This window comes from Vanacampus margaritifer, chromosome 3 (assembly GCF_051991255.1).
Source record: "Vanacampus margaritifer isolate UIUO_Vmar chromosome 3, RoL_Vmar_1.0, whole genome shotgun sequence".
In the NCBI taxonomy this organism is placed as follows: Eukaryota; Metazoa; Chordata; class Actinopteri; order Syngnathiformes; family Syngnathidae; genus Vanacampus; species Vanacampus margaritifer.
The window spans coordinates 14,371,153-14,631,844 of NC_135434.1; the positions used below are offsets into that span (position 1 = coordinate 14,371,153).

Sequence of the window (260,692 nt, forward strand, 5' to 3'; positions counted from 1 at the left end):
TTAACATTTTACTTACTGGTATCTTAGTTTTAATTTCAAACAAAAACACAACATGCAGAGAGATCCCAGGGTCAGAAGCATCTATAAATAAAAAAAATTAAAAAATTAAAAAATTGTTCCCTGATTTTTTTTCTCCCCCTGAACACTTTTTTAAATGGATCTACTATCGGCCGTATAATTCTTCAAAATGGCCGATGCCGATATTTGTCAAAATGCTGAATATCGACGCCGATAATCGGTCTATCCCTACTGCACACACCAATAATACCCTCAAAGTACCATAACTGACAATGCTAGGTTAATTTAAGACTAAATTGTCTTTAGATGTGAACGTGAATGATTGTTTGTCAATATGTGCCCATGCCATGGACTGGCAACCCTCCTAAGGTTACCTTAACTCAAAGTCCGCTTGAATAGGCTCCATCATGCCTGCGGCGCTAATGAGGATTACAAGATCAATATAAAATGGCTGGATATTCATATTTGTAAAGTCAAAGAAGGAATGGAATGAGAGCCTGACTGAGGCAAGCAAAGCGGTTCAGCCTTGCAGCGTTGACATCACTCGAGCAGTGACACTTGCTTCACTGCAGAAATGACTCGCTTTTTGATGGATCGCGCCACCTATTCATTTCCTTGCAGTAACTCAAAATCAATAGTTAAGAAACATGTGGTAGGGAATAAGTCAAAGTAGGTATAGATTTGGATACTCTACTCGGCTCTGGCTTGCATATTATTAGACATGCCGGAGAGGATTACAAACATCACATGGAATAAACAAAAAGATGCACACAGTAAAACACAAAAAGGATCCTTTTTTTTCTGTCCTCTGAATATGATGATTCACAGATGCAGTGACCTGGGATAGGGACCCCCTCCGCATCCCCCCAAGCCATAAAACTCCATTTAGTACTGCTGGAGAGTGGAGGAGCACTTAGCTTAATGTACAGGACAGTAGAATGACCCTCACACACACATGCACACACGTGTACACACACACACCATCCAATCTAAAACGCATGCAAGCAATTTCCCTCCTTTTACTATACGTCTCCTATTTTTTTTTGTCAAGTAAGTATACACTTAAAGAGATGATGAAGTGTCTTTTCATTTATGAAATTACAATATTTAGTGTAGATTTCATGTTAAGACAAGATAGAACTGTTGAAGTTAATGTCGCATATCATATCAAGTAGTGCCATCTAGTGGTGAACTAATAATTCATTCATTAAAAAAACACTATTAATTTAAAAAATATGCCCAAAAAGATATTTTATTACATCAACGTAAGTTTAAAAAAATATATATAATCATAGGTCCTCGCTCTCTTGCTAGCTTCTCCCGCTAGCCGCCCCAGCTAGTTCTTGTTAGCCGCTCTTGTCAGCCGCTCCAGCGAGTTCCTGCTCCCGCTACGTTAGTGGTGGGCAAACTCCTGCAGGTATTGGATGTTTCCCTGCTCCAACACAGCTGATTCCAATCAACAGGATCGTTATCAGTCTTATGCAGAGTTTGCTGATGAGCTGATCATAGGCTATATCAGCTGTGTTGAAGAAAGGAAACATCTAAAACCTGCAGGACCCTGGCCCTCGAGCAGTGTGCCCACCCCTGCACTAGCTCCCGCTCGCCGGGATGGTCGCTCATGCCAAAAAACAATTGGTGGTAACCTTGCGATGTGTGTGTGGTGTTTCTGAGGCACTCACTGTAGTGCATGTATTTCAAAATCATTACATCCTATTAGTTCACCACTAGATGGCACTAAATCCTACACACTACCTTTAAAATTAAAATTAAAAAAGTAGACTTAAAACTAATGAATATGAAAAAGGGGGTCAACTGTGTCGTTCAGCCATCGGTTATATTTAAAAAATATTACTTCACAAATTGCTATGTAAGAGCACAACTGTACATAAAGTATCAGCAGGTTCTTTAGTTCTGCGTTAATTGATAATAATAAATGCAAAATGTTTTTGAATTAATGAATTCAATTTGACTGAGGTATTGATTATTAACTTAGCATATGTAGATACAATGACCAGGCTATATGAATAAATCGACATTATATCATCATCTAGACCTTTTCTTCAGGAAATGTTCTGGACATTTTTAGCCCCTGAATACCCGGTCTCATGCCGCAGGGGTCCACGCTAGTCACCTGAACCGGAAGGAAGTCCTTCGACCTGTTAGTGAATGTGGAGTTGGTTGCACATAACTGCTACTGTCCACAAAATGGTGGCAAGTAAAAATGCAGAGTGGTTAGTAACTCTTGGGAAAGAGCTGGCCATGGACACTGGTGAGCAAAAAAAGGTTCAGGTTCAACCCAAACAGAGGGTCATGAATCGGCCTATCTCTTCCAATACTTTTGAAGGGGAGCGCATGTAAATATAGGTGGAGCAGAGCGTATCTGAAATAGAGGTGGCACCTGCTGGGCTAGCTTTCCTGAATGAGGTGGAAGTTGACTGGAAAGACTTCATCCACTTTAGAGCAAATGGTTGTGGACACTGATGCTAATTGATTTTGTCTCATGGAGAAGCTGAGACTCACCGACCGCTTCAGTCCCTTCATCCTTTTTTGCAGTTTCCGCTTCACAGCTTTTGTGGAAAAACATACTCTGTAATGAAAAGGATGAAAACGGCTGATCAATACAAGCAGTAAATTGAAATGTGTTCTGAAAACATCATTTCTGAAGACAGGAGTGGCATCCGAAATGTACACCTCATCAAAAAAATGTATAGTAGCCTATCTAGCAGCAGTAGAAAAATCTGCTTTTTTTTTTTTTTTTTAATGGAGAGCTCAGTATTGTTCATTCGATTTGACATGTCATCATTGCTCTCCTTTTTTTATTTTTTATTAAAAAAAATATTTTTTTATATACATATATATATATATATATATATATATTTTTTTTTATTTTATTTTATTTTATTTATTTTTTTTTTTTTGTATGTGGGTGAGTATGTGTATGTGCGTGTGTGTGTGCGTGCGTGCGAGTGTGTGTGTATTCATCAGTTCACCTAAAACCTATTAAAAAAAATCCCATACTAATAATATAATATAATAATAAATTGCCAAATGCAGAAACATCAATGTAAGTTATCACGATGTGGTGGCTCTCGCTAACAGGCAGAATTAAGTAACCAGAATTTGGTTAAAAAATTCTATATACGTAGACCATGTTTCTATAAATTTTGATATTTGTTTTTTATTTGAGGCAGATATTTTTTCCATTAAAATGTGATTTATGAGGAGGTTAGGCCATTGGTCGATATTCAGAGTTTGTTTATTTTTCCAGTTAACAAGAATTGTTTTTTTTGCGATAGTAAGGGCTACAAGTGTAGATTGAAATTGTTTATGTGGTAAGTCGGTTGTTGTTAGGTCACCTAGCAAACACAAGTTTGGAGATAAAGGTATCCTACAGTCCAAAATAGCGGAAAGTTTTTCTAAGACTTTAGTCCAGAAATACATAACCGGAGTACATAACCATAAAGCATGAACATAAGTGTCTGTAGTGTTTTGTAAACATTGGAGACAAATGTCGGAGTCTGAGAGTCCCATTTTCTTCATCATATATTGAGTAATGTATGTTCTGTGAATAATTTTATATTGGATAAGTTGTAAATTTGTGTGTTTTGTCATTTTAAATGCGTTTTCACAAACTTGAATCCAAAAGTAGAAAAATCAGCTAGTATGAGCAATATCTTTAATCTCGTTTTCTTTTGTGTCTGCCGTTACATGATTCTGAATAGTGGAACGTACCTGAATTAAAATACCGGAGGGAAGAAAGCAAAATGGGCTGTGATTACTGTCCCGGAACAGATTGAACAGGCTAAGAGAGAAGAATGTGAACTGAATTGCATTTCAGCAGACAAGCCTTGGTGTATTTCTTTTTCTGAGAAAAAGTGAAAGGCTTTAAAAGGGTCCTATAGGAAGGAAGGAGACGGCAACATATCAACAATGCTATAAAGCTACATTTTATGGAAAGAGGGCATAATAATATAGGCATCTGAAATAACATTTCTTTAAGCTAGTTTCCATTCAAGCATGAGTTTCCTTTTTTGCATGTCGACACAAGCAATAATTTAAAACAACATAGTGTGACGCGATAAACACGTTTAACACCTGCAGAGAATATAAGAAAGACTTTTGATGTCAACGTCAATAGCCTGGGTTGAAAAAAAATGAATAAAAAAAGGAGGAACTGTGACAAATATGGAGAATTAAAATGTGAGAGTGGAGGTTTCCTGTGCTATCACTCAACAGGAAACCTGCACTCGCGCAAGGGATTATCTTCAGGCCCTCACAATTCAGTCACAAATTCATAGCCAGGCAAGAAATGCAGAAATACAATGTGTAGGAGTGGAACAACTATCCCACCTAAATAAAAAGAACAAAGAGACTCTCTCTCTCTCTATATGTATATATATATATATATATATATATATATATTAGTGCTGTCAAATTTAAAGCGTTAACTGATTAATTAATCCCCCAAAAATATTGCATTAATCATGAATCAACGCTGATTAATCGCACTATTAATTTTGACCATATACTGTATTACCCTTTAGCGTGACAGCGGATGGCTACGTAAAAGGTAGCACAGGTTGTGTTTGAGCAATAAACATAATTACATGCATTAAAGTAAAGCATTTAATAAATGTTTGCGTATCGCATTTAGAATATTTGTTCATGTCAAAATATTGGGGTCATTTTTTTTCCCATCTTAAATTATGCAAGTAATTAATTTATTAGAAAAAGAGGAGGATGAGCAAAAAAAATTATGAAGACGTCTTCATAACAATAAACGTCGAAATAATTAACACATAACACATGCTCTTCAAATTTGGTGGGAAAAAAATGTTGATTAAAAAAAGGCTTTTTTATTAGGCGATTAATCAAAATTCTAAGATGTGATTAAAAAATTTAATTGTTTGACAGCTCTAATATATATATATATATATATATATATATATATATATATATATATATATATATATATGTACACTTCATCCATTTATTAGTCATTTGTTCAATTCAAGAAAAAACTGAAAACAAATACAGCACCTTGAAAATCACTACTTACATACAATATATACATTAATGAAGCGCTAATGTCTTCCACCATTCCGTCATAAAAAAAGGTAGTTACCAGGATTTTTCTACAGGACCGGGTGAGAACAATTCATGTGAACAAGATTGTCTCACACCGCATTGTGGAGGGTCTCCATTATATATATATATATATATATATATATATATATATATATATTGTGTGAGACAATCTTGTTCCCTTGCAGAGGCTGGGCACTTCATATCGCTGTCTGCAGGTCGCAACTCACATAGAGATGGTAAAGCTAATTTACAGCCGCCAGCAGGTATTGTAGGGTTTCTCTAATACGCTGCCCATTTCACCAAGCCTTCCTGTCAGAAACATGACATGTGCCCTTCCGAACTCTGACCTCCTCACTGGATCCGCTGTCAAAAGGGATTTAGCTTTAGCAACATGAAAAAGCCGTCTCTTCCTAATGCATATGACATCATTTTGTCAGTTTGTACCCCCCTACTGTTTTCCCACTGATACCCGTATAGTAAACCAGAACCCCCAGGCCCCCCCGCTCCATCTGCAGCTCTCATTTGAGCTTTAGTGCTTTAACTGTCATGGAGCAGTGCACGGGGGATGTAAAAACCACACGGGCTGATTGGTAATGATCTCCCTGGCTCGTTTCCCGTATTGCTTTTTAGAGTACAGCCTTTCTCTCGCCACCGTCTACCCCCCGCAGGATTTAATTAAGATATTGACATAAACTTATTCTCGGATGAAGAACCTCACTAGTCTGATTCAGCATTCTGAGTATGTTATTTTTCTTCTTGAACAATAATGGAACATCCTAGTAGGATTTGGGATCACATCATAGTTTGCATATTTTCTGTCGTTTGTTTGCTTTTCTTGCCAGAGAGGGCCAGACATATTGTCCACAAAAAGAAATACACCCCAACAGCTCAGTTAGAAAAACTTGAGTTTCCACAATCAATATTTTCTATACTATTTGATCAAAAGTAAAAAAGCATACTTTTCAAAGGGAGTGTACTCATTTATCGTGAAAAAGGTACTTTCAAAAAGACTTTTATGAGTTCACTGAAGTATAACTTTTTATCGCACATGGGATAATTAAGGCAAGATGGAAAATATTCTGGACACATGCAAAAAATTAAAAGGCAGCCTTAGTCATACTCAATGTTTTCTTCCTTCCTAATGTAATGAAATTGGCCCAAGGTTGTAGTTTTACAATACAGACTGATACAACATGCATTTATGAAGGACACGGCCAATTTACATTAGCTAGATAAAACTACTGCTAAATATAGCAACACATGAGAATTTTTTTTACATTTTTTAAACAAGTTGAAAAAAATTGTGGGTTCTTTTATTTGTTTGTTTGTACAACCTGACTGTGACAAGCAATAGTTTTAAGAAAACTAACTCAATAGCAACACTTAACTTGTAGCACACAAAGGAAGATACTAGCCAATCAGGCCATATTGTACTTTTTTCTTTCTTTCATGGTGACAGAAAAAGAAAGAATATTATTTCCCCAATCAAATGTGAAGTAAATAAAGGTGCCTAATCATTTACAATGTACATTCGCATTACATTTGAAATGTTCTTTTTAATTCAAATTAAACATAAACATAAATATGTAGCCTTGAAAATAAATGTTTTAATTTAAATTACAAATATGAAACTAAAATAAATAATAAACATACCTCTTATAACATGCACCACACAAAAAAAACGAAGCTCATTTGAATAACTCTACTTTAAACAGGCATTTAAACATTAATTATCAGGAACGAAACACTTTCTCCCCGGGGAAACAGGTTGTAGCGCACAAATACCGTTGAATTGACCGGCTTCTAAAATGAATGACTGTGTTTACTTATCATCTTGGAAATAAAATTAAACGTTTCCACGTACCCACTGCAATGCTCTTATGTACCTCACGGTTGGGAAACACTGAAGGACAGCACAAACCTACAGTATGAATTGAAGTGGAAGCAATTCCTAGTGCTTTGTATTTGGGTTTGTTTATCCATCTGTTTGTTAGCTAGCAGGCTACTTCCTGGTTAATGGAGGATGAAGAAGCACAGGAGGTGCCAATGTGATTCTGGGGGTTGGATGGTTATATTGGTACCATATTGACTCATGTGGTAGTGGGGGGAAAAATGCACCCTTGTCCTGATCATCAGGAAAAAAAGTTTTAAATAGAACTGTTGGACTGCAAGGTAAAAATGTCAACACTACAAAGATACTGATAAAATAACTATGTGACAAATTATTACGCTTCTTAGTAGTCATGTGGAAAAACACTGGTGTATCAACAAGAAAAGAAAATAGTATTTATATTTCCTGTTGGTGATGATCAGATGAGATGGACGTGAGTGTTCATTTAAATTCATTTATTCTAAAGTTACCATGCAGCAGAGGTTAAACTCAGGAGCGTGTGAACTCTTTTCATAGCTAAATGAGAGAACCAAAATAGTACAAATGCATAAAACAACTACATTTTAAACAATAAATAGAACAATTTCTCACTTTCTGTTCTATAAACCATTGCATTAACCTAGTAGTTATGTATGTGAGCTAAAGTACCGGTTGGGGGTGGGAGCAAAATGTGCCTGTGATTATTGTCCTGGAACAGATTGAACAAACTGAGAGAGAAGAATGTGAACATTTCATTTTCTGACAGAAGAGAGAGAGAGAGAGCGTTTCTAAAGGTAAACATTGTAGGACGGCCTTATCTCCATAGGGAGTTCAAACCAAACATTTATTTCCAATATTATTTCTATGCAGGCCCACTAGCCTAAACACGGTATTCTGATTAATATTGTGTTTGTGGAGGATGAGTAAAATCAGCTTGCTAAATCTACCTGTTTTTATCTATCACAGGGGGCGGCCATTTTGCCACTTTTTGTCGACTGAAAATGACATTACAGTATAATACAGTTGCTCAGGGCTGAGGCAACAACCAATCACGACTGAGCTTCAGAAAACAGGTGTTTCAGTTTGTTTGATTGATTGATTGATTGATTGATTGATTGATTGATTGATTGATTGGTTAGTTGATTGATTGATTGAGTGATTGATTGATTGAGTGAGTGATTGATTGATTGCTTTTAGGCCAGTGTTGGACAATTTTAATGCTGGAGAGCACAATAATTTTTCATCAGTGCTGCTGGATGTTTGTCAGCGTTTTCTGAATAATTTTTGGGGTTTGTAAAACAACAACGTTTATTTTATTTACTAATGTATTATTACATTCCACAATGTGTCAGGGTAATATCAATGGCAACAGAACAAGGAGAGAGCAGAATTAATTCACAAAATATTTTTATGTTTTATTAATATTAATATTCAACTGAAGTTATTGGAACTAGCTTTCCCATCCTTTTCTGCATCACTTTGGTTTCTTTCCTTGTTTGATGTTGTCCTTGTTTTCTTTCCAGCCCACAATGCATTGGGTGCCTGCAAATCGTGTCTCATATGGAAAATAATCTTTGGAAAATATTTAAATGTTATTTACGTTTTCGCCTCTCTTCCCAATTTCAGGTCCTATTAAAATTTCCCGACGCCGGGAACGATATTTGTTAAAACAGTAGAAAGTTTAGCAATCAATGCCTTGATGTGATGTAATGGAACACAATATTCGAGTTAAAGTCCTTTGTAGGTACAAGTCAAGTGCATTTAAGGTACAAGTCAAGTGCATTTAATGGTTGCGGGGACAACCTGCTAGTACTAACTGTGCTACTTTCTAGCGCCAGGAACACATAGGAGGCTTTACCAGGATTCAGATTTGAGCTACGCCAGCGTTGTTCCGGTTTTCGTTACCAGGAAACACCATAACCAATCAGAGTCGCTGGTATTTAGCCTACTCGAAGAGTACCCAATCACATAATCTGTTGTTGAGGGGTTGTTCGATTCAAACGACTTATCAAGCTTGTACCAACCGACGGGTTAACAGGGAGGTAAATGTAATCTTTTACATTATAAATAGCAATTCGCCACATTTAAAGCACAATTACTTTTGTCCGTTCAGGTACGTTACGTTTTTAAAACTTCACAGCGAGTCTGAGAAACAACAATCACAGATTTGTGACATTTGCAACAAAAACTAATGAGCGTTTATTTCAATGTATCTGTACCTTCAGTCATCTTATTTTGTCGGTACTTTATCACATTAGTTTAATTCATTTTCATCATAACTCGTTGATGGTTTCCTCTTGCTGCTATGTTAATAATTTACATTAACACCGTGATGCACAGTATGGTCCCGACTCCCGATTGTTTTATTAGACTTCAAATCTAAGATTACATTTTAAGTATACTATATAAAGCTGAAATGTTATTTGTGACATAGGCTCAACAGTATAACTCAGTTAACTTTCTTCTTCCAGCTGCTCATATTCCCGTTTAGATGTCTTCAGATGAAGAGGCCAGTGTTCCAGTGTTGCCTACAGACTCAACATATCACAGCAACTCTGTCTCCACTGAGCTACAGGTAAATAAACTGCTCTATAAAATGTTTATTTAAGGTCAGTTTATATTGTACATTAAGCATGGAAGAAAATAATAATCTAATATTTAAATAGAAATCAACCTAGTCTCCTTTGTTCTGTGGTCTAACAGGATGAATATGAGGAGCTCCTCCAAAGTACAGTGGCTTCGCCGAGACTTGAGACCGCCTCTGTTGCTCGCTCAGTGGGGAGAGGTGCCACAAATTTGTCTACAGAGGGTCAAAGTTCACAGAGAAATTCACAAGTAGCAGGTATTGCATTTCACTCATTGGGTCATTAAGTCTAGTACGTCCATAAATTGCATTATCAATTTATTGTATTTCACTCATTGGGTCATTAAGTCTAGTCCGTCCATAAATTGCATTATCAATTTACTATTGTGAAGGAGCATCTCAATTTGACTCTGCTCTCTTTGTGTTTGCTTCGGTTGCTAGAGAAGACTCGGCACACTTCTAACAGAGGTTTGGGAAGCGCAGATGGATTGCAGGATGCATCTGAAAGTGCACAGCCAAACACCCAAGAATTCACAGAGTACACTGAAGTGGAGCTTTTCATCTCAGAGGATAAAATTAATAAGATGGAGAACATTCTAGACACATGGACCCAAAATTTAAAGGTCAGGTTTGTGACATGGTGTACTCCCTTTTACTTGTTTTTCTTAATTACAAAATCGGCCCAGGAATGGCATTACAATAATGAGTAGTGCAGTATGTGAGGTAATTTCACAAGTGATCGGTATAAGCAATTATTATTCTACGGTGGCGCCTTCAAAGTCAAACAAAAGTTGTCATTTTTCAAAGCTATTTTTTCCCCGTGCTAAGTTATGTAAATTTGTTCCAGGTTTAAACAATTGCCATCATAAAGCTCATAATTAAAAAAAAAAAAAAAAAGTTTACAGGCACTGTTGTCACATATTAAATGTCATGGCAAGATGGGTGAAGCGCTGTATAGTTGAAAAAAATAAAATAAAAACGACTCTCACATTCACATCCATGGGTAGTTTCAAGAGTTCAATTAATTAAACATGCATTTTTTGGGAATATGGGAGGAACCCAGAACACCTGGAGAAACCCGCTTCCATTATGGGGAGAACGAGCAAAATTCACAATGAGCCAAGTTTCAAACCCAGAACAATTTGATTATGCAATGCAGACAATCTTACTCTAAATCATACAACATTGGTAACTTTTAACTTTGGAGGTTCCGCTGCACTGTATATTCCCTGGGTTCGACCTGTGAATACTGTTATACATTATTAACATTTTTAATTCTTTATTTCATATATTAACCATGTTGAAATGTTTTATAGATGTGTAAAGTAGGTGAAATAGTGTTGAACTCAGTATAATTTGACCTTAACCTTGTTTTTGTCTAAGAATTCCTTCTCAGTGTTTTGCGCACACACATTCTGTTCGTGAGAACAGATTTTGCCACACACATACCCTGAGAGCACCATCACTCACGGCCACTCTAAACCCAGTTCAATTTGTTTGTGAGAGAGTGTTTTGGGGAAAAGTACAAAAAGTACCCTGAGAGTATATTTTGTCTAAAAAGATGAACACAGCTGCGGACTGTGTACGAAAATAATATTATGTAACATATATTGTGTGAGAACCAATCTGTTTTACTTATTCATGATGGGAGGAGGAATAGGTGTCCTCTTACTGATTTGGATTATTTAAAAGCTGTATTCCGCAAAAGAGGGGGCACACACGCACTCTTGGATTGACACACTCTTTACGTGATATTCAATTGGTGTGACCGGAGATCTCCGTAATAAATCATCCTTCGAAGGAGCTTTTGTTACAAAGAAGTCTCATCTCCAATTTTTTGGAACACGCAAATGATGACAAATTATATCATCATTTAACAATACTCAGATCCGTGCCCCTCTTGACATGCTCACGTGCACCTCTCTCTCTGTCAATCAGATCAATGTGCTGAGGGAGCTGAGGAAGTGGAGAGTTGCCTTCGTAGAGCAACACAGGCAAGAGTTGCAGAAGGTGAGGGAGATTGCTGCAGGCGAGAAAGAGGCCTTGAAGGCGGAGATGGCCAGCCTGAAGGAACTGCTACACACCTTTGAGATTTCCAACAAGAGAAAGGATGAGGTGACCACATTGAGCGTTGTGTATAATTTAAGATCTACCGTAATGCTCTGTTTATGCAGAGCTGCACCCGTGGACTGATTTGTTCAATACTGTCCCTCTCCTTCAGATGATTAGAAATCTGAGTGTGGTGTTGAACAGACAAAAACAGAAGCTTGAAAAGATGAAAGCCTTCACCCAATGGAGACTTCAGTACTTTGAGGCCAAAGAGGAGGTATAGTGATTTATTCTGTGCCACCATGATTTTTTATTTATATATATTTTTTTGTCCCAGCATTCACCAACATACCAGACATATTTTTTGTGTGTACAAATTAGGTTTTATTTGGAAAATTCCAAACCAAAACATAGGCTAAAAATGGGTTTCTTCTTTTTCAATCCATTATATTAATGTTTTTTTTTAATTAGTTGATGAAAGTAATTAATATAGGACAACTACACTTTCATGATGTTATCATGTACAGTCATGGCCAAAATGGTGAAATGTGTATCTTATGACCGGTAATAACACAAGAAAGTTGTCTTGAAATATTCATGGAAAATATTCAACATTTTCTTACATTTTGAAAATTATTTGTCCTTTTCTTGGACAATTTGGAGCAATTGACACATTTAAACACAATACCCTACTGTCTTTTATCTTTAGAAAAAGACCATGTCAATATTAATGCTTAAGGGTTTAACAAAAACTGGTTTGAACTAGAACAAAATTTAATTTAAAAAAAAAGTGACTCAGTGGAATCAAACTGAATCGGACGGTTCCGTATTGAATAGTTTTTTATTTGAGAGATGTATCTTCGAAGGAAATTTACAGTACTGACAAGTTCATTCAAATATATGAAAAATGACAACACAAAGTCATTGCGTCGTATCCTCTCGAACTGAACTGTAACATGTCGGATCAAATCAGGAATCCCACTGAGTCTAACCTAATTTAATCGTTTCTCACACCACTTACCAAAAAACGTATTAAATCGTATTTGGGATCATTGAATGCCCATTATTATTTTACTGTATACATGTCTGCTACAGTGTATACTTTATGTTGTTATGGTATCTCTTGACTTATCTTTAACAATATCTCTCTCTCGGTCAAAAGGTACAATGCTATATATGCTTGATTCATTTCGGACTCCTCACAGAAGCCCAGTGAGCCGGCTCAAACGTGGGTATTAAAAGTCGGATTCAGTTTGCAATACATCCCTGTTGAAACCTTGGTAAAACTTTGAGGTCACTGAAATTGAAACGGTCCATATTAAAGCACTTCATGATGATGGATGGTCTATTCTCGGTTTTAGGACACGGTCTAATAAATTTGTAAAGCACTGTACGTTCCTGAATAGTATAATTATGAGGTCCATTTGAATAGAGAGTAAATAAAAATCAATCCAAATAATGTTTGTAGTATTTATTACAGTGACTTAATGCACTTTGTTAGAAAAGGCACTGCTGTTTTGAGTAATTTGTTTGCGTTGTTGCGATTTCCTTTTCAGGCTTATGGTAGCCAGGTAGCACGGCAGCACTACAATTTGCAACTGAAGAAGAAGGTGTGGTTGGCATGGCACTCGCTCAGCCAGAAAGAATGGAAGGTCAGTATGGAGCAGGCGTGCCGTGGAAGAGCGGAGGAGGTGTGCACCCACCTGTCGAAAAATTACGAGGCAAAGATTCAGACGGTAGGTATGGTCCCGCTATAGCAGTACTTTGGCCAAGTTTATTTTTGAAAAGTTCTGTTGAGTACTTTTTTTTTTTTTTTTACTCGGTACATTGTGTTGTTTTAGATACATACAGAACACAATGAGGATCTCGCGAAAGCCAAAGCCGAGATTGAGCGATTGCAACTTGAGCGAGAGCGCCGGGAAGTGTGTATGAAGAAAGCCCTGATGAGGGGTGTGTGTGCGCTCAACATGGAGACTCTCCACTTGTTTACAACTGCAGACGAAGGACCCCAAGGCCCTGATGAGTTTGGTATGCTACGAATGACACACACCTTTTGAGTTTTGGCTGCACATTGCAATGAACGAGTGTATTGTCTAATTCCCGCATAGCAATATTGTACTTAATATAAAAGCAGTACTTTATATTAAATAACTACTTTGCTTACTAGACCCCAATTCATCCCCTGATGATGATTCTGACGCTGCTGGCCGCGGCCCCGCCCCGTTTGACCGCCCAAGGTCTCCCCGTTTAGACAGCGACAGGGTAAGGCACCAGAGATTTTAAAAGAAACACTGGCATTGTTTAACCCATTTGTTCCCAAAAACGCATAAATATGTTCTATTGTATATATAACCATGCTCCCAAAAGACGCATTTATACGTTTTTTATTATGTTTTTTTGATGCTAGAGCATACAGAAAGCTTTCATGCAGCCTCTGAACTGGAGAATGCTTGAGGCAATGGTATTTATTACAAAAACAGCCAGCAGGTGGCAGCAGAGTATAATAGATCAATGTTGCAAAAAGCTCTTTCCCCCACTGTTTTAAGCACATTGTGAATAATGATTAAACTTAGCTTCATAATGTTAGCTAAACATAACTTCTTATGCTAATTGCTACAAAACGGACACAGATAGAAATACACTTTTTTTATTATGAAAGAAGAGACTAATTTTTGGAAAAGGGGTTGCTTCAGTGAAAATGGCTGGGAGTGAATGAGTTAAAGGGGAAGTCACCCCCCCAAAAAATATATATATTGACAATAATATGTTCTATGCAGCCCCATTAGCCTAAATATGATATTCTTGGTTAATATTGCGTTATTGGAATACGAGTTAAGCAGCTAAATCCAGTAGTTTTTATCTATATCAAAAGGCGGCCATTTTGATATTGATTGATTGAAAACGACGTCACAGTTGCTCAGGTCTCAGATAACAACCAATCACAGCTCAGCTTCAGAGAACAGGTGAGCTGTGATTGGTCGTAGCCTGAGCCCCGAGCAACTGTGATGACGTCATTTTCAGTTGACAGCAAGTGGCAAAATGGATGAGATGGATAAAAATGGCTGGATTTTGCTGCATTACTCATATTGAATAAATCTAATATTAATCAGATTGTCATGTTTAGGCTAGTGAGGTCACATAAAACATATTATTGTCTCCGTCCCAAGATACAGCAACCTATATGTAAATACAACCATGTTTTTGGTTCCATTTTATATTCATTAAATGCTCTTGAATTGGGTTCCTAAAATTGAAATTAAACTCTTTTACTTGTATTATGATGTTAAATGTTTCTCTTACGCTTACCTATGACCAACTATGTTTAGCATTGATAAATGTGCCACAAAATCCCACCCCTACCTTATTCTACCTGCATTCCTTTTCCTCAGATGGGTTTTGGTTCGCCAAGGCCTCACCCTGAATTCCCCACCACTTCAACTGCACACACAAGCGGGCACCCTCAAGCCAGGCACCCTGCGGTTCGGCACGCGGCAGCCGGGCACTCTTCAACCGCAGTCAGCTTATTCCCACACGGCCCAGGCACTGTCTTCCATAAACAGGTGAGTGACATAATGTCATAATGTTTCCAAGTCACTTTTCTGGAAAAAAAAAAGATTTTCGACCTGGTAACATCAAATAAAGGCCTACCGCGCCATCGAAATGGTAATTGTTTCAACAGGCTAGTGGGGGTGTGCTGATAGCCGGCCAACAAAAACCTACAAAAAGTTCAGCCGCTCGCATCTCCACCCAGCATGCTGGCAAGAATACACGCGGCAATCAAGAGATGAGTGTGGCTCCACCTATGATCTCCACTGGTGTCGACTTCCATCATCCTTTGATGCAGGTAAGTTCAGAATGTGAAATACAGTGTGCCATATGCTTGTTGGTACACTTTTGTTAAATAAAAACAAACCCACAATAATACTGAAATAACCGCAGTGCTCCAACAATGCCTGATTTTCATTAGTTCATTTTCTTTCTTTCCTTTAAAGTCAGTTCTCAGTGTGTAAAATCAAATTTTACTCTCTTTCTTTCCTCCAAGCAAACTCTTGGTCAGGCTACCGCCTCCAAATATCTTCGCTCCTCTCAACAGGCTCCAGGTGCCACTGGAGGCCGGGCTTCATCCAGAATGCGCACCAGCACCTGTAATGTCCACTCTATTGAAATTGTTGCTAATCGCAATTGACTAAATTTGAACTTATTTGCGTTTAAAACCTCTATGTATAATACATTTGAACGTACTTAGAGGCTAAGCTAATTTTTAGCATTTAGCCTACAATTATGTTTAAACGTATTTGCACTGCAAGTATATTTGAACGTACTTAAATACCTTTAGATATACTTGCAAATACGTTTGAATGTATTAAAGGGATACTACTTGACTCATTTAGCCATTTTCAGCAGTAAGAAGAAAATATTTTATCTAGAATTAATGTGATTACTTCATAATTTTTCATGTACAATTAATACCTTCCAAAACACGTTGCCACTTGCTGTCGACTGAAGATGACATCACGCATGCTCATGATGAAACCGGTAATGACCAATCATGGCTCACTTGGTGAACGTCACATGACCAAACACACAAAACAGGTGAGCCGTGATTGGGCGTTACCTTGTCATTTTCAGTCGACAGCAAGCGGCAAAATGTGTTTTTAAAGGTAAGAATTGTACATGAAAAATAATGACGCTATCACATTAATTCTAGACAAAGTATTAACTTTTGACTGCTGGAAATGGCTAAATGAGGCAAGTATCTCTTTAAAATATGTTTAAATGTATTTTCAAATTTGAAACTTTGAATGTGTTAATTAAAATATGTAAATTCTATTTCCTGAGATACAATAGGGGCTTGGGGCATTAATAATTTCCTCAACCTCAGAAAGTAGGAGGTGCTTATTCTAAGTAATTTATTGGGGTGAATGCAGGTTGACAAATGTGTTTTTGGAATATTTTAAATACCTATTTTATAGTATTTATTAGGGGTGTCGGGCGATTACATTTTTTTTAATCATAATTAATCACGATTAATCACAAAGTTTATATCTGTTCTAAATGTACAATATTTTTTCCATACTCCTGTTAACATAAAAGTGGAAACAAATTTAAACTAATAGAAATATGGCTGCATCTTTTAGTCATTGATACAGTAATTTCATAATAATTCATAACATTGAGTTAAAATTAAAAAGATGTACTGTTCTGTGAAAAACGAGTGTGATATTGATTTGTGTTGAGGTAATTATCTGCCACTAGATGGCATAATTGCATTTGTAAGACATTGGTGATAGCTCAGTGCATTTTTCTTTTCATTACTCTAATTGCGTAAAAAAAAAATTGTGGCATTAAAGGAACTTTAAATTAAAGCACTAATTTTGACACCCCTAGTATTTATATTTTCTCACAATTTTCCCATATAAAATAATAGTTTGCAATAATGCATGAATACTGTACGCTTGACATAATTGAATGTCATAAAAATAATTACACTCATTGGGAGAAATGTATTTAATCAAGCTGACCGTATGTGAATTTTGGTTTTCAGTAAATATTTTCCGCTCTGCAGACTCCCCACCACCTTGGGACGAGCCTGGTTCTCCACCATTGGCTCAATGTGCTGTTGGTAGCCCGGTTCACTTTGACCGCCCGGAATCTCCTAGCCACCATGAAGGTGACAGCAGGGTATGGCAGAAATACAATATTTGTTGTAATATACAAATATTAATATAATAAATAAATAAATGTACAAATAAATGGAAAAATACTACTATAATAGTGATCGTATGTGACCATAACTCATTCACTGCCATTGACGGCTATAGACGTCAAAAATTCATTTGAACTATTTCTATTAGTTTAAAAAAAAAAATCCATTTTGTTCTCAAGAGTATAGAACCTAGAAAAAAATATTGTTCATTTAGAACAGATACAAAATTTGTGATTAATCGTGAACTAGTGAAGTCATGCGATTAATTAAGAAAAAATTTAATCGCTTGACTCCTCTAATTTTTAATATATATATATATATATATATATATATATATATATATATATATATATATATTTTTTTTTTTGTGTGTGTGTAATTTTAACTATTTTTATTTTATTTTTAATAAAAAAAATTAAAAGATTATTAAAATTTAGGGGCGTCAGGGGATAATTTTTTTTTAATCATAATTAATCGCATGACTTCACTAGTTAACAAATTTTATATCTGTTGTAAATGTACACAATTTTTTTCTTCTTCTAGGTTTTCATACTCTAGTTAACAAAGGTGGGAAAATATGTTAAATTAATAGAAATAGTTCAAATGAATTTTTGACGTCTATACCCGTCAATGGCAGTGAATGAGTTAATATAAAATAAAAAATATTGTATTCCTTTTCCTCAGATGGGCGTGTGGTACACCAGCGAAGTCATGCCCTCCCCTTCAGCAGCTTACAGTACATTCCCACAAGCGGGCAGCTCTACTTTCCACAAACAGGTGTGCTGTGCTACATTCTTTTCTTGCAACTGTCACCTGTGGACCTTTTCAACCAGGTGACAGAAGACAAGAGTTTCACAGTAGCAAACAAATCTTTACATATCCTTGATCAAATGATGATTTTAGTCTTTCTACTGCCCTGGTTTGAAAGCGTGTCGGCTAAAAAAGAATGCTTTTGCATGCTTCAAAGAACCCTGGCAATGAAATGTTTCATCAAAGAAAACGATTTTGTCAGTAATGCTTGTTTTAGTGCACAGACTTGAAATGTCCACTATTGCAATAATGCCCTCACTAATTGTCTCCATAGACCTCCGGGCGTATAGTCACAGCTGGCCAACAGAAACCGGCAAAAACTATAACAGCTCGCACCACATCGCAACAAATTACTGGTAAAAGTTTACGCAGCAACCTCCAGGTGATGGGTATGGCTCCGCCCATGTCCTCCATTGTCGTAGAACGCCATCAACCTATTAAACAGGTATGGAAGGATAATTGTAGGAAGTATATTTTAGAATCTAATGTTTTTTCTCTCCCGTCTTTTTTTCCAAGCACATTATTCGCCCCTCCCAACAAGGTCTCCGCACAGCCACTGTTGTGAAGAATCCCTCCAAGACACACGCAGACACTTCTAATGCACACTCTATCAAAGTAGTGGATTAATTTAAACACACACACACACACCTCACACAAACCAGCATTGTCTAGATCAGGGGTGCTCAAGTTCGGTCCTCGAGAGCCCCGATCCAGCCTGTTTTCCATGTTTCTCTCCACTAACACACCTGATGATCAGGATCGTCATCAGGCTTCTGCAAAGCTTGCTGATTAGCTGATCATTAGATTCAGCTGTGTTGCAGGAGGGAAACATGGAAAACAGGCTGGATAGGGGCTTTCGAGGACCGAACTTGAGCACTCCTGGTCTAGATGAAGGTTTTTTTTACCAACTATGCAACAACTCTTGAGTATTACTGTGGATGTAGCTTTAGAATTTTTTTTTTAGGGACAAAGGGAAATTGCGCAATTACTTTTTAGAACCTCACTGATGTTTGGTAACGTGTAAATATTTTAACAGTACAATTTTCAAAATGGAGTTATTTAATGTTAGTATTCAGGAAAATGTGTTTAAAGACACATTTAATATGAAACCAAAGCCCTCGTGTTTGTATAGTTTGCTTTTTTTTTTAATGTATACAAAATAAATGATTTTAGAACAACCTTTCTACATAAATGTGTCTTGAAAAGCGATGTTGTTGGATGTCACAACCTCTATCAAGAAACTCTGCATCTCCGACTGCTGACATTCTCCGATTCCATACGAATCTTTTCTGTAAAATGGGGGGAAAAGGAAAAGAAATCATATTGTACATATTTGGATTCAAATGATTTCAAAATAAAATACCTGCAACTCTGTCGTGTCCTGTGTGGACAAGGGCTTGATGGAGTTCTATTGAAGGATTTCTGCCTGCCAACTCCTCTCCGTGGAGCCAGATCAGCAGCATCCTGTTGCCGTGTTCTTTATAGCTGTGCTGACCTGTGAACAAATACAAATTGCAACTTCCAAAACTGTTCATAAAACCTTGATTTGTAAACGTTTTAAGTAACGTCTTAACATTCCTAACCTTCGCACAATTATAGAAATAAACCAATTACTAATGAGCTAAATTATGTATGTATAGTGGTGCTGGTCAAAAGGAATGGGACACATTGTTGCTACTGAATGTGAGAATTTACACATCTGGTGTACAGTGGTGCCTTGAGGTATGAGTTTAATTCATTCCATGACAATGCTTGTATCCCAAATCATCTTTCTACATTGAAATGAATGTAAAGAGAGTAGCCTACTGTATATTTACTTTATGAAACCTATAGTAATAGCTGTAGTTACTAGGGGTGGGATTCTATGGGTACCTCACGATTCGATTCAGAGGCCCATGATTCGATTCCGATTCAAAGGCCTACGATTAGATTTGGACGGCTCACTACATTGGCTTACATTTTATTGTCTATGTAAAACACTGGTACCTTTATAAAACAATTTTATTAAAATGGCAAGGTAACCTGGTTTACAATAGTGTGTCAACACAAATTTCAATCAATCGGATTTAGCGTAACCTGCATTTTAATACTCGAAAGTGCAATACGCAGCAAACAGCCGTGGCTTTTAGTTTTTTTATTTAAACTTTAAAATTCCATTTTTAATGCCTCTGAATCAATTCAGAATCTTTTTAATACAACAATCGATCCATCTGGAAAATTAATTAAATTATCGTGTCCACCCCTAATACTGTGAATAGAATGTAATGTTTGTGCATCGTGATTTCTTTGTGACTTCTACTGCTGTGCGGGACTTGGCCACCTGGGGGCAGTATCACACGGTTCTCAAGACGATTTTCACAACAGTAAGCTGCAGTAATATAAGTCCTTTTTCACAGAGGATAAAGAAAATATGTCTGAGTATTGTTATATTGTCCGTCGATGCTCTGTGTTCAAATAAGTTGCTTAAAGAGTTCTGACGCTGCAACTATTGATGGTATTCATTATCCCGTCTATGGCGTTTTGAATTGTGTGTTAGCATTGAGCAAGTGGAAGGTTTGTTTCTCTATGTTTAGTTAAAAAAAAAAAATAGAATTGGCCAGAACAAAGTCATGGATACCTGTCCACTGCATTTCGATGGCCAACACTTGCTCCTGAGTGAATCCCCAGTGTTCAGCCAGACGCTTCCAGCTTCTTGGCTTGAGGAGCTCGTAGGCCAGGCGCCAGGTAATCGAGCGGAGCTGCTTGGTCTCGTTGCGGTGGTCCAGTTTGAATGTTAGCGGATATTCGCTGTGAACACTCTCATTACATTCTGGGTTGGCCTGGAGGGGGTATTAAATCTTGTCAGTGGGCTGATAAATACCACGGGCTTTGGAAGACAAGTGGAAAAAGCTTATTGGCCACTCGACATTTGCAATATAAATGTCCCATTTGAGCATATTGAAAATCAATCCTGAAATCTCCATTAAATCAATCAAACTGTCTCTTTAGAAGTGAAATTCACCTGCAATGTAATTATCAGGGGGGAAAATAGCTTTTTAGGATTATGGTAATAAAATATGGCATGCATTGAAATAATATCTTACATTTTTCCATGTGTTGTATCTTTCTGCCTTGATGATCATGTCCACAATGATCACTTCGTCTGCTCTGGCCGCCACACCGAGTGCCGTCTTTTCCTGCTACTCCAACATGTGCACCAAATTACATGCATTCATTCATGAATAAAAAGACAACCTTTGAGAATTTTGTAAAATGCATTACAATTAGGGGTGTCAGGCGATTAAAATGTTCAATTGTAATTAATCGCATGACTTCAATAGTTAACTCACGATTAATCGCAAATTTTATATCTGATCCAAATGTACAATAAAATATTTTTTCCTAATTTTTCATGCTCTTTGTTATATATATATATATATATATAAAAAAAGTTAAACTAATAGAAATATGGCTGCATCTTTTAGTAATTGACACATTAATTTCCTAATAATTCATAAAATTTAGTTAGTATTAAAAAGATGTACTGTAAAAAAACTAGTGTGATATTGATGTGTGTTTAGGTCATTTTTCTGCCACTAGATGGCATAATTGTATTTGTAAGACGGTGACAGCTCAGTTCATTTTTCTTTTCATATTAAGAGCTATCTAATCTTGAACATGAAGTAACTTTGTAATTTTGCTAATTTTTAAAATTGTAAAATACAACTTGACCCCAGTCTCCACAAATATATACATTATTATTAAATTTATTACGGCTGAATTTTGAAGTTTGCGACTGGAAAGTCATTCAAGGGCAATGGCATTAACTGCCATTGACGGCTATAGACGTCAAAAATTCATTTGAACTATTTCTAGTAGTTTCACCTTTTTTCCGCTTTTGTTAACGAGGGTATGAAAACCTAGAAAAAAAAATATTGTACATTTAGAACAGATATAAAATGTGTGATTAATCGTAAGTTAACTATTGAAGTCATGCGATTAATTACAATTTTAAAAAAAATAATCGCCTGACGCCCCAAATTTTTAAAATATATTTTTTATTTTATGTTTTTATTAGGGGCATCAGGCGATTACATTTTTTTATTGTAATTAATCGCATGATTTCAATAGTTAACTCACAAATATTATATCTGTTCTAAATGTACCATATTTTTTTTCTAGGTTTTTAGACTAATAGAAATAGTTCAAATGAATTTTTGACGTATATAGCCGTCAATGGCAGTGAATGAGTTAAAAATGAGTGGCGTTAAATAAACTTTAAATTACCTCAAAATGAACACACTCATTTTGACACCCCTAATTACAATACGTGTTGACAACTTTAAGACTAATTATTTTAAGACTAATCTTGAAATTTGACAACTACTATCCGTCTTCACATAGCGTGAGATCATCATTAAAGAACAGAAAACAACCGGTAAGACAATTGGATTCATATGACAGACTACCGTTACCACACATCTTTTCCTGGGGGAGGTATCTCTTTGGGGAAAGGTGCTTAAAGTGGAGGCGACTCAGGTGTATGTTCTAAGCTCCCATATTGTCAACTTACCCGGTCCTCGAGTGTCAGATCAACTTCAGCTTTCAGTAGCATTTCCACCACATCTATTCTTGCCAGCTCAGCAGCAAGATGCATGACAGTCTGAGACCTCTAACACAAAGTATGTTCTTGTAAGTGCGGGTTTGATTTTTTTTGCTGTTTGTCAACATTGCATTTTACCTTATCGGTGACATTAAAGTTGCATCCTGCCTCCAATAGGAAATGGATGACAGGGAGGTGGCTGTTCTTCACTGCCAGGTGGAGAGGAACCTCCAATTCCTTCAGCATGAATGAAATCAGTTAAAAATCACTTGCTAGGAAATGTTAAATTTCCTGTTGACTTACCTCATTCTCAAAATCTGTATGGGCTTTATATTCGAGGAGAAGTCGGACAAGAGACGTGTCTCCTCGCTCTGAAACTGGGTGAAGGGCGCTGCATTTGGTCTACAACAGAGGATTTAAAAAACAAAACATTTGAGTTGCCACAGATGTAGCACAAAGGGTTATTAACCTCTCTATGCTTCATGGTGACATTAAAAACATGCCACCGGGGTAGTGATTTAAGTGTTTTGAGTGTGTGGTCGTACCGCTGTCTGGATGTTGGGGTCGCAGCCGTCTTTCAGCAAAGCCAGGACGCACTGTTCCTGAGCGTTTTCGGCAGCCTGGTACAGAGCGGTCTCACCGTCCTGACACACAAAAAGCTCATCTGTGGCAAAATGGAGTGGCACCGTATGACAATGACATAGAAAAACTACTGCATGTCAGACCTTGCACTAAATTATTATTTATTTCTGAAAATTATATGGATAGTTTTGTTCAAAATTTAAAAAAAAAATTTAAAAAAAGCTTAATACATAGCCACGGTGACATCACTTAATATTATATGTAAATAAGAAAATAGAAAATTACTGTGATTGCATAAGCAGACACCTCCTTAAGCTAATATTTTGTTAAAACTTTTATTTAATGAGTTCTATCAACATGATTATCGTAAATTTGTTAATGGTTACTTTGCTTACTTCAGAATTGTCCGATTGTGAGAGCATTTCTTGTCCACTGTGCAATTCTGCAGATTTATTTTTATTTTTTTAAACTCATTCACTCCCAGCAATTTTCACTGAAGCAACCCCCTTCGCTCCCGGCTGTTTGACTGGATTTTGACTAGAATATTGTGTTCTATTGCTATAAAAACATGGAAAATACCCAAAGATTAGAGTCGCTTCTTTCAGCGGAAAAAAAGTACATTTCTATCTGTTTCCGTTTTGCAGCAATTAGCATTAGAATATAGCTTTTATTTTGCTGCTTAACTCATATTCCGCAATATTAACCAAGAATACCGTATTTAGGCTAGTAGGGCTGCATAGAACATATTATTGTCAAGCATTTTTGGGGGGAAGTTGACTTCCCCTTTAACTCCTTCACTCCCAGCCATTTTCACTGTATTTTCCTAGTTTATTCTATTTAATGATGCCAGAAAGATCGACACCTTATCAGCCACATGGGTGCAGAAGAAGGTGTAATGTGTCCAAAATGATTCCCTATTCATATACTGTCCAAGCCCCGCCCACAAGTGTCAAGTTGCATGAATTAACTTTATTTGAGGGCTTTAAATATAAGAGCGGTCACATTTATGCAACGGCATTTTTCAAAATGATGGCATAGTGTTTGTTCTACAATATTTTGGAATTTCTTTGAACATTATTTGCATGTTTTGTCAATGAATATCAATTGATTGCGCGGACAGTTTGAATTCAAACCACAGAATAATCATTCAGTGGACATGTCTTAAATAGTCCACCCACCTTTAGTGGATCATCCACTGAGCCCACACTTTTACAAAGCACACTGGGGATCGAGAAGGTGTTTGGTGTGATTGTGTACCATATTAACTTCATCCCGAGTATCAAAGCTGTGCAGCAGCAGTTGGACGGCGTCCAAGTGGCCGTTCCTGGCAGCTAAGTGCAGGGGCGTGTCTCCTCTCTGGCAGGTTGGAGGGAGGAGAGCCGATTGCATCAAAGTGGCTTTGACTTTGAGCTTTGATGCAGCGATGACTCACGCAGACACGAGAACATCAATGACACACGCACACACATGTACATACGCACACCCCACGAACCTTGTTGGGCTTCATGGTGGCCATGTTGTAACAAGGCTCCATCAGCATCTCTAACATTTGCACGCAGCCATGTTCTGCCGCCATGGCAAACACACGGTGGCCTGACTGAAAGGCAACAATTGGGACACATTTAGCTGGATGCACTTCATTTGACATAAAATTATTAGACTTGTATTTGAATCTGCATTTATGGATAGTAGAGTAGAGTGCACTGATACAGCACTTTATCTACACCATATGGTGCCCAAAGCACTTTACAAAGCATTACGTTCACCCATATAAGTCCACTGGGAGCAAATTAGGGTTCCGCATCTTGCTCAACTTGGATACTTTAACATAGGAACAAGGGTTGAGGATCGAACCCACGACCTTTAGGGTTGAGAAACAACCACTCTACCACTAAGCCATGCTGCCCCATTTTGAATAAAAAAGCAAGAGCTGGGTACTGTTTTAATATGTTCATCAAAGACACTAAAGAGAAACACCATCGTAGAAAAAGCTTTAGGTTTAAAAGACTAAATAAATATGAAGCTCGTCTGTATACAAATGACATCACTTCCTTCAAATTTGCCTGATGGGATCTCCGATATGAAGCATGTGGAGCGCAAAAAAAAGAAAAGAATGGGCCCTATGGTTGACCCTTGAGGAACACCGCAGGAAATAGGGATATAACATACTAAGGAATGTTTATATTAACACACAAACCTGATATTAAATATTAAATTGCGCCAAAATAATTTAAAATGTTTAATTGTTTTTTTAAAGCAAAAAAAGCTCAAAAAGGGATTTAAAAAAAATGTTTTTTTAACTCTGCAATGTATTAATCTATGCTTTTCAATGTCTTGTGTCGAATATTGAGTGCTGCAGTACATAGCTACTACTTTGTGTTATATATATATATATATATATATATATAATTTGATTTTTTTTAATTTATTTTAAAATTAAAATTATTTTTCATGTATTTATTTATTTTATTTTACTTATTGTATTAATTTTTACTTTGAGTTTTAAAAAATATATATATATATAATTGTATATTGTAAATATTATAGTGCCATTTCGCAGTTTATGTTTCATGTTTTGCCCTTTTGGATTGGATACTAAATTATACTAAAAATAAAAAATTTAAACTGTTAAAAAAATGAATTTGTCTTTTGAATTAATACTACCAAAAAGCTCTAACTTATTACATTGAATACCTGATCCTCTTTGTCCAGTTCTTTCATGTGCAGGTCATTAACTATGTATTCCACTATGTCAGTGTGATTGTTGATAGCAGCACAGTGCATGATGTTCAGTCCTTCCTGCAGTGGGAAAATCAAAAGGTACAGTATATTTAGAAAAAAAAGAGCTCTTTGTAGAGGACGTCTTTGGAAACAATATGACAAGAAATGGCCCAAATGGATTGTTGGATATGGGTGTAAAATGCCTGCTCGTGTACAGTGCATGCTCTCATCACCTCATTCTCAATCTTCTGTTCTGCTCCAGCCCGTACTAATAATTTCAGGATCTCCAAGCTGCCAAACCAGGCAGCCAAATGAATGGGTGCCACACCAAACTGCCGTGCACAAACATTGACATTTGGAGAAAAGAAATGATTGCATTTGCGGGTTCTGTGATCTTTTTTTTGTTTCGTCTCCCCTCACCTTGTCTCTCTGATCCACTTGCACCCTGCGCCATAGAAGCAGCTCAACCGCTTCCTTGTTTTTGCCAGCGACCGCATAGTGAAGGGCGGTCCTATTGTGCTACATTAAATAGCACATTAGCAAAATTACATGTGGTGCTATATAACTCTGATTGTGTAAAGACTTGGGAGACTCACCGCATTCTTTGCGTTAGCATTTAATCCCTTTCCAAGTGTCCTCATTGCAGCTACATCATTGTTTTTAGCTGCTTCGATAAACAGTTTCTCTGTTTGCAGTACTGCACGACACACAACAGATAGGTTACACAAATATTGCGCTACTTTAGCATTTCTTGTGTACTCACGCATCTCTTTGTTGTCAAAACTGTTGTCCATCTTGTCTTCTGGGTGCTTCTTCAGAGCTAAATCAACAAATGCCTTCACTGGTTCCTGTTTCATCCACTTTCGAGGGTCCAGATTTTCCCTCTTGGGAGCATGTTTCTTCATCATTTCCTTCAAAACCAAAGCTTTCTTCTCCATTGTATTGTGTTCTTCAGTTGCAACCACTTAATACAATTGAAGGACTCCACTTTTGTGTTCCTGCATCGGTAAGCGAACCAAAATCCTGAAGAACCGGGTCACACCTGATATGAAGATCAACCTGAGACTCAATGCTGGAGGGCTGATCCATGTTTGCTTAGCAAGCTCACACCCTTCAGACATCAACGAAGACTAACAAGTTTATTTTACATGGATGTATTACATGGAGCGTTCACTTTTTCTTGATGCGCACTGAAGTGAATCTTCTGTTTCAATTTAATTCTAACTGTTTTGATTTTAGTTATAACTGTTTTTAACTGACTCAGCAAAGATCCATGAGTGTGATGAGTGACCAAATGTTTGAACATTTCAGCCAGGAAGTCTGGCTCTGTTTAAACATCAATGATTATCTGATCTTCTCTTTTCTATCTTGTGACCACTTGGGGGCAGCAGAGGGAGGGAGAGCAGAGGAAGAAGAAGAAGAGGGAGGAAGCGGAAGGGGAAGGACTTTTTAGAAGGACTCGAGTATATTGGTGTTCGCACGTGGAAGGAGCGGGACAGATGGGGAAGAACAATGGCGGCGTTTGGCCGCTCTCTGTCTGTCTCAAAAGCTTTTGAAAATAAATCCTTCGAAGGAAACCTGATTCACGATCTCATTGTCTGATTCTGATAATCAACATTATGAACACGCGGAAAACAAGGACCGTTTTCCAACAGCACTTATTTAAAACAAACCCTATTTGTAAAAGATGAACAATAATCTCTTTATGGTTTTGCTTGTATAGGGATATTTGATTTGAGCTGGTCCAACTCCAGTGAGTCATCCGCAGCGTTTGGCTCCACACCACTAGGGGTCCCTGATCAAATGCAGATGCCATTTCTTAGGAGCAAAATTTACTGGTACCATTTGTCATGGCCTGCCATTTGTCGGCATTTTACTACAGTAGGCTCCTTTTCTACACTGGGTGACAAGATGGGAGAAGAGAAGTAGATCGTGCGTTGGTTGTAGCGGAAACGCTAAAATAGTAACATTTATGTCCTTAATGCCACGATGAATAAAGATAATTCAGTTACAGTAGAAAAGGTTTAATCATGATTGTTTGCTTTACGCTATTTACTTTTCTGTAATACAGGTTGCTCTTGTTTTGGTTCTGGATGTGCACGTCATTCATCTGCATCTCACTACAGGGGCGGATCTATTTTAATAGGTTGCAGGGTCAAGGCTACCCCAAATTCTTGAAAAATCTTTGACTTTGTGCTTTCTCACCTAGCTTTTTTCTTTCTTAAATAAAAATATAATATAACCAACATATTCTGTAACTCTTTAGCATACAATGATATTTTTTTTTTAGAGTGTTAAATTAAAGCTACTGAACGTAGAATATTCCATTTCGAATCGCTACTGCCACCTGCTGACAGAAAATTAAAGTGCACATACCGTTCTTCCCATACACACCATGCACATTACGTCACATCCGCAAACAGGGCGTGGGAAATCCTAACCGAATCCAGTCTGAAAACTATTGGCGAGAGGCTTGCAGGAATACCCATTGTGAACAGCTAAGGTGTTAATCTACTCATTAGAAGGCATTTCAGTCATAAATTGTCAAATAAAAAGCTTATTGTAAAGTTATTTTTGGCAAAAAAGTTCCATATTGCAACTTTAAAGAGAAAGAATGTCCTTTGATTTTTCTGTATGTGGCCCTTGGAAGAAAAACTCTCTCACTGTCTATCCACTATGAAGAAAGGCACCCAAAACATCCTACTTATGGGGCCCCAAGATAGGCTACACTATCTAGGACTGGCCTTGGTCTGGTTACACATTTTCACATCTAACACTAACTGGCATTTTTATTTTAATGAAATCAAATTTTACAAATCATGGATATTGTTGTTTGACTTTTGGTTTACTCCCTGTCAGTCAAGTGTTGCCACAGTGAGGCCCAACAGTGGGGCCCAACTGGACGCTACCATTCGCTCGGGTCGAGATATAAACCCCAGTCCAGAGTCTGATGTCAGCAGTGCTACCGTCTGAGATATCGAGCAGCATAAACTTATGAATCATAAGCATGAGTTATTCATACAATGGAGCCATTCATTTATTGTTAAATATTGCATAAAACATTTTTTTAAACAACCAAATGTAATAAATATTTCTATGATCAATTTAGCATATTAAAATTTCTAATTAATTTAAAATAAAAAATTCTGTGATTTACAGAAAATATATTAGCAAGCACTGGCATACAACATGGTTTTTTAAATATTTTCCTTGTCTTGATTTGTTTTGATTATCAACAACAATTTCTTACATCAAGTTTAATCTCAATTTAGTGCAATCTTCCTTGTGCGTGATGTGCCGTCACCTGAAGAACTTGTCGATGGTGTTGTGAGTGCTCAGACCTTTGGCCTTTTTAGAGGGCAGATATGAAGGTGAGCTTCGCCTGTAAGTGATATGAGCAAGCAAAAAAACTGATATTGTAAATATATTTGATAAACAAAAATACACATAGCACGGAAAGTACGAAAATGTATGCTTGGTAAATTATTTCCTTGGCAGAGACGATATGGCAAATGTATCATGGGGTTCAAACACTTAAAAGGGTCATAAATAGGCTTGCCAATGGTAGAACATTATTGCCATGAAGCATTGTTAAAAAAAATATATATATATATACCAAACACAATTTCCTTACTTTTTAAGCCACTTTGTTTTATTTGGTTTAATGCATAACATTTTACACAACATGCTGTCTTACCTTTTGCTTTTACCTCTTTCTGCTTGCCTCGGAGGGGGGATACCTCTGTCTGTGAACACAGCCACACAAAACCTTATTTTCTCTTCTTGGGAGAGAAAAAAAAAATGATACGAGGACCGCCACAACTAGCAGGACCTCGTTAGGAACATAAAGAGTCCAATTTGTGAGATAAGATTGTTTAAGAGCAAACTGGTGCCCAGACATGGGTCATTATTTTAAAAAAAAAAAAAAAAACAGAAAGGTGAGAAAGCGATTTGGACAATTCCAAGGCAGGGGCAAAGGAATCCCCACGGGGTGAAATAAGATGTCTTTTCTCTGTGGCAATCAATACAAGAGCCTCACATAAATGTGGCTAGCTGTAAATAAGAAGGTCATAGGCCATAGCATCCTTACAAAGAGACTAAAATACAGTGGAATGTCACGTGAGATGTCAAATCAGACTACATCTCAGTGAGCATCTAACAAATTAATTTTGCTTTTTATATAGGGTACTAGTGATTGTTAAGTGTGATGATAACCATAGAATCAAATTGAACTTACTGTGATATAGGAACGTGTCAACACAACATGTACATGACGGGACCTTTTTTGCGACGGATTAATTTAACCTAGCAAATGCTGCCAAAAATACACTGAATGCACAACTTTAAGGACCTTATGTGACCTCACTGGTCTAAACATGACATTCTGATTAATATTACATTTGTGGAATTTGAGTGATGAAGCAAAATCCAGCCGTTTTTATCCATATCAGGGGGCGGCCATTTTGCCACTTACTGTCGACTGAAGATGACGTCACAGTTGCTCAGGCAACGACCAATCACAGTTCACCTGTTTCCTTAAGGTGAGCTGTGATTGGTTGTTACCTGAGACCTGAGCAACTGTGATGTCATTTTCACTCGACAGCAAGTGACAAAATGGCCGCCTTCTGATATGGATAAAAACGTCTGGAATTTGCTGCTTAACTCATATTCCACTAACACAATATTAACCAAATTGCCATATTTAGACTAGTGGGGCTGCATAGAACATGTTAAAGTCAATATTGTTTTTTAGGGGATGGGGGTTGACTTCCCCTTAAAAAATGATCTGTCATTGTTTTTTGAGGAAATTTTGTATGTCAAAAGTACCAATGGTATTCATGTTGACTACTCAAGAGTTGAGTACTCATACTGTTAATCCTAACAATACTTGTAAAATACACTTAGCTGGCTTTAAAACTCACCTATTCCATTGCTCTTTGCAATTTCAACTGTGGGCGATGTCCCCATCTCTTGCAGCACTTCCTGGTTCAGGCAGAGGTCAACGTGGCGATTGAAGATAGTGAGGTCATCTGTGTGCTGGGTCAGCTGACACACCGGGCAGATGAGGACGGGACCTTTATGGCATGACCGAGGTTGATGTGAGGTCAGTGTTCCGCTGTCACCATTGATCAATGTGGTCGTGTGATCGTTACTGTTTGTCAAGTGGTGTTGGTCCTGTCGGTTTGGCTCGACTTGTTCATTATTCGTTACTTGGCCCTCATGTGTCTCGGTCCCTGGCACCTCGCTTTCTTTGTGGTTCTTGTTTAAATCTAAATTTGAGTCTGGTATATGGAACTCTCCTTTGCTGAGGCACTGGTCTATATGGCTGTTGAAGACATTCAAATCGTCTGTGCTAACATGTCTGAAACACACAGGACAGGTGAGGCAGTTCATCGCTGAGCTTGATGAAGACGCTCGAGCCTCAGAGGGGCCAACGCCATCAATTTCTGGAAGATGTGAGGCTGCACTATTTGGCCCCGTGCCCTTTCTTGGTGACTCTGCCCTTTTGTGTGCGTCATCATCTCTCAGTGTAACCGCAGATGCACTCTCCTCATTTCCTCGCTCTTGTGAACAAACTTGGAGCTGCAGTCTCTTGGCGTGGGCTCTTTGAAAGAAAGACAACTGAGGTCTATCAGCAGGCTGGTCCTCCAGTAAGCCCTTTTTCTTCATCTGCCAAGTAACCGCCTCTTTCGTCGGAGATGTCTGTGCTGTGAGAGGACAAGAGGAGAGATGATGCCCTTCAAGCTGTTGGCGTACTTCCTGGGCGGAGACTTGGGCGTCCGTCTTTCCCGATTGGAGGAAACCAACGATGCTCTTCTGCAGAGGCTTTTTATCATCCGGGCTGACAAAGGCAGAGATACGAACACCTACACACAAGAAGAAGTTCTATGTGTTATTACCTACACCGAGGTGATAGAGTTGAATCAATATTTTCTGATCTGATGTAGATTTGGCACTTGGTAAAAAAATAATTATACAAAAAAAAGTAACATAAAAAGTTTAATTCAACACATACAGATGCATAAATCATTATCATAGTTCATCAATTGAATATGAATGGCTATAAGACAGATTTTCAAAACCAGATTTGATCACACATTGAGCAATTAAAATATGACATGAAAAAAAAATTTTTTTTAACATGTATGTGTGCATCCTATGAGCTCCGACATAATTTGCTATGTATGTATGCATTAACAGAAGCTGTGTTGTCAATTCAGATTCAATCTAGATCTGATTCAGATACCATTCAGAATATAGACAAATTAAATCATACCAGTTTGCTTTGGATGCATGACTAAAAGCTGTATTTTCAAACCAGATGTAATCTAGATCGCAAGTGTGACAGTAATTGAACATGAAAATTCTAACTTTTTTATTTTATTTTATCAGCATTGAACAAAATCAAGCATCAATCTAATTCCACACCCATTTAATATGTTTAGGATCTTATAGTTGACGATTAAGTTGTAATTGATTGTGCTTACGTAGGATCTTATCACATTTTGTTCCCTTGAATAAATTCTACCTATAATCTTCCCTCTCTTAAACTATAATAATCCTAGATAACCAATCATTTAAATGTTTAAACCGTAGCGGAGAGCTTTACTGTCAGAGTACTATTGTATTGCAAAGTGTAATTACCCATGAGCCTCAGTCTTAAAGGCTGCGGACTTTCATTCTCTGTTTCCGTCTTAAGAAGGTCTTTGGCCGCAGCGAATATCTCATCGGCAGTGGCGATGGCACACGGGAGCGTCAATGCCCTGGTTTTCACCTCAAAGTTCACATTCTTCAGTTTGAGTGTGATGTTTTTACCCTTTGGGACAGTTCGGAGAACACAGTTGATGGGAATACAGTTCTACACACACTTGTACAGCAACGTAATGCTCCCCGGGAGACGTTTTCAAGCACTGACAGAGTCTCCCGCTGTCTGCTTAATGGCCATCCATTTCCCGTGGCTATCAAGACCACATCAGGGCCCTGGCGGGGGGGTGATGACCGTGCCAAACATCCAACTCTTACTTTATCAATTTAAAAGGCAGGAGGAACTAAAGAGTTAACGTATGCACAAGTATACCCATAAGAATCACTTGGATTCTCTCAAATCCAAAGTTTATATTAAACGTCTCTTTTGGTACATCTAGTAATGTCGGAGCCACGGTGTTCTTCAAATAAGATGGATTTGCAAATAGTAGATTTGCAGTACCTTCAGCTCTTCTTTCTTCAGGTCTTGCGCTAAGTCTTCACAAAGCTCTCTGCATAAAGTCAGCTGTTCATCAGGCTTGTTCAATTCTTTAAACGTTCTGTACATATTAAAAAAAAAAAAAAAAAAAAAAAAGGGATGGTGACTGAGTGACAACAAGTAGATAAATGGATTAAATTACTCATTCATCATGAAAACATACCTCTCCGTGCTCATGCTTTTTCTTTCTTCGTTCCTGCATGAAAGCAAAGCAGGTCAATTCCTCACCAAGCCACTTATGTTGACTTTGAAAGGGTGGGAAATGTGGTGATAGTTTACCTCACTATGTATGTGGAGCCCAGACCCAAGGAAACCTGCATGAAGTGATGCCAGGCTGTCTCAGAAAACAACAATGACAACAGCGCCATCTGCTGTCCAAGATGAGCACAGCTACTGATGCCCAGAGCGTTCAGCATCTTTTCGCTCACCTTTCCTATGCCTGAAACCTGTCCACACAAACAACACAATTCAACTTCTTAACATTAGAAACAATACAGGGCTCTGTTTATGATTCATGTGAACTAAAATGCGGTGTACTTTGCGAACTGGGAGGTTCTGGATGAAGTCCATGACAACCTCTCTGGTGGACGCCAGTCTGTACTGTCCGTTAGGCTTGTTCTTGTCACTGCATACTTTGGCCAGCATCATGTTGGGAGCAATGCCTGGAAAAAAAGACATAAATGAATATCAGATTAGTAAATGAACAGCTAGTAAAATCCAACATGTCAAGATAATAACTCAAATTTGAGCAAATGAACCATCACTGAGTATTTTTTTAGGGTACCACCATGCGACAGTACCATTAATGACAAATTTTAAGAAGTGCACTAATAAGTACAGAACCAGAAATAGAACAATGTGGTAGAGGAATGGGTCACTACAATATGAGCAATAGTTTGACAACTTTACAAAAGTAAACACCAAGCAGTTTTTGGAGGCTCCACTGCATGTTTCAGTGTTCGTTTCTTCTCACCTGCACTGGCAGTCAGCGTGGTCTTCTGCTCAATACGGAAGCGCATCTCCCTCACGGCCTCCTCTACAGACATACCAAAAACCTCGGCGGCTTTACCCGTTGCATCGGCAGCTTCGGAACTTGACAAGCCCTGAGAGGAACTTGGGCTGTCCTCAAACAGTACAGGGGAGAAGCCTTTCACCTCCGATTCCTGTTGGTGCTCAGATTGCTCTATACCGTTAAATAAAATATATTTCAGATGTCACATTTTGTCATAATATACGCAGTATAATTCAGTCATGCCTATATCAGTGCTGCTAGCTCTGTAGCGATGTGTTCGTGAGGCCTCTGGCCAGCTACTCCTTAGTTCCAGGTGCTCTGTAAAATCCAGATAGGCTTCGTCCAGACTCATTGGCTGGAATTGAGGATCATAGTCTGCAAATATCTCCCTGATCTAACAAAGAGACACAAAAACTCATGAAACAGTGGTTTATGCAGGCCTGTGTTTATGATGCTCTGTGTGTGTGTGTGTGTGTGTGTGTCACTCTAACCTCATTGCTCACTGATTTGTATTTATCAAAGTTGCATGGAACAATGATTAAGTGCGGGCAAAGTTTTTTGGCTATGAATCCTGGCATAGCGGCCCGGACACCATATTTCCTGGCATGGTAGTTGGATGTGGACTGAAAAAGCACAGGTGAAAAATAAATTTTGTAAAAACAAAATCATGACTTCTGCATCTGAAAAACTGCTTTAAATGAAGAAAATGACAACAACGCCTTCATCCAAATATGGTGTTGGATCTCATTTTTGGTCATAATGTGACTGCTTAGCTTGAGGTGAGATAAGAAATGGGGCTTTGTTTTGATAGAGACAATCATTAAAAAATATTATTATTAAGAGCTATAATATTTTTCCCCCTATTTACTACATGAGATTTTTTTTAAAAAACAATCACGGCAATAATAAACATGCTTTTGAATTATTGCCTGCGGTAGTGTCAGTCAATTATCTTTGTAATTGAAGATTTTGTTATGGATTTCATTGTGCAGGAGAAGCACATGCAGTGACAATGACTGGAAATGAAGACATAAATAATATTCTTTTGACTGACCAGCATGCTCATGGATCCAACGGCCATGGGCTTGTCCTTGAGGTCAGGACAGTCTCTCATCTCCACTGCAGCGTAGAAAGCATCCATGTCCACATGCACAATCACGCGGCTTAGATCACGACTCTTCTCCAGATCAGAGGCCATCCTCTCCACCTATCGAGAGGCCATTGATGAAAACTAATTCTGAGGTGTTGAAATCTGTTTACATTATATTACCTGTGCTTGGGCTTTCTTTAACTGCTGTTCTGTGATATGTGCTTTTTGCAGCATCATTTTCTCAATGCGCTGGTTCACCTGATGCTCTTTCTTCAGCTCATTCTCATAAAACTTGGATCCCTTCAAATGAAGGGCAAGGACTGCTTTAGTGAGATCTATCATGACAACTTACAATACTACATCTTTTCAGGGCTATATATCACTGTATTGAGGATAGGAGATTTTTACACAAGGCTGGACACAGTCTTTAAAATCGGAACTGTCATTTTAAATAAAAAAAAAGGCCACAGCACCATTATAAAACATTTACACATCATTACACATTACTTTTCTACGGTGGATTTTGCCTGTGGATAATGCTGGATGGGCTCTTAAGAGTTTCACAACAAACATCAAGAGTTTGTATTAGTAACTACCTTCGATGACTCCATGATGATCTTGTTGATTTTGTCTCTGTCAAGACCCTCCATACCAGCTTTGTTGTCATTAAGGGCCATTCTGGAGAGGAACCCCTCTCCTTTAGTGGCCGCGGTGCCATTTTCCATCCTAGTTATCTGATCCGTGATGTGGAAAATTGGAAATAGTATTTCGCTTGCTACGGCAATAACAACTTTCAGTATTATTGTTAGCTATGTGCACCATTATATATTCAGTATTAGATGAATATGTGAGTTATACGCAAATAAAGTGTCATTTAAAACCTCAGGGCTGCAATTAATCCAAATCGCGAACCTACAGTACAGCTGTTAACGCAAGACGTCCAACTATTTGAAAACAACAGACGCAATTCGACTTCGGCCGCACTTCCGCTTTTCGTTATACATGAACGGAAATACGAAACTTCCTTTCCGGTGAAATTGTGGCATGTGTTTGATTCGTTAATGGCAACTTCAACAATTTCGGATGTTTGTCAAATGATGTATGAAAAAAACACGTAATTTTGAACGGTTGTCTTGATGGCAATTAACGTCATATTCAGATGGACTTTTAAGAGGTCAGTTGACGTGAATTTAGTAAAATGTGTCTGAAATAGTACGTTTGGTATTTTTATTAAATAATGGGCATGGAGCAAGATTTTATTTAAATGACTGCAGTCGATTCATCAGCAACGTGTATGAATTGAATGCATATAATTTTAGCACTTTAAAGCACACTTCTCAACATCACTTAAATGTAGTCTTATCAAAACACGACCGATATTTTATTTTCAAAATATACATCGTAAAAGGATGTGATGTGTAACTTCTTAATCAACGTTAAGTACGAAAATTTTAGTGCGTTGTTTTGAAAAACACTGTATACAGACAGACTTCCGCTACTTATCCACGCTAGCTCGACGCTTGTCTTTTTCAGGTACACAGTAAAGCGTGGCTGCGGCTCCTCCCCCACGACCCGAATGACAAGCTAGTGGAGTAGTCCGCTGTGGCTAACAAAACCACGGAAATAAAGCATCAATGCGGCCCCTTTCATCGTCATTTCATTTGTAGCTTCATAGTTGAGGTAACGTAACGGCGGTAACGCGAAGGCCTTCATCGACCATTCTATCGGGAGCAAGTCGTTTGCGGCGGGGCGCATTGGAGTAGTCACAAGTTACGAGTCAAGTTAACATTCGCTAGTTTGATTTGACAGCTAACCGTTTACGCTAACTAGCTTGTCTCGGTGCTAGTCGACGTCACTTTAAAAACAAATCTCGCATAAGCAAGTGGTCGAGGTTGGACTGTCACCCTTCTCCACAAGTACTATTTTTTTTCCACAACGTTAACAGGCAGATAACGTTATACTGCTGACGGGGAGGCTAAGTCGGTGTTTATTTATCAGAGCAAGCAGGTTCTGTTTCGGATCTGCTGCGTTCGGTAGATTGATCAAGTTAGTGTTGAGCTGGAGTGCTCTGCTGATTTTTAAAAAGCCACTTAAGTTCTCCTGAATCTTGGATTTAAATGTCCGAAAAGAGCTCAGCGTCCGGTTCAGACGAAGATGTGGAACCAGAATCCGCACAACCTGTGGAGTTCGGAGGCGTGTTGAGCAAGGTAATCTTGCTTTATTAATTTTTGTTTAAAAAAAATGTACACGTACGTAGTAACGGTGCTTGTTTGTTTATAGTGGACCAATTACATACACGGATGGCAGGACCGATGGGTCGTGTTGAAGAACAACACTTTAAGCTACTACAAATCAGAGGATGAACGCGAATATGGCTGCAGGGGCTCTTTGTGCCTCAGTAAGGCTGTCATCACAGTAAGTATGCTAGAAAATAGGAACTTACTCAAGTGTGTGTGGTCAAGATAGACAGCAGGATAAGCAAAAGTGCTGTTTTTTTTTTTTTTTAAGCAACGATGGAATAAACAAACACATTTAATAATGTAGTGCTGCAGGCGCTTCCTGTGTTTTGGTCCAGTCACCAGCATGCAGTTATTCCTTAAGCCATTTCTGAAGATAGAGGAGTAATGGTTAACTTGTTGTTCAGAATTGATTGAGATCTGTCAGGTTCGTAACCTGCATTTTGGTCCACAAGTAGCAGTCAATCACATGCTCCCTCTGTCCCAATTAGTTCCAATTCCAATTATCGTAATATTAGATTTGACGGTACAGTATAGTCTTTAGTGTTTGCACTCTGCTCGTATTATTTTCCCTATGCGGACCTCACAATTTTTTGATGTCAGATAAGATACGATTCCACACCCTGGTTAAATATTTACTGTTTTTTTTCTCTGAACATACCAATACCCTGCGCAGAAGCCAGACAATTGGTTTTACTGTGATTTTTGTGCAATAGGATTAAATGGCCCACAATGTGAAAATGTTTGTCGGTTTTGTAGATCTGACTTCTGTCTCGTAATTAGGTTGCTGCAGGATAAAGTAAGATTTGCGCTGTCTCAGTCAGTCACTACATACTGACTACCAGTCTCTAATGTCATTGCTGTCTAGGAGACTATCATAATGTATGTCCTCAGGAATGCAGAAACAAGCATTTTCTTACTGCTTGAATCAGATTATAGGTACTAAGTGTCATCAGAGTGTCTCTTATGGAATTACATGACACAACAAACATACAGTACATGTCGTCCTACTATTCCCACCACACACTATAAACACTCCTTTAAATCCTCTCACATGAGGGTCATGTTTTCTTTTCTGCTTGTTTTCGTTGAGCAGCATAACACCAAAGCTACTAAGCCAATTGAAATCCAACTTTGTGTTGAGATATTCTCTGACTTTGTTCTGAGTTGTTCGGTAGAGGTCCGGACTCATAGTTCATTCGGCTTTTTGAAAGGAATAAAAAGTAGTATGAAAACTCGACATTCAAATGTTGCCAAGGTTGTACAATTTTAAAGGCCAACCAAAATATTACCTCCAATATGCTTTAAAAGTCAGACAATCATCATGTGTGATGTTAGGCTAGATTTGATCTTAGTGAGTATCTGTCATGTATGTGTTTTATTTCTGCAAAAATGAAAGATGGGATGATGACAGATGACCATAGAACTGCACATGAAATTTATTGCAGCATAGTAGTTGCTATGGCGGCAAAAAAAATTGACTCATTAAGTAGAGATCAACTTATTGTTTTAAACTTTTTTATACATCAGTCAATTTGTTTTCATACTAGTATGCAGTGTTCCTGAAAACGTTAAAGGTTTTATAATGGGTACAATTTGTCTTTGGAACATCCTCATGTCCATTTTCTCAACCGTTTAGACGAGTGGTGGCCAATTATTTTTGGACCAAATGAGAAACTGGAATGCTTGACGAGGGCCATGCCAACATGTTAACTTCAACCATGATAATTATTACTTTTAATTTATTCAAAAAAGCATCGTCTTGTTTTTATAAAATGTTGCGAGTATATATGGGATATATTGTTAAAATTAAGAAATACACCTTTTAAACCAAATGGTCATTAAAATTACATCCTTACGCATTCTAAATTCTAAAGGTGGTTTTGTGCGTCACCCGCCAATTTATTATTAATCATTCCTATTCAGGACTCCCAAATTTACAATAGATAAGTGGGAAATATAATAACAGTGGCAGTGATGTTTAATGGTAAAGCGATGTTTCATAATGCACTCTGTACGTACGGTCTATGAAACCATAGCTTTGCTAACTTAGTATTATCAGGCCAAATCCTTTTGGCCGTCTTTCCTCCACCCTGGTGCAAATAAGAATGTTTCTAACATTATGACCACTGTTATCATTTTTACTCTTTTGTTTTCGAAAACGTCTGGTTTATTCTGTTCAAGTTTGCGTGTAACGATGGGCAAAAAGCCGACTACAATTTTGACTGGTCGCCTGTAAATCCGTCATTTCCTGTGGGAATAACTTTTAAAACTACAACTTTGAGGTTTCTACTACTGCTTGAAATACAAATAATCATGTATATTTATTTCTGTTGTTAAACGTTTTCTAAGCTTTTCTTGACCCTGAAAGTTTGAAACTGTCAGGATGCCGCAGTCTAGTGTACAGAAGACGCGACTAGATCGGAGGTGTACAGTAGAGCTTTCACAAGGGGAATGAGAATGCCCAAGCAGATTAAAAGATGTATAAAGTGGACTCTAAAAGCAAGGTTTTATGGCCTGTGTCGGATAAAACTCAGTTAGATCCTTCGAACCTGAAATGGCCTCACGGCTGGATACACTAGACTAGAGGTTACTACTGTGCCCCCTCCAGCAGACAGATCATATATTTCGACCTGCTGCTAATGGATATTTATGGGCTCATGTGACACAGCAGGATTAGATTAAGAAATATTCCGTTTCAGGGTTTCTGTATTGTGTGCAGCTGTATATTGCTGTTGTCAGCCAGCAAAAAAAAAGCACGAGCGCCATATGAGCAAATCTAGTTAAACGAGAACAACGTGAGGTCGTGTCAGCTGACAGCCGCATCAGCCGAGGAGAATCCAGTCAACTGCGTCTGATTTCACATTAGGAGCCTTCGTGGAGCACATCTCTTGCCTGCCGAGTACAACGGTCAAATTCCACTCTGAGGAAACGGTGGAATTCAGTTCACATGTTTGGTTGGGTGCCTTGTGCGCTTTGGTGTCTGGAGGTGGGTGGGGCATTTTGCAAGAAGGGGGAGTGAAATAGTTGAAGGATTTGGGCTGAATGTAGGAGGTGAGGTTGTGACGACCCCGCGGTCAAGCAAAGGCAAGCGGCAAGATTCTCTTGAGCTGTTATTTAAAGTTATACTCACCGACTATGACATCAGGTTCTCATTAACATTCTTGTTTGTTGTGTGGTAAAAGTAAAAAAAACAATTGAATCCACATGTCACTGCTAGGCAGCCATTGTCATAACAAGACAACTTTGAATGCATCGTAGCAGGCCTTTATGTGATGATTACATTAGCTGAAATTTTACAATGATGTTTTTTGGCACCATAAAATAGTTGGTCCTGTAGAAAAGAGGTCTTGACATTTCCTCATTCTTTTTTGCATCTTTCCCTCCAGCCCCATGAGTTTGACGAGTGTCGCTTTGACATCAGTGTCAACGACAGCGTGTGGTACCTCCGAGCCGAAGATCCCGAGCACAGACTCCAGTGGATCGAGTCCATTGAGTTGCACAAGGTGAGTGGAAGGAGGCAAACAGTCGCAGTAGGTAGAAAAAGTGTGTCGTGATTGTGAGAATAAATAATTCGTTCATGGGATGAATTGGTGAAAAATCCACACTCGAGCAGTGAGTCAGCATCACTTTCTTACTTTCATTTCTGTGAATAAATATATTCTCCTCTTAAATTGTATAGTTTGTGGTGAACACAAAAGCAAATAACTGTGTGTCAAGCTTACTGTTCTGCTTGGTATGCTTCTTTTTACAAAAAAAGCTTATTTTCTCAGCTTTTTGGCCAGAAAGTCATGTTTTTGGTGAAACTAACTCATGTTCTCCCGCTAATTATTAAAGAATAGAAAAAGCTAGGAACATTTGTTTATTTTTGGTACACTCGTTCCGGTGCCTATATTGTCACACAACACAGTATTCCGAGGGCCTTTAAAGATCCAAAATTCTCTCAAACAGTCAAACAATATTGTGAGCTGTGCTTTGAAAATGGCTGGCAGTGAATGAGTAATCTTTGAAGGCTTTGATTTCCTACTGTTTTTTTCTTTCTCGATTTACCGGTCGTCTGAATCTTTTTAATTCTTGTTTACTGTAACATTTTCTCCACTGACTGGCTGGGTTCCAAGCATCATGAAAGCGACGCCCTGCTAAATCAATTAATGCCGCAGATGCAGCTTGTTCATCAGCATGTCAGACGAGTTGTTTCCCAAGCAATTAGCCTCACAAATGGTGGTTCTCCACTCCTGCATTAGTCATGCTCTGCTATAACTCATAATCAATTTGGGCCCTGGCTGTCGGCTTAATCTCAGATGGGTGTGGCAGGACTTGGGACAGGACACTTGCTTGCACCGACACTCCCTCTTTCTATCTATCCCTTTCCTTGGGAATGCGAGCAATCTGAATGCGTGCAAGATGGGGGGGTATCGCCAGTCATTGGAGTCTCGCAGCTGCTCACTAACAGTTAGTTTGCCAACATCTACAGTATGTTGTAAAGTATGTTGCCATAGCTTACTGGGGCCATGTTTAACTGTCCTTGGGTCCCTTAATTTGATTTCTTCCGATAATGAAATCCTTGACTTTTTTTCCCCCTCATCCTTTCTGTCATTCAAATGACTATCTTCATCTTGAGCTGCTTTTATTGCTACAACTTGATTTGTTGACATTTATGGTACAATTTCATTCCATTCATGAGTGGCTGCAACGTGCTTTTCTACAACGTTGCATTTGTAGTTAAATTTGAGGACAAATAACTTAGCATGACATTGACTCTAAATTAAACATAATTACAACTTTCATTGTAAAAAATAAAAAAAAATAAAAAGGAAAAAAAGCAATATTCACTTGGAAAAAAACTTTGAATTTCTTTTCGCTCAGATATTTTAAGTACATTTTACAAGGAGAGTTTTGAGTACATTTTACCAGCTTATTAAAAAAAAAAAGCTACTCAACGGTTGAGGAACGAACCCACAACCTTCAGGTTGGGAGACAGCCACTCTACCACCTGAGCTCTGCCGCTCCTGCTTTGTGTTAGTATATTGATGATGTCAGGCGGAATCCTTGTACCTCTGACCCCGTTTTGGTCTCATTTTGGACACAACAGCAATGCATGAATCTAAATTAAACATAATTACAACTTTCATTGTATAAAAAAAAAAAGGAAAAAAAGCAATATCCACTTGGAAAAAAACGTGGAATTTCTTTTCGCCCTGAAATTCTAAGTACATTTTACAAGGAGAGTTTTGAGTACATTTTACCAGCTTATTAAAAAAAAAAGCTACTCAATGGTTGAGGAACGAACCCACAACCTTCAGGTTGGGAGACAACCACTCTACCACCTGAGCTCTGCCACTCCTGCTTTGTGTTAGTATATTGATGATGTCAGGCGGAATCCTTGTACCTCTGACCCTGTTTTGGTCTCATTTTGGACACAACAGCAATGCATGAATCTAAATGAAACATAATTACAACTTTCATCGTATAAAAAAAAAAGGAAAAAAAGCAATATTCACTTGGAAAAAAACGTGGAATTTCTTTTCGCTCAGATATTTTAAGTACATTTTACAAGGAGAGTTTTGAGTACATTTTACCAGCTTATTAAAAAAAAAAGCTACTCAATGGTTGAGGAACGAACCCACAACCTTCAGGTTGGGAGACAACCACTCTACCACCTGAGCTCTGCCACTCCTGCTGTGTGTTAGTCTATTGATGATGTCAGGTGGAATCCTTGTACCTCTGACCCCTTTTTGGTCTCATTTTGGACACAACAGCAATGCATTTAAAGTGGCATGGCTGGGGTGGTAGAGTGGCTGTCTCCCAAGCTGAAGGTCATGAGTTCGTTCCTCAACACTTGAGTAACTTTTTTTTTTTTAATAAACTGGTAAAGTGTACTCAAAACTCTCCTTGTAAAATTTACTTAGAATTTCGGAGTGAAATTACTTTACTAGGCTTACTTTTCAAGTATACATTACTTTTTTCCCCTCTTTATCTCAAAGTGTTAATATTCATACATATGCACAAATGATTCGCATGTGAACACGTGTGGTTCTTTTTTGCGCACCTAAGGGCAACACCTTTAAGACAAAAAGGCACCACGTAAAAGTGGTCACTAATTTGTGAATTCTCATAAGCCAGCTTCACTGGTTAGTAAAAAAAAAACAATAATAAAATGGTGGTGCCGGTGCATGTGGCTGACATTGCTGCTGACTTTGGGCAATGTCGGCTGAGTGTGAGTGACCGCAGGTCTCTGGTCCATTAGTGGCAGTGTGTGACTATTCCAGGGTTATGTTTGAACTGTGCCCTGCAATAACCCCAGTTCACCATTACCTGCAGGATGTGATTGGTGAGCCTGTCTGCACTGCCCCTCGCTGGACAAAAAAAGACTTGCATCACGCTTCACTTTGGTCCCAATTTTCAGTCTTTGTTACATCTTAGTAATATAATTGCAGCAAATATTGGTGTCTCGCTTTGTTTTCATTTCACATCAGCATAATTTAACATGATTTTTAAATTATTATTATTTTAAGCATATGCTCACTTGTCAAAATCAGTCAAGCATTTTGTCTTGGTAGTGTGAAAAGTTGAGCTAAATATACTGATGTCAAGTGCACCTCTCGTTGAATAATACATTTTTAAGATCTTGTTCTCACGGCAACCCAAATCAAGAGGGACACATAAAACTCTCCATCCGACTGTTCCATTTTGTCGTGCTTCCAGGGGGTGGACTGTAGCAGATTTTTCTTTTCTTTTTCCTTTTTGCTGTACCACCACTCTTGCCTGCTGGCATTGTTGCATTATTTTTTTTTAAATGGATTTGAGCTAATCCGAACAAGCACAGACAAAAAGAGTGAAACAAGTAAAGCAGAAGAAGCTCCTAAATGTTGTGCCTCCTGGCCTCCCTCCCTCGAGCTCTCTTTTTCTACTTGACGAGGGTAGGCTGCATCCATCGCACACCCATGATGCGTTATACTACCCAAACAGCGCCAGACGGCTCTCATCTTCCTCTCTAATGTATACATGCTTGCAAATGGAGTTCGTGCCTGGCTCGCGCTCGTGCACTCGCACGCGCACTGGGTCAGCGGTGGATGCTGCGCAAAGAGCTGGGCAGGATGAAAAGGTTTCCCACATCAGGGTGTGTGGTCTTGTGTGATGATTTTATGCAGCCGGAGTGGACTGCGTGCGTGCGTGGCTGCATTCGAACTGTCTAAAAGCTGGGCTGCTTCTGTCTTCTGAGGAATTCTTCATTTCAGCCTCATCCATGCGTCTGCTACTGCTACAAAGCAATTCCTCCGCCTCTCTGCTGTGTTGATGATGTCTCTGTTTAACAAGCTCATCTGATTCTATTGCTTTTCTTCGTGGTCGCCGCTTCCTCTTGCTTCTTGAGGTGTGTCCGGGGAAACTGGAGTACTGGACTGGACCATCTGAATTGTCACAAACAAACTAGGGTTTGTGTCTGGAGGAGAAGTCTGGGCCATGTTGGCGCCAGCAAGCCGTCGGGACTGCAGCAGTGTCCTGCTCTGCTTTGGCTGCTGGAATGGTCGAATGGTGGGCACATTTCATGCTGGCATGCTGCCCCTTAAGTCTGACAGAACTCTTGAATTGTGTGCTGCTATTCCGCATGTACTCTTCCTTTAAGCTATGAAACAATTATCTGTAGAATTGCATGAACATTATTGTCATTGTCAGTGAGTGTTATTTGTTAAAGAAGTAGCTTTAACTTTTTTCCTCTTAGTTTAATTTCAAGTAGGGCTGGGCGATATGGCCAAAAAATGAAATCTCGATTTTTCAGTAATTCAGGACAATTACGATTTTAATTGATTTTAACCTAATAAACCCAACAAACGTTTATTTAAAGGTTTCAAAAGTAGTTCAAAACTAAACAGCTATTCTGTGAACTGGTTAGTTTCAACTCTTCCCTGAAAAAAATTGTCAAATTATGTTGAGTGATTATGATTTTATAGCACTTTTTATGAATATTTCTGCATTAAGTACAGTATTGGCCATTTCGGACAGTCACGTGATCATCGTGACGTGTCGGCCACATAAAACACACATATATGATGACATGGCCGCTAATGACAACAAAGCCACTCACAAGGAATTATTGCGTCCCACGGCGGACATCAAAGATTTGTATCCAGCCGAAAGCCGGATGAAAGTGGCCGTCTCATTCAGCCGGCCTGCTCATAGTGAGTCGAAGTTGGGGACCGTCTACAAGTTGCATAGAGGCTCAAATTACCAGTCAAATCACCATTGACATTGTTTACTCTAGAAATGTAATTTATGGACGGTCCAGTAAACATCTGGGTGACTTTTATTCTGCTAGGCCAAGCTACATGTTGTGTTCTAAGCACGCTTTTGCCCACATTAGGAGAGGCCACCGCCCCACCCCCAAACGGAATGAATTGAGAAACTTGACGTGCTGGGGATTTTACTCTGATCAGAATTGGCGCAGTAATTGGGATAGAAGACAGCCTTTTTCTTGCCCATTACGTCAGCAAACTCCCATTGAAATGAAGATGGCGGCTTTCGTTTACGCACGGGATACGTCATCACAATCACGTGACCAGGATAATAGCGGTCACGGTATGTTCTTATTTTGATAATTAATCGGTTTAAAAGAAAATTAAGGGGATAAGATGCCAGAGATATTTGCACTTTTACTCTTTGTACACAATGCCTAATCCAATACTGGAAAATGAGTTATAAGTCTTGTATCACTTTAATCGAATTAATTTGATTTATTGCCCAGCCCTAATTTCAAGTCTTTTATGTGTAAGATTACATTCATTTGGCATGTTACCCTCAAAGGTAATGCTACTGTGCAGGGATTATCCTGGACATATCCCTTTTTGATTTGTCCAAATTAGGGTTAGTAAATATTCTGATCAGTATTATTAGTACAACAGCAAGCCTTCAGCCTTTAACCGTGTTATTAGTGCATTTGCAGCGCTTTAAAATTTGTCATTGAAAAATCTCAATTTATGGTTACAAGGATTTAGATCACAAGTCCAATTCATCAGTAGTAATTTTCTGTGTGAGAAATCATCAGGGTAAATAAGTGAGAGGATCACTATGGCAACTCTAGGTGTGTTTTCTACTCTGTTTCATTGCTCCTCACTCAATGCATGTTTGTGCAAGTTGCATCACAACTATCCTATCTGCATATTGGAGCCAGTGACAACACGTGGGATGGAGCAGGCATCGTTGGCATCCCGTTGGGGTTGGCTCATTCCAGCTTTAAAGGAGACATTATGTATTTTATGATCATCATTTTAAATAGTTCTCACATGTCTGTGACTTGCTTTAGCCAACAATACTCAAGCATCAAGAATTACTTTTATTTACTGTAATAGAACCAATTTTTTTGTCTTGCTGAAATCAGCCTTTTTGTTGGGGCAGTTCTGTCTTATGCAAAAAAAAAAAAAGTCTTATGCAAGTAAGCAACTATTCCTTGCCCCATGTACTACTGGGCCAATTGTGAGTGTGGATCATTTGACCATGACTACTAGGGGTGGAGCTGAGCAGAGCCACAAGTTTAAATTGAATACAAACTGCAAAGCGTACGTGAACATACCCACAAGACTGCATGGATTGCATTTTCCCTCATGAAGTTAGCACTTCATCACCAAGCTACTGAATTAAGTTAGTGTGCAGATCTGCATATGTGGCACGTGTCGGAAAACACAAATAAAACCACAAGCTAACTCTCAGCTTATGCTAATTTGTGTATCCGCCATGTGTCGGAAAACACAAATACAACCACAAGCTAACTCTTAACTAATGCTAATTTGTGTATCCACCATGTGTCGGTAAACACAAATACAACCACAAGCTAACTCTTGGCTAATGCTAATTTGTGCATCCACCATGTGTCGGTAAACACAAATACAACCACAAGCTAACTCTTGGCTAATGCTAATTTGTGTATCCACCATGTGTTGGAAAACACAAATACAGCCACAAGCTAACTCTTGGCTAATGCTAATTTGTGTATCCACCATGTGTTGGAAAACACAAATACAGCCACAAGCTAACTCTTAACTAATGCTAATGTGTGTATCCACCATGTGTCGGAAAACACAAATACAGCCACAAGCTAACTCTTAACTAATGCTAAGGTGTGCATTCACAATGTGTCGGAAAACTCAAATACAACCACAAGCTAACTTTCAACTCATGCTAATTTGCGCATTCACCAAATGTCGGTGCAGCTCTGCTTCTCTTTCCACTGTAGCGTAGCATTTCAGACAATGTAGTCTGGCTGTGGCTTGAAAATGGTGCCAAGCTGACCATGTCATTGATGGAGAAATTTGGTGTGGGGGTGGTTATTATGTAACAGTAGGGATAATTTACATAGTAGATGGAAATGCAGAACAGCAACTTTACAGACACTTTTTCAGAGAAAGAGTACAGGATTGACTTGGTTGAAAGGTAAGACTTCTATTTGGACAGAGTAGGCTTTATTTTCACCATGGTAAGACTGCTGCTGGTAGGTTTGTGCATATTTGTCATTCTCATTGTTTCTCTAGTGTTTGGCTGTGTAGGTGGAGGTCCTGCTCTTGTCCAGCTCAGCATTGCTCATTGCTGCTGACTGCTGGAACTGTTCTCTCCTCTCTCTGTCTTCTTTGTGCGAGCTTACAGACATTGGAAGCACATCGCTTAATGTGCCCAGTCTCTCTGTCTCTTCTTTCCCCATTTGTCTTACTTTTTCATTCTCTAGTTGTAATTATACTCTCCCCTGTCTCCTTGTTGCTGTCGTTCCCTTTCCAAAGGCGGAGTCCGGGTATGGGTCCGAATCTAGTCTGAGGCGTCATGGTTCCATGTTGTCCCTCACCTCAGCAGCCAGTGCCTTGTCTGCCACGTCAACATCCTCTTTCAAGGTAAGTACATGATCCATCAAGCAATTAGAAATAATTATCCAATGCTGTGAGTGCTAAAATGGCGTCTTCCTGTTCAGAAGGGGCACAGGCTGTGTGAGAAATTAGCAGAAATGGAGACCTTCCGGGACATTCTTTGCAGACAAGTGGACACATTGCAGAAATATTTTGACTCCTGCGCCGATGCGGTCTCCAAAGACGAGTTTCACAGGGACAGAGGTAACCGATCACGTTAAGGGATCATTTCTCTTTAAATTGGTTCTCTTTTTACTGTTTACAAAATTCCATTGCGAGTAGAACAGAGAACAAAAGTATTGCTGGCGAGAACAAAAATCAAATAAAAATCAATAGCAACATGCAGAGCACTTTGTTGCGTCAGTTTCCGAATCTTGTGTAGCATTGTGCGCATTTTACTAAGTCAATACTGTTTATTTTGTACTAATTAACTTGTTGGTCTCGACAGTGGAGGAGGATGAAGATGACTTCCCAGCCGCCTCGAGGCCAGACGGTGAATGTTGTTACAACAATAACGGCAGTAAAGAGAAACGTTAGTGTCCTGCAGATTACTGACTGGTCTAATCATAAAATACTATCTATGATGTGGTGAAGTTGCTGTCACATTGGCTTATTATTTCTTTGGGGTTTTGCTTGCCTGTGACAGTGTTCGCCCCCGCCAGTCCCAAAGGCATGAATGGCATAGACTTCAAAGGAGAGGCCATCACCTTCAAGGCCACCACGGCGGGCATCCTGTCCACTTTGTCACACTGCATTGAGCTGATGGTCAAACGTGAAGACAGCTGGCAGAAAAGGCTGGAGAAGGTACTGATGCACAGAACATAAAGTCAAGACTATTTAGCAATCAATTCAATGTTAACTCATTGAATCCTAAAAATATTTTAAAAACGTTTTTAAATACTTTGCCCTTCTCTCCCAAAAACGGGTTTACATGTTTTTTTTTAAATGTTTTTTTATGCAAGAGCATACAGAAGGCTTTGATGCAGCTTCTGACATAAAGAGGTGGCTTAAAAAAAAGGCCAGCAGGTGGCAGCAGAGAATAAGAGATCAGCCAGGGCCATGTTCCAACAAGCTCTTTTTGTCAGTGTTTTCACCAGGAATATGAATATTGACAAAACTTATTAGCTATATTCTAATGCTAATTTCTGCAAAACGGAAACGGATACAAATATACTTTTTTTCCTGATGAAAGAAGATACTCTAATGTTTCATTTGGTAGGTTCCATATTTTTATAGCAACAGAACACAATATTCTGTGGGCCTTGCAAAATCAGTCAAAATCCAGTAAAACCGTCCGGGAGCGAAGGGGGTTGCTTCAGTGAAAATGGCTGGGAGTGAATGAGTTACGGCTCTAGTTCATTAAAGCATGATGGACTATTCTTATTTTTGGTAAAGCTTTGGAGAAGTCGCTTTTCTGCAAGGTTCATGAAGGCATGCCAGAACGAAAACAGAACTTGTGAGCTGGGCCCTCTAGTGTCCAACAGAAATTACTGCTGACTTGGCAAAGTCTTCCTGAACAAGCGGAAGCTGTTACAGCTGTCTTTATTTTATTTTATTTCCCACTTCCTGCAGGTGTAATAGACAGCTGTCCCGATATTTTTGTCCACACGTGGTAGAGTCTGCATTGACGCACATTTTCCTGAATGGGCGTTTCAGCAGGCGTTGCTGATCAAAGGTTTGACACACTTTTCACCTGTCCTTGGCCGTTGTGTTCAGGTGATAAAACTCTGATGTAACATTTTTGGGTCTTGACAAGATTCTAGCTGGAAAATGTCAGCGTTTTGCAAGTTGAACGCCATTTTAAGAGACTCATATTTACACACAAATGCACACGTTGCCCTCAATAAGCGACAAGCCAGCAGCCTGACTGGTGTGCCGATAAGCCACATATTCATTGGGTTTAGCTTGAACTTTAGCGACCTGTGTGTGTGCGCATGTGTGTCGGTAAAGGAATGCTCTTTGCTCTTGATTGACTCTGCTCATGTTGTCAAACCAGTTCCTGTGCAATGGCTTGCTGCCCAACCCTAAAGAGTACAAAAGCCGGGAAGAGATCGAAGCGTCTTCGACTGCACCAACTGAAACCAATTTTTACCTCAATGTTGTTTTGATTGTGAAGTTTAGCTGCCATTACGGGGTAAGGAAGGGGAGAGTACGTTAGTAGGAGAAAGTGAATCGGAAAATGACTGCTCGGACGTCTTGGTTAAGTTTTTGGAAACAGCAGCGGCGGTCAGAGGTGCTCAAGTACCAGACGCAACACTGGATACCTTTACAGACCTGCAGCCTCTTCTTCAAAGTAGGTCTCCGAATGGCTGAAGCTAACAACTGACAGCAGACTTCATGTTTATTTTGTGGCGGCTGACGACACCTTACAGCAAACACACTGTCTGCTCCGTCTGGTTTGCGCAGTGCGTTAATTTTGAAAAAAAAAAGTGAGCTGCATTTTAAGTACATTTCTTTGGCCCTGTTGGCGCAACAGTAAATGTACAAGCGTTTAGTTACTCTCATGATCGCTGTAAAAGGCAAAATAAATCATTTGACTGGTTTGGCAGGTTTTTGTGTTTTGAAAGCGCCCTCTCAGGCAGTATTGTGACGTCTTAAGATGGCCATTGTAGTGCGGTGGTGTTTTCCCATATTTGTCTACTCTAGAGTCTTTTTGCTTCTTCCAGCGGCTAATATATTAGCTTTATGACTTCACTGTGTACAGTAGCTGCCGCCATGATGATATTAATATCAAATAGTTTGTTCATCTGCAGTTGCTTGGGTTGTTTAAAAGAGACGTTCACTGTTGTTTATCAGTTTTCAAGATTTTATGTATACAGTAATTCAAATGTACTTATTACTCCTTAACCACCATTTAGTTTGCTTTTATTTTATTTTATGTTTCGCTACTATAGTAACCTTATTCAGTTAGGTCAGATTAATTAAAAGGGACATATGGGAAATTGAAGTAAGTATATATATATATATATATATATATATATATATATATATATAGTGTGTGTGTGTGTGTGTAGGTTTAGCATGAAGAAATTGTGCATCACTGACTGATACAGAGACAAAACAACATCGCTTTAGTCTTACCCAGGGGAACCCATACAGGTCAGTCATGCTGAGAGGAAGAGAAATCTCAGGAAGTGGGTAGTAACAGCACATCTGTCTGGGGAAAGCTATAAAGGCATCTATAAAAAAAAAAAATAAAAAAATAGAGCTTCATCATTCCACTGTGAAGCAGATCATCTGCAACTAGAAAATTACTACAATCCAGCCTAGAAGTGGATGACCTTCTAAAATATCAGCAAGAGCCACAAGACAAACAAATGATAATTCAGGTGAAAGCCAACATGTGCATCACATTGAGGGATTTGCAGACCTCTTTTGCTGCATCTGGGACACGTGCATGCTTCAACAATCAGAAGAAAAATCAATTGACAAGACTTTCATGGACGGCTTGCTAGGTAGAAGCCTCTGCTCACAAAAAAAGATCAAAGCTGCCCATCTCAACCTTGCCAGCGAGTACCTGGACAAACCTGAAGCTTTTTGGAAGTCCCTTCTGTGGACAGATGAGTCCAAAATTGAACTGTTAGGTCACAACTGAAACAGTCATGTTTGGTGAAAAGTCAACACTGTAAAAGAACCCTACAGTTAAGTCCTGGGCTGGCTTTTCATCATCAGGACCTAGACAAGTCCACATAGTCCAGGGAGTCATGAATTCAGAGGATTATTGTGAAATCCTGGATCATGACCTGAAGCCGTCCTTTGTGAAGTTACAGCCTGGTGGACGATGGATCATGCAACATGAAAATAATCCAAAGCATTCCAGCAATACAACCAAGGAATGGCTGAAGAACAACAAGATTCATGTTCTGGATGTGCCCAGTTAAAATCCTGACTTGAATTTTTTCAAAATAGTGTGGCGGGACCTGAAGCGGGCAGTTTATGCTTGACGTCCATCCAACCGCTCTCAATTGGCTGCATTTTGCAAGGAAGAGTGGCAAAAATCGCCCAAAGTAGATGTGAAAGACTGATAAGTCACTAAAGAAAGTGTTTGGATGAAGTTCTCCTTAAAAAAGGAGATGCAATGTCTGATTAAATGAGAGGTTCACATACTTTTGCACCCATGAAGTCTTAATTAAGTTGTTTTTTTTAAATCAACAACTTTTGCTCAATAATGAATGACAATATTATCATTCTTTTTGTCCATTATTTTCAATATCAGCATTGTAGATGTGTAGTTGGGTGTTTGGAGTTCCTCCGTACCTATCAAGTTTCAAATCTAACAGGTTTCAAATCTAACAACCAAGTAAATCTATTATTAAGAGATTTTTGCCGAATTGTGTCATCACAATTCAGCTATGATGCATAATAACTGCCCATGACTCTGTGGCTAAAATTAATTTGCACAGCCGTCTGATAACCGCATTTGCTGCTGATAAGCGGAAATATGAATGCGCTATGGCACTGTTGATATGGTGAGGATCGGAATGTATTTGTTTTGCTGCATCACATACACAGGACCGCACGCTAGCTAAAGCTAATTATAATCCAGCAGTTGATCATGAAGTGCTGCCTCCATCTTTAAGAGCTGTTCCAAATATTAGACACCTCTTAACAGGAATCCTTGCCATTCTGCATCACAGAAAAAACATTACAATACTATAATTATGCTACTATATGATTATACTATTATTTATATAGCACACTTTGTTCCAGCTGTGATTTTATTTTATTTTTTTAATTGAGAAAAAGCTCTTGGCTCTCATTATATTATCCACTGCATATACCAAATAAAAAAGAAACCCAACTTGTGTTGTTGTTGTTTTCAGGAACTGGAGAAGAGGAGGAGGGTAGAAGACGCCTATAAATCTGCTGTGCATGAACTGAAGAAAAAGTCACACTACGGAGGGCCGGATTACGAGGCGAGACGGAATTACATGGATGATAAACTTTTTGTTGGACCTGATGTTTATTTATTTATTTCTGACTGCCCGCATTTCCAGGAGGGGCCCAACAGTTTGATCAACGAGGACGAGTTCTTTGATGCGGTGGAAGCTGCGCTCGACAGACAAGACAAGATCGAAGAGCAGGTGTGTTGTCGATCTGCGTCACTCGCAGCACTCGCCCTTAAAAGAGACATTTTCACATTGTTGAGATTATTATTAGTACCTAGGGCAGGGGGTTTTTAGTCTGGTCCTCAAGAGCGATCCAGCCTGTTTTCCATGTTTCCCTCCTCCAACACATCTGAATCAAATGATCAACAGCCCCTCGTTTGATTCAGGTGTGTTGAAGGAGGAAGACATGAAAAACAGGTGACTTGTATATAAATAGAATCACTTATTTATAGCGCATTTCATACACAACGTAACTCAATATGCCTCACATACCTTAAAGTGCAAAATTTTAAATCTATTTGAAATGATTCAAAAGCAAAGTAAAGAAATCAAAAGTAGTAGAGATTGACCGTTTTTTCAGGGCTGATACAGATGCCGATTATTAGAAGTCAAGGAGGCCGATTACCGATATTTGGAGCCAATATTCATTTTCAGTAAAAAAAAGGTGGGGGGAGATATTGGCGTCAACATTTTTAAAAATATAAATGCCAATCTTGACTTTGTTGTAATGTCTTAAAGCTTGTTTATTGAACATTTTTTTTGACTTGTCAGAAATCTTAAACAGTAGACATCCTTTTACATTTTTAACATGTTCAGGGAGCTCCCAAGGTTATCAATACGTCTTAAAAATTTTAATGGAAACTTAAACAACTAAATACCATAGCTCTCTATAGTTTCCTGCATTAAATATTTTTTCTTCAAACATTTCAAAATACCTGAATTCTTAAACTTTCACACTTTGCTTTAATGTCAAACAAAAACAAATAGTTCCCATGGTCGGCAGCATTTCTTACAAAGTGAAAAACAAATAAAATAAATAGTTCCCTGAGATTAAAATGGTTTTAAATGTACTTTTTATCGGCTAGTCTAACTAAACATGACATTCTGATTAATATTACATTTGTAGATTATGAGTTATGCAGCAAAATCCAGCTGTTTTTATCCATCTCGGGAGGCGGCCATTTTGCCACTTGTTGTCATTGAGCCTTTTTCAGCAGCAAAAAGTAAATATTTTGTCCAGAATGAATTTGGTAACTTCATTATTTTTCATGTACAATCAATACCTTTAAAATACAATTTTTTTCCACTTGCTGTCGACTGAAGATGACATCACCTGTGCTGAGGAAGTAGGTAACGATCAATCATGGCTCAGTTTGCTGACCAAACCCAGAAAACAGGTGAGACATGATTGGTCGTTACCTACTTCCTCAGCACAGGTGATGTCATCTTCAGTCGACAGCAAGTGGAAAAATGTGTTTTTAAAGAAAAAATAATGAAGTTATCAAATTAATTCTGGACAAGACATTAACTTTTTACTGCTGAAAATGAGTCAAGCATCCCTTTAAAATGACATCACAGTTGCTCAGAGCTCAGGTAATGGCCAATCACAGCCCACCTGTTTTCTGAAGATTCGCTTTGAGTGGTTGTTACCTGAGACCTGAGCATCATTGATGTCATCATCAGTCGACGGCAAGTGGCAAAATGGCCGCCCCCTGAGATGGATAAAAACGGCTGGATCTTGCCGCTTAACTCATATTCCACTAATGCAATATTAACCAGAATACCATATTTAGACTCGTGGGCCTGCAAAGAACATATTGTCAAAAAAAATATTCAAAAAAATATCAGTCTATCCCTAAAAAAAATAGCTTGCTAGAATGACCAAAAGAGCATACAGTGTGAGAACAAGATTTCCAAAAAACATGATCTTAATCTTAGTTATGGGGAAAATAAATTCCCATCTTGTCTCTCATGAAACTCGTGTGTTCCTCAGTGCCAGTCGGAAAAGGTCAGGATCCCTCGACTGACTCCCGTTCCTCCCGGCGACGTCTACTCCAGCATCGGCACACACAGATTCGCTACCAAGGTGCAACAGCCATTCATAAAGCTCCGCCCTCACTTACTACGCTGTAGTCTTGATATGGCCACCATTTCACCGAAAATAATCTGTAACTTGTTACTATCGGAGCATCTGGTTTTTCTGCTTTTGGTGCTTTGTTTTTCTCTCCAGTTTGTCATTCCTTTCTCTTTCTAACATCTCTTTGCTGCACAGGCGCGTAGTCATTGCTCTTCCCTGTCCTCTGCCGAGCTAGTCAGTGCTTCAGATGACATTCACAGATTCAGCACTCAGGTAATTTGGAGGGCCCTTGTATGTGCAAGGGCACGTACACTTTACAGTCCGAGAGAGAAAGAGAACAAAAAAAAAACATGTTCTATTTAACCTTCCTTTCTGGGAATGATCGCAACATGATGACATCATTCCAATCAGTGGAAAAATCTCCACTGACCGTCTGACCTAGTCAAATGTCGTTCTTTTCCACCTCCTGCTTTAACCGCGTTGGCAAACACCCCTCATTGTGGACTTGATGCATTGTTGACCCTTCAGCGGGTTCGAGTCATTATTTCCATAACTCATTCTGCATAATATTGTGTATGTTTGGTTACTGCCCACTGACTCTGTTTGCTCGACAAATTCCCAACACCTCTGCGATAACATTCCGGCTACTGGGTGATAGTTGCACTGTTTATTGAATGCTGCTGCAAACCTAAAACTCTTCACTGTCACCATGTCAAGAACTAAAATGTGTATTTTAAACCAACAAGACAAATTGTCAACAATATTATCCCCCTGAACAACAACAACAAGTGCTTATCACTTGTTTTCAGACCAAGAAATGTGAAGCCCAATGTCTGGAATTCAGAAGCTTCTTGTCTCCTAGGTGGAGGAGATGGTGCAGAATCATATGACGTACTCTCTTCAGGACATGGGCGGAGATGCCAACTGGCAGCTGGTCATCGAGGAAGGAGAGATGAAGGTGAGAGGCTGCGTTGGAGTCGTCTCTCTTGTTTGTTTACCTGACAAAACAGACAACTCTTCTATAAATACACACAACAATGTCTAAAACTGCACATGCATGTGATACAAGAGCTTTAACAAATCTTTTTAAAGGCTTTTTTTTTTTAAATACAGTTTTTGTTTTTATTAATGTACTTTATGTTGTGCTGGTTGAGTATAAAATATTCAGGGTGGGCCAAAGAGGAAGGGTCTCGCCACCATTTTAGGTTTAAAGAGGAAGTCAACCTTATAAACATTTCCTGACAATAATATGTTATATGTGACCTCACTAGTCTGAACATGACATTCTGATTAATATTACATTTGTGGAATATGAGTTATGTAACAAAATCCAACCGTTTTTAGCCATGTCATGGGGCAGCCATTTTCTCACTTGCTGTCGACTGAAGATGACATCACAGTTGCTCAGGGCTCAGGCAACGACCAATCACAGCTCATCTGTTTTTTGAAGCTGAGCTGTGATTGGTTGTTACCTGAGACCTGAGCAACTGTGATGTCCTTTTCACTCGACAGCAAGTGGCAAAATGGCCGCCTTCTGACATCAAAACAAACTGTTGGATTTTGCTGCTTAACTCATTTTCCACTTACGCAATATAAACCAGAATACCGTATTTAGACAAGTGAGGCTGCATAGAACGTATTGTCAAGATTTTTTGGGGGTGGGGTTGATTTCCCCTTTAACTCCTTATCGTGCAGACATCCCACCGGTGGCAAAAAATCTAAGTAATATCTTCAACAACAACAAAAAACTATACTGATACTCCGAATGGTTCAAGAACGGCTTCAAATTTACTTTGGGTGCACCTTTTTTCTGCGTTTTTTTTTGGCAAAATTGCCCTAATGATAAGAATTAAAAAAAATAATAATAATTTGATAATAAAAATAAAATTAAAAAAAGATCCAGCTGCGACTGTCACGCTTGCCTGCTCTCATAGTAAATGTCACTTTACACTTGCACGCGATCACTTAGCTGTGTAGATGCGCCTTGAGGAAAGCTATGCTAAGCTAAGTTAGCTAGAGAAGCTTTAACACACGAGACAAGTTTAGCCATGCACAACAAGATCCTTATTTGTTCACCGTAATGTAATGATGGGACGTACCGTGACGAGGAAGGTGTTAAAAAAAAAAAAAAGTCACATAATAGTGCAGTGGTGGCTGACCTGGCTGCCAGCACTGTTGATGCTTTTTGTTTTTAATAAAAAAAATTAAGTCAAATGATTTAAGATTAGTTTGAAATAAATAATATTCAACTATTTTGGGATCATAGTTTGTGTATTGTTTAAAGACATTATAGGTGACACATACAATATCGGATTGAAAAAAATGCACGGATCTTGTGGATCTATATATATGTGTATGTGTGTGTGTATATATATATATATATATATATATATATATATATATAATGTTCACTGCCATTGACGGCTATAGACGTAAAAAAAAAATATATATATATTTCTATTAGTTTAACATTTTTTCCACTTTTTTTAATTTCTTTTACAAAAGATTATTAAAAAAATAGCCAGCCAATTACAATTTTTTATTGTAATTAATCGCATGACTTCACTAGTTATTTTTATTATTAAAAAAAAAAGGAAATGATTAAAAAAAGATTATTAAAAATTTGGGGCGTCAGGCGATTAAAAATTTTAATCGTAATTAATCGCATGACTTCACTAGTTAACTCACGATTAATCACAACTTTTATATCTGTTCTAAATGTAAAATGAAAAAAATTCTAAGTTTTCGTACTCTTGTTAACAAAAGTGGGGGGAAAAACAAATAAATAGTTCAAATGAATTTTTGACGTCTATAGCCGTCAATGGCAGTGAATGAGTTAATTAATGTTTTTGTTGTTGTTGTTGTCTTTTCTCGATGCTCTCTGTACTTTTGCCCCCGTTTACGTTTGACATGTGTGGCACAATATTTCCCAGGTGTACAGAAGAGAAGTGGAAGAGAACGGGATCGTGTTGGATCCCCTCAAAGCCACGCACGCCGTCAAAGGGGTGACGGGACACGAGGTGTGCCACTACTTCTGGGACACTGCGGTGCGCATGGACTGGGAGAGTAAGTTCAAGTCGACACTTTTTGCTCCATTCAAGTCATCCCATGTGTGAAACTCAAGCACTTGTCTCTTCCTTAGCCACCATTGAAAACTTCAACGTGGTGGAAACGCTCTCCGACAACGCCATTATCGTTTATCAGACACACAAGGTAAACCGGATTTCGTTTTGGAGAGACCAATTCTTTTGACTTCCTGTTTGTAATTCACACTCATTGTGGCGCCGTAGAGGGTGTGGCCGGCCTCCCAGAGAGACGTGCTCTATCTGTCGGCCATCAGAAAGATTCTGGCAACCAACGAAAATGATCCCGATACCTGGTTGGTGTGCAACTTCTCGGTGGATCACGAAAATGCGGCTGTAAGTTGACAGTACACGAGTGCAGTTCTTCCCAGCATCAATTAGTGTCAAAGCCAACAGCCATATTTGGATTTTGAAACGGACAGATTTGAAAATTCGATTCATAAATGAAGTTATATGAAATGTATTAAATTATTTACGTTACAACACTTTTTTTTTTTTCAAACCTGTTACGTTTGTTTCTTATACAGCAAAAATGGTCGATATGACCCACCACATTGTTAAAACTGCTTATTTTTTTAATTAATAATTTTTTTATTTTGATTTTACAAAATCAAAGTGTATCAAATTTGCCTTTAAAAAATGTATAAATTAGATATTTTTTCCCCTAAATTCTGCTAGGTTTAGTTTTTAGTTATTTTTTCTAAAATGTTTTGTTAGCTTTAGTATTAGTTTTTTTTTGAATAGTTTTTTTAAATAGTTTTTTTTTGTTCACATTGAGTATTTGTTGTATTAAAAAAAAAGTCTTGTAAGTATTGTGTAATAATGTAAAATTAAGTACAATTCCTGAACAACTTTATCGCTACTTCTTCTGTATGGCCAAAAAGTAGTAGTAAAGTAAAAACATTAAAAAATAAACCCCCAAAACTCATGCATGATATTGACAAAGAAAACGGGCATTTTTGCTATTAGTTTTTGTTAATTTTGTAAACATAAAAGATGTTACAATTAGTTTTTGTTAAAAAAAAAAAAGTGTGTTTTTAATGATAGTTTTCACTTGATGTGACTTCCTCCATCTGCAAATACTCCATAGCCTCCATCTGGGGATCAGTTTTATGTAGGAAATATTTAGTAAGTGACAATTTGACACCATTAAGTTGCATCATTTTATTTTTCTTGTTTTTTTTCAGCCCTCCAATCGGTGCGTCCGAGCCAAAATCAACGTTGCCATGATCTGCCAAACTCTGGTCAGTCCACCAGAGGGCGATAAAGAGATCAGCAGGGACAACATCTTGTGTAAAATCACCTACGTGGCCAACGGTGAGTGCACGCACGTTCATCGGTTTGTATGCTGTGCGTGTTTCCTGATGTTGTCTGTGCGGGGGCAGTAAATCCCGGTGGTTGGGCGCCGGCCTCGGTGCTCAGAGCCGTCGCCAAGAGAGAGTATCCCAAGTTCCTCAAACGTTTCACCTCCTACGTCCAGGAGAAGACTTCGGGGAAGCCCATCCTGTTTTGAGAGGTACGTACCAAAAAAAAAAAATGCATTTCAAAACATTACCCTCCAATCATGGACTTGATTTTCCTTCAGGAAGGTGAAGGCTGACACCCGAAAAAGACGACAGCGTGCAACACGTGTCCCGCCCAGGACAACCAAGGACCCCCTTGAACACAAGAGACAGCTTGTGTGGCTTTAGTCCATCAGTATTTGTCCTTCCAGTTTAACACCTGTGGGTCCTTTTCTACTTAAATTTTCCTCCTCAGTGGTTTTCAAATGATTGTTATTTGCTTTTGTGTTTATTTTGTAGATTGTTTTGTACATTTCTTATGATTACATACTTCTTGTCTTTTGGGGCTAACCGATAGCATCGATGCTACTTGTTTGCTGCTGCTAAAGAGAGTGTGAGGGAATGAGTGTTTTTCGCCTCTCCCACCCTCTAGTGACGACCCGGCCCACGGTCCGAGGAGGGCGAGCGTCTGAAGCTTTTTTTTTTCCTTCTTCTTTTTTCTCTTCTTTTTTTTTTTTTTAGGCGCATTTCTCTCCAAAATCTTTATATTTGTACGGCAACCGTGAGGACACGACGTATTGTACAGACAAAACCACACTTAGTTTACCAAAGTGACAAAATGTGAATTGACTGTTAAAACGCTTGAATTAGATGCCGGTCGATGTCTCATTGACGAATAGAACAGATGCTATGTTGCAGCTTATCTGCTCGCACCTGGCGGCCATTTTGGTTGCCATAGTGGCTTGTGGTGTAAAGATTCCTCTCTTTAATTGAGAGTCAAGTAGATTTTTAATGCACACCCCACCCCCACCCATCCCCAAACTTTCGGCAGCCTTAGAAATGTCTTGAATATTTTTGTCTACATGCACATTTAGTATATCACCTTCGCCCTAAATTTAGCATTCCACCGCTACTATTACATTTCGTGTGGCACGCTACTGTGCACAGTGACTGATAATGATTAACTACGCCCGGGGATGCCTTAGACACCAGCGTGAGTCTGGTCATTGTTACTATACAACCACCACATGTGCATTTATCAGGAGTGACGGGAAGTGTGATTTTGTGTGGTTGAGGGCGGGGGTGGGAGGTTCAGCATTTCACATCATGATCATACCTCAATGTTCAAAACAACTCTGGGTTGTTTTGCATTTGTCAGCGTTGTCATCAAATTATTATTATTTTTTTTTAAAATGTTGGGGCAATCGTCCTCTAGCTGGCAGAGCTTAAGAAAAATTGTGGATGATTAATTTATAAGATCTACTCACCATGTTCGCTGAAAAATATAGCTATTGTTTTTAATTTTGATATCATGTCACTAATCCGCACACTTTGTACATGTGTAAGTCGTACATCAGAAGTGTTATTATTTGCACTAAATGTAACGCAAGTTGACAATGTCATGTAAATTAAAATTGCTACACAACGGAAATGTGCTGAAGAATGTTCCTTTTTTTTCTATTATGGTGGAAGGAAGTTGACACCTTAACTGTTAAGATAGGAATACCATGTTTACCCCCCAAACACACACACAATGTCACTGACTAAACTCTTATCTTAATTTCAATATTGTATACTGTTCATTGTTCAACAAAATTAATTTGTAGAAAAAAAGTAAAACCCCGCAAAATCGTCGTCTAGGAATGACGTCTATCTGAAGGCGGTTTTATTGGCTTTTGGTAGATGACGTCACCGAAGTGCGACACTTTCGAACGTCCTTGTAGCACGCTGATGTGGTCTGTATTTTACACTGGATATCTGATAGCCCATACACGCCCGTGAAAGCTGTTGAAGCCACAGAGCGGCCATTTTAGCACTCTCATCCCGCTTATGAATGTCGCTTTCTTAATATTCACTTAAGACATATACAATTTTTTTTAACAAGTGAACTGTATTTACTGCTTTGAAGACCCCCTTTTTCTTTTATCGCTCAGTTCTTTAGACCCCAATATTAGATTTGGCAGAGGAATCTTATGTTGAATTACATGTAGAATTGTTTTATTAAAAAATATATATACAAGTTTCCTCCTGTAAACGTCATTAAGCAATTGATTTATACATGTATTTAAGGCACGCTGTAAAATGTCTAAAATCTTGTTTATGTTTGACAAATTTATAACATCATAAATCATGCTGTTTCTACTAAGTATTGTCTCAAATGTTCTCCAGTTTCGATACTGTAACTGTCTAGAAACGTTTTTTGGGCGTGGTAATATGGCGGCCTCGCGGCTTCAGAAGTCTTGGCATATCAACTTTACAGTTATAAACATATTACAGATAAGTGTTCTAGCAGGGGGGGAAATAACATTTTTCAATTTTGCTCAAATGTTATTTATTAATGATAATCATCTATATGATGACTAACAATGCAGGAAACCATGAATATGTTAACCCAGCTGTGTCAGAGAAAATGAAGAAAAGGATAGATGCTGTTGATGTCACTTTATTCAGAGGAGTCTCCTTTATAAATATGCATTGTCTTCATGTGATTTATTATCAGCAAATGGAAAATGTTGATTTACATAAATGATGGCATTGACTCACAAGATCCCGGTCTTCAACATTTATAGCTGGAAATAACTGATGAGTTATCAGACAGCATCATGATGTAAGATTTGTAAAAGGCTGCATTATTCAGTATGAAATGACCTTCTGCGATACAAACAAAACTATCAAAATAATCTACGACGTCCAGGTTTGTGCTCATGTGAGCCACTCCACCCTGCAATGCATCTTTTACCACAGGAGTCCAAACATTTTTTCCAAATGTTCTTTTTTTTTTTTTTCTCATCGAGAGGGTGCAGCCTTCCTGTCTTCCCTTCACCTGACTTTCAGGTGGTCGGGCTGCTGTCGGCCCAGACCGTGTGACCATCTCGCCTGCCACTGTAAACATTTCTCATCAGATCAGCAACTAACGGAGCTGGAAAAAAATGTCTTTCTATTCAGCAGAATAAAATATATAGTAGATAAATATACTGTAGAGCAGATTGCTGTGGAGGCCATGATAAGATACATGAAACGTAAAATGACCTAAAGTGTCTTCTTCATCACACGGCGTGTGACGTCTCTTCACTGTCAACCTCGCGTTGGCAATAAAAGTGGCAACATGACTGCAGCAGCAGCATAATAAATGGGGAGGGGAGGGGGGGAGGCTGAGATTGTAGCATGTGAGGCGGTGTGAAGTTCCTCAGTTCACTGCAAGAAATGAGAAGAACATACTAATATCAGAACCAATGTATACCAACTGTATGATGTCATTCAATTCCCAACTGACCAAGTAGACGTCAAGAACCGATCCGTCATCGCGGTCCAGGTCCACGTCCATGGTGCTGTGCTCGGACGTGAGGCAGATGGCGCTGTCCTCCAGGGTGAATGTCGAGCTGGACCCGGCGTCCTCTCTGAAACCCAAGAAATGTTCCCGTTTCATATCTGGAAGTGCATAGCGGGCATACCTGCTGCAAGGCGGGCGGCTGTGTCGACACTTTGTTATTAGCGTGTGATCAACGAGACTGACAGCGGCAAGATCAACATGTCTGCGTTGGAAAGAAAAGTTCACCTCAAGAGTTCACACATTTGGAGCCCCAGACATGACATTGGGATTTTTTTCCCTCCCTTAAATTCTGTTGAAAATATAAATAGAACGCACACACAAATTGCTAATTTTAGATTTGTGGCCACACAAGGATACAAAATACTATTTTGTGGCCATGAATTAGGTTTAATGTGCAAAATATAAAGGGCCACGCCAATATGGATTTTTTTTTTTTTTTTTAAGGCCAATGCGGATTCCAATATCTGGCAGGGAAGAATTCCAAAAACCTATTAATCTGCCAATTAATACAAATATCACATGTAAAATCCAAATCACATTAGTCACCTCCATCATGTCTGGGGTTATGTAAATTTGAACACAATTTAATGAAGTACTTTTTAAACGATATACGACATAGAATGTTAAACCAGAGTAATAAAAAAAATAAAAAATAGAAACTTTTCCAGCATGTGTAATAAAGCAACATTCATTTATATAAATAACTCAAATCTACCTTAATATTCCAGATTTCTGTTTGAAATGTGGCGCATCCTGAATACATGTAGTGTATATAGATTTCTACTTTTGTCATATTTCATCCCCCTATTTTCTATTAAAGATCATTTGAGACACATGCCGGTGTCGGTACCAGATGTGATCCGGTTGCCAGATCGTATCGGGGTCGCCTAACGAACACGTCAAGCTACAGGATTAGCTAGAAATGATCCAATTGACGACAAACATTGGAAATAAAATATTAAAGATGTAATTTAATTAACAAAATGTACGGCCTCAAATTGTAAAAACGTAAATAAACCAAGGAACATAAAAGCTAGGTAAAGATATATTAAATAATAAAATAGATTGAATAAATGATAAATACACAAATTAATTGCCTAGATTGATAATGTGGTCCTATTACCATTAAGACATTTTTTGTGATGTATTGTGATTTGTGAACTGCTAAAAAAAGAAACCAAACCGAAGTGAACACGTCATCGCGCATTTCGTTAGCGCTGCTGTACTGACGTCATCGGCAAACTCGACGGTGCTTCAGTCTTTTTTTTCTTTTTTTGTTAAATCTTCAAGTATCCTGCTTTTATATTCTTAAGTTCATTTACGTTTTGACAATTTCAGCCCATACATTTTGTTATTTAAATGACATCTTTAATATTTTTTTCCCAATGTTTTGACGTCAACTGGATTTTTTCCCGTAATAACTTTATTGAACAATTGTAAACGGATAATCTACAGCCAATCCTCTAGCGTGACGCCATCGGTAGGCGACCCTGATACAATCTGGCAGCCCGATCACATCTGGTACAGACACTGGAAGTGTTCATCGCGTAAAATGTACAATTTGGTGCCGAGTTTGCTTTAATCCACTAGGGGGCAGCAGAAGACTTGCTTTTCCTTTCACGAGCTCCGGGCTTCCCTCAAATGAACACTCCAGTGTTGTATTTTGCTCTTTTGACATATGATTCACACCGAAAATCAAAATAGCATAAAAAGTAACAATACTGCATTCACATATACAAGTCTCACATATTAATTAACCGCCTCCTCTTTCCTTGCCATCTCATTAAGTTTCTATTCCTTTTCAAAAGGAGACAGCAGGTGATAAGCAGCACATTGTAGCCTTAGAAACAGAAAAGGTGAACCCACCACTAGGAAGTGAGTAGACTCTGATGTAACACAAGCATGAATATTTCATGATGTACACTAAAACCCAGTGAGGTAACCCGAACCCTCTAAAAGAGCGGTGACACCTTCACGGGAGCTTGGATAGCCGCAACATACTGTATAGAGTGCTTAAAGTGCTCACGGATCCTGGAGGCTCCGAGTCACTTCTTCTGTGACGTATTTATTGCCAATAAGACGTGTGTGTTGCGTGGGAGCTTGTGTGTGTGTGTGTGTGTGTGTGGCCACGCCTATGAAAACACCCACACCCACGCACACACACGTACATGACCTCCTTCTGGTCCCCAAGGCCAGGGCCTGCTGGTGTTGTGTTTTGAAGCACTAAACTGCACTCTGGCAGGGCAGCCAGCCATGACACAATTAAAGCAACAGAGAGGAAGAACCGCCTTGTTTTAGCTCGTAAAGCCACTTTGCAAATGTGGTAAACACGAATTGGTGGACAGACAAAAGACGTACAAGTCAAAAGAAGCCAAGCCAACATCCTTGTCTAAAAATAAACATGAGAGGTGTCCTGGCTGCTCCACTAATCTTGCTCACCATGACAATCAAGCACCAATCGACTAATTAGTAGTAGATTATAATAATAATAATAATTATTATTATTATTATTAAGACACTACAGTACAATAAATTGCATTTTTCAAAATAAAATAATCTAAATCTAAATATATATATGTGTGTGTTAAACATCCTTTAAACTGTTCAAGACACCCCCAAGTTGACTAAAATTAAACACACGACAAAAATAATTACATTCATTGCATATTTAAATACAATAAATGTTTTGTTTTAAAAACATCCATCCATCATCCATTATCTGAACCGCTTATCAAGAAAATAAATATAATATGCAAATGCATATATATATATATATATATATATAAAAAAGGGATAGGCAAGTACCGATACCAGGTCCCTATATTGGGCCGATACTCGACTTTATTTCAAGGTACTCGTGACAGCGGTCGATACCAGTATTGGTCGCCCTCTTGTGGCTGTTTCAATATCGGAAAGTAGAAATTAGAAGAATAGAAAATTGACATACATTTTATGCAATTTTAAGGGTAAAAAATGCTATAATGGGATGTATAGATATTTCTTTAAAATTGTTTTTTAAGGAAATTTCATGTATCACAAGTACTAGTGGTATTAGTAGACTACTTCATATCGGTATTGTGACTACTCAAGTGTTGAGTACTCGTAGTGGTATTGGTCTGAGAAAAATGTGGTATCGAACATCCCTAATAAAAAAATAAAACCTACTACCCAGTGCTGGGAAAATTAAGCTTCATGAAGCACTTGTGATGTTTTTTGACTCCTCTAGATGGTGCTCTCGATTTAAAGATAAAGGCTAGTGCAATGGAAATTGATGAAATTTCCACTGAGTGCCATCTAGAGGAATAAAAAAAAAAAAAGCTTCATTTGGCCATCACTACTAGTACTAACCAACCAAAATGAAATTGCATTCTACTACATTGTGATGTCGATTTGAATGCAATTAATTATTCAGCCCTAATGTTAGCTTAACTAAAGACACTAAACCGCAATTAGGAGTGAATGACATTGTGGATTGTTTGTCCCATGTGCCCTACCAATGGTTGTCTTGTATACAAAATGGACATCTAGCGTGCCAAACTGACCAAAAGCAAGAGGGACGTGATGAAGACGCCGTACCTTTCGTCTGTTTGGTTGTCCACGCCGACTAAGATGGAGGAGGAGGACAGCGTGCCCATGGAGGAGCCCTTGAAGTAGGACGAGTTGGCGGGGACCAGCTCAGGATGCTGGTAAGAACCAAACACGGCTGAGGACGCAAACATCACAAGATGGAGGTTGTCATTGCAAATGGAAGTGACTGCATACAGTGAATCATCATTTTCACATCATAGCTTTCTGGTCCGCACCCCTGTCAGCCACTAAAAAAAGATCCATCCCTGAATGATGTTAAAATGTCTTCAAATGACTTTATCTCAATCAATGGCAGTGAATCTCATTCACTGCCATTGACGCCTATAAACGTAAAAAAAATCATTTGAACTGTTTCTAATAGTTTAACATTTTTTTCCACTTTTGTTAACAAGAGTATAAAAACCTAGATTAAAAAAAAAAAATCTTAAAAAAAGATTATCAAAAATTAGGGGCGATTTTTAAATTGTAATTAATTGCATGACTTCAATCGTTAACTCACGATTAATCACAAATTGTATATCTGTTCTAAATATACAATATTTTTTTCTAGGTTGTTATACTCTTGTTAACAAAAGTGGAAAAAAAATGTTAAACTAATAGAAATAGTTCAAATGATTTTTGGACGTCTATAGCCGTCAATGGCAGTGAATGAGTTAAGCGACCGCAGCAAGTGCCATAAAAGTCGACCTGATGACGAAACAACAAACTCCTCTGAGTATCGTTCAAGATAACCTTTAGCCAAGAACAGAAATCTCGCCCCCCATTTATGCACCTTGTCCATCCAGACTTGCCAGACTGCGAGCCCCCCAGCGCCGGTCCCCCCTGCTCTTGTCCTCGTCCCTCTCATCCACCTGCGATGAAAGGATCTCCTGAGAGGACGACTTCAGAGCATGGATTGAAGTGCGGGTCCTCTTTGAAGGGGAAAATCGAATCTCTGCACATGAACACAAAAAAAAAAGGAGGGAGGGGAAATCAGACTGAAGTGCAGACTAATAGTTTAGTCCTCACATCAGCGCTCGGGCCGTGTTCATTCCCACAAGGGGTCCCGCATGGTTGCATAATGTGGTTATATTTAATATCGACAGGAAGTTCCCAAACACGGCTGTGAAAGCAAAACTCTACATGAGAGTGGCTCATTCTATTGATCAGTTTCAAAAGCTCTCATCGGGGTCCAAATTAGAAACGCCATTTTTACTTCCTGGGTTCAATCACTCACTCTATTGATGGTTGTATTTTGGAGTAAAATGGGAAAACATTTTTTTGTAAAGTGGTGCCACAATGTTTTTTACCTGCCAACATATTCTTGACATTTTTTGTACTTAATTAATTTTCAAATGAATTAGTATAATGTAGGCTAAAAAAAAATAATATATATATATATATTTATTTATTTTTTTACTTGCACTAAACATATTTCCCAGTCAAAAATATTTACTCCACATTGGCAGTTCTTCGCTTTCGTAAATCTGCCACTCTCATTTTGATAAATGAGGTAACCAAAATACTAAAAACTTCAGCCACAACAACAAATATTGCTAATTAATCAATAGAAAACAATGCAAAACGTATTTAAATAAGTTTTAATGTATTTGCAAATACATTTGAACAAATTTGCCAGTCTAAAATATTTCCATGCTTTCGTACAGAAATAATAAGTTAGTAAATATTTGTACATTTTATTTTATTTTTTTGTCCAAAAAACTAAACATAATTTTCTTTGTTTTTTAGATTAATAAAAATGACATGTTTTTAACATTTAACCTACAAGTACATTTGAACATATTTGCAAGTACGTTTATATATATTTTAGAGCTGTCAAACGATAAAAAAATTTTACAATCAGATTAATCACATCTTAGAATTTTGATTAATCATGATTAATCGCTTAACAAAAAAGACTTTTTTAACAACATTTTTTGCTCGCCAAATTTGAAGAGCACCGGGTTATGTGTTAATTCTTTTGACATTTAATGTTATGAGGAAGTCTTCTACATTTTTGGATCCACTGCACACGCTCATCCTCCTCTTTTTCTAATCAGTTTATTACTTGCATAATTTAAAATGGAAAAAAATGACCCCAATATTTTGACATGAACAAATATTCTAAATGTGATACGCAAACATTTATTAAAATACTTTACTTTAATGCATGTAATTATGTTTATTGCTCAAACACAACCTGTGCTACCTTTAACGTAGCCATCCGCTGTCACGCTAAAGGCTAATCTATGGTCAAAATTAATAGTGCGATTAATCTGCGTTAATTCATGATTAATGCGATAATTTTTTGTGATTAATTAATCAGTTAACGCTTTAACTTTGACAACACTAATATATTTATTATTATTATAATTCATGTTATTATTATTTATATATTCTTATATATATTTTGTTCAATTATTATCTTTATAAGTTCGCAAGAGGCCAAAATCGACTAATTTCCCATATCGTCACCCTCTCAAAATAATTGCCTGAGTCATTTTTTTTGCAACAAATATTATTTTTGCCTAAATCATCTCCTCATGATGCAAATGGATAAATTTTTTGTGTTTCCTGAAAAATTTGAAAAAAAATATTTGCATATAAATAAGTACCGTTGATATGCAGTATTTATAAGATTTTTCCTTAATAGTTAATATTTGCTGATTGTGAATTGCAAATGATAGCTATTAATTTGACAAAGCGATGCAATTATTATCATGGAATGCCAAAACAAAGGTTTCAGCTCGTAGTTGGCCACATGCCCCACATTTTATGAGCACATAGGAGCAGACGAGCAGGAAGACAATTCAAGGAACTATCCCTCCGCTTAATTTCACAACAGTGTTCCGTCCGGCACACTGCGACAATAATATGACGAAATTTAGAAAGAAAATGCATTGTCGCTGTTTTGTGACATGAAAGGCAAACTTACGCTGAGTCTTCCTGAAGACCCGGGTGCTCATGAACTTAAGAAAGCGGCTGGCATAGAAGCCGGGCCGGTGCACCGACACGGAATCCTGAGGACAGAAAATGTCTGGAGTTGATTTTATGATCATGTAAAAGGCTCTTTTCCTTTTTAAAAAAAAAAAAATGCTGATGTGGACTTACGCCATCATACACCAGAGCTTTCCATGAATGTTCCAACTTCTTTATGAATCTGCAGAGAGCAAGAACAAAACAGCTTGTTATAAAGGTTTCTGTAAAAACTTTTTCTTTTACGCTTCATCAAATTGTCGATGGTACCCCCTGTTGGCACCACTAATTATAGTTTATTATTTTTGCTAAAGTACACCCTTGTTTGGGATTATGTAACATTTTACATTTTAGGGTCTGTCTTAAAAAAATAATTGGCTCTTCACTATTTATCCCGCTGGACTTGACCTCACCTCAACCAGCCACCAACACTACAAGTGACACTTTTATATTCACAGAAATCCTATGAGCTAAAAGGCCTCTCCCTCCATTACCGCATCATCTTCCTCCCTCCAAAAAATACAACAAACTAGTGCTTGGGGAACAAAGTAAAATACTTAAATAGGGTTTGGTGGCTTGGGGCAGTAAGTTAAAATCAAAATGTTAAATATAAATATATACACAGTATATATAAGGGGTGTCAAAATTAGTGCATTAATTTAAAGTTCATTTAACGGGACCATTTTTTTTAACGTACGATTAATGACCGGCCCTTACTTGGAAAGCATGTACTGGGGGAATTCCTGTGGCAACGTAGCAGACACGTCCACGTCAAAATCTAGCAATAATAAATGTAATAATAATGCATATATTTGTGGAGACTGGCGTCAAGTTGTATTTTACAATTTTAAAAATGTGGAAAATTTCACAAGTTACTTCATGTTCAATATTAGATCGCTCTTAATAGGAAAAGAAAAATGCACTAAGCTGTCACCAACGTCTTACAAATGCAATTATGCCATCTAGTGGCAGAAATATTACCTCAACACAAATCAACATAACACTCATTTTTTACAGTACAGTACATCTGTTAAATTTTAACTCAATTTTATGAATCATTATTAAATACTGTATCTATGACTAAAAAAATGCAGCCATATTTGTATTAGTTTAAAAAAAATCACTTTTATGTTAACAAGAGTATGAAAATGTAGAATTGTTTTTTTTTTTTTACATTTTATTGTACATTTAGAACAGATATAAAATGTGCAATTAATCATGAGTTAACTACTTAAGTCAAGCAATTAAATAAAGATGAAAAAGTTTAATTGCCTGACGCCCCTAATATATATATCTAAGCACTGTACCTATAAGACTGCAGAATGTCTATGATGCCAAGGAAGATGAGCAGCTTCTCTTCTTTGTGTGTTTTGGCGGGGATGCCACCCATGCTGTAGACAGACAACAAATTTGTTATGCAATAACTCTTCTTTTGCACTCATCAGACAACATGCACCTCGAGTAAATATAAAGTGACGGCAAATGAGTCCTAAAGTCTGAAAGCTTGGACTACGTTTGCATAACAAGACGTGTGTGTTCACAACATGCGTGTGCGCCATCTTAGCCCACTCACGTGTCATCATCTGTGGTAAGGGCCTCAGCCGCCTTGCCGTCGCCTTGGATGGACTCCAAGGCGGTGGAGTAAAGAACCCTCTGGCCCACGGGCCTGGATCGGTCACCCCCTGCCTGGCCTTGCTCGAGCCCCTCTCTCTGGTTCTGGTCCAGGACGTGGACACCCAGCAGCAGGCTATAGTCCATGATCTTAAAACTCTCCAGCACCTACGGAAATGAAAACAAAATTATTTTTACTATTATTCTCAAAACACATCCATATCAACTACATGCGTCATCACCTCAAAGGCCGGCGGACCGACAGGAGGAAATTTCTGTACAAAGCGGATTTGAGCCAAATAAACAGAGTGTTTCTCCACAAAGTGTTACACATTGACCCGTGTGAGGAGCCTTTCACCCAGTTCCCAAAGTCTCCCGACATCTCGTCTCCTCCCGGCTGGGCTTTGAGGAGCTAAAATAGAGCGCGCATTGAGACAAGCATGAAGTGAGGTGAGAGGTGGGAGTTTGACCGGCAAACTGCGATAAGAGTGGCTAAGTAAGTCCTCAGCATCAGTCAGGCGGCTGACCCACTTTAAGGTATTGTTGGGGTTAATAATTCCTTTAGGTGCGTGCTTTTTTCTTACATATGTATATGAGGAAGTTGTGGGAGGAAATAAGACTTGGGTTTTCTCACTTCTCTGTAGAACTACATTCCTTTACTTACTACTATTTCCCTCTCCCCTTCCTCATATTTTTTTTTCCATCAAAGAAACTCAGAGCACTAATAGCGAACCACCAGGCTTCCCATTATGTCGCCCTCAACTTTCATTTTTCTTAGATGGGTTGTGATTGTGAAAAAAATTATTTGTGTGCTTTTACATACTTGACCTTCTCATGAGCACTTATTTGATTGCACGACAACAAACTTGCTGCGGATTTGTGAGTCGCACACGTGCATAATATACCCGCATGCAAACACACAATAGAGCAAGTGAGTTCAAAACAAACACTGGGGCTTTTGTCTAAGCTTTGAACTTTTCCATATCAAGGATTTGCATCCCTTCGCCCCCGGCCTATTCAAAGCACAGTCATGCTGGAAACACACACACGCACACACACCAATAGGCGCATACTGTACACACCAGTCTGCCTACGAAAGGGCATCGTTTTGCCCCGGTCTTGGCTTTCCCAGGCCCACAATCAAGCTGGAATGGCAGAAAGAAAACGGCTGTGTTTGTCTAGTTGTTTTTGCCAAGCTTTTTTATAAATTATGTTTATATGCGAGGGGTGCAATGCAATTTTAGATTCTGTGGAAAAAAACTGTATCTTAACTATGAGAGATCATCAGGGGTGCCATGGGAAATTGGTCTAAAATGATTATTTATTACCGTAATTACAAATATGTCTTTGTTCGTCCTATCTATGCCAGTGACATCTAGTGACAGGCAAAACAGTTAAATAATCCTCCATTAAACGGCGGAAGGTACAAAAAAAACTGTGTAGCCACCTGTTGCCGTTTACAAAACAAACTAAGTCATGACTTAAGTCACCTTGTGAGTAAATTGCAATAAGATCATTTTGGTATTATTTGACACATTTTGTAACATTTGTCTAATGTCAAATGGAGCTCTTGGCTCAATAAAGGTCACAAATTACAAGCAACTATAATGAAGGCCTGCTTCGCATGGGCATGAATACATTGCTCACATTCGTAAAATCTCCTCGTGTCTGGAGAAAATGTGCCTGTCTGAAGCCACAAAAATGAGAAAGCGCTAACGCGGTGTGCAGATGCAGACGCAGTCCCAGGAAAGTGTGTGAAAAATTCATTATTCATCAGATTTGGATGTGCCTCTTGTTCAGGGAAGCACAGCATTTAATATCCTTGACTGGATGTTTTCAAATCTTAATGAAACTGCTATTTTCTATCTTGGATCACGTAACAATTTTTCTCCCTGTGCCAAGAAACTGAAAATCCTGTAAAATGGTATATAAGGGATAAAATTACTACATTAGATATTGTAAAGAAACCAATAGCTGTGTAAAATAGAGAGAATACACAGTAGTAATAAATTATGTTAATAAATGCAGTAGACCGTTTTCTCCCAAATAAATCTTAAATCGTATGTGTTAAGATTTGTTAGATTTTTCATTAAAGAACTGGTAAGAACGAAAATGTAATTATCCATTCACTTCCTCAATATGTATATGATTATTTATAAATCACTACAATTAGAGCAAAATTTGCCTTTAAAAAAATATCTTGTTATGATTGTGTTTTGGGTTAGGGTCATGGGGTCATTGTGTTATGGTCTTGTCTGCATGTTCCTCATGACAAGGATGTGTTTGTCACTCTTATTATGTAGTTACAATGTCCCTTATGGTGATGAGGATGTCAGTTGCTATGCAATTGCTATGAACCTGTAATAGTCACTCTTATTTTGTAGTTGCGATGCCGTTTCCATGTCACTTATGATGATGAAGTCGTCAGTTGCTATGCAATTGCTACAGTCCTGTAATAGTCACTTTTATTTTGTCTAGTCACACTTGTATTTGCTATGCAGTTGCTATGTTCCTTATGATGATGAAGTTGTCAGTTGCTATGCGATTGCTATGATCCTATAATAATCACTTTAATGTTGTCTAGTCACTCTTATTTTGTAGTTGCTATGAAGTTCTATGTCCCTTATGATGAAGTTGTCAGTTGCTTTGCAGTTGCTATGTCCATTGTGATGATGAAGTTGTCAGTTGCTATGCCGCTGTTACGGTCCTGCAAAAGTCACTCTTATTTTGTCTAGTCAGTCTTGTTATGTAGTTGCTATGTCCCTTATGATGAAGAAGTTGTCAGTTGCTATGTAGTCTCTATTTACCCTGTGATGATGAAGTTGTCAGTTACTATACAGTTGCTACGGTCCTGTAATAGTCCCTATTATTTTGTCTAGTCTCTCTTATTTTGTCATATAGGACTTTATTCTGTCACAGTCAATTGTGTATTGTCCTAGCGAGAGTTATTGAATGACACTTCGAGGTTACTTCCATGCATCCAGTCCTGCTCTCGCAATCAAGGTGTTTTCGCTTTCGTCAAGGTCATCTGAATACAGCCCTGCTCTCTGTTGGTACTTTGTATTTTGTGTACAAAAACTCTTCAGTTTCCCAATTCCTGGGTTTTGTCTGCATTTGGGTCCTAATTCCACACCTTTAACATGGCATTGCAGGAGTATCAAGCGGCTGCACAGTAATTCAGAGAGGGGACCTCAATGGAAGACGGAAGCATATTGCGATTGTTTATCAGCACACATGGGGGAAATATCAGCTCATCGTCTTTCAGTTTATCCGATTTCTGCACAAATAGCCCAAATGTATCTGTAATATTCACTTACACGGACAATAGTCTCCCCTCCCTCCTCGTTCCTTGCACTCCCCTCATCCCCTGTTGCTAGGCGGCCGCTGACCTCCCCTCTGTGTTTTGGTCGGCCAGCCCCTCCTGGGCTGACGGGCTGAGCTGCTTACTCATGGAAATAGACGCACGCATTCTGCTTAGAGGGCATTTTGCTTCCCGCTCAGGAGGCGAGAACAGGAAGAGGTGAGAATAACAAACTGTGCTTAGCCTGTAAGAGCTGCTTGCCTCATATACTATAGACACATTATCAACAGCAGTGGTCCCCAACCACCAGTCCGCACGTACTGTATATATTTAATATATACATACAGTGCTGCTCAAAAGTTTGTTAACCCTGCAGGCATGGTCAGATTTTTTGTATAAAATATTAAAATATAACCGCATTAAATGTTTAGTCATACCCCAATCTACAATGTTGACATTGAAAATAATGGACTGTGTGGATATACTGTGTGTGTGTGTGTATATTTTTATATGGCATAAACCTTACACTTATGTGCGTGAGTATGGCTACTGACATATCAGGTTGAACTTTAAGAAAACACTGACTTTGCAAGATGGGAGGATGTCATCCTGGCTCGCAAACATTAAAAAGAAAATAAAGAAAGTGGACAATGTCAGCATGGTGGTTAATGATCCATGGGAAGCTCCATAAGCTCACAATAGACTCCTGTTTTTTTGTTTACTCCCAAAGGCAGAAGATTTGACTTTAAAGGTGGGAACGTTATTTGCACACTATTCCAAACATGAATGAGCTAATCTGTTACCTAAGAGCACAATTAACCTCCACTAAACATATGCACAGCATTAAAGGCATTGAATATTCACCCTCTAGATGAGGTGCTACATTATTTCATAGAACAGAAAGAAGACTTGTTTTGAAAACACCGAAGATCCAAAACCTGGTCAGCAAATCTAAAAACTATTACGACTACTGTTAAATTGCCTTTCTTGCTACTGGCTTTAAACCGAGCCCCAAGTATCTCACGCTACCAGGATCATGTCTTAATCTCATTCCATGTTTGCCCAGATGTCATTTAGTGAAACAGCCACAGAGAGACAAGAGCAAAGAGCCGAGGGGAAACTGGGAGCTTAGACAGAACACGCAGTTCTTCCCAGGCACACGGGGTTCTATTAATATAATATTTGAATAAGCTAAAAGAGACACAATGAAAAAAAACAACCTCCACCAATTCTATAACTAAATACTTAGCCACCTAAATAAAGAAAGATCATCTAAAAAGTCTACACACACTTGAATACTTGCTAGGCTTTTGTGGTTAAAAAAAAAAGTCTTGTAACCTTCATCCATCCATCCATTTTCTTGATCGCTTTTCCTCACAAGGGTCGCGGGGGTGCTGGAGCCTATCCCAGATGGCTTCGGGCAGTAGGCGGGGTACACCCTGAACTGGTTGCCAGCCAATCGCAGGGCACACAGAGACGAACAACGTTCCACACTCACAATCACACCTATGGACAATTTGGAGCGTTCAATTAACCTGCCATGCATGTCTTTGGAATGTGGGAGGAAACCGGAGTACCCGGTGAAAACCCACGCAAGCACGGGGAGAACATGCAAACTCCACCCAGGAAGGCCAAAGCCCGGACTCGATCTCACGTCCTCTGCACTGGGAGGCGAACGTGCTAACCAGTCAGACACCGTGCTGCCATGTCTTGTAACCTGTTTGACTAAATTGAATTCATCTGTTATTCTTTTCAAGGGAGGAAGTAAAAATAAACAATGGAAATATTGTAGTTGCACAAGTGTACACCCCCGCTTTAACTGATAATGTTAAATGGGAGTCAGCACACATCTGCCACAATTTAAAATGGGCTTTTTTTGCACCCCCCTCCCCCCCAAAAAATGTATTATTAACTTTATTATCATAATTCTATATTTTTTTTTAAAATAAACATACAGCTGCGATTGGCTGGCAACCAGTTCAGGGTGTACCCCGCCTACTGCCTGAAGCCAGCTGGGATAGGCTCTAGATAAAAAAATAAAATAAATAAATGATAAAAAAATAAAAAAAATAATAATAATCTAATGTCCATGTCAGCATTCTTTCCACTGAGGAAAAGCTTTGGCATGTAAAAGGATTTCCACGTACCCGGCAGTCTCTCTGCAGTGTCTTCATCAGATTGGTGTAGGTCTCAGCGTCAAAGTAAAGCCCTTCTTCGTGCATGTCCTGGAAGTCCAAATCTTTGAAGGTCGGACAGGCCTTTTCTCTCTCCTTCCTGGACGCTCGTCGTTTGTACGTCGACCCTTTCAGATCGTATTTATAGTGCATTTTAACCGAGCGAGGCAGCACATTGTTCATAACCACCAGGCGGATGTTGATGCCTCCCGACTGGATACAGTACAGTCCGTAAAATTTGGGGAGTAAGGTGCGTGGGTTCTGGTTCAAGTTCTGTGAGGTGACAAGACAACCAGAAACTAGTTCAGGACAACTTGTATCGACGTACATTTGATGTTTTAAAATAAACTGCTACATTTTCACTTGCACGTGCAGTGAAGTACATGTAGTATAGTACAAGCACTTAAGCTAACTTTGAAAAGTAATACCCAAACTTTTTTGCCCTAAGTGGGAGGGTGGACAGTCTGATCCAAGGATTGAACCCGTACCCACCAGTTTGGGAGCGCAGAGCGCTACCAGTGAACTAAAATTCCGGGCAGCCGACAGCTCAGCACCTTATTTGAATGATTTAAAAAAATATATATATATTATTGTCATGCGATCTACCTTGTACTACCTTTGTGATCGACTGATTGATCGCAATCGACGTATTGAGCATCCGTGCTTTAGATAGCCTTGTTCATACCATCCAAAACACAGTATATTGAAGTAAGTTAAAACCAGTATGGTACACTTTGCTTTGTTATAGCACAGGGATGTTCGATACCGCTTTTTTTCCAGACCAATACCACTTGCCATTCGATGATTTTACATTAATTCCAAGATTTTACTCAATTAAAGGCACAGTGTGTAATAGGTGACCACTACATGTCGCTACAACGTAGAATGCAGCTGAAGTGCTTAAGAGACCACCCTCCTCCACAAGCCTACCGACAATTTTTATTTTGCGTTAGCAAACGATCATCTCGCCGAGCGATGGTGACTTGGCAGTCGATGTGAAGCCCGTTGAGCGACGCTGACAGACCGAGCGAGCTGGATTAAGCCGTAACAGCTAACGAGAGCGGCTAGCGGGAGTTAGCCGGAGTCATAAGCTGGAGTGGCTAACAATAGCGGCTAGCGGGAGAAACTAGTAAAAGGTTGTGAGAGCGAAGCATAAAGTGACAAGCGGCAGGAGCCCAAATCACGGGAATCAGCGATGACCACCTGCAGGCCCGAGCAGTGTAAGGTAAGCAGCGATTGACTCATTGGGTCCGACACTCGATGCAAGCACCACCTTGGCTAACTACATTCGCTAAGTTGTCCTTTGGGCATCAGTAGCAGGAAGATGTCGGCGAAACATGTCAGCCTCTTGTGAGGTGAGACTCCAGCCATGTAATCTAATTAGTGATTACTAGACCTACGATTATAGAAAACAATGTACATTGAAGATATTTTTTTTGCATATTATTGAAATCAACAGTGGGTTTTTAAATTGAATGAATTATTAGTTCACCACTAGATAGCCCTAAAGATTACACACTGTGGCTTTAAGTATCTGTTTCAAGCTTCGCAGAAAAAAAGAAAGAATTTGTATACGACTTACCATATAGTATCCAGGAAGTAACCTCTGGAGGAATTTCGCTTCTTTGTGCTGGACTGTTTTGATGATAAACTCATCGTCGCTAGTCAAGTAGAAGAGAGAACCACTGGCTCCGGGGTTGGTCAGCTCAATCAGAGGCTCATTGACGAGTGAGTACTGAAAAAGGAAAAATATCAACAAAATCAAATCATTTGTGGAACTGAGAGAGTAAGAGTTGCCAGTATGGCCTCACCAGGTAGTCATCAGGTTTGATGCCAAATAGGTCCCTGAAATAGCGGAAGGCCAGCGGTGCGTAGGTCTTGAAGCGGAAGTCGGGATAATGATGTGCAGGGGTCAAGTTGCTTCCTTCACTGGGATGCAGAAAAACAGCCGAGACGGCAAGAAAAAAAAACAAAACAGAATACACCTTGTTAATTTGTGTGAGGCATAAATACATGAAGAGAATCTCAAGATCATTCAAAGCATTCATAACGTTGACATAGTTTGCCTTTTGATTATAGTAAATAAGCAAGCACACTGAGGTCAATTATAAAGAAGCATGATTCATTTGTATTGAGTATGTTCTCCAATTACACCATCAACCGTAACAGCGTCTGTAAATACGAGCCCTGTGTCCCCGCAGGGATGAGAAAACGACACAAACATGATAACCGACTCTTGTATTGTCTTGAGCGTAATACTAGAGCTGACCTTTCCCAGAAATGTCGCCTAATCCTGTTTTGTAACTAATCTAACCTGAATGTCAAGGAAACGCAGCCGATAAGCGTGTAAAATCTTTCCATTTCTGTGCTATTCTAGGAAAATGTATGTCTTCCATGGTGGTTTTAAAGCTTGTAAACATTGTGCTCAATTAGATCAACTTCTTGCTAAGTGGCTGTTTTGAACTGGGGTTATAAATTCTGTAAGAGGACCCATAAGGCATTGCTGTGTAACACTACACTTGACTCTAAAGTGTTAGCTGACTACTCTGTTTAGTGTGTAACCACAAGAACAATTGGCATTGACAAAAAGGCAGCTAACGCCTCGCATGGAAACAATTTAGCAACGCACGCCTTGAAATACTTCCAATAGTCTAATTATGAGTCGTGTGTGTGTGTGAGTATTCGGGTTGTGATCACCAATGTCAAGTGTCATCTAGAGTGATTCAGAGTGAGACTGACGGGGTCAAAAGGTCAAAACAACAAGCACCTCAAGAGTATTGGGTGGAAATAAAAAAGAAATAAAAGCATCTCCATCAGTCAGCAGTCTCTTGAGACACTCTCATATTGTGAAGTAGAAGTGTTTGCTTTTTTTTTTTTGTTCCTGTGTGGCTGTCATATTCGTCCTTTCCACTGCAAAGCTTATCGGTTGGCCTCAAACTATACTGTATTTTGCAACAAATGTCTCAGTGACTTTCAAGCATGAGTCATTGCAAGGTGGAAAATCAAGGTCAATATTTAAAAGGACAACAGTTGACAGGACATTTGCATGCTGTTTGCATATGCAGGTGCACCAGAAAAAAGTTCAACAAAACACTTCCAGGCAAAACTGGTTCTACAAACCAAGACAAATGACTAACTTTTTTACTAACTAAATGCATCAAATAGAAATAGGTATGAATAATAAATGATTATATTCAAATTTGAATGATCAGTTTGTATAATGACTGTAACTTAGAAACAATTAAGATTACTGTAGTCTATTGAAATAAATATACCGTATCCAACATCTTTGTTAAGAGCAATGATCATTTCAGTTATCGATTCATTTAACCATTATTTTTTCAGTTAATTGATGCATCAGATTTTCTAAAAATGTTGAAATTTTCCAAACATTATTTTAAATTGACAGTGCACAAACAAATTAATTACGATACAGTTACTGATTTGGTCTGTAAGGTGAAGAAAATGGGCAAAAAAAATTGTTTTCCAAAGTAAAAACAATTATTTTATTTCGGTTTAAAATAAAGATAATCAGTCTGCTTTCATGGAGCACTAAAGAAATTGGAGAATATTTGGATAATTGAAAATTTAATTAAATGACTCATTGAAAAAATAACAAATAACGAAGTAATAGTACCATTTAATAAAATAATAAAAATAATTATCAAATTTAAAAAATTGTCATTAATAAAAAGATCCTGCAATTTTCAAGGACATGACAAAAATGACAGTTTAAACAAAAATATTTGGTTCCACAATGGTTTTTATAAAATATAATGCCTTCATAAATTGGCAGGATAATATACCAGAACGTTTGTGGCAGCAGCATTAATTACATTTTCAACAGGTTTCCTACATTTCCCTCATTTGCTTCGCATCAGCCAAACAGCAGCCCGTTTCCACCTACGCAAAATCAACTTTAATGGCGCTGTATGAGTCACTGGCTCTTTTAAAGACATAACCTTGGGTTCATGCCATCGTCTGGCTGTTACGTATCAACCTTTTCATGAAAAATAGTAAAAGCGTTTCAGAAAATTGCACCAATTACGAGCACTTTGGTGGCTGCATGTTACTGTGCTAAAACTCGGTTCGCACTGACCTGGGCAGAAAGACGCTCTCCACCACATAGAAATCTTGCATAAGCACATCTCTGTCAGGTTTTGAGGTGAGGTTTCCAACTGTATAGCCAATGCCCAGCTGAATGGCTCCCTTTAAGGCCGATGACGTCGTCTTGCGAGAGAAAACAAAAGCGTTATTGCCTGTCACTAGCGTCCCCATTGCACGCATATGTAGCTACATTTCCCTAAAAAATGGTGACAAATGTGAACGATAAGCCATGCTATGGCAAAGCTGAAACAACAAATGAAGAAAGTGAGGCATTGTAAATTGTAACTGTGGGTTGCACAGATCATGCATGTTATAGCAATCGCTATACAAAGTGGAGCCTGTGATGTTGTACAAAGAGGAATTCAACCCCAATTTTTTTTTTGGGGGGGGGGGGGGGGGTTAAGCCTCTGCAGGAGCAAAGTTTATTTATTACCTTCTTGTATGTTTTCTCTCTATTGGAACTCCAAGCACCCCCAATCCCATTTTCCGTTGTGGTTGACATCTGAAAGAAAAGGTCACTTGTCATAAATCCAATTAGCCACAAACGACTGCATATGATAATCATAGGTTGTATAAAATGAGTGGATCATCATCTTGTTAACATGTGCGACTTTATTTGGAAGATCTGCTGAAACCGGAAGAAAGTAAAGGTTGGCTCTGAGTGACGACAAGACAAGGTTGCCGTGGCAACATGTCAATAACAAGGTAGACAATGCCCCGAAGCACACCTTGCTTTATTGCCCCTCGAAATGACACCAATACAAGACTTGAAACAAGCGATTTGAGACCAAATCAGTTTACACATGAATTTGCAACACCGATCACTTCCACTAAGGAGGTTTTGATTAACAGCCAATTGTTGTGATTTTGCAGAAGGTTAAAACATGAGGCTAGGACGACCCCGGTATCTGTCTTCCTATTTTAGCTTTTTGTTAACTCGATTTGGTGTTGATCTAATAGGATTGGCCTTGGCGGAGGTCTGCGCTCTGCACTCTCCACCATTAACCATGCAAGAGAGTTTTTCCACATTTTACACAATCTATGATTAAAAAAAAAAAAAAAAAGTCTTGAATAATATTTCGATCATGAATAATGTAACATGAACACACAGTGTGACACGGACATTTATTGAATAAGGATTAAATGGTTTGCTGCTTACCGAGAGAAAATGATAACATTTTAAATGGCTAGTGTTAAGGCTTCAAGTTATTGCTACAACCATGACGGACGGAGAAGACTACATCTGGATCCTCAAGGAAGAACGGTTAACACCTATATGAATATTTTAGCTCTTGTTTGAACTTCTTTATTCTATTTTTATTTTCACAAATCTTGGGATTTATTGGGCAAAATTGGCCCCTTTAAAGTCATTTAAGTGTGAATACAGCCAAGTCTGAAAATATCGGCAAATATTCAGCATTTTGCAAATATTGGTATCCGCCTTTGTTCTACTTTTTATCTTTTTTTTCTTTTCTTTTTTATCTGAGAGATCCATTTAAAAATGTTAACCGCAGGTAACTATTTATTGACATTTTCAGTTAACTTTATAAGAGATGCTGCTCACCCTGCAAACACTTTGCATCTTTTGTTTTTCTTTGAATGAAAACAAAGATAAAGTTGAAAATGTAAATTATTGAGAAATTTTGTAAAAATATATTTACTGTAGAAAACTATTGGGAACTACCAAATTTCGCGTTTAAGTTTTCATTTAACTTTTTAAGACATTGGGAGCTCCTTGAAATTTTTGTTAGAATTTTAAAACAAATATGTCTCTTTTTTTATTAAATAAAAAAGAAAACATTTTCACAACTTCAACATTTTGCAAATTTGAAATTGTTGGAATTTGTATTTTTAAGAATTTTTACGCCAGTATTTTTCCCCTTTTTTCTGAAAATGAATATTGGCTTCAAATAACAGCTTCATTGACTACTATTTATCGTATTGGTCGATCTCTAATCATCAGCTCAAAATGCTGCTGGAATTCATATTTCTGCAACTGCATTTTGATCTGTTTGTTTGTAGCTACGTGATGGAAAATAAAAAAAAATTGTTGAACGTTGTCATTTATGGTTATGTATTTGAATTTATCGACTAGAATAGTGCAATAAAAAAACATAATTTAATATTATTGTGTCAAATATTTGTGTTTGATTAAAATTAGAATAAATCATAACTCTTTTACCTAATTTGATTGCATAACGTCCTTGGTTTGCAACAATCATGACCCCACCATTTATTATTAAAAAGCACTTGTCATAAGAAGTTAGAACGTTTATGTTGAACAGCCCACAATGACTTCACTAGTGCTTGAGCATAGATTAGTGACGTCGACTAGCGTCTGTTCTGATGTATGTACAAACTCAGGTTATGACGACAATGTGTTCAATTCTACTTAAGTACAATAAAGTATTTGTACTCTGCTGCACTTTTTTGGTGTATGATCTGTGTGTGAAATGTTTATTGTTACATCTGTAATATTTACCTTGCTTAAAGAAAAGCTGCATCCATTAAACAGATATTAAGGCAACATCTCTTGATTGCCAGGTTGCGTGATTATCCACGGTGAGATGTACAGTATGTCAGGAGCCTGAATAGGAACAGAGTTGTAGAATGAGTCAGTTACGCAGAGTGGAAAGCATGGCTCAATCATGCTCACAGCCGCTTTTAAATGGTAACGTCAGGGTGGAAAGAAATGTTTCCACTAATTAAGAGTTCACAGTTCATAAAGGAAGCAGAGCAACAGAGAACGTTTGAAAGGGGTGCACAGTACAACAAAAAGCATATTGAGCAACACACCAGAAGCACGGGTCTTTTTCCTTCATGTTTTCCATACATTTGGCATTGTATAAGTACATTTTGGCCTCGTGTCCACACGCCAAGTATGATTGGCCAGGATGCTCACATGACGTACAGAACTGATTTATTGTTTTCATTTGTGGTTGGGCAACTTTACATCAGTGTGCGATATTCCGGAGTGACGCCATTTCACAATCAGTCCCCTTCGATTCAGAAAGAGCACACAATTAACAATAACCTTTTTAAAGTTTCTGATTAAAACGTTGGGGCCGGTAGCACATAACGACGACTTGCTTTCCACATATGATTTTGGAACAACCATTGTCTGACTGGTGTCAACCATGTTTGAGGTTTTAGTACACTTGTGAGGACAAAGCGCGAGATTTATGTGCCTCGGTGTTATCCGACTGCAGTTGAAGCAGCATGAGATGAGGTGTAAAAAAATAAAAAAATAAATAAAAAATCAACAGCAACGTTTAGCCGTCGTCTGATAAGCCAAGTCTGCAGTGGCCTCACCACCTGCATATGAATGCTACACAAAGCTGCAAGTTCCAGAGCACTTTTCCACTTAATACACACTTATCCATGATTGTAGGTCTTCATGATTCATTTAATCTTAATCATTGAGGAAACTCCCACGAAACACTGCAACTACTATAGGAATACTATAGAAATATACTGAAGGCAGTGTTGTCAAAACTATACGAAGGTAGCGATCCATTGATCCGAGCGTATGACTGTGAGGAATGTTAATAAGCCAGCAGGCGAGGCGTGTTTGGCTGTCTGCTCTCTGGCCCGGGTGAAGAGGCAGTTCTATAGTGCTTTTTTTTCACCCTCACTCGCTCACCAGCTCACTCTCACCTGACCTCGCCACCCGGCTGGTGGGCGCTCCAACAGACGTTTCCAGAACAATCCATGAAGAGGCCCGTAGCTGGAGCAAAACAACAGATTGCTGTTGTTTGCCGCAACAAAAGAAAGGACAGACCGATGGCTACATCAGCCCGTCGTTTCTTACTGTCATTATGGAACCCAATGCACACTTGAAGGCATCTGGCCTTGGACAGATATGCTACCACCCTTTAAATAAATACATATACTGAAATGCAGCGCTTCGACGGACAATGTTAGGATTTCTTGTTAGTCGAAATTGAAGTCAAACAAGCACTCTTTCCCCAAACAGTCCTGCCAAGGAAAATATGCGCCGGGAGCAGAAATGCACTCTGGTATGATAAAAATGCAATGTTTCCGAATTGGCTGAATGTCAATGTAATAGACTCTTGCCGGTCAGCTGGTCATTGGTATTGACAGTAAAAAGAGGAATGAGTTTGCTCAAACGTCACAGGATGCTCCACCCTAGTTTCATTACATCTGTTGTAATCTTCACCACCGAAGTTACTCTCATTTTCATCACTGTTCATTTTTAGGGTTACGTAAGAACGACTTTCAGATTACTGCTTACCAAGTTGTTTCTCTGAGAATAGGATTACGCCAAAACTAGAAAATTAAAAACGTTCACAAAGCGTTGTAGCGTGATGGGCCTTGGCACTAGTGGGTACTAGCAGGTAGGTACTAGTAGGTACAAGGTACTAATCGGTACCAGGTACTAGTAGCTACAATTTGGTACCAGTTACTAGTGGGTATCAAGTACTACTAGTTAGTACCTATACCTATTAGGTAATACTAGATACTATTAGGAACCAGTTACTTGTAGGTGCCATGTATTAGCAGGTACTGTTAGGTACCAAGTATTTTTAGGTATCAAGTACTAGTGGGCACAAGTAGGTACCAGATATTGGGTGGCACTAGTTGGTACTAGGTACTAGTAGGTGCTAGTGGGTACTAGTAGCCATGTATTAGTTGGCAATTTGGCACTAGTTGATACCAGGTACTAGTTGGCGCTAGTAGGTACCAGGTACTAGAAGGTAGGGATTAACGATAATTGACACAATATCGTCGTCGTCATTTCACGATATTATAAGCAAAACAGCTTCTTTTTTTTTTAAAGTCAGGTTGATTTTCATGCACCTTCTGGTGGCTAGTTTTTTTTTAGTGCTGTTTCATTTTTAATTTTTGTACAGAAACTTAATGGCAAAATAAAATAGTACATGTCAGCGCAGAAGCACATTAGGATTGTATGGCTGTGGCAGAGGTCTGCACTCACTCGTGCCATTTTTGTTGTCCCAGAACTTCGTCCTATTAGTAATATTAACATCACGGAACTGTGATCTGGACATTAGGCCTGAGACATGTTTTCTCACTAAAGCTCTACTACGCAGATTTTACAAATGGGTTCCGTTTTTCTTCAGTCCCTAGATACTATTGGATTACTGTATCAGATGGGAGACTATAATGCAGAATCAGTAAACGAGCAACCAAAACAAGGCTTTGGACTGGGCCTTATGACCTTCACCATCCAAAACACTGCCTGTTAGATAAAATCTCTGGACAGCAATGGATTAAATCAAGAAGAAATACTGGGAATCTCGTTTGCCTGGGGATCAAATTGAATATCTCTGATCATTTGATTTCACGGCCAAATCAAATGTGTAAATGAAGCAAGTACAGGACAAGAAACAAAAGTGTATCTCCTGAGTGTGGCAGTGTGAAATGTGTATGTATACGTTGTGTGTAGCAGCACTTTGTATTTCTGTCACCTTGGGTAAACACTTGTGTCAGTGGCTTAGTTGTGTTGGAAAATACAGTAGTCACTTCTGTTACGGATCACACAGCAAGCGACAAAGTGCTGCGTGTGGGCCCCACTACACTAGCTGGAAAGAAGTCAAAAATAACAGGACTGTTTTTCATGAAGATTAACGCTCACTGGCCATAAAATTCAGCACAATCTAATTGCATATTGTGAGGATCTACATCAGTTTTTTTTAATTTATTCACCACTAGTGCCGGTTTCGTGGTCACGTGGGCCATCAAGTTTTGGTGAGGTTCCTGCATAAAGGTGCATGTTACATGATAATGTGCGATTTATTTTTCCTGTTTTGAGTTCACAATAGGTTCATTCAGCAGACGTTTGAGCTCTACAGAGTGCCCTTTAAAGTTTTGGGCAAATCGTCATAGCCGTTAATTGACTAGACTATGGAGATGAGGAAATTAAATTACAAGCAGGAGGAAGTGCAAGAAGACTTATTACAGGAAGGAAAAGTGACACTGGTGTGTTTGTCCTTGAAACTAAGCAGGAACGGTTCCTGTAAGCAAATAGCTTCAGAATGTTGATCAACTGCCTATTTTGTTCTTTTCACATTGAGGATTTATTGTCTTGACAGTTTCATAAAGGTAATGCATTGCCGTCAAGAGTCATAATAGTGCCGCCTCTAAACAATACCATGGCATACCAACATGATGTGTTACCTATACAAAACCCGAGTTGACCTTTCACAAGCAATGTGAACAGATCGATGAGCTCAAGTAATGACGAAAAACAAAAAGCTGGTCCATTTGTAGTGTTTCGCTGCTTGCTTACCTCCCACTACCACAAATTAGAATGAGACGGATTATATTCATAGCGAAGCCATCACATTGTGTAGTCTACGCTCTTAACAATGAAGTCTATTTTAACAATCACAATCGCGCACAGTAGCTCCATTGACTGCACTCATTTCTGTCTGTGTAAGGCATACAAAAAGCACAACAAACCCTAGGAGAGGCCTGTGGATACGCTATTCGGAGCTCTTCTCTCCAGTTCCATTCTGCTTGACAAGCAGTGAGGCCGAGGTATGTCCAGCAAGTCACATGAACCCGAGCGAGCTAAGAAAACAAGAGACCAGATCGTCTAAAAGAGGCAAGTGACACAAAAGAAAACGCTACGAGTTACAGAGTGGACTTACTGACCAATGACATCAGTGACATGCCGTTTATACCTTTGTCTCAGTTGCTAACATGACGTGAAAAACATCATATCAAACATCATATAACCAATGATATGAAAGAGGGAGAAAGAATAACTTGAGCTTGTCCTCTCTAAACCTGTTCAGGTTTATACGTGAGTCAAACAATCAATATTCCACCTTTGATTTGATTTCTAAACTATGTACTGTATCTGTTAGAAACAATGGAAATACAATTAGTCTGTCACAACATTCTTAACAATGGCTGTGTATTTATTTTTTTTATGTTTTGTCGGCTTCAGCCATATTGTACTGAGCTGCCGGGACAGAGAGTTTTCTTTGTCACATTTCTTGCTCTATGATTGTGATTACAGTTTTCTTTGTTACTTTTGTACAGAACACTCCAAAAAGCTTTGTTACTTTTGTACAAAATACAACACAAAAAAGGAAAATAACACCTGTAGTTGCCCACTGACATATCACCACACATTTCAAAGTCACCTGACGCCATGCATGATGAAGAGATTTTCACAAACTTTTTTTTTCTCCAGAAAATGTGTTCAAATTCCAATGTCAAATGTACGACTGTTTAAAAGGCCTCAAGCTACCGAAATGTATTAAAGTTGAAGTCAACCTTAAACATTTTTTGACAATAATATGTTATATGTGACTTCACTAGTCTAAACATGACATTCTGATTGATTTTACATTTGTGGAAAATGAGTTTTGCAGCAAAATCCAGCCGTTTTTATCCATCTCGGAGCGTCTTGCCACTTGCTGTCGACTGATGATGACATCACAGTTGCTCAGGGCTCAGGCAATGACCAATCACAGCTCACCTGTTTTCTGTAGCCGCACTGTGATTGGTTGTTACCTGAGACCTGAGCACATTAATGTCATCTTCAGTCGACAGCAAGTGGCAAAATGGCCGCCTTCTAAAATAGATTAAAAAAACGGCTGGATTTTGCTGCTTAACCCATATTCCACTAACACAATGTTAACAAAAATACCACATTTAGACAAGTGGGGCTGCATAGAACATATTATTGTCACACAAAAAAAATTGGGGTTGACTTTTTAAAGTATAAATGCCCAAAAAAATTAATAATAAATAAATTAAAAAATAACATATAAAGAATGCTATGATGACTTTAGAAATTCTTTAAATATTGCTTGTCTCCAACATACGTCTTTGGCCCCATTGGGTGGGCCTCTCCTTATCACTGCCATGGCAGGGGAGCAGGAGGTGGGCATGTGGGGCTGAGAGCAGGACCAAAACAACAAGCAGGGCAACAGCGACAACAAACATCGCCACCAGTGAATAACTGAAATACTTGCAAGGCTGCCAAGTGTTCACTGTGCCAGCAAGCACCAATGGTCTAATAAGGAGCCTAATTATGCGACAATCAGGGATGCAAGGCCTTTCGAGAAGATGCGGTGGGGCCATGGAGGGGAAGTCGTTATGAATTTGTTGAATTATAAAGGCTACATTTGTTTTTCAAATTTAGCCTGCTCTAAAGATCATGAAAGTGACACTGGTCTTTGTTGACAACGTACTCGTTTCACAGTTCTCACGTCCATGTCATACCATAACAACTGCTCCACCAAGCAGAAAAACTCCTTCACATGTATCAGGCCACTTTGACAAGTTACATAATGTGAGTTGTTGTCGACGTCGGTAGAATTCACTTGAATGGCCTGACTGCACAAATCACTTTCCACATGACGAGACGAGCAATTGGGAAAATCCAAATTAGGGTTGTTTGAAGCATAAAAGCTCAGAGGACATTATATGGTTTTGTCTTTTGTTGCCAGTGTTGTTTTTATTTACAATCAGAAGCAACAAATGACTATTTATTAGTACGTGAATGTGTCTGAATAATCTCATAAAGGGACAAAATTATGTTTCAATAAATGAAATGTCAAACCTCTAAATGTCAGATTTGATTTGCAGTTTGCAATGGTGTACATCTGCACTGCAAACTACTGTGCCTCATTGCGTGTTAGTTACCACTAGTTTGTTGTGTTTTTGAAAGTCAACAAAATTCATCGTCGTATATTCTCCAATCATTTGCTTCTACTGCATAAAAAAAAAAAAATCACAATAAACCACAAGTTGGAGTGTTTGAAAGTTTAGTACTGCAGCTGACTTCATATTTTTAACACCTGCTGTAGTTTGTGATAGTCCATATCTTATTGTGTGACATTTGGTCCATGCTGCCAAGATTGAATGAACACAATAAAAGGAGATAAGAGGGAACAGACCAGTCATTCTTGCAGATGAAGAACAGAAGCGAACAGATGTGTGCAAACCAACTACTAAGGCGTCTTCATGATTCACAGAGGGGGGCCTGATAATTTGCATTTTTGGTAAGATGTTAATAATTTATGGGCTTGTAAAACAAATGTAGTCAGCTCATAAAAAACAATGTGGTTGTCTGCTTTGTCAGTGTCCCGGCAGAACAAATGTTAGGATAGTTTCTGAGAACTGAAGCCATTCTTGTTAAAAGCAGTACAAGATTAACCAGTTGGAGAGTAATCATTAGAGGCTACGCCTGAGGACCTGCCACCATCTTGAGAGCATATCCATCACTTATTAACCAATCACAAACTGCTGACAGCACCACCAACTAGCATTCCACGGAGTTAATTACGGCCGAATACCGCATTTTGCGGTGGAAGCCAGTTCGTCCTGTTTTTCATGCCAATCTTGTTAGAGAAACAACATATATGGAGGACCAAAAATGCCCAAATAAAAAATAAATAAATAAAAGTGAAAATAAAAACTGATATAAAAATATGAGATAATAAAAATAAATAAATAAAAGTAAAAATAAATACAGAAATAAATATTTACATTTTTATTTTTTTACTTTAATTAATGTGATTTAATATATATATATATATATATATATATATATATATATATATTTAATTATTTAATTATATTTTTATATCTGTTTTTATGTATTTATTTGTAGGCATTTTTGGTCCTCCATACATACCAGTGGCATCTTTTTTTTAACATCTGTTGTGTTACTGGTTGTCTTTGAAGCAGAGATATCAATAAAATTCAGCTTTATGGTGTGTTACACAATGTTTCGATATATTTGTACTTATATTAGGACTCGAAAGTATATTTGTATTCAAGTTAATTTTGCAAACAATTATCGGCTTATCGGTTATCGGCATGTTCTAAATTATTGGTTTATCGGTATCGGTTGAAAATAGCATTATCATGCATCCCTCATTTCTTTATTATCTGGTTTATCTGTATCATGTCAAATTGGTTGATAATTGCCGATAATTATTGACCACCGATATTATCGTCCATCCCTAAACAGAACAAAGCGAGTTGGTGTTGGTACTGATAGTAAATGGATGACCAGGACATTCCCTTTGTACTAAAAAATGTGGACATGACATGAGTGAGATAGATGGAGTGGCATGACAAATGGCCTGCATTTCACTATCACAGGACAGCGAGGCATTTTTATCAGAGTGTAAGCACACACAAAAAAAACACACCAAGGGGGCACACCCCTGCATGGAGACACGAGGCACGTCAGCCCCTAACAACATTATCAGGCATGAGAGTAATCGCTGGGAACTTGCGCTGACTTATGTAACTGTCTTAAATGATCTTCATATGCTTGTTATTACGCTGCAATCACCACGGGATCCAATGGAGCACTGTGCACACAGAGCGCTCTTTGACCGACAATCACAAGACTGCGCTCAAATCCTCGGCTTGTCATAGTCATCGCCTCTTAAGCTCATTATGTGGACAAAATATTTGAACTAATACAGAATTTATCCTTGAAATTAATTAAATATACATTAATCCAAACTAGTTTCTAAATACTACACTATTTATTTATTTTCTATATTGGGACAAGTCGAAAGTGACATCAACTGTGCAGGTGTGCCTTTAAAGGGGGCGTGGTCTACTAAGTAACATCTGGAACATTGCTGGCGAGTTCATGTGAGCGTCTGGACGTGAGTTTTTTTATCCTACTGTAGCCGCTCACGCGTGTTTGCATTTTGCATTTGTGGGTAGGCTACTGGTCACCGTCTAATTTTTCTAATTGTGCACAATTGTACTAACTTTGTCACACAACAATGATCAGCCACAAGAATACATGTTGTTGGTGTTAAACACATACCATTGGATTGCCCTATTCAGGTTTTTTCTTTCTTTTTGCTATTCAGCTTTATTTTAGCTTGACTCTTCAAGAAAAAAATGATATAGCACTATTCAACATAAAGATTGGTCTTTAATAGGGACTAAATCCAGTTCTCTCTGTCTCTTAATTGTGTTTACACAGTGGTTTAAATAAATAAGCAAGAAAACACAATGATTCCGTATAACTACTGGTACTTAAATGCACCAGGAAGGGAATGTCATTTGATGTGTCTGAGGCATGAATAAAACAGATCATCTCATTTATTATGATTAATGTTACCAAAAAATTTTGCTTTGTAATGTGGTGGCACATTTTACTGTTGGGAAAGATTACATAACACACAGATGCTGCTCACTAGGACTACATTTGAGTTTAAAGAGTAAACAGACTTGGCACAGGAGGTCCGGCGTTACCCCTAAATACACAACAGAGCATTTGCATGAGCAATTTCCATTTCAAATCGTTTCAGCCGCTGCGGAATAACTCTGCTGTCTCCCAGGCAAATTCAGGATGAACACAGGAAACCACAGACCTGTCATCTACCATAATAAAACCTAAAACAAAAAGACTGGGAAAATTGTGTTTGATAGATTATTACTCTGTGGTAGCATTGTTTCTTGCCCCCCAAAAATGAAAAATGAAAAAAAAAAAAGAGGATGTTTATACTGCCTTTACATGAAGCCCAATTTAAGGAACATGCGTTTGTGAGAAGAGCAGCCCAAAATGTGAAAACACTTCACTGCCTATGCTTTACAAGCGTATACTTATCGGCAAGGACACACTTGTTTTGTGTTGACCTAACACACAACAAAAAGCTCTATTGGATGATCAGTCATCTTTCTTTTCTGATTAAAAAAAAACTGCATTGAAAAACAATAAAACAAAGAAATCTAATTCTACTTTCTTGGGGAAAACGGCTGCTTTTATGTCAAGGATACATTTATTACAGTAAAGGTTAAAAATAAAAAGCTAGGCTACTGCGTTATTATGTCAGTGCTGTTTGAAACCTCTCTACAGCTTCCTCTAAAACATGACAGAAAAGATTGCCCACTTTTCACTATTTCCCATCAGAGTCAGAGTGGACATACTGTACTTGCAGTTTCTCACAAATCACATGGCCAACTTCTTCATCCATCAAAAGGAAATAAATGAGAGTGAACAACAAATACGCATGAACTGGCAGAGCTGCTGTTACAGTATTAGGCTCTGTGTCCCATTACCTTTTATGACATTTCATTTGTTGGGAAAAGGAATTCAAGTGACACTCTTGCTCCTTTTCATGACTGTTCATTACATTTACATCAAACACAAGACAGAACAATTACTGTGCAGTGTATATCGTGGTACCGCAATAAGAGAAAAGTGCACTCATCCACCACTTTAGGTACACCTGCAAAGTCGAATGAGATCCACATCAAGAGCTTTGTAATAAAAATAATAATGTCCACACAAACTGTAATTGTGAGGGATGGTTTATTGTATTTGCTGTAATTATCTGGAGGGGAAAGGGGACCTTCGTAGAAGTAGTATAATACCCAAGCTCATTTGGCTGGGGTGTGTTTGTAATATAATGTTTTATAGCTCAGTTCTGTCCTAGAGCACAGACAATAGAAAATGTTGTTTAGGTAATAGTTAACACAGTTAACACATAACTATTTTGGAGAGAATTGTTGATACGGCTTTTGTATTGGATCTCATTCGACTGTCAATTGTACATTAATGAAGTGGACAATGTGTATGTGGTTTCAATTCGACATGACAAGGGTTATTTAAAAAATAAAAATAAAAAGTCAGGTGGAATAGTGTGTATCGTATCATCGTGAACAATATTAAAAGCGTTGAATTGACATCATATAACATGTAAATTCACCTGCTTCTCTTCGCTCACCTGTCGCAATATTTACTCAAGACACGAACAAGAAATGAGATATGGTCACGTAATATATAAACATACTTGTTATTTTTGTAAACTAAAATATCCGCTTGTTCCCAGCTAACCTTACCTGCTAGCCGACCTCTTCCGAGAGCAGACGAGTAGAAAAAGAAATGTTTTCTTTATGCTCGGTGGTGGTGCTTCGTTTTGCTGCAGTCAGCAGAAATATGAATAAACTCAAGCACGGCGTACGTCCAACGCGAACCCACTAACTAACCATTACTGGGCACAAACTACTCTGGCGATAACAGCAGGCAGGATAACCATGAAGTGTGTGCGCGTGAGTATGTGCCCTGACTGACACACACGGTGCCATTCAGTGCGACATAACTTTGAAAACAGACTCACACACGCCATCTGGTGGTCGGATAAGGAAATAGAGGGAAATACGTGTGGGAAAGGGGGGGGGGGGTGGGTAGAGCGAGAGAACATTGCAAGTTTTGAATGTTGTAGGTCATTTGTATTTTAAGTCAATCTTTTTTCTTTCTTTTTTGCGCAATGTACTAGAAGAGTCACTCGTGGTACCTTGCGTATTAAATTAAAAACAACTGGTCTATAGAAAAATTACTGTACTTTACAAGCAAACTGACATAATCGTTTAAGTACATGTATAGTTTTTGTGACGTTTGTGTGCCGTGAGATTTTTCCACAGTAAAATGTGTCTGTTGAGAAATAGTCTGCTGTTAACCCCAACTTTGCCGCTAGAGGGAACTATTGTGTTAAGTCTAACCCCAACTTTGCCACTAGAGGGAACTATTGAGTTAAGTCTCCAGACATTTTCTTGTGATCATCGAGGCTCTGTGCTGATGTAATTGTGACCAGAACAAGTGTGGTGAAATTATGGCGTATGTAGCTCCAACCTTGGTTTATCATCATTATTGCCTCTGATGGCAGACATATTGAAGCATAACAGAAATGGGCTCCAACAATGAAAATAAAAAATATTTTTGGGAGGTGGTTGACAACCTTTAATTGTCTTCTCAAACAGATTATTTGCACCATATATCACAAGAGGAAAAAAAAGTCCATATTGTGAAATTTTCCTGGATCCAAAAGAACAAAATGTAAAATAAAAGATACAAATACAAATGCCAGTGCCAGTATGATTTTGTAAGTGGTATATGTTTACACACAAGCAAAAATAAATCATCCAGTGGCAGTGACAATTTCTATGTGGAAAAATCTGTTCAAAACAAACAAAGGAAAGAAGGTAGAATGTCTATGGCTGTTGTTGTGTTTATGGCCGATGTTTACGAAGGTGTGGAGAAGGGTTTGATGAGACCCAGGTCCATTGCTCTGACCAGACATGACCGTGCCGCGTCGATCGCTTCCTGCCTCTTAGGATTGTCTGCTGCCTTGCCAATCACTGATATGATTTCCAGAAGCTCGCTCTCGATGAGTTTCTTGGCTAACTCAATGTCGTCCGAGTTGAGCATGTTGCACACCGTCACCAGGCCGCGGTACTGGATCATTGGGTTGTTGTGTAGACACAATCTCTGTAGGATCTCAAGCCACTGGGCGGTCTGTTGACAAGAGACATGTTTATTGGTACTGCAGCAGCAGTAGTGTGTCTATGCACTGCAAAAACTGAAAGATATAATTTCTTAAATGTAACCTACATTTGCTTATTTTGCTCTGACAAGTTATTTTTACTTAAAATAAGATTGTCAGACAAGATCATTCTGCCTATTTTAAGATACATATTACTTAATTATCGTATTTGATCAAGCAGTCTTGGCATTGAGTGTTAACAGCTAGTTTGAAGTACTGTGAGGCTTTAAAAAAGCATTTTCCACATTTTAAGATGGCTAACCAACATCAAAGGCCCTTAACTGGGGTTTCATAAGTTTAATTTCTTATTTTAAGATTTAGCATAATCAAGTTATAAGATAAATGGAAAAAATATGTATATAAGTGTGAAAAAAAATTGACAAAACTTCAATATAGCACTTTATTGTAAGCATTTTTTTCTTGTTGAAATCTTCAGTTTGTGGTTCGTGGTGGTTCGTTATATTTACTAAGCTCATTTTTCTTCTTTCCGTGGGTTCAATCCCTGCCTTGGTCATACCAAATATTAAAAAAAATAATAAAAAAAGGGACCTTGTTACTCCATGCTTGACACTGAGGCCAAGTTGGCCAAATTATTGTGAATGTATTTTAATCAATATGATTATTATTTATTCTCTTCATTTCTTAGCTGTATGCTCGATTTTTTTTTGTCCAATCAGATTTCAGCTTCCATGTGCTACCATGTCAAGCTAAATCATTTGTTATGTAACTTAAACTATATTATAATGAGGTGCTTTTTTTTAACCAATCAGGGCTAGCTAGCTGTCAGCATCTTTTTGCTTTAATAACCTTGCTTTAATAGCCTTTTTTGACCTACTTAACTGTTGATACTGTAACGGGGAAAAAAATTCACATACGTACCACAAGGGTTATCTTGGTGCAGAGCTTCTTTTGAGCAGCAGTTAGCATAGCCAATGCTCCGGCTGCAGCTATCTGAAGCTTGTCATCATCTTCCCCACAAAGTAGTACCAGCAGCTTCAGCTTATCGTTACCATCCTCTAGGTAGCGCTTTTGGACCTACAATATAAAGAGGTGCCAAACGGTAGTAAACATCTTGTATTGTAAATGCGAATGTGACATTAACATCTCTGGGTTGATATTATCTACTTGTGTGCTTACATCTTTACATGTCACAAGGTTGCACATGCATTCAGTGGCAGCCTGTCTGATCTGCTCATGTTCCTCAAACATGTAGCTCTCAATATCGGGTAGCGCGTCCTCTTTCACGATCTTTGTCCTGCAAAAGCCATATAGCAAAGATATATACAAACTGTACTCAGGTCATATGTGGAATAACGTTACACAGTGGGGTAAAGATGTGGCAATACCTTAGCTTTTCACTAAAACCAGCAAAGTTGGTGAGGCCTCGGAGAGCCTCGAAATTTTGGATTCCATCTCTGTCTGTGTGAAGAAGGTTGACTAAAGGCCTCACCACCTCATACACCTGAAGAGAGAGACGGAAAGGAAGACAAGTTAACTCATTCACTGCCATTGACGGCTATAGACGTCAAAAATTCATTTAAATTATTTATATTAGTTTAACATTTTTTTTCCACTTTTGTTAACAAGTGTGAAAACCCAGAATTTTTTTATATTGTACATTTAGAACAGATATAAAATTTGTGATTAATCGTGAGTTAACTAGTGAAGTCATGCGATTAATTACAATTGAAAATTGTAATCGCCTGATGCGATTTAAAAAAAAAAGAAAAGATCATAAAAAATTAGGGGCGTCAGGCGATTAAAATTTTCAATTGTAATTAATCACATGACTTTAATAATTAACTCACGATTAATCACAAATTTTATATCTGTTCTAAATGTACAATAAAAAAACATTTTTTAGGTTTTCATATTCTTATCAACAAAAGTGGAAAAAAGTGTAGAATTAATTGAAATAGTTCAAATGAATTTTTGACATCTATAGCCGTCAATGGCAGTGAATGAGTTAAGATGATGTGAAATGCTCAGAAAAGAGTGTACAAATAGTCATTGTGTTTTTCTTACTCTTTCACCAGGAAAGGCAATCTCTGGGTTTGAAATGGATGCAATTTTGGCTAGCGCGTGAGAGGCTTTCACTTTTCCAGCCTCTGTCCCTTCCAGAGCCAGAGGGATCAAAGCCTGAGTGCCAGAAGTGTGTGATTTTCAGTAGCTCAGCACATTGCGGATTTGTATACGTTCACCACCCCAAAATTTAACTCACCTTTCCCCCACCATGGGCAACAATGGTACCACGATCTTTGGGGTCCTCCGACAATGCCAAGAAAACCCTTCAGACAAAAGAGAAGAAAACAAGAATGCTGAAACGTATGGAGAAGAAAAAAAACATTGTGAAAATTATAACTTGGGTTGATGTGCTGTAAATAAATATATTTGGGATCATAGGCAATTTAGTACACACAGAACTGCTTATTAGTTTCTATTCTTTTTAAAATTCATCTGGACTCCTAGAGTACATCGTTAGCGTCCTATGAGACTCATTTTCATTATGTTAAATGTGTTTATATTAGGGGTGTCAGGCGATTAAAAATTTGAATCTTAATTAATCGCATGAGTTCAATAGTTAACTCACGATTCATCGCAAATTTTATATCTGTTCTAAATGTACAATAAAATATTTGTTTCTAAGTTTCATACCTCTTGTTAACATAAAAGTGGGAAGAAATGTTAAACTAATAGAAATATGGCTGCATCTTTTAGTCATTGACAGTAATTTCCTGATAATAATAAAATTGAGTTAAAATGAAAAAGATGTACTGTACTGTAAAAAACAAGTGATATCGATTTTTTTTGGGTACATTAAAAAAAAATTTAAATACAACATGACCACAGTCTCTACAAATATACGCATTATTATTACATTTATTACAGCAAATTTTTGACGTGGACGTGTCTGCTGCGTTGCGACTGGAATTCCCCCTAGTGCAGGCTTTCCAAGTAAGGGCCGGTCATTAATCGCACGTTAAAAAATAAACTTAACTCAAAATTAGCACACAAATTTTGACACCCCCAGTTTATATCCATACAATGCCTCAATCGTGCTATATTCAACTTTTCCTAGTACACATCAGCATTGAGTATTCTTTCGTTTTGTACCTTGAGAGCATCTCCTTGGTCTGGTCCGTCAGAATGGAACTGTCTGCTTTGACCATGACAGCAAGAGCAGATGTGACTCCAGCTTTGAGAAGCCTCTTCACTCTCTTCTCAATGAAGTCCTTCTTGTCCTGAAATCAGGTTTGAGTCATAATGTAAAGAGTGTGTGCATTAATAATGCGTGTATTGTGGTCCACGATTTGTTGTACCTTGGGGTGCTGCTCAGGCACGTGCTGTTTTGAGAACTTGGCCAACTGTATCAGCTCTGGGATGATCTCTTTCTTCTCGTAGGTGTTGGTGCAGTTAACCAAGATGCAGGCCACTGCGTATATGATGGTCTTATCTTTAGACTGAAATTGAAAGGAAGTTATGTCTAATGTCATACCAGATAAGCGTTATAATGTAATTTTCATTGGTCAATGTTTAACCTTGGCCAGTTCGAACATGGCTTTCAACGCCTGCTCGTCCTCAACAAAGTCATCTTTGACATCAGCGTCATTAGTTAGATAAGCCAAACCCTCGACAGCCCATTTCCTTGTTTTGGCATCGATCACAGGATTGCAAAGCCACCTAGAAGAGAAAGTTACTTTTTTTATGTAGACTGCCTTATACGTACTTTGGTTACCTCTTAATTGGGGCTAGACCCCTTACCTCATAGTTCTGCATTAATTTAGATTTCACAGTTTGGTCAATAGCACGCTTCAAACATTTTGTGAAATTTAGAGAAAGCCAGTTGCACAATGTCTGCCATTTTCTCCTCCTTTGTGTGTTATAAACAGAGGTTCTAATACTTCCGTCCATGTAATAATTAAAGACAATATGTCAGTGTGATTATAAAGTGAATTTCTCACTTTCATAACTTCAATGTGTGTAAAATCTCACTTTCTGCACTGCTTGGCTAACTTCTCAGTGGAGCCCTCAGCAAACTGTCTTAAACTGTAGTCGTCACCTCCTGCTGAGCCCAGTTTGCAGAGACCCTGTCGAGGAGATGGGAATTTGTAAATAAGTATATACTGGAACCCAAAATATAAAACTTAGTAACTTACTTAATGGGGAAGTCAACTAAAAAATGTTTTACAATATTATGTTCTATGCAGTCCCACTACCCTAAACACGCAATTCATATCTTCAAGTTCATAGATTATGAGTTAAGCAGCCATTTTGCAACTTGCTGTAGAAGGAAAATGACATCACAGTTTTTCAAGACTCAGGTGTCGACCAATCACGGCTTAGTGTTTTCTGAAGCTAAGCCATGATTGGTCGTTACCTGAGGAGCAACTGTGATGCCATTTTCAGTCAATAGAAAGTGGCAAAATGGCCGCTCCCTGAGGTGGCTAAAAACGGATGGAGTTCTCTCCCTAAAGGGGAAGTCAACCTTAAACATTTCTTGACAATAATATGTTATATATCACGTCACTAGTGTAAATATGACATTCTGATTAATATTACATTTGTGGAGTATGAGTTATGCAGCAAAAGCTAGCTGTTTTTATCCATCTCAGGGGGCAGCCATTTTGCCACTTGCTGTCGACTGTAGATGACATCACAGTTACTCAAGGCTCAGGCAATGACCAATCACAGCTCCCCTGTTTTCTGAAGCTGAGCTGTGATTGATTGTTACCTGAGACCTGAGCAACTGTGATGTAATTTCACTCGAAAGCAAGTGCCAAGATGGCCGCCTTCTGAGAAAAACTGCTGGATTTTGCTGTTTAACTCATATTCCACTAACGCAATATTAACCAGAATACCGTATTTACCCTGCCTTCACGTGCTATGGGAAAGATGGACCTTAACACTCAGAAACTCCTAACTACGACCGAGGTCTGTTGATGTGCTTTTGCTGTTATAGCTAAAATAAATTAAAAAATACACATAGCAGCTGATGTACTCTTTGCTCATAAACCGAACAATTACGGCAAATAATGAGTTCTAACGGACAGGACATTGAATTATGTATGCTATGTAATTGTGTATATGATAAAACAATCTGCTAGCGGACATTAACGCCCTCATAAGTGTTAATATTTACTCGGGTATCAAAATAATTTCCCAGTTGTCCAGTAGAAAATACGACATGAGGGGGGCGTTCACGTGCAATTTTCTACTCGACATGTGGTATTTACCATCATTTTGATACCACATGAAGGCAGCATTATAGACTAGCGGGGCCGCACAGAACATATTATTGGCGAGAATGTTTTTGAGTTGACTTCCCCATTTCGATCAGTGGGGCAAAACACAACATATAATTGTAACGTTTTTGGATGGGTTGACTTCCCATTTAATGAACTTTTATGTCTAAATAGTTCATTGTTATATTCTAAGTGTGTTTAGTTTTCTACTCTCACTCCACTCACCACCAGCGAGCGTATTTTAATCTTCTCGTTTTTGGTCTTCTTATAGATGTCCTTAAGCAGCGCCACACCATTGGTGATGATGAAGCTGGCGCGGCTCATTTTTGTGGAGGCATGGATGAGCGCTTCCACTGCGACCATCTGGTCCACCTCACGTTCAGAGCCGCACAGCGCCACCATCATCTCCATGATGCCTTCCCTTCCCACTAAAGCGTTCCCAACTTCAAATGGACCTTGCAGCAGCCCTGAAATCACGTTGATGGCGTGAATTGTTTTGTCCATGTCGTTAGGGTCGATTTTGGATCTGTGGAATGGGGGAAGATGTGAGTAGAGGCAGACGATGTCAACTAGCTGGCCTCTGAATTTAAGAGAGGGATTTAAGAGGCATACTTGATGTACTCATCACAAATGTCCCTGAAGTTGTTCCTCTCTGGGTCACACGTGAGGTCATCATAGATGCGGTTGAGGAGCACGCTTGCAATCAGCTGTGTGTTCTCGGTCAAGGGCAACTGGTCGGGCAGTTCAGGAACCTGACCGCACACCTTGAGGATCTTCTTCAGACCTGATTCAAAACCGAAAAAATATTTTTATTTTGTTTATCTCAGATTGATAGTCAGATCTCTTCTGGCTCACCGTGATCAATAGTGAAGCAGGCCCTTGAGTTGTCAGGTTCTTTCTTTCCCTTGCGAGGGACGTTCTTGCTCAGGAGGTTCAGCGCTTGGTCTCTACCATGCCCAGACACCTTTTTGCTGGCAACCATTTCCAGCAAAGACAGGAGAATAGTCTTCAAATCTTTAGCGGAATCTGTGACGAAAATAAAAAAGATTGAAATATTATTTAAATTGAATTGTGTTAGCAGTCATCAAGAACACCAACTACTGAACTCACCTAAAACCAACGACTCTTCTTTCCCATATTCTCTTTTGTCCCCACCTGTGAGGGAGTCGTTGATGCATTGGAAGAGATTGCATGTTGCCAGAGCAATCTCCTCATTGTCAAGTGCCATAATGCTGCACATTTTATCAATGCCCACCAAGTTAATAATAGCCATTGCCTGTGACGTGCAACATGAAGAGAAATGTACTTATTATTTCCTGATTGTCAAGATAGGATAGGTGTGCACATCCTATTCATCTGGATTTAATTCTCACCCGAGCTTTGTGTCCCGTGCACATTCCCGAAAGAGTACGGATAGCAGCGAGGATCATCTCTGGTTTTCCTGTCTCAATCATGTTGAGGAGCAGGGGAACGCCATTATTCTGGAAGATTCTCTCTGCTCCTGCATCCTCTCTGGATAGTACAATCAGGTTGTTGGCAGCCTTTGTATGAAAAAATAAATATATACAGAAACATAAATGTAACGTGATGTGATCAAAATGAACAGATAGAATCTCATGGTTATCAAAATATGGAAATATGAGTTTTATTTCCACTTAATAGCAAATAATATCTACCTTTTCCTTCTTGTCTCTGTCCATTTCTTCATCAAGGAGAATATCAAACATGTTTTGTACCCTTGAATCTGTGGAGAACGTTGTTTTGAGCTGTGAATGAAAAGACAGATAGAAATTAATCTCAAACAATGTCATTCCAAAAAAGGCACTATCAAAATAACTGCAAATAATTTACATTACAGCTATATCTAGCAGTATAAATTGTGATGGTATTATTATGTGCAGGTCTGCTCCAATCAAAGGTGACCTTAGTCTGAATTTCAGCCCCCAGCCTGCGGAGGGTCTCCAGGAAAGTTTTGTTCTTCGGTTCAATGGTCGCACATCTCTGTACATCTTTGAAGGCCATGTCGAGTTTTCCAAGCTTCTCCAGAGCTTGGCAGCGCCTGTACAAGGCTTTGATGTCAGATGCATCAACATCAATGGCTGTTTAAAATGAACAAAGGACAAAGTTTTCAGGGTGTTTGTGTTACTTTTTTTTTTAACTGTACACTGTTACTATTTGGTACCTTTGGATGCATCTGAGGCTGCGCTGGAATACTTTTCCTGTCAAGACATGAAAACAATCAAGTTTGTAAGACTGATTTGCAATTACGGTTAGCACTTGTTTAAAATGTTTTAGATGAGGTATGAGAAAGTTCTTTACCTTTTTTAAATAGCATGCAGATCTGTTTCTGTGAACAACGGCCAGCACCTTCTTGTCCTTACACAGATTGATTGCTTTGGTGTAACACTCGATAGCCTTGTCAATATCTCCTGCTTGGAAATGTTTGTTTCCCTCATCTTTTAACTGGATTGGGTCTCCCATCTATTAGAAAAGTTTCAGTCACAAGGCATATCATTATTAGATTGTCAAGGATTACATAATTCAAAACAAGAGGCAGTAACCAATATAAAATTTAACAGAATACATTATTTCAATTTTTAAATGTATTGCTTCTCACCGTCACTTGTAATCAGTGTCCTGCTGAGCTGGGTTTTTCGGGAGCAAATGGCTAAGCACATGCTATCTCATGCACATGCTATCTGTAACTTTAAATGGCCTCCCCTCAGGCCTTTTTTGGGCATGGTGCCGTGGGCAGTGCAACAAATGTTGCTTTTCTAATAGACAAAGATTTATATTTCCTGCAATCCCAATCTTCTCTTCTACATATGCCCTCAACATGCATGAATACACCCCACTGTACACACGCACACTCTTTACCTTGCTCCTCTTTAAAGTCACTATTTCTTCCAATAGCCGTTCTCAGAACTTCAGTCAGATGAGATTGACACTGTGTTTGTAACCGCCTCCACTGAGACACCCATTTATATTTGTCGTTACAATGAGGCGGGACAACTCACGGTGGCCCATTCATGACGGATGGGAGGGGGACACCAAGACACAAGCTGCCCTGAGAAAACAAACAAAGAAATTTGGCTTAAAGTGTTCTCTTGAAATTTTAAGACGACTTGTGTTGCAGAAAATAATACTGCAGGAACTTTAAAGTACAGCAAATACTTGAGTAAAACTATACTAATATACGTGCGTGTTTGACAAATGCAACCCCACTCTCAAAGTTGGTCTCCTCCTGATAAGGTTTATTTAGGGCGCAGACAGCTGAGAACTCACTAGCAAAGCCTGATGCAAGTAGCAGTGGTATGTGTGTGTGTGATGTGGTGGGGGGGGGGGGGGGTGACAGCTGGAGGGCCCACAGAGTAACCTAGTAGCTTCTAGAAAGAGAAGGATCTCGAGCCTCTGAGAGTGAGGGAGGGGGTCAGCTGTGAGGAGGGTTAATTGACGTGTGTCTGTTGAAGTTTTTATGCAACTTATGCAGGGCGTGTGGCTTTACACTAGGGAAATTGCCTTTTACATCTGCAAAAGATGTCTGTGTTATTATTATTGAATGAGTGAGTATCATTATCATAATCATTTATTATTGGTATTCTGGCCTTGACTCTGCATTCAAAACACATTACAAACATGGTGATATAGAGAAACAATTAAGCTGCAACAGGCTAGGCTTAGTGCGTATTATCATTTCGCTCAATGCGGAAGGTCACATTTTCCCTTGAAAATTCAAACATTGGGCCCTATCGTACCAAGCTAGGATGTCCTACAATGCAACAAGCTTTAGAAGCGAACATATGAAGTGCATGACCAAGGTAACTAGCAACACTATAATTGTCAAATTTCCCTATAATACTCCCAAGCATATCAAGTAGATACAATCTCCATGAGCCTGAAATACGAGCCTCTTAACAAAGACTACAAGAGGTACTGCTTTTCACAAACAGATGACTTACGATGGTGGGATATGGGACATCCAGTATTGTATTTGGGAGTAGACAACATTTTTTGCCACACTTCAGCGGCAGCCTATGTTCTTCACTTGCTAGAAGAAATGTGGGTTGCATCTACAAAAGATGAAGCAGTCACAAAAGTTAAATAGTACATACAGAACATCTTTCTCATCAAAATTACATTAATTTACAAAACTAATAATTTGTCACAAGTGTGGTAATTTAATGTTTATTATCGTAGTTGAGGTTTGAGCGGTATGCAACTGCACTGCATCATATTGTGTGAAGGTGTTTTTAATTGTTATCTTAACTTGATTAACTGCATATTGATTGATTGTACTGATTATAATCACTCAAGGGGAAGTTCTAATTACTTTGGCATGCAAGGAGGGTCAGATCAGTGCAGCACCTTTTTGAGCTGTGGGGGTCTACAGGGGACAAAGCCTTGCTCAAGGCCACCTTGACAGGAGCCAGAAAGCAGACTTAACATATATTCAAAACTAGTTACCGTTTTATGCCTCTTTTGTTTGCGACTCTGACCATCTGGCTCTTACCTTATTTAGCAACATGTGTGGCAATTAGATAACGGTTGGAAAATTATTATCTGCCTGGCAGAATTCTTTTTTTTTTTTAAATCCACAGGTATATGTATTCATTTCAAGATTAAGGATATTATTAGAGATTTCGATCATAAACAGTGTTGGCTACTGTGTTTATTGTTTTAAATGGTCATTTATATTATTGAACATAATCTAAAGCAACACTGGACATATTAAACATGTTATAGACACAGACCAATGTTCGTCCATTGCAAAATGAGGTAAATTCAGAAACAGAGGTCCTAATACATCATGACGGGTGGCTTTAACCACACAATAAAAGCTAACAAGAATAAAAAACGGCGTGTGACGCTTGTCAACATTCGTATCTCGCTCTGATCAGTGTATCAAAGCGATAAAACAGTCTATCATTGGCGTCGTTCCACAAAGCTAGTACAGTAGCTGCTTTAGAAAAATCACATCAGTTACTTACCGTCATCGTGCGGAGGTGCAGTACGAGCCAACCGGGACAGCGAATTCTTTGTTTACTTCCGGTTTCTGACAGGAAGTGGACCCACGCTGCACCGGAACTGGCCTATGAGCTGGAGCTTCAGCGGGCACTCTCCGCGCTATTCCTCCCATTTGCCAAAAGGCTACTTCTCCTACCTCGCTTTTTAGCCGTTTACTTGTCATTTGTACAGGGAATGTAGAATGGCCGTGGCGTTTGGGAAGCTCGGCGTCGGCACGTATGTGGAAATAAAGCGCAGTGATGGTAAGTTTGAAGCGAGCTGCTCTTGTCGTTTTCGTCGCAGTGTCGAGCCCAAGTTGTTTGGGGAGCTTTGTTGCTGTGGTGCTGCTGAATGCAGCTATGCTTCTTTCTAGATGGACAACGTTTAACGGTTGCTGACGGGGAATTGACAACGTGACTGAATATTTAACGTTTTCCAACAAGACTCATTCATTCGCGATTTTGATTCATCCTATATGATGATCAGCCGGGTGTCCTCATTTTGACCCAAGTCGCAACGAATACGTCAATATAAAGATATATCACGATATGCATGATAACCACCCTAAACTTGCCTTTTTGATGGGGGGTTTTCAAATAGGCGTACATTTCCGTCGTAATTGGGGAGTGCATCATTGCGCAGCATTAGCAGGGGATTAGCTTAATAGCTAATGCTAACGTGACCGGCTTCTCACCGGAGATCCGAAACGGGATGTCACTGATGTGTCAACATGTCAAGTATTTAACCGTACGAGTCGTCTCTCTGCAAATTCCCAAATTCGGTTTTCTTGCCTCAAGTGTTAATAACGGGAGCTCGACCTTGTACATGGCAGTTGCTATGGAAACCCAATGATGACCACAACATCATGAGATATAACGTGGAATGGTAGTAAAGTCATACTGTATTCTTAAAATCGTGGTCAGTATACTAGTAAACTTGGTTTTGTGTGTGTTTTAAACTTAATCAATCCTTCAGTGCTGCTTAATGGCCTACAGCAGGGGCTTGGCACACACAACACATGGGCCACATACAGTTTGGCTCATAACAGCATTTTTTTTTCTGGCCCACTAAGTCATTCTAAAAACAGCAACAAAAATCCCTGAGTAGCTGTTATGAAGTCCGAAAACATTGACGTTTTGTGAAATATGATAAACATTTGTTTGATTGTTGCATTAAATTGGCCCTGCGTGTGTGACGTTCTGTGATTAAAAACACCCTGAAGATGTTTAAAGTTTAAACTAGATAGGTGTCAGCACAGTTTTCTTTTGTTCATAGAAGCCTAAAACAATTTCCTGTGGTGTACAATGACATGTTCTTGAAAATGTGAAAGCAGTGGAGCACAAGCTAGACTAGAGCATTTCAGTCCACACAGTTCTCAGTTGGCTGGTTTTGCATCCAGAGCAGGGATTTCCCTCTCAGCAGGGGGGGTCACGGTGAGTGAGACTTGTGCAGACTCTCGCCAGATTCAGGCCACCACCCCATCTGTTGTAGCCCAGCATCCTTAATTCTGACACCACCCCCTGTGCTTTTTTAAACTACATATTTTGTATTGAGAACAACAATATATCTCATAAAAGCATACAAACCAAAACATCACATGTTTTTCACTTTGCATTTATTTAACATGTTGACCTTGTTAAATTGATTGATGCTGCATTAGAGCCTTTTGTTTGTTCCTCTGTCTTATCAGAGCTCAATACACTCGTTACTTTGAGCCCCTGCAACCACTGGGAAGTATCAGCTTGGTTTTAGTATTAAAGTGGGACACAGTGGGCACAATGGACTCTTTGAGATGAACTGCTGTGACAGAACCCAGTGTAGTGTGTGACTTAGCAATGTAGCTCATGGCAGTATAAATGGAAAAAAAGTACAGTCGCGGGTTTCTTATGGTTCTCGTGTAACCTCTTAGACTATAAGGAGTTGGCAGTTCCTCTCTCTGGAGCTTCCACTTTTATGGAAAGACTTTTGGAGTATATCCATTAATCCCCAAAACATTTGAGAGGTCAGGTAACTGATGTTTGATCTGAGGGCCTGGTTTACAAACAAACGCTCTTCGTTAATCCTAAAGGTGATGATGTAGATTTCAGGCCTAAAGTTGGTTAACTCGGTTTAAATAAACCATGCTGAGCTGTGTCTGGTCTTTCTTTGCACATGCTTTGTCATGCTGAAGCCGAATTGTCCAAAATGTCTTGGCAAAATAAATTATTATTGTTCAGGTGAAACTCAGGGGCTGAACGGTGGCACATGATCTGTAGGCTGCGTAGGTTTTCTCTAGGTTCCTCCCACATTCCAAAAACATGACTGATGTTTGGCTAATTGATGTCACTATTTGGCCGTTGATGAAAATAAGTGTCAGTGGCTGTTTGTCTATGTACGTCAGCTGGGATAGACTCAAGTTCACCCGAGACCCTGAACATGACACCAAATCAATGAATGGATGGGGTAACTGGGTTGAGCCCTCTTGGCAGTCCTAACTGTCTTTGGAGTCTGAACTTGTCCTTCTTTGTAGCAGCACTAGGCCAGACTGATAGGTGAACAAAGGACGGATTGAGAGATTGCTGTATGGAACAGCCCGAACAGCTCCAATGGCAGGCAGTGCTTCCTCAGCGGCCACAGGAAGTACATCCTCTGCTGGGCCTTTTTGAGGATGGAGTTGATATTGGCCTTTCACTTCAAGTCCTGGGCGACTGCATTTCCCAGGAACTTGAGCCTCCGTGGTAGCCCGGTGGTGATGGTGCATGTGGATGAAGTGTTTTCGCCCTGTCCATCTTGAAGCTGCAAATCCACTAGCAGATGGCAGCAGAGATGCTGAACTGGAGGAGTTTGGAGAGCCTTGCGTAGGTATCTGCGTCATCCACCGACCTATTTGCTTGGCGGGAAAACTGCAGGGGGTCCAGAAAGGGGTCATGTGACACTTCAGATGGTCCAGCACAAGATCTTCAAAGGACTTAATGACCACGGATGCCAGAGCGACAGGTCTGTTGTCATGGCTGCAGGTTTCTCGGGAGTCAGGACTGGGAGAATGGTGGAGCATTTGAAGCAGAATGGGACTTAACACTTAATTCTAAAAAAATTGATCATCCAGAATATTTTTGTTAAGATAAAAATATTGTTATGGATCAAATTACAGAAATTGTCAGCTTTACTTATGTGTAAGTTTGTGTTTGTTTTTGTGTGGGGTTTTTTTCTCTGTAAGGGGGTAGGACTCGATAAGTTTTTTACTTCTTCCTACTCCCTTTTGACCATGTAAGCTGTGCTTAATGAAGATCATGTATGTATGTATGTAACACATCTAAAGATCTTTTGAAAATCTTCATGAAAGGCTGCAAGCTGGGGCTGATTCACTTAGACGTTCAAGTCTTCGACATTCTGAAAGGACTCGTTTAGCTACGTACAGTATGGTTGCCCAATTGCCATGCGTGGCGAAGAATACAGTAGTAGCAGCTAGCTAGTGTGACCTATATTTGCATCTACGTAAACACCTGGACAGGAATTTTGTGAAAAGACAAGTTTCCCCTACCCCATTATAAAATCAATCTTGGGATGACCCACTTTTTAAAGAATGCTGTCAGTGGAATTACAGAGACTTTAAAAATGCATGCCAAAGTTCATTGAAGTAGAAGCAGCAGCAGTTGTTGGCGTCAACATTTCAATGAGTTTAATAGGTACGGGGACTAAAGCAAAGCATGCTGGGAAACGCCTCTTCCTACACACAGCAATGTTGTAATGTAATGTGAAGTACCAATGACACACAAACTACAAATCCCATAATGCAGCACAAACGCTGCCTTAATGAGCAGATACCCGTTGAGGCTTTATCTACAAGGATCTCAAATGCTGTGTATTTTGTGTTTAAAAAATAAAATAAAACTAGAAACAGCAATGTGTAACAACAACATAAGTCGTAATTGTCCTTTAGCACAACTCACATATTACTCACTAGTCAACACTTCCTGTTCTGGTCTCTCGCCTTCTGTGTAATGTACTATCAACATATTTACCAACGCAGCGCTTATCAGTGTGAGCGGCTGTTATTTGTGATATTAACTAAACATTATATCGCCTCTTTAATCAAGATCTACAGTCAGTCCAACATTGAGAATTGAAGATAAGATGCCTGAAAGTTTTGATTTATTATTATTTTTCTATCTTTACTAAACGCATTATATAGTCATTTGTCAGTTTTTATTCACATTTAAATTGAATCATTTTTAGCTTGAAATGTTAATCTGGACGATGACTGAACGTTCATTGAATTTTGGCGCCTTCAGTGATTGACAGCACTTGTCTAACCAGTTGAGTAACTACTGTAAAGTATGAAATCACAAATACGTCAGTTACACCCAGATCAAGCCCTTCATTTGCTTTTTTAATTTGAAAGAAGATTTAGGTAGGGCTTGCTTGCGCCATGCGCACAATGAAAGTCTTCTGATAAGCGGTCTAGAGCTCTTAAATTGTGCCGTCACGTTCTCATAAATGCAGCATTCCTGCTGCTGTTTGTGGAATATTTCTAGTGGAATATTTCTAGTTCTTCTGTTTATTTTTATTGTGAAAACTGATGGCTATTGACAAATGGCAAGCAAATTGTAAATATAGTTCAGCCTTGTTGTAAAACATTGTTATGTTTATTGAATATACTGTGTTTTTATGGCTGGAGCGCGCCTCCTCTTCCTCGCAACCAGGTTGCTCCATGATCTGTTTATTCTTCTTTGAAAAAGAAAAAAAAGAAAGTTGTTTCTGCTCCTCGGTTGTTGCTTCAGGTCTTTCCGGTGCACTGCTGTTGATATAGCGCCTCCATAATGGCACAACACTGCAACTGCAGTTAAAATGTGTTCCTGCCGAGCTCAATCAACACAGTTGGAGCGCTTTGTTGAGCGATATCAGTGGCTCAGGCTGGAGGTGGCCGCCTCTGAATTTTGTACACAGGACAAACCCTGGGCAAGTGGAGCACTTCATACTAAAGTGTTCCTATAATACACTAACTATTACTATCCACATTGTTATGCACATTTTCACATTTGGTAAAGATTATCAAAACAGTTGATTCTGAATTAGTTTTTAACTTGTGTTCAATTGTTAAATGTTTTTACCTTGACATTTGTATCTGTAATTCTTGGACAGGACGCATACATGAGGCGATGGTGACATCCCTGAACGATGAGAACGAGAGCGTCACGGTGGAGTGGATAGAGAATGGAGACACAAAAGGGAAAGAGGTAAACCACCATTTATACCACCATAGCGACATAAGCCCTGTTTTCTGAATCTCTGAATAGTTCATGAGAAGGTGTCAAGAGTTTTGATGATTACGCAACCAAACTGCATGAACTAAATCCAGAAGACACACATTGTAGAGCCAAGATTGGCATTGGTGTTGCCTGTGTACAAAAGTTGTCAAAGTAGAACACTTTTGACAATAGTCGATGTCAAAATGACTCATAATTGTCTTCTGTTACCTGGCAGATTGATTTGGACAGTATATTTTCACTTAACCCAGATGTGGGTCCAGACGAAGAGATTGTCCGGAGTCCAGAGACTCCTCCTCCGACTACGGGTGTAAAGGTTAATAAAATAGCAAAGGTGAGTACTTTACCCTGCATATTACTTTAAATAAAACCTTTGAGAGAGCCAAATGGCTGAAGGATACGCTTTGTCCCCCTGACTACATTAGTGTCCTAGTTTTAATGGGTTTTAATTATTGAGAGGTCTCATTTAGGTAGCTAATGTATTTATTAGGGGTAGGATTCTTTGAATGTCTCACGATTCGATTCAGATTTTTGGGTCTGCGATTCGATTCAGAATCTATTTTTGATTAAGAACGATTTTTGATTCAAAATGATTTGATTTTTGCTTCAATCTATAGATGTGCAAGGAATTGTAATGATCTACTCCAGTCTGACTTGCTAACGCTAATTAGCGCGCTACTCGCGGCACTTTTATCACTCAAAAGAACGGCTCTACACTGAAAAAAAACTTTTATTGGAGTAACTTGATGGTGACTTTCCTTCTACTCGCTAATGTGGCTACAACCTCAACAGTGTATTAGACCCTGTGGAACCACACTGCCCCCAATTGGGCAAATCAGGTACAACATGAACAGCGCTCCAAATAAAGACACACACAGACAAGGGCAAGACAGTATAAAATAATTTAAATAAAAATAAATTTAAAAAATGTATCTCTTTGCACACCCTAGTGTTTATCATGGTTTGTACATTTCATATTTATATTACTATTGACATTTACACACATCAAGGTCATCAGCATCTGGTTTTGGATACTGTTTCCTTTCATGTACATGAACAAGATACACAACTTGCCACAGCTTTTTTGTTAAATTGACAAAGTCACTAACATCAACGTGATTAAAAGAGGCCCGTGCTCTAATCAGCGCTAATCTTTTCTCACAGGATTTAACTTGGTTAACTAGGTATGTAATTAAGGTAGTCAACTAGGAATACAGAAGAGAAAACAAAATATGTTTGGTTTTGTTCTCACAGAATCGTGGGACGATAGCACCTTCGAAGATCGATACTCCATCCAGGGACAGTAGAGGTTTGTATCAGAGAGTTTCAGGGGGAAAGTAATCAAGGCTTTTACAAAAAAAAAATATATATATATATTTTGTTTGAGTTTCGTATATTGCTATGAAAGACAGTAACTAAATTATTACACCTATGAATCTACATTAGAACAGTTATAGATGCTACTCAAGAAGGCCTTTAACATAACAAATATTTTATTTTTTAACATAACAAAGATTTTATTTTTATTTTTTAAATCAGGGAATCTACAATGTGTACAATATTATATTATCTGCCATATATTACTTGTGCGGTTTGCAGGTTCAGTTTTTTTGTTCTTTTTTTACTCTTTGTTTAGTTGTTGTTTTTTTTAAGAAAAAAGTGGACATTATGTAAGGGATGGATTAGGACTTTTGCAATGAGAAACTAAAAACAAGGCCAGATACTACATTAACATAATTCTGGATCCATTCATCATGTGGCTGTATTGCAGTTTCTCACCAAATGTGTCCATTCCCAGCATTTTGAGTCTTAACAAAAATTGTCTGAACAAAAAAGAACAAAATCTTCATCCAATTTTTTATTAATTTTTTTTGTCGGTTTGCAGTGATTCCGACTCAGGCCCGACCCCATCAGTCTCAACAAGCTGAATCAGCTCTACTCCCTCCATCCCAGCCGATTCAACCCGCCCAGCCGACCACACAGCAGCAGCTGCAGAATGGTAACGTTGACGTTCTCACCTTACTTGCAGGTGTTCGTTTTTAGTCGGCTAATTTAATTTGTAAGACTTGACCCTTAACAGAGTTTTTGATTTTAGAAAAGTGTCCCATCTGTGATGCAGTTTGAATATGTTTTGTTGACCACATTTATTACAGAGTCTTTTCATCAGTCGCTAACCAGAAGGGAGATTGGACAACTTTGTATGTATCGCCTGTTTATTCCCTCAGGGGCTTTTGCTTGTTGTGTCATAGTTCCCAATAGAATCTGACAGTCCTCTTGTTTTTAAAGTACATTTATGTACTTAGACCCAGAATGTCTGCCAGACACTATTCAGAGCTGTGATGTGACGTCACTGGTGTGTTGGTGATGTAGGCCAGAGACAAACCACCCTGCAGAGAGGATTTGTGGGTGTCAGCCACACAGTTTAAAGTGTTTTGCTGCTTCACCGAGTGCACTTTTTGGCTGCCTTTGAGCGCAAGAGGAAAAGCCTCTGGCACAGAATTTTACTCTTCAGGAATTTTTGCTTTTTCTTTAGGTTGGGTGTTCACAAACCTGCTGCTTCCTCACCGACAAGCCTCTGATTAGTGCACGAGGGATGGTGCTGCTTCCCCCCGTTTTACTTCTTGGTCTTGGTGCTGACCTAGCTCATTAATTCCTCCTAGATTAGAGGAGATTACTCATCCCTCTGCTCTGATAGTCTGCCTTCTTGGGAAACTGGAGATAGCAAGAGGCCAAGACTATAATACAGTGCTTTCTTTGGAGAGGCAAGGTGGTGCTTTGAAGCCAAACCAGGACCACTGCTTTAATTTCACCTCTTCAAGTTGTCAGGATCCGCTGTTACTCAAACATTTACTTGCTTGTAAATCAATGGTTTTGTAGCCTTAATGACACTAAATAGCGCAAATGGTAGTGAGAAGAGCAATGTGGGCAGTAGAATCATCAGAATCTTTGAAGAAGGCACAAGGAATTTGTCAAAATGGCAGCCACTTGTCACGTTGCTAGTCTTAATATTGGTGATTCAGGTGTGGATAAAACACTTTAATTTAAAGGCACCAGAGCACATTTTCCAAACCTATGGTCAGACCAGGAAAGTATAGAATGAAGTTGTCGTAGACAAATATGGAGGTCTTAACATAATGTAGTGCAGTCCAAACCTCTTAACCCAATTTTATATTGTCATAATGGTGGAAATAATTTTTGGGTGTTCGTGTCAAAAGTAATGAAGTGAGGACATTGCCTCGCAAGTTCTTCCTCACCAAACTCATCCAAGTATGACTTTTTTATGGACCTTGCTTTGTACCCTCATAGTCATACTGGAACAAAGTGGTGAAGGTTGGAAACACAAAATGTAAGAAGCAACATTAAGCCCAGTCCTTGACGGATCGTATATGTACCCAAGCCTTTAGTTCATATAGTTTACATCGCCCAAATTGATAGGTTAGAAGCAAGGTGGTGATTTTTGCAATCTCAGGCTAAATCCACACAAAAATTCGTTAAAACATGACCTCTGAACCTGTGAGCATTTTTCATAAAAATATTACTATTATTATGATTATTATTATTATTATTATTATTAAGACAAACCTATTGTATAATGTTTTTGGTTTTTTTTGTTTTTTATTCTATTGGTGTAGGCTGAGATTATGTTGACCCCACAGTAGTGGAAATCAAAAACTTAAAAGCTACTATTTTGATGGATGCATTGTAAGCCCTAATTTGATCCAAAAAGCTGTTTTAAGGACAGCCATGAGAAACACAAAAAACACTATTAACTCATTCACTGCCATAATTTCATTATTAAAAATTAGGGGCAACAGGCGATTACAATTTTTTATTCTAATTAATCGCATGACTTCACTAGTTAACTCACAATCAAAAATTTTATATCTGTTCTAAATGTACAATTAAAAAAAATTCTAGGTTTTCATACTTTTGTTAACAAAAGTGGGAAAAAAAGTTAAACTAATAGAAATAGTTCAAATGAATTTTTGACATTTATAGCCGTCAATGGCAGTGAATGAATTAAAAATATATATATTGAAAATTCGGGGCATCAGGCAATTCGTTTTTAATCGCATTAATTCACTAGTTAACTTGCGATTATTCACAAATTTTATATCTGTTCTAAATGTACAATCAAAAAAAATCTAGGTTTTCATACTCATGTTAACAAAAGTGGGAAGAAATGTTAAACTAATAGAAATTGTTTAAATGAATTTTTGACGTTTATAGCCGTCAATGGCAGTGAATGAGTTAAAGGGAGATAGCAGTACTTGAGGAAGTGGGAAACCTAGAGATCTAAAGGTACTTGTTCCTCTTGTTGCAGCTAGGAGGAAGTCAAACTGTGTGAAGGAGGTGGAGAAACTGCAAGAGAAAAGGGAGAAGCGTCGGCTTCAGCAACAGGAGCTGAGGGAAAAGAGGGCTCAGGTACATTCATGCCTGTGAAGTCATTTTATTTGTGGTGTGAATTATTATGTCATTTTGTCCCTCCAAATCTCATTGTAGGAGGTGGACACGACCATTCCTAATTATGAGATCATGTGCATGATCCGAGACTTCCGTGCAAGTCTGGACTACCGACCTCTAACCACAGCTGATCTGGTGAGAAGAAAGCGTTGATTTTTGACTTCACGTCACCCCACTCAGCAATGTTAACATTTGAACTTTTTGCCACTCAGATTGAAGAACACAGAATATGCGTATGTGTGAGGAAACGTCCGCTGAATAAAAAAGGTATGCTCTCTCAAATCTTATGTCTCTTTACTGTGTTGACAAATTCTTGTTTGTGCTTGGTTTTCAGAACTCGCCATGAAGGATTTGGATGTGATCACAATTCCCAGTAAGGATGTGGTGATGGTGCACGAACCTAAACAGAAGGTGGACCTGACTCGGTTCCTGGAGAACCAAACCTTCCGCTTCGATTACGCCTTTGACGACGCCACCACCAATGAGATGGTTTACAGGTTGATTTCGTTCCCTGCTTCCAGCATTTCCTGAAGATCTGCGTTTACTTCGATAAACTAATTGGATTATAAAGTGGGTGTGCCTAATGAGGTTGTCGGTATGATGTTCTCTGAAGGTTTACTGCCAGACCGTTAGTGGAGACCATATTTGAGAGGGGCATGGCCACATGCTTTGCCTATGGACAAACAGGAAGTGGTAAAACTCATGTAAGAAGCTTACAATGTAGACTACAAATTAAAATCAGTAATTTTTTCGATTTCTAAAACAGCTGGTGTGTTTTATAGACAATGGGCGGCGATTTTTCTGGGAAGAACCAAGATTGCGCCAAAGGAATTTATGCATTGGCTGGTAAGTCGAAGGCCATATGTACAATGTTTGTGGTTTAATGTGGAAAATTGGTCAAATGTTTTAAAAGCAGCATAATTTGGCTGTAAACATATTCATTTGTTTACAGCTCGGGATGTATTTCTCATGTTGAAGAAACCCAATTACAAGAAGTTAGAGCTCCAAGTGTTTGCAACCTTTTTTGAAATCTACAGTGGAAAGGTAAAGAATAAACACATTTGGTATGTTTTATGATCTTTAAAAAAATAAATAATTATTTAAGGGAAGTCAACCCCAAAGTTTTTTTTATTTTTTATTTTTTTATTTTTTATTTTTTTTTAGTATGAGCTAAGCAGCAAAATCCACCCAGTTTTTATCCATCTCAGAGAGCGGCCATTTTGAAAATGACATCACGGTTGCTCCAGGCTCAGATAACGACCTATCATGCCACACCTGTTTTCTGAGTTTGGTCCTGAGCCGTGATTGGTTGTTACCTAAACCCTGAGAAACTGTGATGTCATTGTCACTGAGATGGATGAAAATGGGTGGCTTTTGCTGCTTAATTCATATTCCAAAAATCCACTGTGCTTTCTCTAAGGTGTTTGACCTGCTGAATCGCAAAACTAAACTGAGGGTGCTGGAGGACCGAAAACAGCAGGTGCAAGTTGTGGGACTTCAGGAGAAGGACGTCAAGTGCACAGAAGATGTCCTGAAACTCATAGAAGTGGGCAACAGCTGCAGGTACAACAGCCTTACAAGTTGCAACAGTTTTTGACGGACTTCATCAAATACACATTTCTTGTTTTCCTTTCCCTAGGACTTCGGGGCAGACGTCAGCCAATGCGCACTCGTCCCGCAGCCACGCCGTGTTCCAGATCATTCTTCGGAGGAAGGGCAAGATGCACGGCAAGTTCTCCCTCATTGACCTGGCCGGGAACGAGAGGGGCGCCGATACTTCAAGTGCTGACCGGCAGACTCGCCTGGAGGGTGCCGAGATCAACAAAAGCCTGCTGGCCCTCAAGGTTTGTGGGAAGTCAACAGAAGCGTGGAAATGCTGATGTGGAGTAAATATTTTTGACTGGCAAATACGTTCCAACATACTTGCAAATATTTTTTAAAGTGAAATGTGTTATTTTTATATACATTTTTGCAAATATGTTTAAAGGGACTACACCATGGTATTTTAAGCCTTTCCACAGTTAACTATAGGCATGTAATGATGAAATCATTGTATTTTTTTATGAAATATTAGGTATTTTTCTGGCTACTTTTCCAATACGGAAGTAAAACGCCCAGTTCAGTAAAACCCCGCCTCTCCTCGTGTGGTTGCCGCGCGACTCTGCTGCCAAGGAGCGCTTCTCTACATGTGGAAATTGTGGATGGATGGATGGATGGAGGAGGCAGAATGTTTATTGATAAAGGCTTTTGTCAATATCCCATGGAGGGAGGTCTCAAAGAAAGTGGGCGTGCGTTTAGTCCGCCGAGGCGGTGCGGTGGGTGGGGCCGCTCGCAATGACGTCAAACCGTGCCAACATCTAGTTTTCTCAGGTTGGGAGGGGCTGGTGCTTGGAGAGCAGAATGACCTAGAATTTCTCATACAGTGGCGAATTGAAGAAAACACAACTTTGGTCATGTTTTTTGGTAAGGAATTAGCATTTTATTATGGCTAAAAGCTCCGAAAAGTTGAATTATCATGTTGCAGTCCCTTTAAAAGTATTTTGCAAATGCACCCAAACCAATTTAAATAAGTTTGAACGTATTTGCGCGAACATTTAAGCGTACTTGCTAAATATGTTTAAATGTGTTTGTAGGCTAAATGCTAAAAACTTGGCATTTTTCTCATAATGAAAGATGGTATGACATAAGCATGCACAAGTTCTTTCTTTTTTTCTATTTTTTTAAGCATTTGGCCTATATTATCTCAAAAGGTTGAAAAATTAAATAACATGGCTTATTTGTATTATTCTTTTTTTATTATGTCTGCAGTGCATGATTTCCATTCCACGTTTTTCCCATAATGCTATGGGGCATGCGCATACCCAGTGGTATTATGGGGGGGGATCCCAAACAGAAATCATGTACTACAGACTTAATAAATCATAAACAATTACGGATAAACATTGTTTGTATACTTTTTTTTTTTTTAACTTGTTCTTATAATGTAGGCCAAATGCAAAAACAAAAAACTTTTTTTTTTTTTTAACCACATGGCATACCCACTATTTTTAGCATTTAGCCTACAAGTATGTTCAAACGTACAGTACAGTATTTGCAAGTACTGTATAACCTTTTTGCAAATACTGGCATTATTTGCAAAAACTTTGCTACTCAAAAATCTTTACTGCCACATTGGCAGTTCCACGCTTCAATAGAAGTCAAATGGCAGTACAATAGTTCTGTTTTATGCCAATGCGTCCCTAAGTGTGACTAGCTACTTGGAACCGTCTCAGTTGAAGGGTCTTCCTAGGACATTTAAAATACAGTAATTACAGATTCATCCTAGTGTCTGTAGACTTGTATAGTTTGTGGTGGTTTCAAATGTGGACTATAATCTTCAATGTGCAGTTCCAGAATGAGTGTTTTGTATAACTAGGATGCTACTAGATTAAAAAAAAAAGTACATGTTCCAACAGGAGTGCATCAGGGCTCTCGGCCGCAACAAGCCACACACTCCATTCCGAGCCAGCAAACTCACCCAGGTCCTGCGAGACTCCTTCATTGGTGAAAATTCCCGTACGTGCATGGTGAGTTCATGACCTCTGTATCGTGATGTCTCCACGTCTCTTCACACAGCCGTCACCTGAGTGATTTTTTTTTCTTTTCTTTGTGTGGTCAGATTGCAACCATCTCTCCTGGTATGACATCCTGCGAGAATACCCTCAACACGCTCCGCTACGCCAACAGGTGCTCGTTCGTGTTCATCGCCGACAGTGTATTGTTGTCATCCTAGCATTAGATTGATAGTAGCTTTACTCCTGACTAAGGTGAAATTGTTTCCTACTGTTGGTAGTTCTTGTCTGACTCTCTATCCCTGCTCTCCGTTTTACTCTTCTGGCCCTCTCCCCTTCTTGCCTCTCCCATGCTGCCCCTCTACACCCGGGCGTAGAGTGAAGGAGTTTGGGATTAGTCCGTCAGACATCCCCTTCTCCCAGGGTGGTCAGGGGAGTCGCCCTGAGCACTCTCCGACCAATACCTTTGAGTATGATGATGACTTTGCTGCTACTCCCCCTGGCAGGTCAAAGCGCTTTTGCACCGCACCTACACAAACACTAGCGCATGTGCTTTATTGACGCTTGCTTCTTACATTGGCACCATGAGATGAAATATGAGTTGGTCAAAAATATGAAGTAGGTTTGCAATGGTGTCACGTATGTGGCGGTTTTGTATTCATGCATCTCATTAAAGAATGGTTAACTATTAATGTACATTATCCAATAAAAAAGAAATATTATTTTTTTTATACTGTTCTTGCATTGGATCTCATTGTGCGAGTGTACCTAATGAAGTGGCCAGTCAGACATTATGAATTAATGGGCTAATTAACAGCTGGACATGTTCACCATCTTTCAGCCTTTCTTCCTTTCATCTGCTTGTGACTCGCAATTGTATTCACTTTTTTTCCCGTTGCGCCTTCATTAGCGACATCTTTTTGTTTTGGTTTTCCTTTACGTATTGTATTGACCATACAATGTTGGCCGCCATCCATGACGTGATTCCTGTTGCGAATAAATGGCCTGCACCTCAATGAAAATGGATAGATGAACCAAGCACCCACTAAACAAACCTTTCCTCTCCATGCATGACATCACTGCTCCCATGATGTCGCCATCCTGTTCAAGTCAACCCCACCCCCAGTTAGCTTCCATCTATCAGCCACCTAGCGTCTTTAAAGGGGAAGTCAACACCAAAATAAATTTCTGGACAGTAATATGTTTTTATGCAGACCCACTAGTTTAAATACAGTAACTATTGCATTCGTGGAATATGAGTTAAGCAGCAAAATCCAGCAGTTTTTATTAATATTTCAAGGCGGCCATTTTGCCACTTGCTGTTGAGTGAAAATGACATCACAGTTGCTCAGGTCTCAGGTAACAACTAATCACAGCTCAGCTTCAGAAAACAGGTGAGCTGTGATTGGTCGTTGCCTGAGCCCTGAGCAACTGTGACGTCATCGTCAGTCGACAGCAAGTGGCAAAATGGCCGCCCCCTGAGATGGATAAACATGGGTGGAGTTTGCTTCATAACTCAAAAATCCAGCAGTTTTTATCAAAATCAGACGGCGGCCATTTTGCCACTTGCTGTCGACTGACGATGACATCACAGTTGCTCAGGTCGACAGCAAGTGGCAAAATGGCCGCCGTCTGATATTGATAAAAACTGCTGGATTTTGCTGCATAACTCATATTCCACAAACGTTAGACTAGTGAGGTCACATGACACATAATTATCAAATGTTTAAAGTTCACCTCCCCTTTAAGTGATTTCTGCTCAGTAAATATGATCAACCCTGATGAGATTTATGTTTGGTGTTCAGGGTGAAGGAACTTACTGTGGACCACAACCAGGTGATGGAGGGAGGTCGTGGCAACATCCACGCCGTCAACCAGCTGGAGTTTTTAGAAGAAGAATGGCAAAACAGTTCGCCGCAGAGAGACGACCTCAAGCTGCTCTGTGAGCAGAATGTAAGTCGTTTGTGGACCGATGTTTTTCAGATTCAACACACATGTATAGGGTTAACTGATGAACATAATAAACAGGGAGAGTTTAGTAGCCTTTTCATCAATTTTGGGTGTCTTCACCTTAAATTAGAAAGCCTTTTTGGTGTGTTCCCTATCTCCATGCTAGTGTTCCTTGCTAGGTATCTAGTTGTGCTGGACTAGAATTGCTAAACTTGGCATTGCAAATCATGCAGTAAGGACGCTGATTCCAATCACTTTATAGAGCCTTTTAAACAACCACCGCTAATTTCTTAAGGTGGAACCCAGAGTCAGCATAGAGAATGAAATGTGAATTCATCAAATTTGCGAGTAAATTGAGACAAGCTCATTTTGATTTCAGTGTTTATACTTCTTGTGAGGGTTTTGTTTGGTGGTGTGCCGTCGGATTTTTCTGGTATATAATGTTATAAGATTACATAAGGTGTTTCTCATCAGGGGCGGCGCTATATGGTGGCAACCCTGGCCACCCCTTGTCACTCTCTGGACACACCCTCACCTAGGGGAAAATGTATATCGAATTTTTTTTGCGATTCTTAGACCCTTTGATAGTCTGCCACTAATTATTTACATTAAAAAGGAAGTCAACTCCCCCAAAATCTTGACAATAACATTTTCTATATAGCCCCACTAATCTAAATACGTTGTGTTTAATATTGCGTTAGTGGAATATGAGTTAACCAGCAAAATACACCCGTTTTTATATCTATATCAGGAGGCAGCCATTTTGTCATTTGCTGGCGAGTGCAAGTGACATCACAGTTTGCGCAGGTTTCAGGTCACAAACCAATCACAGCTCAGCTTCAGAAATCAGGTGGGCTTTGATTGGTCATTACCTGAGCCCTGTGCAACTGTGATGTCATCTTTAGCCGACAGCAAGTGGCAAAATGGCTGCCTACTGATACAGATAAAAACGGCTGTATTTTTGCTACAAATGTAATATTAATCAGAATGTCATGTTTAGACTAGTGAGGTCACATATAACAAAATGTTGTCAAGAAATGTTGAAGGTTGACTTCCCTTTAACTGCTTGAGCTGAACGCAAACTCCAAAAGAATCTGTCTGCAGGGAGCAAACCTAAGTAAAAAAATAAATAAAAAAATTGCCCTGTCTCCCAGGAGGAGGAAGTGTCTCCTCAGCTCTTCTCCTTCCACGAGGCCGTCTCTCAATTGGTGGAAATGGAGGAGCAGGTCTTAGAGGACCACCGTGCTGTTTTCCAGGTCAGACCATACAAGAAAGTCTTAACATTCCAATTTGTTTGAATCTCTTCATTTCCAGACTGGAAAAAATGATCGATTTATTTTTTGTTCCCATTTCCAGGAGTCCATCAGGTGGCTGGAGGACGAGAAGGAGCTCCTGAAGATGACGGAAGAGGAGGTGGACTACGATGTGGAATCTTACGCTACTCAGCTGGAGAAGATCCTGGACCAGAAGATAGACATCCTCACCGAGCTCCGAGGTTTGACCCAAGCACATCGAGCAAAGGGATACCGCCAAATATCGCAACACTGATCTCGTCTCTCCTCCTTTGTTTGGTGCAGATAAAGTCAAGTCATTCCGCTGTGCTCTCCAAGAGGAGGAGAAAGCCAGCAAGCAGATCAACCCCAAGAGGCCACGTGCTCTTTAGTGAGACTGAGGATGTGAAAAGAGAACCACTAGACAGACGTTTGCCTGTCAAAGCGCAAATAAGAGGACTGACCTTCCCAACAGGCTCAAACTTTTGTGACTTGTCGTCATAGAAACCGACTGTGTCGCTACAGGCTTCATAGGAAATTTAGGAAAAGGACACTTGGGAAAGAAAATTGTTTTTGGTTTTTCCTCATGGAGAATGTGAACATTCTCCTTAAATTATTTCCTTTAATACTTTGTAACAGTTGAACAGATTTTTTTTTTCATGCTTTCCAAAGTTTTGCCACGCAAAACCAGTGTTTGATTTACGGTTGCCCTGGCTAACATGTACAGTCCGCATGCGCACTGATGTTATGGCGTCAGAATTTTGGTCATTATATAGTCACATCTGAAATGCAGTCTGTCCGCCCTCCTACTTTTTACTTGTGAGGAAGAAGCAGCGGAGCAAAATGTTCCTTCCTCTTGTGGCCCTAAAAAAAATATGTGTCGTTCGCTTCCATTTGTGCCATTTAATGCTGTGCGGCAAGTTTCTTAAACTTCATGTTCAACATATTTTCCACCCCTGTTACAATTTGTTATAAAAGCAACTGGAAAGGAAAAACAATAAATGTATAGTGAAGAACACTATTCAGTTTCTGTTTGTAGGAGGCAAAGGGTTAAAATATTTGTACAGCCCTTTTAGGCCAAGAAACGACATTTTATTCAGTCACATACTTGCATAAAAAATAAGGTTGTGACTAAAGTTTATTTTAATAAATTAATGTGACTTTTTTGTTTTAATTTCCATCCCTTTATTCAAATTAGTTCTCGTATCGATTTTCATTGGTTGGCGGAATGAATTAACACAAATTGGCGTGTTTGCTTTAAATTTAGATGGACGGTATCTTAACGGTTACAATGTTTGTCACAAGGAGTTTAGATTTTTATTACATAATAAACACATCCTTGAAATAACACCCAATTCCATGTAAGATCATCTCAATGTGAGGTCTTGACATGCATTGTTCATTTTTACAATTATAAATTTCTCCAGCTCTCCAAATGCTGAACACCAATCAGTGGCCTCCTCATGTAGCCTTTAAGAAAAGTGGATCCCCGCCGAGTTGAAGGCATGAAGCAATCTGCGGAGTAGAAATACAAGAAACACATGAGAAATACCTTCATGAGGTGAAGACCGCTTTTATTTCCTGAACCGAGTATCCAACTTACACCATGAAGTCATCAATGTCCATGGACCTGGCTCGCTTGTCACTAAATTGTACCTCTTGCAAGATGCCTTCTATTTTCTTGGTGATGCTGAAGTCTGCTGGCACTTCCTGTCAGGACGAAGCATGAAGGGTTCTCATTGCGGCCGGTGTGTGGCAAAAAGGCACAAGTGCACTCACCACATTGTGTACAGAGCAGTGAATTCTGTAGTTCTTCTCCAGGAGCTGCTCCACTGCGGTCGACCTGGAAATCCAGGAAACCAATACAACTCGTGAGCCAGTTGGATGTACAGAAGCGTATTGTGTTTACTTAAAGAAAAAAAAATCCAGCTTTTCTATTTTTTTTGAGGGGGGGGCTTTTTTTTGTTTTTAATTTTCAGATTTTTTTTCTGTTTTACTGCCATTTTTTCCTTCTAAAAAAAAATCTGATTTATTTTTATGGAAAATAATATTCTGAAAACAGCACCAGCTTCTGTTTTTCAGGGTATTTTTTTCTTTAACCTCTGAACTGCAAGTGACTTGTTGCAGACTCGCTAATGGCCGGACACTTTCCCACATGCAATATACACTTTTGTAGCAACTTAACTGTTTATTAGTTAGCTTACCAAAATCATATCGATTGATTACCATGTTTGTAAACTTACCTTAACTGAGCTAGTAAGTGATATAATTCAAGGTACGTTAAGAGGTATGCGGGGAAAGTGTCTGCCATTAGCGAGTCTGCAACAAGTCACTTAGAGTCCAGAGGTATATATAAAAAAATAAATAAAAAATATTCCATAAAAACAGCACTAGCTTCTGGTTCGTAATTTTTCATAATTTTTTTTAATATCATTTTTCCTCCTGTCTTTCTGAATAGCCCCGCTCCCCCATTTTGGGGAATGTTTTCTAATGACAGGAAGCAAAAACAGAAATAAATTCAGAAAAACAGAAAATAAAAATAAAAAATACACAAAAAAACCAAAAGCTCCCCGAAAAATTGTCAGAAAAACAGGAGCTTTTTTTCTCTCAAATGATTGCAATATGCTTCCGTATGGATGGAACGCTTTTTTCTCCCATTTTTTTTTTTATTTATAAAACTTCTCTCAATCATGAGCACATTTACTCACTTGAACGAAGCGTTGAGGGTTTTGTTCTTTCTTACGAAGGCTACTCGGACCAAGCCATCCCACTCCTGAACAGAACAGAACTAATGTTTAAAGGTCCACTTTATCTTTAGAGCAGTGGTTCTTAACCTTGTTGGAGGTACTGACCCCACCGAATCATTTTTGATTGAAAAATAAACCTTTTTTTTTTCTTTTCCAAATTCAAGACAATAGTATCGGGTTTACTGGTGAACAAAATGAACAGTGAGAGGAGCCTTTCTATCAAATCTGGCTCTTGGATTCAGAAAGCATGTTGGTTAAGAACCACTGCTTTAGTTTAGAATTCCAATTTGAACAGAACTCTGCACCTGGAAGTTAACTGGAGGAGGAGGATTTTTGGGCTCTATCCTCACAACACTGGACTCAACTTTCGGAGGAGGACGGAAGTTATTCTTCCCTACCTGTCAAAAATAAAATAAACAATATATTTTTTTAAATCAACATCTTAAGAGTTTCTTCATCAAATTAACTAAAAGTGCACATACTTTCATGAGATGGTCCACACGAGCCAGAAGCTGAGTGTTGATGGACAACCTGCAGTAGAGTTTGTCTCCGGGCGGGGCCACCAGACGCATGGCAAACTCTCTCTGGAACATTAACACAGCACACCTGAAAGAGACGAGCAGACGTGAGCTACAAACTCCTAAATCATTTGAAAATATAACAACCTGAGCTTGAATACCTGAAGAAAGGTCGATGTAGCAGCAGTTTGAACACAAATGGCGATGAAATCTGCGGAATTCAAACGTGACACATGAAGTATACGCATTCACATTCAAAATTGTGCACAATGTGAAGAAAAAAAAGTATTTACCTGGTAGGGTAAATTGGCCACGCACACGTCAAAGAACGGCAGGTCTGTTTTTAAAACATCCCCGACTAATATCTGTAGTTTGGTTTGCATGGGTCTGTTGGAGGGCATGACGAGCTCATTACACCACACGTTCACTTTTGAAGGGTTTGTGGCTAATTAACGATTCCACTCACGTGCATTGTACTCGTTTCTGCAGTTCGGCAACTAATCGGCAGTCCAACTCGCACGCCACCACCTAACACACACAGGTTTATTTTTTTTCCAATCTAATATTAAGAATAAGAAGTTCGTGCTAAAATCAATCTTTCATACCTTCTTGGCTTTTTCTAGTAGTTTAACCGTCAGGTTACCAGTTCCAGGTCCCACCTCCAAAACCACATCTGTTGGCCTGAGCGCGGCCTGAAAACGACGCGACGCGTTCAAATTCAACAAATCTGCCACAATCAGATCACGCGAATGCAGTCAGGCTAACCTTCTCAATGATGCTGTTAACAACAAGAGGATTCTTCAAGATGTGCTGACCCACTCCGGTGTTGAACATAATGCCTGCAACACAAGAGATTAGCCATTATTCTTAATTTCATAATTTTAATGTGTTTGAGAATACCGATGTATTTTTCATTTGATGTCATTTAGGGCTGACGATCAAATATTTGCAAACTTTCAGCAACATTTGCTATTGGTGCTATAGTATAGTTTTAGACCAGTGGGTCTCAAATGAGATTTAAAAAAATATTTTAAACATATATGTAAATATTTGAGAAAAATGAAATTTCATAAAAATAATTTTATATTCAGTAGGCTATTCAATTTCAGTGTCTTAAAAACACATCTCCCCATGCCAGAATGGTTCGACCCACCGCCACCTAGAGTCACCTGTCAATCACTTGAAAACCTTATAAAAATTCAGTTATTTATTTTGGAGAACAGTGCTTTACTATGATCCCAAAAGATGACACCTTATGTTGATAATAATTTGTATGTGCACAAATCTTTAAAATATTTATTTATTTTTATTTCCAAATGGTTCAAGAGACCACATAAATACAAATAGAGTTTCAAAGTTTAATAAATCAGAAAATGATGGCAAAGCACTCTGTTTTAAGTTGTTGGTGGGTCGTTGGTGGGTCCCCCCATTCAGAAATGCTTTCCGCTGGTTAGGGGGTACTTGGCTGAAAAAATATTTCAAGGGGGTACACGTCACTGAAAAAAGGTTGAAGTGCACTATTTTAGACTACTGTCTATTATAGTTGCATTGCATTGTTGTCTGCATTATTTATTGCCTAAAAAGACTTTGCTAAAATTAAGAGATTCGTGTTAAGATACGTTAAATTTTATAGCCATATTGTATGATTGCTACGTTCATTTTTGTACATACAAGCGGTCATGTTCATCTTATTAAGGCGCTTTTTTAAAAAAAAATTATATGTATGTTCCATACGTTCTGTAAAGGTTTGTCCCGGGCGACCCTACACCTCGACCACGTTAAAGTAGGAAAATAAACGAAAATGCACTTTTGTAAATGGCAGTGGATATTTTTTGCCGTGACCGGCAACTCTCCTGCTAGCTTTATTATACCGTCATTGGCCTAATAGCCGGAACTAGTCATGCACTGGGCGTGGTTCATACCTCGCTTACTCCACTCACCCCCTTCTGTGTCTTTTCACATTTTGTTATGCCACCGAAGTTACGGGTTGACTTGCCACTTTAACCATTTACCATTATTCCATGAGGTTCACTGGCGCAGAATTCGTACTTGTAGTTCTCGCGCGATTCACGGCAAAATAGCGCTAGGTGCCGAGTTGCCAGTCACGGCAACATATCCAATTAATTTGCTACAACAATCAACGTAAATGAAGACTCTAGATAATACTTCCAACATGACAGTTTACTGAAACGGTGCAATTTGTAAGACCACGATCGTACACTTGGGAAACATGCTAACATTAGCGTCTTTCATGAGGAACGGTACCTTGGTTTTTAACCTCCTGATGCTGCCTGCTTTTCTTCTCCGCTTTCACTTTCGGCATTTTGCTGAATTTGTGGATACTAATGCTACAGAAACGCACAGAAGTGGTCTTTCCCAGTGATTTGGTAAACACGTGTGACGCTCGCACACTCTTCTTCGCTTGCAACTGCTCAGATTCTTTGAGACGTGAGGCGAGACCTGGTGGCCATATTGGGAATGACAACCACAACTTGTAGAATAGCCATGTGCAGTACAGTAGATATTCTTCAAAACGTAAAACAGACTAGTCATACATGTATGCACCAAAAAAATGGGTTCCTTTAGTCATTTATTCTTCACAAGGGTTGCGGGTGGATATATTTTGTTTGATTTAATCTTCAACATGTAAAACAGTCCGACATGTATGCACAAACGAATGGGTTCTTTTAATCGGAGATGGGAAGTTCCTCCAGGGTCATGCATATGTCTCGCAGATTTTCATCCTCCATCCAGTTTATTTTGCACGCCAACAGAACTCCCTACACACTCACACAAAAGGGAAAATTTGCTTATGTCACTCCCTTTAGGCAAACTTAAAATAAATTATCTGAAATTTAGTACTCAAGTTTTTTTTGTGCGTTTTTTTTTTTTACCCTAAATACATCCTGCCCCATGATGACCATCTTTTGCAATTCTTCCAGGTTTGTGCGGCCTTTCTCCATGACAGCTTTGTACTTTTCTGCATCCGGGTGCACCTTCTTCACCTTCAAGTCTTCAATCTCTTTCATTTTCTCATGCATGAGACGCTTTATCTCTACACGCAATGCAAACATTTTATTACCGGTAAACATGTTCTGTGAAGAAAATGTTTGTTGTAAACCATATTTACTAACCAAGCCTTTTTTTCTGGATGTTTGTTATTTTATCTTGAAGAGCCCTTGATTCCTTTCACGTAAAAGGAAAAATGAGAAAACATATCAGCACCCAGGCTAGGCTAAATAAATCTTTCCATTTAGAGAACACCTTCTTCAGAAGAAAAAAAACACACCCACATACGGTGAAAGTTATTTACCTGCTGAACAGTTTTTGTGCGAGAGCAAAGCCTCATGCAGCGATCAGTGACGGCTTTCAGTTCACTGAAAACACAACAGTAAACAAGCTGACATGCAACATTTGTCATAAATCTACTTTGTTTCTGATAACTTACTCAGCCTCTGAATTATCTCCTTTCAGCTTCTCTGCAATGGCATGCCACATCTGCATTCTAAAACACAGCTCGAGTCAGTGATGACCGTATACGAATAAATGCAGCTGCACAATTTAATGGGATCCAATACAAATTAATTTGTTTGTGTTAAACGGGAAGTCAGCCCAATTTTTTTCTTGAAAATATGTTATATGTGCCCCCACCAGTGTAAATATGGCATTCTGATTAATATTGTGTTTGTAGAATGTGAGTTAAGCAGCAAAAACAACCCATTTGTATCCATCTCAGGGGGCGGCCAATTGGCCACTTGCTGTCGACCGAGTTTCTCAGGGCTCAGGTAATGACCAATCATGGCTCAGTTGCAGAAAACAGGTGAGAGGAAGAAAACAGCTGAACTGTAAATGGTCAATATCTGAGCCCTGAGCAACTGTGATGTAATTTTAAGGTGAGACCAATTGGCAAAATGGCCGTCCTGAGATGGATAAAAGTTAAAAACGGATGGATTTGGCTGCTATTCCACAAACACTGCGTTTAGACTCGTGAGGCTGCATAAAACATAATTATTGCAAAGAAACTTTTGGGGTTGACTTCCCCTTTAACAATCTCATGTAGATTGGATAAAACTGTATTTGAATAAATGATTCAAATAAAATGCATTGCATATAAGTTAATTTGTACCTAAATAAATCTGTGAACTTATTTATAAAGTGTAGCCACCTTGCGCTATGTCATTCACTACAATAATAAATATATTGTTAGACTAATATCACTTTGACAATGACTTAACTAGTGGTTCACCTGTGCAAAGCCAATGTGGTGCTAAAAAGCCGCGCCTTGATTTTTTCCAGGTCAGTGACATTGCCTGCCCTGTAAAGACAAACATCTGAAAAAGCATCAGCTATTCAACAACAGGACGACTGGTCAACCAATCAAACACTCACAACTCTCTCTCTGCTTCAGCCGCAGAGCGTGGTCTCAGGTTTTTGCCTGCAAGAGAAAAGCTGATATTCACATTTGTTCTCAAGACAGGAATTTGTCAAAAAGGGATGGAAATGATACCATACCTCTGTTAAGTTTGACTTCCATCTCAAAACACAGGTTAAAGAGCTGCTCTTGTATTCTGAAAGTGTCAATAAATACAATAATAAAATATGACATACTAGGATACTTGTTATTACAGTGGCTCACTTTAGCATGTCTAGTGAGGTGTCTGATTGGCCATTGCATCCATCGTATACGACTACGTCCTCCTCTTGGTTGATGTTTGCCGTATTGTCAGATGGCTCCATTACTACAGCTTGGCAGAAACAAATTCGAATGTCAGGATGTGGCGGGATTGAGGATCCAAAAGCAAAAAGTTGTTTAGTTTCCCAAAGAACGCTAACAAGACGCATTGAATCATTAACTCTTTCACTGCCAGACGTTTTCAGAAACGGGTTGTCCCCACTGCCAGCCGATTTAAGCATTTTGAGTGATCTTTCAAGGTCCACAGAAAATGTTGTGTTTGGACTATGGAAACACACATACTACCAAATGAAAGATTGGACTCTCAGCTTTCATCAGAAAAAAAAAGTTTGTTTCTACCTTATTCCGTTCTTCAGTAATCAACAATAGAAAATGGTTACTTTCACCGAAATGCTCTCTTTTGAAACAAAAAACGGAGAAAAAGAGCTTTTTGTGAAACGATGTTATTTCATGCACTCTAGTGAATTGTACACTTCTTTTTGTCCATGAATGATGCCACAAACACCTAAATAGTGCTTTACTTCTGTAAAACGCTTTCACCAACAATGAAAAAGTGTTTTTTGATTGCAAAATACGTTTATTTCCATTCAACAGTGTAACAATTTGACAAAACAATTTCGCAAACTATTTCCAAATGTGTGCAACTGTGGTACTACTTACAATTATGTGGATGTTTCAAATACAGTTTTTCCTTTTGTAACGCTCCCCTGCGTGCAAGGAGACGCCGCTGGACTCGTACAACAGTTTACTTTCACTTTCACATTGGTCCGTTTTGCGTGCAAACGTTACACTTTCTTGACGGCCTTTTTTTCCGGGGAATAAAAAGCAAGTAGCAGACTGTACACACTCCTCCGATGAATATGCATTGGACTCGGGGCACTCTCCGTCGTCCGATCGAACGTCCGCCTGTGCGTGCTCGGTTGCGCTCCGCGTTACGACACCGTAATAGCCGCCGCGTCAGCGGTTCCAATTTCGCCGTCAAGCTCGGATTCACCTTCATCATCATCGAGTATGATCACCGTCGTCATCAATGCACTATTTTAGCGTTGGTCGATGCCTTTCGTCTTGTAAGTGTAGAGCTGCTTGCAAACGCTCGCCATTGCCCGTTCCCTCCTCCATCTAGCTCCATCTAACGTCTTCTACTGCCGCGTCAATGCTTTCCAACCACGGAGTCACCCTCATCTTCATCATCTATGATGATCATCGTCAACAATGTGCTTTTTCAGCGATGCTTTTGGTCTTTGAAAAAAACGTCTCGGGTGTGAGATCCTCGCGACCGGCCGCCATTTTTCCTTTGTCTTCCATTCTCATCTCCTGCTCGACGCTCTAGCTCCGCCTCTACTGACGCCCACCCGATCTTGTCAAAAGAGAGTCATCGCTGCCCTCTAGGGGCCAAAAATAGTCCTTAGGCACAACAGACAGACTTGAAACTTTGACCAGACATGCGGGAGGGTTTCCTCTACCCGTTTCAAAAAAAAAAAAAAAAATCATTGGATGACGTCTTTTGACGTCATTGGCAGTGAAGCGTAGGTTTTTACTTGACGTCTTTAAACGTCAGTGGCAGTGAAAGAGTTAATACTAAACACGAAAAAAGAAAAGAAAAAAAGCAAGAAACAAACCAACAAAAGTGACTACAGACTCACCACAACAGGTAAGTCCACGGTCGCGGCTAAATATCCACTTCGTACAATGAAAGTTACCTTGGTAAAGGAGAATCTAATGTTGAAAAAGCGTACTGTCAAGGGCTAATGATGCAGCAACCAGCGCAAAAAAACCCCAAAACAATTAGCACACGTTTTATGCTATGGTCTATTTTCGTTATTTTCAGCAAAACAAACATCAGCGTACGTTGGTTACATTGAATTGACCCGCCCGGAAGTGACATATTTAATTGCGTCATCACCGCCAACGATGGCCCGTCAGAGGCATAAAATGAAGCTGCTGCCACCTGGCGTCTCTAGAAGCATAAACATCCATCCGCACAGCCATTATACGAACTACTTATCCTGAATCAACACATGGAACTGCTTCTTTTCTGTTAGTGCGTATGGATTTAGCTTCATTAAAAATAACTTAATAAAATGAAGTTTGTTTATATTTCAAATTCTTACACACGTATAAAGAAATAAAAACAAGGAGTAAATTCCATACTAATAAATGTAAATGATAAAAATAATTAGCACAATGGCAGCTACAATACAATTATTCAATAGTAATAATTGCAACCCCTCCATTAAGTGATTTTTATTTTTTATTTTTTACAACAAATTAGATAAAAGGTCAAATTATATCTTGACACATTTACCACTTTTCCCACCGTCTTTGAAGGCATCATCATTTATAGTCTGTGGTCCGGTGGTCAGCTGAGCTGACATGTATAGGTAAACATGTCAACGTTATTGGCTCAGAGGAAACGCTAACCTCACAGAAGACTGCGGGACTCCTGTTTTCATGGCGGCATTTATTTGCGTTTTAAGGATGTATTGTGGGAATGTTTGCATCAGTTTACTGTGGTAAGGATGAGAAACAGTGCGTTAAAAGCGTTAAACAGTGCGCACTTGCGCGAGATGCTCCAATGCTATGCTAATGATGAAGCTAACGGACACTGGCTGCCTGACATCCAAGTGGATGGAAATGACACCGCACTATTCCCATAACACCCACCTAAGCGAAGGATGGTCGGACGAGCTAGTCAGCTGTTGGTAAATGTTTTTAACTCCACCAGAGCCGCGGTGATGCCTTCATGCGCATAGCGGTGTAGTTTCATCACTTTGCAGAGATGTCATTCACAATGGAGGATAATTTCGAGTCGGGCTGGGTTGCCGTTCGCCCAAATGCGTTCGAGGAGAAGGAGAAACACAAAATTGTCTTTATCGTAGCCTGGAACGAAGTGGAAGGCAAATTTGCCATAACGTGTCACAATAGGACGGTGCAGAGAAGAAGCTTTGGCGCCAGTGGCAGAGACCCTGCGTCGGAGGATGGAGACAAAACAAGATGGCCCGGAAGTCCCGCAGGAGACAAAGTGTCCAGGAGCCTCGGCTCAGGAGCCAGAGAGGCTGCGGTAAAAGGCCTTAAAAGCAAGCTCCCAGGTTCCAAACTAAGCCCTGTTAAAATCAAAACTGTGGTCAACTATGTGTCATCTCACGTCAGTTGTGATGCAGAGTCACAGCGACAGGAGCAGCTGCCCCCTGTGGACACGTTGGACCTGGAGGATGTTCTGAGCCGGGAGGACTGCAGCTGGGCAGGCCTATTTTCTTTCCAGGACCTACGGGCTGTCCATCAGCAGCTCTGCTCGGTCAACTCGGAACTGGAGCCCTGCCTCCCCGTCTTTCCGGAAGAACCGAGCGGGATGTGGACGGTGCTGTTTGGACAGGCGGAGATCCCCGAGACTGAAATGGATGAGCTGTGCGCCAAGTTGCAGCTCTACCTTGGCCATGCGCTTGATATATGCGGCTGGAAGATCCTTTCGCAGGTTCTGTTCACGGAAAATGATGACCCAGACGAGTACTACGAGAGCCTGAGCGAGCTGAGGCAGTGTGGATACGAAGAGGTGCTTCTCCGGGAAAGTAAACACCTGCAAGAGGTGAGAGCTTCTTTCCACTCTTATCACTTTCCCATGGTCAAGTTGGTGCGCTGGTGATGAACCAGAAGGTAAGAGTGTAAAAGAAAGAGAATGTTGAAAATTGGTGATCATTTCACTCTTAAAAAAGTGCAGTGTGGCTACTATAAGCAAAACTAACATATCACAACAGTACTTGAAGGTAAAGTTACCCCCCCCAAAAAAATCTTTCGGTGCAGCCCCAACTAGTCTAAATATGGTATTCTGATTAATATTACATTAGTGGAGTATAATTTAAGCAGCAAAATCCAGCAGTTTTGATCAATGTCAGGAGGCGGCCATTTTGCCACTTGCTGTCGACACAACCAATCACAGCTCAGCTTCAGAAAACAGGTGAGCTGTGATTGGTCGGTGCCTGAGCAACTGTGATGTCATCTTCAGTCTTCAGCAAGTAGCAAAATGTCTGCCCTGAGATAAATAAAAACGTCACTCTGGATTTTGCTGCTTAACTCATGTTCCGCAAAACGTCATGTTTAGACAAACACGGTCACATATAATATATTATTGTCAAGAAATGTGTAAGGTTAACTTCCACTTTAATTCTCCTTCACAGCTCACAACAGCTAACTTTACACTCATTTGCTGGCGCCCACGTCATTCGCCAGGTCAGGCCCCAGATTATAAAGCCTCAGACTCAAAGTAACATATTTTTTAGACAAGTGGACAATGTTTAATACTTGCACCTCACATGCACATTTTGTTCATGCAGAATACATTTTTATTTGATGACACAGTAATAAATAAATGGGAAAAATTGTTAGAAAAATCGAGTCCAAAAATATTTGGTAGCTGCAGTCATGTTTGGAAGTGAGATGTAGCGGACGTTGCTATAATACTATGCAAGAAAAAAATACAGTTTTGCTTTGTTAGACCATCACATCAGTATCTCCGTTGATCCTTTATCTTTAAAAATGGCACTTTTAATCCTTAGATCTGTCATTCCTAGAGAAGCATTACCTCTTCTGTAACGATTTTGGAACTTGGCAATCATGATTAAGTCCCTGAACCCACCATTGGATCATAATGAAACAATTCTGGCATATGCAGGAAGTGGGTATTTGATCTGCATTGATTGTTGGGCCTTTGCGAAGGTCTGTGTTCATTGTAGTTGTTTCTGTAATGGGATTTGCTTGTTTTTGTCTTCCACCAATCCCACAGTGTAACTACCCACATCCATCCATTTTCTATACTGCTGACCCTCATTACATAGTGTCTATCTCAGTAGTACACGGCACAGAAAGATAAACAAACATGCACACTCAAACCTTTGGCCAATGTGAAGACTTGACTGTGTGTATCAATTGCTGTAGCGTAACAATCACATAACTTCAGTTGTTGTTGTTGGTACAGTATATTCTTCCCCAACTTCTATTCTCACATTTTTCTCTTAACGCCACTATAGACTGCTCCTTAGTCTAAGTAATGTAACAATGCCACATAAAGCAAAATGTGTACTGAGCTCTTTTATTTAACAGGCTAGTCTAGAGCGATTGATTAACTGCTTGTTGTATGAACAGAATGACTATTAATACTCATTGACTGTGTGTTGATCGATGTATATACTCAACAGAATGCACTTTGAACAGCACCATAAGCCCTCTGAATAAGCTGGTGAGAGGCTGCATCAGTGGATGAAATAGCCACGATTAAAATCATTTACTTCTCACTGTTATTAAAAGGGAAGTCAACCCCCCAAAATTTGTTAATATAATATTAATGTTCATGCAGCCCTGCTAGTCTAAATACGATATTGTGGTTAATATTGCGTCAGTGGAATAAGAGTTAAGCAGCAAAATCCAGCAGTTTTTTTTAATCAATATCACAAGGCGGCCATTTTGCCACTTATTGTCAAGTGCAAATTACATCACAGCTGCTCAGGTCTAAGGTAACAACCGATCACAGCTCAGCTTCAGAAAACAGGTGAGATGTGATTGGTCGTTGCCTGAGCCCTGAGCAACTGTGATGTCATCTTCAGTCGACAGCAAGTAGCAAAATGTCTGCCCTGAGATAGATTAAAAACGTCACTCTGGATTTTGCTGCTTAACTCATATTCCGCAAAATGTCATGTTTAGACAAGTAAGGTCACATGTAATGAATTATTGTCAAGAAATGAAGTGGCAAAATTCATCACCCATATTCCACAAATGTAATATTAATCAGAATGTCATGTTTTAAACTAGTGTGGTCACATACTGTATAACATATTAAGAAATGTTTAAGGTTGACTTGCCCTTTAATTCAGATATGCTCAAAACAGCTGTAACAACAAAAACATAATGTCACTTATCCAATAAATATTTGTTAAAGATTATTACACCTTCTCTGTCTGCTTTCTGTCCAAATTGTGGTAGTGAAATGAGGCCACAAGAAGACACATCACAATGCGCGCACACATGCACACACGCTGTCCTATCGATCCTCTATGAGGGTTGACTTATTTCAGGGCTTCATTTAGCCTGTTCAGTCTGGCAACAAAAGTGTGACTATTGATCTTTCTCCCAGTAGTAGATCACATTCAACATTGAGTGTTTGCGCTTTGTTCTGCTGGCAGTATTTACAGATACGCAAAGCATCCTTCTTTTAGTCAGTGGAGTGTGCGTTTCTATTGATGGATTAATAATACAGTATATTTTTTTTCCACTATGCTCTTTGTATGCTATAATATTATGGTGGCTTGTGAATTTACTCTGACTTTTAGATTTGACAGACTATAAAACCCTGTAGAAAGTCTTGCTACAACTTGCATATGTTTGATCCCATTCCTTGCAGCTTCTGGACAAACACAGGAGCATGGACAGCATGGTTGACTTGTTGGACCTTTATGAGGAGGAGGACCAGGCCTACGGATGCTTGCTGGAGGCCTCCACCCAACTGTACCAGTATCTGCTGCAGCCATTCCGAGACATGAGGGAGCTAGCCATGCTGCGGAGGCAACAGATCAAGGTAACACACTTACACCAACATGCCAGGCAAGTTTTTCTACTTAAATCAATGCCTTCAAAAGCATAAAAAGGGCATCGTATATCCATCGTATAAGTATCACATGCTCTCTTCAGTGTGTTGTGAATGTTATGTGCCAAGCAAAAATAATTTCAATAATATGTGTGTTCAAGAAAATATAAGAAGAAAATCTGCTGACTATTATTTTAGTTAGATGAATGTTCTCCACTTTTTTTGATGCCATATTCATTGAGACTGACTCAACAGCGCCTCTGCTGGTTGCAATAGTGCACTCAATATTGACTCAAGTGCTTAAAGAAAAAAAGAAAAAGTAGTTTACTTGTTTTTATTATTAACAATTCGACCTACCCACACTGTCAGCAGAATTCTTAGCGATGAACGAATTGATTGTAATGCCCCTAATTACTTTACAACCCCCACCACTATAAATACCTCTCTGACTGTGTCTAACTTGTGCAGGCGTGCCCAATGATGTTTTTAAAGAGCACTTGAACGTCGAAGTGGGCAGTGAGTGACGTTCAGTGGATCTCCAATTACCTGCCGACTCAGAGACATATAAATAAATTATGGTTTGTCTGCTGTTATCGGATTACGCCGCAGATAAAAAAAAAAAAAAGAAGAAGAAAAAAAAAGAGCTGAAATAAAAGTCTTAGGTTCCACCGAGATTTGAACTCGGATCGCTGGATTCAGAGTCCAGAGTGCTAACCATTACACCATGGAACCACCTGTTCAATAGTTCATCCGAAGATGCAATTTTACCGCTTGTGGGAGTCAGTTGCCTTTCCCAGCTGTCTTCAGGCAAAAGGCAGACTACTCTGTGGACTACCTGCCAGTTCATCACAGGGCACATACAGAGACGGACAATCTTTCACACTCACATTCACACCACTGAGTAGAAGATGAATCCACGTTACCTACACGGAAGTCAGGCAAATGAGCAGTTACACCAACGGTGACTTGAAACAATATCATTCTTAATTAATTCAAAAGCCCTCTAAAGTTTTTTTTTTTTTTTTTTTACTTACATTTGACAAACCACAGAGAAGAGTGCTGTTAACAAACTTGGCACATTTGAATAAATAAAATAAAAAGGCAAGTATCATATTTTTTTCAGCACACTTTTTTTGTCACAGTTTGGCTTGTCCTTCAACGTATACTCAGGTTCGACTCGGATTGGCACCCAAAATCCCTTGATGTTGACCCTCTTTTGTCAGTTGCATTACCGCCAGAGGCCACCAGGTCATACTTTGTCCACACCTGGCATATACTCATTAGATTCTAAATTCATATTATTCCATGCAGTTAATCCTATGAAAAATGCTTCTTCTTTTTTTTCAGTACTCTGCCGCTTTCACTTGAGAAAACAACTTTTAGTGTCGTTGTGGTTTATTGGTGAACGCATAACGTATCAAGCTTAACCCTCTCTCACCAGATCTCCATGGAGAATGATTACCTGGGCCCGAGGCGCATTTATACCCTCCAGCAGGAGGACACTGATTGGCAGAGGAAAGCTCAAGAAGCTGTCCTTATTATCCAGGAATTCACTGTAAAATACTTTGAGACAACTGCGAAAGCACAGAAAGGTTATCTATCTATCTATCTATCTATCTATCTATCTATCTATCTATCTATCTATCTATCTATCTATCCATCCATCCATCCATCCATCTACTAGATAGAACTTCCCTAAAATGACCACTAGATGTCTCACTCTCATCCTTAACCTACTGTTTATCTAATTAACTCAATCTTTGATCTTATTAGTTGCTTACATTCACTTTGATAATTTTCTTTGTGTGTGTGTGTGTTTGTATGTTTACAGGAGTTTATGAGCGTATGAAGTTGGACCAGCGCAAGTTTGGCAAGGCCTCATGGACAGCAGCGGTGGAGCGCATGGAGAGAATCCGCTACTCTGTCGCCAAGGAAACCCTGCAACTGCAGAGAGCCCGAGAGATCAGCCTGGAGCAGAGGAAACACACCCTTCGAGAGGAGGTATGCAAAAGGGACTTTTCCATAACATTTAGCCATACATGAATATGAGCTCCTCCGCTTAGATGCAGAGCCTATGTAGCAGCGAGGATGCGATGATCCTATTGGACCACATGGAGTCGCAGTACTATGAGCTGCAGCTCCAACTGTATGACATCCAGGCTGAGATCCTTCAGTGCGAGGAGCTGCTTCTCACCGCTCAGCTAGACAGCATTCGAAGACAGATGGCAGGTATGAGTTCATTCTAGCAGGTTGAAAACTTGCTCTCATCTTCAGTGTGTTAAGTAATTATTGTTCCATAGCCTGCTGTGTGTAGAAACGTGCTGATCAATGTGCAAAAATATACACAACATATAAGAGACTTTTGTATATTTATTCAATTTCAAACTGATAGGCTATAACTTAAGTGTGAATTGTAGATATTTTCCTCTTAAAGGGGGGTATAAATGTTCAAATGTTGCGTTTTCTTGTAACCATACAGTATGCCTGCTGTTTTCTTTTATTGTAATAAATACAAAATAAAAACCAATGTGGCATTTGCGTACGTGTTTGCAGAGCACCAGAACGAGGTGGTGTATTACGACACTTTTGAAAGCGCTGATGATATAATGGAGGAAGACACTGCTGAGAAGGAAGAACTGCACCGGCTTCAAGTCAGCGCGCGACAACTGGAAGCGCGAAGGGGACGCATCACTGCCAAGCGCTCCTACCTGAAGAACAAGAGGGTGTGCATTGACTTCATGAATTTAACAACAAGGCCTTAATTGGTATTAAATGTCGTAGATCAGTCTTTCAAATTCAAAAGTCTTGTTAAGTTCGATTTTATCATCGTAAATAGTCTCAAATTTCCAAATAAATGAACATTCTTAGAAAAATAATTGAGCAAATGACTGTCATGGTAATATCACACAATCTTGATAGCGTAGCAGAACCAACAAAACAATGATGCGGTTTTAGTTGGTACTCTTAATAGCAGATGCACTGTAGAAAATTTGGGCAACATGGGACATTGGGAGCATCGTGAAGTTGGTCTTAAATGTCATTTCAAATGGAATTTAAAAAGTCTCGAATCTAACCTGCCTTAAGCTGTAAATGTTTAAGACTGCATATCTCCACCAGGTTCAAAGGTCTATTTTCACCAAATGGACAAAAATGATGCGGCACACATCTTAACCTGTTAACAATCCCATATTGAAATTTGTATTCGAACTCCTTTGGGAAGTCCATAATATACCATGCACCTGCACGGTCCTAATTAAGTGTCCTCTTGTCCTTCTGCAGGAAATCTGCGTATCGAACCACATTAAGAAACAGCAAATGCGTCAGAGCACACAGAAAGACTCCTTATCGCAGCAGATCTTACAGGTAGAAGATTATTTTTCTATGAAGCACCTTGTTAGACACACGACATGCATCTGTGTATTTTGTCACACTGAATTTCACAGCCGATGTACGATGAAGAGGAAGATGAGAGAAAGAATAGCCGAGTCCGTCAGGAACGACAGCGGACGCTTGATAGACTTCGCACTTTCAAGCAGGTACTCTTGATGGCGTGAGCTGGAATTCCCCTTCTTTTTCCCAGCTGATCTTCATGTGTGTGTGTGTCCAGCGCTACCCGGGTCAGGTGATCCTCAAGTCCGCGCGTTTGCGTGCGGCCCACAATAGAAAGCGAGAGCGCGGCCGGATTATGCAAACGGATGGTGAAGGCGAAAGGGAGGAGCGTTGCAACCCCGGTCCGGCCCGCCGGCCCTTGCGCCTCAGCACCAGCGTGCAGACGGACCCCAGCTCCACGCTCACCACACAGCCCGTCACCGGCCTGGCAGCACAGTCGCTTCCTCCTCTGCCCGTGCCCAGTCCCGCAGACTCCTTCTGCTCTCCTTGCTCCCTTTCGTCACTGCTGGCGTCCCCGGCCTCAACTCCGCCTCCACCCCCTCCTCTGCCTCTCCTGCCAATACGAGAACAGGTGTCCCCCTCTGAGAGCCCGGGCAGACAAGCGCAGAAGGCTGAGGGGCGCCCTCACTCTCCACTCGGCCCCTTCCATCCTCGCTTCTTTGACAGCAGCCAGCTGGTGAGCGCCCGCAAAAAGCTGAGGAAGACTCCGGGCTTTGAGGGCCACAACAGACAAGGTACTGCGACCATATTTGGCGTTCTGGTTTCTTTTCAACCAGCCTTTTTCACTAGTCCAGGGGTCAGCAAGCGTTACTGTCAAATGAGCCATTTTAGGCCAAATAAGTAACAAAAAATCTGTCTGGAGCCGCAAAACGAAACAGTAGGTGCGTTTCCATTACAGTTGTTCGCAAAAATAAAAGCGATATTGTACTATTTCGATAAAGTACAATTTTGACTTGCCGGTGTTTCCTTTTAAGAGCGTTTTGCTTCTGAGGCGCAATTCTCATAATCTCCCATCTCGCGGGATCTCGCAATTCCGTAGGAGGTGCTCATGATGGAAGAGAGACGCCCGGAGTTCTTAATATTACTTTAAAAACATCTCCCTCCCCTCTTCGGGCAGGTTCGGGCATTTGATGTTGGCGCTTATAACGTGGTCGGATAGATTTCAACGACAACGTGCGCCATGTGTCGCTCGTTTGGCCATTTCTCATGCAACGATATGGAACGTGCATTGAACGGCGGCATATTTGCTCCATAGCTGAATGGCTTTGTGCTTAAAAAAACTTGTTATCCCCTCCGGAAGCAGCTCCGACACGAAAGCGAGTGGCCCCGTACTTCCTACTTCTTTTCTTCCGTGCTGGGCGGAAGTCACATGACTACAGGGAATGCGCAAAATGTGTTTCCATTACACTTTTGCGAAATACTTCTATTTCAACACGTCTCAAAAACCACCTCCATGAGAGCGTAAAAACGTTTGCGATATTTGAGAGTTTTTTCGAAAATCTCGTGTCCATTACCAGCTTGCCTTTTGCGCAAAACTCAGGGTAATGGAAACGCACCTAATGTGTTAATGTTAGTCTTATGTACTGAGAGCTAATTAGAGCTTCACCATAACAAATACTTTGAGATTCATTTTCTTTTACCTTATATCTTCTGTTTTTTGTTTTTTTTGTTTTGGTAATTTTTTTAATGCTTCGTTTTTCATACATTTTTAGACTTTTCTGCCTTTCTGTCAAATATTTTCAGCAATTTTATGAACATATTAGGGTGTTTTTCTGCCGCTCTTCTTCCTTTTTTGGACATTTAATGGATATGTTTTCTTTGCTATACATTTTCTGACATTTTTGCCAATTTTTGGGACCCTTTGGTAATTTTCGTGATTTCTTCTATTGTTTTTGGACATTTTCATGGTTACTTTTTGAACATTTTCTTTCCTGCCTTTTCTTATATCAATTTCCTTACTTTCAATTTTCTGAATTTCATAGCATTTTTCAGGATTTTTTTTCTTTTGGTTTTAGACATTTTGCAGCTACATTTTGAAGGGGGGGGGGGACAATTCCAAATATATTTTATGGTAATTTACTGTCTTCCTCTTTTTTTTTACATTTTATGGAATATTTTTGACATTTTATTTTGCTATCAACTTTCCGACATTTTTGCCAATTTTTGGGATACTTTTGTAATTCTCGTGATTATTTTTGGACATTTTCAATAGTTAATTTTTAAAACCTTTTCATCTATATTTCATCTCTTTTTTCTGACAACTTAAAATTTTAGACTCCGACTCCGAATATTTAATTATTCTTTTTTTCTGAATCAAAATAATAAATTCATTTAAACAATATTTCATCTAAAAAATAAATATGTAAAAAAAAATAATTAAAAATTTTAAAAAAATTAAATTACTGCAGTAGTCGGTATCAGAGGCAGTTGCAAACCATTTGCACTGATCAGTGATCACAACCCGAGAGTGTTGGCGATTTTAGAGTATTTTCACTGATTATAAGACCCACAGAATGTTGTGTTATATAATTATTAATACACCCAATCTACCAAGTTGGCAAATTAGCTTTTTTTCCATCTAAAATGGTGCACTGCAACCTTCTGCTGGCAGTTTGGCTCATTACTTCAAACGCTTGCAGTCTAAAATGGAGCATCAGACCCATATCAACCCCTCCCAAAGAAAAAAAAAACGTATCTAACGACATAACTCGACCTTGGCACTGATCAAAGGAATAAAACCCGTCATTTCCTGCCTCCTACTACACAGGGAGCTCCCCTATGGACGAAGTTCTGGCCTCCCTGAAGAGAGGCAGTTTCCACCTGAAGAAGGTCGACCAACGGGCCATCCCTCCTGCTGCCCAAAGCGACGACGACTCCAACAGCATCTTAGCTCAGATCCGCAAGGGGGTCAAACTGAGGCAAGTCCCCCCTCAAGAAAGAAAAGGCCAGGAGGAGATCGCTGCCTCCAGAGACCCCCTGACCAGGAGCATCTATGAAGCGCTTCGACGAATCAAGGAGGCCTCGCCGGAGTCGGACTCTGATGACGACGGCTTAGGTGGGCCGGACTGGGAAAGCTAGAGTTTGAAACTAATGACACTACACAGTCACATATAGGAGTGCATTTCCGTCCCTCATGGTACATTCTACTCCGCTGTACCCTATTGGAATAATTATTTGACTTTGTGCGCTTTCCAGGTCCAGAAAAGTGCAGGTATGTTCCCAAAAGCGCACTACCTTTGAGGTTACCATCTAGTGACATTGTACCTCTAAAGGGCCAAGCCATTACTTGTATTACACCACACCTGACTACGCATAGTGACATCACAAAAGGGCGGGAAGGGTCGCACTAAATATCACCAAATATAGGTCACCCTATTCATTTTTTTATTCAAATTTTCCACGCTGCACAAATTTTCCACAATTATTGTACTGTATACTGTCACACTGTAATGATGCCATATTTATTTATCGTTATTCAATCGTAGTTTGTAGCCACATATACACACGTTTTATGAACCCGCTGCACTGGCCCTTAATATGAAATTCCAGCAGAATTGACACTGACAAAAACGTTTATGGGCTCGGTTTGTAAATTGGGGTCATATGGATTATAGGAATGCAAATCCCTCTGATTTAAAATGAGATCACATGACCAACCATTGCCATGAATCATTACCATTGTCACCATCTTAAAATTGTCTGTAAGGGGGCGGGCGCTGAACGCGGGCGTCACATACGTGATGTTCCGCAGGGGATATAAGCGACACGCTGCTTGTCTAATGTGACATTGCACATAAGCAGTAAATCCTTTAGTATGTCACCAGATTCCATCCCCCCTCCCCCCTCCTGTCCTCTTCTGGCTTCATCACCCCCATGTTCCTCATCCAGCGAGGATGACCATCTGCTTAACTGGAGCCGTAGAGAGCATCACTTCACGGGTTATGGAAGGAGCGAAACGTGTCATGTGAAGGCTTTGCAAAGAACTGTAGGAGATTCCCGAGTTTTTGTATAGAACGTGGGAGGCTCTCCAGCACTCACTGATGACTGCTATTTATTCACCCTTGCTTCTTTCCACACACACACACTTGAGTAGGCAGTCACGCTCAGCTGGAAGTGAGTTACTCACTCACATGCTACCCACACGCTAAGTTGTCAGCCAACGTGTGCAGAAATGTTAATGGCCACATTATGCAATGATTTGACTTAGAGCAGCTCCATTATTATTGTTTTAACATTCTCACCTCAAGCTCCAGAACTCACTTAACCCTGGAGAACCCAAGAACCCTTTTCTTCTTTGGAAAATTATGAATTATACATTAAATGACTGCCATAAGTTCACTGAACACCAAAATATATGTTTTTTTCAATTTTAACCCTTTTTTTAAAACTTGTTCAGAGTTGCTAATTCATCAAAAAAAAAAATAGATATATATAACAAACTCCAAGGCATTCTGCAACATGATATGAAATAGATTAACAAAAAAAACACAATTTCACCATCTGATGGTTTGCTGAGAAGATGGTTTTGTTTGGATTGATTTCCAGCTCAACAAAACAGCATGTTGCCAGCCATCTTGTCACCACCACTCTGGCTCATGTAAGTGCAATATTCATCCACTAGATGGCCCCATGCAGGGGTCAGAAGTGGCACTCTGGACTTTTGAAGTTAAATTTGTAAAAAAAAAAAAAAAAAAAGGAATTTGTTATTTGGGTAGCAGAATTTATAGGGGCCAAATTTGACCCCGTGGGTTCTCCAGGGTTAAAAGTTATATTGCTTTTAATATGCTGACTTAATTGTCAACAGTAAGCTGAGTGAGTTTCAAATCCCAGATTGTGGAACACATGGCTCGTTCAGTGCCAGCCCGGTTGAAATGGATCTTTGACGTCTATAGCCGCCATTGGCACTGAATGAGTTAATATTGGGCTATTGCTAAAAAAAATGTGGCTACTAACCGAGTAAAGTGACTACAGCATGTACTCTCAATATTCTTGTTGCGCTTGTTGCTCGACATGCACGGATCACCAATGTACCTTTCTCATTCTAAAGTCCGAACAAAAGTTTACAAGTCTGATTGGCAGACAGCGGCTTGTCTGTCACTGTCGGCACAATATCTAATGCATGAGGTTAAACTGCTTCTTGGAATCTTAACCCTAATGTACAAGCACATTCCATACCCTCATGTCACATAAAACTGAGCAGGATCAGCAATCCTATTGCCAATGAATAGAAAGCAACCTGCGCAATTCATCTTGTGAAGCACTGTGATCCAGATGACATACATTCTTTCCTAACAAGCTTTAATGTAACGTCAGCTGACTGTATTTGCTTTGCATGTCATTGATTCACATTTGTCTCTTCCTCACTATTTTCAGCCAAATGTGAACATCTTTTTTTTGTTGTTGACTCGCGTGGCCTGACTAGATGTTATTCCGGTATAAAAAAAGGCACTTGAAAATGAATAATCACCTCACACAGCAACATTTAAATGCTTCGACATGTTGCCCCAATTTTGTTTGTTTTTACAACCTTGACCTGCATTTAAATAAAACCTTGCAATGCAAATACATTCAGACTTATTCTTATTTTGGGTTCTTCCGTTTGTGTTTTGGAATACAAATCATTCAATTCTGCACTTGGTTCAAAATCATCACCATTTTCGTTCAATGTTGGAACAGGTCTTAGCAGTCTACAAACATCAGTATCCTGAGGTACGTCTTTAATATGAGTTCAAAATTACTTTAAATAGTCAAAAATATTGCCAGTCTTCTCATACCTCTAAATACAATAATGTTACCTACATTAAATACCATACATTACAAAACAAGAAAACGAAAAAAGCTTCTCATATCCACTACTGTACAAAGGCATTCGTCAGCAATTAAGCACGTTTTATAATTCAGGTGTTCCACCTCAAAAGTCAACATTTGGGTAACGTCTCGGTAAATGGGCCTTATTCCAGTGTATTAACCTATGCAACTAACTAGTTTAAATAGAGAATTATGATGTGAAAGTCAAATCTAGATACATCACGTGGTTAAAAAGTGTTGTTACACAGTGGAAACGAGGTGCTCAATTCATAATGTGAGTTAGGACTGTAGAAGTTGCAGCATCTTGTGTGAGGTTTTAAAAAAATTTGGAGACCTTGAAAGTCAAAGGCAAAGATTTCCAGAAGAAGCTGTGGATTAATAATAATAATTAACCTGCTATACTGTATATATAAGAGTATTGCACTGTTATGTATTTTCAGTATCGATAAAAACGAGAGGTTGCCATCGTTTGCTTACAAAGCCAACTCTACGGTAGCTCTTTTTTCATGGGTTAATACACAACAATAAGTCACTGCAGATTGTTACTGCATTTGCCTTCCATTCATTTACATGTATACAAAGTTGTCGTATATGGTTCTCTATATCATACAGCGGCATATTTTGGTCACCTAGCTAGAAAAAAAATAACACAAATGAGATTTCATCACGGTGAGATCAAGTTGTCGTGATGAGATTTAAGGTCTTCATCGACCTTAAATTGACAATTCTGAGCTTTCGTTATAATTACGTAGCAAGTCAAAATGGCGGTCTTATTCAGCGACGTCCATTGAAAAACATTGGACTTTGGATCATTGTAATTTGATTTGCGAGGATTATTTTGATTTCAAAACGTGATGAAATATCGTTTGACTACTATAACAATCTACCTGTAGAGGCAAAAGCACAAAATGAACAGAAATTGGACGTAATTGGTTTGACGCTAGATAAATGTCCTTACAAACAGCCAAGAGGCACTTGTACATTATTATATTAATATGAAAGAATCAAAACCGCATGTGTTCTATACAATTTTGTGCTTAGGTCATCTGAATATTGGACATTATGCCAATAATGTAAAAACTGTCCCATAGAAAATTTAAATGTGTGACATGCGAGCTAAGACTGGCCAAAGACTAGCTAGCATATGGTACGCTAGCTAGCATGGAGCTGCGGTGGTTTGATTTTGGGTTGAGTTAGCCTGGCTACACAACTTTAACATTCTAAAGAAAGAATAGGACATTTGTGACAATCATCAAGTTGGACAATTAGAGTGATGTGTCGCCTATTTTGATTTAGTTAACCCATATGTTTGCCCTGTTGCTAAGAGTAAATAAAGTAAGTAAATGTCACTCATAGGAGAAGTGCTTAGGAGGTGCTCACTACAAAGCACTGTGGCTTTTTGGTAAATTGGCGACTTTAACCACGTCATAACTTGACATGTCGGGGGGGGGGTTCTGATTTTCTTTCTTGCTAGGTGACCCTAATACACCGTCATAATATCACTATTATATCCAGTGTAAAAAAACAAAAACAAAAAAAAGTTCTGTGTTCACTCATAGGAGTGATAAGCTGGGTCAGTTTCACTTAGGTTTGGAAGTTGCTTCACACACAATAAGTAGATAGAACACTCTAGAAGCCCTTCATGATGCACCGCTTTGACCAGCAGGGCTGCCACACAGGTTAGCGGTCAACAGCAGTTCACTTCCTGTTGGTCGGGGGTCAGGGGAGGGGGGAGGGGCGATCAGCTGCATTGATGCGTGTGCAGTCCACTTGAAGAAAAAAAAGTACCTGATAGAATGACACAGAGGTGTTGTACAGAGCCTGTCTGGTATTGCTCAGTGTGTGTGTGTGCATGTGTCGACCCTCGATGTCCCCAAAACACGCGCTCTCACGGCACAAACACACACATTGTATGTACAAAGATTCGGTATGTCCACTGGCTTGTGCTCGGAAGGCACACTTTGAAGCGGAAGGTCAAAAGCTACACACACACACACACACACACACTCACGCCACACTGAGTTTGGCAGGAAGACAGCTCAGTTGCCTGCGATGGTGGAAGCAGTCTGGATGCGAGTCACTCTCCGACCCGGTCACACGGCACTCCCATATTTCCGTGTGGTACAATAACATCGAAGCAAACTTTCCAATCTTCTGTCAAGCAGTGGGGATTTTACATGAAGGGCAAGTGGGGCAGTACCTAACCAGATACAGCAGATGGCACTGTGGTGAAAAAAGATGTTAGCTATTCTCTCGAGCCATGTACAATGCTGAGCTTGTTAACACGGTCAAATCTTATTTTAACCTTATAGTTTTGATTTTATATATATATATATATATATATATATATATATATATATATATATATATATATATATATATAATCTATATGATATATGTTTGTGTGTGTGTATGTTTTAGGGGTGTCAAAATTAGTGCATTCATTTTGAGTTAATTTAACGTTCCTTTAACGCTACTATTTGATTAATGGCGGATTAACTTCGAAAGCTTGTGCTGAGGGAATTCCAGTTGCAACGCAGCAGACACATCCACATCAAACTTTAGCAGTAATAAATTTAATAATGCATATATTTGTGGAGACTGGGGTCAAGTTGTATTTGACAATTTTAAAAATGTGAAGAATTTCACAAATTACTTCATGTTAAAGATTAGATAGCTATTAATATGAAAAAAAAAATGCATTAAGCCGTCACCACCGTCTTACAAATGCAATTATGCCATCTAGTGGGAGAAAAATGACCTCAACACAATTCAATATCACACTCGTTTTTTCCAGTACAGTATATCTTTTTAATTTTAACTCAATTTTATGAATTATGAAATTACTGTATCAATAAATAAAAGCAGCCATATTTCTATTAGTTTAACATTTTTTCTACTTTCATGTTAACAAAAGTATGAAAACTTTGGGGGGGAAATGTTATTGTACATTTAGAACAGATATAAAATTTGCGATTAATCATGTGTTAACTACTGAAGTCATGTGATTAATTACGATTTAAAAATGTTAATCATCTCACACCTAGAATAACCGACAATTAAAAGAAAAAATATATATTTATATATATTTTATTATCCTTAGATTTCATGGAGAAAAAATATTTGGAATTAATGGGTGGTAATGTGGTCCATCTACTGTAAAAGGTCAAGGTCCCACAAATTTTTATTTTTTTATTTTTTTCATATAAAAGGCCACTGCAATCACGTAGAATTAAGAACTGCAAGTAGTGGCTTAACTTATTGTAATGCAGTTTGGTGACAATTCTGTGCGTCCAGACTTGTTTGTCTCGTTTGGGGAAAGTCGCCCTTTAATACTCCGGTGCTATGACACTTGCTTTTTCTGTACAGACGAGTCACTTTGTGTCGCGTGAGGACACTGTTTGAGGAGATTTGGCAGCTATGGCGACATTTTTGTTGTCTTTGAGCGTCTTAACAATTACAGTATTTCCACATGACTTTCCACATCTGTCAGGGGCGAGTGGAGAGTGGGGCGCTGCGCTGCTGCAAGTTATGATGTAGTGTAGTTCGAGCAGTCAAACAACAGATGGCACCGAGGCACAGTTGTTAAGTGGGAGTGTGCACGTGGGCGTGTGAGGGTGGCTTGGAGTTCGCTTACAAGCAAAATGATCACTTCAACAAGAAGCCAATGAAAATCCGTGCATCGTTTGTTCTTTCCGTTTTGAATTGGCAATCGAAAATCATCAAAGTAAAACGTGATGTGGTTTTCAGAATTCAATTTGAGTTTCATTAATTGGTCATGTTTTTCCCCCCAATTTTAACTAGATATTAAAAAAGAAACACCAAAATTTAAATATTGATTGATTTGATTGCTTGATTTTAAATTTTAATTTCGAAAGCAAAAATAGAATACAGCACAAGACACAAATCGAAAAATTGCCTGTGTACAGTATTTGTTTTGGCTTACCGGAAGTTGTCACGGCAATATTTCTCATACTGACCAGTAGATGGCGACAGAGTGTCAACCGTTGAAAATCACGGTAGAATAGCCTAATTAACTCATTCACTGCCATTGACGGCTATAGACGTCAAAAATTCATTTTAACTATTTCTATTAGTTTGACATTTTTTTCCACTTTAGTTAACAAGAGTATGAAAACCTAGGGAAAACAATTGTACATTTAGAACAGATATAAAATTTGTGATTAATCTTTAGTTAACTACTGAAGGCATATGATTAATTATAATTTTAAAAAATTAATCGCCTGACGCCCCTAATTAAAAATAAAATAAAATACAAACTTAGGGGCGTTTTTATGTCCATAGCCATCAATGGCAGTGAATGAGTTAATTTGTAGGCTCCGGGAGCACTTTTCTGGTTTGTGTGCACAGTTTGAATTGGATGTTGGAGTTTGATTTATGCTCCAGGTGGAGGAAAAATGGAGATGCTGTCGCCATCTACTGGCCATTTTGAGAAATATTGTCGGCAACAAATTTAAAACAAACAAATGCACGAACCATCTTTTGATTTGTGTCAAATTAAAACCGGAAAGAAGGAATGGTACACGGATTCAATGAGTCTCCTCATCTGAGCTGCAATCGGATTTTCGGGGGCTCTCAATTTTGCTGGAAGGTGTCGTGAATGCTTGTATGGCTCCTCAATGAAGACGTGTGGCAGCTCCTCTTCTTAGCTGGCCTCCTCTATGAGTCGGGCCAGGGTGTCTCTGAGCTCTGTCAGCTCAAAGATCTTGCCGTCCAGCAGCTCCAGCAGCGTTCGCAGGCTCTTCCGGAAATTCTCCTGCTCCTCCTGAGTCTCCTCCAGCCGCTGCTCGGCCCCCGCCAGCTGCTGCTCCAGCACCCGACTGCGTAGCTCCGTCTCCTTTTGAGGGAAAAGCGAAAGGCAAGCTTGTGACATTTGGGACATGACCAGTGTAAAGAAATAAAGAAACAAAACGGACGAGGGCTCACCTCAAGTTTCTGGGCGAGGGTGTCTTTCTGCTCCATGAGGTCATTCATGTTTTCCAATTCTTCTTTTAGCTTTTCCATTTCCTGGAAAACCACAAGATAGGTTAAAACGGTGTAAGACGAGAGTTTAAAGTGCTGCCTCGGACACAAACTCGCCTCTTCTTTGTCCCTCAGGGTTGCCTCCAGTTCCTCGATGGTTTGGTTGAGTTCTGTCTTCTGAGATTTGATGGCCGGGCTTTGGTTGCTCTGGCATTCGAGTTCTGTCACCTAAAAGGACAAAGTTGAGGATTGAAATGGATCATGATCACAACAAGCGCTCTTATTCATCTGAACGCCAAAACTCGTCTTCACTTTCCCCTAAAAGCCTCTCATGTTGAGCGCTTCATTTTGGCACCAAATATATTTCGCACAGCAAAAAGAACAAGTCACCTCGCTGCGCATAAAATGAAGCATTCGCGTGCCCCCCCCCCAACCCCCCGCTTACTCGTTTGTGTAGTCTCTCGGCCTCCTCCTGGTAGGCAGCCAGTTGTTGTTTCCACTGTTTGACGTTGGCAGTGGACTCCAGCAGAGCTGCTGTTAGCTTGGCATTGTTCCCCTTCAGTGCCTCCAACTCGGCTTCCCAGTGTTTTGTCATGGCCGGGCTGCAAGACACAATCGCAAACTGACACCAATTTTCTTTCATTCTATTGTCCATCTGTCATCTGTTAATCCATCATCAATTTTATTTTATTTTTTTTTTTTCTGGAGAGCTCAGTATTGTTTATTCGGTAATTTTACCGATTTGACATGTCATCATCATTGCTCTCGCTCTTTTTATTTATTTTTATTTTTTTATTTAAAAAAATAATAATTGGTATGTGGGTGAGAATGTGCATGTGTATGTGCGTGTGTGTGTGTGTGTGTGTGCGTGCGTGTGAGCGTGTATTCATTAGTTCACCTAAAACCTATTAAAAAATCCCATTTCGTTCACCTAAACCGAACACTTCCAGCCAGAGTCGTGAGGCCGTCAGGAGACCCGAGGAAGGACCAAAGAAAAGAAAGGAAAGTGAAATCCAGCACCGACCAGACACCACCCACCACCCACCGGGCCACCAACCAGAATCCATCATCAATTTAATCTACACACCTTTTTCCTATTCATCAATCCATTCACCTACTTAATTAACCATCATTCATTCATCCATTCACCCACATAGCCATCAACATTCACCAATCCAGACATCCTCACAAAGACTGCAGTCGGCACCAAGACAAGACAAGCCATCTCGCCATCTAGTAGCTATCGGACAAATCGACTGTAATCCGAGATTATAGCCCCAGACAGTCTGAGGCCTAATCTGATCAAACTCCATGAGAAGATGAGTGCGATCGGGGGAGAAAGTGATTGATTGACGTTCATGATTAAGAGTAGTGTTGTAGTTCTCAAGATTGGTCTCGACCTCGAGACCACTTTTAACTCATTCACTGCCATGAATTCATTAAAAAAAAAAAAGATTATCAAAAATTAGGGGCGACAGGCAATTGATTGTAATTAATTGCATGAATTCCTTAGTTAACTCACGATTAATCACAAATTCTATATCTATTCCAAATATTAAAAAAAAATCTAGGTTTTCATTCTCTTGTTAATAGAAGTGGAAAAAAATGTTTAACTAATAGAAATAGTTCAAATGAATTTTTGACGTCTATAGTCGTCAATGGCAATGAATGATTTTTTTTTAAAAAAGAAGAAAACATTATTAAAAATTTGGGGCGTCAGGTGATTAAATTTTTTAATCGCAATTAATTGCATGACTTCACGAGTTAATTCACAATTAATCACAAGATTTGTATCTGTTCTAAATGTACAATAAAAAAATTCTAGGTTTTCCTACTCTTGTTAACAAAAGTGGAAAAAAATGTTAAACTAATAGAAATAGTTCCAATGAATTTTTGACATCTATAGCCGTCAATGGCAGTGAATGAGTTTTAAAGGGTCTCGTCTCGAAGTTGATTTTACTCAGTTTACGGATTTTTTTTGTTGTTGCCAGTATTAGTCTACTGTGATCAGTTAGAAATGCAGAATGCAGGTGCTACCCTACCTTCCTGGTGTCATGAAGACAGGTAAAGTAAACATTAAAGGGAAAGTCAACCACCCCCCCCAAAAAAATATTGACAATAATATGTTCAATGCAGCCCCACTAGTCTAAATACGGTATTCTGGTTAATATTAGTGGAGTATGAGTTAAGCAGCAAAATCCAGCAGTTTTATCAATATCAGAAGGCGGCCATTTTGCCACTTGCTGTCTACTGAAGATGACACCACAGTTGCTCAGGTCTTAGGTAACAACCAATCACAGTCAGCTTCAGAAAACAGGTAAGATGTGATTCGTTGTTGCCTGAGCCACGAGCAGCTGTGATGTCATTTTCAGCCGACAGCAAGTGGCAAATGGCCGCCCCCTGAGACGGATAAAAACGACTGGATTTTGCTGCATAACTCATATTCCATTAATGTAATATTAACCAGAATGTCATGTTTAGACCAGTGAGGTCACATATAACATATTATTGTCAAGAAATGTTTAAGGTTGACTTCCCCTGTGATGTCATTGAATAGGCAACAAGTGGCAAAATGGCCGCCCCCTGAGACAGGTAAAAACGATCGGATTTTGCTGCATAACTCATATTCCACTGATGTAATATTAATCAGAATGTCCTGTTTAGACTAGTGAGGTCACATATAAGAACATATTGTTGACTTACCCCTTTAAGGCCACATCAAGAAAGTTTACGCCTGTATATGCCCAACAACGTTCGCTTCTTTTGCACTTCTCCATCATCACAAACACACACAGTTATGTACATGCAGATTTCCACTATTTCCAATGGCACCCACTCTGTGAGCAGTAAAGAAGAAAAATCCCTCATCTAATTCACTCTACACTCCTACGGCGCCTTCACTTCTTACACAACAGCCGCCCCCTCTCCGAGTGCAAGCGTGTCCGTGTGTGACGCATAGGAGGGAAACGACACGCCATCCTACACATATGAACTGACAGACACACACACACTCACACGCTGTCACCAAAGCACGTCAATGTATAAACCCCACACAAGCACTCGGAGAGCAGGAGAGCAGGCGAGACGTCAAGAAGTGAAGACGGAGACGGACGGAGAAGGCAAATGCGAGCGATGGAGAAATAAGTGGAGAAAGATGGCGGAGATGATCGTTGAATGAGTCTGACTGGAGGTTCAATTTTGGGGTCACGTGGACGGTAAGTGGTCTGTTTTACATTAGTTGTGCTAATCTACTACCCTGTTGTATTATGTTTTGCTTGTAACCAAATCATCCTCACCTAGTTTTTAAAGTTGACCATTATTTGGCTGTTAAAGTTTTTGTGAACTATTACTTCTACGATGTGGCTCAAAGTACAGTAGGATTTTTTTTTGTAATAATTAATTTTGATTGTTTAGATAGTTTGCACCCACTGCTTCAAATTCCATAACCCCCGAATAAACCATGATGTTGTTTTGTGCTTTAGGGTTAGAAATCAACACAATGTGTGTGATTCCGGAGCCTTTTCCGCATCACACGTGCGCTGGCTGACGTCGCAGCACCGTCAGGTTACTTCTTCCCCCTCACCGAGCGCCTTCAAGGAGCAGTTGCCATGGCAGCAGCGGAGGAAGGCGCTCACGGCGCCGTGACGTTTGGCATACGCAACGCCCCCGTTCGCTCAAGACCACCGCCGAAACATCAAGCGCTATAAAAGCCGTCTGTCATCCTCCGCTTGCTGTCTCTGTCCCGAGCACCCACGCGCAAGGGCCTACGCTTGCAAAAATTTTTATTTTTTTTTAAATCCATCTGATTCCACACACAAGGGTTAGCGCACAAAAGCACCAAAGGAGTGCCGGTTTACGCACAGAAGTTAAAATAAGTACACAAGTCGTCTCTTTTCGCTATCAATTCAACCAATGGTGGTTCTACATTGGATGTAAGGGGCAGCTGTCTTTCCTTCTAAAGATATATTTAATACAGAGCAGTGATTCACTTATTAATTGTGTAGAAATAAAATGATTTTACAGACTAATCTTTGTTGTGTTGTTTTACAGTTATTTCCTTCTTATTTCTCTGTCTAGTTGAACAGCACAGAGTTGTTCAGCTTAGGCCAGTTTTTTGTTGGCCCTTGAGTAAATTTAAATTTATTACCTCTGCCAAGCAAAAAGTGGATGCGACAAGGGGGAAAAAAAACTTTGAGGTAAGGTCAATGGGTATCATTTATTATTTAGGATTGGGAAATCAAGAAGGATTTTTTTTTTTTTAAATGAAAGTCGTTACTTATTGACACGGCGTACACCCTGAGAAAAATTCAAACTCATATTCACACCAACAGACAATTTAGAATCTTCAATTGACCAACTATCCAAGGTTTTTGACCAACTATCCAAGGTTTGAAATTTATAGTTAAAAGTTAAAGTACCACTGATTGTCACGCCCATCTAAGTGGGGTAAAATCTGTTCTCCACATTTGCCTCTCCACTGAGGGAGCAGTGAGCAGCAGCATGGGCTGGTGCTCAGGGATCATTTGGTGATCTAACCCCCCAATTCCATCCAACCCGTAAGCAAGGAGGCAAATAGGTTCCAATTTTATAGTCTTTGGTATGACCCAGCCAGGGATTGAAACCACGACCTCCCAGTCTCAGTGTGGACACTCTACCTCTACGCCACTGAGCTGGTAGTTGATTGAAATGCTTTAGATCAGGGGTGGCCACAAAAAAATGGACGTCTGCAAGGGCTGCTTTGAAAGCACACCAAAGTCAATAAAGGAAGCAATTATTATATTTTGAAAAACTTCTACAAATACACCTTTCTGTTTTATTCACTGCCTTTTACAAGTGTACTTGTAAATTCCATTTTTTGCAACGGGGCTTGATCTGATTATGCTCCACTGTAGATTATAAAAGAACGGGACAAGGCAGAAAGGTGAGAGTCTATTCTGTCATTTGGCAGATTGGGTTTTTATATAATTATTGAACATAATATCGTGTGGGTATTGAAAATTTAGATTATTTTTTTTGAATGACTGGCTGTGAATGAGTTAAAAATGATGAGGCAAATAGTGTAGGATTTTCAAGATTTGGGGTGGCTTCAGCTCTGTATCCCGCTAGACTAGATCAACCCCTATACTGAACAGCGACCAGATCCCATCTCTAATTCAGAACCAAAACAATATTCAACTCTAGTACGCTGACCATTATTAAAACTATTACTTGAGGATCATTAATGTTCATAAATTGGACCAAGACACAGCACAAAATGGGATTATTTTAATTTTTTTTTTCACCATGATGTTTTATATAATTAGTTGTAAATAGTTTGTTTTTTCTTGCAACTAGAAAAGCGCTAGAGTATATTAAAGCAACACTAAGGATCTTTCAATTTACGTTGATTATGGTGGCGCCATATGGACAAAAGTGGTAATGTTATGCCTAAAGGAAGACCATATTTGCCATGAGGACAAACGCATAGCGTCATTCTTGAGTTCACGCCAGAGAGTGAAATACGGGCCAATGTTGACCCCTGACTGTCCTTTTATCCGGGTAGCTTTCGTTTTTCTTTTTTGTCTCCTCATAAAAAAAAATTCAGTTGTTTTTCATCTTCTGCCACGATAGCAATTATCGTGCGTCGACATTCAAATTGGCTTCCGTCTTTGTAACGGAAGAGAGAAGTGACGTATGCCATAAAGCAGTTACCACATTTGTAGTTTTATGTGTGGCAGTGTTCCTACCACTCTCCTCAAAGTTGCTCAATGCCAGTAAAAAAAAAATATACAGACCCCTTCAGGCCATGGCAAAGATAGTTTTAAATGGATGTTTCATCAGAAGAGTTATGAAAATATTTTATTAAGGTTGAAAAGTTCCATAGTGCTTCTTTAACCTTCTTATTAGTAGTATTGGCACCTATTTTTTGATACCCTCCCTTCTCACTCCGCCCACTCCCAGCATGTTTTTTAAACTAGCCTTGTCGACAGTGTCAAATGTCATTTTTAGCATAAGCCGCGGACACCACAGCTATTGATTAAGTTAGAAGTCAACAAGATCTTTTAAAATAATTGCCATATAAATTATTTTCAAACGCTATATAAAGAATTGTTTCTCTTCTTTAATATTTAACAGCTTTAAATAATAATAAAATGAATGAATAAAAAAAAAAAAAATATATATATATATATATATATATATATATATATATATATATATATATATATATATATATATATATATATATATATATACCAGCGTATGTGTAATTCTGGTCTTAACTAGTTAAAACTTTTAAAATAGATGACTAATTATTTATGTTTCCGTGCCATTTTATAAGCACATCACAGTATGACACAGTAATAGCCTGCTAAGTGTTCGTCGGTCACCAATATAAACTCCTGGCACTGAAAATAAAAGTCTGTTGGATTTACTTTTTTGGTTAAACACATAATAAATCACGTTTCACCAATATGATCGTTGCACAAAATGAAATCATATTCATGTTGGTGAAATGCGTACAACCAACATCTAGAATACACTTTTTAATGTAAATCCAACAGACGCTTATTTTCAGTGCAACACATAATAATAATAATAAAGACAGGGGTAGAATATTTCAGCTATCCTTTTTTTGCATATGCCTCAAAAATGAGAAAAGACACAGGTTTGCTTCCACTTCCAGAGTTCCAAAGTGGAGCCTGTCTCCCACGCACACAGCACTAACAGTCAGACACACACGCACACACACACACACGCCTCGCTACAAGCCGCCCTCACTGCACACAGCTTCTCTGGACCCATAAAGAATTCATGATGGAACACTGGGAATTCCGAAGCATTCACGCTTAGGATTTTCAACCTATTTGGAAACATATGATTAAATCCCCAACAAAGGCCTCCAACATGGACTCTCATTAGAAACTAATGAATGATAATACATTAAGAGATTGAGGTCTTTAATTCCGACGACTGAGGAAATTGAAATGATTGGTACAAGATTACAAAGACGTGACAGTAAATGATACATTCCTCAGAACAGAGCAGATCAGTTTTGGAAGCTTCAATTTATTATAATTGTTTAGTTTGTGCGTGTGTGTGTGTGTGTTCACACCCTTTCTTCATTCTGTCTTTTTCCATCACCCGCTTCACACATTATGTTTGTATAAGTCTTATAAAACAAGTCGTCAACAGCTTTTTGGACATAAACCTCATGCCTGTACCTCAATCAGATATGGATCAGATTAGTACTATCACAAAGAACATAATCCACTGCTAAGAGGAACAATACAACAGTAGCATGCACTGTGGAATACACACATCTTTAGATTGAGGTTGCATGTAAAAAGAATGCATTGAAGAAATAAGAAATACTGTACATACAATTTTGTCAACAAAAAAGATTCCTAAGAATCACTTTAAAGTTCAATCAATGTACTGTACTAAAATATCACCACGTCCAAGTCATGGCATGTATTTTTTTCCAACTTTGATATTCATTGTATTGTTTACAGCAGTAGTCAGCCTTGTAATGACAGCCCTATCAGAAAGAGCAGACCCGACAAGTCTTAAACTGCTCCCTAGAAGGGAAAGATATGAGAAAGCAGTGATGAATAGGGGGGAGAACACTAACACCATGCTGACATGGCAACAACGGCATCGGGAAAAAAAATGGCTCATACAAGCAAATAAAAAAAATAAAAAAAGGGAGGGGTGCACATTGTGTGCTTCAAAGTGACAAGACAGGAAGTAGGGCGCCTGTGTCTGGTGCAACATGGCGGACGCCGGCGTGGGCGACATACCTATGAGCGAAGGCCAGCGCGTTTTGCGACGGTTCCGGTCTGGAGTCCGAGTTGGGGGTCGTGTCGCAGATTTCGTCGTCTGTGCCGTTGATGTTTTCCATGGGCGGAGTCACAGGAGTCAAAGGTGACGAGAGCTCGCCAGCTGGAGACTCCTTCAGGTGAAAGATAAGTTTACAGTTTAAGTCTTTTTTTTTCTTCACTCGGTGTTGGATGTACAAAACGGACTTTTTTTTCCCTCACCCGTGACTTGGAAGCTAGGCTGGACAAAGATCTGATCTGCCACTTTCAAGCCACGGTCTGAATCACTATCATGCCAAACCCAAAAGGTAAGCAAAGCTGCAATGAGTAAATATTAGCATACTTGATTGATTAAAGTATGAAGTGCTGCGTCCTCAAGTGAAAATGCTTTTATGCTTGCCTAACCTCACCCCTGGTTGTCATGGTAACAAAAGCCATCCTTGGCATTGGTTACTCAGTTTAAAGTGTGATCCTTGGGGTATAAGCACAAAACATTTCTTAGGCATATTATTAAGACTCATGGGAACTGTTTTAAATTGTGTTGGGTGGGGTGTGTGTGTGTGGGGGGGGGGGTTGTAAATTATACAATGTTGGCATTTGGGCATTGAAATTCCACTCAACACTGAAAAAGTTAGCCTATTTTTTGCTGTAGACTGAAAACATTTTGGTTTGACATCAAAAGATGAATATGAGAAAAATTATTTTAAATGAATAGTGAGCAAATTAAAATAAATAAATCACTCATAGACAGCTCTCGGGGTTTCATGTTGGTTACACTCCCTAGTTTTAATTTAGTCCTCCCATGAAAAAACTCAAATCTGAACTTGAGTGTACATATTCAAATATATTTAATATTTAAATACTCCATAAAATAGGACATATTTGAGCATGTTCCAACATTTTTTATGAAAAAAGGGCGAGTTCAAGCTAAAGACGCAACCTTTGCGTATCTGATCCAGATGTAAGCACCTGGGGAAAAAAAGCTGAATTTCTGCTCTTTTGTCTTCTATTATTCTTTTGAAGTGAAACCCAAATATTTTCCGTCTCAAAAAGAATGCGCCTCACTGTTCCACTTATTGTAGAAATACTTTTGAAAGGGAGCGCATACACAATTCATGGCTACATTTCATCAAGGCTTTGTGAAACAAAAGAAAAATCTAGAACAACAAACTCAATCTCTGGGGTCTTTTATTATAGGAGATGGCAAAAAAAAAAAAAAAAGGAGAGAACCTCATAAATGAATCATATTTCCCATATACATAAATAGTTCACTGGGGAAATGATGGAGGTGTGTTTGTATGTGCTTGCTTGGCTGCCTTCAACACTGATGAACTCTTTACGAGCACTTGCACATGCTGATAGGTCGTTAAATAGCTCGCTATAACGCTGGGAAAATTGAACAAGTGCAGCTTATCTTTATGTCCCATACAAGCAGAGACAAATCATTTAAATATTACACATACATGAAACAAAACTATTAGGACGCACGGCTGGGTGCGCAGTGCACTAACACAATGGCCTGGATTGTGCATCCCTAATGGACAAGGAGGAAGTCAGAGATAAGAGACAGATTATGTCTCATGTTACACTTCCCGCTTCTCGTTCAAAGTGGTCAAGTCCTGTTGGGATTTGGCTTAATGGGAGAAGCATGTCACACTCGGCTTTATTTCCCCATCCTCTTTTTTAAAAGGAGTAATTCCTTGCATTGAGGCTTTATTATGAAAATCCAAATTTTTCATTGAGGGAGATTTCTTCTGGGTTCAGCACTAGATTGTCCTCTACCTTCCATAATGAAGCGTCATATATTGCTAACAATATAGTCAGGGGTGAACATAAGCAGTGTGCAGGTGCGCATGAGCACGACAAATTGAATACTGCGCTCCAGTTCACATCTGTCTTTTGCGCACTAGAATAATGCAGCTCAGTCAGCTTGACTACAGTCAAGCTAGCCTCAATTCGAAGTGAAGATAGCTGCTACTGTACGATTGCCAACTTCAAAATAAAAGCTAAATAAGGTGTTTGTATTCATGTATTTGACTTGTTTCGCTTTTCTTTTGAAATTGACCCTCGCGGCGTATTGCATAGTAGCTTATGAACAACTGTTGGGGCGTCTGGCTTGACTATGCTAGCTCCGCTAAGTCGCTAATGGCTATTGCTAACATTTGCCATGAGCTGTTGGCCAAACGAGTGGCAGGAGCGGCAATTTTGAGATATTTATCTCTGTGTCTCTGTGTCGCTGTGCCACGGCTTCACCAGTTTACCAAAATATGTCTTTACTGGAAAGCGGTCCCTAATACAAAAGACTGGGCACTAGTGAAGTTAGGCTAAGTAAGCTAGCTGAGCACAGGGTCCCATTCTGAAAGACAGAGATGGGCAATTATTATTTTTTGAACGAGCCATGCAAAACAATTGTGATAAATATTAATTTAATGTATTTTTATAATGCAGGAAATTGCATTTTTTTAATACACTGCCATTGTGTAGCCCTGATAAAATTATAGGAAATAAAAGCTGACTGAAAAACGACATAGCTACACATTTTAACGATTACCCTGGTCCACATGTGCCATGAGGTCAGTTGGTCGGGAAAAAAATGAGCACCAAATAAGAACCTTTGATACATATTTGAGGATCATGGCAAAACTATTATGGCACAACATTTGAACTACAACACATATATCTCCTTTAAATCATACAAATTTCCTCCCACAAACGTCTATTATGTAATGTTTCATTAAAAAAAAAAAACCCTCACATGCAGGCTACTTGTCATCCGGAAGAGCTTTGTTTATTTCAGTTCATGAATATAAAGTTGCCCATTATACTGAGTTAAGAGCTAAACACTCCCAGGGGACAACAGCGTTAGGGAAGCACTTTAAAAGACCAGCAGCCATATTCAGTAGCATCAAAATGGATGCAACACACTTCATTAGAAGGTAGAGGAAACGTCCACCTCTCCCTTTTCTACCGCTTCTTCTGTCCAGGCTTGCGGGCCAGCTGGAGATGCTGACTTTAAGCAAGAAAGGGACTGTTTGCCAGTCTGCAACTGCAAGAGGGAGGGCTACACCTGCACCAGTGTTAGACGTGTATTGAGCAGGCGTAAGGCCCGGTACACGCATTAAGACAATTGTGCTGTATTTATCCTGATTTTGCCCTTTCTTGACCCGGACGTCAAACACCCGACTATCTCATGCATTGCAATCTCAAGATTGTCCGATAAGATTATCCTTCTTCCTGAGGTGTGTCAAGAGTGGATTTATCCCAATAAAACTTGTATTGTCCGAAAAGGCTGGGTCGAATCTTAAATATTAAACATGTTTGATATTTCTGACTGAAATTCTTCAAGTGTGGGAAAGTCGATGTCTCCCTGAGTCATGTGGAATTCTTCTCATTTTTTTTGTGTGATTAAAAATTTATTTTGAATCCCATTGTACTGTATTGTAAAATTAGGGTGGTCTAAAAAATTTTTTAGCGCAATTAATCACATGACTTCAATAGTTAACTCACGATTAATCACAAATTTTATAACAGTTCTAAATCTTTACAATAAAATATTTTTTTATAGTTTTCATACTCTTGTTAACAGAAAAGTGGAAAAAATGTCAAACTAATAGAAATATGGCTACATCTTTTAGTCACTGATAGTAATTTCATAATAATTCATAAAATTGTGTTAAAATTAAAAAGATGTACTGTACTGTAAAAAATGAGTATGATATTTATTTGTGTTGAAGTCATTTTTCTGCCACTAGATGGCATAATTGCAAGCAACTTGTAAAATTCTGCACATTTTAAAAATTGTAAAATACAACTTGACCTCAGTCTCCACAAATATATGCATTATTATTAAATTTATCACTGCTAAATTTTGATGTGGATGTGTCTGCTGTGTTGCGACTGGAATTCCCCCAGTACAGGCTTACTAAGTAAGGGGCGGTCATTAATCGTGTGTTAAAAAAATTTGTGGCATGAAAGGAACTTTAAATAAACTCAAGATTAACGCACTAATTTTGACACCCCTAGTTAAAGTAAATGTTTAAATGTAAATATGTAAATAGAGCATTTAAAAAAATATCCTTATCAATATATAGTAGTTATAAGAATTATAAACCAGTATAATAAATCTGCTTTTTGTTACTCATCCATCTGTTTTCTATAGGGTTAGGGTTTGCTTTGTATATTTGAGTATAAAGTTTGAAGATGTTTTGTGTTTGTTATGACGCGTACTGACTGAACATACCTGAGAGGGCGAGGTGGCCATTTCCATCTTCTCTTGACTTTTCTCCTTAGCAAGCCGTGCTGCTTCTTTATACTCTGCAAACTTCTCTGCAAACTGGGCATAAGCACAAAAAAGGGCAAACGCCGGTCAAATAAATAAAAAAAATATGATGGTGCCTAACACAAAGACCCTCATGTAGAGTAAGAGATCCGCTTGTAATACTGTAGGCCGGCCATTCATAAAGCCAGGCCTACAATAGGCTGAGGCTGTTGTCAATAATGTTGTGCAATTGAATTTGAAAAGAAGGCCCTTGCCGATAATACATGCTCAGAATCAGAAATATGAGCTAACTAGGTCACTGTTGACAACCTTTTTGTCAAATGACACGCCCACCACACAGCAGACTGACATTGTTATCATCGAGGAGGTTATGTTTCCGTGTACCATTTTCCTCAATTTTTCTATAAATAATGAATGCAACCTAACGACAAAATTCACACATTCAGTATCAATTTGGAGCTGTTCTAATGAGTGGCATTTAGTGTTGCGTCCTCATTTACTTTCCGATAATAACTCGTCATTGGCTTAATCTACAGGCCTGTTTTAGTCGGAGGCGGAAGAATCAAGCAAGAAGTGCTATATAAACATTAGCCACTGTGACGTGCAACATTACAACAGATATTTTAAATGTCCCATTTCAATTCAAGTCGAGTGGAGGACTGTCTGGTTTAAAACTGTAACTGACACTTTGGCTGGAGGTAAACTCAAGAGTGCCATTTGTAAAAAGGCAGCCAGTAACTCAATAGCATTCCACTTTGGCGCAATTGGATAGCTCTGGTCTCATTAAAGCAAATGCGGATGTGGAGACATTGGATTGAGACACCAGAAGATGTATAGAACAATGGAAAAGCTGTTTTTAAAAATCCTGATATAGGTTGTCATAATTCAGGCATGAAAGGGCAGCAAAGGATTTTAGGATTTATTTCACAGATGCACCTGATTGTTAAAAGTTAAGAATCCAGCACAGTATATTATGATAGTATTTTATCAGTATGTGAACATGGTAAAAGGCACTCGTGAAACAAAATGTTAGCTGTATTACGAAAAAAACAAAAAAAACACGTTGAAGCTCATGATTAGTGTCTGAGGTGATCACTAATAGCAGCCCCATGAACATAAAAGCAGTAATTTATTGCTAATATAAACTGCTTTATTCTCTGTTTTATTGCGATCAGGCTGCCAGTCTGGTGTAAGGGTTAGCCACACCACACACTCCTTGTATTTGAAAATAATGGACTTGTCAAATACAGGGAGAATTATCAATTACTGCTTACGGAGGAAGAAAGCCGAGCGTAAATACTATCCTGCCGTAAATGTCTACCTTACATTAAAACTGAGGGCCTGGCAGCTGACCAAATCACATCAACGTGTATAAAATCATGCTCTCACATCTACGAGTGAACCGTTGGATATAAATAACTTAAAGGAAAAAAGGTGAAGGGATTTATGGGTATTATTAAGAGCACCTATTGAGGGAAGGGGGAGAGAGTCCACTATAGTACCTAATATGAATATCCAACATATAATGTGAAACAGGAAATGTCCTTTATTTCAGCTTTGGTTGTAAGCCATTTGTCGTTGCTTGTCCATAGTGATGAGTTTGGTTATGGTTTTAGTGTGTGTGTGTGTGTGTGTGTGTCTCAAAGCTTAATCATACTGCGGAGGAGAGAAACCACCACCTACACACGTATACACATCATCAAAGCAAACACACGCCTTCCATGAAGAAAAATCCTCATTAATACTAGACTAAGTGCAATTTCTGCAGAAATTGTGTGGGAATGCTAAGCTGAATGCTAATAGCTGAATGCTAAGCTGAATGCTTATGAAGTAAATTTAACTTAAAAGAGTATTAATTGTAGTTGAAAGATAAATGAATAAAAAGAACATGTACCCTTAATTCATTTAGATGGAAACGTGAAACTAATGATATTCAATGGAAAAATGCACACACACACACAAAAACTTATTCAGTAGCGCCACCTAGGAAAGCAATACCCTCCATTCATAATTGCCATGAATGCATTTGCAATGTACAATCAGAGGTGGGATTTGAACCTGCAACCTCTTGGTTACTAGACAATTTATTTTACCAAGTGTGCCACTGAGCAGTATAAGAGATTCTGGTAATGATGGAAGTGGGCGTGGAAAGTGTGAAATGTTCAGTGTCAGTCCCATTGAAAATGAATGGGAAAAAGTTGCTATTTAGTGTTAAATTGTGCCGATACTGCAATTAATGTGGAATCAGACCCCCCAAAATTTTTTGAAGCAAGTTGAAATTTGAAAGGTGTAAATCGGAAGTATTATGTGGGAGTTGTTTCTTGGCAAAAAAAGTGAGGAGAATAAAAATCACAGTAACATATTCTAGCATTCCCACAATAAACTGCCCAACAGGTTCCAAGAAGAAGAAGAAAAAGCGATGGCAAATAGAATGTAATATATGTGAAAATGCCATCCTCTCAAATGGACTGGTGGGAGGAGGAGAAAAGAAAATCCAGAGGGAGAAAAAGAGTGTGTGTGTGTGTGTGTGTGTGCGTGTGTGTGTGTGTGTGCTTGTCGGGGGTGCTACCTTAGACAGATGATGTTCAGTAGAGAATCCCAGGCCGTAGACGGTGTTAGCTCGACTGTCCGCCCACTGGCCAAACTTCTGTGAGGTCTTTGTGAACGTCATGTTGGGACTGATGGTGCTGTTAATTATTGCCTGCGGCACAGAGGAAAGCCACTTCATTCATTTTAAATGAACTTACTACGTTGTGTTTAATGCACGTGTGTGCACGAGCGGGTCAGATGGAGTAGCAGAGTAAGCCATTATTTCCACCATAAGGGATTACAGTACAGTACTTATTTCATTAATTCACAATAGCTGAAAGTTATTAAAAGTGAAGACAGCATTTTTGGCATAGTCTAATCCACATGAGAAGGACAAAATATTAGAAACGCCATTCAGTATATGACAAAGCCCAATTCAATTGCTTAGTGTTACGGCTGGTAAGTGGACAGTGAAACTAATGAGTACATTTTCACTGCAGCGCTGCTAATTAATATTAGCTATTAACTCATTCACTGCCATTGACGGCTATATACGTCAAAAATTCATTTTAACTATTTTCCCCACTTTTGTTAACAAGAGTATGAAAACATAAGGAAAAAAACATTGTACATTTGAACAGATATCAAATTTGTGATTAATCGTGAGTTAACTAGTGAAGTCATGGGATTAATTATGAATAAAAAAAATTAATCACCTGATGCCCCTAATTTTTATTAAAATTTTCTTCTTTTTTTAAAAAAAAAGAAAAGATCATTTATTTAATTTTTAAATAATTAAAATTACTTTAAAAAAGAAGAAGAAGAAAAGATTATTAAAAATTAGGGGCGTCAGGCGATTAAAATTTTTCGTAATTAATCGCATGACTTCACTAGTTAACTCACGATTAATCACAAATTTTATATCTGTTCTAAATGTACAATATTTTTTTTCTAGGTTTTCATACATTTTTTAACAAAAGTGGAAAAAAAAATTTAACTAATAGAAATAGTTCAAATGAATTTTTGACGTCTATAGCCATCAATGGCAGTGAATGAGTTAAAGTGGACATCAACCTTAAACATTTCTTGACAATATGTTATATGTGACCTCACTAGTCTAAACATGACATTATGATTCATATTACATTTGTGGAATATGAGTTATGCAGCAAAATCTAGCCGTGTACATGCATTTCAGGGGGCGGCCATTTTGCCACTTGTTGTCGACTGAAGAAGACATCAATGTTGCTCAGGCAACGACCAATCACAGCGTTACCTGAGACCTGAGCAACTGTGATGTCATTTTCACTCGACAGCAAGTGGCAAAATGGCCGCCCCTCAAAGGTCATGAATTATTTAGAGATTTTACACAGTACACTTTGGTCAGTTAATGAGAATTGTTGACAGCAATAGATGTGGAAACAAAATCATTTAAGTCTTCCATAGGCTACTGTAATCCAACATCTCTAAAGCAGAGCTCATTAACAGCTGATCAATCAGTGTGTGTGTGTGGGGGGGGGGGGGGTGGTTGTGGAACATTCTGATTAACTGACATCAATAAGAGATTGGAAGGGTTATGTTTAGCATGCATGTGTGTTACATAATCAATTATTTTCCTGAGGTTAATGTGATGTGAGGCGTTGGACAAAACGGTGAAGCTGCATTATTATCATCATAGTTTGGTCACCGTGGCTTTTCTCATTTATCATATCCCTCTCATTCCCTCTCATGATGACATGCTCGCCCCCGTGGACATTTACTGTTACCGTACAACACAATAGGAATAGAAACAGAAAAATAACAAAGCCAGCTTCGAGCACAGGCCAAACTCCAGCTCAGACGCCGAGAAAACTGAAAACAATGAAGAGTTTATTCTAGCGCGCGTACTCACACGCGCACCGCGCATGAGCTTGACGCAGAGGATGCAGTTACACTTTAGGCCAGAGGTGGCAGTCGCGAGTTTAAAAAAAGTGACACACTCCACAAAGCACCTTTAAAAAGAAAAAGGTCGATTACGGGAGGTTGGCTGGTTGAAAGGTAGATCTTGGGGCAAAAAAGTTTGGGCATTTGTCAAGTAAGACTTCAGAGGCATACGTTGAAATAGTTATAATGTATGGCATCATCAAATCATTTCTCAAGGCCTGACTAAGTGTCTTCTTTTTTGGAAATCAAAATATGCTCAAACAATTATATGCTAACAATTTTTAAGACAGATTTAAGACATTTTAATGTTAAACCAAGCCTTATTTAAAGATTCAGGGATTTAACACGTTTTAAGACTTTAAGGATTTGCAGGAAACCCGTTTAAGATGATGAAGTTGCTAGACCATGTAGGATCCATTTTGACGATTTTGAAGCTTCATTTTCTATAATTGCTGATATTTTTTTATCGTTCAAGTTTAGCAGGGTTTGTTAATAACACTCTTCTACTGTGTCAAATTAAGACTGTACTGTATATCCCAAAAGTCTGCAATTTGCAGCTCTGGAGCTCTCCTGTGGCTCTCTAAAGAAGAAAAAAAAACTACTAGACATTATTTATTTATTACATATTGATTTATTTATATTTTTAGATAAAATATTATTTAAATTAGTTGATTATTTTGATTTTTTTTAAATGAACAATAAAATATAAAAAATTGCCAGAGTCCAATTTTTTAAGTTGCCAAATAGAGAGATGAAAAAGAGAGACGAGAGGTAGACAAAAAAGTTTTGAAAATTAATCAATATAAAAATAATCATGTGACCATGAAATGTCCAAAAAGGAAAAGCAGAAAATTACCGGTTCCATAAAATATCTTTGAAATTGCCACAAAAAAAAAAGAGTCAGAACATTAAAAAAGAAGAAGAAAAGAACTGAAAACGAAGCAACAATGTCCAAAAATAAAATAAGAAATGCCAAAAATAACCATGAAAATGTCCAAATCCCTAAGTGTAAAAAAAAACTGTGAAAAAAGTCAAAACATAGCTGTAAAATGTCCCAAAAATTAAAAAAAAAAAAAAAAAAGGCAGACAATTACCTTAATATGTCTACAAAATGTCAGAAATTTAACAGAAAGGCAGAAAAGAAAAACGAATTGTGAAAAATTTACCAACAAAAAACAAATAATTAAAAATACAAAAAACAGAAGCTGAAAGGTAGAAGAAAATGAATCTGAAAATATTTGTTTTGGTGCGGCTCTAATTAACTCTTGGGCCCTCAGTACATTAGACTTACACTAACACAGTTTCTATTCAGATTCTTTGTTATTTATTTGGCCTAAAATGTCTCATTTGACAGTAAAGCTTGCTGACCCCTGGTATATCCCAAGTAGCCAAACTTGCAAATACAGTACATGTGCGAATAGTATTTATATGCACTCATACAAACTCGCACACATTGAAACCTGAGCTGCAAGTCTTGTGATCCAGTGCAATGCTTTCACTGTGCCGAGCAATTTAAGAACAGAAGCACCTCCTGACAGGTTTTATGAAAGGACAACATCTTGATAAAAGCAAGTCAGTGATCAGCAGTTGAAGAAAATGCAAAATGCATGCTGCACTTCAGCTCACCTTGGTACCATCCAGGCTGATGATGCGGTAGACATTGCGCGTGCTGTCGTAGAAGTAGGACACGGTGACGGCGTGCTTGCTGGTGGGCAGCCAGTTCTTCTTGGTGTTGGGGTCAATTTGGAAGACGTGGGCCCGCGTACTGTAAATGGGCTGCTCCCTGAAGGGGACGAAAAAGAAGTTATGAACTTCTTTGTGCCGCAATACCAACGTCTCTCCGAACCCGACGCCGGCGTGGAAACTCTTGCTGTCCACCGGGTCGCCACCGGATCTCCCGGGCAACCGAATAACCAGCTCGCCATCCTCCATCGTTAGAAAAAAATGAAATTTAAAGCAAAACCGCTACGAATGCGCATTGTCCAGCATGTGCATGTATAAACAAAGTGGAGAGCGGTTCTGTCGTCATCACGACCAGCCGACTGCACCATAAACTCTCGCAGTGTTTGCCCTCTTTTGCAGTCAGCGGCGTCTCTCTATGCGCCGATATGGGAATGTCTGCAGCGCGGCGCGAGGGTCACACAGGGGAGAAAAGAGAGCGTTTAGGGCTAAATATAGACAGTGGGCCACGCTTTACTGCCAAAGACACACCCCGCTGGACACCACTTTCCACATGGACTCACTTTCTTCTGTGTATATGGAAACAGAACCTGTGGAACACTCTCAAAGGAAAAAGCGCACCTGTCAAAGAAACACGTCCTAATAGTTTGGTTAACTAATCAGAAGATTCAAACTGGATTTAATTATCCAACTTAGTTTACAGACAGCACATGTAAAACATACAGGATTTTAAAATACTTTTTTGGGTGCTATTTTTAGAATAAAGAATAAAAACATACTGTACATCACATGGTGATGTCAGATGTGTTAAAGACACGTCTGACTTTAACATGCATGACATTAGATCACAGGTGTCAAACTTAAAGCCAAGGGGGCTAGATTCGGCCCGCTACATCATTTTATGTGGCCCGTGAAGGCAAATCATATTGTGCATGTCTACTTCATGTTGTCACACCGCGGTGAGGTTGTCTTGTCATTTCCTGTTTTATTTTGAAAATTCTGACTCCTTTCCTTTCAGGTCACTTGCCCTTCCTCATGTGGTGTCAGTGTCAACCCTGATTCCTGATTGTGTCCACCTGTTTGCCATTACCTTCATGTGTTAAATGGTCTGCGTCTCCCCTGTCTTGTGCCAAAGTGTTTTCGTCAGAGCCACTCAAGCCAGTCACAGTCCTCAGCCTTGTTGTCATGTCTCTTGTGTGAACTTTGGTTTGTAACTTTGTATAGCCAAACTTTTGTAACTTTTTTGTTTAATAAATATCTGCCTTGGCCTCAAACCCCTATCTCTGCGTCTGAGTCCTAAATCTGCCACGTTGTGTCACATGTGGCTCTTTAGTCCCTCTCCTGTGGATCGCTAAAAAAAATAGTAGAATTATTTATTTATTTTTTGCATATGGATTTGTTTTATTCTTAGATAAAATATTATTTAAATGAATTGATTATTTAGATTTTTAATGAATAATTAAATATAAAAAAAATTGCCACAGTCCATATTTTTAAGTAAATAGTTAAAAAGAGAGATGCGAGGTAGATGAAAAAGTTTTGAAAATGTGTCAGTATAAAAATAATCATGTAACCATAAAATGTCCACAAAGAAAAAGCTGAAAATTACCGGTACCATAAAATATCTCTGGAATTGCCAAAAAACAAAAAGTCAGAAAATTAAAAAAGAAGAAAAAAACTGAAAACTTTCAAAAGTAGCAACGATGTCCAAAAATAAAATAAGAAATGCCAAAAATAACCATGAAAATGTCCAAAACCAAAAGATAAAATCCCCAAGTGTAAAAAAAAACTGTGAAAAAAAAAATTAAAAAAGGAGAAAAAGAAAAAAAAACAGAAAACGTTCAAAAAGTAGCTATAAAATGTAAAGCACCGGGGCCAGATTCGGCCCGCTACATCGTTTTATGTGGCCCCTGAAGGCCAATCATACTGTGCATGTCTCTTTCATGTTTCTTGCTAAAGCCTGTAGCCGACTGTGGGTCACGTGTTAGGGAGGGTAGCGATTTGCGGTTTGTTCAATCTTCGCAAATGTTTGCCGGACGTTCGCCTAGAGTTTTAATGTTTTTTCTTGTCGCAAGGACATCTTGAACATTTTCACTATTCCCTTCCAACAGGAAAAAAAAAACATAAAGACTATTTAGAGTAGTGATGGGACTTATGGCTCTTTAACGGGAGCTGTTCAATCAGGAACCATTCAAAAGACTGGGGTTTTTATACCTCTTTTGAATCATCGTTTAACTCATTTAATCAACACTGAGGTTAGTGATACATCGCAATTCATGTCATAGTTGGTGTACAGCACACTTTAAAGGGACAGCAATGTGAAAAATCTACTTTTTGGAGCTTTTAGCCATGTTAAAATGCTAATTCCTCACCAAAAACATCACCAAAGTTGTGTTTTCCTCCAATCGCCCCTCTATGAGTAATTCTAGGTCATTTTACTCTCCAAGCACCAGCCCCTCCCAACCTGAGAAAACGAGCTGTTGGCCCTTTGTGATGTCATTAGGAGTGGATCCACCCACCACACTAAAAAAAAAAAAAAAGTAAAGTAAAAATGTTGCGCAATTTAACTTGTCTGGATAGATGCTGTAGTGGTTAGTGCACTTGCTTTGTAAGCAGTAAGCTTTTTTTTCTGCTGGGCATTTTTTGTTGTTGTGACAATTGTATATATATATATATATATATATATATATATATATATTAAAGTGGACGCCAGGATAATATGGCTGTGACGTGCTGTAAACTTACCAAGCTTATATGCAACAACATGAACATCATGCAAATCAACTTGCGATTGTGATTGGTTAGCTAGGATCCAATCATGAAGCAGAAGTGTTGACATCATACAAATGATGCCTTTTATTGGTTTAGACACGTGAATATGTCATGTTTGCTGCAATTATCTTTGGGTCTGAAGGGGTTAAAACATCCAAATTGAAAACTAGTATATAACATATATATAGTAATAGTAATTTGAGGTGAGTATACATTTATATGGGTTAACACTACAGTAGGGATGCACGAGTACCGATACCAGGTATCGGTATCAGTCAGATATTTCAATGTATCGGTACCCGGTCACTCTTGTATTAGAAAAATGGAAAATTGCCGTTAATCTCATGCAATTTTAAGGAAGATATGGGTATTTAGAGTTAGCTCTCATTGTTTTGATTTTTGCAAATTTTATGTTTCAAAGTAGTATTTGTACTGTTATTGGTCTGGGGAAAAAAGTGGTATCGAACATCCTTAGTTCAAAACTAAACGGCCTGGCGAGGGAAAACATAATTATGACGTGGCCTATGACAAAAATGAGTTTGCAGCAGATTATACATGAAAGGACAAGCAGCAGACTCCTATATATGCAGTACCTATTCCCTTATAGTTCTAAATTATTGTTAGTGGATTTAAACCAAAGCTCCATGATGGCTTCATCTGACATGACTTAATTCCTTATTGACCTTTGTGTGACGCCCAAAGAAGAGTCGGGATTGACCCCTGCCAGTGGAGCATCAAGTCTTTGGATTCTCCATTCATTTATCTGTCTACCATGTATGCCTTGCTTCATTGTTTTTTTTTTTTTTGTAAACCACTGACATCCCCCTCATCCCAGCATTGTGTCGACTTTTCGGGCAGAACCTCCAGTCAGTAGGCTACACACGCACACACGCACGCAGTCGAAGCACAGGGTGCATGGGGAGATATTCTGAGCTGGCAGTGCTGGCAGAGCGGGAGATAGAGAAGTGCTTACACCGCACTGAGGGGGTGATGGGGGACATCAAAGGCTTGGTGTATAAATGAATATTAAAATTCAGCAGCAGTACCCCTCCTGTGTGTGATTAGCCTGGGAAAGACAGAACAACACCGAAACAGAGGCAAGTTAGTCGGGAGGAGCGTGACGGGGGAAGCGGGGCGCGCAGAGGAAGCGCGAGAGTGAATTTGGGCTGATTACTCCTCCACAAAGCTGCTTGTGGAGTGCAAATTATCATAATCATGGACAGCAGTGCAAGTGGCGGAACTGTGAGTCATTGCGACTGTGCACACATCACACAAGCGCGGGCCCCCGTCTGTGTGATCTGTGCAATAGCTGCTTGGCAACTGGCGTCCTATCGCATTGCATAATTTGACAAAGCTGCGGCTAATTTGGCATCGCTTGTCGCTCACTTGTGCGCGCATCAAACACCACAACATTCCTGCACTTTGATTCGCACATGAATGCAATCACCCGAGTATTTTGTTACAATGTGTGACACATACCAGGTGTAAAAAAAAAGAAAAAAAAAGAAAAGAAAAAAAAGGCATACGTCCTCTTATATTCAAATGGTGGATTGTTTTGGATAGCATTTTTTTTCTTTTCTGTTTTTACAATAAAAGGGGAAGTCAACCAAATAATTTTCTTTAGAATAATATGTCTATGTAGTATGTAATCTTAATATTAATTAAGCAGCAAATTCCATCTGTTTTTATCCATCTCATGAGGCGGCTATTTTGTCACTTATTGTCGACTGAAAATGACGTCACAGTTCCGAAGGCTCGGTTGTTTTCTGAATTTGGTCATGTGACATTTAAAGCTGAGTCGTAATTGGCCGTTAGGTTACCTCTGCACCTGAGCATCCTTGATGTAATTTTCAGTCGACAGCAAGTGACAACATGGCCACCCCTGAGATGGATATAACAAATGGATTTTGCTCCTTAATTCATATTCCTCAAGCACAATATTAATCAATGTAATACCTTATTACATTATTTGGGATTTATTAAATATTCATGTTGTCATGATGTTTTTGTTTGGTTTGGTTTTGGTTGGATTTTGTCATGTTTTCCTTGTGTCTCCCTTTATCAATGTCTTGTCAAATGTCATGTCCACCAGTGCTTGTCATCTTGGTTCATCGTGTCATCCAATCAGCTCCCTCAGATACGTGTGTTTTGTCCAGGTGTCTTTCGTTGTCTCGTTAGTGTGTGGTATTTAGTTCCCTGCTTTCTTTCAATCCTTGTTGCTTCATTGTCTATCCATATCATGTCATTGTCACGTCTTGTTCCTTGTGTATGCGTTACTTTGAAGCTTGATTTGGAATTTGGGATTTTGTTTTTTGAATAACCAAGCACCTTTTTTGCCTTTGTGTTGTTTAATTAAATTACTTTTTTTGAGCACCTCAGCCTCACCGCCGTTTACTTCCTAGTGTTTGGATCCACACCCTCCACCAAAACTTGACACAAGTGGGTCTGATCACATAAAACTTGACCAAAGTTTCTACATGTTGTGTTTAGAGAATCTAAGACTGCTATATTCATTCACAGCAAGTGTTAAAATGTTGGTGTTAAATGTTTCAGAGTTGATTCCAACCCCGAAAGTGTGTTTTTAAGACTGCCCGATCTAAAAAGAGGTGAGTTTTGGAGTTATTTGAAAGAGTTGATTTATTTAGTGTTAAATCAACTCTGCGGGGAGTGCATCAAAGTAAGCCCCGCCCACTTCATTAAAACTGCTCTTCTGTGATATATCATAACGTAATACAGTATTACATTGTTATATATATATATATATATATATATATATATATATATATATATATATATATATATATATATATATATATATATATATATATTAGTTATAAAAAAATATTACAATAAAAATAAATAAATATAAAATAAAATAATAATCAAATTAGAAAACATTTTTGATTGAGTAAAGTGTTTTTTTTTTTTTTTTTTTTTTTACATTTTCAGGCATTATTATATTTTCAGGTCATTAGTATATTACAGGGTGCCACATTCCCCTTTGAGAAAATAAATCTTCATGTGCCCTTTTAAATTAAACCGTTTTCCTATTCATTTTAATCAGCAGACAAATTACATAATAGTTTTTCCTGGAGGTCTGTTGCAATAAATTGACCTCGTTTTGCACTCATAATGATTTCGCAGTGGTCATCAGTGGCTAAATATACTCATCAGGCACTTCATTAGGTACTGAGAGATATTATTTCAAATATAAGTTTATTATTGTGCTTGTCGTTCATGTGAGAGCTGTTTCTAATATTTTGCCCCTTGCACGCAGAATTAATCACAATAATAGATTTAGTTACACAACAAGGGGAAGTGGAGGGGGATCGGTTGTGCTGGCGTGCAGTGTGTGCACTGCGTGACACAAGAGCAGGTGATGCTACGAGACTGTTGAAGGCAGCCTGGTGAAGGGAGAGAAAAAAAGGGTGATGCGATGAATGCAAAGAAGCAAGAGCAGATGATGCAGTCGTTTTTGAGAAGTAAGGATTCCATAAACTGCTTGTGTACACTTACTGGCCACACAACAATGGGTACATTTGCATAGAGATCCGATAAAAGAGTACAAATTGTATAAAACTTTGTATTAAAATTGGAGATTGAATTGTAATATTTTGGTTCACCTAATATTACATGCAGTGGGAACATTCAACTTACGAACATTTTGGACATATGAACACTTCTCTAAGTATTTTTAAATACTTTAGTACGTCTGCATTTAAAATGTACGCTCTCAGTGTAGTACCACGTTGTGCCACAAAAATCCTTCAGGCCTTCTAAAGTTGTAGCAGGAGTGACAAGTGTTGTCTATATGATTGACTGCAGGGGCTTGTTGCACAGATGTGAATAATGTCAAACTACTTTCACGTGTGTCACTTCATCATGCAAAAGGCTGCATGCTATTTTCCACTTCAGCGTGTTCCCTCTAACTATGCAGCTGCCCCCTTTTCTGCAGAATAAAACAAGCATTACATAATTGGAGTGCTCTTTTTCCTTAGATACCTTGAAGTTGACTTCCACCCAGCACCCAAGTAGCTTGCCTTCTTTGGAGAGCTTTTTTTTTTCTTTATTATTAATCCCACAGAGAGACACTTTAGAAAGAGTTGAGCTCACGTTAAGCAGAGTGGGGTTATTAATGAGTGTGCTTCAAGTTGCTCTATTTACTGAAAGTGCCTTAGATGACCTGTGCGCTACTGCAAACACACGTCCCCCTACAGGCCACACTTATTGAAAACACGGGAGAGAGAAAACTGGGATTGATGGTATATTTTTATAGGATGTTGATAGATATTTCCAATTGTTGTCTACCCTGGACATTTCCCAAATGTGTCATAACAGCAAGCAGAAAGAGGCTTGGTATTGAACCAAGGGTGATGATGGACTGGTAAGGAAAGTCACACTACACTTAAGAGAAAGTTAGGAAAACAGGAGAAAGGCCCAAACAGGAGTTTGTCATCCTGGTGGAAAGCAGGACATTTTGTTTTTGATCACTTATTGCCCCTTTAAGGTAGACTGTTGAATGTAGTAATCGATACCTTTTGCAAGATACTACTGTGTTCTTTTGCAATAAATAAATAAATAAATAAAATAAAATAAAATAAAATAAAATAAAATAAAATAAAATAAAATAAAATAAAATAAAATAAAATAAAAAACAATACTGGTACCAGCTCAGTGTCGTAAAAGTGCCCTTCGCTCTACAGCAGTGATTCAAAGCGTGGAAATAGTAGCACTGCCCAACATAATGGATTTGTATTTAACTTTTTGCTGCAACATATTTTCATTTCATCTTTAAAAATTATTTGTTTTAAAACTTTCACGTGAGTACAATTTGTATTCATTTGAATTTTATATTGATGTTCAAATTTAAGTGAAGTCATTTTACAGAAATATTGAATATACTTTTTAGGAATAAAACTTTTTTCATGAAAACGCTATGATATTGTATTTTTTATAAGGATGTTCGATACCACTTTTTTTCATACCAGTACTCAACTACTAGAGTACTTTTTATACATAAAATTCCCACTTAAAAACAATGACAGTTTATTTTAAAGAAAGACCTATATATCCAAATATAGCATTTTCCTTAAAATTGCATGAAAATAATGGCAATTTTCTATCCTTCTAATTCCTCATTTCTAGTTCCTGGTCGCAAAATGGCCACAAGAGTGCGGCCCGATCCTGGTATCGATACCTTGAAATAAGGTTGGGTATCACCCCGGTACTTGCACAGATCTAGTATTTTTAAGTTTGCTAAACATTGTAAAATAAATATTAAAAAAAATAAAAAATTAAATAAAAAAACTAAACAAAAAAAATTATATACTGTATATATATACAAATATTGCTAATTTTTCCCAATTTTTGCTCAGTTGTAGTTCTTGCAGTGTTAGTCTGTCTGTGTATCATTATATATTTTTTGAGAGCTTTCTTCAATTGTGGCTAGTAACTGGTCCATTGATGCAATGGATACCTAAGCCCAATTCCTTTTTATGGAGTCTTTATTTTGCATGCATAATGTTGGTCATGATAAGTGGTGGAGAGTTCAGTATTTTTTAGGTGGTGTACAAGGTTTGAGAAGGACTACTCTTCAAGACACGCAAAAAAGAATTAGAAATTCACGTTCATGTTCATTTTGTTTGGAAGCAAATATTTGAGGCCCTGTCATTAGCCCAGTATTATTAGTATTATTTAGTTAAATTAATGTATTAGATATATCATTCACTTACCATTTTGATAAATTATTGTCTTCTTTATTTTTATTTTTTTGGTCTTCTGAGTGTTTGTTGGGTTTGATTTCCTCTTTCTTCCATAAAGACTGTATGTTGAAAGTAGCACCAGGAATATATTGTGTTTGTGTATATGTGAGAGTGTTGAGTAGGATATGTGTGCATGTATATATCTGTAGGTTATGTGAATATGTATGTTTCGAACAAGTACAGTATGTTTTGAGTTTTTTGGTCATTTCTGTCTGTGATGTCCGTTTTTTGTGTGTTGTGACAAAATTATATTTGTTTGGTTTGCATAGTCCTTGGTTTAGCTTGTCGGTCAGATTTTTTTTGTTGATGTTTTTTTCGGGGTTTGTTGGTTATGTTTGTGATGTTTGTCTTTTGTGTTATGAAATAAAATGAGAAAATTCACAAAAAAAATGATTTTTAAGAATTGGAAATTCAAAATATTAAGCAAGGAAATGATCATTCATTATTAGACGTTGTTGTTCTTAAGTATTAGTAACGTAAAACTTTTTTTTTAATTATCATTACATTTCTGAACAGACAGAATAGTGCCTAAGGGCTCAGCTTGCAAATGTCATATGACCAAACCCTCAAAACAGGTGAGCCTTGATTGGTCGTTACCTGAGCCCTAATTGTGATGTCATTTTCAGTCGACTGCAAGAAATAAAATGGCCACGTGGATTTTTGCTGTTTAATTCATATTCCACAAACGCAATATTAATCAGAATTATTGTAAATAAATTGTTTGACTTGGCTTCCCCTTTAATTAACAAAGTAGGAGTTATGAATCTCTTTGTCTATTTGTGCCCTGTGATTGGCTGTTGACTAGTCCAGTCCTGTTGCCCTAATGAGGACAAGCACTGTGTTTAAAAAAAAAAAGGGAAAAAAGGGATGGATGGTGAGTTTAGCTGATACTGCTAACGTCAATACTTACTTGTTGCCATGACAACAAACAGTTTTGTCTTTGGTTGGCATGTAAGCATTGACAAAGAAGCAGACTAGGTCTTGAACCAGGAAGTTGAAACATGATTCTTTAGGTGTCAGAATGACACTTTTAGGCACTTTCAACGCATCTGTGCAGGTACATACCAACGCGTAGGGCTTCTCTGTGATCTGATATGTTCCAGTGGGGATCAATTGACTCACTGAGTCAGTTGCATAATAGTAACTTAGTCACCAGCGTGGCAGAGCTCGGCAAGAGCTGCCGCGAGGTGGGAGACGGTTGGATGGATGGATGATGTGCTGCCCACACTGTGGGAGGTGTGAATGCGCTCCGTAGAAGCCTTCTGCGCATTATAGCTAATGCAGGAGTTTTGGCTGAAATTGCACCATTTCCTCGCACCATATTATCAACCTCCCGGCGGGTCATTAATCCCACTAAACTGTGGGAGACATCTGTTAATGAAAGCGAGGCCTGGTGGGGGTTAGGGACCACTGGGCGCAAGATGGGCGGGTGGGAGTCATGAAAATGAGCGCTGTTGCACACCAAGCAGGTACATCTCGCTGGTGGGCGCAAGTTGTGGGAGATATTTAAGGTCACAGCTGCTACCATGGAGACAAGATGCCACTCTCAGTCGCAAAAATAGTGTTCAAGGATTGTTGCGATTCCGAGACCCGGAACAGGATGTACAGACAGAATATCACAACACAGATGTCTGATAACGTGGAAAAGAAATCCTGTTGTTACTTATACCCGTGTTCAAAACTTACATAACTGTCTATAATGTATCGCAGTGTGATGGCGATGCGCCATTATTACTTTCAATAATGGTATGAAATTAAAGAGAAGTCAAACCAAACATTTTCTTCACAATAATAAGTCATGTATGCTCCCACTAGTCTAAGCGATGATTAATACTAAGTTTGTGGAATTCGAGTGAAATGGCAAAATCCTCCAGTTTTTATCCATCTCATGGAACGGCCATTTTGTCACCTACTGTCGACAGAAAACGACATCACAGTAGGGCCGAAAGTTACGACCAATCATGGCTCAGCTTCAGAAAACTGGTGAGTCGTGATTGATCGTTACCTGAGCCCTGAGCACCTCTGATGTCATCTTCAGTCGACAGCAAGTGGCAAAATGGCCGCCCCCGAGCTTGAATGGAAAAAAAAAAAAGTATTTTGCTATTAACTCATATTCCACAAATGCAGTATTAATCAGAATACTGTGTTTATAGTGCTGCTGCATAAAACATATTAAAGAAATTTTGGGGGTTGACTTCACCTGATTTTAAAACAAGGAGGGGGAGGCAGCCTGGAGGGGGAAGGGACTTTATTTCATCATATCAAATCTTACTGAAGTTGAATGAATATGTCCATGCAGGGTCAAATGTTAAAATACATTTCATAAAGATTGCTCATCAGGTTCAGACACTTTTATAGTATGTATTAAAAATGAAGACTTAGCAGATGCTGTCTATTATATGCGCTTATATATGGTGTATATGGCCCCCCAGTTTTTACATTGCCAATCAAACCAACCAGTAAATATTTGCTTCAGCTTTGTACTGGACTTCAATACACTTGATAAGTTGTCACAATGTAATTTATATGGAAAATAATTAGGGGAGAACAACTTTTGGATTTCCGTTTTGTCTTACTTTGGGAGCAAACTCACAATTCGGATCCTGAAAGTTGGGTATAATGCAACTTTCCATGTTGGGCCTCAAGTCTAGCTTATTAACAGACCTAATTAAGAGGAATAACATCCATTTGGATAGCATTTCATGATCAACCACACCACTGTTAATCTGAATGTGCATTTTGATATTTTTTTGGTTTGTTTTTTAATATAAGACGCATCCATTGCGTTGTCTCTTCACATGTCCATGGAGGCTAGTGTGAGCCAATCTGTGATAATAATCACTTACCCCATTGTTGAGGCTGAAACGCAAGGCGACACCTCTGGTAACAAGAAGCAATCTCCCTCGGATAAGACGCTGCGTATTTATGATGCTGTTGTGTCCACACCGCAGCCTCCTCTTGCTATATCACCGTCGGTTGCGTCTGCAGGAATGCGATGACAAGCGCTCCATCCCCCGCGACTGGCTGTCACTGTGCGGACCCACGCAGAAACGTCGCCGTGCGCATGGCTCCCAATCCCAAGATCGTCCTCCCTCCCGGCGCCGGAGCTGGAGATCCGACGAGGTGCCGCGAGGCTGAGGCGTCAATGACAGATTCCAAGCTGGAGGAGGAAGAGGAGGCAGAGGAGGGTGGAGAAGCCCCGCTGCGTGGACTGGGAAAGACAAACCAGAGGCGGTTGATAACACACAGCAGCATCACCCAGCCTCCACCCGCCTCCCTCTCCCTTATTACCATTGGCTCACAGGCTACACCCCCACGTTTCTATGAGTGCATCATTTCTGCGCTGCTCTCCTTAGTCTGCAGTCGATTTATATTATTTATCGTGACAATGCATGAATAAAAAACAATGCGTATAAAAAAATGTATGATACATGTTGGATTAGGTTTCCACATCTCGTTGTGAATAATAATGATGCATTCCTCCCACGGCGGAGCAGCGCGTCACTATCGAACCTCCAACGTCACCGCACCGTCCTCCGCAGTGACGTCACTGGATTCTCAAGAGACTGGTTTCTTTTCGAGGCATTATTGACCAAATTAGGCTAAAGCTGCACCGGACACACACTTGTTAACACCTGCACAAATAAGACAATAAAAAAGGCCTAGTTTTATTTCATCTAGGCCTATCTGCTTTTCTTCGACAACTTTTTACTTCTCACCTACTTTTTACTCCTGCCAAAATGGGCATGTTTCGTATTTCAACTTCCGCAGATGACGATGGCAAAAAAAAATCAGATAAATTATAATTATAAAGATGTAAGCCCTAATCTGGCTCCAAAATCCTTCTGAGTTTGTCCAAAAATAAATTGAAACAGTTTATTCCTCAACTCCTCTGAGGTTGGCAGGTGAGGAAACGCTAAGACGCTGTGCATGTCGCCATTAGTCATTTTTCCTGAGACGAGTGAGCGTGTAGCAATCAAGAAGTGGGGACGTATTTAAATAATGAGTCACAATCCTATACGTCATAATGTTTATGACTATTTTTGCCTTTCAAAGTCTATACAAACTGCATTGACGTCAATTTTAAACCATGACACGGACTCGTTTTGACATATGTTGTGCATAAAACAGTGGGGGGATTTTGGACTGAGTATGATGAAAGAAGCCCCTTTAAGGTTGCTGAGCCATTTCTATAGTCAAAGCATTAACTGCTGCAAGTTGGGTGATTTGGCTCTACATACATTCCATTAAGTTAAATTCCTCCCCTCCCCCTTTTGAGTTTGATTAGGAGGATATGTTTATATTTCTGAAAGTATGCACACAATCATCTAACATCCATAGTAATCAACAATAAGAAATGTATTAAAACACGATAACTGACTTTATAGCCTTTCCCCACGAGCTTTTCCCCAAGACTTGGAGTAGATGCATTTGACAAGATTTTACATTTTGTTGTTTGAAAAACAAAGCTGTAGTCTTTCGTGATTTGATTTAATTACCCACCAAGTGTTTACTTGGGCATACTTTTGTCTGTACATAAGATTATGTTTATGTTCAATTTATATTCAAGAAAATAGACATTTATCATTTTTTCTCAACTAAATTGTGAGAAAATAGCTTGAAAAGTAAAGAAATGGTCACATATGCGCCGTGGTGTTAGAAATGAATAGCTGCTGAGATGGTATTATGACATTCAATTTCCTGTAGAGGGCGCCTTACGTCAAGGTAAAAAAGGGTTCACTAAAGGTGGACCGCTATGTCAGGGTTTTCGAGGAAAATAAAGGGTGTCGTGAGTCGACCATTGTTTCCTGTCACTTTTTTTTACCAATGGACCCTTCAATATTATTAATGTGGACACAACAGCAACCCAATTATAATATTAGATAAAAAGGTTTCCATTAAATCGAGGACTGAAACTAACCGTTTGCGAGTCAAAATTAGCATTTTTGCGCCTCATAAACACACATTGAAAAGCAAAATTAGGAACTACCTAGGGAGCCATTTTAATATTTATAGCCGTTTATTTATTGTTCTTTAAAAAATCTTTATTTAACAAACGCATCATACAATAACACAAACAGAATCACATTTTGCATTTATAAACAGAGAAAGATAATAACACACATTCAAAATATATTTGTGCAAAAAAATATTAGACTCGCAAGCATTGAATTGTTACGTTCTGGTCCACCGTTCTGTCCTTACGATATCGTGAAACGTCATCAATGGCGGATGTCCCGCCCCCACCTGATGTTGGCTCCTGATTGGTCATTCGTGAAGATTCATGGGTGATTGACAGACTTCCATACATTTCCGTTTCCGCTCCAAGCCGAGACAACGCGTGAATGGTTCGGAGTTGTTCAGCCCAAATGAACTGTGATGAAAAGAACGAATCACTTCTGAAGTGGCCCCTTCAGTCAAAAGATTCGTTCTTTCAAATGAAATCTTCTTGACATTGAGAACCGGTTTATGGCTCGATCGCTTCGCGCGGAGGTTCCGAATGGATTCTTCTACCGGTATCAAACTCCCCACGGTGCAAGGTTGGATTAGGGAATTGGATCCCGAAGGACAGTGGTTGTGCTATACCATTGTTTCCGATAGACTGGTGCAGGAAGTACATTGCTCTTTATGCAGAAAGCATGAAATGCAGATACGCTCCTTACGTAACTATAGCGCAAATTACGTTAAGGGAGTCCGTGGCACGTCGCTCAAGAAAGACGGACTAAGGAAACATGCAACCAGCGAGCAGCACCTCAAAGCACATAATTTAGAATATCCCGTCAACGTTACCGACAGACCGCTTCAATCCACCCCTGTCGGTAAGTTAACTGAATACAGTAGGCTCGTTTCTCTCCGAGGACCACGCCCCCTCTCCTGAATATTTTAGACGTTTTCTTCCACCAACACAACCCATTAAAATGATCAGCTCATCAGCAAACTCTGATAACAATACTGATCATTTGAATTGGGTGTAATGGTGGGAAATCTTTCAAACATGCAGAATAGGAACCCTCGAGAATTGATAATGCTGCAGTAGAATTTACTGTCATCCTCATCGTTATTTTGTTGTATTATATTTGTTTACATTGAATTAAGAAAATTAATTTGATGGGTTTTTTTGTATAGTTTTACTACTAAAATAAGTACATACTATGGTATTATTGTTCTGTTTTTTTTTTTGGTAAATAATTACTGTTTTAATCATAAGAAACAAAACACCAAAGCTTCTTGCTTTGGTGTTTTGTAGACCTACGATAACAATAAAAAATTATTGTGTTAATTGAATACAGCCATCATTGTATTTTTATTGGAATTAATTAAATGTATAAAAAATGACTTGACTGGAAATTGACCTGTTTCAATATTTACAGTAAATGAAATGCGTAATAATAAAATCTACAGACAAGGGAATTCGAATATAATGAATAAACTAGCAGTGACTCCCATTTGCTGTCGTGGTAATTTCTGTTTTGTTGCTCTGTATTTTCAGAACAAGCCTTAGCTACTCAAGAGGATATTGGTGGAAATGGAGTTGCAAAGCTGATAGACATTGCCTACTTGGTCGCCAAGAAAGGCATCTCCTTTGCACGTTTTGAGGACATTGTTGAACTCGAAGCCAGGCATGGAATTAATCTTGGAAAGACAGACCACAACGATAAAATATTTCATGAACTTTTATTGAGTGTCAATGAGACAATGGTTAAGGACTTGAAAATAACTTTGGGAAATTCAGAATTTTTCTCTTTTTTCATTGATGGATGTACAGACAGTGGTGCAGTGAAGAAGGAACTTATGTATGTCCAGTTTGTCAACAGCAGTGGTTACATTGAGTGCAGGCTTCTTGGAGTGAAGAATGTTTTAGATGGCACCGCCTCTGACCTCATATTACTGATTGAGCAAAGTGGCAGGAAGATGGGCATTTCAGATTTGTCCAGTCATTTGGTAGGATTAGGAACTGATGGTGCATCAGAGAATATGGAATGTAAGAAGGGTTTAGTCACACTTTTGAGAACGCATAATGTACCTTGGCTAATAGCTAACCATTGCTTGACTCATCACTTGGAACTTGCTGTTAAAAAGGCTTTTGAGAAGACTTATATGGATGATGTGTTTGACACTTTAATGTCCCTGTACTACTTATACCAAGACAGCCCTAAAAGGTTACTTTACCTGAGAACAATAGCTCAAATTATGGAGGAGAGAGTGAGAAAACCATTGAAATGTTATGGCACAAGATGGGTCCAGCATAAGCTCCAAGCCTGCCAAGCTCTCCTGCAGTCTTATTCCGTCATGGTTACCCAGATCTCATTAATGGCAGACGACCCTGTTCAAGGTAAAGGCAAAGCAAAAAGCGTCTTGAAACAACTGCTTTCTTGTACATTTGTACTGCATGTCCTCTTTATCTCCAAACTATTGGAGCCAATTAGTAGAGTAGGTCTTGCCTGGCAATCTAATACTGTAAACCTTCCATCTGCGCTCAGTGTTCTGCAGCATTTGCAAGAACTCATGGAATCGGGGCCAACCTGTTTCATGGGTGAAGATCTTTCCAAGCTAATAAAGCAGTGTGAAGAGTACAACCGTACAACCGTGGCCAACCCAGAATCAGAATCCAAAGTGTTATTTTGTGGCCATGAACTACAGCAGGTCAACACTGGTCTGGAATATTTCCAGAATCATGTTGAGAAGTATGTGAGTGATGTTCAAAAGTGCATTTCGGACCGTTTTTCTGATATTGACACTGGTCTGCTGAAGTGTTCAAAGTTGCTGGACACACGTCTTTGGCCAATGTCAGAGGAGTCCTTCACTCTCTCCTATGGGAATGATGACATTAAGAAAGCAGCTACACATTTCCATGAACTTATCCTGAAGCATATCAGTCCCAATGGCAAGCCTATCCAATCTTGTTCTCAGACTTATGAATCAGAGTTTGCTCTTGTTCATAAGTCCAAGAGGCGGAAGTCATCCAGGTCTACTGAAAGTCTTATGTTGGCCTTAGACAGTGATTCAAAAAGTGCTAATAAGCTACATCAGCAACTTCAAGCGATGCAAACGGAAGAAGACCAGGCTTCTCAGCCTGACTTGGACCTCTTGATATCAGGCACATTGATCGAATGGGGTGAATTCAAGTGTCATGTTTTGGAGAACATGAGCCATTTTGTCAAATTACCTGAAGACGTTTGGAGTCGACTTCATGCAATGTATGATGTAACCTTTCCCAGGCTGAAACTTCTCATTCAGTGTCTCAGGGTAATACCCCTCTCTAATCCTATAGTTGAGAAGTGTTTCCTAACAGTGACTAAAACGAATGCCAACTGGAGAGCATCTCTTAGTGAACAGTCCCTAGAAGCCTTGGTGAGGATAAAAAACGAAGGGCCACCTCTTGCTAAGTTTGACAACACAGAGGCCGTCAAGATGTTTCAACGTTGTTTTTCAACCCCAAGGAGGTTTGATGGTGAAAAGGTTTAGTTGTAGATGGGGAACCAGTTGCAGTGGAGTATTATCAGTGTAAAAACAAAGATACTATTCCTTCTGTGCGATGTTGAATTTTAATTCGATTTATTTATTTTTTATTTCCGTTGATTTTATTTTTGTCTTACCGCGTTGAATTTTGGTACCTACAACACGTGGTAACTTTGGATGAGTGAGTTTAGTATTCATTGTCATTGTGGTTCAAATTTTTTTAGTTGCTTGTTCATAATGGAATAATTTGTTGATAAATAAAAACAAAAATTTGTAAAAATGTAATCTTCCATTTGTTTATTTTTACATGGATCAAATCACAGAAGGCCTGGCAAGCAGGGACGTACGCCGAGGGCAGGCAGGGAAGGCAGAGCCTCCCTGTCTCCCCACCCTGCAAGTCAAGAGTAAAATATTCATGATTACATTAAATTATATTTATATTTTAGTTCTCTTGTCCATGCTTTACATCACTTTTCTTTTCCAATCCAATAAGGTCAACGATCCCATCATTAAAATTAATAATATAGCTGAATTTGCACATTTCTTATTCCAACACATGGCTCAGATGAGTCATAGCATCTTTTGTGCCTCACACGACCAAGCACACATTAGGCAGTTGTCGCATGCCCCCCCCCACACAAGAGACATTGCTTGTTTGTCTTCATGTCGCCAGAATAGATATTGTTTTATCACACATGTACGACACATGCTGGCGTTCAACAGTCTGTTAAATATACTTAATGAATGTGTGTGACATATTTAGTCTTTCTGATCGGTAAAATGCTTTAAAAAATAATAATATAAACTTGACTTTATAATAAATGCTTTTATTGCTATCAGATCGTTGAACTCTGGAAGGTCAAAATTAAAATACAGGCTAATCTTGTGTTTTGGATTCATGTTTTTATAACCAACTCCAGAAAAGTCGTCGGGTCCGATTGTCGGGATCTCACAAACTAATTTTGTGTATTTTTTTATTGGTTTATTTAATTAATTTCTTAGCGCTGCATATCTATATACTGTACTTAATGTGTTTTTTTTAATCAGTATTTCAATTTGGCTAATCTAGCAACGAATAAATAAAGTGTTTACATTAATTCACTATAACAAAATTAGACGCAGTCCAACTTGTGACATTTTTCATAGCGACGTCGAAAAGTTACGTCCTCTTTAAATTAAAATCGGTTACGTCACGATAACGCGAGATCAAACGAGCAGGAAGTAGCACACGTTTGCAAATGGTAAGCGTTGAAGACGTTTAATTTTGAATAAAATTTTAGACGACCGGTTTTCCGGGGTATTACTGTTACGTTACATCTAAATGGTCGATCGAGGCACCACCGGACAGTAGTTTTTTTCCCCTATTCGTTTTTTTTCCATTAGTTCGAAGTGCTAGCTGGTAGCAGCTAGCTTACTACACCCACTTCAGCACGAGTTACTGATTCTTTGGAAGCGTCGTGTGCAATTTTCATCATCCTTACAGTCCACTAGTGTCCTCTTAGTTATCATAACACATACTGTGCCATTCTTATGTCCTGCTCTTTCACCTCTTTTTTTGTTTTTCCTTCTTCGTGTAGCTTCGATACCTGTGGTGTTAACGCTGAGGCTTCGCGAGGAGGCATGTTCCGAAAAGTGGCATCACCGAGGGGGAGACCAGCCTACAACCCGAGGCCCGCTCCCGTGAATCCCCACTTTAACCAGCACGGAGCAGTGGACGAGTGAGCCTGACTGAGTGGACAGTATGCGTGTTGGATTGTGGGAAGTGGGAACATGGTCTATACTTGTAAATGCCCATGCTTAATACTTCAGTACCTTTTATTCCAGATTTTCAACGCTATGTATCATTTCTGTTTCACAATTATGTGCTATTTTGTGACGTTTGATCATTTAATTTTGTGGTTGTAAAATGGCAAAATGTTAATGAGTTCAAAAGGTATGAATACTTTTTCAAGACATTGTATTGTTAAACGGTGTATTTGGGGCGTTGTGATGATTGTGCTTGAGTGGTTAGTTTGTTTCCACTCCCTGTGAAGTAAATGTTTACAGTAATTGCTAAACATGTTTACAGCAATGATGTTCCTGCACATGACCGCTTGCCTCATTATGAGTGGAAGCCTTCCACATTGCCCGTACCTCCACCTCCTCACCCTAGGAGTGATTGGCGCAAGTATGTCCACTTGTCTTAACAGATTCTGATTGACAATTGTCGGCATTTGGGTTTTAAAATCTCACATGCTTTTCCAGGAGGAAACTCGAGGACAGTGACTCCCCGCTTGTGAAGCGCCTACGCGGTGATGACTTCTCATCCCTCCCCCCGGGACAACCTGGCGTTCGGCACCCTTCTCCCTCTTTTAGTCCTGACCAAGCATTGGCGGGCTGCTCAAGTTCATCTCCTGGTTTTGATCGCCCTCTTCCCAGCCCTCGTTCCCGTGCACACCCTCACGTGCCTGCCATCCCGCGCTGCCCCATGAACCCGCCCTTCCACGACGACAAGGTAGTATAAAATAACGCTGTACATCACACCGAGTGTTGTTTTCATCTTTGCTTGTTGTTGTCCCCTCAGCTAAGCGCACAGATGGTCATGCTGTTCGAGATGTGCCAGCAGCAGCCTTCTGATTTATGTCGGAAAGAGGCGTGCAGAAGTTTGCTGCAACAAGACATACGTGTGTCCAGAAGTGTGTATTAATGACTCTCTCGCGATGTTGTCTTTCTGTCATCACCTCACCGCTTTGTTTTCCTTCACAGTGGGACAGCTATATATGACAGGATCCACCATGAGTGGTTTCGCCAGCCGGAGCAGTGATGCTGATTTGTGTTATGTCCTCCATGAAAGTGTAAATGTCTTGAGTTTTGACTCCGCCTTTGCCGTTTGTGCCATTGCAGCTTTGCTCTCATAATCACATTTCTTTCTGTTTCAGATCAAAGCAGACCCAGTTTCTGTACTCTCTACCCTCCAAAGGATTATGAGGTCAATGAGTGAGTAAAAAGTCATTTTTGCAGATATTAACAGAACCGTCTTGCTTAATTTAATGCCAATTAAATTACAATAAAGTGTGTGCCAGCAAATTAGAGTGACGTATTTAAGCCACACTGGAGAGGGGAAAAAAAGTATGATTACAAAAACAAGTTAACTTCCTGTGGTAACTCACAGGGAACTGGTTCCTCTCACATTCGCGCAGTCACTTTGTGGTAACTAAACACTTACGCAAATGTCAGGCGAGTGAACCATTCGCTGATGGTTCAGAGTAATGCTGTGCGATATGGACGGACTTTTATATTGCCTTATACCAATGGTGTCCAAACTTTTTTCTCCGAGGGCCACATACATAAAAATCGAAGGATGCAAAGGGCCACTTTGACATATTTTGACTTTAATTCATGAAGCAAACCAAAATCAATCAATTATGCAATTATATATTATAAACAGTACAACCATTACACTTTACAATATAATTGTTTATACATATATTTTTTAAACTTCAACCTTAACAGCTTCCTATAGGAAAAATAGGAGATTGTTTCTTTGGGATACTACTAGGGGTGGGAATATTTGAATGTCTCACGATTCGATTCGGATTTTTGGGTGTGCGATTCGATTCAAAATGATTTGATTGACAATGATTTTTTTCTTCAATTTATAGATGTTCAAGGAATCGTAATGATCTACTCCAGTCTGACTCGCTAATGCTAACTAGTGCGCTACTCGCGGCACTTTTATCACTCAAAAGAACAGCTCCACGCAGCATAAAAACAACTTTTATTGGAATAACTAGATTGTGACTTTTTCCTTCTACTCTCTAATGTGGCTACAACTTCAGATCGTGTTCAACCACACTGCCCCTAAGTGGCCAAATCGGGTACAACATGAACAGCGCTCCCAATAAAGGCATACCCAAACAAAGGGCAGACAGTATAAAATAATTTCAATAAAATCGATTTTGTCACATTTAAAATAGATTCTGATTCTTACTAAATGACAATCGCGATTCTTATGAGAATCGATTTTTTTTGGCACAACCTTTAGATACTACACTGACTGTTGGGAACAGGTGGCAACTGCTGTCATAATCCAACAAAATGCTTAGCATTGAGACTGTGTGAAAATGGCCAAATATTCATCTTGATGACTAATCAAACAAAACCAACAATGTGACCCTAGTAATACTCATGTTGTGATATTTTCCAACCACCACAAGGTGGTGCTATTTCCTCTGATATCAAATGTCTGTGCTTTCCTCTTGCCAGATGTAGTGGAGCGCCTGCGGCTGATCAGAGCCAAAGTGCCGATCCTCAGGTTCCAAGAAAAAGGCAGGTAAGGTAGGAGCAACACTAGTCATTGACTTTGGCTTTCACATTGCGGTGAAATCTAAAATTGAACCACATGTGGTGTTCTCTTTTAAGCAATCTGATGTTTGACCTGAACGTCAACAACGTAGTGGGCATCCGAAACACATTCCTCCTGAAGAGTTATGCTTATGGTAATTGTTCTCCCAAATCAGACGTCAGTTCCTTAATTTAGAGGAAGGCTAAATGTATCTGGTCATGTGACCCCAAGCTGAGCCCAGGATACGACCCCTCATCCTTGTTATCAAGAAGTGGGCACAGCACCATCAAATCAACGATGCCAGTCAAGGAACGTTAAGCAGCTACACACTGGTGCTCATGGTGCTGCACTACCTCCAGAGTCAGTACACACACACACACACACACACACACACATCCGCCCACTTTAATCCTCATTCCAGGATACATTATCATTTCTTATTTGCCATTTCAGCCCTTGAAAAACCAGTGCTTCCTTCACTGCAGATGGACTTTCCAGTAAGTCACTTTTCATCCTTGGTGTATTTTGGCCAGAACATGCCATAGAAACTTTCTTAAAAGTTACCTTCATCTGTTGAAAATACTTTAAAAAATGTTTAATGTCTCCTTAAGAAATATTTAAAAAGTACAAAAGGAAGCCACATGGGAACATGACAGGAGAAAACAAGTGTGTTAAGTTTAACACTGTACAATAAAAAAAACAGCCTGTGTTGCCTTTGTATCGATTTGTAACCATAACATGAGTGATCTCATATCATCATATTGGAATTGTAAATATCTTGTCTTGATTTTTAGGAGCGTTTTGATCCTTTTTTGGAGATTGACATGATCCCCGAAGGAGCCCAAAACATCCCACACTACAACTCACAAAACCAGTCCTCTTTGGGAACGCTGCTTCTGGGTTTTCTCCGATATTATGCGACGGAATTCAGGTGTTCAACACGACTCAACACATTGGATCGCCGATGCGCACGCGTCACAATACTTTTGTGCTTCCCCGTCCGTGCCTGTCGCGTATTCCAGTCCCCTTCGCCAACTGCTCCGCTCTCTTCCTCTTCGCTGCTCTCATGTTTCTGCTTGAGTGCCAGGGGCAGGTGTGACCTTTGGCTTTGTATGATGTGGGCTGTTCGTAACATGGCACGTTGTAGAAGCGCACAAGCTCGGCTTGATTCAGGTTGAAATTAAGTGACGGGTCATAGCACCCAAACACAATCCTTACGTTGTATATTTCTTTTTCTTTTTGCATCAACTCTTCCTCCTGATGAATCAAATAACAGGTGCTTCTTTGGTTTGCATTTATCATTACTATATGATTAGATGTAGTATACCAGAAGCCATTACCACAAAATGCAGGACAGAAGTGCCATCTATCTATCATGCTGGTGTTTTGGGTGAAATTTGAAGAAAACGCTGGGTGCAGCGAAGCAGTCAGGCGTGAATACTGCTGAAAATAAATTAATAAAACATGTTATGCTGTAGAACATATAAATTGTGTGGAAACCACACAGGTGAAAAATATGTAGAATTTATTGATTATAAAAAACATTTGTATAGGTAAAAATGTCTTCTCTACTAAATTGCCATACAAACAATCTTGTTATTATGCATAATATGCTTTTCTGACTAATAAACCAAAAGCTCCCGCAAAGACAATGAAGTAGGCCGAAACATTAGGCACAGCAGCCCAGTCTAATGAAATCCAACAGACACTGTATATTCAATTTGGGGACTTGGGTTCCAATTACAACTGAGTAATGTGTCATCTTTTTCCATAATGCAGCTGGAAGAAGAATGTGATATCTGTTCGAGCTGGCAAAGCTTTGCCCAGGCACAATCATCTCAAGTGGAAAGATAAATTCATATGTGTGGAAGGTAAGCAATGTTGTACCACTACAATGCCATAATGAAAAAAATCCTCAAGATATAATTAACATAGATGGAGAGGAAATCTTATTTTCCTGAATAATCATCCATTTTAAGAGAGCCTGTATTTATTAAAAAAAAAAAAAAAGCACACACATTGTCACTGTTTTCAGTGCAAGTAACTGAAATAGATGCGACTTATTTCATGGTATTCTCTTTCAGAGCCATTTGAGAGGAAAAATGTTGCGCGGGCAGTCCTCAAACATGAGAAATTCAATTACATTAAATCTCAGTTTATTGAGGTATGTGGATTTTTTTTTGGGGGGGGGGGGAGTTCAACAGTAATCTTTATGTTCTTCTTTTTATGCTCATCTTCCATGTGTCGTCTGTTTGCACAGTCCTGGCTAACGTTACGGAGGGAAATGGACCTAAACTCCATTCTTTCTGTACAAGAGATCATCGACGAGGAAACATCCTGGAAATAAAGAGTTCTTTTCTGATCGCTTTTTCCCAGGACCACACACTGGATCGCTATGTATTACTGAAAATGTCCCAGTCCGCTACAGCTTTATCTCATTTGCATATACTTGTTATAAAGACTTACATTTAATTTTTACATTCCTCTTCTCACATTCACAAGTGTCTTTCTTTTATACATGTTTGTAAGATATTTGTGTTTGTTTTAATGTTAAGAAATTAAATCTACAGAGCCCCTAAGGTGATGGAAGAAAAGAAAAATATTTCGTTCTTAATGATTGCGGAGGAATGTAAAGTTGTGTGGGAACGCAAAGGAAAGTTTTTCTTCCATGTTAAATTAGGGGCTTTGTATAAATTACTATGTGTCATCTTTTTGAATTCCATTGTGAAGTATATTGAATTTTAGGCTTTGGTGAAAAGCAGCATGTTATGTTTCTAACCCAGAGCTCCAGACTACTTTTTGTTTAGTTTTTTTTAAATAGGAGCATAGTGGCCTCTAACCTGAAATTTTAAGAGCGTAAATTAAAGATTTAGGGACACACTGTAAATTGACTTACTGATAAATGGTCTGAAGTATCAACAAAATTCAGAATAGAAATCTTTAAAAATATCAGCTAATTTAGTGGTTGGACTGGCACAAGTAGGTGAAAATTGTAGTTGCATTGTCTTAGATTTTGAGGCAGTTTGGAGTCCTGTTCAAACCTACAGCTCCACTAACGCCCAGTGTAAATTGAAAATGGGCAAATTAACCTGATTTGATTTGTAGCGTCTAACTGGACCCACATGTTTTGTGGTTAACTCTGGAGAACCCACGGGGTCAAATTTGGCCCCTATAAATTCTGTTACTCAAATAACAAATACCTTTTTTTTCCTTTTTTTTTTTAAACAAATTTAACTTCAAAAGTCCATAGTGCCACTTCTGACCCCTGCATGGGGCCATCTAGTGGAGGAATATTGCACTTACATGAGCCAGAGTGGTGGTGACAAGATGGCTGGCAACATGCTGTTTTGTTGAGCTGGAAATCAATCCAAACAAAACCATCTTCTCAGCAAACCATCAGATGGTAAATTATTATTTTTTTTGTTAATCTATTTCATATCATGTTGCAGAATGCCTTGGAGTATGTTTTATATATATATATAGATAAATTAGCAACTCTGAGCTAGTTAAAAAAAGGGTTAAAATTGAAAACAAACAAACATATTTTGGTGTTCAGTGAACTTATAGCAGTCATTTAATGTATAATTCATAATTTTCCAAAGAGGAAAAGGGTTCTTGGGTTCTCCAGGGTTAAATTGGTTTATGCATCAAAGTTTATTTTGTTTTGTTTTTTACTTATATTTGTGAAGCTTTCAAACTTAAGGGAAAAGATACCAAGTATGTGAGTGACCCTCTCAAGCATTGCCAAGAACAGCAAGCGAGACGAGGAGTACGATTTCAGCACATGGCCTATATTTAAACATAGCAAAGGGGATTTTGATTTAAAGTTACACGACTCCAGCTGCAATTCATTTGTACAGATTGATGTCCACGTCATGTCTGTTTGCTTTCATTACCAATAACATTTTGTAAGAATGTAGTTCATGCATTAAAATCGTTGCGCCTGACTGGAGACCCAGTGAGATTGAGCGCCTTCTTCCCACTTGCACGCCCCTCTTTTCATTCCCCACATAGTCTATTTCTGTCCTGAGCTGAGTCAGATGGACCCCTCCCAACTTAGAATGACACAAACGGAACAAACCGACGCTCCTGAATTCACGAGTGACCGAAAACGACAAGAAGACCTTTAAAAAAAAAAACGCAAGAAGTCTGAGGAACGATGGAGGAAGGGGAAAGTTTGGACTCTGAGATGACGGAGCTGACAGAATTCCAATGTGTGGCTTCAGATGATATCACCGAAGATGATGAGGACGAAATGGAGGAATTGCAAAACAGGTGCTTAACACACCCGACTGGAACTTATGCAAACAGATGAATAACCTCTATAGTAGTCTGACTTGTATTGGGGGCTACTTGTTACTGCACTATTTACTCCGTTATTGTTAGTCATTGTTTCCGCGGCTGGAGAATATGAAGCAGGACTAATTTACTCTCCAGCTATAATTTGACGATGCAAAGAGTTTATGCACTGAGGACAGTCCTATTCTGCCAGTGCAGTCTCACCTTTATCTCTAGTCATGCTGAGTGCTTTATGGGATACTGCCTTCAAGATAGTATAAGAATGCTGTGAGTCCGCTGTAACGACACACTTGCGAGAGGACTGCAGCCATTTGTCCGTAAACTTGCTTGTGTCCGGAATATTCTGTAAAATAAATCCTTCGAAGGACCTGTTCACCGATCTCCAGTCTGTATTCAGAAAATCAACATTCTCTCTACCCAAACAACAACGAACACGAGGAAGACAAAGATAGTCTTCTAACAACCGATATAGCTTGTTTGGAAGGCCTTAGTTCTTCTCCTGTTACATGAATGATGTTTTGGAGTTGTACATTTTATCCTAAACTCACTCTTCTCTTTCGGCGCATGTTAGTTTTACCTCTTTGGATAGCACAAACATCTCTAAAGCTACTTCCTTTCCTTTTCCAGTCTACGGGAAGTTGTCCAGGACCAGTCTGTGAAGCCCAAACTCCAGTGCCTGATGGTGGATCCGTCATTCTCCATGGTCACTGTCCAGAGCGAGGACAGTGGTATCGTTTGGGAAACGGCCTCCAGTCGCTGCTCTACACCTTGGGCCTCCGAGACCAGCTCCATCTCGGAAGCCTGCAGCATGGAAGGATCCGGAGTTGCCGGGAAAGTCACCATCATCTTTGATGCGGACAAAGTAGTTCGTAGGAGAACAAGGTCAGGCAGGAGCAGCAGATTGAGGGACAGGCTAAGCAGGTCTGGCAATTCAAGGTCAGCCTCGGCTCTGGGTGCGGAGAGACCCGAGATGGCGGAGGTGTCGCTTCCCAATGTCAAAGAGCAGCAGGATGGAACAGAGACAGATTTGGAAGAAATTAAGAACAAAGATCAGCAGTTATTTAGCTTGATTTCTGAGGGTTATGAGATTCTTAATATTAGGGTCCCATCCAAACTTCCCACGGTGGATGAAGAGGAGAGCACAGAACTAAAAGACAACTTGTCGTACCTTGACCAAACTTCTAAGATCAAATCTCGAAACCACCTCAACAAGACCACACAGAAGCATGGCTTGCCTCAGGACGTGGAAATTGTGGAATGCACTGAGGTATTTAATAACACATGATTATTACAATTGGTCATTTGTCCTATTCATTTTTTTGTGTGGCTCTTTTCTTTTCCTGTATGAATTAATTTAATTATTGTGCTCAATCAACAGCCCTCAAAGGATGACACTGTGCCTTCAGTGGACACTGAATTGAGACGCACATCCATTCCGGAAGATGGATCCAAAGACATTGATTACTTTGAGAAGTTTACTCTGGTGGATGAGGTGGTTCCCGGTCAAAACGCTACGGACCTTCAAAAGGAGGTGGACGAACCTGCGGGGGAATCCAAAGTAGATTTAAAGCCTACTAATGTAGTTAAAGACATCTCGTCAGAGTCAGAGGACTCATTTGTCTTCGTGACAGAGACGGAGATAGTTGGAGAACACCTGGATGAGGTCTTCTATGGAGAAGGAGCTCCTGTAAATGCAGTGCGGCAAAAACCAGACGAGGGTGTCGAAGGTGCAAGAGTGAGAAGAGAGAGCCAGAGATCCTTGAAGGAGAGCGGCTCCGTATTGTTTGGAGGTGAAGAAACAACCCTCACCCCTATTTATATCTCCCCTGGACCCCCTAAGATCATTGATCCCATTCTGCTGGAAGAACCCACCGCCATGTCCTTCATGTACTCTGACCTTTATGAGGATGCTGTCGGTGAGAGGCGAAAGAGCGACGAGGAATTCTCGGAGGCGGAGAGTGTTACATCTGAGAAATACTTCAAGAAATGCTTGTCGGATTCAGAGGAGGCGGAAGGCTACCTGGAAAAGTTCATTTTGAAAGATGACACCCCCACAGCGGAACTTCCCGTTGACTCCGTGGAGGACAAGAAGGAAAGGAGGATGATGTGGTCACAGAGTGAGTTTGAAATGACGGGATGTCTAACGAGGGCTGTGGAACAGGAAGAAGACGAGATCAAGACGGAGGACACCAAACAAGCAGTTAACACTGAAGTGGTAGAACATTCAGTAGCAGCAGCAAAGTCTGAAGAGCAAGTTCCAGAAATGGAAAGGGAAGGGTTAAACCACTCTGAGGATAGTAAAGATGAACCTGTTACTGTAGCTTCAATTCACGAGGACAGACCCAAAAAGGAAAGGGTGCAAGATCCAGATGGAACACCTCAAGACTTGAAAAGATTAAGAGTAGAGGCATCAGAGGAACACCAGAGACACGAGCAGGTTAGTCACCAAAGTGCGAGCGAAACCCAAGAGCTATCTCAATCGCAGGCAGTGCAGGAACAGGAACGGGAGATGCCACCTACTATTCCTGAGGTACCGCAAACTGTCGTCAAGCTTCGACAAGAAGACACGGTAGGGGAAGTCTGTGCGAAGGCAGCAGCTGAGACGAAAACAGTGGACGCCGAGGACGAGATCTTGGCAATAGAGGCAGAGGAGAAAAAAGCCGTTGAATTGGAGACACTAGAAGAGAAGTCGCCATGTGAGAAAAAGGAGCTTGAGCCTGAGCAACCTGCCGCGGTTGACATCTTCCCTGACTGTGAGCCAACGCTGCAGGCATTTGTGAAGGTCACTGAGACGTCGGCTGATGAAAAAGTGGCACAGACTCACATTCAGATTGACCTTCAGGAGGTAGAAAGTATTCCTCAAGCAGAAAAAAGAACGGATGTGTTGCCGCGGAATGTTGCCCGAAATGAGTCAGCATGTTTTGTTCCTGATTTGGAGTTGGATGTCAAAACCAAAGTAACAGAAAAAGAAGGAGATTCCGGTCAGACACAGCAGGAGATGATTGAACATAAGAGCCAGGATGACCACTTGATTGTCCTTGTCCCCAAAGGCCAAGCTGTGGAGATGGACATCAACATGAGTCCATGCTCAGAGACCATTACAAAAAGTGATCTCGACGCAGGAAATGAACATCTCGCCGTGTCGGATCATGACACCATGGAAACAATACAAACACATCACCTGGAAGAAGAACCAATTGGACGGTTGGAAAAGTCGAACAAGATGTCGCCACCTACACCTTTAGTGGAAAAGACAGAGACGGACGAGCCAAGGACAGATGAGCGCCTTTTTTCCCCTCTGAGGAGCTTTGCCCCACAGGAGGATTTGTCTCTGTCGCATGAGGAGAAACTACAACCAGATACTGCAGATGTCCAAGAAAAGGTGCAGGATTCCTCAGAAGTTGACCCAGGCCTGGAGATCGGAGAGAACGAGGAGCGAAAGAAAGCTCAAGATGAAACACCTGAAGACATTCTAGATGTGACGTGTGATGATTATGAGATGATTAGTCAACAGGACACCAGAGACGTAGTAGAACTTGAAGTACAGCGAGATGTCGAGGAACCGGCGCCGGTGTCGGCTCGGGAGGCTGATGTGGACGAAGAGAAGAAGGATGTGGACGTGTTTGGCGACAAAGATCTCATTGAGGCTGATTATGACATCATCGATGCTGAGGAGCAACTTCAGGCCCAATTGGCTGCTGAACTTGAGGGGATGGATTGGTTCTGTCTCAACTGTCAGTGTTTGCTGTGTAAGGATGACTCTGATTCTGGGGACCATGATGGCCACCAGACGGTTGCAGTGGACGAAGCCTCTGAGGACATCAGGGTAAGAATTCATGTGGATATATATTAGAATCCTGGCATAAAGCCACAGTAAAATGGTGGCTTCAGGATTCTAATGATGAATTTACTCATCCAGAATACTTCACGGTAGCGTTGAGGAAAGTGCGTTAGACCCAAAGTAAGTGAAAAGGGAAGACATTTTGGAGCGACCTCCATTTTGCGAGTTTCCAAGTTTCATAAAGGTACAAACGGTCTAACTGTTGACTTTTTAGGAAGTTCTTAAGTAGGTTGTTGCTATGATCACTGGAAAAGGTCCCACCAAGTGGGTACTGATATGCGATCTGTTGACCCCGGTAGGGTCAACAATGTTTTTACCTGCAATGACTTGACCAATATGACATCTGTACATTCACTAACAACCACACGGCTTTGTCTTAGACCATGCAAGTCTGGAAAGAAAATCAAAAGTCATCTACTTCTTGAGATGCATGGAAAATGAATGGTGCCTCATTGTTAAATGTCTGCCATGTCACAGGAGCGACTGAGCGACTGGATCTCCGAGCTGCAGGGGAGGTCTGAGAACATTGAGGACCTGGTGTCTGAGCTGGAGTTGGCCTACCACTCTGTGGAGGTGTGTGAAGATATATTTTAAATTTACTGGATGAGTGGGGAAAGTATCGGGCCACATTGCTTTGTTCTTGACCTGACTTGACTTGAGTCCTATGTTTGTTGCATGAATGTAGCCGTTTTTTTCTAACCCTAAAATAGGTTAATTAAAATGAATGTATTCATGTTTTACGAACATAATTAACATTTCATTTTTAAAATTAGGGATAGGTGCATAGCTGCGTACTGATGCGAGGTAACGATATCAGCCCAATACACGGACCATATTTCAAGGTATTCATGTATCGGCCGCCCCCTTGTGGCCGTTTTACAATAAGAAAATAGAAATGAGAAGAATAGAAAATCAACATTCCATTCAATTTTAAGGGAAAATGCTATTGGCCTATTGGGATATATAGGTCTTTCTTTAAAGGGGAAGTCAACTTTAAGCAATTCTTGACAATAATATTTTATATGTGACCTCACTAGTCTAAACATGACATTCTGATCAATATTATATTTGTGGAATATGAGTAATGCAGCAAAATCCAGCCGTTTTTATCCATCGCAGGAGGCGGCCATTGTGCCACTTGCTGTCGACTGAAGATGACATCACAGTTGCTCAGGATTAGGCAACGACCAATTACAGCTCACCTGTTTTTCTTTTCTTTGAGCTCACCTGTTTTCTAAAGCTGAGCTGTGATTGCTTGTTACCTGAGACCTCAGCGACTCTGATGTCGTTTTTACTCGACAGCAAGTGGCAAAATGGCCGCCTTTTGATATTTTTTAACTCATATTCCACTCAACTCAACACAATATTCACCAGAATACCATATTTATACTAGTGGGGCTGCGTAGAACATATTATTGTCGAGAATTTTTGGGGGGTTGAATTCCCCTTTAAAATTATGTCATTTTATATGTATGTGTATATGTATGTGTGTGTGGGGTGGGGAGGCTTATGTGTCAAAAGTAGTATCAGTTCTTGGTATCAGTATCAGTGATTACTGACTACCGATACTCAAAATTTGGGTACCCCAACTGGTATCGGTCTGAAAAGAAGTAGCATCAAACATCCCTAAAAAAATAAAATAATAATTGGGAAATTTTTATTACTGCGTTTTTAATAATACAGTCAAATAATATAATTTTAAGTTTAGTATGTAACATAAAAAAATAAAAAATATTAATTAATAAACAATATTGATAAAAATATTAATTTAAATATTTGATAAGAAAAATTATGTTTTCATTTTATTTAACTGGTAATTATTATTATTTTATGAATGAAAGATATAATTTAAATTATTACAGTAATTTATGATGTAATATATACAATAAAAATGTTAAATAAATATATACAAATATAATTCATTTATTTTTATTTCATTTTTTCCTTTTACAGATATTGCATACGCATCACTGGTAATTATTATTATTTTATGAATGAAAGATATAATTTAAATTATTACAGTAATTTATGATGTAATATATACAATAAAAATGTTAAATAAATATATACAAATATAATTCATTTATTTTTATTTCATTTTTTCCTTTTACAGATATTGCATACGCATTTTTACTTTTGACCTAATTTATTGGCCGTCTGTCCTCTCTGTCATCCAGCACCAATGTGTTGAGAGTGAGGCGGCGATGCAGGCACAGAATGACGAGACGATGGCTTTGGTGATGGAGCAGTACAACGACATGTCCGTCAACATGGAGGAGGAGAAGAAGGCCAAGCTAGAGCAGCTGTACGACCAGATTGTCTGCTTCCAGGGGAGCATCGACTCGGCCAAGGCCACCCTGGAGACCACGGCCAGAGAAGCTGAGACGGACGCTCGGGTAGATAGATCTTCCTAAGGCTTCTTTTTTTTCTTCTTCTTCCTAAGGCTTCTGACCTTATGACTTACATGCCATTTAATATATTACTGATACAGATGTTTTTAAAGTATGAGTCGATTTTGTGAAATAATGTATCATCCATGTGTTTCCCCTTCAGACCCCTGAGGACATTCATGCAAGGTAACATGCCTTCAATGTAGTGTGGGGAGTGTGTTGTACTTGAAAATACACTGTCTGGCCACAAAATTAGGTACATTTTTACAACAGTAGATCCAATCTAAGAGCTCTTATGACAATACAACAATATTGTATCATAGGGTAGATAGATAGTTTTGCCCCAGAAATATATATATATATTAATTCATTTTGAGAATTATACTGTATACATAAATAAATACAAATTAAATAGTGAAATGATTTTTTATAATTTGCTTTTTTTTTAAATAAATGAAATTTTTTTAAATAAATAATAGAGAAATTATAAATGATTTTTCATATTTTTTGTAATAAATAGATAAATAATGAAATTATTTTTAATAATTGTTATTTTTTAATATGTAGTAGATCAATAAAGAAATGATTTGAATAATAATTTTAAAAAAAATAGATAAACAATGACATTATTTTTAATCATTTTAAATTTTTTATAAATAGTAGAGAAATTATAAATGATTTTCATAATTTTATTTGTTAATAAATAGATAAATAATGAAATGATTTTTAATAATTGTTATTTTTTAATATGTAGAAGATCAATGAAGAAATGATTACAAAAATATTTTTAATCTATTAATTAGATAAGTAATTAAATGATTTTTTATTTTTTATTTTTTTAAATAAATACTAGATAAATAATGAAATAATATTTATAATAGAAATGAGGTATGAATGAATTGGTCTTCTGAAAAGTATTTTCCCATGTGTTTAATGAGTTTTACTTTTTGAATTAAGCTTCTGAAATGAATGAACGTTCCTATGCTATTCTAATTCATTATCACGACCACTTCAACCACAAGAATAAAAATGTGTACAGATACTACTGTATAGTGTACTGTAGATGTTCTTGTTCATTTCCCATTCGAGAAAAAGAACCAATTGTTGTGTGGTCAGGCTTCAGGCAGCTCTGGAGTCGACCATGTCGCTGGAATTGGGCTCCAAGGGATTGCTGGTGTTCGAGGATTACGCCAAAGGCAACACTTCCAGCCCACAGCTCGCTCAACGAAAGGGAATTCCAGGTGTGTTGATGCCCCTGCGGACTGCGGTGGGTCAGCCTGTGTGGGGCCAGTGATAAACGTTTCCTGCTCTGCGCCACACAGTCCCTCAGAAGCCCACGCTGGAGCCCCAGGAGGCAGGATCGGCCACCAGTGTCAGTGTCACCGTTTACTGGAGGGTCAACCCCGGGGACATCATTGACTGCTTCCAGGTCTACTGCATGGAGGAGCCACTAGGAGGTCCGTAATATGGAGGCGTATGTTTACTACAAGCATGCTGTTTGAATAATAACCTGGAGTTTGGTTGTCCACAGCTGTGTCGGAGGAGTATCGCGTGACCGTGAAGGAGAGTTACTGCGTGCTGGAAGAGCTGGAGCCTGACAAGTCTTACAAAGTGTGGGTGATGGCCGTCAACTACACAGGCTGCTCTCTGCCCAGCGAGAGGCTCGTCTTCACCACTGGTCAGCGCGCACCTTGATGCAATGACGTTACCCGAAAGCATACGTTTAATATAAGGAGGACTTTTTACAGCTCCGTCGGTGCCGGTAATGGATAGCGAGCGCTGCACCGTCACGTGGGATTCGGCCACGTTGAGATGGAGCCCGGCAAAATGGAGACCTGGGCAGAGTTTCATCCTGGAATACTGTCGCCAGTATGAGCTGGAAGGAGATGGGCTGAGGTGGTTTTGATTTAAGACCTCGTTTACAAAATTGCATTCAATTCTTATGCCAACATTATGATTTCGTTTGTTGAGAAATATCATGGCATCACCCTGTCATGTAATATTGATAATGCAATTTAAAAAAAAAAAATCCTAATATTGTCACATAATGTAATACCTTATTACCTGAAACAACAGTGAACTTAACACGTCTTTTTTTTTTTAACAATAAAACATAAACATAACATTATTAAATGAAAAAAGAACGGGTACATTTAATTGAAGCACTTAGAACTCCCACAAGTCTTTTAGGCAGAGTAGTTCTGATCAAATGGGCGGAGCTTACTTTGATTAACGCTCTGCAGAGTTTTTTTTAACACTAAAGAAATCAACTCCAACACTGACCTCCAATTAAATCAGACAGTGTTAAAAAATACACTTTAGGGGTCGAAATCAACTCTGAAACATTTTTTTTTATTTTTAAATTAACACTCAAATATCTGCTGTGAATGTAAAAAAAAAAAAGAGTCAAAACATTTAAAAAAAGAAAATTTCTGTCCAGTTTTACATGATAAGTTTTTAGGAAAACAAAGACCCACCTGAAAATGCCATTAATCCCAAATAACGTAATTAGGCATTACATTATTGGTCAAATAAATCAATCAATAAATACAATATCAGTCAGGCTTTTTTATTATTATTGGCAAAATTGTTACATTATTTGGCTATAACATTCTTGATCGAGGTAGCCCTCTTCTAGTTGTTGTTTCTTAACAATGTTAATGGGTCAATGTGACCCGTTCTAATGTTTAATTATTAAAAAAAATATGACATAATGCAATGCAATGTATGTATATATTGTATATATATATGTATATACATGTTTTTTTTTTTGGGGGGGGGGGGGGTCTAGCTTTTCCAAACGGGTCAATTTGACCCACAACATAACACGAGGGTTAAGTGCAGATTTTGTTACATTTTCAGGAAATTATTACATTTTAGGATACCACAATCCTCCCTGACTGAAATATAATTGCTTATGACTGCTGTGAAAAAGGTCATTTAAAACGACGCTTGCGGTGGCCTGTATTTGTATCGTCTCTCTCTTCTTATCTTCTAGATCAATCGACGGCATAAAAAGCTGCGAACATGGAGTTCTGCTGCACCCCAATGAGAATTATCTTTTTTACATCAAAGCTGTGAATCGAGCCGGAGCCAGCGAACAAAGCGAGGCTGCTCTCATTTCAACTAAAGGTTCCATGACAAGTTTCTCGTACTTTGCAGTTTGCCTATGATATTTATAAACCTTGATAATAACCACTTTTTTTTTTTTTTTTGTAAATTTGTATAACAGTGTATTTCGTTTTTCGAATGCAACTTCTTGACTGTTTTCAGGAACAAGATTTCACCTGATGAAAGCTTCAGCTCATCCTGCTCTGGAGCTTTCAGAAGACCAAACCACTGTTTACTTGTCCCAAGATGCTCATCAACACATTTCAACAGAAAAACAGTAACTACAGTATATAAGTTGATATCCAAACAGTGCCAACCATACAGAAAGTCTTCCCAGATTTCACTTCCTGCTTGTTTTTCTATATCGATCATACCAATGCAGCGTATTTTATATTTCCCAGGCCACCATCCATCCTGGGTGAGTTATTACCGGCGAGGGGTCACCACTACTGGGAGACGACGGTGTCGGGATGTGCATCTTACAGGCTCGGAGTAGCTTACAGCTCCGCCCGCAGGAAGTGCTCAATGGGGGAAAACAAGCTTTCATGGTGTTTCAAGTGCATCCCGTCACCATCTGGGTAGGTTGAAAATACAAACATCTGTCCTTCATGATTTAAAGAGTCTGTTTGCGCTTGTTTGTATGCATGTAGTTGCAGGTACCAGATGCTCCACGGTGCCACCGAGTCCAGCGTCTTTGTGATCGAGTCGCCCGAGCGGGTGGGTACGCTGTTGGACTACCAGCGGGGTCGTCTGTGTTTCTACAACGCCCAAACGGGGCAGTTGTTGGGCTCTTTCAAGCACAATTTTAACGGGCCTTGCCACCCTGTTCTGGCCCTGGAAGTGCCGGGTCGACTGGAGGTCGGCATGATGCCCGAGGTGCCCGAGTTTGCTCAAGGTTGAAGGAGTTGTTGATTTTGAACGTATCATGATGAAGCTTGCTGTCATGCAAAATCATGTTAAGTTAAAATATTGTACTCACTCGATCCTCCTTGTAAAAATGTTATAAAAATGTACATATCAAATAATTTGATGACAAATTAATCAGGACATAAACTGGACTGACATGAAGTTTCTTTGAGTAAGTTCTTGTTTGCTGTCAACTTTAAACAGCAAGTTTTGTAATTGTTCTGTTTCCTACACCCTCATGACAAATTTCTGTTAGAAAATGATTCATTTAAAGCCTCCTAATTTAATATATCAATGAATTATACTGCTGCACTTTGTTTCTTATTGTGAATATGCCTGATTTTGTATGATTTTTGTAACCAGATGTGATCAATTGTGTTTTTGTTTCTGTTTCCATTTTCTTTTCTTTCTTTCTTTATTGGAAACAAATACTAAAATGATTGAACATGATAATTTTTTTCTATTTGCTCAACTGGCGTTTTGATTCAGTCCGCATTACCAATTTTCATCACTAGATGGCCCCAGTGTATATACTATACTGGCATTTTAGCAGGCCTAGCTAGCAATTAATACAAGTTTCATTCTGTTTTGTCACGCAGTACAGACACATAACTCTATCGGAGTACTCTTAATAGGAGCAGTACTACTTTGCTAACTATCGAACATCCGGGCATTTTGAGATATTTCCACAATGTAAACACTTAACACGTTGAAAACAAACGGCGTATTGTAGCCTACTGTGGCTAATTGTTAGGGTCAAACGACATTTCATCACATTTTGAAATCAAAATAATGCTCATAAATAAACTTGGTAGGGGGCTTTGATTACACGTTCCCTAAATAAGCAGCCAAGACTCAGCAGGAGCCTGTCGTCAACAATAACTAGGACACTTATCTGATGTCTGCCTGGCATCATTTCCTCTCAATTAGTCTCACTTGTTTTCCATAGCCAAAGGCCAGGCGCAACAAAGCGCCTCCTGTGCTCCAAACAAGTAAACAGACTATCACATTATCAAAGGCCCGCCCGGCCAGCCAGCTGGCCAACCATTGAAAGCAGGCAAGGTTTATTGGTAATGACTGAAAAAGATACTAAAAAACACACACACACACACATTGGTATTGCACTTTATTCATCTTTAATTTAAAGCTGTTAACTTCCATTCAAAGTGCATTAGCATTAGGCAAAAACTACAGATGTGTTTTAGGACCACAAACAAAAATGAAAGAAGCAATAAAGGCACACAAGCAAGCAAGAGTACAGTAGTCCTCACAAAAATATGTTTTCTTTCAATACATGTTGCATTGAAAGGAATGCATCTATGATGATTTGGAATTGTATATTATGAATACATAAAGGCTGACACAAGACTCTGGCACCACATGAATTCATATTTGAAATGCAATCCAATCCAAGCTACTTGGTAAAAATTAAATATATATATATTTTTAAAAAATACAAGAAAAACATTCAAAGGCAACCAACAAATGACACTTTTCAAAAAGAATGTCAGTTACAATAATGCAAAAACAGCAAACAATAACGATTGACATTAAATATGCAGCAGAGTGGCTAGCGCTGCTGCTTCACAGCAAAAAGGTCCCTGGTTCGATTCCTGCATGGCTGTTCTTAACTGAATTTGGGGCCTTTCGGTGTGGAGTTTTGGCTTTTAGCCTTGATACGAGAATGCATTAAATGCAGAAAACACATTTCTCTGTATGTATAATGTACAACTAATAAAGTCCCTTTACATGTAGACAAGCTTTAGATACTAGACAAAAAGTATGAATGAAATCCACACAGCTCATCAGTCCCAACAATGTTACAGTGAGAGGATTATACAGTTTACAAGGCCCTTTCATCCCACCAGCGACCGAGCCCTATACCAGCAAATTGCATCAATCATTTAATTTTGATATTCTATTTACAATCATACAAGCTTCACAAAAGTGGTTCGCATGCATAAGGGACATTACACATAGTTTTGCAGGACACTTTGTAATGTATTTTGCAAAAGCTAAAAGCAGCGGTGGGTAAAGTTTTGTGCTCATATTGGATTTGTAAAACGGATACACGGGCCAGATCATTTGTAGAAAAAGAAGAAGTAATAATTGGGTAATTTTGGTTATGGTGGTGTGATCATCTAAATGCACAGCGGGCCAGATTAAAGAACCTAGCGGGCCATTCTTGGCACGGGAGCCACTGGTCAAACAAATAAAGTCCAACATTTCCCTTTTGGAAAAATAAAATGTAAAAGCAGCACCACTTATTCATAGTGCAGGACATTTTCATTTTGTTTTCCTTTTGCCTTTCATTTGAACATTCTGTCTTTGCCATGTAGTGGCAGTTCATTATTCCATTCCATCATTAACCGCCATCGGCTTGCGTCGTACTTTCTTTTTCCAACTGACATCTTTGAAAGCCATCATCATCACTTTCAAATTGGATTTTTGTTTTGATACACAAGGTCAGTTACGACGGTCAACACGTCTCATCTATTGTCATTCCCTCCATTCATAAGGTGGGATGATGTGCATGGGCAGGGTGGGGGAACGGGACGAGGAGACGGGTTAGGCAGGCGTTGAGCTCTTTTCCGTGACCCGGCTGGGTTTGGCCTCCGGCCGGTGAGGTTTGTGCTGAGGGCTGCTGCGAAGGTTGTCATCCATCTGGGAGAAGAGACATTAAGCAACCATGTGGAAATTTGTATAATACAACTCCTGACAGTCGTCAGCCATGCAAAGAAAAAAGAAAAACAGAAGCACCTTTTCTATCAAGTTGGACTCTTTGTTTACAAGCTGAGTCAGTTTCTGTAAATTGGCATCCATTGTTTCCTGAACAGATGGGGGAAGACCTGGAAAAACAGGGACACCCGTGGAAAAAGAACAGAGTTGGACGACAAGCTTTGGTGCAACAGGAAAAAGAGTTAACCCAAAGGAGAGCAACGTTTCCTGTCAAAAGAGCTGTTTTAGGCCAAATGAATAACAAAAAATCTTTCTGGAGCCGCAAAACCTTTGAACATTGTGATTAACAAAACAGTATGGACATATTATGGTATTTTTTTTGCCTCACTTCTCCTTTTTTTGGACATTTTACGGCTAATTTTTTGCTATCAATTTTCTGACAATTGGTAATTTGGGGGATTTCTTTTGTTTTTGGACATTTTATAGTTATTTTCTACCTTTTTTTTAAAAAATTTTTTTAATAATGAACTTTCTGACTTTTTGGGCAGTCCCAAAGACATTTTATGGTACTTTTCTGCCTTTCTTCTTTCCGGACATTTTATGGTTACTTTTTTACTTAATTTTACTTTTTTGATGTTTCCTTTACTGCCTTTTTAAAAATAAATTTTCTGACTTTTTGGGATATTTTTTTGTACATTATATAATATTTTCTGCTCTTTTTAGACATTTGTGTGTGGTAATTTTCTTGTGCATTTTTACATATTTTAAAAACTTTTTCCGTTTATCTCTTACAACTTACAAATTTGGACTCTGACATTTCTTGAATATTTAATAATTATTTTTTTTAAGTCTAAATCCTTAATTCATTGAAAGAACATTTGATCTACAATAAAATAAATATGTAAAAATCTATGTATTTAAGAGATCCACAGGAGAGGGACAAAAGAGCCAAATGTGGCTCCAGAGCCGCAGGTTGCAGACCCCTGAGTTAAACCCTGAAAAGCCTTCGAGTACAAAGCTAAATAAATCTCCTCAGAAATGGCTTACAAGGGTGGGCCAAGCTGAAGTAGTCTGCCAGGATGTTGTCGCAGAAGTGTGTGAGGTTGTCCAGCTTTCTGAGGTGGCTCTGTAGGGGGTTGTTGGGGAGGGGGGCCTTGTGGAGGGGAGCCACAAACCCAAACACAAAAGCATCCAGGCTGGTGGGTCTAAAGACACAAAAAAGTACCATTTTTAATGAACCGAACGTGTGTTTTTGGAATATGGCTAGCAGCCGCACATGTTACAATCCGCTTGCATAGGGGCCAAGTTGCGCAATGACAAACCAGATCAGTGAGAAGATAGATGGTTGGTATTGTGGTTTTTACATACTACATCTAGCACAGTGCAGTGACCCCTTTTCATTGTGTTGATACGTGCAGTGCAAAGGTGCGGCGGCGTAGCACGTCCTACTTGAGTACGTACAAGTTGCCGAAGAAGAAGTTTGCTGCTCCCAGTCTGTAGGAGAGAAGATTTAGGCACTCCTTGGCATCACTGTAGAGCTGACACAGTGAGAAAAAAAACAATGATTACAGATTTTTTTTTTTGGGGGGGGGGGGGGGGGCTACCTGTGTTTACCTTTCCTTCCACTTCGTTGATTCTACATAACGGCGCCTCTCCTTTGGTCAGCAGGATGCGGGAGCGGGCGCTGTTGGCATGACGACCGGGCACCAGGAAGTTGAGGGGGAACGGCGAGCGGGAGGCAAACCACGGCCGTGTCAGATTGGCGTAGATTTCTGCATCCAACCAGAAAGTGTGCAACTAGCATGTGAAGGACAAAGAATCAGGAGTCACATTTGATTTTTTTTTTTTTTAAATAAGTGACGAGACTGAGAAGGTGTCTGGTTACCAGAGCAGGTTGTAATTTTTCTTCGAGAAGAGCGATGTAAGCCATGGTGTCAGCTCCTTGTCGGGCGCTCAGCTCGTAGTCTGCATTAAACCTCTGAAAACAACACAAATGAATCCGATTCCATTCAAATTCATGTACCTTACAAGGCATCTACTAATACCTGCTTTCTCAGGAAGTTGAGAATCTGCGAGGGTTCTTTCACTGAAGTGTCACCACAAACCAACTCAGGCACTGTTGCTAATGAGAAGGGAAAAAAACAAAAAAAAACATCCAGGCACTTTTCAAACTCTGCTAATAATATCTGCCTCAGCCCACCTGTCAGAGTTTTCCATGTCCAGTCGATAGGAGAAATGTTCACTTTGGCTCCAGAAAACTTGGCGTATGCCTGAAAGTAAAAACAACAGCTGAATTAAAACAGATTGTAAGAAAAGACATCCAAGCAAGAACAGGACAGAGAATGTGGAGAAAGCCCCGTCGTTTCCATTACGATAAAGGGGAATTGTTCAATCTTATCACCAAGTATTTGGGGGTAAATTATGTCATTTTTGTTTCTTCCGCTCACTTTCCCCTATATCATTTTATTTCCCCAAATATTGTTATTATCAAATGTACACCAAGTGACTTAAAAAAAGAATAGCAACAAAAATATTTGATACAGCTTATTGTAAGTGGAGCTATTTTCCTTACAAAAATAACTAACTAAATAAATGTGAGATTATTTTTTCTCTCGTCCTTGTTGATTTGGGGTTTAATGCTTTGTACAAAAACTGATAAACAAACAATTTAATAACATAAGAATTCACAAAAGATGGACAAAAGACAAAAAATTTATATCAATATCTGAAATCTAACAATCAGCAAAAATCAGTCCTAACGAAACTATTAAATAATTACAATTACTATTTTTACTTTAACAGGGAATTTAACCCCAAAGTTTTAACAATAAAATATTCTATGCAGCGTCACTAGTCTAAACATAGTATTCTTATTAATATTTTGTTTGTGGACTATGAATTCAGCAAAATCCACCCTATTTTCATCCATCTGTGGGGGCGGCCATTTTGCCGCTTGCCGTCAACTAAAAATGACATCAGAGTTGCTCAGGTAATGACCAATCACGGTTCAGCTTGCAAATGTCACATGACAAAACTCAACAGGTGAGGTGTGATTGGTCATTACCTGAGCAACTGTGATGTCATGTTCAGTCAACAGCAAGCGGCAAAATGGCCGCCCCCTGTGCTGGATAAAAATGGCTGGATTTTGCTGCTTAACTCATATTCCACAATGCAATATTAATCAGAGTTTTGTGTTTAAACTAGTGGGGGCACATGAAACATATTATTGTAAAGAAAATGTTCAGGTTGAGTTCCCATACAGTAGAGCATGACAAGTTTCACTGGCCCAAATGCTGGCTACTATCCCAGAAGCACTCATTTCTGGCAGCCAGGTAGGAGTCACCTTGTTTAGAAATAAATGCCACAACACGAAAGGTGCTCGGCAGGTTTACATTACATTACATTTAAGTGTATTGTAGATAATAAATAAACAATGAAGGAAGTACCGAAGGAATTTTACTCTATACTGACCTTGAAGTATCACATTTTGTTCTCCGTGACTGACAAACAGTCACAGAGCTTGGACAAAGCTAACATTCACTAATGTTAACATGTTCCATCTGCATCCATATTTGTCAAGACATGTTTAATAACAACGCTCAGTTTCATGCAGGAACTCGCAGATAACAAGCACAATGGTCCGACCAGGTTAGCATGGAAGCTAACCGCGGAAACAGCGAACGAATTTAACAAGTCAACCCGGGAAAAGTGACGTATGCAACGGCCTTGTCCATGCAAACAAAAGTGAAGGTTACCAGGACTACGAGTGACTCGTTGTGGACCGACGGCAGACCCCAATCGCCGCCCCAGCATCGCAGCTCCATGGCAGCTGCCATGTTTGCTCCGAGGAAGGCGGTCGTTCGCTGACGTCACGTTGGAGCAATAACGTTAGCTCGCCTGTCTGACGTCACTTTCCTGTAAACACGTGCCCAGATGCGCTCTCCTCATTAACTTTAATGGACTTTTTTGTTGTTGATGACTTCATACTTGTATTCCCTTCATTTTAAACCAAAAGCTGTATTTTATTCTTTTTCTTTTCTTTTTACTTTCTTCAACATAACATAAAATATGATGACGCAACAGATTACGAGAAACAAGATATTCCCCCATCCGTGGGTTTATTTAAGAAAATTGTTTGATGTTGGCGCAATGGAGCCAAGAATGATTTGCAAAGAATGTGCGTTATCAAGCAGCCTAAAACCACCAGCTTCTTGTGCCCAAAAAGTCTTGGTCTAATCTGAAAACAAACACATGCAGATAAGGTAGTCTATTTTCTCAGCCATTAGCTACCTGAACGATAAAAGTTGATAGGAGGGGGTGCAGAGAAGTTATTTGTAAACCCCAAGTGTACCAGCTGCCTCTTGTGAAAAGGACCACATTTGCTAAATGCAGATGTGCAACTACTGTACATTAATTTATGTTCACTGGATCATGAGAATTATTTATTGGGCACAAATTTGGAAAACAATTACAAAATTAGGTCATTTAAATATTTTAAGATACCACCACACAGTTGGGAGAAATCTGCCACAATGATAACGTTTGCAAAATTAAAAATAAATAATTCAAACTTCCTTTGTTTATCATTTATGTATTTAAATACACACATGCAAAACTGCAAGATGGCCTACATTTTTGTGTGGTTTACATGATAAAAGTGAGCCAGAGAATTACAGACACATCTGTAACCAAGCTCCATACAAAATCCAAGTCATTTGTTGCATGTCCCTTGCTTAGAATTTCTACTTTCTTTTAAAAATTACATGATAGGAAAACTATATCCATATAGTATATACTAATATGTATATACTAATATATACTCATAAAGCAGCCCTAATCCATTAACTCTATTAACCATTTAGTTCCTGCTTTATCTTAACATTACTTTCTTTCTTTTTTTTATTGGTGCATATAGTCGCCGCCACTTTTTTGCAACACATGAGGACAGACACTCCCCTCTGCTTTTTAAGCTGCGTCTGTGGCCCAACAGCCACCTCACCTCTGCTGAGTTTTTTGCCTCAACATCTGGATGCTCGGCTTTGTCCGGCATAGGCTATTCTAAACTTTTCAGTTCCGAGAGCGGATCCTCTTCTGACTGGAAATGATGAGTGTGTGGCCTGGAGTCGTGGCTCTGTCTCTGGTGCTGCATCAGCTTTTGATCACTGCTACAGCTCAAGGCATTGGTGAGTGCTGGCTGCCTCTCGGACTATTCTACATTTGAAACCAACATTGACTACAGGGTTGTGTTGTGTTGCATTTTAAATCTTCAGAGTGTAGCCCGCCCTTGGGGAAAAGACACAACAAAAAATCCAATGAATTTACTACCTCAAGATTATTTTAACACTTTTTCAGAGTTTATATGGCTTTACACTCGCCAGAGTTAAATGAACACTTTTAAAATTGTTAAATATTTAACACTGGGAGAGAGTACATTTTGAACTCACTAAAAAGAGTCCAATTAAAACTACAGGCAAGTAACTCTTCTCAGACACATCTACTTTCTCTCTCAATTAGTGTTAGTTTGACTCCTTAAAAGTTTTTCTTAAATGGGTTTTAATCGCATTCCCCAGTACCATAAAACCTGTCCACTCAGCCATCACATCTCTCAGGCTTTGTAAATAACTTCAATGTGGGGGAAAAAGGACATTAGTTTGACAACAGCGGAATGTCATTATTCATTTTCACTGCAAACAAGTCTAACTTTGTATTGAAGACCATCAACTTCAAACACTTCTTTTGAAAGAGCATTTCGAGCATGTTGCTATTGACCAGTTTCTTATGTGAAGGAGGCGGAAAATGGCGATGGTTTGTCTCTCTCAAACTGGTAAGGTGCAGGTGCCAAGTGTGGGAATCTAACACTCAGAAGAGTTAATCTAACTCGAGGTGATCAATGTGAAGTAAAATCCACTCTGGAAACCATTTAAGTCTGAAAACATAAAAATTACACTTTAGGAGTTAAAATTAACTCCCACAAATTTAACTCTGAAATGTTAACACTTCTAATTATATTATAATGGTATATGATATGAAGCATGTAAACAATGGAATGGTATGGTTTAAAATTTGGCATTTATTCTATTTTAGAAACTCTTGTTTATGAGTTGTGACTGAACAGTGCTTCTGTTGTTTGGAGCCAAGTACTAAACTCGAGAATCTGTTCAATCCAAACAATTGTCACAATTCGTAAAAATCAGTTAATCCAATCCACTTTATTATATTATGTTTGTTTTTTTTGCTTTGTTTTTGTAAAGCGCTATGTGACAGCTAAGGCTGTTTGAAAGCTCTACATAAATAAAGATGAATTGACTTGACTTATTTCTATAGCACAGTTTATAAACAAACATTTCCAAAGTGCTGCACACTATGATACACATAAAATCTAGTAAAACTAATTCTAAAAATATAAAAGCAGTCAATAAAATACAAAAATGCAACGAGTAAATAGAAAATAAATATATATAAAATTATTTTAAAACTAATTATATATATATATATATATATATATATATATATATATATATATATATATATATAAAATAAACTCAATAAATAAATAAAAGCACAAAAAGACCCCGAGGACCTCAACTAAAAGCCAAGGAATAAACGAGACTTAAAACACTCCACTGTGGGAGCACTTCGAAGATTTAAGTTTTAAGTTTTAAGTCTCGTCTTAGGCAACATGAGGTGGAACTGGCCCTCAGACCTCAGTGTGCGCGCTGGAGTGTACTCCTGGAAGAGGTCTTCAATGTACGAAGGGGCCAGTCCGGGGCCATTTCATGTATTAACAAATGACGTGTTGTTGTGACCATCCCTATTGTGGAACTCCACATTTGGTAGCATTGTGAGGTTCATAAGAGTAATCCAGGAATTGTCTAGCCTTAACGGAGGCCTGTTCTATTGAATGAAACTCTACTTGTTTTTAGGAGCTTTTGAGGTTGGAGAAATAATATGCAAAAAGAGAGCCTTGATTAGTAAAGCAGCTCTACCTGACATCTGAAAAAGTACATATGCAAAAACCCGATTTGCCTGGAAACAGCACACCATTTTTTCCACATCATTTTCCCGTCACTTGATGTTATTCTTGAGTTGCGCAAATGGCAGCACGCACGTCAATGCAAAACGTGTGTGTTGGCTCCAGTGGAAAAAAGTGTGTGCGCCGCTGCTTCGGCAGCTCCAGTCCGTCACTCTATAAAAGACAGCAGGCTACAAACACATTCACGTAAGTCACATTGCACACACGTGGACACCCCTGTCACCCTTCATAAAGTGACTCAGCAAAGCCAATCCAGAGTATTTAGCAGCTATCACCGTTTGGATGTAGACCTTCCTTTAGAAAAAGAAATCTCTCTTGTAAACCAAAATTTAGGGGGAAATGCATTGTGGGTAGAGTATGGCATACAATTAATTACCCATTAGACTGACCTGCAGAGGTGGGTAGAGTAGCCCGGAATTTTTACTCAAGTATGAGTAGCGTTATGTTAAAATAATATTACTCAAGTAGAAGTAAAAAGTAGTCATCAAAAAACGCACTCAAAGTAAAAAAAGTATTCACTGAAAAGAATACTCAAGTACTGAGTAACTGCTTGAACATGAAGTCTGATTTATGTAGTGGTAGTTTTATTTACTTATTTATGTATTTAAAAAAACAAACAAAAAAAACAATGTCATCAGTTAGACAAAAAGATAAAATTATGTGCAAATGCTGGCATCTTCAAATCATAGAATTAAAAAAATATATATATTTTTTAACTTGTTGTGGTCTAACTTCTGCCAAGGTGCTAAAGCAGGCATGCGCAATGAGCAGTGTCCTCTTTTTTTCTTTTTTTCTTGTTTCAGAGCTTAACGACCTACTTAAAAGTTAATTGTTAATTGAAGCTAATATGCGAAGATGACGCTCCTTCCAAAAGCGGGGTGGGGGGGGGGTGGTTTCTTTAAAGACTCGCTTCTTCACGTTGAAGAGCCGTTCAAAAGACTCGATTCGTTCGTGAACGTCACATCGCTAGTGTTCGCGGAAATGCTCCCACAGTCAAGCAGAACGCTTGCGTGAAAATACGGTAAATCTAATGGGGCGGCGGCTAACGACTCTAGTGTAGCAGAGTAAGAGTAGCGTTACTTCTTCACACATCTACTCAAGTATAAGTAAAAAATATTGGGTAGTAAAACTACTCTTAGAAGTGGCCTACATTGTTTTGCTCAAGTAAATGAAACAAAGTAAATGTAACTCATTACTACCCACCTCAGAAATTGGATTATTTTGGCCATTTCTAAGTATCGCTTATATTAGTTTCAACAAGTCGACTCTCCTGTGCCAGTGTACGACCTTCTGGTGTCGCCTGATTGCCTGCCGGACTTGCTCCAAGGAAGCTTAAAGAATAAAGGGCGGGACGAGGCCTTCCTGCTGTCCTCTTTCAAACTCCAAAACAAGACCCCCACATCCCTTTACAGCGTCATTAACCCCAAAGACAACAGCAAGTACCTGGAGCTCAACGTGCAGGCCAAACTGAGCAAAGGTGAGAGAGGACGACTGAATCACGTGATGACTTCGATCCAGCAGGTCGTGACAGTGATGCTCTCTTTCAACTATCCTCTCCATCTCAAGTCATTTTGCGCTACCAGAAGACTGACGGCAGATATGGCACCACCAGTTTTAACCACGGTTCCCTGGCCGACGGCAACGACCACCACGTGCTGCTGCATGCCAGCGGTCTGCAACGTGGCCCCCCTCGCCTCAACATTTATGTGGACTGCAGGCTGGTGCACACTCTGGATGAGCTGCCAGCTGCCTTTGGCTCCATCCCTCGCGGTCCGAACTCAGTCGCACTCAGGACGCTGCAGGTACAAGGAATGAACATTTACATGAAGTGCATGATATGCGGTCATTTACTCGTCTTTGTTTCGAATTTTCGATGAAGGGTGGCATGACGGACATGAAACTGGTGCTTGATGACACCATAGAGAACGTGGCAACACTGCAGGACTGCAGCCGGGATCAGGAAGAACCTCTGAAGCTGCTGAGTGAGAGAACAATGACATGCTAATCTTTTGAAGTTTAGATTTAATGGCGTGTGCGGGCAGCGTGGTGTTGTGGTGGTCAGATTATAAACACAGGAAGATGTCTCATCCGCACTGTGAGCCAATGGGAAGAAACCCGAGCACAGGACAGCTATCTTGGGACAGGCCTGCTCGATCACTCATAACATTACAGTTAACCTAACCTCAAATCTCCCAAATTTTTGTTGTTAAACATATGACACAAGACATGACACAAACTACTATTCTGCATTTTAAATATATAAATGGCAATAATTTAAAAATTCAGTGTGGAACATAGGCCATGTTAATAAGGTTTGTAATAAACCAATCCATTTTTAACCCATTCACTGCCATTCACGATTATAGACGTCAAAAATTCATTTGAACTATTTCTATTAGTTAAAAAAAAAAAAATCCCCACTTTTGTTAACAAGAGTATGAAAACCTGACGCCCCTAAAAAAATATAAAAAATTAGTCAGACAATTAAAATTTGTAATCATAATTAATCGCATGACATCAATAGTTGACTCACGATTTATCACAAATTTTTATATCCGTTATAAATGTACAATACATTTTTTTCTAGGTTTTCATAAAAAAAGAAATGAAATGAAAAAAATGTTAAACCAATAGAAATTGTTCACATTCATTTTTTGACGTCTATAGCCGTCAAATGGCAGTGAATGAGTTAAATCCGTCAAGAATTCAGCGAGTTACGAGTATTTAAATGAACAAATGATCCAACTTGCCACCGACTACAGCAGAGCGAACCAGAGCAGTCACCTGTCCTAAAATGGCCGACCAATGGTGACGTTGCCAATTACGTCATGAGACATCTAGTGTTTATATCTATGAGCATGAGTACCAAACAGACTGGCCTTCCCGTGTGGAGTTTGTTCCAACATCCTCCGCCATTAAAAAAATAAATAAATACTGAAGACTCTAAATTGTCTTTAGGTGTGAATGCTTGTTTGTTAGCATTGAAATAATGTGTGCGTTTGGAAGTACAGTACTGTTGTGCCTGTTTACAACAGCAACAATAACAGATTGAAAGCGGTATATAGCATCTTAGCTAACTGCAACATAACTTTCAAGAGAATGCTAAGCTATATCTTAAATAAAATCTGGTCCACCCCCCATGACCTCAGGAGGCAACAGCAAGTATATTAGCCGGAAATTCACGTCACTGGTTTGCGCAGCCACTCGTTGCCAAGCTGAGTTTGTGGCGCTCAATCAAAGCTCAATGGAAAATGTTACGTTTTAATTGTAAACAACAGGATAGTTACTAAGGAAATAACTCGGAAAGAGCACTTTGAATCACTCCTCTAAATGTAAAACATATTGTATGTTATCTATGAATGCTTATCTCAAATGTACTAGACTCCTTCCGCCAACACAGCTGAGGATCGTTATCAGGCCCTGATTAGCTGATCGTTTGAAACACCTGTGTTGGCTGTGGGAGACATGGAAAACAGGCTGAATAGGCGTACTCGAGGACCGGGGTTGAAAACCACTGTACTAGATGATCACCCAAAGAAATATAATATGCAGCTGACTTTTTGTTCAGTGTCATGAATAAGTCAATTTAACATTCAGGCGATTCTTATGTTCTTACAGCACAGCAAAATGCAACATAATCCCTAATCTTTCCATTTCTCAGGTTTCCAGGCGGGCAGAGGCGTTCAGGAGCAGACCACGATGCAGGAATTAAGGAGCATGCTGGCTGAGATGAAGGAGATGCTGAATCAGCAGGTAACTTGTTTGTGATTCTGTCTGGTCAAGAAAATCTTGTATCATTTGTTAAAAACATTTTCGGCTTTGTCGCATGTCGCGTATCCAGTCAGATGTGAAACACAGGACATGATGATAGGTAGATGTTGGCACAAGAATTATTCACAAGGCAATGTTTTGATATGCACAAGCAATCAAGTTGTGCTTACAATACAATTATATGTAAGACTATTAATGTAGCCTACTGAGACTTACTGGTAAAAGGTGACGAATGGAGCCTGAGTTGCAATTATGCTTAATGTGCTTTTATTTTTGGGCGAGATTGCTTTTGCAATAAAATCAACTTCTCGTAAAAAGTGACCTGCTGGGTTTCTGGAACTGTTTTGTTTTCAGGGGAATGTGAAATCAGTGACGGGAATCTTTACAACAACAAAAAAAAGAAAAAAGCTCAAATCAGATATTTTATTTATTATATCAGGCAATGGCCTGAATTCTTATTTCATTTACTTATTCTATATGACTTATTCTAAAGACAGAAATAGTTGATGCATAAATGTAGATTAATTTGAGTTTTTCCTATATTTTCGTCCAAGATAAAAGAGACCAACTTTCTGAGGAACACCATCACAGAGTGTCTTCCTTGTGGTAAGTGAACGGGAAACACTGACTGAACTTTCCCCCACTCTTTGAATTAGTTCCTTCCTTAAAAAAAAAAAAAAGCACAATATTATGCCTTCATCAGTTGAGGAAGGACCTTTTTTGTAGGGGTGTGCCCCAAAAATCGATTCTCATAAGAATCGCGATTCTCATTTAGTACGATTCAGAATCGATTTTAAATGCCCCCAAATCGATTTTATTTCAATTATTTTATACTGTCTTCTCTTTGTTTGTGTGTGCCTTTATTGGGAGCTCGGTTCATGTTGTACCTGATTTGGCCACTTAGGGGCAGTGTGGTTCCACGCGATCTGATACACTGTTAAATTGTAGCCACATTAGAGAGTAGAAGGAAAAAGTCACCATCAAGTTATTCCAATAAAAATTGTTTTTTTGCAGCGTAGAGCCGTTCTTTTGAGTGATAAAAGTGCCATGAGAAGAGCATTAATTAGCATTAGCAAGTCAGACTGGAGTAGATCATTACAATTCCTTGAACATCTTTAAATTTAAGCAAAAATCATTGTCAATCAAATTATTTTGAAGCAAAAATCGTCCCCAATCGAAAATCGATTCTTAATCGAATCGCACAACCCAAAATCGGAATCAAATGGAATCATGAGACATTCAAAGATTCCCACCCCTACTATTTTGTCCGACATAGAAAGGTCAACAAAGGCATCCTTTGCGTTTGATGTGGAAAAAAATGTCCTCAACACCATTCAATGCTTTTGGCCAAATATTGTGTGCAGGTCCCGATGGAAGGCCAACCAACCCAGGACCACATCCAGGTCCAGGCCAGTACGAAATGCCCTCTCCGTGTCCACCTGGAACGTGTTTCCGACAGGACATGTGCATTCCCTCTTCAACGGGAGGCTTCCAGTGCGCTCCCTGTCCTGACGGATATACGGGGGATGGGGTTCACTGCAATGACATAGACGAGGTACTGATCTGAGCTCAAATTGGCAAAAAAACAACATGACACTAATTAGTTGTTATGTTGTGTTTTAGTGCCAGTTCAATCCATGTTTTCCTGGCGTAAAGTGCGAGAACACCGCGCCTGGGTTCCGATGTGACAAATGTCCTTCGGGATATACTGGACCAGAATTAACCGGAGTTGGAGTATCGTATGCTCAAGATAACAAACAGGTTTTGGTCTTTTTCAGTGTTGGGAAGTAATTACAAATACTTTGTGTTATTGTATTTATTTACATGTGACTTTACTAGAGTACTGATCTTTCCAATTACTGACATTTAACAGACATTGATTCCTTACTTTGCTAAAAACGACTCGCTACTTTTTTAACATAAAAAAACATACAGTACTTAGAGAGAGGTAAAGTCAACAGTTGAAATCTTGGAGACTAGATATAAAAAAACAAACATGGAGAACCATTAACCATAAACAATGGTGCAAAGATTTGAAGAAGCAAGATGGCCGCCAATGGCCTTTGTCAATTTGTTTGATGTTGTCGGCCTCACAAATGATTCAAGGCAAATATTTTGTGACTTGAGCTAGCAAAAAAAAACAACAACAATGTACCGCATTTCATAAATTACTATCTAATCTGAAAAATGACATAAAAGTGAAAGCGTTTCTGCAGACTTCACACCTCGCTTTCTAGTCGCAGGTAAATATGAAATCAGAGTTAAAGGGTAAGTCAACCTTAAACATTTCTTGACAATAACATGTTATATGTGACCTCGCTAGTCTAAACATGACATTCTGATGAATATTACATTTGTGGAATATGAGTTATGCCGCAAAATCCAGCCGTTTTTAGCCATCTCAGGGGGGCGGCCATTTTGCCACATGCTGTTGACTGACGATGACATCACGGTTGCTCGGTGCTCTGGCTACGGCCAATCACAGCTCACCTGTTTCCTGAAGCTGAGCTATGATTGGTTGTTACCTGAGACCTGAGTGGCAAAATGGCCGCCTTCTGATATTGATAAAAACTGCTAGATTTGACTGCTTAACTCATATACCGTATTTATACTAGCGGGGCTGCAAAGAACATAAACATAAATATTTTTTTGTCATTCATGTTTCTTCAAGGTGTGTGAGGATATAGACGAGTGCCAGCTGAGTCCACCTGACCTCGGAGGCTGCACTGCCAACTCCCACTGCCACAACACCATAGTAAGACCATCAAATAAGATCAAACCGCAGAGCCATTCGCAAAAGCTCCTTTTGAAACCACCCGCCTGGTGACCGCGCGCCGGTCCACTCCAGGGCTCCTTCCGCTGCGGAGACTGTAAAAATGGCTTCACGGGTGACCAGGCAAGCGGCTGCCGGGGCACCAGACTCTGTCCCAACGGGCAGCCCAACCCATGCGACGCCAACGGCGAATGTGTCGTGCAGAGAGACGGCAGTATTAGCTGTGTGGTGAGATCAACAAAATGACCTCCCTGACCACGCCCCTGAATTATTGTTGTGAGATGGTATTGTGCTGTTTTTGTGCCTTTTTTGTGTGTTAGTGTGGTGTGGGTTGGGCCGGCAATGGCTATAAGTGTGGAAAGGACACCGATATTGATGCATATCCTGACATTAATCTTGACTGCCCAGAAAACAACTGTAATAAGGTTACGCATAAATCTCTCTTACTCTTTACCTTCCTAATATGTACCTTTGAACCCAACCTTCTTACCTCCCTAGCCCCTCCCACCCACTTTCTACCTACCTAGTGTATGTAATCAATTATATAAAGATGACAAAAAAATAATTATCTTTTCAATGTTGTTTCCAGGACAACTGTATGTTTGTTCCAAATTCTGGCCAGGAAGATGCCGACAGAGACGGGATGGGCGACGCCTGTGATGACGACGCAGACAGCGACGGCCTCATTAACATAGACGTGAATGAATACACGCACACACACACGCCCATTCACGTACTCACCCACATCCCAAAAAAAAAAAAGAGAGAGCAATGATGATGACATGTCAAATTGGTAAAATTACCGAATGAACAATACTGAGCTCTCCGGGAAAAAATAAATAAATAAATAAACATAGACGTAGCTAATAGATTCCTACATGCAGTCACTATTCTGTGAATAACTTTATTCGTCCCATTTTTTTTGTTACATTTTAGCGTTTATGGGATGAAACTGAATGAATTTACACACACACAAAAAAAAGTGTTTTTCACAGGACGGCGACAAAATATTTCCAACTCTGAGGCAATAATGTAACAGTGTGTTTGAACATCCCAGGATAATTGCTGGCTGGTTCCTAATGTGGACCAGAAGAACAGCGATAAGGATCTCCATGGCGACGCCTGTGACAACTGCAGAACGGTGGAAAATCCATCCCAGAAAGATACAGACCAAGATGGGCTGGGAGATGAGTGTGATGACGACATGGACGGCGATGGTAAGTTTGTCAACATCACTTCACGCGAAATGTCGGAAGGGCTCGGTCACAAACACGTTTTCGGAAATAGGCAGCGAACAAAAGGTTTACTTTGTGGTGTCATTTCACAGTTGATGGGTGGGAAAGCACTTCAGAAACCCAACTTTGTTTATATGCACTAAGAAGTCAAATTTCCGTAATAAGTGGCTGTAATTACAGGGTGTTATTTTTGTAAATGTCATGCAGTGGTTAAAGTCAAAGTTTGGATGTTTGGCTAAGTGGGTTATTACTGTTTTTATTGCATCAAATGACATTTAAAAGAGCCAAATGTCCATTTGAGGTATTGAAAGACACTTTTGTGTTAACTAAATCACCACCGTCCTGTTTTTAATGCCTACTCTTAGAAGAAGAAAAATAACCATATTCAAGAGGACGGTGTTGACATTTAACATTTTCAATTTATATTTTTACTGTATATATATGTGATATAACTATGTGTGGTTAAATGAATAATACTGTGATAATGATTTTGTGAGCTACATTTGAACTTCTAACTCCCCACCATCTCTTGAGATAAGAATGTGTATGTTTTAAAAGTTGTCAAAGTCTCATGTTATTAGTCATTTGGTCGTAAAAACTGAAGGTCCAAGGTCAAAGCCTGTCTACATCATTTCGCCAAAGCTGGTGGGGAGCTGAGATGGACATGTCAGTATCTTGTGCCTGCTTATTTTAAACACTATCTCTTTGTCAAATGTAAGAGGCGGAGAGAACCTTTTCTACTAGTATAAAGACACTGCGACTTTTCATATTCGACACACTGGAAGCTTAACATCACCTTTCGAATGTAAGCTTTTTTTCCTGTGTCTTAAGAGCTCTTAATAAATCCTTGCAAAGGAAACTTTTTCATTAGATCTCAATTCTGATTTATTTGAACACGCAAAAGGTTACACATCATAATAAAGTAATCAAATAAAGCCTTCAACGGTTAGCATACCTAGCTAAATATGCTAAAGTAGAAAAACAAGTATGTCAGGTGAGGATAGACGTGACTCGCACTCTTCATCCTGTTCTCGCCCTCACCTGACAATGTGTTATCTCTTCAACATCCTCCCGCTCGTTTCTCTGCCGGTTTACAATTCCCACCTCCGCTTGTTAGGACATTTTCGGTACATTCAAGTTAATGATAGTTAATGCGTCACCAGTTCTGATGAAAACAGTGTGAAATGTTCCGAGTGTAATTGCAGGAGTTTTCCCTTAAATGCCCATTTTCCTCATGTTTTCCACTGGAGACTTCAACTCCTCGTGCGTACCGTTGTTTCCCGGACATATTGTGTTCAACATTCCTCAACCTTACTTATTTAAAAAATATATATCTTTTTTTTTTTTCCCAAGAGAAATTTTACCGATTTGACATCATCATCATTGCTCTATTTTTATTTTTATTTTTATTTTTATTTTTATTTTTATTTTTATTTTTATTTTTATTTTTATTTTTATTTTTATTTTTATTTTTATTTTTATTTTTATTTTTATTTTTATTTTTATTTTTATTTTTATTTTTATTTTTTAATTAAAAAAAAAATTTTTTTTTACATTTTTTTTTTTTTACATTTTTTTTTAAAATTTTGTATGTGGGTGAGTATGTGCATGTGTGCGTGCGTGTGAGTGTGTGTGTACTCATTAGCAACATTCCTCAACCTTCTAATCCTTAGATCTGATGTTGTTTTGATTTGAATAATGTTTGGTCACGACTTTCTCGTCCCCGAAAATATTTTCCATCCAGGCGTCTGCCAAGCATTGAGGAGCTCTGGAAAATATTTGACCTTTGTTTTAAAAACACACGGCCATTTGGCCAGCTACTTGTCTGGGTAGAGTTTAGGACTGTTTATGATTCATTCCGCACTTTCACACACTCCTCAGCCACCGTCAAATAAAATAAAAATGTTTGTTTGTTTGTCAGATTTGAAGAATAATGTGGACAATTGCCCGCATGTGGCTAACCCGGACCAAAGCGACAAAGATAGTGACGGCGTGGGAGATGCTTGTGACAGCTGTCCTGACATGGCTAATCCTAACCAGGTAACTAACCAAACAACCTTCACTTCAACATTTACCTGAAACGCTTACAAGCCTTTTTCTTTTTCCCGGTCGCAGTCAGACTCGGACGATGACCTGGTAGGAGATACATGTGATGACAACATTGACACGTAGGCACTCATCCATCGGGTCTTTAATTGGTTCAGTTACACGCAAAGATTAGGCCAAATTATGTAATGAAGTAAATATTAATGCTTTGAATGGATATCTGTCTGGCTGGAGATTGCATAAGAAAGTGTGTTTTATGAGAGATATTAATTATAATGCTAACGATAAGCTATTTTCTTTTGTTTGGTTCTTTGTTTTTTTTTACATTTTAAAAATTTGTCATAGAGTATATCTGATCTTTTTGGACTTTTTTGAGAGAATAAAATCTTTGGCACCGTTGATCTTGGTAACTTCAAGGACAATAGCATTTTTATGAACTCTTTATTTAGAGCTCTAGAATATATTGTATTGTTGAAGAGTAGGAATAATGTTCCCACTTTAACTCTAAGCGTTGCCAGATAATTGGAGGTGAAACTACAATAATACATAAAACTCAATAATCACATTTTAGGGCTGAAATTTTTTAATTACATATCTGGAAACTTTGTAAGTTTACATGACAATGAATGAGAATTTGTGTTTACAAATACAGTGTTTTTTTTTTTTTTTTTTTTGTATAGCTCCAAATTGTGTGCATTTTATAACTATACATTTGTTTGTTTTCAACTTATATGTTCTGTCCACTAAATTCCTATATCCCCTCTAAATGTGCACTCCTGAACTTCCTCCTCTTTCGCAGTGACGGAGACGGCCATCAGAACACCAAAGACAACTGTCCCAATGTCATCAACTCGTCTCAGTTGGACACAGACAAGGATGGCATGGTGGCAAACTAGTCATTTGTCTTCATTTGAATCTTATTCAAGAGAACCAGATATGCTAACTCATTTTTTTTTTGTGCGACAATGACTAAAGAAAAGGCATCTTTCGATGAATGTGGGTCTAAATGAAGGTGTAGTTCCAATTTTGAGACATAGGAGGCAATCCTTTATCGCGCTCAGTTCCTGATTCATCAGTGCCAACTAACACTTCCAAGATGGCCGCCCCCATAAAATCAGGCTTCACCGCCCTAGAAAAATGTCCAAGAAAGCGACGCTTACAAATTCATAGAAGACTGAGAAAGTAAATGTAGTGGTTTAACTTGAGTGTGAGTACATCAGCATGTTATAATATGTGAATGTTATTCATGAAATATTGACAGAAGTCTGGATTAAGACCACCATTTAATCTAACCAGGAACCAGCTGATGATGACAGTGCCTCAGTTGTGGCTACAATTAGTGCTGGGAAAACGAAGCTTCATGAAGCACTTGAAATGTTTTTTGACTCCTCTAGATGGCGATCTAGGTTTAAAGATAAAGACTAGTGCAATGGAAATCAATTTCATTTCGACTACATTTGTAAACCAAGAGCACCATCTAGAGGTCTAAAAAAAAAAAAGTGCTTCATAAAGCTTCGGTTTCCCTCCACTGTGATGGGAAAACGAAGCTTCATGAATCTTCGTTTTCCTATCACTAGCTAAAAGTAGTGAAGGGAAAATGAAGCTTCATGAAGCACTTGTGATATATTTTTTTTAGAACTCTAGATGGTGCTCTTGGTTTAAAAATGAAGCTTCATGAAGCACTTGTGATAAAAAAAATTTTTTTTAGAACTCTAGATGGTGCTCTTGGTTTAAAAATGAAGCTTCATTAAGCTTTGTTTTCCCATCACTACGTAAAAGTAGCGATGGGAAAACGAAGTTTCATGAAGCACTTGTGATTTTTTTTTAGACCTCTAGATGGTGCTCTTGGTTTAAAAATGAAGCTTTATGAAGCACTTGTGATATTTTTTTAGAACTCTAGATGGTGCTCTTGGTTTAAAAATGAAGCTTCATCAAGCTTAGTTTTCCCATCGCTACTTTTACGTAGTGACGGGAAAACGAAGTTTCATGAAGCACTTGTGATCTTTTTTTAGACCTCTAGATGGTGCTATTAGTTTAAAAATTGAAGCTTCATGAAGCACTTGTGATTTTTTTTAGACCTCTAGGTGGTGCTCTTGGTTTAAAAATGAAGCTTCACTACTTTTTAGCTTAAAAGTAGAGATGGGAAAACGAACTTTCATGAAACACTTTAAACCAAACGCACCATCTAGAGGAGTCAAAAAATATTTCAAGTGCTTCATGAAGCTTCATTTTTCAAGCATTGGCTAAAAGTGCAAATAATATGATTTCAAAATGAATATGATCCAAGTTTCAAAATTTAATTTGGCAAGATGGCAACCCAAAAATAATAATAATAAAAAAAGTTTCCAGAAGTGTTTAAAGGTCTCACTCTAAAATCCACATATATTGTCAGGGAGATGAATGTGATGACGATGACGATAACGACGGCATCAAGGACGATGAAGACAACTGTCGATTGGTAGCCAACCCAGACCAAAAGGATTCGGATAGTGAGTAAATGCATCAATATTTTAGTCGCACTCTTATTGGAGTGTGTTCAAAGTGGCGCTTGCGTGTTTGTGTTTCAGACGACAACGTGGGGGACGCGTGCCATGGCGATTTTGACAAAGACAACGTCATCGACGTCGTCGACCACTGTCCAGAGAACGCTGAGGTCACCCTGACGGATTTCAGAGCCTATCAAACCATAGTCCTGGATCCAGAAGGCGACTCGCAGATTGATCCCAATTGGGTGGTTCTTAACCAGGTGACCGCGTGGTAGCATCGCTTCTGCTACTATCTGTCAAAAAATAAATAAATAAAAAAGCGCGAAGAATATCACGGGTTAATTCCGATTTATTTGCACGAAGGGGATGGAGATAGTCCAGACCATGAACTCTGACCCCGGCCTGGCTGTAGGTGAGTAGTCCTCTTGTGTTTTTCTGCCCGAGTGATCCTCTACAAAATGCTGTTTCTGTCCCGCGCAGGCTACACAGCATTCAGCGGCGTGGATTTCGAGGGAACGTTCCACGTCAACACTGTGACAGACGACGACTACGCCGGCTTCATCTTCGGTTACCAGGACTCCTCTTCCTTCTACGTGGTCATGTGGAAACAGACGGAGCAGACGTACTGGCAGGCTGCGCCCTTCCGAGCCGTGGCCGAGCCCGGAATACAACTGAAGGTACGTGCTTGCTGTCTTCATCCATTCCCATTTGATTTTCTGCGCGTCCCTCGCCATCAGGCGGTGAAGTCCAAAACAGGACCTGGTGAGTATCTGAGGAACTCCCTGTGGCACACCGGAGATACTCCCGAGCAAGTTCGTCTCCTTTGGAAAGATCCCAGGAATGTGGGCTGGAAGGACAAGGTGTCCTACCGCTGGTTTCTCCAGCATAGACCTCAAGTTGGATACATCAGGTACAGATACGCATATTTATTCAACGCAAACGCAGCACAAACTAGCTGATGTCCATCTCGCAAACTAGGGCTCGCTTCTTCGAGGGCTCGGACCTGGTGGCGGACACGGGTGTCATCCTTGACACCAGCATGAGAGGAGGCAGGCTGGGTGTCTTCTGCTTCTCGCAGGAAAACATCATCTGGTCCAATCTCAAGTACAGATGCAACGGTGGGTGCTGGATTAGTCCAGTTAGTCTCACAGGAAGTGCAAGTAAACTGTCACGTTTACAAAAATGTCTCTCTTTTCCTGCAGACACCATCCCTGATGACTATGAGCACTTCAGTGCCCAAAACATCAACTGAGGGCTGAGATAAAATCACTAGGGGCTAGTGCATACTTTTTACACAAACTATCCAGCGCAGTGCTTATCAACTGAACATTATATGATGTAAATGACGATTTAATAAACTAAGAACATAACTTCAGCCTTCCAAGACATTGTTCATGAGGAAGTTAGTCATTGGCTGGAACAAGTCGAATTGTGTAAAAATCATGCTAATTAATAATGGCACTTAACTGACCATTTACGATTGAGGCTTTAAGTGACCTTGATTCACTTTATGCCACTTCAGGGGACAGAACTTGGGACCACATTCTTAAGTCGTTCATTATCTATCTATAGTCTTGGATGTCATCCAGCCATTGTTTGACTTGAAAGTTCCACAGCATTTGTGTACAATATTCAGTCGAGGAAGGAAGGGAAGGACTTGAATAGGATGAATTTTGCAGATTCATTTGTGTGTTTTTAATCCTGTCCTTCTCAAATAGTGGGCCGGAGCGGGTCCGCCTTTGGGTGTCACTTGTGGCCTAGCATGCTTTTTTTGCCGTACCAAAATAAAGTGTAATTGCACACCCACTACAACAGGTGGCAGTGGTGCTCTGCTTTTCAGTGTTAGCAGGGAGTTGTACACAAATTAGTCGCGGTAGAAAGTTGTGGTAGGGCAAAATGTTTTATTCTTTGTGGGGGGTAAGTAATTGAGAAGCATTGTTTAAAACCACTTATTTCATAAACACCAAGATTTGGACCAAGAACAAAACAGGTTGAGGGCTGAAAAAATGTTCACTTTTAATAATTAACATTTTCACAATCGAATGTAAGCAAAAATGTACATACGTTACAAAAAATGATTTGTTAGGAAAACAATGGGGTTAATTGGTGGTGTTAGAACTTACTGTTAATAAGCATTTCTGTGAGTAACTTTACTGTAAAATCAACATCCAGTGTTGAGTAACTTGAGACGTGAATAGTTGTTTTCCAATCATCTAACTTTGGCAAACAGCTGCATGCTTTCATGGTGGGAACATCATCTACTACTACTTTCATTGTTAAATAAGCTGAGTTGATTCACAGTCTACACAACAATGATGAACGGTTCAATAAATCGTGTATATATTTTTTCTACCCAAAAAGATTGCGCTCAAAGGGAGCACTGAGATCAACAAAACTTGAAATACCCTAAAGCAACAGAGAGCCTTTTTTGCTCGCATAAAAAACATCTAGAAAAGGGCACAATATAACAAAGCATACTTGTATGTAAGCCTGAGAGATAACTTTTAAAAAGTAATTCCGGTTTTACACATTCCCTCACAAAGGGATTCAAAACAAACAACCAAAAATATTTTCAGTATAACAAAGCACACACAATAAACAAAATTGTCCCACTATTTTGCTACAAATTTATGGTACAACTTGGGGGGGTACAAGACTCATACAGGGGAAAACAACCAAGTCAAATCTGGTGAGGGAATATAAAGTCTGAACATATGAAACACAACTAATAGAGTTTTCATGACCTTTAAACCTTTAAAGATTGTAACAACACAAAATGTCCAGAGAGTAATTGTAAAAAAAAAAAAAGTAACAAAAATACCTTCAAGGTGTCAACAGCATAACACAAACATTTGCACATTGTGTAATAAAAGGCATCAGAAGTTCCTCCAGTTCCAAAGCTGAAGACAGTAGAGGACAGTGGTTAAAGGTTGGGGGGGGGGTAAAAAAATACAAAATAAACGTCAGTGGTCCCTTGGCTCAGCCTCAAAGCTACATGGCGACATCTCAACATTGGAAGTCACCTGACCAGAGTGCGAGTATGGCGACTGTGCGCTAGGCCTCAAAGCGCTTGGGGCAGATGATGGGAGCGACGAGAGTAACCATGTAGAGCAGGAGACAGACCCACGAGGAGGAGATCTTGATCCAGAACACTGACCAGCTCCCGTCCAACAGCTTCTCAATCCTGTAGTTGTCGTAGCTGAAAACATACGGCAAAGTGAGTCCAAATAAAAACTTTGGAATCAACTACTTGTGTTGGAGTTCAACCCACATTTTTACATCCCAATACTCTTAAAAAAAATTGTTTTATTATTAAACTCCTTTCAAATGTAGTAAATGAGCAACTTACTGGAACCAGTTTGTTATGGTCATCATGACATAAAGGGAGCCCAGGAAGAAGACAAAGTGGAAATATTTGTAGCTGTAGGTGGTGGTCTCGCTCTCGTCATACACCACGTTTTGGCCTGCACCAGTCTTCTCTTCATCGTAGTCATCTGAAAGTGGAACAACTTCTGTTAAATTGATTACCCTTTCATTTTCATTTGATTTGATTTGAATTTTTATTTCGAACATGTATAAAAAAATAAATGAAATAATGAAGAAAAAAAATTGTGAAGCCAAAACTTGTAAAAAATAAATAAATAAAAAATAATAATAATAAATTCATTGAAGCAAACATAAATATAAAATATATACAAATATAAAGTAAGACAGTCGTCAACCTAGTCTTTGGTAATAAGTTAGACATAGATGTGCAAAAAGGAGTAGGAAGAAGTATAAACTTTTATATTCCTACCCCTTCGTCTCCATTTCAACATCAAAATATCAACATCATTTTTTTTACAATTTGTCGATTTTTGCTAAACATAGTAAACTATTAGGCTATCTGGTATTTATTTATTATTATTTTTTAATGGGTCGGTATCGTGGGGGGCGGTGGGCTGGGGATTTGTTTTTAAACTATGTAAAGCACTATGAGTTGCATTTTTTTGTATGAAAAGTGCTATAAAAATAAAGATTGATTGATTGATATATTATTAGACTTAATGAGGATTTATGCATGTGTTATTGGTTAAAAAAAATATATATATACCATATATACTTGGCTTTTACCTAACAACAATAATAATAAAAATAATAATATGATAATGATAACAATAATAATAACAATACAAAAAATAAAAATACAAAAAATTGGGATGGACATGTTTTAAAATCATCTTATCAAATTGAGCAACCAACATTTTAGCTGTCTCTTTCCCCAAGCGCGCGATTGGCAGCAAATTCTAATTTGTAAGCATTCACATAACGCTTTCTTGCCACCCCCTCAATGTCCAACAGGGGGCGCTAGTAGCATACAAACGTCCCCACACTTGTCACGCCAACCTCCTAGTAACAGTGACATCATCTGTGTTTGCTGACCAATACTTTCTCACCATTCCACATCAGTGTGATGAATAACAATGAGCAGAGGCGCTGTGTGTGCACACACTACCGCTGGGAACATATTCACACACTCAACGGGCTGGAGGGACACGGGTAGGCGGGAAGCCAAGGAGGAAATAAAATGGTGTGAAATTCAGGGAACCTACCTGTGTCATCTCCGAAGCAGAAGCAGCAGCGGGCTCTCTGTGGGATGGAGACAAACACATCCATGTGGACTAAATTATCTTGAAAAACTCCCTGGTGTCTAATAAATTCAAGTACTTGTTCGGCTTCTATTAATTTACTCAAGCAAAGAAAAATCAAATATTTAATCGTTTACTTCGGTCTCCGGTTCACTGTTTCTGCACACTCGCAGCGCCGCAGATCTTCGCTTGATTGTAGAGGTCAAACTGGCGGAAAAACAGAGAGGCCGTTATTTTCCATCACCAGTCTTGCCTTTTTCTTTTTTGGATCATGTGCCGTTCCAGACAGCTACTGACTTTTAATATCTTCCCATGCTGGAATCTCAGTGAGAGTTCTTACCAGGAGTAAAGGATGCAGCCAAACAGGATGACGGCTCCTATTGCTGTGACGATATTCTTGTCGCTTTTCCTCCCGGATTTGAAGGGAAAGACGCACACAGTTGTGTTCACGCCATCTTTCTCCACCACTAAGTACAAAAGCAGCCGCAACTTTTAGTAGCAGCATGTAGAGCATTATCATGCATATGCATTAGTACAAGAATGGTAAATTATTAACTATTAAAAAGTGAGGCTGTGGAGATGGATACACTGTAAGTGCTGGAAAATGTGGGGCAGGATGATAATCACTGTGGCTTTATGAATTCATACTCACTTTCTGTTGGTTTACTGGAGAAGGCTGAGAAGGTGAGGTACATCACATACACGCTGATAACTCCCGGTTGGAGCAGGCCAGATGTTGGCTGGACTGAGGGAGCACAAAGGTAAACAGAAGGGTGAGATTAAACCTAACGAACCTAATAAAATCAATAATATATTAATGTAATAATAATAAATAGAATAAAAAAAATAAAAAAATATTATAACAAAAATAAGAATAAAATAATATTATAATAAAATAATAATATTTATAAAAAATAAATAATAATAATAACAAAAAATGGTAATAAAATAATATAATAAAAAAAATACCAGTAAAAAAATAATAAAAAATATATAATAAAAAATTATAAAATGATATAATAATAACAAAATTATATAATAATAATAAAATCAATGTAGAACAATTATTTTTAATGCAAATGTCTCACAAAGCTTTAAATAGATCCCTACGTTTCTGTATGAGTGGCGAGATGGCAAGCAGAGAAACGACGAGGCAGAGGGTGCCGTTGATGCCCAAGAAGATCTTGTTGAGGCGACATGCCGTAGGGTAGGTGTAGTACAGACCCATGAAGACCACAGCTCCCACCGCAATGCTGAACAGCACCAGAGTCACCAAGGCCAGCGCCGCGTACCACAAACGGTTGTACTTCACTCCGGAGCTCCTGTGTATGCAAGTAGATACGCAGAGAAAGGGATACAAAGAAAACAGGGTAAAAAAAAACAACGTGAATGTGAGTAAAGTAAACTAAAATATAACAAGGGGGACAGAAAACAGAAAACTAACAGGGTCCTAAAGAAATAAATCAAAGACAGAAAGGTCTGGTGAGTTATTCCCGAGGACATTCAATGAATTTGGATAGTGGCGGCCTGCAGATGGCTCCTCCCACAACAACAACACGACTCCCTTGCCAAACTTTTGCATTGACGTGGCATTGTGTGTATGGGCCGGCCAGACTGACTGACCAGTTTGTGTTCCATCTGTGGGCAAACTCCACCAGCAGCATGAGCTGGATCAGCAGGAAGATGAAGCCGCCAGCAGCTCCAATATAGCGCCACACTAGAGAAAGCATGGAAATCGTTCAGTTAAATGCGTATATGCTAATACTGCTTACTTGTGGAAAGCTTGGTTAGTGTGCAAAATTCATTTTGTAAAGATAATGAAAAATTGTTTAAAAATGTCTTGGAGGTGCGTCAACATACTCATACATATATACTACGGGTGTCAGGCAATTCAAATTTTTAATCGGAATTAATCGCATGTCTTCAATAGTTAACCGCTTAATCACAAATTTTATATCTGTTCTAAATGTACAATAAACATTTTTTTCTGAAGTTTACATACTCTTGTTAACATAAAAGTGGGGAAAATGTTAAACTAATAGAAATATGGCTGCATCTTTCAGCCATTGATACAGTAATTTCTTATTAATTCATAAAATTAAGTTAAAATTTAAAAAGATGTACTGTACCGTAAAAAAATTTGTGTAATATAGATTTGTGTTGTGGTCCTTTTTCTGCCACTAGATGGCATAATTGCATTTATAAGACGTTGGTGACAGCTCAGTGCATTTTTCTTTTCATATTAAAAGCTATCTAATCTTTAACATGAAGTAACTTAAAATTGTAAAATACAACTTAACCCCAGTCTCCACAAATATATGCATTATTATTAAATTTATTACTGCAAAATTTTGACGTGAACGTGTCTGCTGCGCCTAATTCCCCCAGTACAGGCTTTCCAAGTCAGGGGCGGTCATTAATCGCACGTTAAAAAAAATTGTGGCGTTAAAGGAAATTTCAATTAACTCAAAATGAACACACTCATTTTGACACCCCTAATATCTTGTGTACAATATTTACCTTCCAGAAAAATTTCCTCTTGCGGAATAAAGAATCCTCCCGCACAGCTAGCCACAAGCAAAAAGAATTTTGGCAACCAGAACCTGAAAAAAAATTGACATAAATATGAAAAGCAAATAAACTAAACAAACAAACAAAAATTAAATCTCAGTTTTTGGGACGAGAGGCCAAGTCAGTCGCAGGGCACCATTTAAATTCATATTCACACCTATGGAGAATTTAGATTCAAATACATGAACATGTAAACTCCACACAAGGCCTTCTGCGGAAATTCAAACCAAGAACCTCTCATTTTGAGGCAAACACGCAAAGCACATGAACCTCCTTGCCGCCCGATTTGATCCAAACTGAAGAAATTCCCACGTGTCATGGGATATTTGCATGATTTTAATATTTGTATATAGAAGGTGTTAGGAAAATTATATATTTATATTCATTATGCATTTGCTTAAACTTATTTAGGCTGTTTGTTGTGGGAAATTGCGCATTATGCCTTTTGTCAAACATGTTGCTAGCAACAAAACTTTCGGTGTCTTTGCCTCCTTTTGATGATTTCCACAAATGTCTGCAGGTAAACCTGACAGTAAGTTAAGTGAAAGGTCTATGTTGTCCAAGAGTGGGAATGTGAGTGCGACGATTGGCTGGCGACCAGATCAAGGTGTGCCCCGCCTCTTGTCCAATGTCAGCTAGGATATGCTCAAGCACACCCACAACTTTACTAAGACACACGGTATAGAAAATGTTTGTTTTTTTATATAGGTGAAAGCCCAAATTGGATTGAATTGGGATTTTTGACGTCTATAGCCGTCAATGGCACTGAATAAATGAATATCCCTGAGGTAACCTTTTAAGTCAACTTGGGCAAAGAATTCTTACCCGTTATGTATGGCCGCCCTCCAGCCAGTACTGTTATTGACTCCTATGGTGAAGATGGAGAAGATGAAGAAGAAACAGGCCATGCCAAAGCACACCTTGTAGACGGCAGAGTAACCAACCAGGGTCTTGCAGTTCTGCCCTGCATTCATCTTCTCACACAATTCACTGTAAAAGGGGATCTAAGTGACGACATACACACAAAGCCAAACTGGATTAGCTCTCTGCTGTATTGAACCACATTGAACACCCCCCACCCCACCCCCGCCCACCTCTACTCATGTTTGTCTAGGTCTGACTGAAAAAGACCAATAGCGTCTATTCTGAGCGTCACGCCTCTTAAGAGTGAACAGGCAGGAACAACAACCCTGAATTTTCTCCCTCAAGTCTTCTTTCATGAAATGATGGCTGCGGGCTGTTAGAGGAATATTACACCTCAGATTCAGTGTCGACAAATAGGAGACACTGATGAATACAACCTTTTATCTGCTTGTGGGGACTGAATATTTGAAGAGGATAAGCAAAATGCAATTGGAGTTTTTTTTTTGCTACTGCCATCATTAAAAAAAAGGCCTTAAATGAGTGGGATTAATAAAATACTTTGTTGTGGCCTTCAACGTAGATAAGCCAAGATACGTTTCTAAAATTTGATAAAGAAAGAATGGAGAAATGTCGTAGCAAACTCCTAATGCAGTAACTGCAGAAAATATACAAGATATGTGAGAATTGTGAGACACAAGCAGAGCGACTTATCAGCATCTCTGTCAGATAACCACACTCTAAAAACAATTGGGTCAAAAGTAACCCAATTATGGATCAAAAAAATGGACCAATCCACTTAATGGGTCAATTTGACATGATTTTCTGGGTTGGTTTATACAAAATGGCCTAATTCTTGACCCAAGATCTAACCCAACCCATAAAATTGGGTAAGGTCCTCTACTTGAGTTATTTTGAGCCAACTTTGGGTAAAAAAAAATGGGTCTTTTTGTATCAAACAACCCAGAAAGTTGGATCAGATTGTCTACTTAGGTCAATTTGACAGTAATTAGTAATTAGTAAAGAAGTTTTTTTTTTTTTTTTTTCTCAAAACAACCCAGAAAGTTCGGTGAAATTGACCTAAGTAGACAATCTGATCCAACTTTCTGGGTTGTTTGATACAAAATAACCCAATTTTTTACCCAACGTTGGTAGAGCACCTTACCCAACATTATGGGTTGTTTTATACAAAATTACCTTTTCTTTTTTCTTTTTTATGTATGTGCAAAACCACCCAGAAAGTTGGGTCAAATTGACCCAAGTAGACAATCTGATCCAACTTTCTGGGTTGTTTGATACAAAATAACCCAATTTTTTACCCAACGTTGGTAGAGCACCTTACCCAACATTATGGGTTGTTTTATACAAAATTACCTTTTCTTTTTTCTTTTTTATGTATGTGCAAAACCACCCAGAAAGTTGGGTCAAATTGACCCAAGTAGACAATCTGATCCAACTTTCTAGGTTGTTTGATACAAAATAACCCAATTTTTTACCTAACGTTGGTAGAGCACCTTACCCAACATTATGGGTTGTTTTATACAAAATTACCTTTTCTTTTTTCTTTTTTATGTGTGTGCAAAACAACCCAGAAAGTTGGGTCAAATTGACCCAAGTAGACAATCTGATCCAACTTTCTGGGTTGTTTGATACAAAATAACCCAATTTTTTACCCAACGTTGGTAGAGCACCTTGCCCAACATTATGGGTTGTTTTATACAAAATTACCTTTTCTTTTTTCTTTTTTATGTATGTGCAAAACAACCCAGAAAGTTGGGTCAAATTGACCCAAGTAGACAATCTGATCCAATTTTCTGGGTTGTTTGATACAAAAATACCCCTTAAAAAAAACTGAACATTGAAAATTGGGTCAATTTGATACAAGTAGAAGATTGGTCCGTTTTTGACCCATTGGGTTATTTTTTTTACCCAAAAGGCCCCTCTTGGGACCCTTGTCGCATATTGAGGAGCACATTTGCATGTCCAAAATGAAAAATGGAAGGGGCTGTCTTTCAAACTGCGGTAAATCTCAGTGCCCTCATGTGTACAATGGTTGTTCTTATAGCTGCGGATTTCCCACCGAGTGACATTAGGAGCGTCTATAAGTGTGCATGTGTGACGAGGGGAGGGGGTCAAATCAGCAGTCAGCACGCAATAGCAATACATGAAGGTATTGTTAACATTGTTAACATTTTTAATTCTTTATTTTATATTTTAACCATTTTGAATTTAGTTATAGATGTGTAGAATGGTTGTTAACATTGTTAACATTTTTAATTCTTTATTTTATATTTTAACCATTTTGAATTTAATTATAGATGTGTAGAATGCAGGTGTAATAATGTCAAACTCAATATAACTCGACCTTAACCTATCTGGTATCTTGTTTTGTCTAAATTCCCTGTTTTGTCCTGTTTGTGAAAATGTGAAAGTTCAATCTAGGATACTGAGATTCTGTTTTGTCTAAATGTGAAAGATCAACCTAGCATACTGTGAGAATGTAATCTGATTTTCGTATTTGATGGGAGGAGAGAGGCGTTTTTCTGTACAAACTCTGATTGTAATAAAAGGGCTGTGTCTCCTGGGGGGAGGGACACACATCTTGGATGACACTGCTTGGGTGATATGCAATTGTGTGACCAGAGATCTCTGTAATAAATCAACCTTGCAAGGACCCTCTTCACAAGAATCTCATATTTGATTTATTTGAACACGCACAAGATTACAAAGATAAAGGTAATCTTTCAGTATCAAACTGCAAACAGATACACGGTGGCGAGTCATTCTAATATGGCTAACTGAAAACTGCAAACACAGAAATAGTGGAGAGATGCCGTTACCCTCCTCAGCAGAAGAAATGTTCATGTTCCACATTTTCAATCTGCTGAACAGTTTTTTTTTAGAGTGGGATACATTCCATATGAACAAAAAGTTACAAGACAACAAGCCTTTATTAAACCTGGGGAACAACTACTAGAAGTAAAGTGGACTGTTCAATATGTGTTAAAAAAAAATCATGTTAAATAATGAAGTTTCTTGTCTGTGTGTAACGTGCGCACTTACTTTTTTCATCTCTTCCTCTACAGTGGGGGACATCATGACGAGACAGACGACGGTGACCAAAAGGAAGAAGAAGGTGTACGTGATTCTGGTGGCTGTGGACTGCTTGATCTTTGGGCAGCAGTTGCAGCAGCACGAGCAGGCTGCCGAGCCGCAGCAGCAGGCCAGCTGCATTGTGGAGGAAAGAAGATGATGAAGAGATGAACACTGAAGTGTGTCTTCTGCCCAGATTTAGTCATAACTGTTTTCATTTCCTCATTTTCTCAAAAGAGCTTTGTTCTGTGTCTGAATAGTGTCCTTGAATGTTATCGTTATACTGGAAACGTTGTGGTACCGCCCTTCAAGAGAGTATAAGAATGTTGTACGTTCTCTGTAACTTCGCACTTGTGAGAAGCTACAGCCATTGTCTGTAACTCATTTGTGCCCGGAATATTCTGGATAAAAGCTTTGAAGGAACTGTTCATCGTCTCCAGCCTGTATTCAGATAACCAACATTCTCACTACCCGAAATTAAACGAACACGCGGAGGAAAAAGCTTATCTTCCAACAACACATGAGACGTTAGCACACTTTTATGTCAAATTGACAGAAGACAGGCTTGACGTTCTATTTGGGAAAGAGGAGGGTTTATAATTGTAGTTACTGGAGTCACCCCACCCTAGTTTTGCAATGTCTCCCACAGAATGTAGAACAAGATTCTGCAAACAACTTCTGCTTCTAACTGGCAGGCCATGCTACTTTTCTTCAGGTGATTTCTTCAGCTATGATTCACCACCATTTTGTTTTCAATTGTGGCTTCTGTGAACATTATCTGTTGCCATCCCATTTTTACTTGTAAATCTTTTAGGAAATTGTGATTCAAATGTTTTTTAATCCGTAAGTATAGAAATGCTACAATTCAATAAATAAAATACATACTATAGACAGTGTTTTCTGATAGGAATAAATTATTTTCCTATCATGTCATCATTTGTGATTGGATTATCGAGGATGCAGAGGCAGAACTTCCACCTACATGTGCAATTTCTAGTTTACGCACTGTGGAAGGACACAATTAGTTTTCAGTTTACTGCAGTGCGTTACGCAACGCACGATGCCAATGATGGTTACACAGCGTGAGAAGCACAACATTGTCCATGCCAAAACAGGTCACATACTGAAAATAGTACGTAAATAGAGGTTATTTTTCTACGATAACTTTTGAGCGTGACAGAGACGTTCGTAATTTGCGATTCTACTGTATTTGTATTTCTCAATTCCACTTACTTGGAAAATCACATTAATGTGGATATATACACTGCAATGTAGTGGCGGGATGCATCACTTCATGAGTACCATAATCAGCATGCATTTTGGGAAATGTAATTTATTTCCAATGTATAATTACGCTCGACTTGCAGGTGACATTAAATGATGTGTGGACCACAGGCTGTGACTTTGACTCTTGTGGCTTTACACCCAGCTCTGACAAAATTTTGAAATTTTCTTAGTGTGTGGCTGAAGGGTTTTTGAGGGACCTCTTTGATGCAAATAAAAAGAGAAGAGTGCGGAGAGACTGCTTTAGAACGTAGCAATGAATTGTCCGTTCTCCTCGCCAGCTTGTAAAAAGGTACTAAGGTGTCTTCTCTCCTTCATTGTGTTGTGTCGTTTCTATGAATATCCGTTTATTGAACCTGACAATGGCTTGTAAACATGCTGAACAAACTAGGATGGCATTAATCCTCGTTGAGGTATTTGTACAAAATGTGGATATTTTATGATTATTCATATTAACTCATTCACTGCCATTGACGGCTATAAACGTTAAAAATTCATTAGAACTATTTCTATTAGTTTAGCTTTTCCCCCCACTTTTGTTAACAAGAGTATGAAAACCTAGACATTTAGAACAGATATAAAATTTGTGATTAATCGTGAGTTAACTAGTGAAGTCATGCGATTAATTATGATTAAAAAATTTAATCACCTGACGCCACGAATTTATAATATTTTTTTTTTCATTCACTGCCATTGACAGCTATAAACGTCAAAAATTCATTTGAACTATTTCTATTAGTTCAACATTTTTTTCCCACTTTTGTTAACAAGAGTATAAAAACAGATATCAAATTTGTAATTAATTGTGAGTTAACTAGTGAAGTCATGCGATTAATTATGATTAAAAAATGTAATCACCTGACGCCCCGAATTTGTAATCTTTTTTTTTTCATTCACTGCCATTGACGGCTATAAACGTCAAAAATTAATTTGAACTATTTCTATTAGTTCAACATTTTTTTTCCACTTTTGTTAACAAGAGTATAAAAACAGATATCAAATTTGTAATTAATCGTGAGTTAACTAGTGAAGTCATGCGATTAATTATGATTAAAAAATGTAATCACCTGACGCCCCGAATTTGTAATCATTTTTTTTTCATTCACTGCCATTGACGGCTATAAACGTCAAAAATTCATTTGAACTATTTCTATTAGTTCAACATTTTTTTCCCACTTTTGTTAACAAGAGTATAAAAACAGATACCAAATTTGTAATTAATCGTGAGTTAACTAGTGAAGTCATGCGATTAATTATGATTAAAAAATTTAATCACCTGACGCCACAAATTTGTAATCATTTTTTTTTCCCATTCACTGCCATTGACGGCTATAAACGTCAAAAATTAATTTGAACTATTTCTATTAGTTCAACATTTTTTTCCCACTTTTGTTAACAAGAGTATAAAAACAGATATCAAATTTGTAATTAATCGGGAGTTAACTAGTGAAGTCATGCGATTAAAAAATGTAATCACCCGTCACCACTAATTTCTAATCATATTCTTTTTTTTTTTTAATGAATTTATGGCAGTGAATGAGTTAATATCATAGATAAAGCATATTAAAAAAATCACTTAGGGAGCTGCAATTTCACCCAGATTGTCCAGACATGTTGAAGTTCAAAATGGCTCCATCCGTCATTTTGTCATTATTATTGTCATTAATATATGTGGGAGCCAAATATTAATAGTGCGAAAGGGCTAATTGTACAACATTTGGACCCATTGACTCCCATTATAAATAATAATTTTGTATATATTTTTTGACGCACTGTACACCTGGTGTGTTATAGTGCCTTTCCCATGATTACTCAATTTATCCCTTCAGTGGAGCCTCAACTAAAGGTGGTAGGTAAGCCTAATGAAGAGGATACTTTTTTCTCTTGAGATAAAGAAACATCGTAGAGTCCTTGTGAAAAAAAAATCCAACTTCTAAATGTGACCTAAAGCAAAGTTTTAGTTTCTCACAATGATTATGACCTACATTTTTAACCCACTCATTTGGCTGTCTTGTGGGATTTTAAATAGAACCTTCAGCAGGTGTGGTTCAGGCCACGGGGTTGGTAAGTCTTGGCAAAGTTCTTGGCTGGATCTTCGGCTCCTCCCAAGGCCGTGTCAACATACTTGAGCTCCCGTGGCCAGCATTTTCCTCCATGCTGCTTAACAGGATAATGGTTACGCACCCACGTCCTCCTCAAAGGGCGATTAATTAGGCATTACAGAGTGAAATTAACCGGGAAACAAACAGGGCATTTCACAGAGAGGGTGTTTGGATTTCATTAGTGTAGGGGGTGTTTCCCCCCAGTGAACTCCACACCGTGTGTGGGCAAATGACAGACTCTGTAAAGAGTGAGCGGGGGGGAGAAGGGGCAGAACCAGGAGAGGGTGTCTAAAGAAATTCTTCTAGACACCCATACAAAAAAGGAGTCTCCATGGTAACGAACGCTGGCCTTATCCACTACATGGCCCCTCACTGTCTGCCTTGCCAGCATATCGACAGGTGGTCAACGTGTCTCTGACATATGTCCCTACTTCAATGTCCATAGCAAACCCCCCACTTGCTTGTCATGTTGGCCGTCCCAGAAGATCTTTATCCTTCTTCAAAATAAACCCCCTCCTTGGACCAGCTGCTGTTTGGACTTTTTGAGTCCCTGTCAGTCCATACATTACGTGGGAAAAGGGCTGCTATAAAAGAGAAGTTATGGAATTTTCTCTAACATCTTAATGGTAGCAGCCGTGGAAATGAATCGCGAGACAGAAAGAGTTGAGACGAAACTCTCGACACACCCCGCTGTCTCAAATTACAGCAGAGCAGCAAGGAGGAAAATGTTGTGGAGGGGAAGGAGGAAAAAAAAGAAACGACATCAAGGACAATAGAAAGCGATTCATGGCATAGCCTCCCTCCCACTGTGAGAGCGACCCCGGGTCTCCTTTACACTGTCACGCCACCATTGTCTGTATGTCTAGGCAGCTGTGTACACACGGCAAAAATGTATCACTGCTCTGTTTTCTATACAAACTAACTTTGCTTCTTTTTTGGGGGAAAATACAGGCCATAGCTACAAGTAAAGTACAAATTACAAGTGCGTGTGGGCCAAAGTCAAACATGGTAACAGCTTAGCCATTCATGTGTAAAAAAAAAAAAAAAAAAAAGTTGGTTAAAAATGTAAAACATGACTATTTTCTTGCTTTTTTTTTTTTGACAGTTTGAAACAAAAACATCCAACATCTATAGGATTCAAACAAAACATGCAAATGTCTTAAGTTCGTAAGAGTCTTAATAACATGTATGAGACGCACTTTTGTCAAAATATCCCAGCGATCAAGAGTTCTACTATACTTTTCAACCTCCTTTTCTCATTTGCTGGAATGAGCCTGTTTTGAAGGGGTTAGCCTTTGTCTCTGTGGAATAAGCCACTCCTTAACTGACCCTACAGTATGGCCGATGTCGAGGATATCTTTCATTACTATGGCGATTGGGGCGGAGCTAGGGCGTTGAGCCAAGCTAAGCTTCAGCAGCAGTCTGAATAGAAAAGAGAGCTTGCACAAAGGAAAATTTTCACAAGTGGACGCAGCTCTTCATCACCAAGCCGCTGAATTTAAACTTGTCAAACACAAAGCCACACACAGGCAAATACAAATAGCCCCTTCCGTGGTGATAACTTCGCAGAATATTCGTATGTGCCAATTATCTGAAGTTAACACTGCTAGCTGATGCTAATCTATACACTGTTCACCATTTAGCGTTGACATGTTTCTGTGTACTGGTGTGGTCAACTTGTCACTACCGATTACCATTATTCAATCGATTAATCGGATACATTTTTACTTTGCATTGAAGTGTTTTACAAAATAATTTTGTTTATTAACCAGTGATTGTTGTTTATTTTGTATAGTGATTAAAAAAAGGGAGATTGACGTAGTCGTCAACCTTTTTGAAACTAATTATGTTGGCAGTTTGGTCATTGCTTATGTCTTATTTTGATTGAACACAGAAGATAATCATTCTTCTTCCATGAAACACTGCAGAAATCGGTGATTAATTACTGTTGAGATGCTGAAATCAGATTGTTTCGATAATTTTCAATTAAAAAGTTGCTCCAAACGATTACTCAATTCTTAGAAAAGTTGCAGATTAATATGTTGATCTTTGATCCCAGCCTAGCTGATAAGTCCTGGCTAGTGAAGAAGGTATATTAAAAATCCATACTTTTGCGTGTCCAATAAATCAAATTGTGAGATAAGAAATGAACAGAGTTCCTGCGCAGGATGATTTATTCCGGAGATCTCCGTTACATCATTGAATAAAACTCAAACAGTTTCAGATCAATAATGCCACTCCTCTCTCGAAGAGCCCACACTTTATTACAATCAAATTGCAAGAACAGTGTCTCCAACTCCGCCCCTCATGAATAAGTAAATGTGTTATATAATGGAAAAATACAGGTTGAAAAACAGAATTCTCAGCACACAGATACAGCTGTATTCGTCTCTAGTCAAAATATACTTTCAAGGCACTTCTCAGTACTTTCTCCCATAACAAAATCTCACAAACAAGTTGAACTCAACAGCTCCTAATGTAATATAGTTATAAAAGTGTGCGCTCTCTCTCACAAACAGAAATGTGTTTTCGCACAGAGAAGGAACTTCTAGACCAAACAATGTGTCCCATTTTAAGGTCAAATTATACTGAGTTCAAAACTACTTTACCTACTTCACATCTATAAAACATTTCAACATGGTTAATATAAAGAATTAAAATGTTAATAATGTATAACAATGGTTAATATATGAAATAAAGTATTAAAAATGTTAATAATGTATAACACTAGACAAAATAGGATATGAATTTTAGTGACAGGTGATGAACAGTGTGAGTTGGGATTGATCTTAATGTTAACACTTCTTAAATCATATAATCTGTGCTATCCAGTTTCCATTGGACCATTTTATTATAATATGTCCAAGTCACATGGTTAGCCCAGATCGAATGAGTGGTAGAGAGGACCGTAGCCAAACTATTAACTTGGGGTGATAATTTTACAAGTCAAGTGACTTTTACAGCTCATCAACACAGACTTTGCAGATCAGATGTCCCACTTGTGGTTCTACAGCAGCTGTGCTGTTCAATTGTAACACTTGGCAACAATATAACCATTAGTGGAGGGGAAAAAAAGAAAACTAACAAAAATGTCTTGATGATTTCTAGTTATTTAACCTTCGGTTGTAGACTTTAAATAGCGCGTTGAATGTCCTTAAAGTGTATTGAGAGCCCGATATCTTCTATGTCCTCATGTACTGTGCCAAAGAGTCGTGTAGGCTCGCTGTGCGGCTTACATGCTTCCACATGGTTTCTTTTCTGTCCTACATTCACAGCCAATGCTCCTCGCAGCTCTTTGGACCAAACTCAACATTGGGCAAAAGCCTACCCCCTACCTCACTTCAACATGGTGGAAATCTCCAATCCCACTGAGATGTTATGACCGAGATGCTCCCACACTATGACCACTCCTTTTTCCACACCAAACAGCGCTACCGCTCCATTTGCAAAGCCAAGGAGGAAATGAACAGACCGCACTCTAATTTGGGCTCCTTGAAACCGCAATGGACACGCATTTTCAAACTCTAGGAGACACAAAAATATGCAAAACTAGTTGTCTGGGATAAAGATATAAAAACCACCAGGATAGCTACAAATGAAACTGATATGACAGTTTGCCCCCCCCTCTCCATTTTTCTTATAAGCCCTTCAGTTTTCCACATCTCCCTTCCACTGAAGCAAGCAGGAAACAGCAAAGGTTTTCCTGAGATGAGATATGTGCTTGTGTAATTAAATTCCTGTGCAGAGCAACTCAGCAGTGAGCCAGTGGGCAAAATCTTCTAGCCCAGGAAAGGGTTGGTTGGTCAGCATTTTGTGTACATTTCAGCAAATTCACCATTGTTCATTGTACTGTGATTTACATGTCTGATTAGAAGCGGAGGATTAAACTTTTTTTTTTTTTTTTTTTAAGTGTACCAATCAGGATTTGGATTACAGTGCCCCATAAATGCTTTGAGAAGATACTACAACATTTCAACATCTTGGATTCAGGATAAGCAGCATGTGGAAGGACAGAACAAAAACGGCATCTGGTTAACGTGGCATCTTAAGGAGCAGATGTGTGTCCCACAGCACCAAGCATGCGGCTTTTCATTTCAGCTCTATGACTTAGAGTGCTGTTGTGCCGCCACACTAGATCTATCCATTTTCTATACCGCTTCTACTCATTGAGGTTAAGGGTAAACCGACGCCACCCTAGCTGAGTTTGGGTGAGAGACGCGGGTGCAACGTGGACTGGTCACCAGCCAATCGTTGGGTACAAAAAGACAAACAACAATAACGCTCACATTCACACCAGTCATTTTAGAGTATTCAAATAACCTATCATGCATGTTTTTGGAACGTTCGAGAAAGCCAGAGTAACAGAGGAAAAATAGATTGAGAACATAAAAATTCCACACTGTAAAGCTGAATTTGAACACAAAACCTCAGAACTATCAGGCAAACGTGTTATCCAATGATTCACTGTGCTGCCGTGCTGTACAAAGGAATAAAAATGTTAAGTCATGCAGGTACTTTAGGGCAATTCTATGGCCACATAATTAATTTTCTGCTCATAATAAATTGGGTGAATGCAAAAAAAAAGAAGAAGCAAATATTGGTTGAAATATAAAAAAAAATATTGATTGGCCTGGCCCCAGAAATATACACTACTACAATAAAATACATAATGATGTACGTATACTGTACTAATTTTGAATATTACCAAGAATGGCTTGAAGAGCAAACAACATAATAAAAATATTGGTTCACGACAGCGTTATCTGATTCAAAATTTTACCACTTTTTAATTAAACTCCAGTGTGATGTTTATGAAGGCACTAGTTAGGTGGATTTGTTCAAAAATGATATTTCAAAAATACAAAGTAAACAATGACACGTGGTAGTATTTGAAAAAATAAAAATGCTGGTACAGAAACTAGACATGGCTGTTTTATTTCTTTGGTACATTTCATACACAACGCAACTCAATGTGCTTTAGACTGGGAACTGGCGCATATGTTGAGCTGTCATGAAAAAAATGTCAGGGGTTGGAAAAGTTTAACTGGACTACAGTAAAAACAATAAGAAGAATGTAAACCACGTCAATTCATCTTCTAATACAGGGGCAAAGACACGTCTGAGCCGTAGAAACTCAGCAATTTCTGTTTCTATTTAACATCTGGTCAGACGGCCAATGACGACATGCTATTCACAGAAGACAGTTCCTGCTAACTGCTGTTTAAGCTAGCTCACTTAAGCCCCGCTGCTTTGTTTTCCACCAATGCATTGAAGCTCCGTCAATGAGCATTTTCATACATTTTTTTTTAACAGTTAAGTGGCAATACTGAGGTGGGACTAATTGACGGAAGACCTCGGCGCTGTGGATGGCAACATCAGGCGGAAACCACAAAGCGACGCTCGCCGTTTGTGTCAGACAAATGCTCAACACCAAGAAGAACCACCCGAAATAAATAAAAAATATTGCTTACCTGCGAGATACAACACGGAGTGCACATCCTATGGAGACACGACAACCAGCTTCAGAAAAAGGAATAAGAGGTCGGCCTGGCTGTGTAGTGGAAATGGAATAGAAACATGGAAGACGCCAACAAACGCGATGGAAGAGCTGACTGTTGTCCTCCTGCTCAGCCCCGAGCTCCCATTTACGCCCGCCTCTCCTCTCCTCTCATACACTATCGCCAGTGTACTACTGTACACCCCCCCCCCCATGCATATGGAACCATTTTAATCTTCTCCGACACTACACATAACAGCAAAATGACACATCGCGGTTACTGTACTTTATAAACAGTAAGTACAAAAATCACGGAATTACGGTAACATGCAAACATACACGTTAAGTAGAGGGCAAGTATCAACGTTAGGCTACCCGTGCATTTATTTTGTGTCTAATTTTTAAGTTGCTCAAGAAACACTTTTGGGTCAGGTAGGGTAGGCCTAGGCTATACCCCCAGAAATCACACACATCAGGACGCCTGGTGTTGTCCAAAAATAGAAATACATTATAAATAAATACATAAATAAATAAAAAGCACCTTCATTACGGTATCTATTTTCATCAGTTATGTAAGCTGCTTGGGAAAAAACAAAACACCATAATGCATATATTATTTTGGGGGGCCCAAGGCAACCCATGCACAACCTGTAAATAAACTTCAGAGATTTGTTTCTAAATAGTAGTGGTGCTCTGTCGATCGGACGATTTCCGTGGAATTTTAAAAAATCTGAATCTCTCAATCAATATGCTTTCACTGCCGATCACAATAACCGATCATCCGTAGCTTGTACTTTGCAGCCTGTAACCAACTAGAGACCAGACTGTTTACAAGTGTAGCGGATATTGATGTTTTTATCAGGGTGCGTTCAAGGTTGCAAACAGTCGCAAAGACGTTCTCCAGCAGCTTTAAAGGTCGCTAACAGTTTTTCTTGTCTTAAGGACATTTTCAACATGACGAGCATCTTTAGTGGAGATATGTCATTCATTTGTTCACCATTTCAGTTTTCCCTCACCTGTTTGTTGGTGAAATTGCGACATAGCCTACAGCTTGCTCGCTGATCTGGTTCTTTTTCAGACCAGCTGACATTATGTCAGACTGGGTGTGTTACAGTTCTCAGTTGGTGTGTTCGTTTTCGTGCTATGAAACTTCTCGGTTCCAGTAGGAAGTATCGGCGTCGATGCCTGGCACCAGGTCTAAGTGAACACAGTACGTCGTGATGCACTTGAAGATCACTCCCCATCGCCGCTTTGGCGACCATCTTTGACAGGCCATTTTATTGTTTTTAATTTGAAATAAAGGCTAATTTCTGCCCGCTTTATGAAGCCTTTACAATGTTATCACTTCTTTAATGTTTAAAATACTGACCAAATTTAAACACAATTTTCTTCATGTTTTTTTTTTTTCAAGTTCTTTTAAGTGGTTTTTGGAATTTTCATACCTGGTGAGGTGGTATCTGCTGCAACCGTCCAGTTTCTTTGTTTGCACTCTCTGCCGTTTTCACCATTTCGCTGGTATGAGTGAAGTACTCACTGACGTGAAGGACCAATATTGCGGAACGCTAGACCGTGTATGACTTTAGGGTGATTTGCTGAACACCTTATCCACACAGACACTCCAACGTGGTCGGACATTGGACTATTTGTGTCTTTTTACCACTGACCTACTATACAATTACAAATACAATGTACAGATTAACAAAACACATGCTTTGAACATAGAGAACAAAGAAGTGCCATGATCCAAGGACCCTTAGCCGCCCAAAAAGGTGCCTGACATAAAATACAGACAAAACCTGCACAAAACGCAGCAACAATGAGGAATTTAAAACAATTGTGCATCTTGAAGCTGCTTCGTAGCCATTCATTATAAACCACACTTTGTTGGGGAAATTCATCTACTCAGGGGGTTAGAGATTCATAATACAGGTGCCAACCTTTTTGGGGGTATTGTCCACTGTCCAACATGACTTCAGGTAAGAGGCAATGTACGCTATATGAACAAGTTACCAGTCAGTCATTTCATGCATAATAACTCCACAGAAAATAGTTCATATATTTCGACCATTTATTGTTTTTATTAAAAAAAAAAAAAAAAAGCATAACTTTTTTTTTTGTTTTTGGACAAAAGGACTGAGAAATACTTCCTGATCAATGAACCAATCAGAGCTTGGACAACACTACATGCTTAACTCAACCTGAATATCATTTTCTCATGTTAAATACATGATTCCATATTTCCAACAGTATGGGGACAGTTTGGGAAAGGCCAGCATGACAGAACCCCAGTGCACAAAAAAGGTTAAATAAATAACAGTCAGATGAGTTTGGTGCAGGAGAACATGACTGTCCCAAACACGTTTGGGGTGAACTACGAACAAAAACTGTGAGCCAGGCCCTCTCATCAGCAACCTTACAAATGTGATTTTGTTTTGAGATGAATTGGCGATTCTTGTGTGTGTAATGGGCTCGGTACTACTACTTTTGTCCATTTGTCAAAACAGACTACCATAGACTTGCTAACACGGTCCTTTTCTTTTTCTGTCACATAAATAATGAAAATCCAGCAAGTTGTTGGCTGGAGTTCAAGCAGATCGTACTGTTCATCCACTGCCGGACTCCAGGATTCAGCAGTACCTTTGGCATTAACTCATTCACTGCCATTGACGGCTATAGACGTCAAAAATTCATTTTAACCATTTCTTTTAGTTTACATTTTTTTCTACTTTTGTTAACAAGAGTATTTTTTATTGTACATTTAGAACAGATATAAAATTTGTGAGTTAACTATTGAAGTCATGCGATTAATTACGATGAAAAATTTTAATTGCCTGACGCCCGGAATTTTTTATTATTTTTAAGTCGCGTCAGGCGATTATAATTTTTAATTGTAATTAATTGCATGACTTCAATAGTTAACTCACAATTAAGCACACATTTTATATCTGTTCTTAATGTACAATAAAAATATATATATATAGGTTTTCATACTCTTTGTTAACAAAAGTGGGAACAATGTTAAACTAATAGAAATAGTTTAAATGAATTTTTGACGTCTATAGCCGTCAATGGCAGTGAATGAGGTAAAACACACATCTGATCAGAAAATCAACTTCTTGATGGGACCTGAAAAACAAAGACAGATTCATAGAATAAGTACATTGAGAAATAATGTCAGCTTTTACTATAAGCAACAATACACAAACACACCCATAAAGCCTATTGGTGTCTTTAAATTATCTTTGTAACAGACTAGAGCGTAGACCATAAGGAATAGTGAACCTAGATATTTTCTAAACCACAGGATCAGAGGAGACGGAAAAGCTTTGAACCTCCCATGAACACCAAAGTAGCAGAAATGCGCGCGTTTGCCTCGACTGTATAATGAATCGTGTAGCCAACACCCTTTGGAATTGCTACTTTCAATGAAGCGATTTATATGCCTGCCTGGTATAAATAGCCATTGCTGGAAGGGTCCTCCAGGTTACAGACTGTTATTAATATGTGTCCTAGGTGCGAGTGGGATGTGAAATGAAAATGATGATGTATTGAAGCCAAATCATCATGGTAGTGGTTCGTTTACAAGTCGAAATATCAGATAGAAGTCGATCTTTTCATTACCTGTTTCTAGGCCTTCTAATTTTCTCTTGAGCACGGTTGTCTCCTTCTCTCGCAGGACTTCAGCAGAGCAGTTGGGTCGGGGAAGTTGGGGGCCAGGTGTGGGACTAGGCCGATTGCTGAAGTACTTCATCTTCAGAGCCTGTTACGTACAAACATTAAAGTGGCACTGTTAAAAACAATAATCATGCTCTTGATTTAAAAATAAATACATATACAAATCAGTTTCTAAGCTCACCTGTGTGGCTGTGGTCCTAGTTGAGGGGTTAAATGTGAAGAGGCCATGTAGCAACTCTAGTAAGTCATCTGTAGCTGCGCTAAATATGTGCTCAAGAGGTGTGCCGGGAAATATTTTGAATGGCATATAGTCTGGTAGACTGCTTACTCCCTGTAAAGTGAAACAAATACTGATATTGGGAAGGTGGGAGAAAAAAAATGGGAAAAAACAATGCATACCGGCCATGTTTCTTCTGTCGGTGTCCCGAGAGCCTCAAAAATCTTGGTCAGCTGGTCAAGGTCAGAGTCTCCAACAAGAAATGGGATCTAAAAAAAAACACCTGAAAAGCATTAGCACAGCTAAAATATTTTACACACCTATTCTTAAAACGTTTGGGTACCCGAAGAAGCAACTCTGCCAGGATGCATCCCATCGCCCACATGTCAACACCTACGCCGTACATTCGGGCACCAAACAGAAGCTCAGGAGAGCGGTACCACCTAGGAAAAATACACAATTGTTTGCTAACAGTTGACAGCTCAAAAAAAAAAGAAGTAGAACTCAACTCGACTTTATTTATAAAGCACCCCCCCCCCCCATCCACTCCTTGAGTACAGTAATTTCTGGACTATAAGCCACTACTTTTTTCACTTTCCACAGAACGAGAGCGAGACAATTTGCACCCTCATTATGGAAAAGTAAGTAGCAGGAACCCGGTGCGGTAACATAAAAAAATCCTGCGGCTTACAGTCGGGTGCGGTTTATATGTGTAACAAACTCAAGTATTCCCCAAATGTAGCTAGCGCGGCTTATAGTCAGGTGCGCTTTATAGTCCAGCAATTACTGTAGTTTACATGCAACAGCACATACCTGGTAACAACTTGATGAGTGTAGACTCTGTTGGGACTGCCGAAGGCTTTGGCCAAACCAAAATCAGCCAATTTCACCACTCCATTACCGTCAAGCAGCAGATTATTGGGCTTCAAATCCTGGAAATTCAAAAGAGCAAATATCAATTACAGTCCGTAATATTATATTCCTCCCTCACATACTTTGACCTTCTCTTGACCAACTGTCAGTACTGTCTGGATTACTAAATTTAATAAAGTTATCTCTTATTAGAAACAAAACTCTGTGTGCATGTATTTTGTCTTTACCCTGTGTAAAACCCAATGTTGATGCATGTACTCTAATCCCTGTAGAGTCATGAGGATGTAGGCCTTAATGTGGGCTGGAGTCAGGACAAGGCTGGTGTCCTTGATGATCACCTTTACAAAAAAAAGAGAGCAAGAAATAGACCATACAGCAAACACAACCAGATAACTGTGATGATTTACAATCTATAACTGGGAGATGATGTCAAAGAAGATGCACAGTTAAATTCAGATACCAGATCTCACTCTTAAGTGCTGTTAGTTCTACCTACAGTGTAGTTACCTACAGGCAATGAATACAATCTTCCATCTTTTAAATGCCTAAGAATAAGCTTTTAGTCTGGCCTCGGGTATGGCATCATATTTCGTATGAGCTGCTAATGGCACCAATTGACTGTTAGCGCCAAGAGTGGAAAGATATAGATTTTTTTTAAAGCACTGTAATCTTGGTCATGATTTATGATTGCTGTGCATTTATCAAGGTATGCTAAATGTAAAAGAAAACTACACAAAAAAATGGTACTAACTGCACACCATCTAAAAATCTCTCTCATTTTATCTTGTAGCATAGGAAGCTAAAATGTAAAAATAAATAAATAAAAAATGTTTTTATTAAACCATTATTCTGGGAGGTGAATAGTTAATCTTTGGATTTGATAAATGAGATAACGGAAGCTTTATAATGACAGATTGCATAGAATGGTGATTTTTAACTAGGAGACATAACAGTGCTTATTACAGATTTAAATTTGATGGATGAACTACAGCATACAGACGTAAAAAAAGAAGAAAAAGAAACTACCGGTACGTAAAAATACTTCATTCAAGGATGGCCAAAGTTTTACCTCCAGATCAGTTTCCATAAAATCAAAAACCAGACTGATGTTTGATTTGTGTCCAAATGCATCCAACAGCTGAAACACAGTTATATGGCTTTTAAAATCAATTCTTAACTTGTACAAACACAAGAGTAATATAAATAAAAATGTATCCACCCCAATAATATTTGGATGATGGAGCTCCTGCAGTAGTTTGATTTCTCGTAGGGCAGTCCGGTTGATACCTACAAGCATAAATTGGCATAGATGCCTTTACAAAGCTGCTTTGTCATACACAATGTACAGTCTGCCAGATGAGTCAGAACTCACCATCTTTAGCTTCAGTTCTGTGGCCAATTTTAATCTATTTTGGGCGGAGAGAGAACAAATATAAAATTCATATACATGCACCAGAACAGCCCAGAGCAGTTGACAACAGGAGAACGTAAGCTTTTACCTTTTTAATAGCGACTATAGTGTCGGTTGTTTTGTCTCTGGCTTTGTACACTGTGGCAAACTAGAGAACAGATATTGACAGACAGATTAGTTTAATAATACTGAGGGAATTTATTATACTCATAATAGTTCCCCAAGGGGAAATTTAACACATTATCTGCAGTATATATTGTGTTGTGCCTTCTATACACAACAAAGTGATGAACCAGATCACAGACATTCAGGCATGCAAGGAGAAATTCCAAATAGTATCTTTCTCAAGGGCACCTTGATGGTAGCAAAAAAACAAAACAAAACAAATCATCTCCCCAACAGCTAGTTGCCCTTTTAGATTTGTCCTCAGCAGGACTTGAACCGTTGCCTTCCGGCTGAGTTACTGCCCCTTCGTTCCCAATTGATTAATTAAAACGCCGTCACAGCATATCTTTTATATTTCCAAATAGTTCAAGAGAGACCTCTCTATAAATGAAATTCCACAATTTAATAAATCATAAAATGATGGCACAGCACTCTGCTTAAGTCTTTTTTTAAACTATAGATAGTGAATAATATAGTCCGAAAACCATAAGAACCATCCCGTGTACAGGGAAATATTTGAGCTTTGACTTAGCTTGAAAAGTGGCGATACTATCACGTAATCACAAAATGATGGGCATTAATAACACACGATTTCGACGTATAACTGAGTAGGAGTGGATGGTCTGCCATACTGGCATTGCAATAATTTTAAACACAGTGCTGTTGAAAGAAATGTTGATCAACAATGAGTCCCAGTGTGCACCACAAATGCTTTGTTGACATTAACAACCGGGTTGCTAGCATGCTACTAGCTTTTTTCCATGAAAACAGAAAGCGACTGCCTGGAATGGAAACAAACTTTAAGAGTGAAAAACACAAACACAGATCGAGACCGTTCACCTGGCCTTCTCCGAGGAAATCCAGCTTTTCGTATCGCTTGGATCTGGACTTTACATCAAACGCCATAACTGTAAGACGTTACTGAAAGTTCCACACATCTAAATGCATGTAGTTTCATGAGTGTCAACTTCCGCCTTGTTAAAAGTCTAGAGATAGTGTTTCCGGGTAAATAAAAGGTCTTATTTAGTGCAGCAGCGACATCTACTGGTTTGCTATGACAACGCATGAGTGACGTAAATAGCAAAGGTAAAGCTGCTGATTTAGTTGAGAGAAAATAAATAAATAACTGTTTCATTTCCTGTTGTTTTTGCTCCGGTTGTGATTGTCTTTACCCCCAACAAACTGGTAACTATATATTTGGAGCAATCTGCATTCTGCCCCCCTTTTCAGCCTTGTTTGTTACTACCATTGTATTATCCCTTGCTTGTCGCTATGTGATATTATTTATCCATATTTTGGTTGGCATAATGAACTTTTAAGCAGCCCTATTAAGTACACTCTATTAATCTGCATGCGCATTCTATACAAACATACAATCAGTCACATACACACAAGCACACAGACAGTAAAACTGAGAATTGGGAGGCAGGCATGTGAACCACTATGGTACCGTTCTTCCCATTATTATTATTATTATTATTATTATTATTATTATTATTATTATTATTATTATTATTATTATTATTGGGAGTTGTAGTGTGCTTCACTATTGTATTTCAATGCAATTGTTTGGAATCGTTTATCAGCAGTGAACATTGGACAATGCTAATAATTTCCCCTTCTCATGCAGCTACTGTTTTCCAAAATACTGTAATAGAACAGCTCTCTGTACGATGCACAGCTACTCAACTGTAAAGTAAAAATAAACTAATGCCTCTCTTAAAGTGTCAATCAAAACTGAAATGAGACGTAACAATTATTTCAGTCAAGGTATAGAATTTTCAGTATTTGCAAATAATATATCCGCCATGTAGCTAATATAAAGTGCTACAATGCTGCTCACATTTTGTATTAAAAAATTCTAAAATGTTTTTTTTTTCTTGCTTTTTTACAGTTTGACATTGCTCTCCTGGGAGTATCTTCTGTCAGTGAGGGAGCTTTTGTGATCCATGCACCACTGAACACATCTCTACATCCCATCTCCATACACAGTAGATGCCCTCACATCCCACAGGATTAGGCACGGTTCCTCTCTTATGACCCTCCCTGCTTCTTCCTCTCTCTCTGTCTCGCTCTCATACACGCACACACACAGAGCTTTCATTTTCATGTTACATTTGACAAGAGAAGTGTGAAGGATAAGCGGGCCTAATACACCCCTCACTCTCCCCTCAGATGCAGGCGCATTCTGTACGTATGCTGACAGCTCACAGACGTGACTGACAGCACCGTATGTGCTCATGCAAGCATTTCTTCTTCAGACTTTAGCTTTCCCGGCATCCTATTATCAACCTCCAGAGACACTTAGGCGGGCCTTAATGTGGATCATAACTGTCCAGTGGTAGGCATAACTCACAAACACTTAGATCACTGACTCCTAAAACAAATGTGACATGTTGATACCCTTGTCTAATTCAGCTGTGATTTGAGCACGCTCATACCTCTCATGTCTTTCTCTGTGACTGCTACGCATGTGAGGAGAGGCGGTTTGAGTTATAGAGGCGTAAGTGCTTCTGCTGGCGTTTATATAGTTTGTCACAGTAAATCTCATGATAGCAATGGTAGCGTTGTGCACACTAACTCAACTCTGGTTATGTGTCACTTTAGCAGATGGTGATGCAGCTGAGCTGGGGTGTGTGTGTGTGTGTCTGCATGTTACAATACATGCATATCGGGCAGGGCGGTGAAACCACCAGGCTGTTTATCAAACTCGTAGGAAGTGGGTGTTGTTGAACGAGTACTTGCCGTCGTACCACATCCTGTTTCAGGGAGGCTGAGAATGTTCACAAGGTACTCTTGATAATGTGGCCACAAAACACACACACACACAAAATTATCTTCTTAGAACTCCAGATATATTTTTATTTTAAATATATATATATATATATATATTAGATTTTTATTATTATTATTATTATTATTATTATTATTTATCTAGTAATTATTACTTTTTTATCTAGAAAAAAAGATTATTATTATTATTATTTTGTTATTTATTGTGTATTATTTATTATATTATTTATTATTATTATTATTATGTTATTTATTATGAATTATTTACTATATTATTCATTATTATTATTATAATTCATTAATTAATTTTAAACTATGTATTATAGATATATTTTTATTTACTGTATGTCAAGGGTGGACAAACTACAGCTTGTGGGCCAGATGCGGCCCACTCCAGTCTTTAATCTGGCCCATGACTTGTTTTCATACATCACCCACAATCCATTTATCATACATTAGATTGTCATGTTGATAAAGACGTTTTCAAAAGAGTTTTCAAGGTTGGACTGAATATGTCAACGGCGCTGAATGAGTCAGTGCAATCACAGTCAGTAGAGTGTTTGTTATACACCTGTTGTATGCGTTTCTCAAAGTGGATGCGCTCACAGTGCAGCTGCTTCTGTTCACATGCACAGTTATAATGAGACAGGATGTTTAAGGTTGGAGGTGTGAAAGTCCGCACATGCTAAGACAAACCGAATCTGGTTCCTGAGAATGAAATATGATAATTATGCAGCTTAACTGTTTTTATTATTTTATGTTATGGAATATTAGTCAAACTTTTTACAACATGTTTTTACAAATTAGAAATTTGGTTCCTCCCCAGGACATATAAACCAGAAGCCGAAAATACTTAACCAATTTCAACAATATTCACATTTATGTAACACATAAACTAATGTTTTAGATTAAAAAAAAAAACAAGAATGGAATAGCCCTTCATCAGGACATTGGACTCTATTTTTGTGAACCGTGTAAATCCTGATTGACACGCCGGAGGTGGGTTCGACCCGGTGTTGGTAATTTTGCAGACGAGCGCAGGCTGGCGGATCTGAGAGAGCGAGGTCTGGGATTGATCACTGTCATTTTCAATCATTAATATTAAGATTAGGATTGTTGTGCACTGACAGTGTTGACACAGTTCCAACTCTTTGAGTACTGTATTAATTAATTATTTGTAACTTATTGAATTGCCACAACAAAGACAAGTGATACACCAGAATCAAAAATTAGAGGCTCAATACAACTTGAGCCAGACTCATATACTGTAGGCAAAACATCCAGCGATAGGAATAGGGACAGCCACAGACTAATGTACTGTCATTTGTATACAATCAACATATGGCTTTGCAACATTGTTAGATGTCAGCTGTCAGTTGGAATAAGTATGTAGGCAGGTTTTGTCTGCAAGCTTCTTCGTCCAGTATCTAAGCATCAGCATACACACTTGTACAGGACTTCAAGATGAGCCCGTTTGATTGCTTGGCTCATTGAGAGACAACAAAATTATGCTAATGTCCTCATGAGTGGTGGGAGGATGGGAGGAGTGTCATCTCTTCAGATTGACAGAAACAGCATGGAGCCCACAGTTAGAGGTATTTAAGGTGGTGTTTACTGTTGTCTTGGTTACCACCTGCATTGCTTTTTTTTTTTTTTTTGGTTCTGGTCTGTAGCTCCTGTCAGTTTTGGTTATCACTCTCATTAGAGGGATTTTTACCTTCCAGGCAAATAGAAAACAAAGCCTTGCAGCGAGCTCCCACTTTCTTTCTCTCTCTCTCTCTGTGAAGAGCTGTAAAAAATAATAATAATAATATTATTATTATTATTATTAGCAATAATAATAATAATAACAATAATAATAATAATAATATTTTTTTTAATCCACAGATTTACAAAGATAATACAATCTTTTTGTTTTATTTTATTAATGCTGTTGGTACCTTATTTAGGTAATGTTGTTGCAAGATGCACAAAATGTATTGGGCGGCTTCAGTTAAGTCGGTCAAGCGGTTTGAATCCTGGCACTGACTGTCCACTATCAAGCTGTCCTTGGACACTGAACCCTGATTTGCTCCCAGCAAAGTTATTATATTTAACAAAAAGTAATAAAATAACTAAAACCCCAAAAATTAAAATTTATTAAAAAACTAAAACTAATACTAAAATAACAATATAATAAATATAATAATAACAAAATATATAATATGAAATATATAATAATTAAAAAATAATCTAACAAACCTGCCGTAAAAACTAAAACTAATACTAAAAATAATAATATAAGAAATATAATAATAAGAAATATAATATGATGTAAAAATAAAATAAATAAAAGCTAAGAAACCTGTTGTAAAAACTAAAACTAACTGAATAAAAAACCTTCAGTTTGTCTCTTGGAGATAAGCAAAAACTATAGGAGGGGCATGGCTCATGTGGTCCCAACCTGAAGGTCTTGAGTTCGTTCCTCAACCCTTGAGTGACTTTTAGTACCCCGCCCCCCAATTCTTTATATTACTTTCTTCCAAGTGTAAATATTAGCCTACTCTAAAACTGAGTCTATTTGGTGCCACTGTAAATAGAGTCAAATTTACTCTAAATAGAATCCAATTTACTCTCCAGAATATTACTGTGTAGAAGGTTTCACACTGGTTTATGTCAGCGTATCAGGAACAAGCGATTGTGTTACCAAGGAGTCATTTACTTCATTAACCCAGCTAGATCGCTAAGGCCTTGCTAATCAACCTTGTCACACGTCCCATTAATTCATCACTCTATCAGCATGGCTCTCGCCTCCTCTGACTTGCATACGCACAAACACAAATTGCATCGTTGTTACTCTCACAACACACAAGCATGCAACATTATCACACCAGACACTTTTTTCCCCCCATGTGTCTATAATCATGCCTCTGTCTGGGCCAACCCCATTAGCTGGGTCAGTCCCATGGGCTTCCCAGCTCTGATGAACCCTCTGCTGCCCTTTCAGATGAGTGGACTCCCTGAGAAAAGCCCATCATTGGTGGGATCCTCTTCCCCTCTCACAATGTCATCTCAAGGTTAGCATAATGACTCTCACCGCTCTCTTTCCAGACACACTCATGCACAAATGAACATCCAGCTGGTGTTCATATTTTCATTATGAGCGTCCATGGCTGTTTTATTCATAAAGATAGCACTCATTGACACCCACATAAATTGGATTTATGCTTCCATTTTTTTCATTTCAAATATTTGCAAACTTGTTAAATATTTGTGAAATCATTTCCCCACCTCCCTCACATCCTACCTGTAAAACCAACATTAAATATATTGTCACATTACACTGCATGATTGGTGCTAAGTGAGCATGCGGAATTTTCACTCTTATGCATTGCAAACCGGGTCAGAGGAATTATTTACTTGCAGTCCCACTTGAGGCAATGAAACTCTTCCCCGCGTAAAAGGCAGAGAAGGATGAAGGAATTAGGGAAGTGTGTAGCAAGGTGTCAGATAAATGACTGGGTCGGTAAGACACATTCATTTATATGGTAAACGTAACCTGCGTAAGTGATTTTTTGTAGCTGTGACTCGAGATGAAAAGATTATCTTGAGCATTCAAGCACGAATGTTGGCCTGTCTCTTTCTACCCCATCATAATTCAATATTTACAGTTTTAAGCTGGAAAACTGCTCCCTCTTGGCTGCCGGTATCTGGTTTCCATGGCAACACATTTGAGAAGGAAGAGTGCCATCTGTATGTGTCCGCGTATCTGTGTGTAGTGTTTTCTGATACACTGCAATTGATTGGTTGTTGGGGAGCAGCTGTTGACCTCTCCAGTCTCGAGGGTCTCTTTGTATTCTTGCACATATCCCAAATCAATACACACACATACACGTGAACACTCGCACATACATACACACTGACAGACGGGTGACAAATTAATAATTAATGGCTGGAGAAACATTACAAATGCAGATGTGTCTTGGCCAGAGGGATGACTGAATGGTTTAGTGAGTCTGAGAGTGAATTACAACTGTCAGCATGTCTAAGCTCAAAAACACTTTTTTTGTGTGTATTTAGGCCAAAAGTATTCCTATTGTGGCAAAAATATTGATTTCAATTGATTTTTTTGTATATAAAAAAAAACAGATTAAAGATGTGTGTGTATTACTTAGCTTCATAAAAAAGTTGGCAGTGTCATTGTAAATGAAATGTGCATTCACAAATAGTTATATTAATAATTGATAACTGGAGAAACATTACAATTGCAGATGTCTCTTGATCTGAGGGCTCCTAGAATTGCTGATGACGTTTAATGTCGTGAATGATATACCATGGCGGTCACAGATAAGATGTATAGAAGCCAGCATGACGGGAGAGGCTGGGAACACAAAAATAGAGACCAGGAAATAAACACGTATACGATAATTAGACATTTTGAACTCAAGTCCCTCACTGAACATCTGAAAAATAGTCAATATGGCTCAGCGAGAGAAGAAAAACTACCAATATTGACAATGCCGACTGAACTTTCAATTTGTGCCTTGACATGCTGCTGAACACACAATTACAAGCACCACCTGAACTAATGAAATACCTCTCAGAG

General features: G+C 39.0%; 17 protein-coding genes, 2 long non-coding RNA genes and 1 other non-coding gene across 42 annotated transcripts; 9 read left to right on the forward strand and 11 right to left on the reverse strand.

The window, feature by feature from the left end:
• The first annotated feature begins 8,851 nt into the window (after nucleotides 1-8,851).
• On the forward strand, nucleotides 8,852-18,854 carry poc5 (POC5 centriolar protein homolog (Chlamydomonas)). 5 transcript variants are annotated; one of them, XR_013293469.1, is made up of 16 exons: nucleotides 8,852-9,018; nucleotides 9,448-9,551; nucleotides 9,680-9,818; nucleotides 10,002-10,183; nucleotides 11,499-11,675; nucleotides 11,782-11,886; nucleotides 13,166-13,345; nucleotides 13,451-13,637; nucleotides 13,777-13,871; nucleotides 14,999-15,169; nucleotides 15,289-15,453; nucleotides 15,652-15,754; nucleotides 17,176-17,280; nucleotides 18,001-18,093; nucleotides 18,401-18,571; nucleotides 18,643-18,789. XR_013293469.1 is itself a non-coding variant. In XM_077561630.1 (16 exons), exons 2-16 carry the CDS (start codon nucleotides 9,468-9,470, stop codon nucleotides 18,751-18,753), a joined length of 2,079 nt encoding a protein of 692 aa, XP_077417756.1. In that variant the 5' UTR covers nucleotides 8,852-9,018; nucleotides 9,448-9,467; the 3' UTR covers nucleotides 18,754-18,854. The 5 variants fall into 5 exon arrangements, 4 of the variants coding, with proteins under 4 accessions (XP_077417756.1, XP_077417758.1, XP_077417760.1 ...); XM_077561630.1 differs by having other exon boundaries at nucleotides 17,176-17,291; nucleotides 18,643-18,854; XM_077561631.1 differs by lacking the exon at nucleotides 8,852-9,018 and adding an exon at nucleotides 9,037-9,089 and having other exon boundaries at nucleotides 17,176-17,291; nucleotides 18,643-18,854.
• Nucleotides 18,855-19,005: 151 nt separating this feature from the next.
• Nucleotides 19,006-26,992, reverse strand: ankdd1b (ankyrin repeat and death domain containing 1B). Its single transcript, XM_077560259.1, has 15 exons — nucleotides 26,775-26,992; nucleotides 26,608-26,708; nucleotides 26,432-26,530; nucleotides 26,245-26,343; nucleotides 25,985-26,089; nucleotides 24,783-24,887; nucleotides 24,548-24,646; nucleotides 23,254-23,352; nucleotides 23,012-23,110; nucleotides 22,847-22,945; nucleotides 22,679-22,777; nucleotides 21,210-21,305; nucleotides 20,744-20,945; nucleotides 19,490-19,621; nucleotides 19,006-19,415 (listed from the first exon to the last, which is right to left on the reverse strand). Exons 1-15 carry the CDS (start codon nucleotides 26,947-26,949, stop codon nucleotides 19,360-19,362), a joined length of 1,665 nt encoding a protein of 554 aa, XP_077416385.1. The 5' UTR covers nucleotides 26,950-26,992; the 3' UTR covers nucleotides 19,006-19,359.
• A 2,031-nt stretch (nucleotides 26,993-29,023) lies between these two features.
• polk (polymerase (DNA directed) kappa) lies at nucleotides 29,024-36,535 on the reverse strand. The gene is made up of 14 exons (XM_077561014.1): nucleotides 35,953-36,535; nucleotides 35,537-35,656; nucleotides 35,321-35,473; nucleotides 34,758-34,889; nucleotides 34,510-34,660; nucleotides 34,228-34,437; nucleotides 33,792-33,916; nucleotides 33,534-33,700; nucleotides 33,418-33,450; nucleotides 33,219-33,315; nucleotides 32,657-32,828; nucleotides 30,934-31,878; nucleotides 29,709-29,757; nucleotides 29,024-29,393 (listed from the first exon to the last, which is right to left on the reverse strand). Exons 1-14 carry the CDS (start codon nucleotides 36,079-36,081, stop codon nucleotides 29,312-29,314), a joined length of 2,565 nt encoding a protein of 854 aa, XP_077417140.1. The 5' UTR covers nucleotides 36,082-36,535; the 3' UTR covers nucleotides 29,024-29,311.
• LOC144048744 (ceramide transfer protein-like) lies at nucleotides 36,418-61,459 on the forward strand. 4 transcript variants are annotated; one of them, XM_077561015.1, is made up of 18 exons: nucleotides 36,418-37,563; nucleotides 37,637-37,771; nucleotides 40,983-41,099; nucleotides 48,357-48,464; nucleotides 48,542-48,680; nucleotides 48,925-49,008; nucleotides 49,123-49,280; nucleotides 53,300-53,392; nucleotides 53,474-53,560; nucleotides 55,359-55,451; nucleotides 55,638-55,715; nucleotides 56,305-56,400; nucleotides 58,376-58,508; nucleotides 58,585-58,655; nucleotides 58,733-58,861; nucleotides 59,713-59,842; nucleotides 59,911-60,041; nucleotides 60,111-61,459. In XM_077561015.1, exons 1-17 carry the CDS (start codon nucleotides 37,474-37,476, stop codon nucleotides 60,036-60,038), a joined length of 1,869 nt encoding a protein of 622 aa, XP_077417141.1. In that variant the 5' UTR covers nucleotides 36,418-37,473; the 3' UTR covers nucleotides 60,039-60,041; nucleotides 60,111-61,459. The 4 variants fall into 4 exon arrangements, with proteins under 4 accessions (XP_077417141.1, XP_077417142.1, XP_077417143.1 ...); XM_077561016.1 differs by lacking the exon at nucleotides 55,638-55,715 and having other exon boundaries at nucleotides 36,419-37,563; XM_077561017.1 differs by lacking the exons at nucleotides 36,418-37,563; nucleotides 37,637-37,771; nucleotides 40,983-41,099 and adding an exon at nucleotides 44,402-44,713.
• A 995-nt stretch (nucleotides 61,460-62,454) lies between these two features.
• On the reverse strand, nucleotides 62,455-94,163 carry pip5k1bb (phosphatidylinositol-4-phosphate 5-kinase, type I, beta b). Of its 2 annotated transcripts, none has more exons than XM_077562092.1 (15): nucleotides 93,920-94,163; nucleotides 83,577-83,681; nucleotides 81,528-81,596; nucleotides 81,087-81,217; nucleotides 78,799-78,916; nucleotides 78,570-78,722; nucleotides 76,961-77,260; nucleotides 71,475-71,680; nucleotides 71,209-71,292; nucleotides 70,037-70,085; nucleotides 69,861-69,945; nucleotides 67,719-67,880; nucleotides 66,935-67,061; nucleotides 63,302-63,425; nucleotides 62,455-63,222 (listed from the first exon to the last, which is right to left on the reverse strand). In XM_077562092.1, the coding sequence occupies exons 3-15, from the start codon at nucleotides 81,594-81,596 to the stop codon at nucleotides 63,220-63,222; spliced, it is 1,611 nt and encodes a 536-aa protein (XP_077418218.1). In that variant the 5' UTR covers nucleotides 83,577-83,681; nucleotides 93,920-94,163; the 3' UTR covers nucleotides 62,455-63,219. The 2 variants fall into 2 exon arrangements, with proteins under 2 accessions (XP_077418218.1, XP_077418217.1); XM_077562091.1 differs by lacking the exon at nucleotides 93,920-94,163 and adding an exon at nucleotides 87,539-87,710.
• A 641-nt stretch (nucleotides 94,164-94,804) lies between these two features.
• Nucleotides 94,805-105,674, reverse strand: unc45b (unc-45 myosin chaperone B). 5 transcript variants are annotated; one of them, XM_077562146.1, is made up of 22 exons: nucleotides 105,632-105,674; nucleotides 104,603-104,713; nucleotides 103,521-103,710; nucleotides 102,963-103,124; nucleotides 102,826-102,862; nucleotides 102,567-102,742; nucleotides 102,320-102,409; nucleotides 102,017-102,184; nucleotides 101,754-101,919; nucleotides 101,499-101,669; nucleotides 101,256-101,427; nucleotides 100,869-101,169; nucleotides 99,394-99,488; nucleotides 98,940-99,081; nucleotides 98,721-98,861; nucleotides 98,515-98,642; nucleotides 97,622-97,688; nucleotides 97,426-97,539; nucleotides 96,747-96,862; nucleotides 96,538-96,655; nucleotides 96,280-96,435; nucleotides 94,805-95,372 (listed from the first exon to the last, which is right to left on the reverse strand). In XM_077562146.1, exons 4-22 carry the CDS (start codon nucleotides 103,122-103,124, stop codon nucleotides 95,100-95,102), a joined length of 2,793 nt encoding a protein of 930 aa, XP_077418272.1. In that variant the 5' UTR covers nucleotides 103,521-103,710; nucleotides 104,603-104,713; nucleotides 105,632-105,674; the 3' UTR covers nucleotides 94,805-95,099. The 5 variants fall into 5 exon arrangements, with proteins under 5 accessions (XP_077418272.1, XP_077418273.1, XP_077418275.1 ...); XM_077562147.1 differs by lacking the exon at nucleotides 105,632-105,674 and adding an exon at nucleotides 105,395-105,617; XM_077562149.1 differs by lacking the exon at nucleotides 105,632-105,674 and having other exon boundaries at nucleotides 103,521-103,568; nucleotides 103,661-103,710; nucleotides 104,603-105,617.
• On the forward strand, nucleotides 105,647-123,150 carry LOC144049330 (kinesin-like protein KIF2A). Of its 3 annotated transcripts, XM_077562152.1 has the most exons (22): nucleotides 105,647-105,910; nucleotides 110,769-110,863; nucleotides 111,111-111,227; nucleotides 112,148-112,202; nucleotides 112,779-112,892; nucleotides 113,047-113,091; nucleotides 115,218-115,318; nucleotides 115,397-115,492; nucleotides 115,570-115,624; nucleotides 115,692-115,854; nucleotides 115,971-116,061; nucleotides 116,140-116,203; nucleotides 116,310-116,401; nucleotides 116,778-116,920; nucleotides 116,997-117,201; nucleotides 118,813-118,923; nucleotides 119,016-119,083; nucleotides 119,286-119,414; nucleotides 120,714-120,861; nucleotides 122,013-122,114; nucleotides 122,215-122,353; nucleotides 122,436-123,150. In XM_077562152.1, the coding sequence occupies exons 1-22, from the start codon at nucleotides 105,850-105,852 to the stop codon at nucleotides 122,519-122,521; spliced, it is 2,280 nt and encodes a 759-aa protein (XP_077418278.1). In that variant the 5' UTR covers nucleotides 105,647-105,849; the 3' UTR covers nucleotides 122,522-123,150. The 3 variants fall into 3 exon arrangements, with proteins under 3 accessions (XP_077418278.1, XP_077418279.1, XP_077418280.1); XM_077562153.1 differs by lacking the exon at nucleotides 113,047-113,091; XM_077562154.1 differs by lacking the exon at nucleotides 119,286-119,414 and having other exon boundaries at nucleotides 105,650-105,910.
• Nucleotides 123,151-123,423: 273 nt separating this feature from the next.
• Nucleotides 123,424-127,874, reverse strand: dimt1l (DIM1 dimethyladenosine transferase 1-like (S. cerevisiae)). The gene is made up of 12 exons (XM_077562158.1): nucleotides 127,660-127,874; nucleotides 126,160-126,233; nucleotides 126,000-126,086; nucleotides 125,861-125,922; nucleotides 125,688-125,781; nucleotides 125,556-125,605; nucleotides 125,359-125,482; nucleotides 125,182-125,274; nucleotides 124,838-124,902; nucleotides 123,909-123,972; nucleotides 123,733-123,839; nucleotides 123,424-123,644 (listed from the first exon to the last, which is right to left on the reverse strand). Exons 1-12 carry the CDS (start codon nucleotides 127,715-127,717, stop codon nucleotides 123,602-123,604), a joined length of 921 nt encoding a protein of 306 aa, XP_077418284.1. The 5' UTR covers nucleotides 127,718-127,874; the 3' UTR covers nucleotides 123,424-123,601.
• Nucleotides 127,875-127,950: 76 nt separating this feature from the next.
• cenph (centromere protein H) lies at nucleotides 127,951-133,372 on the reverse strand. 5 transcript variants are annotated; one of them, XM_077562163.1, is made up of 10 exons: nucleotides 132,752-133,372; nucleotides 130,031-130,139; nucleotides 129,907-129,962; nucleotides 129,784-129,829; nucleotides 129,641-129,709; nucleotides 128,843-128,899; nucleotides 128,708-128,771; nucleotides 128,529-128,580; nucleotides 128,289-128,449; nucleotides 127,951-128,174 (listed from the first exon to the last, which is right to left on the reverse strand). In XM_077562163.1, the coding sequence occupies exons 2-10, from the start codon at nucleotides 130,129-130,131 to the stop codon at nucleotides 128,082-128,084; spliced, it is 699 nt and encodes a 232-aa protein (XP_077418289.1). In that variant the 5' UTR covers nucleotides 130,132-130,139; nucleotides 132,752-133,372; the 3' UTR covers nucleotides 127,951-128,081. The 5 variants fall into 5 exon arrangements, with proteins under 5 accessions (XP_077418289.1, XP_077418290.1, XP_077418288.1 ...); XM_077562164.1 differs by lacking the exon at nucleotides 132,752-133,372 and adding an exon at nucleotides 131,731-132,032 and having other exon boundaries at nucleotides 130,031-130,133; XM_077562162.1 differs by lacking the exon at nucleotides 132,752-133,372 and adding an exon at nucleotides 131,788-132,031.
• LOC144049329 (junction-mediating and -regulatory protein-like) lies at nucleotides 131,619-145,611 on the forward strand. Its single transcript, XM_077562150.1, has 10 exons — nucleotides 131,619-133,670; nucleotides 136,476-136,649; nucleotides 138,100-138,250; nucleotides 138,490-138,659; nucleotides 138,722-138,887; nucleotides 139,212-139,381; nucleotides 139,938-140,021; nucleotides 140,102-140,194; nucleotides 140,266-140,782; nucleotides 142,816-145,611. The coding sequence occupies exons 1-10, from the start codon at nucleotides 132,867-132,869 to the stop codon at nucleotides 143,124-143,126; spliced, it is 2,640 nt and encodes an 879-aa protein (XP_077418276.1). The 5' UTR covers nucleotides 131,619-132,866; the 3' UTR covers nucleotides 143,127-145,611.
• Nucleotides 137,319-137,390, reverse strand: trnaq-cug (transfer RNA glutamine (anticodon CUG)). Its single transcript has one exon. It is a non-coding gene; the product is annotated as a tRNA-Gln (tRNA).
• Nucleotides 145,612-145,750: 139 nt separating the features above from the next.
• homer1b (homer scaffold protein 1b) lies at nucleotides 145,751-180,921 on the reverse strand. Of its 3 annotated transcripts, XM_077562156.1 has the most exons (9): nucleotides 180,430-180,921; nucleotides 168,996-169,152; nucleotides 165,487-165,618; nucleotides 162,879-162,971; nucleotides 158,621-158,772; nucleotides 151,285-151,441; nucleotides 150,957-151,067; nucleotides 150,804-150,884; nucleotides 145,751-150,714 (listed from the first exon to the last, which is right to left on the reverse strand). In XM_077562156.1, exons 1-9 carry the CDS (start codon nucleotides 180,432-180,434, stop codon nucleotides 150,523-150,525), a joined length of 1,080 nt encoding a protein of 359 aa, XP_077418282.1. In that variant the 5' UTR covers nucleotides 180,435-180,921; the 3' UTR covers nucleotides 145,751-150,522. The 3 variants fall into 3 exon arrangements, with proteins under 3 accessions (XP_077418282.1, XP_077418281.1, XP_077418283.1); XM_077562155.1 differs by lacking the exon at nucleotides 180,430-180,921 and having other exon boundaries at nucleotides 168,996-169,454; XM_077562157.1 differs by lacking the exons at nucleotides 145,751-150,714; nucleotides 150,804-150,884; nucleotides 150,957-151,067; nucleotides 151,285-151,441 and adding an exon at nucleotides 157,867-158,398 and having other exon boundaries at nucleotides 180,430-180,917.
• Nucleotides 153,786-154,867, forward strand: LOC144049334 (uncharacterized). The gene is made up of 2 exons (XR_013293539.1): nucleotides 153,786-154,054; nucleotides 154,322-154,867. It is a non-coding gene; the product is annotated as an uncharacterized LOC144049334 (long non-coding RNA).
• Nucleotides 180,922-182,904: 1,983 nt separating the features above from the next.
• On the forward strand, nucleotides 182,905-186,328 carry LOC144049033 (uncharacterized). Its single transcript, XR_013293468.1, has 2 exons — nucleotides 182,905-183,402; nucleotides 184,074-186,328. It is a non-coding gene; the product is annotated as an uncharacterized LOC144049033 (long non-coding RNA).
• Nucleotides 186,329-187,164: 836 nt separating this feature from the next.
• Nucleotides 187,165-193,065, forward strand: tent2 (terminal nucleotidyltransferase 2). 2 transcript variants are annotated; one of them, XM_077562263.1, is made up of 15 exons: nucleotides 187,165-187,284; nucleotides 187,621-187,761; nucleotides 188,112-188,210; nucleotides 188,288-188,537; nucleotides 188,607-188,718; nucleotides 188,789-188,877; nucleotides 188,962-189,019; nucleotides 190,289-190,355; nucleotides 190,445-190,521; nucleotides 190,599-190,727; nucleotides 190,821-190,864; nucleotides 191,162-191,298; nucleotides 192,147-192,238; nucleotides 192,452-192,531; nucleotides 192,628-193,065. In XM_077562263.1, exons 2-15 carry the CDS (start codon nucleotides 187,664-187,666, stop codon nucleotides 192,712-192,714), a joined length of 1,419 nt encoding a protein of 472 aa, XP_077418389.1. In that variant the 5' UTR covers nucleotides 187,165-187,284; nucleotides 187,621-187,663; the 3' UTR covers nucleotides 192,715-193,065. The 2 variants fall into 2 exon arrangements, with proteins under 2 accessions (XP_077418389.1, XP_077418388.1); XM_077562262.1 differs by lacking the exon at nucleotides 187,165-187,284 and having other exon boundaries at nucleotides 187,294-187,761.
• Nucleotides 193,066-193,216: 151 nt separating this feature from the next.
• cmya5 (cardiomyopathy associated 5) lies at nucleotides 193,217-205,237 on the forward strand. The gene is made up of 14 exons (XM_077562260.1): nucleotides 193,217-194,642; nucleotides 195,294-195,933; nucleotides 196,045-198,492; nucleotides 198,985-199,080; nucleotides 200,685-200,903; nucleotides 201,061-201,083; nucleotides 202,014-202,138; nucleotides 202,220-202,354; nucleotides 202,429-202,575; nucleotides 202,646-202,793; nucleotides 203,896-204,029; nucleotides 204,171-204,285; nucleotides 204,410-204,586; nucleotides 204,659-205,237. Exons 1-14 carry the CDS (start codon nucleotides 194,527-194,529, stop codon nucleotides 204,906-204,908), a joined length of 4,773 nt encoding a protein of 1,590 aa, XP_077418386.1. The 5' UTR covers nucleotides 193,217-194,526; the 3' UTR covers nucleotides 204,909-205,237.
• Nucleotides 205,238-206,027: 790 nt separating this feature from the next.
• Nucleotides 206,028-211,453, reverse strand: mtx3 (metaxin 3). The gene is made up of 9 exons (XM_077562540.1): nucleotides 211,349-211,453; nucleotides 209,794-209,863; nucleotides 209,639-209,715; nucleotides 209,479-209,571; nucleotides 209,208-209,390; nucleotides 209,055-209,131; nucleotides 208,641-208,798; nucleotides 207,675-207,763; nucleotides 206,028-207,578 (listed from the first exon to the last, which is right to left on the reverse strand). The coding sequence occupies exons 1-9, from the start codon at nucleotides 211,427-211,429 to the stop codon at nucleotides 207,483-207,485; spliced, it is 924 nt and encodes a 307-aa protein (XP_077418666.1). The 5' UTR covers nucleotides 211,430-211,453; the 3' UTR covers nucleotides 206,028-207,482.
• Nucleotides 211,454-212,614: 1,161 nt separating this feature from the next.
• thbs4a (thrombospondin 4a) lies at nucleotides 212,615-228,312 on the forward strand. The gene is made up of 23 exons (XM_077561231.1): nucleotides 212,615-212,776; nucleotides 215,906-216,103; nucleotides 216,193-216,428; nucleotides 216,506-216,608; nucleotides 218,288-218,379; nucleotides 218,952-219,003; nucleotides 219,762-219,952; nucleotides 220,021-220,158; nucleotides 221,069-221,152; nucleotides 221,246-221,398; nucleotides 221,491-221,595; nucleotides 221,760-221,867; nucleotides 222,228-222,387; nucleotides 224,327-224,445; nucleotides 224,521-224,573; nucleotides 225,251-225,335; nucleotides 226,844-226,940; nucleotides 227,019-227,197; nucleotides 227,301-227,349; nucleotides 227,418-227,614; nucleotides 227,675-227,847; nucleotides 227,916-228,055; nucleotides 228,140-228,312. Exons 1-23 carry the CDS (start codon nucleotides 212,695-212,697, stop codon nucleotides 228,187-228,189), a joined length of 2,844 nt encoding a protein of 947 aa, XP_077417357.1. The 5' UTR covers nucleotides 212,615-212,694; the 3' UTR covers nucleotides 228,190-228,312.
• A 616-nt stretch (nucleotides 228,313-228,928) lies between these two features.
• On the reverse strand, nucleotides 228,929-248,712 carry serinc5 (serine incorporator 5). Of its 2 annotated transcripts, none has more exons than XM_077561232.1 (12): nucleotides 248,416-248,712; nucleotides 238,061-238,225; nucleotides 234,962-235,140; nucleotides 234,086-234,168; nucleotides 233,189-233,282; nucleotides 232,676-232,887; nucleotides 232,218-232,310; nucleotides 231,906-232,032; nucleotides 231,703-231,772; nucleotides 231,530-231,566; nucleotides 230,287-230,431; nucleotides 228,929-230,136 (listed from the first exon to the last, which is right to left on the reverse strand). In XM_077561232.1, exons 1-12 carry the CDS (start codon nucleotides 248,479-248,481, stop codon nucleotides 229,992-229,994), a joined length of 1,416 nt encoding a protein of 471 aa, XP_077417358.1. In that variant the 5' UTR covers nucleotides 248,482-248,712; the 3' UTR covers nucleotides 228,929-229,991. The 2 variants fall into 2 exon arrangements, with proteins under 2 accessions (XP_077417358.1, XP_077417359.1); XM_077561233.1 differs by lacking the exon at nucleotides 248,416-248,712 and adding an exon at nucleotides 246,948-247,138.
• Nucleotides 248,713-249,027: 315 nt separating this feature from the next.
• cdk7 (cyclin-dependent kinase 7) lies at nucleotides 249,028-254,297 on the reverse strand. The gene is made up of 12 exons (XM_077562520.1): nucleotides 254,155-254,297; nucleotides 253,238-253,297; nucleotides 253,111-253,144; nucleotides 252,958-253,025; nucleotides 252,808-252,876; nucleotides 251,966-252,076; nucleotides 251,679-251,797; nucleotides 251,209-251,308; nucleotides 251,048-251,134; nucleotides 250,830-250,979; nucleotides 250,595-250,733; nucleotides 249,028-250,099 (listed from the first exon to the last, which is right to left on the reverse strand). The coding sequence occupies exons 1-12, from the start codon at nucleotides 254,218-254,220 to the stop codon at nucleotides 250,074-250,076; spliced, it is 1,029 nt and encodes a 342-aa protein (XP_077418646.1). The 5' UTR covers nucleotides 254,221-254,297; the 3' UTR covers nucleotides 249,028-250,073.
• Between the last annotated feature and the right edge of the window lie 6,395 nt (nucleotides 254,298-260,692).

What these genes read in the sequence shown, in the direction of transcription:
- tent2 (XM_077562262.1), top strand. Translation starts at nt 187,574, where the DNA reads ATGTCCTGCTCTTTCACCTCTTTTTTTGTTTTTCCTTCTTCGTGTAGC. An exon ending in AGACATACGTGTGTCCAGAA is followed by an intron (nt 188,719 to 188,788) that starts GTGTGTATTAAT and finishes TTTCCTTCACAG; the next exon opens with TGGGACAGCTATATATGACA. An exon ending in TTAAATCTCAGTTTATTGAG is followed by an intron (nt 192,532 to 192,627) that starts GTATGTGGATTT and finishes CTGTTTGCACAG; the next exon opens with TCCTGGCTAACGTTACGGAG.
- cdk7 (XM_077562520.1), bottom strand. Translation starts at nt 254,220, where the DNA reads ATGGCGTTTGATGTAAAGTCCAGATCCAAGCGATACGAAAAGCTGGAT. An exon ending in ATTTCCTCGGAGAAGGCCAG is followed by an intron (nt 253,298 to 254,154) that starts GTGAACGGTCTC and finishes TCTGTTCTCTAG; the next exon opens with TTTGCCACAGTGTACAAAGC. An exon ending in CTATAGTCGCTATTAAAAAG is followed by an intron (nt 253,145 to 253,237) that starts GTAAAAGCTTAC and finishes CGCCCAAAATAG; the next exon opens with ATTAAAATTGGCCACAGAAC.
- thbs4a (XM_077561231.1), top strand. Translation starts at nt 212,695, where the DNA reads ATGATGAGTGTGTGGCCTGGAGTCGTGGCTCTGTCTCTGGTGCTGCAT. An exon ending in CACAGAGTGTCTTCCTTGTG is followed by an intron (nt 219,004 to 219,761) that starts GTAAGTGAACGG and finishes TATTGTGTGCAG; the next exon opens with GTCCCGATGGAAGGCCAACC. An exon ending in ACGGCCTCATTAACATAGAC is followed by an intron (nt 221,868 to 222,227) that starts GTGAATGAATAC and finishes TGAACATCCCAG; the next exon opens with GATAATTGCTGGCTGGTTCC.
- cenph (XM_077562163.1), bottom strand. Translation starts at nt 130,131, where the DNA reads ATGGAGCCATCTGACAATACGGCAAACATCAACCAAGAGGAGGACGTA. An exon ending in GGAAGTCAAACTTAACAGAG is followed by an intron (nt 129,830 to 129,906) that starts GTATGGTATCAT and finishes TTTCTCTTGCAG; the next exon opens with GCAAAAACCTGAGACCACGC. An exon ending in CATCCAGAAAAAAAGGCTTG is followed by an intron (nt 128,450 to 128,528) that starts GTTAGTAAATAT and finishes CATTGCGTGTAG; the next exon opens with AGATAAAGCGTCTCATGCAT.
- dimt1l (XM_077562158.1), bottom strand. Translation starts at nt 127,717, where the DNA reads ATGCCGAAAGTGAAAGCGGAGAAGAAAAGCAGGCAGCATCAGGAGGTT. An exon ending in TACTAGAAAAAGCCAAGAAG is followed by an intron (nt 125,923 to 125,999) that starts GTATGAAAGATT and finishes TGTGTGTGTTAG; the next exon opens with GTGGTGGCGTGCGAGTTGGA. An exon ending in GTGTGGACCATCTCATGAAA is followed by an intron (nt 125,275 to 125,358) that starts GTATGTGCACTT and finishes TATTTTTGACAG; the next exon opens with GTAGGGAAGAATAACTTCCG.
- mtx3 (XM_077562540.1), bottom strand. Translation starts at nt 211,429, where the DNA reads ATGGCAGCTGCCATGGAGCTGCGATGCTGGGGCGGCGATTGGGGTCTG. An exon ending in TCAACTTCCTGAGAAAGCAG is followed by an intron (nt 209,572 to 209,638) that starts GTATTAGTAGAT and finishes TGTTGTTTTCAG; the next exon opens with AGGTTTAATGCAGACTACGA. An exon ending in TCAACGAAGTGGAAGGAAAG is followed by an intron (nt 209,132 to 209,207) that starts GTAAACACAGGT and finishes TCACTGTGTCAG; the next exon opens with CTCTACAGTGATGCCAAGGA.
- unc45b (XM_077562146.1), bottom strand. Translation starts at nt 103,124, where the DNA reads ATGGGAGACCCAATCCAGTTAAAAGATGAGGGAAACAAACATTTCCAA. An exon ending in AGAAGAGTCGTTGGTTTTAG is followed by an intron (nt 101,670 to 101,753) that starts GTGAGTTCAGTA and finishes TTTTCGTCACAG; the next exon opens with ATTCCGCTAAAGATTTGAAG. An exon ending in CTGCTTCACTATTGATCACG is followed by an intron (nt 101,428 to 101,498) that starts GTGAGCCAGAAG and finishes GTTTTGAATCAG; the next exon opens with GTCTGAAGAAGATCCTCAAG.
- LOC144048744 (XM_077561015.1), top strand. Translation starts at nt 37,474, where the DNA reads ATGTCCGAAAAGAGCTCAGCGTCCGGTTCAGACGAAGATGTGGAACCA. An exon ending in TCGAGGAAGGAGAGATGAAG is followed by an intron (nt 56,401 to 58,375) that starts GTGAGAGGCTGC and finishes AATATTTCCCAG; the next exon opens with GTGTACAGAAGAGAAGTGGA. An exon ending in GGTGCGCATGGACTGGGAGA is followed by an intron (nt 58,509 to 58,584) that starts GTAAGTTCAAGT and finishes TCTCTTCCTTAG; the next exon opens with CCACCATTGAAAACTTCAAC.
- cmya5 (XM_077562260.1), top strand. Translation starts at nt 194,527, where the DNA reads ATGGAGGAAGGGGAAAGTTTGGACTCTGAGATGACGGAGCTGACAGAA. An exon ending in CTGGAAGGAGATGGGCTGAG is followed by an intron (nt 202,794 to 203,895) that starts GTGGTTTTGATT and finishes CTTATCTTCTAG; the next exon opens with ATCAATCGACGGCATAAAAA. An exon ending in CACATTTCAACAGAAAAACA is followed by an intron (nt 204,286 to 204,409) that starts GTAACTACAGTA and finishes TATATTTCCCAG; the next exon opens with GCCACCATCCATCCTGGGTG.
- homer1b (XM_077562155.1), bottom strand. Translation starts at nt 169,301, where the DNA reads ATGGAGGATGGCGAGCTGGTTATTCGGTTGCCCGGGAGATCCGGTGGC. An exon ending in GCGCTGGCCTTCGCTCATAG is followed by an intron (nt 151,442 to 158,620) that starts GTATGTCGCCCA and finishes TGTGTCTTGCAG; the next exon opens with CCCGGCCATGACAAAACACT. An exon ending in CCCTGAGGGACAAAGAAGAG is followed by an intron (nt 150,885 to 150,956) that starts GCGAGTTTGTGT and finishes GTGGTTTTCCAG; the next exon opens with GAAATGGAAAAGCTAAAAGA.
- serinc5 (XM_077561232.1), bottom strand. Translation starts at nt 248,481, where the DNA reads ATGGTGAAAACGGCAGAGAGTGCAAACAAAGAAACTGGACGGTTGCAG. An exon ending in CTCGCCACTCATACAGAAAC is followed by an intron (nt 232,311 to 232,675) that starts GTAGGGATCTAT and finishes GTGCTCCCTCAG; the next exon opens with TCCAGCCAACATCTGGCCTG. An exon ending in ACCATAACAAACTGGTTCCA is followed by an intron (nt 230,137 to 230,286) that starts GTAAGTTGCTCA and finishes GTATGTTTTCAG; the next exon opens with CTACGACAACTACAGGATTG.
- ankdd1b (XM_077560259.1), bottom strand. Translation starts at nt 26,949, where the DNA reads ATGGAGAAGAAAGCTTTGGTTTTGAAGGAAATGATGAAGAAACATGCT. An exon ending in AACAGAAGATTGAGAATGAG is followed by an intron (nt 26,090 to 26,244) that starts GTGATGAGAGCA and finishes TTCCCACTGCAG; the next exon opens with GAAGGACTGAACATCATGCA. An exon ending in AGGACACGACAGAGTTGCAG is followed by an intron (nt 19,416 to 19,489) that starts GTATTTTATTTT and finishes CCCATTTTACAG; the next exon opens with AAAAGATTCGTATGGAATCG.
- pip5k1bb (XM_077562092.1), bottom strand. Translation starts at nt 81,596, where the DNA reads ATGTCAACCACAACGGAAAATGGGATTGGGGGTGCTTGGAGTTCCAAT. An exon ending in GAGAGCGTCTTTCTGCCCAG is followed by an intron (nt 78,917 to 81,086) that starts GTCAGTGCGAAC and finishes TCTGCATCCCAG; the next exon opens with TGAAGGAAGCAACTTGACCC. An exon ending in GACAACCAAACAGACGAAAG is followed by an intron (nt 63,426 to 66,934) that starts GTACGGCGTCTT and finishes CTTGGGTTTCAG; the next exon opens with AGAGGACGCCGGGTCCAGCT.
- LOC144049329 (XM_077562150.1), top strand. Translation starts at nt 132,867, where the DNA reads ATGTCATTCACAATGGAGGATAATTTCGAGTCGGGCTGGGTTGCCGTT. An exon ending in TATCGCAGCAGATCTTACAG is followed by an intron (nt 140,022 to 140,101) that starts GTAGAAGATTAT and finishes TGAATTTCACAG; the next exon opens with CCGATGTACGATGAAGAGGA. An exon ending in GACTTCGCACTTTCAAGCAG is followed by an intron (nt 140,195 to 140,265) that starts GTACTCTTGATG and finishes GTGTGTGTCCAG; the next exon opens with CGCTACCCGGGTCAGGTGAT.
- polk (XM_077561014.1), bottom strand. Translation starts at nt 36,081, where the DNA reads ATGGAAAATGGCACCGCGGCCACTAAAGGAGAGGGGTTCCTCTCCAGA. An exon ending in AGCTAGCAGCACTGATATAG is followed by an intron (nt 34,438 to 34,509) that starts GCATGACTGAAT and finishes TTAACGGTATAG; the next exon opens with AGCAATCTGAGCACCAACAG. An exon ending in CACGCTGACTGCCAGTGCAG is followed by an intron (nt 33,917 to 34,227) that starts GTGAGAAGAAAC and finishes CTTTTTTTCCAG; the next exon opens with GCATTGCTCCCAACATGATG.
- poc5 (XM_077561630.1), top strand. Translation starts at nt 9,468, where the DNA reads ATGTCTTCAGATGAAGAGGCCAGTGTTCCAGTGTTGCCTACAGACTCA. An exon ending in ACGAGGCAAAGATTCAGACG is followed by an intron (nt 13,346 to 13,450) that starts GTAGGTATGGTC and finishes GTGTTGTTTTAG; the next exon opens with ATACATACAGAACACAATGA. An exon ending in GCTCTACTTTCCACAAACAG is followed by an intron (nt 18,094 to 18,400) that starts GTGTGCTGTGCT and finishes TTGTCTCCATAG; the next exon opens with ACCTCCGGGCGTATAGTCAC.
- LOC144049330 (XM_077562152.1), top strand. Translation starts at nt 105,850, where the DNA reads ATGGCCGTGGCGTTTGGGAAGCTCGGCGTCGGCACGTATGTGGAAATA. An exon ending in AGGTTAATAAAATAGCAAAG is followed by an intron (nt 111,228 to 112,147) that starts GTGAGTACTTTA and finishes TTGTTCTCACAG; the next exon opens with AATCGTGGGACGATAGCACC. An exon ending in AAAGCCTGCTGGCCCTCAAG is followed by an intron (nt 117,202 to 118,812) that starts GTTTGTGGGAAG and finishes ATGTTCCAACAG; the next exon opens with GAGTGCATCAGGGCTCTCGG.